The sequence below is a fragment of the Cherax quadricarinatus genome, chromosome 5 (genome assembly GCF_038502225.1).
Source record: "Cherax quadricarinatus isolate ZL_2023a chromosome 5, ASM3850222v1, whole genome shotgun sequence".
In the NCBI taxonomy this organism is placed as follows: domain Eukaryota; kingdom Metazoa; phylum Arthropoda; class Malacostraca; order Decapoda; family Parastacidae; genus Cherax; species Cherax quadricarinatus.
Window position 1 is genome coordinate 43,115,399 of NC_091296.1, and position 245,000 is coordinate 43,360,398.

The following is a 245,000-nucleotide window of genomic DNA, read 5'->3' on the forward strand; positions in this document are numbered from 1 at the left end:
ACAGTGACGGGTCACCACACACCTTCAGCAGACAGTGATGGGTCACCACACACCTTCAGCAGACAGTGACGGGTCACCACACACCTTCAGCAGACAGTGACGGGTCACCACACACCTTCAGCAGACAGTGACGGGTCACCACACTTTCAGCAGCCAGTGACGGGTCACCACACACCTTCAGCAGACAGTGACGGGTCACCACACACCTTCAGCAGACAGTGACGGGTCACCACACACCTTCAGCAGACAGTGACGGGTCACCACACACCTTCAGCAGCCAGTGACGGGTCACCACCCACATTCAGCAGACAGTGACGGGTCACCACACACCTTCAGCGGCCAGTGACGGGTCACCACACACCTTCAGCAGCCAGTGACGGGTCACCACACACCTTCAGCAGCCAGTGACGGGTCACCACACACCTTCAGCAGACAGTGACGGGTCACCACACACCTTCAGCAGACAGTGACGGGTCACCACACACCTTCAGCAGACAGTGACGGGTCACCACACACCTTCAGCAGACAGTGACGGGTCACCACACACCTTCAGCAGACAGTGACGGATCACCACACACCTTCAGCAGACAATGACTGGTCACCACACACCTTCAGCAGACAGTGACGGATCACCACACACCTTCAGCAGACAGTGACGGATCACCACACACCTTCAGCAGACAGTGACGGATCACCACACACCTTCAGCAGACAGTGACTGGTCACCACACACCTTCAGCAGCCAGTGCCGGGTCACCTCACACCTTCAGCAGCAAGTGACGGTTAACCACACACCTTCAGCACTGACGGGTCACCACACACCTTCAGCAGCCAGTGATGGGTCACCACACACCCTCAACAGCCAGTGACGGGTCACCACACACCTTCAGCAGCCAGTGACGGGTCACCACACACCTTCAGCAGACAGTGACGGGTCACCACACACCTTCCCCAGACAGTGACGGGACACCACACACATTCAGCAGCCAGTGACGGGTCACCACACACCTTCAGCAGACAGTGACGGGTCACCACACACCTTCAGCAGACAGTGACGGGTCACCACACACCTTCAGCAGACAGTGACGGGTCACCACACACCTTCAGCAGACAGTGACGGGTCACCACACACCTTCAGCAGACAGTGACGGGTCACCACACACCTTCAGCAGAAAAGTGACGGGTCACCACACACCTTCAGCAGACAGTGACGGGTCACCACACACCTTCAGCAGACAGTGACGGGTAACCACACACCTTCAGCAGACAGTGACGGGTCACCACACACCTTCAGCAGAAAGTGACGGGTCACCACACACCTTCAGCAGACAGTGACGGGTCACCACACACTTTCAGTAGACAGTGACGGGTCACCACACACCTTCAGCAGACAGTGACGGGTCACCATACACCTTCAGACAGTGACGGGTCACCACACACCTTCAGCAGACAGTGACGGATCACCACACACCAGCAGACAGTGACGGGTCACCACACACCTTCAGCACCCAGTGACGGGTCACCACACACCTTCAGCAGACAGTGACGGGTCACCACACACCTTCAGCAGACAGTGACGGGTCACCACACACCTTCAGCAGACAGTGACGGGTCACCACACACCTTCAGCAGAAAGTGACGGGTCACCACACACCTTCAGCAGACAGTGACGGGTCACCACACACCACCAGACAGTGACGGGTCACCACACACCACCAGACAGTGACGGGTCACCACACACCAGCAGACAGTGACGGGTCACCACACACCTTCAGCAGACAGTGACGGGTCACCACACACCTTCAGCAGACAGTGACGGGTCACCACACACCAGCAGACAGTGACGGGTCACCACACACCAGCAGACAGTGACGGGTCACCACACACCTTCAGCAGACAGTGACGGGTCACCACACACCTTCAGCAGACAGTGACGGGTCACCACACACCAGCAGACAGTGACGGGTCACCACACACCTTCAGCAGACAGTGACGGGTCACCACACACCTTCAGCAGACAGTGACGGGTCACCACACACCTTCAGCAGACAGTGACGGGTCACCACACACCAGCAGACAGTGACGGGTCACCACACACCTTCAGCAGACAGTGACGGGTCACCACACACCTTCAGCAGACAGTGACGGGTCACCACACACCTTCAGCAGACAGTGACGGGTCACCACACACCTTCAGCAGACAGTGACGGGTCACCACACACCTTCAGCAGACAGTGACGGGTCTCCACACACCTCCAGCAGACAGTGACGGTTCACCACACACCTTCAGCAGACAGTGACGGGTCACCACACACACCTTCAGCAGACAGTGACGGGTCACCACACACCTCCAGCAGACAGTGACGGGTCACCACACACCTCCAGCAGACAGTGACGGGTCACCACACACCTCCAGCAGAACGTGACGGGTCACCACACACCTTCAGCAGACAGTGACGGGTCACCACACACCTCCAGCAGACAGTGACGGGTCACCACACACCTTCAGCAGACAGTGACGGGTCACCACACACCAGCAGACAGTGACGGGTCACCACACACCAGCAGACAGTGACGGGTCACCACACACCTTCAGCAGACAGTGACGGGTCACCACACACCTTCAGCAGACAGTGACGGGTCACCACACACCCCTACAGCAGACAGTGACGGGTCACCACACACCAGCAGACAGTGACGGGTCACCACACACCTTCAGCAGACAGTGACGGGTCACCACACACCTTCAGCAGACAGTGACGGGTCACCACACACCACCAGACAGTGACGGGTCACCACACACCTTCAGCAGACAGTGACGGGTCACCACACACCACAGCAGACAGTGACGGGTCACCACACCTTCAGCAGACAGTGACGGGTCACCACACACCTTCAGCAGAGAGTGACGGGTCACCACACACCTTCAGCAGACAGTGACGGGTCACCACACACCTTCAGCAGACAGTGACGGGTCACCACACACCTTCAGCAGACAGTGACGGGTCACCACACACCTTCAGCAGACAGTGACGGGTCACCACACACCTTCAGCAGACAGTGACGGGTCACCACACACCTTCAGCAGACAGTGACGGGTCACCACACACCAGCAGACAGTGACGGGTCACCACACACCTTCAGCAGACAGTGACGGGTCACCACACACCTTCAGCAGACAGTGACGGGTCACCACACACCTTCAGCAGACAGTGACGGGTCACCACACACCTTCAGCAGACAGTGACGGGTCACCACACACCTTCAGCAGACAGTGACGGGTCACCACACACCACCAGCAAGAGACGGGTCACCACACACCTTCAGCAGACAGTGACGGGTCACCACACACCTTCAGCAGACAGTGACGGGTCACCACACACCTTCAGCAGACAGTGACGGGTCACCACACACCTTGCAGACAGTGACGGGTCACCACACACCAGCAGACAGTGACGGGTCACCACACACCTTCAGCAGACAGTGACGGGTCACCACACACCTTCAGCAGACAGTGACGGGTCACCACACACCTTCAGCAGACAGTGACGGGTCACCACACACCACCAGACAGTGACGGGTCACCACACACCAGCAGACAGTGACGGGTCACCACACACCTTCAGCAGACAGTGACGGGTCACCACACACCAGCAGACAGTGACGGGTCACCACACACCAGCAGACAGTGACGGGTCACCACACACCTTCAGCAGACAGTGACGGGTCACCACACACCAGCAGACAGTGACGGGTCACCACACACCACCAGACAGTGACGGGTCAACACACCTTCAGCAGACAGTGACGGGTCACCACACACCTTCAGCAGACAGTGACGGGTCACCACACACCAGCAGACAGTGACGGGTCACCACACACCAGCAGACAGTGACGGGTCACCACACCTTCAGCAGACAGTGACGGGTCACCACACACCTTCAGCAGACAGTGACGGGTCACCACACACCTTCAGCAGACAGTGACGGGTCACCACACACCAGCAGACAGTGACGGGTCACCACACACCAGCAGACAGTGACGGGTCACCACACACCAGCAGACAGTGACGGGTCACCACACACCAGCACACAGTGACGGGTCACCATCTGGAAAAGACTTGTGTCAGGACGTAGTTCCTCGTGATTATAGTATCATTTTTATCAACATTTTGTTCTTCCTAGTGACTAGTTAATGATCTTGGTAGTGACTAGTTAATGATCCTGGTAGTGACTAGTTAATGATCCTGGTAGTGACTAGTTAATGATCTTGGTAGTGACTAGTTAATGATCCTGGTAGTGACTAGTTAATGATCCTGGTAGTGACTAGTTAATGATCCTGGTAGTGACTAGTTAATGATCCTGGTAGTGACTAGTTAATGATCCTGGTAGTGACTAGTTAATGATCCTGGTAGTGACTAGTTAATGATCCTGGTAGTGACTAGTTAATGATCCTGGTAGTGACTAGTTAATGATCCTGGTAGTGACTAGTTAATGATCCTGGTAGTGACTAGTTAATGATCTTGGTAGTGACTAGTTAATGATCTTGGTAGTGACTAGTTAATGATCTTGGTAGTGACTAGTTAATGATCTTGGTAGTGACTAGTTAATGATCTTGGTAGTGACTAGTTAATGATCTTGGTAGTGACTTGTTAATGATCCTGGTAGTGACTTGTTAATGATCCTGGTAGTGACTAGTTAATGATCCTGGTAGTGACTAGTTAATGATCTTGGTAGTGACTAGTTAATGATCCTGGTAGTGACTAGTTAATGATCCTGGTAGTGACTAGTTAATGATCCTGGTAGTGACTAGTTAATGATCCTGGTAGTGACTAGTTAATGATCCTGGTAGTGACTAGTTAATGATCCTGGTAGTGACTAGTTAATGATCCTGGTAGTGACTAGTTAATGATCCTGGTAGTGACTTGTTAATGATCCTGGTAGTGACTAGTTAATGATCCTGGTAGTGACTAGTTAATGATCCTGGTAGTGACTAGTTAATGATCCTGGTAGTGACTAGTTAATGATCCTGGTAGTGACTAGTTAATGATCCTGGTAGTGACTAGTTAATGATCTCGGTAGTGACTAGTTAATGATCTCGGTAGTGACTAGATAATGATCCTGGTAGTGACTAGTTAATGATCCTGGTAGTGACTAGTTAATGATCTCGGTAGTGACTAGTTAATGATCTCGGTAGTGACTAGTTAATGATCCTGGTAGTGACTAGTTAATGATCTTGGTAGTGACTAGTTAATGATCTTGGTAGTGACTAGTTAATGATCCTGGTAGTGACTAGTTAATGATCCTGGTAGTGACTAGTTAATGATCCTGGTAGTGACTAGTTAATGATCCTGGTAGTGACTTGTTAATGATCCTGGTAGTGACTAGTTAATGATCCTGGTAGTGACTAGTTAATGATCTTGGTAGTGACTAGTTAATGATCCTGGTAGTGACTAGTTAATGATCCTGGTAGTGACTAGTTAATGATCCTGGTAGTGACTAGTTAATGATCCTGGTAGTGACTAGTTAATGATCCTGGTAGTGACTAGTTAATGATCCTGGTAGTGACTAGTTAATGATCCTGGTAGTGACTAGTTAATGATAGTGACTAGTTAATGATCCTGGTAGTGACTAGTTAATGATCCTGGTAGTGACTAGTTAATGATCTTGGTAGTGACTAGTTAATGATCCTGGTAGTGACTAGTTAATGATCCTGGTAGTGACTAGTTAATGATCCTGGTAGTGACTAGTTAATGATCCTGGTAGTGACTAGTTAATGATCCTGGTAGTGACTAGTTAATGATCCTGGTAGTGACTTGTTAATGATCCTGGTAGTGACTAGTTAATGATCCTGGTAGTGACTAGTTAATGATCCTGGTAGTGACTAGTTAATGATCCTGGTAGTGACTAGTTAATGATCCTGGTAGTGACTAGTTAATGATCCTGGTAGTGACTAGTTAATGATCCTGGTAGTGACTAGTTAATGATCCTGGTAGTGACTTGTTAATGATCCTGGTAGTGACTAGTTAATGATCCTGGTAGTGACTAGTTAATGATCTTGGTAGTGACTAGTTAATGATCCTGGTAGTGACTAGTTAATGATCTTGGTAGTGACTAGTTAATGATCCTGGTAGTGACTAGTTAATGATCCTGGTAGTGACTAGTTAATGATCCTGGTAGTGACTAGTTAATGATCCTGGTAGTGACTAGTTAATGATCCTGGTAGTGACTAGTTAAGGATCCTGGTAGTGACTAGTTAATGATCCTGGTAGTGACTAGTTAATGATCCTGGTAGTGACTAGTTAATGATCCTGGTAGTGGCTAGTTAATGATCCTGGTAGTGACTAGTTAAGGATCCTGGTAGTGACTAGTTAATGATCCTGGTAGTGACTAGTTAATGATCCTGGTAGTGACTAGTTAATGATCCTGGTAGTGACTAGTTAAGGATCCTGGTAGTGACTAGTTAATGATCCTGGTAGTGACTAGTTAATGATCCTGGTAGTGACTAGTTAATGATCCTGGTAGTGACTAGTTAATGATCCTGGTAGTGACTAGTTAATGATCCTGGTAGTGGCTAGTTAATGATCCTGGTAGTGACTAGTTAATGATCCTGGTAGTGACTAGTTAAGGATCCTGGTAGTGACTAGTTAATGATCCTGGTAGTGACTAGTTAATGATCCTGGTAGTGACTAGTTAATGATCCTGGTAGTGACTAGTTAATGATCCTGGTAGTGACTAGTTAATGATCCTGGTAGTGACTAGTTAATGATCCTGGTAGTGACTAGTTAATGATCCTGGTAGTGACTAGTTAATGATCCTGGTAGTGGCTAGTTAATGATCCTGGTAGTGACTAGTTAAGGATCCTGTTAGTGACTAGTTAATGATCCTGGTAGTGACTAGTTAATGATCCTGGTAGTGACTAGTTAATGATCCTGGTAGTGACTAGTTAAGGATCCTGGTAGTGACTAGTTAATGATCCTGGTAGTGACTAGTTAATGATCCTGGTAGTGACTAGTTAATGATCCTGGTAGTGACTAGTTAATGATCCTGGTAGTGACTAGTTAATGATCCTGGTAGTGACTAGTTAATGATCCTGGTAGTGACTAGTTAATGATCCTGGTAGTGACTAGTTAATGATCCTGGTAGTGACTTGTTAATGATCCTGGTAGTGACTAGTTAATGATCCTGGTAGTGACTAGTTAATGATCCTGGTAGTGACTTGTTAATGATCCTTGTAGTGACTAGTTAATGATCCTGGTAGTGACTTGTTAATGATCCTGGTAGTGACTAGTTAATGATCCTGGTAGTGACTAGTTAATGATCTTGGTAGTGACTAGTTAATGATCCTGGTAGTGACTAGTTAATGATCTTGGTAGTGACTAGTTAATGATCCTGGTAGTGACTAGTTAATGATCCTGGTAGTGACTAGTTAATGATCCTGGTAGTGACTAGTTAATGATCCTGGTAGTGACTAGTTAATGATCCTGGTAGTGACTAGTTAAGGATCCTGGTAGTGACTAGTTAATGATCCTGGTAGTGACTAGTTAATGATCCTGGTAGTGACTAGTTAATGATCCTGGTAGTGACTAATGATCCTGGTAGTGACTAGTTAATGATCCTGGTAGTGGCTAGTTAATGATCCTGGTAGTGACTAGTTAAGGATCCTGGTAGTGACTAGTTAATGATCCTGGTAGTGACTAGTTAATGATCCTGGTAGTGACTAGTTAATGATCCTGGTAGTGACTAGTTAAGGATCCTGGTAGTGACTAGTTAATGATCCTGGTAGTGACTAGTTAATGATCCTGGTAGTAACTAGTTAATGATCCTGGTAGTAACTAGTTAATGATCCTGGTAGTGACTAGTTAATGATCCTGGTAGTAACTAGTTAATGATCCTGGTAGTAACTAGTTAATGATCCTGGTAGTAACTAGTTAATGATCCTGGTAGTGACTAGTTAATGATCCTGGTAGTAACTAGTTAATGATCCTGGTAGTAACTAGTTAATGATCCTGGTAGTGACTAGTTAATGATCCTGGTAGTAACTAGTTAATGATCCTGGTAGTGACTAGTTGCTGATCCTGGTATGATCCAAGTTCCACTGAAAAGTTCTCATAAGTTTCAGTCTCCCATGTGCGGGCTGTTTATGTATGCATAATTTTTAAATACATGCATGTATTTAGAAACATTTGAGCATCTGTATACATATGAATATATATATATATATATATATATATATATATATATATATATATATATATATATATATATATATATATATATATATATATATATATATATATATGCATAAGTGGCAGTCACCACCAAGAACATTGGTGTTCACCTTTACATTAATAATGAAGAACACTGGTCTTTCCTTTGAAAATAATAGTCAATGTTGTATATGAAGAACACTTGACAGGAACAACACTGCCATGAACAAGACTGCCATGAACAACACTGCATGAACAAGACTGCCATGAGCAACACTGCATGAACAACACTGCCATGAACAAGACTGCCATGAACAACACTGCCATGAACAAGACTGCCATGAACAACACTGCATGAACAAGACTGCCATGAGCAACACTGCATGAACAACACTGCCATGAACAAGACTGCCATGAACAACACTGCATGAACAAGACTGCCATGAACAACACTGCATGAACAAGACTGCCATGAACAACACTGCCATGAACAAGACTGCCATGAACAACACTGCATGAACAAGACTGCCATGAGCAACACTGCCATGAACAACACTGCCATGAGCAACACTGCCATGAACAACACTGCATGAACAAGACTGCCATGAGCAACACTGCCATGAACAACACTGCCATGAGCAACACTGCCATGAACAACACTGCCATGAACAACACAGCCATGAACAATACTGCCATAAACAACACTGCCATGAACAAGACTGCCATTAACAACACTGCCATGAACAACACTGCCATGAGCAACACTGCCATGAACAACACTGCCATGAGCAACACTGCCATGAACAACACTGCCATGAACAACACAGCCATGAACAATACTGCCATGAACAACACTGCCATGAACAAGACTGCCATGAACAACACTGCCATGAACAACACTGCCATTAACAACACTGCCATGAACAACACTGCCATGAACAACACTGCCATGAACAACACTGCAATGAACAACACTGCCATGAACAACACTGCCATGAACAATACTGCCAGGAACAACACTGCCATGAACAACACTGTCATGTTCATGAACAACACTGTCATGTTCATGAACAACACTGTCATGTTCATGAACAACACTGTCATGACCATGAACAACACTGCCATGAACAACACTGCCATGAACAACACTGCCATGAACAACACTGTCATGAACAACACTGCCATGAACAACACTGTCATGAACAACACTGCCATGAACAACACTGCCATGAACAACACTGTCATGAACAACACTGCCATGAACAACACTGCCATGAACAACACTGCCATGAACAACACTGCCATGAACAACACTGTCATGAACAACACTGCCATGAACAACACTGTCATGAACAACACTGCCATGAACAACACTGCCATGAACAACACTGCCATGAACAACACTGCCATGAACAACACTGCAATGAACAACACTGCCATGAACAACACTGCCATGAACAACACTGCCATGAACAACACTGCCATGAACAACATTGCCATGAACAACACTGCCAAGAACAACACTGCAATGAACAACACTGCCATGAACAACACTGCCATTAACAACACTGCCATGAACAACATTGCCATGAACAACACTGCCATGAACAATACTGCCATGAACAAGACTGCCATGAACAAGACTGCCATGAACAACACTGCCATGAACAACACTGCCATGAACAAGACTGCCATGAACAAGACTGCCATGAACAACACTGCAATGAACAACACTGCCATGAACAACACTGCCATGAACAACACTGCCATGAACAACACTGCCATGAACAACACTGTCATGAACAACACTGTCATGAACAACACTGCCATGAACAACACTGCCATGAACAACACTGCCATGAACAACACTGCCGTGAACAACACTGCCATGAACAACACTGCCATGAACAACACTGACATGAACAACACTGCCATGAACAACACTGCCATGAACAACAGTGCCATGAACAACACTGCCATGAACAACACTGCCATGAACAACACTGCCATGAACAACACTGCCATGAACAAGACTGCCATGAACAAGACTGCAATGAACAACACTGCCATGAACAACACTGCCATGAACAACACTGCCATTAACAACACTGCCATGAACAACACTGCCATGAACAACACTGCCATGAAAAACACTGCCATGAACAACACTGCCATGAACAACACTGCCATGAACAAAACTGCCATGAACAACACTGCCATGAACAACACTGCCATGAACAAGACTGCCGTGAACAACACTGCCATGAACAACACTGCCATGAACAACACTGCCATGAACAACACTGCCATGAACATCACTGCCATGAACAACACTGCCATTAACAACACTGCCATGAACAAGACTGCAATGAACAACACTGCCATGAACAACACTGCCATGAACAACACTGCCATGAACAACACTGCCATGAACAACACTGCCATGAACAACACTGCCATGAACAACACTGCCATGAACAACACTGCCATGAACAACACTGCCATGAACAACACTAACAGGAACAACACTGCCATGAGCAACACTGCCATGAACAACACTGCCATGAACAACACTGCCATGAACAACATTGCCATGAACAACACTGCCATGAACAACACTGCCATGAACAACACTGCCATGAACAAGACTGCCATGAACAACACTGCCATGAACAACACTGCCATGAACAACACTGCCATGAACATCACTGCCATGAACAACACTGTCATGAACAACACTGCCATGAGCAACACTGCCATGAACAACACTGCCATGAACAATACTGCCATGAACAACACTGCCATGAACAAGACTGCCATGAACAACACTGCCATGAACAATACTGCCATGAACAACACTGCCATGAACAAGACTGCCATGAACAACACTGCCATGAACAACACTGCCATGAACAAGACTGCCATGAACAACACTGCCATGAACAACACTGCCATGAACAACACTGCAATGAACAACACTGCCATGAACAACACTGCCATGAACAATACTGCCATGAACAACACTGCCATGAACAACACTGCCATGAACAACACTGCCATGAAAATCACTGTCATGAACAACACTGTCATGAACAACACTGTCATGAACAACACTGCCATGAACAACACTGCCATGAACAACACTGCCATGAACAACACTGCCATGAACAACACTGTCATGAACAACACTGCCATGAACAACACTGTCATGAACAACACTGCCATGAACAACACTGTCATGAACAACACTGCCATGAACAACACTGTCATGAACAACACTGCCATGAACAACACTGCCATGAACAACACTGCCATGAACAACACTGTCATGAACAACACTGCCATGAACAACACTGTCATGAACAACACTGCCATGAACAACACTGCCATGAACAACACTGCCATGAACAACACTGCAATGAACAACACTGCCATGAACAACACTGCCATGAACAACACTGCCATGAACAACATTGCCATGAACAACACTGCCATGAACAATACTGCCATGAACAACACTGCCATGAACAACACCGCCATGAACAACACTGCCATGAACAACACTGCCATGAACAACACTGCCATGAACAACACTGCCATGAACAACTCTGCCATGAACAACACTGCCATGAACAATACTGCCATGAACAACACTGCCATGAACAAGACTGCCATGAACAACACTGCCATGAACAACACTGCAATGAACAACATTGCCATGAACAACACTGCCATGAACAATACTGCCATGAACAACACTGCCATGAATAATACTGCCATGAACAACACTGCCATGAACAACACTGCCATGAACAATACTGCCATGAACAACACTGCCATGAACAACACTGCCATGAACAACATTGCCATGAACAACACTGCCATGAACAATACTGCCATGAACAACACTGCCATGAACAACACTGCCATGAACAACACTGCCATGAACAACACTGCCATGAACAACACTGCAATGAACAACACTGCCATGAACAACACTGCCATGAACAACACTGCCATGAACAACACTGCCATGAACAACACTGCAATGAACAACACTGCCATGAACAACACTGCCATGAACAACACTGCCATGAACAACACTGCAATGAACAACACTGTCATGAACAACACTGCCATGAGCAACACTGCCATGAACAACACTACCATGAACAACACTGCCATGAACAACACTGCCATCAACAACATTGCCATGAACAACACTGCCATGAACAGCACTGCCATGAACAACACTGCCATGAACAACACTGCCATGAACAACACTGCCATGAACAACATTGCCATGAACAACACTGCCATGAACAACTCTGCCATGAACAACATTGCCATGAACAACACTGCCATGAACAACATTGCCATGAACAACACTGTCATGAACAACACTGCCATGAACAACACTGCCATGAACAACATTGCCATGAACAACACTGCCATGAACAACACTGCCATGAACAACATTGCCATGAACAACACTGCCATGAACAACACTGCCATGAACAACACTGCCATGAATAAGACTGCCATGAACAACACTGCCATGAACAAGACTGCCATGAACAACACTGCAATGAACAACACTGCCATGAACAACACTGCCATGAACAACACTGCCATGAACAACACTGCCATGAACAACACTGCCATGAACAACACTGCAATGAACAACACTACCATGAACAACACTGCCATGAACAACTCTGCCATGAACAACACTGTCATGAACAACACTGTCATGAACAACACTGCCATGAACAACACTGCCATGAACAACACTGCCATGAACAACACTGCCATGAACAACACTGCCATGAACAACACTGCCATGAACAACACTGCCATGAACAACACTGTCATGAACAACACTCTCATGAACAACACTGCCATGAACAACACTGCCATGAACAACACTGCCATGAACAACACTGCCATGAACAACACTGCCATGAACAAGACTGCCATGAACAACACTGCAATGAACAACACTGCCATGAACAACACTGCCATGAACAACACTGCCATGAACAACATTGCCATGAACAACACTGCCATGAACAACTCTGCCATGAACAACACCGTCATGAACAACACTGTCATGAACAAGACTGCCATGAACAACGCTGCCATGAACAACACTGCCATGAACAACACTGCCATGAACAACACTGCCATGAACAACACTGCCATGAACAACACTGCCATGAACAACACTGTCATGAACAACACTGTCATGAACAACACTGCCATGAACAACACTACCATGAACAACACTGCCATGAACAACACTGCCATGAACAACACTGCCATGAACAAGACTGCCATGAACAACACTGCAATGAACAACACTGCCATGAACAACACTGCCATGAACAACACTGCCATGAACAACACTGCCATGAACAACACTGCCATGAACAACACTGCCATGAACAACACTGCCATGAACAACACTGCCATGAACAACACTGCCATGAACAACATTGCCATGAACAACACTGCCATGAACAACACTGCCATGAACAACACTGCCATGAACAAGACTGCCATGAACAAGACTGCCATGAACAACACTGCCATGAACAACACTGCCATGAACAACACTGCCATGAACAACACTGCCATGAACAAGACTGCCATGAACAACACTGCCATGAACAACACTGCAATGAACAACACTGCCATGAACAACACTGCCATGAACAATACTGCCATGAACAACACTGCCATGAATAATACTGCCATGAACAACACTGCCATGAACAACACTGCCATGAACAACATTGCCATGAACAACACTGCCATGAACAACTCTGCCATGAACAACACCGTCATGAACAACACTGTCATGAACAAGACTGCCATGAACAACACTGCCATGAACAACACTGCCATGAACAACACTGCCATGAACAACACTGCCATGAACAACACTGCCATGAACAACACTGCCATGAACAACACTGTCATGAACAACACTGTCATGAACAACACTGCCATGAACAACACTACCATGAACAACACTGCCATGAACAACACTGCCATGAACAACACTGCCATGAACAAGACTGCCATGAACAACACTGCCATGAACAACACTGCCATGAACAACACTGCCATGAACAACACTGCCATGAACAACACTGCCATGAACAACACTGCCATGAAAAACACTGCCATGAACAACACTGCCATGAACAACACTGCCATGAACAACACTGCCATGAACAACACTGCCATGAACAACATTGCCATGAACAAGACTGCCATGAACAAGACTGCCATGAACAACACTGCCATGAACAAGACTGCCATGAACAAGACTGCCATGAACAACACTGCCATGAACAACACTGCCATGAACAACACTGCCATGAACAACACTGCCATGAACAACACTGCCATGAACAACACTGCCATGAACAACACTGCAATGAACAACACTGCCATGAACAACACTGCCATGAACAACACTGCCATGAACAACACTGCCATGAACAACACTGTCATGAACAACACTGCCATGAGCAACACTGCCATGAACAAAACTGCCATGAACAACACTGCCATGAACAACACTGCCATGAACAACACTGCCATGAACAACACTGTCATGAACAACACTGCCATGAGCAACACTGCCATGAACAACACTGCCATGAACAACACTGCCATGAACAACACTGTCATGAACAACACTGCAATGAACAACACTACCATGAACAACACTGCCATGAACAACTCTGCCATGAACAACACTGTCATGAACAACACTGTCATGAACAACACTGCCATGAACAACACTGCCATGAACAACACTGTCATGAACAACACTGCAATGAACAACACTACCATGAACAACACTGCCATGAACAACACTGCCATGAACAACACTTCCATGAACAACACTGTCATGAACAACACTGCCATGAGCAACACTGCCATGAACAACACTGCCATGAACAACAGTACCATGAACAATACTGCCATGAACAACACTGCCATGAACAACACTGCCATGAACAACACTGCCATGAACAACACTTCCATGAGCAACACTGCCATGAAGAACACTGCCATGAACAACACTGCCATGAACAACACTGCCAAGAACAACACTGCCATGAACAACACTGCCATGAACAACACTTCCATGAGCAACACTGCCATGAAGAACACTGCCATGAACAACACTGCCATGAACAACACTGCCATGAACAACACTGTCATGAACAACACTGCAATGAACAACACTACCATGAACAACACTGCCATGAACAACACTGCCATGAACAACACTTCCATGAACAACACTGTCATGAACAACACTGCCATGAGCAACACTGCCATGAACAACACTGCCATGAACAACAGTACCATGAACAATACTGCCATGAACAACACTGCCATGAACAACACTGCCATGAACAACACTGCCATGAACAACACTTCCATGAGCAACACTGCCATGAAGAACACTGCCATGAACAACACTGCCATGAACAACACTGCCAAGAACAACACTGCCATGAACAACACTGCCATGAACAACACTTCCATGAGCAACACTGCCATGAAGAACACTGCCATGAACAACACTGCCATGAACAACACTGCCATGAACAACACTGTCATGAACAACACTGTCATGAACAATACTGTCACTTCATAACATTTTTTAACCGGTTTAGTTGATTTTTGGTCTACAGGGACACATGATATCTATTCTTGAAGCTGTGTATATTGTTTGCCTCCACCACCACCACCACTTAACCTAGTACAGTCCACTTACCACCACCACTTGACCTAGTACAGTCCACTTACCACCACCACTTGACCTAGTACAGTCCACTTACCACCACCACTTGACCTACTACAGTCCACTTACCACAACCACTTGACATAGTACAGTCCACTTACCATCACCACTTGACCTACTACAGTCCACTTACCACCACCATTGACATAGTACAGTCCACGTACTACCACCCCTTGACATAGTACAGTCCATTTACCACCAACAGTTGACATAGTACAGTCCACTTACCACTACCATTGACATAGTACAGTCCACTTACCACCACCACTTGACATAGTACAGTCCACTTATCACCACCATTGACATAGTACAGTCCACTTACCACCACCACTTGTCATAGTACAGTCCACTTATCACCACCACTTGACATAGTACAGTCCACTTACCACCAACACTTGGCGTAGTACAGTCCACTTACCACCACCATTGACATAGTACAGTCCACTTACCACCACCACTTGACATAGTACAGTCCACTTACCACCACCATTGACATAGTACAGCCCACTTACCACCACCACTTGACATAGTACAGTCCACTTACCAACACCACTTGACATAGTACAGTCCACTTACCACCACCACTTGACATAGTACAGTCCACTTACCAAGACCACTTGACATAGTACAGTCCACTTACCACCAACACTTGACATAGTACAGTCCACTTACCACCACCATTGACATAGTACAGTCCACTTACTACCACCGCTTGACATAGTACAGTCCACTTACCAACACCACTTGACATAGTACAGTCCACTTACCACCACCACTTGACATAGTACAGTCCACTTACCAAGACCACTTGACATAGTACAGTCCACTTACCACCAACACTTGATATAGTACAGTCCACTTACCACCACCATTGACATAGTACAGTCCACTTACTACCACCACTTGACGTAGTACAGTCCACTTACCACCACCATTGACATAGTACAGACTGCCAATATTCCAAACCCCTTCTTTAAAGTGCAGGCATTGTACTTCCCATTTCCAGGACTCAAGTCCGACTATATGAAAATAACCGGTTTCTCTGAATCCCTTCACTAAATATTGCCCTGCTCACACTCCAACAGATCGTCAGGTCCCAAGTACCATTCGTCTCCATTCACTCCTATCTACACGTTCATGCATGCTTGCTGGAAGTCCAAGCCCCTTGCCCACAAAACCTCCTTTACCCCCTCTCTCCAACCCTTTCGAGGACGACCCCTACCCCTCCTTCCTTCCCCTACAGATTTATATGCTTTCCATGTCATTTTACTTTGATCCATTCTCTCTAAATGACCAAACCACCTCAACAACCCCTCTTCTGCCCTCTGACTAATACTTTTATTAACTCCACACCTTTTCCTAATTTCCACGCTCCGAATTTTCTGCATAATATTTACACCACACATTGCCCTTAAACAGGACATCTCCACTGCCTCCAACCGTCTCCTCGCTGCTGCATTTACCACCCAAGCTTCACACCCATATAAGAGTGTTGGTACTACTATACTTTCATACATTCCCTTCTTTGCCTCCATAGATAACGTTTTTTGACTCCACATATACCTCAGCGCACCACTCAACTTTTTTCCCTCATCAATTCTATGATTAACCTCATCCTTCATAAATCCATCCGCCGACACGTCAACTCCCAAGTATCTGATAACATTCACTTCTTCCATACTCCTCCTCCCCAATTTGATATCCAATTTTTCTTTATCTAAATCATTTGATACCCTCATTACCTTACTCTTTTCTATGTTCACTTTCAACTTTCTACCTTTACACACATTCCCAAACTCATCCACTAACCTTTGCAATTTTTCTTTAGAATCTCCCATAAACACAGTGTCATCAGCAAAAAGTAACTGTGTCAATTCCCATTTTGAATTTGATTCCTCAAAATTTAATCCCACCCCTCTCCCGAACACCCTAGCATTTACTTCTTTTACAACCCCATCTATAAATATATTAAACAACCATGGTGACATTACACATCCCTGTCTAAGACCTACTTTTACTGGGAAGTAGTCTCCCTCTCTTCTACACACCCTAACCTGAGCCTCACTATCCTCATAAAAACTCTTTACAGCATTTAATAACTTACCACAAATTCCATATACTTGCAACATCTGCCACATTGCTCCTCTATCCACTCTATCACATGCCTTTTCTAAATCCATAAATGCAATAAAAACTTCCCTACCTTTATCTAAATACTGTTCACATATATGCTTCAATGTAAACACTTGATCTACACATCCCCTACCCACTCTGAAACCTCCTTGCTCATCCGCAATCCTACATTCTGTCTTACCTCTAATTCTTTCAATTATAACCCTACCGTACACTTTTCCTGGTATACTCAGTAAACTTATTCCTCTATAATTTTTACAGTCTCTTTTGTCCCCTTTCCCTTTATATAAAGGGACTATACATGCTCTCCACCAATCCCTAGGTACCTTCCCCTCTTTCATACATTTATTAAACAAAAGTACCAACCACTCCAACACTATATCCCCCCCTGCTTTTAACATTTCTGTCATGATCCCATCAGTTCCAGCTGCTTTACCCCCTTTCATTCTACGTAATGCCTCACGTACCTCCACCACACTTACATTCTGCTCTTCTTTACTCCTAAAAGATGGTATACCTCCCTGATCAGTGCATGAAATTACTGCCTCTCTTTCTTCCTTAACATTTAAAAGTTCCTCAAAATATTCTCGCCATCTACCTAATACCTCCCTCTCCCCATCTACTAACTCCCCTACTCTGTTTTTAACTGACAAATCCATACTTTCCCTAGGCTTTCTTAACTTGTTTAACTCACTCCAAAATTTTTTCTTATTTTCATTAAAATTTCTTGACAGTGCCTCTCCCACTCTGTCATCTGCTCTCCTTTTGCACTCTCTCACCACTCTCTTTACCTTTCTTTTACTCCCCATATACTCTGCTCTTCTTATAACACTTCTGCTTTGTAAAAACCTCTCATAAGCTACCTTTTTCTCTTTTATCACACCCTTTACTTCATCATTCCACCAATCACTCCTCTTTCCTCCTACCCCCACCCTCCTATAACCACAAACTTCTGCCCCACATTCTAATACTGCATTTTTAAAACTATTCCAACCCTCTTCAACCCCCCCACTACATATTGTTACTTATCTTAAAACAAAACCTGCAGTTAAAATGGCTTATAGAACGAACTGGTGACTTAGATACTACACTTGACTTAGTTAACTTTCTTGAACCGTTCTTGTACGTAGCTTTCCTGGTGAGTGGTAACATTCAGTTTTCTGCTAACAGGAAGGTAAATCCTGATCACTTAACCAGACCACCTAAGGTGTCAGCCACACTACTGACTTATGCAGTAGAACTCAATAACTGAAGATAAGGACTGAGGAGCAGCAGTCAGTCTTGAAGCTTCTGATTAAGGCTCGACTCCAGATGCAATCTTCTATTTTTTTATATTTCTTTTCCTTCGACTGACACATATTACATATATTTTATAGTGACCTATTTTAAAAAAATGATGTGAATAATTCAACATTATACTGAAAGATTATCCCAAACGTTATGAAATTATAATTATTGTCTTTGGGAAGTGTTCAAGTATTAAGGGTCACAGAACCTGGGAAATGGGAGGCACTGAGGCTGGATCTGAGAAACAGAAGGATACAGAAGGATAGTTCCAACTCCTTGGATTTAGAGACCTTCATTATGAAGGTCCTTTCCTTAAAGATAATTGATGGAATAATGTTTATTTAGCGGAACAAATTTGAACATAATTGATGGTAGAAAGTTTACTGTCAGCACTCAATTCCAGGGAATGTGTCGGCACTCACTTCCAGGGAGAGTGTTAGCACTCACTTCCAGGGAGAGTGTTAGCACTCACTTCCAGGGAGAGTGTTAGCACTCACTTCCAGGGAGAGTGTCAGCACTCACTTCCAGGGAGTGAGTCAGCACTCAGTTCCAGGGAGTGTGTCAGCACTCACTTCCAGGGAGAGTGTTAGCACTCACTTCCAGGGAGAGTGTTAGCCCTCACTTCCAGGGAGAGTGTCAGCACTCAGTTCCAGGTAGAGTGGCAGCACTCAGCTCCAGATAGAGTGTCAGCACTCAGTTCCAGGGAGAGTGTCAGCACTCAGTTCCAGATAGAGTGTCAGCACCCAGTTCCAGGGGGTGTGTCAGCACTCAGCTCCAGGGAAAGTGTCAGCACTTAGTTCCAGGGAGAGTGTCAGCACTCAGTTCCAGGGAGAGTGTCAGCACTCAGTTCCAGGGAGAGTGTCAGCACTCAGTTTCAGGGAGTGTGTCAGCACTCAGTTCCAGTGAGAGCGAAAGCACTCAGTTCCAGGGAGAGTGTCAGCACTCGGTTCCAGGGAGAGTGTCAGCACTCAATTCCAGTGAGAGTGTCAGCACTCAGTTCCAGGGAGAGTGTCAGCACTCAGTTCCAGTGAGAGTGCAAGCACTCCAGTTCCAGGGAGTGTGTCAGCACTCAGTTCCAGTGAGAGTGCAAGCACTCAGTTCCAGGGAGAGTGTCAGCACTCAGTTCCAGGGAGAGTGTCAGCACTCAGTTCCAGTGAGAGTGCAAGCACTTCAGTTCCATGGAGAGTGTCAGCACTCAGTTCCAGTGAGAGTGTCAGCACTCAGTTCCAGGGAGAGTGTCAGCACTCAGTTCCAGGGAGAGTGTCAGCACTCAGTTCCAGTGAGAGTGTCAGCACTCAGTTCCAGGGAGTGTCAGCACTCAGTTCCAGGGAGAGTGTCAGCACTCAGTTCCAGGGAGAGTGTCAGCACTCCGTTCCAGGTAAAACTTGTGATTTTGGCTTAAAAATCAATTCTTTTCTGGCCGAATATGGCGAGCGAAAATTTGTGTATGCAATAATTTCGAAAGATCATTGTGAATCTAGCGAAAAAAAATTATTTTATTGTGTTTGTTTACTATTAAATTACTGTAAACTTCTCTATAATATATTTACTTGGATTAAGCTAAATTAAGTTGCGTTTGTTATTATAAGAAAAGGTAAGTTTTCTAAGGTCTTATGGTACAAAATTATTAATTTTTACATTAATATATATATATATATATATATATATATATATATATATATATATATATATATATATATATATATATATATATATATATATATATATATATATATATATATATATATATATATATATATATATATATATATATATATATATATATATATATATATATATTATATATATATATATATATATATATATATATATATATATATATATATATATATATATATATATATATATATATATATATATATATACATATACATTATTACAATATTACAATTTTTGGGTAATGAAGCTTTCTAGGTGGATTTAAACCAACTGGTCTGTAGTATAATCAATAAACAGCCAACTACCAAAACCGCAATATATAATACAGTCCGGGAGCACAAAAACACATACAGTACTTTTAAATCTTTACTAGTGAAATTAATTTTAGCATGAAAGAGTATTTTCTTTAATTTGTAAAGAAACATTATAAAATAAGAGTATATTCTTTGGCGATGTTATCATCACATATTACATAACAATATACTCATGACCCTAACTATCCCGTGTCACTTGACACTACCTTTCCATGTGTGTCATGAGACACCTACCACTCCGTGTCACAAGACACTCTTATCTCTGTGTTACGACGCTCCTTCTCTCAGTGTCACAAGAAACCTTTTTCTCTGTGCCACACGACACGCCTTCTTTTAGTGTCACAGGACACCCTGTTCTCTGCGTCATAACACGCTTCCTCTCTGTGTCACTCGACACCCTGTTCTCTGTGTTACTCGACACCCTGTTCTCTGTGTCATGATACTCCTTCTCTGTGTCACAAGACACTGCCTTTTGTACAGGGTTACATGGCACCTTACAAATGGCATATGATTTGTGTTACACCCTTCACTTGTGTTCTTATCGACACAAACTGTCTCACACACGACACACCTAACACTACCGTCTGTCTGCACACGACACTACCTCGACTGTGTCTTCACACGACACTACCTCGACTGTGTCTGCACACGACACTACCTCGACTGTGTCTGCACACGACACTACCTCGACTGTGTCTGCACACGACACTACCTCAGTAGTGTACTTGGCTATTGAGCTCTTCAAAATGGCAGCGGTTCCGGTCCCCCCACTTCCGATCCCCACACTTCCGGTCCCGCCCGCCAGCCCCCTCCTTCCCCCTTTACTCCCGGATCGCCCCCGCTCCTCGATTTTTTTCGAATTTTCGATTTTTCAATTTTTCTCGAATTTTCGATTTTTTTCAAAATTTTTTTCGATTTTTATTAGAATTTTTTCCGAATTTCATTTTTTTGGTTTACCCATATGAGGTGTGGAAAAGGTTGCCTTATGGGTACCCCTATGATAAGACCTGCTCACTCCCACCTAATATCCAATTTTACCAACTTTTCCAAAATTATACAGGGTTGCTAAATTTCAATAATACAAACAAAAAGATATGAGTTCCTCCCTATGGGAACCCCTTAAAATCTCCTCGAATCAAATTTTGAGGCCCCCTTCTATGGGGGTAAGCATTCAAAATGGTGTGGGGGGGTATGGTAAAGGTTCCCCCTATGGGTACAATTTTCTACGGGGTAACAGCATAAAAAGGTACAATACAGTTTACATCGCAATTTTCAGTAAAACAAGTCATTGATTAAAATCAACATAGGATAATTCTTCTTCTCTTGAAGAAATTCTGGGTATTTTGTTGTGGATCTTCTTCATCGTCTGATATATAATACACTTGTGGCGAGGATGATGGTGGGGAGGCTGGTGGGGAGGGTGATGGTGGGGAGGATGACGGTGGGGATGATGGGGAGAAGGCGAGGAATCCTCAACTCATGAACTTGGTTGGGAATTGAACGTGAAATATTCCATCTGTGTCCATACACACTTATCAGAATAACAGGAACTGTTACATTCTTCTCCTCTCGTATTAATCTCTTCATTCACATTATCACTAGTGACTGGAGTAGCGGTGGCGTCATCCACACGAGGCTAGGGAGAAGGCGCAATCTCGACGTTGGTAGGAGTTCAATATCGTGGATAAAAGACGCATTCTCGACATGGGTAGGAGGCGAGGTATCAACCCCAGGAGGTTGAAGAGAAGGCGCAATCTCGACGTAGATAGGAGATGCGATCTTGACGTGGGTAGGAGGTGCAACTTCATCTTCATGTGGGCGGGTAGGAGGCACCCTGTGAGGATGGAGGCGCTCCATCAACCCCTGGAGGGCTGGGTATAAGATACACTACCCCCGGGACGCATCTCGCTCCTAGCAGGGGTATCAACTCGCCAATCATTTGCTCCTGGCATATCTGATTTTTGCGAATATTTTCCAACATTCTCATTATACCCGCATATGTCAAAGAAATTTTTCCCCATTAGAAGAATAAGGTGCACCTCTAAAATCTTCTCGATTTCAATAAAAGATTTTCCCTGTTAATACATACAAGAACAAAAGATTTTCCCCTCTAATTCACCAAAAGATTTTTCAATGAAAGATTTTTTCAATATTACAACAAGATTCACGTCGTTAATAAACAAATCACTTACCATTTACCACAGGAGGTAAAGAGCATGTTGATTAATCCAACACATGCAGGGATACCAGGGATACTGCCTGACCTCCATCTGTCTCACCTCCTCATAGACACCTCCAACGGGATACTGATCTGGATTCATCCTTTTCTTCGAGAGTCAGTAGATTCACCGGCTTCTCTGAATCTTCATGTAGGTTCGCCGGTACTTCCAGCCCGGGTTTTCTCCGGACTGTGACCCAGCACGGTCATTTATACCAGTGTTGTGACCTCTGCCCCGCCCCTAAACCCTTCAGGCTCTACCCACCGTACGATAATTTCAATATTTTACACAAATTTTCATAATTCCACGTTGAATTATTAACAAATACACTTGAACATGAGGGAATATTGAAATGATCATATGCATATTTCAATATAAATTGATCATTCTTTAATGTATTTCTACTAAAATCTTTAAATAAATATGGTATAATTTTCTTTACGTAATAAATATGGTATAATTTTCTTTACGTAATAAATATGGTATAATTTTCTTTACGTAATAATTTGTTAAGTTATACACAAAATATATGACATATACCCTACATACCAATGATTATTCATGTTGAATCCTCTGATTAATACCATACATGAAGTTTCTCTTGTATATAATTTTCTCATATATATTTGTATAATGTTTTAAATCCACCCCGAAACTATCTAAATATAATAATATGTGTTTGTTCACATATATAGTAATCCAATGAGCCATATTTTCATCTTGGTCATTCAATATATTAATGATGAAAATTACCGGCTTATCTTTTATCCTCATAATAACTTCATTTATATTATTTGCGGCAAAACATCCCAAATACGAGGCGTATCTTCCCGTATGATGTTTCAAGGCAATATTTATCTCTTCACAATTCATGATCTATACTCGTGTATGCACTATCACTGTTCTATTTTCATTTATATTTAAAATCGCATTAGTTTCACCAAACATCAGACAAATTCTATTCTTATCTTTCGGTTTACCAAATGTCATATCTATTCTCAAATTACCATTCTTCTCGACAGATATAGCATTCTTGACCTGTTCACTTCTCAGGTCAACACCTAATATAGTTCTGCCTTGGAGAAAACTCTTATATGTAATCAGATGATCAGTCTCCAAACCCAGAGACTTCAAGGTTGTGTAATATAATCTACTCGCATGTGTAGGGAACTTACAATCAATATTAAGAATCATTTCTGAATTAATTGTTACCTCGAAATGAGTCAAATCTTCGTTGTTGAAAATATAATGGATTAAAATTATATCCTCCATCATATGTCTTCATGTCAACTATTACAATAAATAATTTATTGGTATGACTTGTCCCCAAGGATTACCTGCGTTCAATTGCGTTTGATAACAGGCCAGAATATATTATTTAAATAATGTCTTCTTGAATAGATATTCACACCTCTGTGGGTTTATCCTCATATCTGAATTTAATGCAATTAATGCATTCATATACGGAATAACTTTATCGATCCATAATTTAATCGAATTAATATTATATGTATACGTGTTTCCGGTTAATGGTGTCATAATTGCCCATGTTGGTGAATGCAATTCAAGTTTCAATCGACATTCGACACTATCCAAGATATATTCGTGAAAACTACTCACATCCAGCATCAATGGGAAACAAGTATTCATTTCATTCGATAGTTTACCTTCATCTTTGTTAATAGCATCGAAATCAGTCAATGTAATAGTACTGTTCGTTGTCTCCTTATTTCGAAAGAATGTTATTCTTCCCAATGTATCTAAATTTTGATGGTGATAAATGCTTAAGCAGTTTAATATAACCCATATATGAATATAACGGATTCGATTCTATTAACCATTCATTGAGGTACAAACACGCGGATTTGAATATTGTCTGACTTATAGAATTCACTAATATTGCCTTATCTCCATTTCCCAATGCACTCCCATCCTCCTTTGTTATATTTATGTTCATTTCCAAGGCCAGACTCGTTAAATCTAAAAAATGACCTTCTGAACTTGGTATTCTAAATTCGAGAAATTTATCAGATCCTGATTTACTGGTAATACTTCACAGGTGCGTCTAGCTGCTATCCAGGATTTAATAATGGTGGGTCCTGGTAATTTTGGGAAACCATTAGTTATGGAATGAGAATAACTGGGAACGGGGGCGTTGAGCCCCCATGGTGTAACGTATAGAGCACCAGCCGACATATTAACAATACGAAAGCAAACAATAAACTGAAGATAATTATATACTCCACTTTCTTTTATTATTAATTTTAAATCGTTTCAAACCAATCTTTCTACTTCCTCCGGATAATAACTTTTGTCCGACACCTTCAATGTTTCAACACCTCTATTCCTCTCCGAATTTTTCAATGCAATATCATTATTAACATCGTTCAACATATTTTGTCCATATTGTAATACTCCAGAAGCAAAGGTATTCAATAGAATGGTATTGCTTTTCTGGCCATCCCACCGAGAAATGACAATAATCCTCCGCCCCTCCCTCTAGCTTTATATAATATATCTAAACCTCCCCCTTTCACCCTCGAAGTATCAAAGAGTTTCAGGAATGATTCCACTGAAGGAGGGGAGAAACTCGTTCTCATCTTGACGGTTCGTTCAATATTAACTCAACTTGATCATTCACTCTCGTTTTATAGGTCTTAAATGTAGTACACATACAGTAGAACACTTATCATTATATTGAATTAACCTTCCTTTCTGATCAGCGAGCTTAATACTCACTTGATCAATTATCTTTTTATTAAGTGGTTTGTACATTGTGGGGTCATAATTAGATCTTAATGTATTAATATCAACTACTCCCAAAAGAGATACCAACTGATCCCCAAAATTAATGGGATCAATCAAATCACTGTATATTAACATATAATTAATACCTGATTCAGGATCGGGTGGGTTTACCGCCTTTACACCAGACTCGTTAAAAATAATCTCTTTTTTATTGGTAAAGACATACAAAATTTCATTACCTGAGAATCCTAACATATCGCTTCCTTCTTTATCAAATTCCAACCCCACATAACCGCTAGTAATATCAGAAGGTAGTATCATTTTTTTCAAGTTAATGATGATAATACCCGTTATCTTTTTAACTGCTATTATCAGATTTTCATTAATATCCTCATTTATTGTTTCTAAAATCCTTGCCATATCACCTCCAATAATTTTGCTCATATCAATTTTATGGATATATTTATTTAATGTAGATTTCTCATATTTAATAAATATGTTCAAATTCTTTTGTGGTATATAATGTGTCTTGGGGTAAATTATATTTTTCAGAACAACCTCATGATCAATTTTATTATCTAATATAATGGGATCATATAATTTATTAATGAAAGCTGAAGGTGTAATAAAGTTGGTAGAATTACCGACAATATGTAAAGTAAAAGGACACAAGTGCAACTAATGTGACATTTTATTGTGGCAACGTTTCGCTCCCCAGGGGCTTTATCAAGCCCCTGGAGAGCGAAACGTTGCCACAATAAAATGTCACATTAGTTGCACTTGTGTCCTTTTACTTTACAAAGCTGAAGGTGTATTGGTAGGAAATAAATCAAGACTGGAATCACTACAGACGTATAGAAGACGTTCAGCCATCTCCACACTCTTATAACACACACTGAGTAAAAACATATCATCACAGTTTATTTTATTTATTTTATTATCACACTGGCCGATTCCCACCAAGGCAGGGTGGCCCGAAAAAGAAAAACTTTCACCATCATTCACTCCATCACTGTCTTGCCAGAAGGGTGCTTTACACTACAGTTTTTAAACTGCAACATTAACACCCCTCCTTCAGAGTGCAGGCACTGTACTTCCCATCTCCAGGACTCAAGTCCGGCCTGCCGGTTTCCCTGAATCCCTTCATAAATGTTACTTTGCTCACACTCCAACAGCACGTCAAGTATTAAAAACCATTTGTCTCCATTCACTCCTATCAAACACGCTCACGCATGCCTGCTGGAAGTCCAAGCCCCTCGCACACAAAACCTCCTTTACCCCCTCCCTCCAACCCTTCCTAGGCCGACCCCTACCCCGCCTTCCTTCCACTACAGACTGATACACTCTTGAAGTCATTCTGTTTCGCTCCATTCTCTCTACATGTCCGAACCACCTCAACAACCCTTCCTCAGCCCTCTGGACAACAGTTTTGGTAATCCCGCACCTCCTCCTAACTTCCAAACTACGAATTCTCTGCATTATATTCACACCACACATTGCCCTCAGACATGACATCTCCACTGCCTCCAGCCTTCTCCTCGCTGCAACATTCATCACCCACGCTTCACACCCATATAAGAGCGTTGGTAAAACTATACTCTCATACATTCCCCTCTTTGCCTCCAAGGACAAAGTTCTTTGTCTCCACAGACTCCTAAGTGCACCACTCACTCTTTTTCCCTCATCAATTCTATGATTCACCTCATCTTTCATAGACCCATCCGCTGACACGTCCACTCCCAAATATCTGAATACGTTCACCTCCTCCATACTCTCTCCCTCCAATCTGATATTCAATCTTTCATCACCTAATCTTTTTGTTATCCTCATAACCTTACTCTTTCCTGTATTCACCTTTAATTTTCTTCTTTTGCACACCCTACCAAATTCATCCACCAATCTCTGCAGCTTCTCTTCAGAATCACCCAAGAGCACAGTGTCATCAGCAAAGAGCAGCTGTGACAACTCCCACTTTGTGTGTGATTCTTTATCTTTCAACTCCACGCCTCTTGCCAAGACCCTCGCATTTACTTCTCTTACAACCCCATCTATAAATATATTAAACAACCACGGTGACATCACACATCCTTGTCTAAGGCCTTAGAGTTTATATACTCACCTAATATGTTATCCACGATGATTCCTCTCTCCTTACACCGCCTCCTTTATGTAATAATTGTCTTCTTACTTTTGTATTCCTCACAAAATCAAAATGTATACCTGATACATTTAATAAATGCTTTATTTCTGATAAGTAGTCAGAATCGATTCTGCTCGCTGATTTCACATTATTTTCTGATAAAACATTTAATATTTCAATAATATTACGTCCAGTAATGGGGGTAAGAAGGACACCATTCTCATCCCAACTCACCAAAGGATTTCTTTGCAATAATACCAACATTGATTTCACATATTCTATATTTCTCGCACCCACTCTTATGTGCATGAATCTTGACAAATCTGGGGTTTTCTGAGGTTTCACCGAGGTGAGAGCAGGTGGATTGACTTCCCTGACGGGACTGAGCTTAATCTTGCGTGTAACCCGGCGCTTCAAGCATCCACCTCCTCCTTCTAAATTCGCATCACCTCCCGATTTTACTATCTCGAGGGATTTCCGGTTCATAACTGAAGTTGGTACAAGATGGAATTCTTTCATGATTTATTAAACAATCTTGAAATAATATCTACTGCTAGAGGTAATATAATACTTAGAAGATTTCCACCTCTGATACTCAACAAATATTTCTTTTTACGCTGAAAACCAATTTTCTTACAAGCTAATGCTCTAATCTCGTTCTTGTAATTTTTAAATATTTTAGGGTCTAATGGTATTTTATTCTTGATCAAATTCTTGAAAATCTCACTGATACAACTTATGTGTGTTTTCTTAAACTGTTGTAATAAACTTTTCAGTTTATTGCCCGGGAGACTATTAACGTAATTAATTCTTTAAGTATTTTTAATAATGATTTTTTCATCGTACCTTCAACAAATTTCCTTCTTTGACCCAAGAATTAAAAGTGGAATCATAACCTTTAAAAGATACCAAATAATGAGAAATTCCACCAATTTTTTTTCGTTTCATTACTCTGTCGATAATATATTCTGGAGGTGGTATAACTTGATCATTTCTTCGCGATAAAATGAACCTTTAATCTTTTCACCTTTAAAATCTTCCAAATGATATGTTGTTATTTAAAGGTTGAGACTCATTAATTCTATATATTTTAAATATTTCGTCTGTATTTTGTGTGTGAAACCCTCGGTTAAACTTGGATGATCTCCTGCTCAGAGTCACTCTTGTTGTGTCTCCAACAACCAGTTTCTTACTGAAACGCTTCTTATTGGATATTCCATTTTTATAATTTATGCGAAACTGATTCCTTATATCATCCAATGTCGTAATACCATGAACTTGCAGTGGAGTTTTACCACCAATCCCCGAGTGTGGAGTTGAATTATATGCATCTACTAACGCATTTAACACTTTTGAATAATTAAATGTATTGGCACTTGTCATATACTTGTATAATTTACGTTTTAACGTTTGCAAGCCTCTCTCTGCAATGGAAGCTTTTGTTTCATTCGAAATACATGATATAACTTTATATGTTTACTCATGAAATAATTCTGTACCTGTTTATTTAGAAACTCCCTGCCTTTATCTGTAAATAATCTCGATATATTCTTCGCCTTTTCATTCTCCAATATGTTTTGTAATGCATGTAAAGTGCTCGGTCCGTCTTTCTTTTTCATGAGTACTGCTTGTAAATATCTTGAAATATCATCGATACACACGAGAATGTATTTATAACCATCATTATATCTGAATAATTTAGACATATCCCCCAAATCACAGGTTAACATCACCCTGGGTTTAGCTGCAATTATTTTCCTACGAGGAAACTTTTTAGGTTTAAGAACATGTAAAGTTTGTGATCTTTCTAAATTTTAGAAATTTCTAACCGCTTTCAACGTTATGGAAAGGTCACTCTTTTTACAGCTACATATAAATTGTTTACACCAGAGAATGATCCCACAGAAACAGGATCTATAAACCTTTTCAATCACTTTTGTTCGCTCTATTGGTAAACAATTTCGTAGGAATCCTGACGTAACACATTGGTTCGCAACTGTAACTGTATGTAATGTCAGGTCTATGAGTAAATAACCAAAGGACGATCGATTTATGGCAGATTTATACATATTAACAAATTCTTTATTTTTACCGAAAATCTGTCGCCCCAGGAATCTCTACTTGTCCAAGATCTCTCATTTTAAATAAAACAAAATATGTGGCGTTTAAAGCCATGGTACGACTGTATCGTCCTCCGTGAAATATATTTTGAGTAATCAGAATAATGCTTATATTATGATGTCTACCTTTAGTAAAACATTCGAGAATAATTTCACTGTTACCAGCTTTTAAAAATAGATCATCAACAATAATTATTGTATTTTCATCAGGTGATGCAATGACATTCTGTGGGTCGATAATATCTTTACTTAATGTTAATTTACAGGATAACTCTGAATCTTGTTCTAAGGGATGTGATGTCACCCCGCATATTATAATGTTATGAAATTTCTCATGGTATAACTTTACTAATTTTGCTGTGAAATAAGATTTGCCACTATTCGGATAACCGGCAATGATAATCCTTGATGGATAACGAAATATATCAACATTAGCAGATGTGTATGCTGTCAAGTTCATTGTACTATCGAGAAATTGTTTACAATAGAGAGGTGACTTGTATATTGTGAGTGTTAATGAGTTTTTAAGATATATATCAGCTAAGTTAGCAAAAGGATACAGAGCGACCTCCTGTCGCCGACCGGGACTACCTCACCAAAATTATTTCCTTTACGATAACATGAGAACACCAATTGACACAGGTGTTCTTACCCTGTCTTATGAAGACCGTCTGTCTGACTTGTGTTGACTCAGATGTACAGTAAGGAGATTTTATCAGGTACGCATGTGGTATGTGATTTGTATCGTAAATCTACCTTCGGTGTGAGCGGCATTTCATGGCACCCGTCTGTGTGACCTGTGTTGACTCAATGTTCAGCAAGAAGATTTTATCTAACTAGTCTACAAACATGGCGCAATAATTTGGGGGTGAACCATATAAGGTCAAGGTGTCTGACAGAGCGAGGATTGTGTTTCCATTCGTCAAGCTTGGCAGACCTCTTCTTAATTCGGCGAACCCACCTGCATCATGAAGGTAAGTTGTACTTAGAAATCTTAATTCGTGATATGTAAAATTGTACCTTAACATATTAATTTAGTTTATTTAAACTTAACAAGTGGAAATAATGAAGAGGTTGGAGTATGCGAGTAAAATTCTTACCAGATAATGAGTGAAATTTTTACCGGATAAGTGTGTTAATGAGTGAAATTCTTAACAAAGGATAAGAAAAGAATACACGAGAATTACATGGAAGCATTAATGAAGAGGAAATTGTCGATAATACAAAGATCATCGCAAATCAAGAGAGGAGATGCACATCACGGTGAGAAGTTGACAGAATTACAAAAAGAGTGGGATCACATAGATGTATTATGGAAGAAGGTTGTAGAAGCAGGTAAATATCCAAATTATGACCAGTACCTTATATTTTTGTCGTATTATGTAAAAAATTGTTGGGGGTGAAAGATTTTGTTCTATTAATCGTTGTATTGCTGAATACCGAAACGAGGAAATCTTAATATGTAAAATTGAGATCAGTGCCTTATATTTTTTGTTGTATTAACGAAATCTTGTTATGCAAAATCTTGTTATATAAAATTGTTGGTTGTTCTTACCAGACATTAATTCATGTTATGTAGTGAAATATTTTGCTCTATTATTAATTCGTAATATGTAAAAATGTGACTAGTGCCTTCTAGGTGTTGTTGTTGAGAAAAAATGTTTATTAATCAATGAGTGTGTGAATACCGAGACGAAGAAATATGTAAAAATTTGGAATATGAATTGGATTCAGTTTTCCCCGCAGGAAATACACCTGGTACTTCTGTAGCCTTGAATGACTCTGAGAGAGCAGATACTTCACATAATCCAGGGAGTAATGATGCACATCCTGGAGGTGCGACCGTGAATGAACCTGAGAGTGCAGGTAGTTCTGCTAGTGTTGGTACCTCACAACGCGGAGGTGCAGCCGGAAATGAACCTGAGAGTGCAGGTAGTTCTGCTAGTGTTGGTACCTCACAACGCGGAGGTGCAGCCGGAAATGAACCTGAGAGTGCAGGTAGTTCTGCTAGTGTTGATACCTCACAACGCGGAGGTGCAGCCGGAAATGAACCTGAGAGTGCAGGTAGTTCTGCTAGTGTTGGTACCTCACAACACGGAGGTGCAGCCGGGAATGTGGATACATCTGTTACCGTTAATGAAGATGAGAGAGCAGGTATCTCACACAGTCTGGGGAGTAATGTCGCACACAACAGTGGAGGTGCGACCGTGAATGAAGATGAGAGGGAAGGTACTTCACATGATGCGCCTGTGAATATGAACGATGAACATCCAGAAATTATCACATACGTCCAGAATTTTAGAGGTAGGCACAAAATGAGGAAATATAGTGTCCCTTCAACTTATGAGAGAGATTTAAGAATGTATTTGCATGCTTATAGGGATTATTTTATAGGTCAGATGCGAGATATGTATGATAGATCACCTCTGGCAATGTCACTGAGAATCCATCCGATTATAGTTATTAGGACATTACGCCAGAACATATTAGGTCATGATCAAAATGAACAATTTGTGATAAATTTAGTGTTTGAGTTAGTAAGTGAAGAGGAAATCTCTGAAGTATTTGATCGATGGTGGGAACGATATTAGAAAGGTATGAGTCAGAGTTGCAAAATCAGGAAGGGATCATAGATCTCAACAAATCTTTGAGCATAGAATATGTCAAGGTAGAATTCAGAGTACAGGTAGGATCATATGTGGAATATTCTGAAAGATGTGCCTCAGGATGTGCTACCTTTATGTAAAGGAAAACAAATCTTATGATTACATTGATAGTTTAAAGAAACTCGATGAAACAAAATTACCGAGTAAAGAACATTTTTTTAATTCTTTGAGAAACAGTACTATAAATCAGGAGGATTATGACCATGATACTTTGAAAGTATTTAGCTTGGGCAAATGTGTAAGAGTTTAGGAGATTACTTGATGTTATATCTCAAGACAGATGTTGGATTGTTAGCCGATGTCTTTATTAATGGAGTGGCGTAAAACACTTAAAGATATTTATAAGCTCGATGTTAGTAATTACATAAGTTTACCTTCTTTCAGTTGGGACACATTCCTCTTGAAAACTTATGTGAAATTAGATGAGATAAATTCCAATGAATTATACGACCTCATTAAAAAGAATCTCAGAGAAGGGTTAACATGTGAAGATAATTAACATACTAAAGTAGATAATCCCTTAATCCCAATTTTGACGTTGAGAGTGGAATGGGTACTCACATTTTATATCTAGATTTTAATTCATTGTATGCTAGTGCAATGGTTGAAGCTCTTCCACAGAATGGTATAAGAAAATTAACGAATGAGGAGAAGAATGCTTTCCTCGATGTGGGATTAAGTAATGTTTCGTATGAGGGTGAACGGCGATACTGGACAGAATGTGATACCAAGCCCGTGTCCCCTGAGGTAGCTAGACGTACTGATCAACTACCCTTGGTATTATCACACATGTGTCCCCTGAGGTAGCTAGACGTACTGATCAACTACCCTTGGTATTATCACACATGTGTCCCCTGAGGTAGCTAGACGTACTGATCAACTACCCTTGGTATTATCACACATGTGGCCCCTGAGGTAGCTAGACGTACTGATCAACTACCCTTGGTATTATCACACGTGTCCCCTGAGGTAGCTAGACGTACTGATCAACTACCCTTGGTATTATCACACATGTGTCCCCTGAGGTAGCTAGACGTATTGATCAACTACCCTTGGTATTATCACACATGTGGCCCCTGAGGTAGCTAGACGTACTGATCAACTACCCTTGGTATTATCACACATGTGTCCCCTGAGGTAGCTAGACGTACTGATCAACTACCCTTGGTATTATCACACATGTGTCCCCTGAGGTAGCTAGACGTACTGATCAACTACCCTTGGTATTATCACACATGTGTCCCCTGAGGTAGCTAGACGTACTGATCAACTACCCTTGGTATTATCACACATGTGTCCCCTGAGGTAGCTAGACGTACTGATCAACTACCCTTGGTATTATCACACATGTGTCCCCTGAGGTAGCTAGACGTACTGATCAACTACCCTTGGTATTATCACACATGTGGCCCCTGAGGTAGCTAGACGTACTGATCAACTACCCTTAGTATTATCACACATGTGTCCCCTGAGGTAGCTAGACGTATTGATCAACTACCCTTGGTATTATCACACATGTGGCCCCTGAGGTAGCTAGACGTACTGATCAACTACCCTTGGTATAATCACACATGTGACCCCTGAGGTAGCTAGACGTACTGATCAACTACCCTTGGTATAATCACACATGTGGACCCTGAGGTAGCTAGACGTACTGATCAACTACCCTTGGTATTATCACACATGTGTCCCCTGAGGTAGCTAGACGTATTGATCAACTACCCTTGGTATTATCACACATGTGGCCCCTGAGGTAGCTAGACGTACTGATCAACTACCCTTGGTATTATCACACATGTGTCCTTTGAGGTAGCTAGACGTATTGATCAACCACCCTTGGTATTATCACACATGTGTCCCCTGAGGTAGCTAGACGTACTGATCAACTACCCTTGGTATTATCACACATGTGTCCCCTGAGGTAGCTAGACGTATTGATCAACTACCCTTGGTATTATCACACATGTGACCCCTGAGGTAGCTAGACGTACTGATCAACTACCCTTGGTATTATCACACGTGTCCCCTGAGGTAGCTAGACGTACTGATCAACTACCCTTGGTATTATCACACATGTGTCCCCTGAGGTAGCTAGACGTATTGATCAACTACCCTTGGTATTATCACACATGTGGCCCCTGAGGTAGCTAGACGTACTGATCAACTACCCTTGGTATTATCACACATGTGTCCCCTGAGGTAGCTAGACGTACTGATCAACTACCCTTGGTATTATCACACATGTGTCCCCTGAGGTAGCTAGACGTACTGATCAACTACCCTTGGTATTATCACACATGTGTCCCCTGAGGTAGCTAGACGTACTGATCAACTACCCTTGGTATTATCACACATGTGGCCCCTGAGGTAGCTAGACGTACTGATCAACTACCCTTAGTATTATCACACATGTGTCCCCTGAGGTAGCTAGACGTATTGATCAACTACCCTTGGTATTATCACACATGTGGCCCCTGAGGTAGCTAGACGTACTGATCAACTACCCTTGGTATAATCACACATGTGACCCCTGAGGTAGCTAGACGTACTGATCAACTACCCTTGGTATAATCACACATGTGGACCCTGAGGTAGCTAGACGTACTGATCAACTACCCTTGGTATTATCACACATGTGTCCCCTGAGGTAGCTAGACGTATTGATCAACTACCCTTGGTATTATCACACATGTGGCCCCTGAGGTAGCTAGACGTACTGATCAACTACCCTTGGTATTATCACACATGTGTCCTTTGAGGTAGCTAGACGTATTGATCAACCACCCTTGGTATTATCACACATGTGTCCCCTGAGGTAGCTAGACGTACTGATCAACTACCCTTGGTATTATCACACATGTGTCCCCTGAGGTAGCTAGACGTATTGATCAACTACCCTTGGTATTATCACACATGTGACCCCTGAGGTAGCTAGACGTACTGATCAACTACCCTTGGTATTATCACACGTGTCCCCTGAGGTAGCTAGACGTACTGATCAACTACCCTTGGTATTATCACACATGTGTCCCCTGAGGTAGCTAGACGTATTGATCAACTACCCTTGGTATTATCACACATGTGGCCCCTGAGGTAGCTAGACGTACTGATCAACTACCCTTGGTATTATCACACATGTGTCCCCTGAGGTAGCTAGACGTACTGATCAACTACCCTTGGTATTCACACATCAGGTAGCTAGACGTATGTGGTATTATCACACATGTGTCCCCTGAGGTAGCTAGACGTACTGATCAACTACCCTTGGTATTATCACACATGTGTCCCCTGAGGTAGCTAGACGTACTGATCAACTACCCTTGGTATTATCACACATGTGGCCCCTGAGGTAGCTAGACGTACTGATCAACTACCCTTGGTATTATCACACATGTGTCCCCTGAGGTAGCTAGACGTACTGATCAACTACCCTTGGTATTATCACACATGTGGCCCCTGAGGTAGCTAGACGTACTGATCAACTACCCTTGGTATTATCACACATGTGTCCCCTGAGGTAGCTAGACGTACTGATCAACTACCCTTGGTATTATCACACATGTGTCCCCTGAGGTAGCTAGACGTACTGATCAACTACCCTTGGTATTATCACACGTGTCCCCTGAGGTAGCTAGACGTACTGATCAACTACCCTTGGTATTATCACACATGTGTCCCCTGAGGTAGCTAGACGTACTGATCAACTACCCTTGGTATTATCACACATGTGGCCCCTGAGGTAGCTAGACGTACTGATCAACTACCCTTGGTATTATCACACATGTGTCCCCTGAGGTAGCTAGACGTACTGATCAACTACCCTTGGTATTATCACACATGTGGCCCCTGAGGTAGCTAGACGTACTGATCAACTACCCTTGGTATTATCACACATGTGTCCCCTGAGGTAGCTAGACGTACTGATCAACTACCCTTGTTATTATCTAGGTAGCTAGACCTTGGTATTATCACACATGTGGCCCCTGAGGTAGCTAGACGTACTGATCAACTACCCTTGGTATTATCACACATGTGGCCCCTGAGGTAGCTAGACGTACTGATCAACTACCCTTGGTATTATCACACATGTGTCCCCTGAGGTAGCTAGACGTACTGATCAACTGCCCTTGGTATTATCACACATGTGTCCCCTGAGGTAGCTAGACGTACTGATCAACTACCCTTGGTATTATCACACGTGTCCCCTGAGGTAGCTAGACGTACTGATCAACTACCCTTGGTATTATCACACATGTGTCCCCTGAGGTAGCTAGACGTACTGATCAACTACCCTTGGTATTATCACACATGTGTCCCCTGAGGTAGCTAGACGTACTGATCAACTGCCCTTGGTATTATCACACATGTGACCCCTGAGGTAGCTAGACGTACTGATCAACTACCCTTGGTATTATCACACGTGTCCCCTGAGGTAGCTAGACGTACTGATCAACTACCCTTGGTATTATCACACGTGTCCCCTGAGGTAGCTAGACGTACTGATCAACTGCCCTTGGTATTATCACACATGTGACCCCTGAGGTAGCTAGACGTACTGATCAACTACCCTTGGTATTATCACACGTGTCCCCTGAGGTAGCTAGACGTACTGATCAACTGCCCTTGGTATTATCACACATGTGACCCCTGAGGTAGCTAGACGTACTGATCAACTACCCTTGGTATTATCACACATGTGTCCCCTGAGGTAGCTAGACGTACTGATCAACTACCCTTGGTATTATCACACATGAATATATCACAAGAGGTGTTGTCTCCTTATTGTGAATCTGTCTTGAAAAATGAAGGTAGAAAGATTCTCAAATCTAATGCGAAATTAGTGGCAAGTCATTTACCTCAGAAAAATTATATGGTCAGTCTAGATTTGCTACGGTTACTAATGGAACTTGGGTTAGAGGTGGAAAAGGCGTATACAGTAAATGAATATTCTCGGTCAAAATTTTTAGAACCCTTCATAACAACAAATATCGCACAGAGAACAGCCACACAATGTCCCATCAAGTCAAAAGCTTTCAAATTAACCAATAATGCTATTTATGGGAAATCATTGTTAAATATCACAAAGTTTGCTGAGTCTTTAGATACGTCAAGAATGAGAAAAGATTTATTAAAACCACCAAAGATCCTTTCGTAAAAAATATCACACATTTGAATCAAGACAGAGTGATTTGTACATCCACCAAATCGAAATTAGAAATTAAACAATCATTATCTCGGTTTTCAAATTTTTGAGATTGCCAAAATGAAATTGTATTATTTTTGGTATAAAGTTTTAAAACAACATTATGGTGATGACGTAAAACTCCTGTATATAGACACCGATTCGTATATTTTTAGCTTGAAATGCAAAGATTTGCATGTTAAGTTAAAAACAAAACCATTGTTAAGATATATGGATTTTTCAAATTTCAGTCCTGATGATCCCTTATATGATAATAGTAGGAAAGGTGAGCTGGGGTTATTGAAACCTGAAATGTGTGAATATAATATTAGTAAGCTGGTACCTCTGAAAGCTAATATGTATTGTGTAAAGATTGTTGGAAGATCAAATACTGTCAGCAGAGGCAAGGGTATCCCGTCATATTTCATGCCATTAACTCATGTAAGCTATAAGAATGTTTTAAGAAATGTAGAGAAGAAAGTATTCACTTGTAAGTCTATTAACAATGTAAATGGTGAAATATGTACAGTAAAGAATAAAAAAGAGAGGCTTGTCAGCCTTGAATACTAATCAATCCTTGGTTTATGGTCACCTTGATACACCAGCAACTTAACGTAGCACAACAGTGGGATCCCACGATGTTTCCCGATGTTGATCATTTTAGTTGTATATAATCTTTTGTATTAACGAAAAATTGTATTACCAGAAATTTGTTGTATATGAAAATAAAAATGATGAAAATATTGTGTATTAGTGTTTACTTGTGATGACGTCATGGGTGGCTATCACGTGACGTCACACCTGGCATGAACAAACATGTTGTACTCCCGTAGGGGTGGGTACCCATGGGGTGGGTACCCATGGGGTGGATGTACAAACGTGATACAATATTCCGGGTAGTGGGGTCACACATAGTTCTTTTTAAGTCATTAAGAGGAAGTTACTTGTTTCAACCTGTACTACCCAAGGGGGGAGACCATGCCCCATAGGGGGAACCTTTACCATACCCCCCCACACCATTTTGAATGCTTACCCCCATAGAGGGGGGCCTCAAAATTTGAATCGAGAAGATAAAAAAGTGGGTAAAACTCAAATCTTTTTTCTTTGTATTATTGGAAAAAATGGAAATTTGTCAACCGTGTAAAGTTTTGGATCTTACAGGGAGTGGGGAGGTCTTACCACAGGGGTACCCATAGGGAGGAGTGAAAATGTATCTCTAATCCCCATTCGGGGACCTTCAAAAATTACAAAAATTCAAAAAAAAAATCGAAAATTCGAAAAAACTCAAAAAAAATTCGAGGAGCGGGGGCGATCCGTGGGGCGCTGCAGGAGCAGCGCGGGAAGGGGGGCGCATGGCACGGGACGGGGCGAGGCGGGCGCGGGACATTAAGTGGGGGACCGGAAGTGGGGGGGGAGACCGGAACCGTCGCCATTTTGAGGAGCTCAGTAGCCAAGTCTTACACGACACTACCTCGACTGTGTCTTCACACGACACTACCTCGACTGTGTCTTCACACGACACTACCTCGACTGTGTCTTCACACGACACTACCTCGACTGTGTCTTCACACGACACTACCTCAACTGTCTCACAACGTCGTGGGATAGCCAGCAGGATACTAAGTCCAGCTGGTGTGTGTCAAACAATGGTAAACACACTCCCAGGTGAATACACTGTCTCTGCCTGAGGCCGTCAGGTGAACTTAGTGGACTCTCAAGCAGTGGTGAACACGCTCTGTCTGAGGCCGTCAGGCTCAGTGAGCGGTGGTAAACACTCAGTGGTGAATACACTGTTTCTGACACTGAGGCCGGTTGAGCAGCCCCCTACAGTGGGTGTGGTGACGTCCCACAAGGTACTGCCGACCGATAACAGCCATAGCAGCAATCAAGTGGTCAGTCAATCACCTCCCTTTATTTGTTTCTTTCTAGGTTCGCAATATATATATATATATATATATATATATATATATATATATATATATATATATATATATATATATATATATATATATATATGTAGCTCTGAGTTACCTATGTTGTTTTACTTTCTGTTGTATTTTTGTGAATGTTTGGCCAATGTATTTTTGTCTTTAAATAAAACATACTTGAAATATAGGGGGTGGTAGGAGAAAATTCTCAAACAGCTTCAGGGAGAACCTTGAGTTTTCCCTGAAGCAAGTTTATTCTTTTCTCTGAGGATGAGGGTCCCTATGACAGTTCTAGAGGTGGTACCTCCCTATATTATATATATATATATATATATATATATATATATATATATATATATATATATATATATATATATATATATATATATATATATATATATATATATATATATATATATATATATATATAGCCTCGGAGAAGTGGATAAAAAGGCTTCAAGGAAGAATATTTGGGTTTCTTCCTGAAGCAGTTTGAATATTCCACTTCCCCTACCACCCCATCTTTTAAACAATTTTTTTTTACCAATAGGAATATTTTATTACATAATATGGCACAGAAGATTTAAGAGATACATTGTTAATATAAAGGTGGCATATACGGTACATGTTGTTACGTGTGTATCACCGATTATAAGGCGAAAATCTCATCCAGCTCCTCAGAGCTGGGGCGTGTGCCCAAAATGCAGCAGGCATTACCCCTTTGAACAGCCGCACTGAGCCGCTGGAACAGAAAACTAGCTGCCCTGGGATCCCTAGTTACCCTGATGAGTCTTTTTCCCAGCTCCTTAAGGAAATTAGATGCACTCTTTCCCCATGAGCCAAGGGTCTTTGAGCCTATGGGAACAAACATATAATGATGGGCAAGTTCTCCATATTTTCTCGACTTTTGGGACTCCCTGAAGCTGGCAGTTGCCCCTCCTTCCTCCCTGGTGTATTGGAGATAGGTATCAGCCAAGGTAGATGCACATGTATAGTCCCACACCACCTGCTTCCCATCTGTCCAGGCTTGAAGGGTGATACCATCTGGATGCTTCTGGCTGCCATCAGATCTGCATAGATGGGGTGGCTCCCTTACTGCTGGGCATCCAGCTGTTGTGAGGCTCCTCTTGATAATGTTATTAACCTCCTCATGTCTTGCAATCTTTCCCTCGGATTTACGGCACACACACACACACACACACACACACACACACACACACACACACACACACACATATATATATATATATATATATATATATATATATATATATATATATATATATATATATATATATATATATATATATGTATATATATATATATATATATATATATATATATATATATATATATATATATATATATATATATATATATATATATATATATTATTGTAACCAAGAACAAGTGGTATTGATCAATAACAACAATGCGACGACCCAAGGATTCGAACCCATGGTCCTTTAGCACGCCCCATGGTGAGTGATAACCCGCAGGACCACGCAATCCTATAAGAGCCAAGCACCCAGCCAAAGTAGGTGTGTTACCTTTGGTCCGAGGACATATGGTGGTGTGGATACCTCTGAGCTAATTTCATTCTCCTCCCCGTTTGGTGTACTAGCCTCAACGAGCAGTATTTTATATTATTGTGACCACAAACAAGTGGTACTGATCAATAACAATACCACTTGTGAACTATTAAAAATTAAGAAATATGTGCTAAAACGTTAATTTATTTCATATTTCGAAGAATCAGAGCGGACTGAAATTTTTTTCTGACACTTTATTGTTTAGGTAAATTTCGAGATTATCACACAATGAAACTGCTGCCATAAATGCGTTATGTGGGGGAAATTAAGCCAAATCATATTATTTTTTATATTTTTATTTAATTACAATTTTTATAAGAATGTTTTATATAAACATGGAAATATCCCCGAAAATGTTTCAAACCTCTCTGAATCGTCGATTTTTTTCAATAAAATAATGTTTTAGCAAATTTTTCATATTTTTTTTTTACTTTCCATATATTTAAAAAAAAAATTTATACACATTAAATCGACGATGCTGATAATTTATGATATGTCTATTTCCTGCTGACCACTAAAATTAAAATATGTTCCTAGAAATCCATAATATAAGAATCGAAATACCTAATATTTTAGATTATCTATTAATTTTTATAGAATTAAAAATAAAATACGCATAATGTTAAATTCTAAAAATATGTGTCAAAATTTAATTTATTCTGTATTACGACGATTCAGAGCAGTTTGAATCTTTTAATTACATCGTATTTTAGCTCAATTACGTAAATTACGGTACATTTATTCCAAACTATTGCTACAATTTTTTTTTTTTCAGATTTTGGAGAAAAAATTAAAACTAATTATATTATTAATATTAACTAGTTAACCTCACTTTTTACAATAATTTATATGGACGTTTTAGATAAATATTGAAATATATCCGATTAATATTTTGTAAAAAAATCATATGTAAAGCCCTTAAATATTTTGTGTTGTTATTATTAGTGCACATTTCGACGATTCTGAATACTTGGTGACATTTTCTGGCAGACTTCATATTGTAGCTAAATAATGTAGATTTTCACACTTTTTTCGAAACTGCTCATTATTTAAAGTTTTTCGATCTATATCCTGCTTACCACTATATTAAAATATTTTTTCTAGAAATCCTAAATTAGATAATAAATTAGATAATATTGTACTTTTTCTAAGAGTTTTTGAAAATATATAAAATATTAACCCCTCAAGGAAGGTTCCTTGATGTTGGTGAGGGGCTCTTGATTTAGGGAATTGGATCTGTGCTCCAGTTCCCCGAATTAAGCCTGAATGCCTTCCACATGCCCCCCCCCAGGCGCTGTATAATCCTCCGGGTTTAGCGCTTCCCCCTTGATTATAATAATAATAATAATAATAATAATAATAATAATAATAATAATAATATAAAATATTAAACAAATAAAGAAATGTGCAGTAAATGTTAATTTATTCCATATTTCGACGACTAGAAGCATTTTGACTAATTTTATGGCATCATTTTTTAGTTAAATTGTGTAAATTATCAAACATATAAAAGAAAGTGCTATTAACAGTTGTTTTTTATGGAAAAAATAAGCCAAATCACATTGTTTTATTTCAAATTGTTAACCTTAACACTTTTTACAATGATTTAGATGCATGTTTCATCTAAATATTTAAATATAGTTGAAAATACTTCAAACTGCTGTTAATCATCAAAATAGGCAATAAAATAATGATTCAGCAAATTTTAAATATTAAAAATTATAAAAATATATGCTAAAACTTCAAATTATTCTACATTCCCAAGATTCTTAGTACTTTAAATTATTTTCTGACGTACTTCGTTTTTTTAGGTAAATTATGGAAATTATTGCACATTTAATCGAAACTGCTGCTACAGTTGTAGTTTATGTGAAAAAATAATCTCAATCATACTGTTTTATTTAAAGAAGTTAATGTTAACGCATTTTGTGATTTATATGAGTTTTACCTAAATATTGAAATATATACGATGATGCTTCAAACCGCTCTTAATATGCAATAAATTAACGTTTTACCGTATTTTCTATATTTTTTTTATTTCACCTTATTTTAAATCATATGTAACGTCCATAAAAATCTATATTACTATAGCATATTTCAACATTTCTAAGTACTTGGAAACATTTTCTGACTGATCATTTTTTAGCTAAAATATGAAGATTTTCACCCTTTTAATTGTAACAAATGATAATTTGCAATTTCTTGATATTTTCCTACTTTCCACTAAAATTAAAATATTTTGATTGAAAATTCATTGACAAAAAGACAAAATTCCTTATCCATTAGATTTTATTGTACTTTTCAAAAGATTTTCTAATTCCTGCTTACCACTAAAATTAAATTATATTCCTAGAAATCCATAATATTAGAATCGAAATACCTAATATTTTGGATTATCTATTAACTTTTATAGGGTTTTTTAAAAAATATGTGAAATGTTAAAAATTCTAAAAATATGTGCTAAAACTTTAATTTATTCTATATTACGAGGATTCAGAGCAGTTTAAATAATATGTACTAAAACATTAATTTATTCCATATTTCGACTATTCAGGAAGTTTTGAAACATTTTCTGAAATAATTTTTTAGGTAAATTGCTGTTACAACTGAAATATATCCGTAAATGCTTCCAGTCGCTCTTAATCTAGACTTTGATAGGAAGGATGATAACCATATTGAAGACAGCCGTCATGTGATGCCTTCCTAAGAAGAAGAACAAAGGAGCACTGCAGGAGACCTACTGACCTATAATAGACAAGTCTGTATCAAGCCTAGCCTTTCTCACTCTTTGCTTTACTAGTACTACTACTACTACTACTACTACTACTACTACTACTACTACTACTACTACTACTACCACCAACACCACCACCACTACTACTCTTTATACTCCTTGTTTTTATCTGTTATTATTGCTTCTTTCATTTGTGGTTTACAGGTCTTTTTCACTAGGATACGACCCAGAACTGCTAGGTGAAAAAGATCAGCAGATGTACGGACACATCTATACTACTTCCCTCCTCACGATGGATTCGAAATAGAAAGGGTAAATTTTCTATTTAAAATAGGGATTAATAACAAGGCCAAAGAAAAGGGCATACATTTCAATAATGAGACTAACTGCAACTGCTGCCATAATTAACATTTTGCATTTCCACTGAGTTAGAACTGAGTGATTTTGTGAGGCGAAGGATGGTACTGAGAATAGGTCTCGTAAGGGTTCTCTTTCTGGGTTGGGTGGTGTACGGTGGGGTCTGGAGCGTAGGCATGGCCCGGGGCCTGTATCATCTCGGGCAGATAACCGACGGAGTCATACAGGGCGAGGGAGGAAGACCGCGCCAGGTCATGTGTGGATTGTGGGCGCGCAAGGGGGTGAACCGGCGCCGCACACACAGAGTCCCGGGCTGCTGCTCGCACCATCAGATATGTCTTGGGAACGAAGATTGTGACCAAGACGCAGGTAGATGTAGCGGCCATACCCAGGCATATACAAGCTTCACTCCAGGCAGGTGGAAGGATCATATAGAGTGTGGACCAAGCTATCCATACACTAGTCATTAGTAATGTGGCGATAAAGAAGAGTAATCCTTCATGGTAGTTGCGCCGAGAGCGAATATTGAAGGGAGATATGATGAGCTGCAGCGCCAGCAAGAACATGATGTAGGACTGGCTAATAATGAAGTGTAGTCGGTGGGGAGAGCAGGTGTAGAGAGCCCCTCCTGAGGGCAGTGAGTGCATGGAGATCTGTGAGGCCATGAGCCACTGCTGCACCCCCAGCCCAGCCTGCACACTTACCATGAAGAACAACAATGCTGTTTGGATCACCCCGCTCACGTGACCCACCAACCTGACAACATAAAATTGAAAGACATCTTAAAACGAAAACCGTTTACCTACATAATGTTATAATGTATATTATAATTATGCATCTACGTTGATGTTTAACTCGATGAGAAGTCAGATATATAATTACAATCACAAAAGTGCAATACACACTGGTTGCAGACAATATTATTGTATGCAACCAGCATCACTATAGTTGTTTCTGGTGGCTTGTGTTTATGCCAGAAATAATTGTACAGTTAATTTAAACAGATAATTTATCATACATAAACTTAAAAGCCAAGTAAATACGTCGTACCTAACACTGCCATCCATGTTGCATAATCTATTTCTACCAAGTAATGTAACTCAAACTACAAGTGAAACTTAATTCTTCTAGTAGTTATATAACATTTGTTTCAGTAACAGTAATCTCTTATTACTAATTATTCTATATCTATTTCTGGAAAAATTGTGGAGAAAATTCTCCAGTAAACGGGGGTATCTCTCAGCCCCCCTCAGCCCTCTGAGGGACTTAGTTCTCCCGGAAGGGGCTAGTGTACTCTTCCTTCTTTGCAAACAGCTTAATTAAAACCACATGTATGTACTATAGCGTCACGAGGAACACCTTCCTCTCCTTGCCCGAGACACTCAAGTCACTGATATCGGCCTTTATGGCGCTGTCACCACCAAAAGTTCACGTTACACGAGTAAGGTAAGACTTAATCACACTTTTTTCGCCAAAGTTGTTGAGCAGACACAAGGTGATTAGGGCTGTCCTGTTCGAGGTCGTAATTTGAGGGCTTTCTGCCCAAACCACTACGCATTTCAAATGATAGTGGAATGCTGGATATACTTTCCTTTCGGACAAATTATTTCTAACTCACTTGTTAATCTACAGCGACTGTGGAATCTGGAATGGCACCCCGAAGGGATGTCCAGGGAGAGGCTGCTGGACATGGTGCTGGTAACAGATAAATACCGATTGTTATATGTTTGTTTCATGCAGGAAAGTGTATTTATCTAACCATTTCTCCACAAAAATCAAACAAAACCTGTTTATTTTACTACACTTTAAAAAAAGAAATGTGTGGTCAATAATAAGCTTCCAAATCTAAATGTTTCTCTCTCTCTCTCTCTCTCTCTCTCTCTCTCTCTCTCTCTCTCTCTCTCTCTCTCTCTCTCTCTCTCTCTCTCTCTCTCTCTCTCTCTCTCTCTCTCCCTCCCTCGCTCTCTCTCGCTCTCTGTAGCCTATTGTAAATAAACGTTATATAACTGATAACGTAATTCCAACAGGTTGTAAAGGAAGACGCTGTATAATCTTACGGGTTTAGCGCTTCCCCCTTGATTATAATAATAATGTAAAGGAAGACTAAGCTCATGGTTGATCTTAATCAAGTCATACACAAGAAAATACATATAAATCGTTCATCAAGAGATCTTAGTTCGTTCTAAGTGTGGTATAAACCTTGGTAACTGATACCGACAAATTGGTTCATAAAGACACGGGATTAAACACCGGAACAGATTTATTAGAAAACATTTTTGTCCTGAGACATTGATCGCTTCTAACATATAGAGATTAAAATGAGAGTATATACAAGCGGAGATTGAGGTGTCGGTGACGAGGAACCTTCACTAGTCGCTGCCACTCACACTGTACAACGTAATACTGGAAACTACAAATTTTCAAAAAGATTAGCGTACATAATAATCAAACCCGTAAAGTACCACCTAACTACACAGGAATCTCATGACCTCATTGTCTACGTGTCCTCATCTCAAATGTCATTTTTCAGGTCATTATGTGTCAATCACACCCAACTCTCCGTCTATATATATATGCTGTCATTTTAATCTGTATGATAGAAATGTTTAAAGTCTCAGGACAGAAACGTTTTCTAATATGTCCTAGTGTTTGCTCCCGTGTCTTTTTTTAAACCAGTTCTAAGTGTATCTGGTTACAATAATGATGTTGCTTACATTCAGCTGTATGAGAGTTCCACCCCAATACTGGGGCCTTGTCGGGGTGTTTTTTGATTTACCAATCGCCTCTATCGAGGTGGAGGGTATTTCAGAGTCTTAAGGTTTTTCGCGACAAAATACTAATACCGTTGCAGCCTTAGAACGATATTGGAGTGGCGGAGATAGGATCAATCGTCTGTGTAAGGAGAGGGTGACTTGGTAGTCTAGTATATAATGGATCTGCGGCTTTAGCATGTGCTATAGGCAATGTTCGCACTGTTCCTCATGACCTTCTCAACTATCGTCATCGCTATGGAATAGACTGCCCGATGTTTGTAATGGTGCAATGCATGTGTTGATGCTAGTAGGGTAGCCACCAACTCCCGAGTCAAAATCAGCTAAGAGTGCATAAGTCTCCTTCCATTGGTTTCCTGTCATGGTACATTAGTGCGGCTGCCAGATTCTGCTCCTGATCAAGTGATCCATCTGTGAAGTACGCCATGTAGTCTGCTCCTTCCATGTTTGATTCTGCATGACTTTTTATTATCTCTTGTCTGATAATGTGTTTATTCACAAAAAGTCTTAAAATGGGTATTTAACATATACTCGATTGTTGTCAGGGAGAAGTATAGCCATAGCCATCAGGGTGAAGTATAGCCATCTGGGTGGAGGAGAGTAGCCATCAGGGTGGAGAAGTGTAGCATCTAGGTGGAGGAGTACAGTCATCTGGGTGGAGGAGTATAGTCATCTGGGTGGAGGAGTATAGTCATCTGGGTAGAGGAGTATAGTCATCTGGGTGGAGGAGTATAGTCATCTGGGTGGAGGAGTACAGTCATCTGGGTGGAGGAGTATAGTCATCTGGGTGGGGGAGTATAGTCATCTGGGTGGAGGAGTATAGTCATCTGGGTGGAGGAGTATAGTCATCTGGGTGGAGGAGTACAGTCATCTGGGTGGAGGAGTACAGTCATCTGGGTGGAGGAGTATAGTCATCTGGGTGGAGGAGTACAGTCATCTGGGTGGAGGAGTATAGTCATCTGGGTGGAGGAGTACAGTCATCTGGGTGGAGGAGTACAGTCATCTGGGTGGAGGAGTATAGTCATCTGGGTGGAGGAGTATAGTCATCTGGGTGGAGGAGTACAGTCATCTGGGTGGAGGAGTACAGTCATCTGGGTGGAGGAGTATAGTCATCTGGGTGGAGGAGTATAGTCATCTGGGTGGAGGAGTACAGTCATCTGGGTGGAGGAGTACAGTCATCTGGGTGGAGGAGTATAGTCATCTGGGTGGAGGAGTATAGTCATCTGGGTGGAGGAGTACAGTCATCTGGGTGGAGGAGTATAGTCATCTGGGTGGAGGAGTATAGTCATCTGGGTGGAGGAGTATAGTCATCTGGGTGGAGGAGTACAGTCATCTGGGTGGAGGAGTATAGTCATCTGGGTGGAGGAGTATAGTCATCTGGGTGGAGGAGTATAGTCATCTGGGTGGAGGAGTATAGTCATCTGGGTGGAGGAGTACAGTCATCTGGGTGGAGGAGTACAGTCATCTGGGTGGAGGAGTATAGTCATCTGGGTGGAGGAGTACAGTCATCTGGGTGGAGGAGTACAGTCATCTGGGTGGAGGAGTATAGTCATCTGGGTGGAGGAGTATAGTCATCTGGGTGGAGGAGTACAGTCATCTGGGTGGAGGAGTACAGTCATCTGGGTGGAGGAGTACAGTCATCTGGGTGGAGGAGTATAGTCATCTGGGTGGAGGAGTACAGTCATCTGGGTGGAGGAGTACAGTCATCTGGGTGGAGGAGTATAGTCATCTGGGTGGAGGAGTACAGTCATCTGGGTGGAGGAGTACAGTCATCTGGGTGGAGGAGTATAGTCATCTGGGTGGAGGAGTACAGTCATCTGGGTGGAGGAGTACAGTCATCTGGGTGGAGGCGTATAGTCATCTGGGTGGAGGAGTTGATCTGTGTACAGTTTGTCCGCGCATTAGTCATGTATCTTGTCCCGTTATGATATGTTATTACAGAGCAGTTCTGTAGAACAGTTGCTGGCAAGCTTGCCAATGTAATATTTTAGCAGCTTTGCCAGTGTTTGTGAACTACAGACTACTGGGGAGCGAGGGAGGCTTAATATCTACCCTGAGGGAGACTGTTCGACAATTGAGGGGATCCAAGAGTGGTTCTCATGATCCTGTTTAGCACAACAGAGAGATCAGTGTGCGCGTACTCACCTAGTTGTACTCACCTAGTTGAGGTTGCAGGGGTCGAGTCCAAGCTCCTGGCGCCGCCTCTTCACTGGTCGCTACTAGGTCATTCTCCCTGAACCTTGAGCTTTATCATATCTCTGCTTATGTGTGTGTGTGTGTGTGTGTGTGTGTGTGTGTGTGTGTGTGTGTGTGTGTGTGTGTGTGTATTCACCTAGTTGTACTCACCTAGTTGAGGTTGCGGGGGTCGAGTCCGAGCTCCTGGCCCCGCCTCTTCACTGATCGCTACTAGGTCACTCTCCCTGAGCCGTGAGCTTTATCATACCTCTGCTTAAAGCTATGTATGGATCCTGCCTCCACTACATCGCTTCCCAAACTATTCCACTTACTGACTACTCTGTGGCTGAAGAAATACTTCCTAACATCCCTGTGATTCATCTGTGTCTTCAGCTTCCAACTGTGTCCCCTTGTTACTGTGTCCAATCTCTGGAACATCCTGTCTTTGTCCACCTTGTCAATTCCTCTCAGTATTTTGTATGTCGTTATCATGTCCCCCCTATCTCTCCTGTCCTCCAGTGTCGTCAGGTTGATTTCCCTTAACCTCTCCTCGTAGGACATACCTCTTAGCTCTGGGACTAGTCTTGTTGCAAACCTTTGCACTTTAGTTTCTTCACGTGCTTGGCTAGGTGTGGGTTCCAAACTGATGCCGCATACTCCAATATGGGCCTAACGTACACGGTGTACAGGGTCCTGAATGATTCCTTATTAAGATGTCGGAATGCTGTTCTGAGGTTTGCTAGGCGCCCATATGCTGCAGCAGTTATTTGGTTGATGTGCGCTTCAGGAGATGTGCCTGGTGTTATACTCACCCCAAGATCTTTTTCCTTGAGTGAGGTTTGTAGTCTCTGACCCCCTAGACTGTACTCCGTTTGCGGCCTTCTTTGCCCTTCCCCAATCTTCATGACTTTGCACTTGGTGGGATTGAACTCCAGGAGCCAATTGCTGGACCAGGTCTGCAGCCTGTCCAGATCCCTTTGTAGTTCTGCCTGGTCTTCGATCGAGTGAATTCTTCTCATCAACTTCACGTCATCTGCAAACAGGGACACCTCAGAGTCTATTCCTTCCGTCATGTCGTTCACAAATACCAGAAACAGCACTGATCCTAGGACTGACCCCTGCGGGACCCCGCTGGTCACAGGTGCCCAATCTGACACCTCGCCACGTACCATGACTCGCTGCTGTCTTCCTGACAAGTATTCCCTGATCCATTGTAGTGCCTTCCCTGTTATCCCTGCTTGGTCCTCCAGTTTTTGCACCAATCTCTTGTGTGGAACTGTGTCAAACGCCTTCTTGCAGTCCAAGAAAATGCAGTCCATCCACCCCTCTCTCTCTTGTCTTACTGCTGTCACCATGTCATAGAACTCCAGTAGGTTTGTGACACAGGATTTCCCGTCCCTAAAACCATGTTGGCTGCTGTTGATGAGATCGTTCCTTTCTAGGTGTTCCACCACTCTTCTCCTGATAATCTTCTCCATGATTTTGCATACTATACATGTCAGTGACACTGGTCTGTAGTTTAATGCTTCATGTCTGTCTCCTTTTTTAAAGATTGGGACTACATTTGCTGTCTTCCATGCCTCAGGCAATCTCCCTGTTTCGATAGATGTATTGAATATTGTTGTTAGGGGTACACATAGTGCCTCTGCTCCCTCTCTCAATACCCATGGGGAGATGTTATCTGGCCCCATTGCCTTTGAGGTATCTAGCTCACTCAGAAGCCTCTTCACTTCTTCCTCGGTTGTGTGCACTGTGTCCAGCACTTGGTGGTGTGCCCCACCTCTCCGTCTTTCTGGAGTCCCTTCTGTCTCCTCTGTGAACACTTCTTTGAATCTCTTGTTGAGTTCTTCACATACTTCACGGTCATTTCTTGTTGTCTCTCCTCCTTCCTTCCTTACCCTGATTACCTGGTCCTTGACTGTTGTTTTCCTCCTGATGTGGCTGTACAACAGTTTCGGGTCAGATTTGGCTTTCGCTGCTATGTCATTTTCATATTGTCTTTGGGCCTCCCTTCTTATTTGTGCATATTCGTTTCTGGCTCTACGACTGTTCTCCTTATTCTCCTGGGTCCTTTGCCTTCTATATTTCTTCCATTCCCTAGCACACTTGGTTTTTGCCTCCCTACAACTTTGGGTAAACCATGGGCTTATCCTGGCTTTTTCATTAATCCTGTTACCCTTGGGTACAAACCTCTCATCAGCCTCCTTGCATTTTGTTGCTACATATTCCATCATCTCATTAACTGGCTTCCCTGCCAGTTCTCTGTCCCACTGAACCCCGTTCAGGTAGTTCCTCATTCCTGTGTAGTCCCCTTTCTTGTAGTTTGGCTTCATTCGTCCTGGCCTTCCTGCTTCTCCCTCCACTTGTAGCTCTACTGTGTATTCGAAGCTTAAAACCACATGGTCACTGGCCCCAAGGGGTCTTTCATATGTGATGTCCTCGATATCTGCACTACTCAAGGTGAATACTAAGTCCAGCCTTGCTGGTTCATCCTCTCCTCTCTCTCTTGTAGTGTCCCTTACGTGTTGACACATGAAGTTTTCCAGTACCACCTCCATCATCTTAGCCCTCCATGTATCTTGGCCCCCATGTGGGTCCAAGTTCTCCCAATCGATCTCCTTGTGGTTAAAGTCACCCATGATCAGGAGCTTTGCCCTGCATGCATGAGCTCTTCTGGCCACTCTAGCCAGTGTGTCAACCATCGCTCTATTGCTCTCGTCGTACTCTTGCCTTGGCCTCCTGCTGTTCTGTGGTGGGTTATACATTACTGCTATTACCACCTTGGGACCTCCAGAGTGAAGTGTTCCCGCTATGTAATCACTTTCTTCTCCGCTGTCTCCTCTCTCCAGCTCATCAAAATTCCAGCGATTTCTGATCAGCAACGCCACTCCTCCACCCCCCCTGTTCCCTCTGTCTTTCCTCAGGATTTGGTATCCCGTTGGAAAGATGGCATCTGTTATCATACCTGTAAGCTTGGTTTCTGTGAGAGCTACGATGTCCGGTGATGCTTCTTTGACTCTTTCATGCCACTCCTCCCACTTATTTGTTATTCCATCAGCGTCTGTGTACCATACCTTCAGTTTCCTTTCCAACACTGGTTTGGGGGGCCTGTGAGGGTGGGAGACCTAGTGGCATACTGTGGGATTCTATAGCTCGGTGTTGGGTGGAGGCTGTGGGTATGGATTGTAGTGTGTGTTGGGATGGTGTGATAGGTTGTATGGTTCTAAGAATAGTTGTGTGTGTGCTTGCCCTTGCTGTTCTGTTCTGCTCTGACTGACCTCTGCTGGTTCCCTCCTTGTCTCTTTTCCTAGCTCCTTTCGCTTTTTTGTCCTCTCCCTCAGCTGCTGTCGTTCTGATTTTGTTCTGTCTCTGTCTAGGAACACCCTCTTGTACTCTTCCGAGTATTTCAATCGTGGTTTCTCTTGGAGGATCCTGTTCCGCACTGTTTCCGTCCTGAGAATCAGCTTGATTGGTCGGTTTCTCCCCTTCGAGTACCCCCCTATTCTCTGAAAATTTACAATCTCGTCCATCTCTTCACCTATTTCCGTGATGATTTTCTCAATCTCCTTTCTTTCTTCCTGCTGCCTTTCAGTGTGTGTCCTTTCCTCTCTCTCCTGAAGCCCATGGATAAACACTGATTTTGCCCTTTCTTCCTCCCACTGCCTCACCCTCTGTGACTCTGGATCCTGCCTGTATGTGGTCAGTTTCTCCTGTATGTGTGTGTGTGTGTGTGTGTGTGTGTGTTTGTGTGTGTGTGTGTGTGTGTGTGTGTGTGTGTGTATGTGTGTATGTGTGTGTGTGTGTGTGTGTGTGTGTGTGTGTGTGTGTATGTGTGTATGTGTGTGTGTGTGTGTGTGTGTGTGTGTGTGTGTGTGTGTGTGTGTGTGTGTGTGTGTGTGTGTGTGTGTGTGTGTGTGTACTCACCTATTTATGCTTTCCTATTTGTGGTTGCAGATGTCGATTAACAGCTCCTGGCCTCACTTCTTCACTAGTCACTATAGATCCACTCTCTCTCTTCTCCAAGAGTCTTATTGTACCTCATCTTATAGCTATGTGTAGATCCTGCCTCCACTACTTCACTCTCCAGATTGTTCCACTTCCTGACGACTTAAGAAATACTTCCTAACATCCATATGGCTTATCTGAGTTTTTAACTTACAGTTGTGTCCCATCTCTGAAACATTCTGGCCCTGTCTACCTTGTCAGTTCATTTCGGTATTTTATACGCCGTTATCAAGTCCCCTTTATCCCTCCTGTCCCCCAGTATCATCTGGTTGAGTTCCCTTAACCTCTTCTCACAGGATATTTCCCTTAGCTCCAGAACTAGTCATGCAACATTTACACTTTCTCCAATTTCGTGACGTGTCGTGAATGAATCCTTAGATGTCAAATCGCTATTTTTATCTTTGCCAGGAGCCCATATGCTGCAGCGGTTATTTGGTTAATGTACAGCTAAGGAGATATGCTCAGTACGAAGCTCACTCCAAGATCCTTTTCCTTGAGTGAGTTATTGCGGCCTTTGATCCCCTAGGCAGTTCTCCGTCATGACTTTGTATTTGGTGGGGTTAAACTCCAGTAGCCATTTGTCAGACCAGGCCTCCAGCCTGTCCAGATCCTCTTGCAGACTTATCTGATCCTCGTCCGCTATTATTTTCATTAATTTCACATCGTCTGTGAGCAGGAACTCCTCTGAGTTAGTCCCGTCATGTCATTCATGTATACAAGAAACAACACTAGACCTAGAACTGTCCCTTGTGAAACCCCCACTCAACACATGCGCCCATTATGACGCCTCGTCACGTACCAACACACGTTGTCTCCTTCCAATCAGGTATTACCTGATCCGTTTCAGTACTTTCCCTGTTATTCGTTCATGCTCCTGTAGCTTTTCACCAGTCTTTTGTGTGGTTCTGTGTCGAAAGCCTTCTTACAGTCCAAGAAGATGCACTGTACCATTCCCTCTCTCTCCTGTCTTACTTCTGTTAACCTGTCGTAGAACTCCAGTAGGTTTGTGACGCAAGTTTTATCTTCCCTAAAGCCATGTTGGTTGCCATGTATGAGCCTGTTCCTTTCTAGGTGCTCCATGACTTTACATATTATACATATCAGGGATACTGGTCTGTAGTTTAATGCTGCCTGTCTGTCTCCTTTCTTAATAATTGGGACTACGTTTGCCGTCTTCCACACCTCAGACATTTGCTATGTTTCAAAAAATTGTCGAAGACTGTTGCTAGAGGCGCACACAGTGCATCTGCTCCCTCTCTCAGGACCCAAGGAGAGATGTTATCTGGGTCCACTGCCTTCGAGGTATCTAGTCTACCTAGCAGTTTCTTCGCCTCCTTCTCGGTTGTATGCAGTGTATCCAGCACTTGCTGGTGTACCCTACTGGTTCAGTTTAATGGAAACCTCTCTGTTCCCATTGTGAATACCTTCCTAAATCTTGTGATGAGTTCTTCACATTCTTCTTGGTTGCTCTCTGTGATCTCCCCTCCTTCCATCCTCAGCCTGATTACCTGGTCATTGATTGTTGTTTTCCTCCTGATGTGTTTAACAACTTTGCGTTAGATTTGGCTTGTCATTCTCGTATTGCCGCTGATTCTCTCCTGATGTGTATATGTGTGTGTACTCACCTAACTGTACTCACCTAATTGTGGTTGCAGGGGTCGAGACTCAGCTCCTGGCCCTGCCCCTTCACCGAGTGCTACTAGGTCCTCTCTCTCCCTGCTCCATGAGCTTTATCATACCTCATCTTAAAGCTATGTATGGTTTCTGCCTCCACTACCTCACTTGCTAGGCTATTCCACTTCCTGTCTACTCTATGACTGAAGAAATACTTCCTAATATCCCTTTCACTCATCTGGGTCTTCAGCTTCCAATTGTGACCCCTTGTTTCTGTGTCCCCTCTTTGGAACAGCCTGTCTCTGTCCACCTTGTCTATTCCACGCAGTATTTTGTATGTCGTTATCATGTCTCCCCCTAACCCTCCTGTCCTCCAGTGTCGTCAGTCCGATTTCCCTTAACCTTCCTTCGTAGGACATTCCCCTTAGCTTTGGAACTAACCTCGTCGCAAACCTTTGTACTTTCTCTAATTTCTTGACGTGATTGATCAAGTGTGGGTTCCAAACAGGTGCTGCATACTCCAGTATGGGCCTGACGTATACGGTATACAGTGTCTTGAACGATTCCTTACTAAGGTATCGGAATGCTGTTCTCAGTTTGACAGGCGCCCATATGCTGCAGCAGTTATCTGGTTGATGTGTGCTTCCGGAGACGTGCTCGGTGTTATACTCACCCCAAGATCTTTCTCCTTGAGCGAGGTTTGCAGTCTTTGGCCACCTAGCCTATATTCCGTCTGCGGTCTTCTGTGCCCTTCTCCGATCTTCATGACTTTACATTTGGCAGGGTTAAATTCGAGAAGCCAGTTGCTGGACCAGGTGTCCAGTCTGTCCAGGTCTCTTTGAAGTCCTACCTGATCATCATCTGATTTAATTCTCTTCATTAACTTCACATCATCTGCGAACAGGGACACTTTTGAGTCTAACCCTTCCATCATGTGTGTATGTGTGTGTGTGTGTGTGTGTGTATGTGTGTGTGTATGTGTGTGTGTGTACTCACCTATTTGTACTCACCTATTTGTGGTTGCAGGGGTCGAGTCCTCGCTCGACCCCTGCAACCACAAATAGGTGAGTACAAATAGGTGAGTACACACACACACGTGTGTGTGTGTGTGTGTGTGTGTGTGTGTGTGTGTGTGTGTGTGTGTGTGTGTGTGTGTGTGTGTACTCACCTATTTATGGTAGCTGCAATCAGCTCCTGGCCCCGCCTTCCCGCTGATCGCGAAGTGTGTGTATGTATGTGTGGTGCAGACATAATATCTGGTTTTATAGTAAATACAAATGGCACGGTATCCACTTCTGGTGCAAATTGTGGGACCCATAACCTCGGATAAATGGATAAAAAAGCTTCGAGGAAGAATATTTGGATTTCTTCCTGAAGTCATTTGAATGTTCCACTTCCCCTACCACCCCATCTTGTCATTCTTTTTCTACCAATAGGTATATTTTATTAAATAATATAGTATAAAAAAGATTAAAGAGATACACTGCTGGTATAAAGATGGAATATATAGTACATGAGGCTTGGCAATGGTTTTACAAAATAATTTTTTTTTTTTTTGAGAAATGACAATTTTTGTGAAATGACCATTTTTTTCGAAATTATTATTTTTTGAGCAATGGCAAAATTATTATAAATGGGATGATTTGGTTTTATAAATTAATTAATGTGCTTGTTCATTATAGTTTGAAAGAGAGATGTTGGGTTAATGTATTTGTACATTCATGAGAGAATGTAGATGTAATGGGTGAATAATTATGTGTTGAGATATGTCAGGTCAGAACCGAGATCTGTTTGGGAGAATAATTATTTGTATATGTTTGAGTGAGAATGTGACGGGTGAATGTGTTCAAACATTTAGGTCAGAATGAATATACAATAAGTGAATGTATTTATCTGTTCAGATTCCGAATTAATGATGTCTTTAGTGTCCTTTGATCATCACTGATGTCTGTAGCGTTATTAGATCCTTAAAATTAAGAACGTCTTGTATTGTGGGATCTGTTATTAAAATTTAACACTCGGAAGCTACCATTTTATATCTAATGGAGGGCATGTTCCAAGTCAAATGAATTTTATCTTTGGAAGATGAAGTTATGGGAAAAAAAAAGGAGTCTTTTGAATATCCCCAGAAGAGATGGAGGTCCCTTATTTAATGGAAGATGTCTTAGTGTGATGGGGGTCAGACATCTTAGTGTGATGGGGGTCAGACATCTTAGTGTGATGGGGGTCAGACATCTTAGTGTGATGGGGGTCAGACATCTCTTTTCGTAGGCTTGGAGATGACCTCATGAATTCAATTTCCTGAGAAGCAATGAGTGAAAAAGAAAAAGCGCGAGAGAGAGAGAAAGAGAGAGCGTGAAAGAGTAAGAGAGAGCAGGAGTGAGAAAGAGAGAGGGATCCGGAAACAGGTGAAGGGAGAGCCCATTTACGAGACTTGACTGTTGAATTTATGATCTTAAAACAGTGAATCTTAACAGATATGTTTGTTTGAGAAAACTCTGAGGTTATCTACTTAAATAACTTATCTCTATTCAGTAGTAGAAATAACATTAATTATTTTGTTGAGATAACTATTTAAAGAATTTAAATCATTTAACCTCTGAGTTCTTCGCGACTTTTCTCTGTTCATGGAAAACAGTATTAATGCATAACCCAGCAGTCAGACTTTGTATTACATTCCTTTGTATACTTTTTAATGAAATAAAATTTGGAAACGATATGTCGTACTGACTTTTTTTTCTACCATGTATTTTCTTTTACCAGTGAAATAATTTTAAAGACATGAAATAAGACTACTTTTTTTACTCTGAAAATATCTCTGAATCTTTCTTATCTCTGAGATTAAGTCTTTCTTATCTCTGAGATTAAGTCTTTCTTATCTCTGAGATTAAGTATTTCTTACCTCTGAGATTAAGTCTTTCTTATCTCTGAGATTAAGTATTTCTTACCTCTGAGATTAAGCCTTTTCATAAACTAAGTTTACATTGTTGGAGACAGTATAAATCTTAAGAGTTACATATTTTTCCTTACTTTTCTCAGAATTAACTCACATATTATAAAAGGGAATTTTGGAAATGGAGAGAATACAGCCTCTTATAAAAATTTCCCAGTATGACATGTCGGATAAACCCACGAGGCACATAGGTAATGGTACATTCTAGCCAACCTTTGATATGGGCAGGATGGGTGATTGTAGGTGGAGAGGGTAAGTGTAGTTGGTGAGTAGTGTTGGTTGAGGGGTGAGGCTGGGTGGGTGATGGGTGGAAGGCAAAAATGGTGGTTAAACTTGATACGAGGAATTTAAGCAATGAGTCTGACAGGTAATCTTTGTCCAAGGAGATGGAGCAGGAGAGGTGAAGGGTGAAGGTAGGCGGGAGGATGGGTGTGAGGTTGGTGGGTAGGTGGTAGGGTGAGGCAAGAGGTGGAGCAGAGAGGTGAGGGAGGGCGGGATCTTGGAGCAGGGATCGTGAGTGGACTTGATCCATGGAAATGGATAGGGCGAGGCTGCAGGGTGGGTAGACAGAGATGGGGGTTTGTCTTGCCCGGTAAAGGGTATAATTATTAAATTTAATCCGAAGAAATGGAGTCGGGGTGGTGGGCAGGTAGCGCGGGTCATGCACAGAAACACTGAAGGAGAGATCATGTCAGCTACAGGGAACCAGAATAAAGGCGGTACCGTTAAGTCTTGTTGTGTTATTGCCACCTCCATCAATTACAACATTATCACTACCTTTGCTCATATAATCTTACTACATGCTTACCACAGACTCTCATATAATAGAGCCATAAGATAAACTCGTCTCCACTTCCGGTGTACTGCACATAACTCTAATAAAAGTCTCTCAGTCCCCTAAATATAGCTTGTTTTCTCATATTCATTCTAATCGAGGGCCAGAGGACTGAAACATCTTCAATAAAAAATTTCTAAGGGTTCGCAACTGTGTTCTTTTATCTTCTAATTTGTCGCCATTTACTGCCTTCTTACTATCGCAAGTCGTGTTGGTAGTGTTCCCAAATGCAACTTATTTTTCTCTGAGGTGCGTTTTCTGATTATTGCCACTAATTCAATGAGTAAGCAATTGCCAGGAAAGCAGTACATGTAACATGTTGTGACTTAAAAACTATTATCATTTGACAGACTGCAAGAAAAGTGGTCACTCACCCTTCACTATCAGCAGTGGCAAGCATGAGAGACCTTGACAACATGATAGCGAAGACTATGGCGTAGGCTAGACTGGTAGCGAAGGGACGGAGGCTGCAGGTCAGTGTGCTCGCCTCGAAGCTGTAAGGCAAGATGGCCGCGTACAAGAATACGCAAGACATCAGAAGCAGCAAAGAAAATCCTTGGGAACCCTCCTGTGCGCTTCCACGACACGAACGAACCTGCGGTTAACAAAATACTAAGTTAATTTATACATTGTTTACAGCCAGGAAAAGAAGAAAAAAAATTATTAGTAATTTTTTCTACGTACCAAAACATTATAAATATTTTAAATTATTTAGCGCCTTTTATTAGGTTTAAAGCCTATCAACTGCACGAGTATCAAAGTGCTGCCTGTCACTTGTGCAACAACAGTCAAAGATTCTGCAAACCCTAAAGTAAGGATTAAAGTAAACTCTAAGTGTGTATACATACTGAGAAATATATATATATGTTTGAACACTGTTGATCTCAGTGCATACACATCAAGAGAAATATACTTCTCAGAAAAAATACAGCATTTTTGTACACTATTTTACACTAGAGAAAATGGCATGGAATATAAACACGCTTAGTGTACAGTATTTATAGTACAAAAACAAATTTTAAAAATGCCGTTAATAAAACAAGAATAAAAGTAAAAAAAAAGTCCTTAAGTGGTGAGTCTTTCAGGCGAGAAACACTTCAAGTGGGAGACTTTTATTCCTGGGTAGGAAATCTAGATACGTGGAAATGAATCGCGTCTAGCTAGGCAATTCTTAATTTAATATCATTCCTATGATTGTTATCAGCTATCATTCGCTAATATCATTATTACTGTGGAAAATTAAATTTACCAGGATGTAATTCATAAGAAACATACCAATAAATGGTAACAAAGATAATTATTCTTTATCAAGGTTACAGAGACAAGTAGGAATTTTAGGACACCTAGGTCGCAAAAAAATGTCCTCCTTCGATATCTACGATAATCTATCTCTCCACAAGTCACTCTGGACCTATATTAATTTCAAATGAAATATACATCACCAGGAATTCTGGTAAAAACATTAATATAAATATGTGGACTGTATATTACCTTTAAAATGTGAATTTATAATAATGAAGGAGAATTTATAATAATAAGACTCGCTAATTAGTCTGGAGATTACGGTGTGTCATACAAACCCCCTTGCGTAAATTATGAAGAAAATACTGGCCAGAATTTCAACACAAAATAGACATGACTTAGCTGGGGTTCTGAAGCTGTCCTGTCCATCTGCTTAATGCTCACGTTATGCAGGACTGCAAATCCAAAAATTTCGGCTCCTATTTGAGAGGTTTTGAGCCCAATATAACCCCTAGAGCGACGACAATTTATGCACATTTCACTAACGTGCCTTTACCACATTCAAAACAATGGCATCCCTCCCCAGCGACGTTCACCCATCGCTGGTTCTTTGTTTATTTACAAATTAATTTTTATTACCTACAATATATTACACTAATTTACATACAAAATACACTGTATTTTGGGAGAATATACAGTATTTTCCACATTTATTATCATTATAATATCTTTATTATCATTATAATATTATTATTATCATTATATCATTATTATTATCATTATATAATTATTTTCATTATCATTATAATAAATCAGGCTGGTGGTAATATTATAGTGATGATAATAATGATATTAGTGTGTGACAGATGATAATAATGATAGGAATGGTATTCAAATTAAGAACTGCCTAGCTATGATGACGATATTATCAGATAATATTGATAGGAACGACATTAAAATTAAGACTAGCCTAGTTATTATGAGGAAGGAAGCCTGAAGAGGAAAAATTCACACAGGCATATTAACTGACACTGCGAGTATTTTCTGATTCTTCTGGAAGGTTCTGTGACGCCAGGTAACAAATGAGGGATTTTTTCTCTCTATTTCATTAGAGAGAAGGTTGTAAATAAAGGAAAGTAATGTTACAATATTGTAACTTTTTGCATCACATGGCCTGTTCCCGGCTGTTAGAAGCTTGAGGCTGGCTATTAACTATCTTCTAGTATTTTCTCATGCTATCTGCAAACTGTGAGGCCTACCCTACCCGCTCCCGTTTGGGGTGTTGGGGGGGGGGGGCGGTGTGTGGCTGGCATCCTGCTGTCTCACTCAGACATAGACTGGCTGGCTGGCTCCACACTACCACTCTGAAAACTTAACCTACTTCTCCTGCTGTTGCCTTTGCAACATTGTACAGCTCCTGATGACACGTTGAGAAGTATGAAAGTACTGGAGCTGAAGATTTCCACCCCCGTAGCTTGTCTTGCATATATATATATATATATATATATATATATATATATATATATATATATATATATATATATATATATATATATATATATATATATATATATATATATATATATATATAGTCATGTTGAATAGGTAAAACTTGTGATTTTAGCTTAAATAGCAACGCTCTTTTTACCGAATAAGGAGAGCGAAAATTTGTGTATGCAATAATTTCGCAAAAATCATTCTGATTACGATTTAACCAATTTTACCTATTCGGTACAACCCTGAGTTTTCCTTGAGGTACGTTTATTGTCTTCTCAGAGGATGAGGGCCCCCAGTAAAGTTCTAGAGGTGGTACCTTTATATATATATATATATATATATATATATATATATATATATATATATATATATATATATATATATATATATATATATATATATATATATATATACATGCATACATACATACATACATACACGTATGTGACGCTTTAGACCACTAGACCACACAATCCTTAACAATGGGGCATCCAGCCAAGCTAGATGTTGTACTCACCATCAAAAGACATACTGTGGTGTGGACGTCTCTGAGCTAATTTCATTCTACTTCCTGTTTGTGTACTTGCTCAACAAGCAGTATATTATATTACTGTACCCACGAAACGAATGGTATTAATCAATAAAAAAAATTAGCTCAGAGGCGTCCACAGCACCGTATGTCCTTCCATGGCGGGTACAACATCTAGCTTGGCTGGATGCACCATTGTTAAGGATTGTTAAGACAATATTACTATACGACATTCATATATGAAGACAATATTACTCTGCAACAGTCGTATATCAGTACACATACTGATGTATCATAACAGTACTATTTTACTACACTCATACATAAAGACATAACACCTCACTACAATATCCACTATAAGCCATAGTATTCGTGTATCAAAACACAATACCACTCTATAATATTCATATACTGAAACAATACCACTCTAAAGTATCTATGTGTTAAGGCACAATAAGTATATACGACAAGCTCCACTGGTTTTAGCTTCACCAAAACCTTATCAAAACACTCCACTCACCCCAATAAAAACGGAGATGGAGGCGGCGAGGAGGAAGCCGATAATAGCCATTGTGGCACAGATGGTGACCCAAGCCTCCGTGCGCCATCGTAGATCAGCCAGGAAGGCGAAGCGCACGTTTAGACAGCGACAGGAGATACAGACATAGCGTGGAGGACGCTCGAGACCTTCCAACAGGCTGCTTTCCAGCTCCAGTACCCCGAGTGAGTACTGTCCCACCTAGACTCACGTGTAGAGAACAGCGTGAAAGATGCCACGAAAGAAAAAAGTATATATTTTTTCGATTATTACTTGACCATAGAAGAGTAAAGAGAGTGATATAGTAGTAGTGACTGAGGCATGGGATCTGATGGGAATCAGAAGAGACATTCACAAGTCATCACACGTAAGCTGAAATTCCAAATTCTTAAGTGAAAAACGGCAAATTAATATATACAGCCTAGAGTTTTAACATTTTACAACGTAATATTCCTGTACGTTAATCAGATGAACTTTTGCCTAAAAGCTAAGAAATGACCTTTCATTTCAATATCTTTTTAGAAAATGTCGCTCCTAAATGAAAAAAAAATGAGTAACGAAAACAAGTAACATGAATGCATATCGCATGTAATATTAATAACAAGAAACAGCTTACGGCATCCTTGTTATCATGTTTGTACATATATTGCATAGAATAAACCGAAGTTGCAGTTTGTTTTTGTTTCTGCAGGCAGCATACAGTTCCTGTATAACTTTAATTGCACGTTCAACGCACTGATTACTTCTTGGTATATTGAGTGTGGACGGCTCCTGCTTCCAGTGATTTTTCAATGAGTTCAGACCATTTTTGTAATGTTTCAATATTCCTGACAAAATCTTGAAGTCATTTTCATCGTGCATCTAATCAGTAAACCAATAATCTGCCCAGGTGTATGGAGTGAATCTGCATGTCTTATCCAAAGTCTTCTGTCTTGTAAGTATAAGAATGAATGCTAGAACAACTAGAATGGCTCTTGAATTCCACCTCGCATTGCTGATGTTTGGAATGTTCTGAAAGTTAATCAAAGAAAAGTGCTCTTTTTCTTCAACGAATCTAAACACTCGTGTTAGATGGTACAAAAACTTTATATCATCTCTCCATCCTGATTTATGGAGTTAGGACACATGTGCAGCATCTGGGTATCTTTATTGTAGACTTTTCGCCATCCAATGGCTTGAACAATACAAACTCCAGGACATAACATGAAGACAGTATAACTATATACAGAAGATGAGGTAATCAGTCCCTCAACCTTGGAGTTGGTGCGAAGAGCACCGTAGTCGTGGAGATTCTGAAGCAGACTGACTGACTGAGGACTCTCAGGTAAGGGCCCACTAGGGGCGAGGGGCAAGTGGGGACAGGATGAAGAAGATAGTCGGGGAGAGGAAAAAAATCTTAAGAAGGAGGAAAAGTGTCAGGACTATACCCAACTGCTAATCAATGAAAACATAATATTCAGCATTATCTCTCTAGTGAGCATATCAACTTGCAATGACTGGACACGGCACAGGCACATGTTACTGTAAAAAGGCGACGCAAACGTACGTCGCAAGCACTTCAGCTCAAAACGCACAAAGACACAGCTCTATGACAATGGCACTTTTTAAGTTGTTGGAATAGTTAGGCTAATTAAGTCAGGTAGTTTATTTGTATTGAGGTGGAGGTGCCGGGTCGTACAACGTTTGAAAGAGATTTACATCATTGTAAGGACGTCTGTGAGTATCTGTGAGTATCCAGTGGTCATGATATGCTTCAAGTCTGTCAAGTTGTTTGTCACTGAGTGTCTTCCAGTATACGTTCAAAGCTGGTGTATTTGTAGTGAGGTGGAGAGATTCACTGGTGGCAAATTCGTCCCACCTCACTCCCAACACCCAACGTAATGCTCGATTCTGGATGCGTTGGAATTTTAGTGCGTTTGTCTTGGCGGTTAACGTCAGAGCGAGTGGAGAGTAAGAGAGTAGAGGCCGAATGAGTGCTTTGTATAGATGCAGTTTTGTCTTGGGACTGGCTCCTCTCAGCTTATATAACCTTGAAAGCGCAATTCCCGCCTGTGCAGTCTTAGCAGTAACGTGAGATTTTAGGTTCAGTGTGTTGTCGAGGGTAACACCAAGGAGGAGCGTGGGATGGGGGTACGGGAGGTGCTTGTTTTGAGTTCGACAGGAGTCGGGACATCGCGCCTTCTATGGAAGTAAGTGATCTTTGACTTATTTGGGTTGGTTTTAATGCGCCATAATAATTCCCGGGTGGTAATCCTGTCGACCTCTCTTTGTGTTCTGCGTGCAAGGAAACGAATGTTTTCATGTGTTGTGAGTTGAGTGATGTCGTCTGCGTAAGAAAGGGTAAGTGTATTTGGGTAAAGAGGTTCAGGTAAATCATTCATGTAGAGTATATATAGGGTGGGAGATAGGACAGAGCCTTGGGGTACACCCGCTTTTAATGTGAAATAGTCATAATAATGATCTCTGAACCGTATACGCATCGTTCGGCCATCTAAAAAGTGACATAATTTCATCACATTTACAGTTAATTCAAAGGACGTGCAAGTTTATATTTTAATCCTTCATGCCAAACAGTGTCAAAAGCTTTCTCTACATCTTTGGCGACAAGGGCGGAGGTACAGTTCTGGGCCTTATTGATACGTACATAATTCAGGATTATATTCAAAACGTCTTGGGTAGAACGTTGTTGTCGGAAACCGAATTGTCTTTCAGTAAGCAAGCTATTTGTCTCTAGGTGAGTCCTGAGTCGCATATTTACAAGTCGTTCAAAGGTCTTACCCAAAATTTCAAGGTCTATAGTTCTTGGGGTCAGTCAAGTCTTTTCCAGGTTTTGGTATGAGGCATGCAGTAGCAGATTTATAGAATGGAGGGAAATAGCCAGATGCAAGGGAAGCATTAAAGAGGTCAGTGATAGCGGAAGCAACAGAATGTGGATGGTGACGAAGGACTGAATGTGATAGACCTGAAGCACCTGGAGTTTTTTTTTTTGCTAGTAAAGAGTGATCATCTACAGTAAAAGGAGAGCTTAGAGGATGCGTGGAAGATAGGGTGTTTAGGCTTATGATTGGATCAGGACTGGTTAAGTCTTCATGATTGGATACCCATCTCTCTATGTCTAATGTATGTGCTATGACAGCTTGGTCTGGTAGATGTGGGTGGAAGATGTTTTCCCATATGTCTTTGAAAATATATACAGCTTCAGCAGGGTCAGAGATCTGTCTGTTGTTGTGATTTATGTGTCTAAAACTTGTGGATCGAGGGGTGCCTGTAAGTCTCCGAATGGATGACCAGAATGCTTTGGGATCTCTTGTACGCTGGACATCTGTTGTGTTTATAATCGATTGCCAATGTCGGTCATGGTCATCATCTAGGCTATGGATGATATGTGTACGTAAAATAGTGAGGTCCCATCGGATGATATTTAGTCTGTTTTGGTTTCCTAGGAAACGGTGTCTGCAACATGTGAGCAGTCTTTTTGTTCTTTCTGATGGGCGGAAAGAGTAACGTACTTTGTGGTGTGTCATGGGAACAACCTCTGTAGCGGCTTGGGTAATTGATTGTTGAATTCGTTGAATTTGTGTGTCTATGTCTGATACTGGCCTATTGTCATAGTTGTGTGTGAGATCAAGAGTGTTTAGGCGTTGTTTGAACAGATCCCAATCCGCCTGAGAGTAAGCTGGAGAGGGGCGAACTGGAATGAGTATGGGATTTGAGGAAATATGGAAAATGACAGGAATGTGGTCAGATCCAGAGAGCGGTCCTGGTGTTGTGTAGTGATGTAAGTGATTACTAGCTCTGTTTGTAAAAATTTTATCAGGGGTGCCTTGGCCATTGTATGTATAGACTGTTGGGAAGTAAGGTCCGAGGTGTATGAGATGTTTCTGTGTTACAAGTGTATGAAGTTGCCTACCATGCAAATTTGTGGAGTTGTCATGGAAGTCAGTGTGTTTGGCATTGAGGTCGGCAAGTAGGTATACAGGGAGATGTGTGTGATTAAAAAGAATGGTTAAATCATGAATGTTAATGTTTTGATTGGGTCTGGTATATGTCGTGTAGAGGATGATGGGTCCGTGTATCGTGTAAATTTTCACAGCCATGCTGTGAGAATATGTAAATGGAAGGGATAAGAACTCATGTTTAATGGTGCCTTTAACAAGAATAGCTACGCCATTCCAGTTTTCAGCAGGGGATTGACGGGCTGTATATCCTAAGTGTCTGACACGTTGATCATCACGCACACACGTGCTGTTTAATAACAACACGTCTGGTTGTTCAGATTCAACGAGGTCAGCAAGAATGTGTTTGTTTGCGTTATAAACTCGTATGTTAAATTGAATAACCTTAAGGGCCATGGTTGGGGTTACTTGAGGGTGGGAAATGTAAGTCTTTCTTATGGTTGTCTTGGTAACCCATCATGTGTGTACCATCACCTGATCTATATTTGATCGGTTGTGTTTTACGGTTTCTGGATTCAGGATGGGGAGGGGAAGATGAGAGGGGGCGGGAGGAGGAGGTGGGACGAGATGTAGAGGTAGGACGAGAGGATGAGTTGGGGCGAGAGGGAGAGGACGAGGGTTGATTTATTAAGTACTGAACTGTATCCAAACAATCGTTGAATTTGGGAGAGTCAGTATAATTTTGTTTCATAGTAGGAGATCGAGACTTGTGGATAGGAGAACGAGAAGGACGAGTAGAGGTAGAACGAGATTGACATCTTTTTGTGCTGGAGCCAGAACTGGTGGAAGGATTAGAAGGAAAGGATTATGGCATATGGGAGGGAAGAGAAGGGTCTGCCTGAGTAGAAGCATGAAGAGGAGTTTCTGGAGTGGAGAGAGAAGTGTTGGGAAAAAGTTCCTTGGGAAGAAAGAAATCAGGAGGGAAAATGATGGGGTCAAAATTGTTGGCTTTTAAAAGATCATTCAGCATCGTGGGATAGTTGGCACTTTTAAATGCTTTGTGACAGTAGACAGCAGTGAGCACAATGGTCTCAAGGATATTAGATTGTTTGGAGGAAGAAGAAGCCGAGGGAAGGTTTGTTTGTGCAGCAGCAGCATAGGAAGGATAAGCTGTTGAAGTGGAAGCAGGAGGAACAGAAGAATTTGGTTGGTAAGTGGATGAGGATGTTGTCTGTGTTTGTGAGCATGGATTCAAGACTGGGTTTGGAAGGTTTAGAGGTTGGTCTTTTCGTAAGGAAGAAACATATTCCTTACGAGTAGGGCAATTGAAAGTAGTAGCAGAATGTGACTGAGAGCAGTGCAAGCATTTGGGAGGGTTGGTACATTTCTGCCATGTGTGGCCTGGAGAAGAACACTTAGAACACAGCTGTTGTTTGTTACAAGTATTCTTTAAATGTCCAAACTCAAGGCATTTGTAGCACTGATGAATAGGAACATAGTTAGGGAGAAACAATGAAGTAGGTGGAAGAAGAAAGTAGTTTGCTCGAACACCATGTTTGAACAACTTATCAGCCTCATCTGGAGTGGAACATCTGATCTTAAGAATGTTAGAACGTTCAGGATGAAAAAGTTCCTCAACTGTGACATGATTTTGAGAAGAAATGTCTGACATCAAGGCGTCTTTGTTCTGGTTGTATTCGTTAATCGTGGATGAGTCAACAAATTTTGCCACGACTGTGCTCCTGGCCTTATGATCAGGAGCCCAATCGATAGCAAAACCTGCTTGAAAGAGCTTATCTCGGACTTCCTTACTGGTACATAGGTCATAATTGACAGGATCATGATTTACTTTGCACCCGGTATGTGTCTTGAAGATGTTTATCATCCGAGCCTGGGTAATGTTGAAAAAGGTAGAAGCATAATCAATCGTATCCTTGTCATCTCTAGAGTACTTTAACATAAGGGCCATTGTCGGAAAACTGGGTCTCTGTGCAGTTGCCATGATGACAACAGCACAGGTGGGGATGCTGCATAAATCGTAAGTGGCGTCTAAGGGGCGTCAAGCGCGTAATTCTGACAGTACATGTTTGTGTTGTGGAGTGTACCTGCCAAGATGAGGCTTCCCGTGCGTTAATTACAAGGAATGCAGCCACGGGCACCGGACCAGACGAAAACTCCTACCGACGCAGGAGCAGGTCCAGCCGATCCAGAAAAAAAGAAGAAAAACTTAGAGAGGAGAGAAAGGTGCTGGTGTCTCCAGAGCGATGTAGTCAAGCCGATCCACTGTGTGGGATCTTTAACCACCTCAATGAAGAGGGCTTGACTGGCCTCTGAGGAGATTACGGCACAACAGAGAGCTAAACCCGTGTCACACACACAAAAAAAAATATTGGTTAAAAAAAAGCTGTCTAATTCTCCGAGATGCTGTCACAACCGAACATGGGTAAGAGGATGTCGGTATGCCAGGATTACACACACACAGAGTGCAGAGGTGTGGTGGTGTTGCTCTTGAACAATGTATCAGCAGACGACACCCAACAGGATGAGGTGGAAAGACTTCACCCAGCTGCAAGAGTGCAGAGGCCAACGGTCTGCCCTGGGGCAGGCAGCCAGCGACGCACAGAATCCTGGAGCCAAGATGAAGAATGTCCAGAAATCAACCAATCAGGCAATGTCTTCTTGAAACAAGAAAATCAATGCAACATTTCTTCAACAAACACATCAATAGCTTCTTCCAGCAAGGGGATCGCAAGGCAGCCAATCAGGAGCAAGCAAAGCATGCAGCCAATCAGGAGCAGGTACGTCTGTCCAGTGCGGAAGCTAGCAGAGGAATGATCTCTCCTCTGAAGCAGAAGCAAAGAGCCTGGCGCTTATATACTAACGTCAGGTGCAAAGGGGAAGTGTAGCAGATGAGGGCATAGTCACTGGTAGGCGGGATTCCCCAGTGGAAGTAGGTCCTACCCAAAGAGATGGGCTAGTTGTAGTAGTAGCTGTCGTAGTCGTGAAGGTTATGTACAAGTCCTCAGAATCAAGATTCCATGATGTTGCAGTGTCTGACAAGTTGTACAAGAATGGTATATGTCCTGGAATTTGTATTGATAAAGCCACTGGATGGCGAAACGTCTACAATAAAGATACCCAGATGTTGCACATGTGTCTTAATTTCATCTTGTCGGTATTGTATACCATTGTTGTACAACTGATTTATGGAGAATTTCTTAACAGTTCTAGAAACTAGAAAAGTTTACAGTGACATGAATGTCAAATATTGACAATAAAAGCCACACTGTTAGACAATACCTGTCAATATATTGTCAGACAAGTGGTACTCACTGATGCACTCCTCTGTCAAATACAACGAGAGAATGATAACAATAGTAGTAGACGCCAGTATATAGAGTTGCCAATTAGTAATTTTCTGAGTTGCTACTTATGATTAATAACGTAAATACTATATGGTTATTAATATTGTTCATTAATTTGAGTTGCCAGTTAGTATTTTCCTGAGTTGCTACTTATGAGTAGTAACGCAGATATATGGTGATTCATAGTTGTTATTTAGGGGTGACCTTTTTGAAAACTGAGAGGAATTAGGGTCTTTTCCATTGTTTTTAAAGAAAAGTTCATCGATTTATGACAGATGTTTCATTTGGAAAAAAAGTAAAACAATCATAGCCCTAATTATACACAGCCCAAATCTAATTTAGTATTCCAATAAGAAACAACATCTTAGAAGCTAAACTGACTAGACATTTTGCTCATATCTAAAGAGAGACCAAAATTCTAAAATACAGCAGCACATTAAGCTTGAAGCCGATCAGAAACTACTTTATCAAGCTGTCATGTTCAAGGGTTGAAGCCAATCAGATGCAACACTCAGAAATTATTTCACGAAAAACAGTTTTTAAATTTTTCGAATTTCTTCCACAAAAAAATGGAATATACAAAACCAAATCATTCCAAATGGAGGTGGGACGATGCCAAAATTTTTGCCGATACCAGCACCAATACCGATACTTTTCTGTATTGTATTTTTTTTTAAATTATGATGTTTATAATCAATGTAAAATAGAATGCTGTTGCACAATTGTATTAAATAACATATGAAGGTTAATTATTAAATAATTTAATTTCTCAGAGATATCACTGTCATTACTCATTACTAAATACAAACTGAAAAAAAAAATAATTTCTGAATCTATTATACCATAATAGAAACATAATCAAAAAATATTTATGAAAACAGATGTTTGAATAATTTCCACTTATATTAAACATAAAACTGTAATGCTTTAAAAAAAATTCAGAAAATTGGAAAAAAAAAAACGCTCTTCAAACTCAAAATCTAAAATTACGGTTCAGAACTTGAGTGACTCTCTCTCTCTCTCTCTCTCTCTCTCTCTCTCTCTCTCTCTCTCTCTCTCTCTCTCTCTCTCTCTCTCTCTCCATGATTAAACAGAATTAACGGACAAAGTTTCATTACATTTTGTAAGTTGTGATGAAAAACACTGAAAAAACAGAAAAACATACATTTCTCTAATTCCTGAAATTAAGAATAAACAGTGTACATACATACATACATTATTAGCTAAAATTAACTAGATGTATTTTTGTTACTGTTTGATCCCAGGTTTGTACACTTGAATTATATGATCCCAGCCAACTGTGCCTCAGTACACGTGATTAAAATAATACAGAGTATTATTAGTTAGGATTAGGATGATGATTATCTTTAAGCTCACTTAGGATGATGATTATCTTTAAGCTCACTTAGGATGATTATCTTTAAGCTCACTTAGCATGATGATTATCTTTAAGCTCACTTAGGATGATGATTATCTTTAAGCTCACTTAGGATGATGATTATCTTTAAGCTCACTTAGGATGATGATTATCTTTAAACTCACTTAGGATGATGATTATCTTTAAGCTCACTTAGGATGATGATTATCTTTAAGCTCACTTAGGATGATGATTATCTTTAAGCTCACTTAGGATGATGATTATCTTTAAGCTCACTTAGGATGATGATTATCTTTAAGCTCACTTAGGATTATGATTATCATTAAGTTCGCTTAAGATGATGATTATCTTTAAGCTCACTTAGGATGATGATTATCTTTAAGCTCACTTAGGATGATGATTATCTTTAAGCTCACTTAAGATGATGATTATCTTTAAGCTCACTTAGGATGATGATTATCTTTAAACTCACTTTATACCTTAGTATGTGCTCTTTGTACCTAATAAGTTTTTTGTTATATACAAGTTTTTTGAGTGAGAAACACTGCTCCCTATGGAACTTTGTTAGCCATGTTGCCTGATGTCCCTCCCATGCTGCCTGCTGTCCCTCCCATGCTGCCTGATGTCCCTCCCATGCTGCCTGCTGTCCCTCCCATGCTGCCTGCTGTCCCTCCCATGCTGCCTGATGTCCCTCCCATGCTGCCTGCTGTCCCTCCCATGCTGCCTGCTGTCCCTCCCATGCTGCCTGATGTCCCTCCCATGCTGCCTGCTGTCCCTCCCATGCTGCCTGCTGTCCCTCCCATGCTGCCTGCTGTCAATCCCATGCTGCCTGCTGTCCCTTCCATGTTGCCTGCTGTCCCTCCTATACTGCCTGCTGTCCCTCCCATGCTGTCTGCTGTCTCTTCCATGCTGCCTGCTGTCCATTCCATGCTGCCTGCTGTCCCTCCCATGCTGCCTGCTGTCCCTTCCATGCTGCCTGCTATCCCTCCCATGTTTCCTGCTGTCCCTCCCATGCTGCCTGCTGTCTCTCCCATGCTGCCTGCTGTCCCTTCCATGTTGCCTGCTGTCCCTCCCATACTGCCTGTTGTCCCTCCCATGCTGCCTGCTGTCCCTCCCATGCTGCCTGCTGTCAATCCCATGCTGCCTGCTGTCCCATGCTGCCTGCTGTCCCTCCCATGCTGCCTGCTGTCCCTCCTATACTGCCTGCTGTCCCTCCCATGCTGCCTGCTGCCCCTCCTATATTGCCTGCTGTCCCTTCTATGTCGCCTGCTGTCCCTCCCATACTGCCTGCTGTCCCTCCCATGCTGCCTGTTGTCCCTCCCATGCTGCCTGCTGTCAATCCCATGCTGCCTGCTGTCCCTCCCATGCTGCCTGCTGTCCCTCCCATGCTGCCTGATATTCCTCCAATGCTGCCTGCTGTCCCTCCCTGTATCAGTTAATTGGCTTTGAAGTAAGACATTTGCAAAAGCTGTTTAAATTTAATGTTATTTTGCCATGCACTGACAAGTAAGGATCTTCAACATACGCAGGAATTAACGACCTCGTCTTCAGTACTAGTACCTTCAAATATCTTCTGTAGTGAACTGATAAAGACTGGAGTCTTATTACTCATGTTGTTGGTATTGTACGTCAGTAATGTAATGATGCTACTGCTTTCACTGCTACTAATTGTAGTTTCTACTACTACTACTACTACTACTACTACTACTGCTGCTACTACTACTACTACTACTACTACTACTACTGCGACTGTTGCTTTTGGTTATTACTACCATTACTACTACTTCAAGTACCACTTCCATTATTACTGTTACTATAATTGCTTATACTACTACTGACAATAATAATAGGAATAATATAAATATAAAAACTATTATTATTATTATTATTATTATTATTAGTAGTAGTAGTAGTAGTAGTAGTAGTAGTAGTAGTAGTAGTATAACACATTTACTACCAACACAAATGCTAAAATGAAGATCCCATCATCTCGTTCAAGTAAGGAAGTGTATAAGGAGCACCGGGGAAGGAACTAGCCTCTACCGTCTAAGTGTCTATATAATTACATCTTCACCTGTTGTCACACCTTGTAACTGTTACAAAAAAAAACGCGATTTCTAATAAGCATAGAGATCTCCAGTGAATACTAAAAAGGACTGCCCTACTAGCATCCAGTCTGTTACTGGGTTTTTGTAACAAGTAGTCAGTATCCTGGTCCAATTATCCATTAGAATTCAATAATAATTATTAGTGCTTCAGGATTGCAACTGGTAGGCTACTAACTAAAGAAATTAAAATTTATTAAGTTTATTAATAACAAAGATGTCTAGGAGTATATTATCAAATTAAATTAATGTAATGAACATAATCAAAATAATCACTTCTCTCGTGTACAGTAATATTGTACTGAAGGCACATATCACATTTATATGTCTTAAGTACCGTCTGGTACATTAACATTTAATAATACATATATATACAAATAAGTTTCTGTGTATGTGTGTAAGTGCTCTAAGTAGTTCGCTATGTCTCACGACTCGACTAGACTTAAACCAGTGACTGACAAAGTCCTCATATCAACTAACTTCTTGACCAACCTGGCAGTCAGAACAGCTTGCTTGAACAATAAAATGACTGATAAGCCGAACAACAATATAGCAAGCAATAACGACACAATCAGAAACAAGGAGATAATATAACGACACTAAGTAGGGATCATCTGCAGATCCTCCACAAAAGTCACAAAACTCCCATACTACTGAATCTAAGTTCAGCATAAGAAAATCCCCGACTGTGACAGTACACAGATACCAGTACAAATTAGGTCAGAAGCTACAACTCAGGACCTGAGTTTCTCAGAGTGTCTGTGCGACACACAACCTCAGTACAACGTCGAAAATCACTAAGTCTAGACAATGTTCTGTGAACAAAGTTCCACAGAACCAACAACAAGAAAACGACAGAGACAATCTTCCAACAAGGGCCCACAAGAGAGAGGAGTGTGGGGCGTCTTGCCAGGAGAACGTCCAACCGACAAGAGAGTTGAGAAGCCCATACACTACTCCAGGCGAGATGTGAACACCCCTGCCTTTGATCACGTGACTCCGTGCTGCTGCTGCCCAGCAACACCGAGAAGCCGGCAGGGAAACGAGCAACGAGCGATAATTTCAGCAGTTAGACAATCAAGACTTGAACTATGAGCACTGAATAATATATATAAATGTTACATCCTACCTAATAATATAACTAAGTCAAATAATAATATAAAGCAATATATTTACGATTTAGCTATTATCGCAAATATAAGCAATATAAAATTATATGAACAAGTAATATACATTATATACATTGTGACCCATTCAGGGGTCGCAATAGTAACCATCAGTACCACCAAGTCTACAGCTGTTGTCATACCATATTAATATCAGCCCTACGAAGTTCATGACTATTGTCACACTCTTACCGTTGTACCATACGACTTACCTTGGAGAAGACGAGTCTCTTGGGATTGCTCGTATGTAGAGGCGAGAGACGCAGCACCTGGTAACGTGGTCTTTCAGCTTTGATGGAAAATGCTTCAATCACGTCAGGGCTATCGTCGGTGATAGCAGTAAAGGTCACACTGGCGTTTTTGCACCAGCCTGTTCCTCCACACGTGTGTACCACAGCCCGACGCACAGCCAACCCTATAGTATACATCGCCTTCACCACCTGTGAGGAGAGGATGATGCCACCTCAGATTTTGGGGAGGTTTAAGTGATTGTGTTTACCTATGTATTGTTATTAGTGAATGGTAAACCCAGGTCCCAATAAGGATAAAAGTAATGATTGTAAATTGTATATACATGTGAAATTTTGAAAATATTATGTAAATTTAATATGAAATTTAAAGTTTTAATAACTAATGCACTGCTGGATATATTTCATAATATAATATAGAATTTCTTACGTGGTAGACCGATAAGTGACTGATAGGCCTCGGTCAGAAGACCAAAATTTTCATTGATTTGCAACCACGTCAGGAGATGTTTTTTTCTGTTTATCATGTTTTCTGGTTAACATTAATCTAAAGCTGAAACAACAGTGCGTGAGTATTCGAAATAAAGCGAACAGAATTCTTGGCTTCATATCAAGAAGTATAACAGGAGTTCGCAGGTTGTTCTTCAACTCTATATGTCGTTGGTTAGGGCTCATTTAAATTATGCCACACATTATAGAACGTATATAAATGCGCTTGAAAACGTACAAAGAAGGACGAAAATGATAATCCCATGTATCAGAAATCTTTCCTACGAGGATAGATTGAGGGCCCTGAATCTGCACTCTCTAGAAAGGCGTAGAATTAGGGGGGGGGCATGATAGAGATGTATAAATGGAAAACAGGAATAAATAAAGGGGATGTAAAGAACGTGCTGAAAATTTCCAACCATGACAATGGTTTCAAGTTGGAAAAATTTAGATTCAGAAAAGATATAGGTAAGCACTGCTTTGGTAATAGAGTTGTGGACGAGTGGAACAAACTCCGGAGTAGCGTCATTGAAGCTAAAACCTTGTGTAGTTTTAAAAATAGGTTAGATAAATATGAGTGGGAGTGGGTGGGTGTGAGTTGGACCTGACTGGTTTGTGCTGGTGGGTTTGATGCAGTGTTCCTTCCTTCTTAAGTGGGTATGACTTGGACCTGACTAGCTGGGGCCAGTGGCTTGGGCCGGTAGAGGATTTGGACCTGCTTCACATGTGCCAGTAGGCCTACTGCAGTGTTCCTTCTTTCATATGTTCTTATGATGAATAAAACATTTTTCTCCTATTCACCTTGTGTCCACCTCTCGTATTTGACTGTCCACACATACCCTCACCTGTAACTGCCTGCCCTCACCTGCGTCTGATCCCAGGTACACCTGCCCTCACCTGCGTCTGATCCCAGGTACACCTGCCCTCACCTACGTCTGATCCCAGGTACACCTGCCCTCACCTGCATCTGATCCCAGGTACACCTGCCCTCACCTGCGTCTGATCCCAGGTACACCTGCCCTCACCTGCATCTGATCCCAGGTACACCTGCCCTCATCTGCATCTGATCCCAGGTACACCTGCCCTCACCTGCATCTGATCCCAGGTACACCTGGCCTCACCACCATCTGATCCCAGGTACACCTGCCCTCACCTGCATCTGATCCCAGGTACACCTGCCCTCACCTGCATCTGATCCCAGGTACACCTGTGTCACAAACCTACTGGAGTTCTATGACATGGTGACAGCAGTAAGACAAGAGAGAGAGGGGTGGGTGGATTGCATTTTCTTGGACTGCAAGAAGGCGTTTGACACAGTTCCACACAAGAGATTGGTGCAAAAACTGGAGGACCAAGCAGGGATAACAGGGAAGGCACTACAATGGATCAGGGAATACTTGTCAGGAAGACAGCAGCGAGTCATGGTACGTGGCGAGGTGTCAGAGTGGGCACCTGTGACCAGCGGGGTCCCACGGGGGTCAGTCCAAGGACAAGTGCTGTTTCTGGTATTTGTGAACGACATGACGGAAGGAATAGACTCCGAGGTGTCCCTGTTTGCAGATGACGTGAAGTTGATGAGAAGAATTCATTCGATCGAAGACCAGGCAGAACTACAAAGGGATCTGGACAGGCTGCAGACCTGGTCCAACAATTGGCTCCTGGAGTTCAATCCCACCAAGCGCAAAGTCATGAAGATTGGGGAAGGGCAAAGAAGGCCGCAGACGGAGTACAGTCTAGGGGGTCAGAGACTACAAACCTCACTCAAGGAAAAAGATCTTGGGGTGAGTATAACACCAGGCACATCTCCTGAAGCGCACATCAACCAAATAACTGCTGCAGCATATGGGCGCCTAGCAAACCTCAGAACAGCATTCCGACATCTTAATAAGGAATCATTCAGGACCCTGTACACCGTGTATGTTAGGCCCATATTGGAGTATGCGGCACCAGTTTGGAACCCACACTTAGCCAAGCACGTGAAGAAACTAGAGAAAGTGCAAAGGTTTGCAACAAGACTAGTCCCAGAGCTAAGAGGTATGTCCTACGAGGAGAGGTTAAGGGAAATCAACCTGACGACACTGGAGGACAGGAGAGATAGGGGGGACATGATAACGACATACAAAATACTGAGAGGAATTGACAAGGTGGACAAAGACAGGATGTTCCAGAGATTGGACACAGTAACAAGGGGACACAGTTGGAAGCTGAAGACACAGATGAATCACAGGGATGTTAGGAAGTATTTCTTCAGCCACAGAGTAGTCAGTAAGTGGAATAGTTTGGGAAGCGATGTAGTGGAGGCAGGATCCATACATAGCTTTAAGCAGAGGTATGATAAAGCTCACGGCTCAGTGAGAGTGACCTAGTAGCGATCAGTGAAGAGGCGGGGCCAGGAGCTCGGACTCGACCCCCGCAACCTCAACTAGGTGAGAGTACACCTGCCCTCACCTGCATCTGATCCCAGGTGTACCTGCCCTCACCTGCATCTGATCCCAGGTGTACCTGCCCTCACCTGCATCTGATCCCAGGTGCACCTGCCCTCATCTGCATCTGATCCCAGGTGTACCTGCCCTCACCTGCATCTGATCCCAGGTGCACCTGCCCTCACCTGCATCTGATCCCAGGTGCACCTGCCCTCTCCTGCATCTGATCCCAGGAGCACATGCCCTCACCTGCATCTGATCCCAGGTGTACCTGCCCTTACCTGCATCTGATCCCAGGTGCACCTGCCCTCACCTGCATCTGATCCCAGGAGCACATGCCCTCACCTGCATCTGATCCCAGGTGTACCTGCCCTCACCCGCATCTGATCCCAGGTGCACCTGCCCTCACCTGCCAGTGATCCCACTTGCACCTGCCCTCACCTGCATCTGATCCCAGGTGTACCTGCCTTTACCTGCATCTGATCCCAGTAGCACCTGCCCTCACCTGCATCTGATCCCAGGTGTACCTGCCCTCACCTGGAACACTGCAGGTTCCTCAGTATAGTGGTGGTGAGTGACGGGCGGGTAGAGTGTAGTGTCTGATGCGGTCACCGACAGGAAGTGTTCGCCAAACTCTGGCACTGTTTGACTGTCTCGCCTCACCACCAGCGCTCCAGAGACACCATGCATGCCTGCCGACCAAAATGGGTGTCAAATATTAGAAAAAATAATATTCCAATGTATAACGTATAAATATTCCAATGTATAATGTATATGTATAATGATTTTAACTAGAAGTTTATTAAATTTAATACAATTTTATTTAACGAAAAAATCAGAAAACTTTGCCAAATTGTAAATAATTTAACAGGCTTCTTACATTAATGTAACAGAACAGTAATTCTTCCCTGAGTAGTTACTATCTAGGAACTAACTACCTAGCACAGAGTACTAGGGTAAATACAAGGCATGCTAATACCTGATCTAAATAACATTTATTTTGTTAGGTTTCAAGACAATCGATTTCACACTAACCAGTAAGGTTTCTGTTAATTTATTACACTAACTTTCAAAAAAAGCTTTACTCTTTACTGAAAGATTCCTTCAAGGACAAGGGGGTCCCTTGACGTGGAAGAGGCTTTTGATGCGGGAAAATAAACCTCTTGTCTCTTTCCTCCTAGTTAATCTAAATGCCCTCCACCCTCCCCTCATCCTTATTTGGGAATATTTCCTCCCTATGAATTTCAGCTCCTTGGAACAAGAAAAAAGGATCAGTATCCCTTCCATTCTGTTGAAAATCTCGGTGGTAGTGCTCTTTGCCTTGGATTATCCGCTGTTGTGCTGGCTGCCCTCTGGCCCTCCAGTCAGGTAAGGGGCAGTTACCATGCAGCAGCATCACTACTGGTCGCATCGAAGGCACTTTTGAATCGTTTCTCCTCGGGGCTGACTCTCTTTTCCCCCCTCCCCTCCTTTTTACACACAAAAAACCTATTTATGGACAGTCGTAATTTTGCCTCCACCCTGGCCCCTTACCCATGTGGCATCCCCATGAACCTTCTTTGCAACCCGACACCTTTTTGAGCAACACTTCGTTGCCTGACTCCGGTACCGCCATTCCACCTGACTCTTGTGATACTTCTGATCTTAGCTCTACTGTGACCATACTCCCGGCTTCTCCCAGGACAGAGCGTCGATTTTAGTTTCGTTCATTTGTCACAGGATGGATTCATTAGAGGTCATTGTCTAGACGACTCCGACACGTACTTGACGGTGTCCCGTAGCTCCATCACTAGCGCACTCAGCTCACACACTGAGGTCCGGGGATCGAATCCCTGGTACGGCTGGAAAACATTAGGACGTGTTTCCTTAAGACACCTATTGTCCATGTTCACCCATCAGTATAAAATGGGTACCTGGGTGTTATTCGATTGGTGTAGGTCGCATCCTGGAACAAAACTGACCTAATTTGCCCGAAATGCTCTGCATAACAAGCGGTTTTCTATATAGTAGTACGTCATTGATGTCAGCTAGGTCTGTATACCTTGTACATGTACTTGTAGATTTGAAGATATTATATTATATTATTATCCTGACTCTATTAATGACATTCTCTTTTGCTCGAAAAAGGACGCTATCTTTCCCTCCAAGCTGAGTTTCAGAGTCAGTCTTGGACGAAATTCTTTTCACTTCAGCAAACGATACCTACTGATTACCTCACTGACCATGGCAGAAGCAAAGCACTCATGAGGTATGTTGGCCAAAACGTGTCTTTTCACTCCCTCTAGAACGGGATTGTATTGTTACTGTGAAAGGTGATAAATATTTCCCTTCTCCACTCTATTGACGACAACCATGTTACAATACATAGACATTTCGTTCTCAGATCTTGCTGTTTTATTATTCTCACGTGTTTCTCCATCGACACAGACTTCCTGGTTGGGTCCTAATCTCTTCCTCCAAAACCTAAAAGGCCCAAAACTCCCTCAGTCACCAAAACTTCCTTCCAACCTCTTGCTCCTCTGCGTTTAACTTTCCCTACCTCTGTGTCTTTTCCCTTTCCTCCTGCCATTACTTTCCCTGTCTCCACTTAGATTCCTTCCCAGAACACCACTATTCTTCCTTTGTTTCTTCCTGCTACAGTCACCAATGTCTCTTCGCCCTCTACTCCATCTCCCTTTGCTGCCTCTTGCGTCACTCTTTCCGCTTATTTCTTGTCTTCAAAAACTGCAACGGACAATCACTTGATTTATTCCCGACGAGACATTAAACGAGAACGCACTTCTTGTAAGCAATGATATTTCTTATTCTCGGCTTTCCGTTCATTCTCTTCTTCATTATACTGTGGCCTATGTTTATTTGTGCAAGTGGTACATAGTCTGTTCCTTGTATCGTTTCCTTCTCACCCGCCGTCTATTCCTGATATTCATTTTCTGATTTCCTCCCTACCTCTACTACTCCTTTTACAAGGTAATTTAAATGCTCATCATTTCTTCTGGGGAGGTACCCACTGTGACTTTCGTGGGGATCAGTTAGAGCCTGTTCTCACTTCATGGTTTAAACATGGTACCTCTTTGCGTTTCAAGCCTCGTGCTCACAGTCTTTCCTGTGTGGATCTTTTTATACATTCTTTTTCTACAGAACTGGACTTTGATTGGTCTATAGCACCTGATCTTCGTGACAGCCATCATTTTCCTTTTATCATTACTTCTCATTCTTAAGCCCGACCTCCTCGTCGTTCCCATCAGCAGTTTTGGCACACTATTCAAGCTATACCTCTTTTCACGATGTTCTCCCTACTTCGTCCTCTGTAGATGAGTTGTTTAATCTCTTTACTATCTCTGGTCTTGCTGCAGCATTGATTACATTCCCTGTGCCTAGGCTTAATATTACCAGAAATGGTGCTGTGCATTTGAAACTCGCTGCGTGAGCTGTTACCATTACAACAGTATTCCCTACTAGTTCCTAGCTTTGAAACAGGCGAGAGCGTGTGCTCGTCCTGCTATACATAAGAACATAAGAACGAAGGAACACTGCAGAAGGCCTACTGGCCCATGCGAGGCAGGTCCAAGTCCCTACCGGCTTAAGCCAATGCACCCAACCTAGTCAGGTCAGGTCACATTGACTCAAGGGAGGAACACGGCAACCGACCCGTTAGCACAAGCTATCAGGTCTAACTCACACCCACCCACATCTACTCATGTATTTATCCAACCTATTTTTAAAGCTACACAACGTTCTGGCCTCTATAACGGTACTTGGGAGTTTGTTCCACTCATCCACAATTCTATTACCAAACCAGTACTTTCCTATATCCCTCCTGAATCTGAATTTTTCCAACTTAAAACCATTGCTGCGAGTCCTGTCTAGGCTAGATATTATCAGCACACTATTTACATCCCCTTTATTTATTCCTGTCTTCCACTTATAAACCTCAATCATATCCCCCCTAATTCTACGTCTTTCTAGAGAGTGCAGTTTCAGGGCCCTTAGTCTATCCTCATAGGGAAGGTTTCTGATACATGGGATCATCTTTGTCATCCTCCTTTGTACATTTTCCAGAGAATTTATATCCATTCTGTAATACGGTGACCAAAACTGTGCAGCATAATCTAAATGAGGCCTAACCAAGGATGTATAGAGTTGAAGAACAACCTGAGGACTCCTATTATTTATGCTTCTTGATATGAAGCCAAGGATTCTATTAGCTTTATTGCGAACACTTATGCACTGTTGTCTTGGTTTCAGATTACTGCTAACCAGAACTCCTAAATCTTTTTCGCAATCCGTAATATTAAGATCTACATTATTTAGTTTATATGTGGCATGGTTATTGTCCTGTCCAACATTTAGAACTTTGCATTTGTCTATATTAAACTGCATCTGCCACTTCTCCGACCACTGCATCAGTCTATTCAAATCTTCCTGGAGTGCTCGAATGTCCTCGTCAGAATGAATTCGACGGCCTATTTTGGTGTCATCGGCAAACTTGCCGATGTCGCTCTTTATGCCCTCATCTATGTCGTTTATGTAGATTGTGAACAGCAGGGGGCCCAACACTGACCCCTGTGGAACACCGCTCGTGACGCTTCCCCACTCTGATTTCTCCCCATTTATGCAAACTCTCTGCTGCCTATTTGTCAACCATGCCTCTATCCAGGAAAAAATTTCTCCTCCTATTCCATGTGCTTTAATTTTCCTCAATAGTCTCTGATGTGGGACCCTGTCAAAAGCCTTACTGAAGTCCATATACACAATATCATATTCGTTACCACGATCTACCTCCTCAAATACCTTAGTGAAAAAAGTTAATAAATTCGTAAGGCAGGAACGTCCCTTTGTAAAACCATGCTGAGATTCGTTGATTAATTTATGCTTTTCAAGGTGGCTACGAACTGCCTCGGCAATTATTGATTCCATAAATTTTCCCACTATGGAGGTTAGGCTTATTGGTCTATAGTTCGAAGCTAAGGACCTGTCACCTGTTTTGAAAATAGGTATCACATTTGCCATTTTCCACTTATCTGGCACCATGCCAGTTTGTAGTGATATGTTGAAAAGATTAGCCAAAGGTGTGCTAAGCTCCTCTTTACATTCCTTTAGAACCCTTGCATACAGTTCATCAGGGCCTGGGGATTTGTTAGGTTTTAATTTATCTATTTGCCTAAGGACCATGTCACTTGTGACCCTAATAGTGCACAGTTTATTATCGTCCTGTTCTACATAATTTATCATTACTGGAATATCACTGGTATCCTCCTGTGTAAAAACTGAGAGGAAGTATGTGTTAAAAATTCTACACATTTCCTTATCACTGTCAGTGAGCTGACCCGAGGAACTTTTGAGTGGGCCTATCTTGTCCCTGATCTTACTTCTGTATACCTGAAAGAATCCTTTTGGGTTAGTCTTCGATTCTCTTGCAACTTTAACCTCATAATCTCTTTTTGCTTTTCTAATTCCCTTTTTTATTTCTCTCTTTAACTGAATATATCGATTTCTTAATTGCCCCTCTCCTCTTTTGATTTGCCTATATATGCCTCTCTTTTGACCAATCAGATATTTTAATCTATTGTTCATCCATTTAGGATCATTTTTGTTTGATCTGATTTCCCTATTTGGAACATAATTTGACTGAGCAGCTAGAACTATGCCCTGGAAAGCATCATATCGGCAACCATCACCACCTACCTGACCCCTAGTCAGGTCATTCCAGTTCAGCCCACCTAAGTAATTTTTCAGTCCTATGAAATCAGCCAAGCGAAAGTCAGGGACGGAGACTTGATTGCCATTATTAGGGGAATTCCATGATATGTTAAAACTGAGTGATTTGTGATCACTCTCCCCAAGCTCATCATTAACCTCAAGATTATTAATTAGTGTTTCCCTACTGGCAAGAACCAAGTCAAGGAGGTTATTTCCCCTAGTTGGCTCTGTCACAAACTGTTTTAAAAAACAATCCTGGATCGTATCAAGAAAGTCACCCGACTCTAAATTTCCTGTCAAATTGCTCCAGTCAATCTGTCTATAGTTGAAATCTCCCATTAGCACAACATTTTCGTATGTAGATGCCTTACGAATTTCGTCCCATAGAAGTTTACTGCACTCCCTATCAAGATTTGGGGCCCTGTAAATCACACCCAAAATTAGTTTTTCTCGGCCCTCGAGAAGCTGTAACCAAACAGATTCAGTGGCTGACGCTTCTAATTTAATATCTTGTCTAACACAACAATTTAAATTGTCTCTGACATACATCGCTACTCCACCACCTTTCCTGTTGACCCTGTCAGTGTGGAATAATTTATAGCCTTGTATGTGACATTCAGATGGCATCTCTCTATCTTTCAGATTGAGCCAGGTCTCTGTTATAGCAATAATATCTATGTTTCCTGCACTTGCAATTAATCTTAGCTCATCTATCTTATTTCTAACACTCCTGCTATTAGTATAGTAAACCTTAAGGGAGCTAGTCCCTTGCTGCCCTCTGCTGTCCCCCTTTGTTTTCTGACCTGTTCTATTGTCTTTATTTATAACTTCATGCTGAATGCCTTTTATACATTTACTGTTTCCAACCCTAGTGTTGCAACCTGCTTGTTTCCCACACACACCCATACCTCTATCTTCCATCAGTTTAAAATCATAGGCATTTCACCAATGGCCTTCTCAATCGAGTCTGCAAGTGCTACCACCCCTGCCCCAGAGAGATGAACCCCATCCCTTGCATACATATCATGTTTGCCATAAAAGTTGTTCCAGTTGTCAATGAATGGGATTGCAAGTTCCTTGCAGTATCTGTCTAGCCAGCAATTTACACCAATTGCCCTAGACAACCATTCATTTCCTACTCCCCTTCTAGGCAAGATGCTACATATGATTGGGATCCCTCCCTTAGACTTAATGAAATCTATAGCTGACCTGTACTTATCTAGCAGCTCTTCTCTCCTACCCTTCCCAATATCATTTCCACCAGCACTGAGACAGATAATGGGCTTGTTCCCATTACCTGACATGATATTATCCAGTCTGTTGACAATGTCCCCAACACCAGCTCCAGGGAAGCACACTCTATCTCTCATCTTCTTATTCCTATTACAAAAAGCACGGTCAACATATCTTACCTGAGAGTCACCAACCACAAGAATGCGCTTACCTTCATTAGCAGGGGCAGTAGTACCCTTACCTTCACTGGCCACTGAAGTACATTCATCCTGGAGAACAGAGAAGCGATTTCCTACCTTCAGATCTTCACTCTTAACTTTCCTTACTCTGATGCGCCTCCCATTACTGTGAACAACTCGCCACTTGTAGCAGGTGCTGGGCTGCACCTCACTGCTGGTACCCGTTGCTACCTCCCCACCTACAGCCTCCTCACAGTGAGAGACAGACTGCACCTCACTGCTAGAAGCCTCATTCCCCACATCTCCAACCACCTCACACTCTCTCCCAGGCCCATTGAGGTGGACCTTCAGCCTCCTAATCTCCTCCTGGAGAAGCAAGACCTCCTCCTTCAACTCTCCAAACTCAGTTTTTAAAACACTGCAGAAGCAAGCCATGCTTTGTAACCGTCCACGCTAATCCCCAAAGCAGCTCAGGGTCTGTGACCTCACGTGACGACTGACCACTGAACACGATAGGGAAACGTACTTGTTGGCAGGCTTATGTGTCTACTGAAACTCCACTACTTCTGTTTTGTGCAGTCTGGCAGAAGATATGATAGTTGACTATCAAGTACTCCCCAGACCCTGCTCCTTGTAGAGGGGTGACACAGAAATCAGGCATCACCTTGTTAGTGTATCCCAAGGGTTCTATCTCTCTCCCTAACTTTTTTTCCTCCATACTTGAGAGGAAATCGGCTCTTCTGAATTTTTCTTCTCACTTTGAAGACCCTTATAACGTGCCAACAACCACTGTTGTCCTACCTTATCGTAAGCCAGGTACTTCGGACCATGATACCTCTTATTACAAACCTATTGCTCTTTCTAGTGCAATTTGTAAAGTGTTGGAATGCTTGATAATCAAACGTTTAGTGTGTTACTTGGAAACCCAAAATTCTCTCTCCTCTTGTCAATTAGGTTTCCGTAGAGCCGTTCCATCATCAAGCTCTTAATCCAATTAGATACCTAAGGTCACAATGACTTTGCTAATAATAAATCAGTTATTGCAGTCTTCCTTGATTTTGAGAAAGCTTTTGACACAACCAGGCGTTATAACATCTTAGCTCAAGCCCATTCCTTAGACCTTCGAGGTCTAAGGAATGGGCTTGGCTAAGATTTCTTGTCGGATAGGCACTTCTGTGTCCAGGTAAATAATTACTTTCCCTCGACTTTGTCCTGGTTGAAGGCGTCCCTCAGGGTTGTGTTCTTATCATGACCCTCTTCCTTCTTATTAATTACCGTACCTCTGATCTCCCTTCCAATATTTGGTCATCTCTTTATGTCGACGATTTTGCTATAGCTTGTGCAGGCTTGATCGTGTCTCCTCACACGGGTCTCACCAGCGATGAATGTCTGAAGTCGATCAGAAGTAGCATAAACCTAGGAACCTATCCTAAACTTTTTTCTCTATTCTGTAGTCATGATTCATTATGCATAATAACATATATATCTGGCAACTTTACACAGCTGAAAATCAGTCCAAACCAATAATGATTTAAATTTTCTGTTGCTAAAATTCACCAGATTACTTTCACGAGAAGCTCAATTATTATTCATACCGTTCTATACAGGTATGGTTCCGTATCATGCCATAAACAGGTTACGGTCAACTTTCCGTTTTCTGTTTGATCGTCAAGTGTCCTGGAAGCCTTGATTAGCCTTCCCGAAACTTGTGATGTAAATGGTTTAGAAAACCCCGACAAGTTGAAGAATGAGATACTTGTGCAATATTTTGGAATCTTCATTGTGGAAACGTTTTGCCAACCAGTATTTTTTTCAGTCCAATACAAAGAAGAAAGGTGGAAGACAAGGAGGAGTTTGAGCTAATCAGTCCCTCAGCCTGGAGTCGATGTGTTCAGTCTATCAATCTTGAGAAATGTACAACATGTGCACGGAAAAGTGACATATACTGCAGCCAGGTAAGGTGAAGCAGGAGCAGTGTAAGGTGATGCCTTCCTACATTAGTGGAGGGTACACAGATACATCATATAATATACCTGGAAAGTACTCGAGGGCCTTGTCCCAAATCTGAACTCTGCCATAACAACATACTGGAGTGAGAGATATGGAAGTTCAAAATGAACCCAGTGAAAAGCAGGGGTGCATTGGGTACAATAAGGGAACACTGTATCAATGTCGGTGTCAACAAACTATTCAACATCTTAAAAGAAGATATCAGAAGTATTGATGTAATGGATATGTTTGTCAGTGGGTCACCAGCAGTAACAGCCTGGTTGATTAGGCAAACGCCAGACGACCCTGGTCCAAGGTCGGGCTCTAGGAATAGAAAAACTCTCGGAACTCATCAAAGTTATATCAAAGGTCAAAAGTATTGCCGCTCTCATGCATCGATGTCCGCCTTGTCACTCGTAAGAGTTTCAGACAACAAAAGTGCATTACAGGCTCTTCAGTAATTCGACTCTACTTTGAATGCATCTTCGGTTATGTTGCATTTCTAGTAAACATAAAGACGCTGTTTCTCGCTGGGTCCCTGACACCTCAATGTGTCAGGGACACATTGAGGTGTCAGGGACTTATTTTTTATTCAATTTCATTGTATTCCTTTCCCGGAGTATTTTTCGGTTACCTCCCAACAACTCCGCAAGAGTTGGCAACAACGTTGGTCAAAGTTTGACAACAGCAAATTGATTTCTAACAATCCAGGTTTAGGGTTTTGGTCATCATCTTCGCACCACTGTCGAGTTCTGGAGATTACATTCTCCACGTTATGTACAGGAAATGAGTGTCTCACGGAGACAGCATGGAGACACGACCAGCATCGTCCTGCACGGACTGTCACACTCTCACTCAACCATATTGTAATACCTTCTACTATTTATCAGTGACGTCCTTTTGAAAGACTTTTGACACCCCTACCCTAGCACACCCTTACCCTGGAAAACCCCTACCCCAGCACACCCTTACCCTGGAACACCCCTACCCTAGTACACCCTTACCCTGGCACACCCCTACCCTAGCACACCCTTACCCTGGAACACCCCTACCCTAGCACACCTTTACCCTGGAACACCCCTACCCTAGCACACCCTTACCCTGGAACACCCCTACCCTAGTACACCCTTACCCTGGAACACCCCTACCCTAGCACACCTTTACCCTGGAACACCCCTACCCTAGTACACCCTTACCCTGGAACACCCCTACCCTAGCACACCTTTACCCTGGAACACCCCTACCCTAGTACACCCTTACCCTGGAACACCCCTACCCTAGCACACCCTTACCCTGCAGCACCCCTACCCTAGCACACCCTTACCCTGGAACACCCCTACCCTAGCAGACCCTTACCCTGGAACACCCTTACCCTGGAACACCCCTACCCTAGCACACCCTTACCCTGGAACACCCCTACCCTAGCACACCCTTACCCTGGAACACCCCTACCCTAGCACACCCTTACCCTGGCACACCCCTACCCTAGCACACCCTTACCCTGGCACACCCCTACCCTAGCACACCTTTACCCTGGAACACCCCTACCCTAGCACACCCTTACCCTGGAACACCCCTACCCTAGCAGACCCTTACCCTGGAACACCCCTACCCTAGCACACCCTTACCCTGGAACACCCCTACACTAGCACACCCTTAACCTGGAACACCCCTACCTTAGCACACCCTTACCATGGAACACCCCTACTCTAGCACACCCTTACCCTGGAACACCCCTACCCTAGCACACCCTTACCCTGGAACACCCATACCCTAGCACACCCTTACCCTGGAACACCCCTACCCTAGCACACCCTTACCCTGGAACACCCCTACCCTAGCACACCCTTACCCTGGAACACCCCTACCTTAGCACACCCTTACCATGGAACACCCCTACTCTATCACACCCTTACCCTGGAACACCCCTACCCTAGCACACCCTTACCCTGGAACACCCATACCCTAGCACACCCTTACCCTGGAACACCCCTACCCTAGCACACCCTTACCCTGGAACACCCCTACCCTAGCACACCCTTACCCTGGAACACCCCTACCCTAGCACACCCTTACCCTGGAACACCCCTACCCTAGCACACCCTTACCCTGGAACACCCCTACCCTAGCACACCCTTACCCTGGAACACCCCTATCTTAGCACACCCTTACCATGGAGCACCCCTACCCTAGCACACCCTTACCCTGGAACACCCCTACCCTAGCACACCCTTACCCTGGAACACCCCTACCCTAGCACACCCTTACCCTGGAACACCCCTACCTTAGCACACCCTTACCATGGAGCACCCCTACCCTAGCACACCCTTACCCTGGAACACCCCTACCCTAGCACACCCTTACCCTGGAACACCCCTACCCTAGCACACCCTTACCCTGGAACACCCCTACCCTAGCACACCCTTACCCTGGCACACCCCTACCCTAGCACACCCTTACCCTGGCACATACCTACCCTAGCACACCCTTACCCTGGAACACCCCAACCCTAGCACACCCTTACCCTGGCACACCCCTACCCTAGCACACCATTTCCCTGGAACACCCCACACCTAGCACGCCCTTACCCTGGAACACCCCTACCCTAGCACACCCTTACCCTGGACCACCCCTACCCTAGCACACCCTTACTCTGGAACACCCCTACCCTAGCACACCCTTACCCTGGAACACCCCTACCCTAGCACACCCTTACCCTGGAACACCCCTACCCTAGCACACCCTTACCCTGGAACACCCCTACCCTAGCACACACTTACCCTGGAACACCCTTACCCTCGCACACCCCTACCCTCGCACACCCCTACCCTCACACACCCCTACCCTCGCACACCCCTACCCTAACACACCCCTACCCTCACACACCCCTAACCTCGCACACCCCTACCCTCTCACACCCTTACCCTCACACACCCCTACCCTCACACACCACTACCCTCGCACACCCCTATCCTCGCACACCAGTACCCTCACACACCCCTACCCTCACACACCCCTACCCTCACACACTCCTACCCTCACACGCGCCTACCCTCACACACCCTTACCCTCACACACCCCTACCTTCGCACACCCCTACCCTCGCACACCACTACCCTCACTCACCCCTACCCTAACACACCACTACCCTAACACACTCCTACCCTTACACACTCCTACCCTAACACACCCCTACCCTCACACACCCCTACCCTCGCACACCACTACCCTCACACACCTCTACCTTCTCGCACCCCTACCCTCACACCCCCCTACCCTCACACACCCCTACCCTCACACACCCCTACCCTCACACACCCCTACCCTCACACACCCCTACTCTCGCACACCACTACCCTCACATACCCATACCCTCACACACCCCTTCCCTCGCACACCCCTACCCTTGCACACCCTTACCCTCGCACACCCCTACCCTCGCACACCCCTACCCTCGCACACTCCTACTCCTAACACACCCCTACCCTCACACACTCCTACTCCTAACACACCCCTACCCTCAGACACCCCTCCCCTAGCACACCGCTACCCTCACTCACCCCTACTTACCTGGAGGTTACCTGGAGGTTATTCCGGGGATCAACGCCCCCGCGGCCCGGTCCACGACCAGGCCTCCCGATGGATCAGGGCCTGATCAACTAGGCTGTTACTGCTGGCCGCACGCAGTCCGACGTACGAGCCACAGCCCGGCTGATCCGGCACCGACTTTAGGTATCTGTCCAGCTCTCTCTTGAAGGCAGCCAGGGGTTTATTGGCAATTCCCCTAATGCTTGATGGGAGGCTGTTGAACAGTTTTGGGCCCCGGACACTTATGGTGTTTTCTCTTAGTGTACCAATGGCGCCCCTACTTTTTATTGGCGGCATTTTGCATCGCCTGCCCAGTCTTTTACTTTCGTAGGGAGTGATTTCTGTGTGCAGATTTGGGACCATTCCTTCCAAGATTTTCCAAGTGTAGATTATGATATATCTCTCCCTCCTGCGTTCCAACGAGTACAAGTCAAGTGCTTCCAAGCGTTCCCAGTAGTTAAGGTGCTTGACAGAACTTATACGTGCAGTAAAGGATCTCTGTACACTCTCTAGATCTGCGATTTCACCTGCTTTGTATGGAGATGTTAATGTACAGCAGTATTCCAGCCTAGAGAGAACAAGTGATTTGAAAAGGATCATCATGGGCTTGGCATCTCTCGTTTTGAAAGTTCTCATTATCCATCCTATCATTTTCTTTGCACGTGCGATCGTGGCACTGTTGTGATCCTTGAAAGTGAGATCCTCAGACATTACTACTCCCAGGTCCCTTACATTATTTTTCCGCTCTATTGTATGGCCGGAGTCAGTAGTATACTCTGTTCTAGTTATTATCTCCTCCAGTTTTCCATAACGGAGTAGTTGGAATTTGTCCTCATTGAACATCATATTGTTTACCGTTGCCCACTGGAAAACTTTGTTTATATCTTCTTGGAGGTTAACCGCGTCCTCAGCAGATGACAGCCTCATGCAGATCCTAGTATCATCCGCAAAGGATGATACGGTGCTGTGGTGTATATCTCTGTTTATGTCTGATATGAGGATAAGGAATAAGATGGGGGCGAGTACTGTGCCTTGTGGAACAGAGCTCTTCACTATGGCAGCCTCCGATTTAACTCTGTTGACCACTCTTTGTGTTCGATTTGTTAGGAAGTTGAAGATCCATCTCCCCACTTTCCCAGTTATTCCTTTAGCACGTATTTTATGGGCTATTACGCCATGATCGCATTTGTCAAATGCTTTTGCAAAGTCTGTGTATATTACATCTGCATTCTGATTTTCTTCCAGTGCATCCAAGGCCATGTCATAGTGATCCAGTAGTTGTGAGAGGCAGGAGCGACCTGCCCTGAACCCATGTTGCCCTGGATTGTGCAGATTTTGGGAATCCAGGTGATTTGCAATCCTGCTTCTTAGCACTCTTTCAAAGATTTTTATGATGTGGGATGCCAGAGCTATTGGTCTATAGTTCTTAGCTAATGCTTTGCTGCCACCTTTATGGAGTGGGGCTATATCCGTTGTTTTAAGTGACTGTGGAATTTCACCCATGTCCAAGCTCCTCCTCCATAGTGTACTTAGGACACGCGAGAGGGGTTTCTTGCAGTTCTTAATGAAAACAGAGTTCCACGAGTCTGGGCCCGGGGCTGAGTGCATAGGCATGTTGTCAATGTAAAGTAAAAGGACACAAGTGCAACTAATGTGACATTTATTGTGGCAACGTTTCGCTCTCCAGGAGCTTTATCAAGCCATTACAAACAATGGCTTGATAAAGCTCCTGGAGAGCGAAACGTTGCCACAATAAATGTCACATTAGTTGCACTTGTGTCCTTTTACTTTACATATTGTCGGTAATTCTACCAACTTTATTACATGTTGTCAATGGCTTTTTCGAAATCTATCGGAGTTAGGGTAATGTCGGAAATCTGGCATACATTTATGGAGTTTTGAGGCTCATTCATGAAGAAATCATTTGGGTCGTCGATCCTCAGACCGATTAGTGGTTCACTAAACACAGAGTCGTACTGGGATTTCAATATTTCACTCATTTCCTTGTTGTCGTCTGTGTAAGTCCCATCCTGTCTGAGTAAGGGCCCGATACTAGATGTGGTATTTGCCTTGTTTTTGGCATATGAAAAGAAATATTTTGAATTTCTTTCAATTTCACTAATAGCTTTAAGCTCCTCCTGCCTCTCCTGGTTCCTGTAAGAGTCATTTAGCTTAAGTTCGATAGTTTCCACTTCCCTGGTCAGCGCCTCCCTTCGTGTATCAGATATTCTAGCACTCCTAAGGAGCTCAGTGACTCTTCGTCGTCTTCTGTAGAGGGAGCGTCTTTTTCTCTCCAGTTTACTCCTGCTCTTCTTCTTTCTTAGGGGAATATGCCTAGAACATGCTTCGGCTACCAGGCACTTGATCCTTTCAAGGCACTGGTTTGGGTCCATGTCATTTAAGACATCTTCCCAACATGTTTCGTTTAGGACATGGTTTACCTGGTCCCAGTTGATGTTCTTGTTGTTGAAATTGTATTTTGTGAAGACACCTTCACAGGTACATGCATTCTGTTGTTCAGGACCCCTATGCATGTACGTCTGGACTTCGATTAGATTGTGATCGGAATTAGTTGTTTTTGATATTCTTATGTCTCTTATCAGGTCCTCATTATTTGTGAAGATAAGGTCAAGTGTGTTTTCTAGTCTTGTTGGCTCCACTATCTGCTGGCTTAAGGTGTGTTTTTCGCAGAGACTTAGTAGCTCATGTGTGTGTGTGACCTTTCATCTGCGCTACCTCCGGGGATTGTTTCAGCTATAACATTATTTGCTACATTCTTCCATTTTGTATGCCTTAGGTTGAAATCACCAAGCAGTAAGATGTTTGGGGATGGAGCTGGAAGGTTTTCCAAACAGTAATCGATTTTCAGTAGCTGTTCCTTGAACTGTTGGGAGGTTGCATCTGGTGGCTTGTATACAACCACAATGACTAGGTTTTGGTTCTCGATCTTTATTGATAGAACTTCAACTACCTCATTTGTGGTGTTCAGCAACTCCGTGCAGATAAGGGACTCTTTGACATACAGGCCAACCCCCCCTTGTTGCCTGTTTTTTCTGTCGCATCTAAAAAGGTTGTAACCACTTATCCATATTTCACTGTCAAAGTGATCTTTTGTGTGAGTCTCTGTGAAGGCTGCAAACATTGCATTAGACTCCACTAGAAGTCCACTGATAAAAGGTATTTTGTTGTTGGTGGATGGCTTAAGGCCCTGTATATTAGCAAATATGAACGAGGTTGTATTCTGTGTTTGTTGGGGGGATTTTGTTATTGGCATCAGTAGTTGTAATAATTCTGGAGGGCCATGGGTGGCCACTGGCTGCGCCTCCAGTCCAACAAGGCTCCAAGGTGGTGGACTATTTTTGTTATTTCCTTCCATTTTCTTTTTTCGTTTCCTGCCACTAAAAAATCACCTGGAGTTGGGTTGTCGTAGCTACTATTGTTCACACACCCCTACCCTCACACACCCCTACCCTCACACACCCCTACACTAGCACTCCAATACCCTCACACACCCCTACCTTCACACACCCCTACCCTCACACACCCCTACCCTCGCACACCCTTACCCTCTCTCACCCCTACTCTCACACACCCCTACCCTCGCACACCCCTACTCTCACATACCCCTACCCTAACACACCCCTACCCTCACACATCCCTACCCTCGCACACCCCTACCCTCACACACCCCTACCCTCACAAACTCCTACCCTTACACACCTTTACCCTAGCACACCCCTACCCTCACACTCCCCTACCCTAGCACACCCCTACCCTCGCACACCCCTACCCTCACACACCCCTACCCTCGCACACCCCTACCCTCACACACCCCTACCCTCACACACCCCTACTCTAGCACACCCCTACCGCTCACACACCCCTACCCTAGCACACCCCTACCCTCACACTCCCCTACCCTAGCACACCTTTACCCTCACACACCCCTACCCTCACACACCCCTACCCTCACACACCCCTACCCTAGCACATCCCTACCCTCACACACCCCTACACTAGCACACCCCTACCCTTCACACACCCCTACCCCTCACATACCCCTACCCTAGCACACCCCTACCCTCACACATCCCTACCCTAGCACACCTTTACCCTCACACTCCCCTACCCTAGCACACCCCTACCCTCACACACCCCTACCTTAGCACACCCCTACCCTCACACCCCTACCCTAGCACACCCCTACCCTCACACACCCCTACCCTAGCACACCCCTACCCTCACGCACCTCTACCCTAGCACACCCATACCCCCTCATTCTTGTCCTTCATCTTACTGTTACACATTCTCTCCCTGTAGCGGTGTTTGATTCTTTCAGGTTTAGCGCTTATTTTGATTAAAATAATCATAACTGAGAGATGTACACTAGGTCCGCTCTCTCCCTGCGCCACTTTATCATACCTCTTCTTAAAGCCATTTATGGTTCCTGCCTCTATGACATCGCTGTAACACATCTCAATATTCCACTTCCACTTGTGACCCTTTGTTGCTGTGTTCCATCTCTGGAACATCCTTTCGCTATCCACCTTGTCAGTTCCTCCTGTCCTCCAGTGTCGTCAGGTCGATTTCCCTTAACCTCTCCTCGTAGGACATACCTCTTTTCTCCGTGACTAGTCTTGTTGCAAATCTAAACACTTTCTCTAATTTCTTGACGTGACTGACCAGATTTGGGTTCCAAACTGGTGTTGCATACTCCAATGTGGACCTGACGTACACGGTGCACAGTCTTGAACGATTTCTTACAAAGGTGTCGAAACGCTGTTCTTAGGTTTGCCAGGCGCCCATATGCTGTAGCAGTTATTTGGTAGATGTGCGCCTCAGGAGATATGTTCGGTATTATGATCATCCTAAGATCCTTATTCTTGAAAGAGGTTTACAGTCTTTGGCCCAAACCATCACGACTTTGCACTTGGTGAGGGTAAACTTCAGGAGCCAGTTGTTAGACCAGGCTTACACCCTGTCCAGGTCCCTTTGTACTCCTATCTGATCATCATCCGTTTGAATTCTCCCCAATAGCTTCATGTCGTGTGTGAGAGTTTGTGGTTGCAGGTGTCGAGACATGGCTCCTGGCCCAGCCTATTCACTGATCGCTACTAGGTTCTCCCTCTCCCTGCTCCCCCCTGCTGGGGGTAATGACATTGGGAAGGGCAGGAGACAGGAGCTGCTGGATAAGTACAGGTCAGCCATAGAAGTAGTCAGGTCTAAGGTAGGGATCCCAGTCATATGTAGCATCTTGCCTAGAAAGGGAGTGGGCAATGAATGGATGTCTAGGGCAATTGGTATAAATTGCTGGCTAGACAGGTACTGCAAGGAACTTGCAATCCCATTCATTGATAACTGGGACCTTTTCTTTGGCAAACGTGATATGTATGCAAGGGATGGGGTTCATCTCTCTGGGGATGGAGTGGTTACATTAGCCAGTTCGATTGAGAGGGTAATTGATGACTTGTCTAGAAATTTAGACTGATAGATTATAGAGGTATGGGTGTTTGTGGGAAACAATCAGGCTGCAGTATTAGGGTTAAAAACAGCAGTTATTACCGGAATACCTCAGGGATATGTTTAAAAGACAAAATTCAAAATAAAGTTGCTAGTAATGGCAAATCAATTGATCAACAAAGAGAGATAGTAGAGGGCAACGAGTGACTAGCTTCCTTTTAAGGTTTACTATACAAATAGTAGGAGTCTAAGAAATAAGATAGATGAGCTAAGATTACTTCCAAGTGTAGGTAATGTAGATATTATTGGTATAACAGAACCCTGGTTAAACCTGAAAGATAGATAAATGTCTTTTGAATGCAACATACAGGGTTATAAACTGTTCCACACTGTTAGGGTCAACAGGAAGGGTGGTGGAGTGGTGATGTATGCCAGAGATAATTTAAATTGCTGTCTTAGACATGATATAAGATTAGAAACATCGAACACCGAATCTGCTTGGCTACAGTTTCTCGAAGGTCGTGACAAATTAATTTTGAGTGTGATTTATAGGCCCCAAAAATTGATAGGTTGTGCAGTAAGTTGTTATGGGACGAAATTCATAAGGTATCTAGATATGAAAATGTTTTGATAATGGGAGCTTTTAACTTTAGACAAATTGATTGGAACAATATGACAGGAAATCTTGAGTCTAGTGACTTTCTTGATATGGTTCAGGATTGCTTTTTAGAACAGGTTGTGACAGAACCAACTAGAGGAAACAATCTGCATGACTTGGTTCTTGCCAACAAAGTCACAAATTAATAATCTTGAGGTTAATGATGAGCTTGGGGAAAATGATCACAAATCACTTAGTTTCAATATATCATGGAATTACCCAGATAACTGCAATCAAATCTCTTTCCAGATTTTCACTTGGCCGAATTCATGGGACTGAAAAATTCCCTGGGTGGGCTAGATTGGGATGTCCTGACTATGGGTCAGGTACGTGATCGTGGTTGAAGGATATGTGTGAAATTCTCAATTCCTACTTCCTCTCAGTTTTCACCCAGGAAAATACTAGCGATATTCCTGAAATAATAGATTATGTAGAACAGGATGATAATAAACTAAGTACGATTGCGGTAACTAGTGACATGGTCCTCAGACAAATAGAGAAACTAAATCCTAACAAATCCCCAGGTCCTGATGAACTGTTTGCAAGAGTGTTAAAGGAATGTAAAGAGGAACTTAGCATACCTTTAGCTAATCTTTTTAACATATCACTACAAACCGGCATAGTGCCTGATAAGTGGAAAATGGCAATTGTAATACCTATTTACAGGGCAGGTGACAGGTCCTTGGCTTCGAACTATAGACCAATAAGCCTTACCTCCATAGTGGGAAAATTTATGGAATCAATAATTGCCGAAGCATTTCGTAGCCATCTTGATAGGCGCAGATTGATTAATGAATCTCAACACGGTTTTACAAAGGGGCGTTCCTGTCTTACGAATTTACTAACATTTTTCACTAAGGTGTTTGAGGAGGTAGATCATGGTGATGAATATATTATGTTTATGAACTTCAGTAAGGCTTTCGATAGAGTTCCACATCAGAGGCTATTGAGGAAACTTAAGGCACATGGAATAGGAGGAGAAATTTTTTCCTGGGTAGAGGCATGGCTGACAAGTAGGCAGCAGAAAGTCCGCATAAATGGGGATAAATCAGAATGGGGGCATGTCACACGCAGTGTTCCTCAGGGTCAGTGTTGGGCCCGTTGTTGTTCACAATTTACATAAATGATATTGATGAGAGAATAAATAGCGACATAAGCAAATTTGCTGATGACACCAAAATAGGCGGTCGGAGAAGTGGCAGATGCAGTTTAATATAGACAAATGCAAAGTTCTAAATGTTGGACAGTTAAATAACCATGCCACATATGAACTATATAATGTAGATATTAATACTACTGATTGCAAAAAGGATTTAGGAGTTCTGGTTAGCAGTAATCTAAAACCAAGTCAACAGTGCATTAGTGTTCGCAATAAAGCTAACAGAATTCTTGGCTTCATATCTAGAAGTATAAATAATAGAAGTCCTCAGGTTGTTCTTCAACTCTATATATCCTTGGTTAGGCCTCATTTAGACTATGGTGCTCAGTTCTGGTCACCGTATTACAGAATGGATATAAATGCTCTGGAAAACGTACAGAGGAGGATGACAAAGATGATCCCATGTATTAGAAGTCTTCCCTATGAGAACAGACTGAGGGCCCTGAATCTGCACTCTCTCGAAAGGCGTAGAATTAGGGGGGATATGATTGAGGTGTATAAATGGAAAACAGGAATAAATAAAGGAGATGTAAATAGCGTGCTGAAAATTTCCAGTCATGACAGGACTCGCAGCAATGGTTTCCAGTTGGAAAAATTCAGATTCAGGAAGGATATAGGAAAGCACTGGTTTGGTAATAGAGTTGTGGATGAGTGGAACGAACTCCCGAGTACAGTTATTGAGGCTAAAACGTTGTGTAGTTTTAAAAATAGGTTAGATAAATACATGAATGGTTGCAGGTGGGTGTGAGTTGGACCTGACTAGCTTGTGCTGCTGGGTCTGGTGCCGTGCTCCTTCCTTGAGTGGAGGTGACCAGACTGGGTGGGTCATTGGTCTAATCCGGGGGAAGACATGGACCTGCTCCGCATGGGTCAGTAGGCCTGTTGCAGTGTTCCTTCTTTCTTATGTTCTTATGAGCTTTATCATACCTCGTCTTAAAACTATGTATGGTTCCTGCCTCCACTAAATCACTTGCCAGACAGTTCCACTTCCTTACAACTCTGTGAAAAAAGAAATGCTTCCTAACATCTCTTTGACTCACCTGAGTCTTTAACTTCTAATTGTGACTCCTTGTTTCTGTGTCCCACCTCTGGAACATCCTGTCTCTGTCCACTTTGTTGATTCCTCTCAGTATTTTATAGGTCGTTATCATATCATCCCTATCTCTCCTGTCCTCCAGTGTCGTCAGGTCGATTTCCCATAGCGTCTCCTCGTCGGACATACCCCTTAGCTCCGGGACTAGTCTTGTTGCAAACCTTTGCACTTTCTCTAGTTTCCTTACGTGCTTGGCTAGGTGTGGGTTCCAAACTGGTGCTGCATACTCCAGTACGGGCCTAACGTACACAGTTTACAGGATCCTGAACGATTCCTTATTAAGATGTCGGAATGCTATTCTTAAGTTTGCTAGGCGCCCGTATGATGCAGCAGTTATTTGGTTGTAAAATAAAAGGACACAAGTGCATCTAATGTGACAACCTAAGATTTCAAGTTTATCGGAAACCTACTAATAAAAATTATCTCACACACTTCTATTCCAGTCAAGATACCAAGACCAAAAGAGGCATCATCATCGGGTTTTTCCTAAGAGCATACCGAATTTGTAGGAATGTACATACATTCACCAAACATTCACTGAGTTACATTTTCCTTCCTTTTTCATCAAAGACTGCAAGAAAAGAGCTCTTCAGATCATCAATTCTCCACGCACCAACACCACTCCCAACAAAGTTATAATTCTTCCCAACAGCCAGGTTGCACTGAACGTTTCTAAAGTACTTTCACAAGCTAACACCAGAGTCGCCATCGCTACCAGCACTTCAATAAAGGATCTAACCAGGACAAAATCAAAGCACCACGAACCAGTCAACGCAGGAGTTTACACTATACCCTGTGGAGGCTGTGACAAGATTTTCGTAGGTAAAACAGCAAGAAACCTTGACACCAGCCTCAATGAACACATTTACGCATGTAGGAACGATAACTTGAACAACGCCTGTGTACAACACCGAAATTCCACCAATCATCTCATGAAATTCAGGGACGCCCAATTAGTGATCAAAGAAACTAATTTCCGCAGACGCAAGTGCCTCGAATCAGCACTGATCGCTGTTTCGAATACAGTTAAACAAAACAACGGCAGCTTCACCATCTCTGAAGTCTTAGCAAGAATCCTCCTGAAAACAGTAAACCCTGCCATCACATAGTCTCTCCTGTTATACTACACAATGCACATTACAGAGAGTGAACACTGAAACAGGCTGCCTCTATCCAGTCTATATTTGTCCAACCTATTTTTATGTTACCCAAGTAATAGCTTTTATATCCTTTTACTCATGTACGAATTAATTGCTCTACCATATTGTATTATTACTACTACTACAGCTTTTGTCACTACGACTACTACTACTACTACCACCACTAGTATTGCACCTCACTCTGAGCCTATATATACCCTCTGTGTCCATGTATTGTTTCTAATGGCTTGATAAAGCTATTACCCAAGTAATAGCTTTTATATCCTTTTACTCATGTACGAATTAATTGCTCTACCATATTGTATTACTTTTGTCACTACCACCACCACTACTACTACTACTACTACTACTACTACTACTACTATTACTACTACTACTACCACTACCACTAGTGAACATCGAAATGGTACCTCACTAGTATTGCATCTCACTCTGAACCTTTATATACCCTCTGTGTCCATGTATTGTTTCTAATGGCTTGATAAAGCTCCTGGAGATCGAAACGTTGCCACAATAAATGTCACATTAGTTGCACTTGTGTCCTTTTACTTTACATATTGTCGGTAATTCTACCAACTTTATTACAGTTATTTGGTTGATGTGCGCTTCAGGAGATGTGCCCGGTGTTATACTCACCCCCAAGATCGTTTTCCTTGAGTGAGGTTTGTAGTTTCTTGCTCCCCTAGACCGTATTCTTTCTGCGGTCTTCTTTGCTCTTCCTCAATCTTCATGACTTTCCACTTGGTGGGGTTGAATTCCAGGAGACAGTTTCAGGACCAGGCATGCAGCCTGTCCAGATCCCTTTGTAGGTCTGCTTGGTCCTCGTATGTTTGAATTGTTCTCATCAACTTCTTCATCTGCAAACAGAGACACCTCTGGGTCGATTCCTTCCGTCATGTCGTTCACAAATACCAGGAACAGCACCGGTCCTAGAATTGACCCCTCTGGAACCCCGTTCGTCACAGGCGCCCACTCTGACACCTCGCCACGTACGATGACTCGCTGTTATCTTTCTGAAAGGTATTCCCTGATCCATTGCAGTGCCTTCCCTGTTATCTCTGACTGGTCCTCCAGCTTTTGCAGTAATCTCTTGTGTGGGACTGTGTCAAACACCTTTTTTACAGTCCAAGAAAATGCAGTCTACCCACCCCTCTCTCTTGTCTTACTGCTGTCACCCTGTCATAGAACTCCAGTACGTGTGTGACGCAGGATTTCCAGTCTCTGAAACCATGCTGGCTGTCGTTTATAAGCTCATTCCTTTTTAGGTGCTACACCACTCTCCTCCTGATAATCTTTTCCATGACTTTGCATACTGGTCTGTAGTTTAATGGTTCGTGTCTGTCTCCTTTTTTAAAAACTGGGACTACATTAGCTGTCTTCCACACCTCAGGTACTCACCCTGTTTCGATAAATGTGTTGAAGATTGTTGTTAGTAACACACATAGCGCCTCCGCTCCCTCTTTCAGGACCCATGGAGAGATGTTATCCGGTCCCATCGCCTTTAAGGTATCTGGTTCGCTTAACAGCCTCTTCATTTCTTCCTCGGTTGTATTTATTGTGTCCAACACTTGATGATGTACCCCGCCTCTCCGTCTTTCTGGAGTCCCTTCTGCCTCCTCCGTGAACACTTCTTTGAATCTCACGTTGAGTTCCTCACATACTTCGCGGTCGTTTCTTGTGATTTCCCCTACTTCTTTTCTCAGCCTGATAACCTAGTCCTTGACTATTGTTCGCCTCCTGATGTGACTGAGCAACAGTTTCGGGTCAGATTTGGCTTTCGCTGCTATGTCCTGGCTTTCTCTTTATTTCTGTTTCCCTTGGGGACAAACCTCTCCTCAGCTTCCTTGCAGGTTGATGTCACATATTCCATTATCTCGTTTACTGACTTCCCTGCCAGTTCTCTGTTCCACTGAATCTCGTGCGTACTCACCTATTTGTGGTTACAGGTGTCGAGACATATCTCCTGGCCCCACCTATTCACTGGTCGCTACTAGGTCCTCCCTCTCTCTGCTCCATGAGCTTTATCAAACCTCGTCTTAAAACTATGTATGGTTCCTGCCTCCACTACAACACTTGCCAGATTATTCCACTTCCTGACAACTCTATAGCTGAAGAAATACTTCCTAACATCCTTTTGACTCATCTGAGTCTTCAACCTCCAATTGTGACCCCTTGTTTCGGTGTCCCTTTGTGGAACATCCTGTCTCTACCTACCTTGTCAATTCCTCGCAGTATTTTATATGTCGTTATCATGTCTCCCCTAACCCTCCTGGCCTCCAGTGTCGTCAGGCCGATTTCCCTTAACCTTTCGTCGTAGGACATTCCCCTTAGCTCCGGGACTAGTCTTGTTACAAACCTCTGCACCTTAATTTCTTGACGTGCTTGACCAGGTGTGGGTTCCAAACTGTTTCTGCATACTCCAATATGGGCCTGACGTACACGGTATTATACTCACACCAAGATCCTTTTTCTTGAGTGAGGTTTGCAGTATTTGGCCACCTAGCTTATACTCTGTCTGCGGTCTTCTTTGCCCTTTCCCGATCTTCAAGACTTTGCCTTTGGTAGGGTTAAATTCCAGGAGCCAATTGCTGGACCAGGCTTTCAGCCTGTCCAGGTCCCTTTGTACTTCTGCCTGATCCTCATTCGATTACATTGTTTTCATTAACTTCACATCATTTGCAAACAGGGGCACTTCCGAGTCTATCACTTTCATTATGTAATTCACATATACCAAAAACAGCACAGATCCTAGGACTGACCCCTGTGGAGCCCCACTCGTTACAAGCGCTGATCCATTGCAGTGCCTTTCCTGTTATGCGTGCCTGATCCTCTAGCTTTTGCGCTAATCTCTTGTGAGGAACTGTGTCGAAGGCCTTCTGCAGACCAAGAAAATGCAATCTACGCACCCCTTACCATAAAACTGCAGTAGGTTTGTGACACAGGATTTCCCTTCCCAGAAACCGTGCTGGTTGTCATTTATAAGCTTGTTCCTTTCTAGGTGCTCCACCACTCTCCTGATAATCTTCTCTATGACTCTGCATACTGTACACGTCAGTGACACTGCTCTGTAGTTTAATGCCTCGTGTCTGTCTCCTTTCATAAAAATTGGGACTACATTTGTCGTCTTCCATACCTCAGGTAGTTGCCCAGTTTCAATGAATGTGTTGAAGATTGTTGTTATTGGGACACACAGCGTCTCTGCTCCCTCTCTAAGGACCCACAGAGAGATGTCCGGTTCCACCGTCTTTGAGGTATCAAGTTCACATAGCACCTTCTTCACCTCCTCCTCGGTTGTGTGTATTTCATCCAGCACTTGTTGGTATATCCCTTGTTGGTGTACCTCCCTGTTCTGACTTCCCGGAGTCCTTTCTGCAAATACTTCTTTAAATCTAATGTTGAGCTCCACACATACTTGTTGGTTGTTTCTTGTGAACTCCCCACCTTCCTTTCTCAACCTAATTACCTGGTCCTTGACTGTTGTTTTCCTTCTGATGTGGCCATACAACAGCTTTGGGTCAGATTTGATTTTCGATGCTGTGTAGTTTTCGTATTGTCGCTGGGCCTCCCTGCTTATCTGTGCATACTCGTTTCTGGCTCTTCGACTAATCTCTGTAATTTCCTGGGTCCTTTATCTTCTGAACTTTTTCCATTCTCTAGTGCACTTAGTTTTTTTCTCCCTGCTCCTTTGGGTAAACCAAGAGCTCGTTCTGGACTTCCCATTGTTTCTGTTGCCCTTGGGAACAAACCTCTCCTCTACTTCCTTGCATTTTGTTGTTACGTAGTCCATAATTTCGTTTACTGATTTTCCTCCCAATTCTCTTTCCCACTGAACATCTTATAGGAAGTTCCTCATGCCTGTGTAGTCTCCCCTTTTGAAGTTTGGCATTTCCCATCCTACTGCTATTACCCTCTCCACTTGTAACTTCACTATGTATTCTAAGCTCAGAACCACGTGATCACTAGCTCCGAGGGGCCTTTCCTATGTGATGTCCTCGATGTCCGAACTACTCAAGGTGAATACGAAGTCCAGTCCTGCTGGTTCATCCTCGCCTCTCTCTCTCTGGTAGTGTCCCTCTCATGTTGATGAATGAAATTTTCTAGTACCACGTTCATCATCTTGGCTCTCCATGTTTCGGGACCCCCATGTGGCTGCCGGTTTTCCCAGTCAATCTCCTTGTGACTGAAATCACCAATAACTAGTAACTTTGCTCTACTCGTGTGAGTTCTTCTGGCCACCTCAGCTAGTGTGTCCTCCATCGATCTGTTGCTCTCTTCATATTCGTTTATTGGCCTCCTGCAGTTCTGTGGGGGTTGTACATCACTGCAATTACCACCTCAGGCTCCAGCGACACTCTATTAAAAATGTTGTGTCATTTATGTTTGGTGACAGAGAGAACAGTTTACAATTTTTAAATTAATCACACAAAACTGGAATAATATCAGTTTTTTTTTTTACTCCTGTTTGCATCCTGACTCCACTTTGACATCAGTGGGTCGCTATACCGTCTGACGTGGCACTGTTACTAGTTATCACTGTATCATTGCCGCAATTCCACACGGTACATCTCTAATCCCGAAATGTCAAAGTATCAATGTAGCAACTTCACATGACACATCACTGGTTACTATTCACGCAATCTTACATGACATCCTCATTCGTCGTGATATCATTGTCGCATTTTTATGCGACACTTCACTACTTACTAATGCTACAATCCCATAAAACATATAACAAATCGTCACAGTATCCCTTTTACAGTTTTACAAGACATACAACAGTTGATTCTAAGAGGAAGAACTGGCTGTATTCTGAAACCAGTAGCGAGTGTTTCCACTTTCCACGGCACTGCTACCCAGCGACTGTCACCTGACGTTTCAGTCGCCTAACGGCCAAGAAACACAGACCATGATTCCTCCTTTCTTAGCTTAGTTAGGGTAGTGCAAAACCTAACTGTCTTGGCACCGACGTACTGGTCACATTCCACAATTTCCTTGTCTACTACTGACTTAACTGTCTTAGAGCCACGTAAGTTAAATGTTTCAATATGAGACAAAGTATGAGGTGCCATTCACTTCAGAAACTGTCGATACAATTCTCGGGGTGGGAATCCAGGCTTTTGTTTTCTTTCTCCGTTCACACTTTCTTGAGAATGCATGGTTGTTAATGCTGGTACCTGCCACCAAGCTAGTGAGATGGAGAGTACATTATGGAAAAGAACATTAGTAACTACAAGAGTAAGATAAGACTTACATAGGGTGATAAGACTTACATCTCTATGGCAGAATGCACTATGATTTGCTAAGACAAATCAGATTCCTGATGCTCGTCAAACACACCCAGTCCCTGATTTGCAGAAATCTGTCACTAACTCAACAGCCTCTTGCATACATGCCCAGCTCTCTTATTTGTTAAACAAACTACGCTCAATAGCTAATTAACATCTTGAAAAGAAACCGGACATTCCTGTTGCTGAATAAAGCCTGGCCAAGCAGTCTACTGTCGCTGTATTCGTAATAATATAAATAACTTATTTAAATATTACTACTGGAAAGACTAATTACTAACAGAAATATTGAGTAATATGTTGAAGACACTAACCCTGGAAGACGCTCTCCTGGATAGGACCAGTGGGTGCCAGGACCCAGTGCAAGTTGGTGTAGTTGTGGGCGGCAGTGAGAAGGGCAGCTTGGAGGTGGTCTTGAGGTCCTATCAGCACCATGCCACGCGGGCCGTTCCTTCCCAGGTCCTCCACCAGTGACTCATACAGGTTGTTACTGGCAATACAAACTAGTGTTACAAAGCATATCCAGAGAGTCAAATCTACAACAAGTTCAAGTGTTGTTTTAACCTGAAATACAAAAGACATCTGCGGAAGAAGAACAGAAAAATTCCTATCCAGAATACTGATGTTATTATTAATAATAATAATAACAATAATAATAATAATAATAATAATAATAATAATAATAATAATAATAATAATAATAATAATTATTATTATTATTATTATTATTATTATTATTATTATTATTATTATTATTATTATTATTATTATTATTATATTTCTAGAAGTACATGTACAAAGTATACAGTCCTAGCTGACATCAATGACATACTACTATATAGAAAGCCGCTTGTTATGCTGAGCATTTAGGGCAAATTAGGTCAGTTTTGTCCCGGGATGCGACCCATACCAGTCCACTAACACCCAGGTACCCATTTTACTGATGGGTAAACATAGACAACCGGTGTAAAGAAACACGCCCAATGTTTCTATCCTCGCCGGGAATCGAACCCGGATTCTCGCCGTGTGAAGCGAGAGCTTGAACCACCAGGCCACGGGCCACCGTAAAAGTAATGTTTCGTAGATTAGTTATATCCAACTAATATTAATTATTGTCATAGTTAATGAAAATAAGCTGGTGGCTCTGTAGTTAATTGAACTGAATGAAAAATATTTTTAAAATTAAGAAAAAAAATGCACGATGCAGAGCCTTAATGAAGCACAGAGCATACGATGTTATTTTTTTCACGTTTTAGACTCGTTTATTAGTTGTCTAGCAAACAGCACTTAATATGTCTAATTACTCCAACTTCAACTACAGATTTTACCTTTCTAAATGGATCAGCACAAATACTAATACTGTTAGAAATTAATTTTTTTTTTTGCAAGAATCACAAAGTTATTATTTTTTCAACCCTCACATCAGCTACAACTTTCCATTCTCTGATACTTCTTTGAACGACCATTTACTTCCTTCCATACATGGCAGCTCCATACATCATAATCTGTCTCTCTCTCTTCATCCATTCATCGTCATCCAACATTATCAACAATTTCGTTTCCCTCACCACAACATATTCTTCGTATTTTTATGCTTCTTATTTCCTACATAATATTCACTCTACACATTGATCTCCAAGACAGCATCTTCACTGCTTCCACTATTCTTTGATGAGTTCCTATTTTGCGTCCTTTGACAAGCTTCTCATTTCCAAAGAATCCTCAACATTCTTACTATTTTCTTACTCTCGTGTTTTATGTATTTTACATCATTTTTAAATTTCATTTCCCAAAACATCCTCTAGCAAATACGTAAATATAATTCGTCCACACCCTATTCTTCAAACATGACCACCAGTTGAAGAATTGAGACGAAATTGTTGAGAATGTTGGATGACGATGAATGGATGCATAAGTGTCTCAATTCTTCAACTTGTCGGTTTTCAAAACCATTCATCACATGACCACCAGTATTTCATTCCCAAGACTTGTACTTACTCTTATCACCTTCCTCGTTTCTTGTTCACTTTCAGTTTCTTTAACACACAAACACTTCCTGCATCAACTTATGTAACATCTCTTGTGAATACATTAAAGACACTTTACCACGAAGAACCGAAGTGATAATTATAACCTTAGGTCATATTCACTGCCTTTTATGATCGCGTCTCTCCTTAATCTATATCATAATTTAATTTTACAATCCCATATATAAGTAAACTAATCAAGTAAAGTGAAATCAGACTTCTCTGTGTAAGGAAATGGAAAATATTCCATTTCTCTCCTGCATCTTCTAACACCAACATTTATATCTACATAAATTTAATTGTGCAAGAAAGGTATAAAATACCGATAATATGAAAGTTGAGACACATGTGCAGCATCTGGATATCTTTATTGTAGATGTTTCGCCATCCAGTGGCTTTTTTTTTTATTAGCCGGTATTCTCCCGGCTTTATCAATACAGAAACTAGGACATACTTAGAAGACAGTCTATGGCGAAACGTCTACAATAAAGATATTCAGATGTTGCACACGTGCCTAAACGTTCTTAAATTTTATTAAAACTGTTAACATTTTACAAGCTTTACTATACATCTGCAACACTGCAGCAGCTTTAGCATACATCTGCAACACTGCAGCAGCTTTACCATACACCTGCAACACTGCAGCAGCTTTACCATACATCTGCAACACTGCAGCAGCTTTACCATACACCTGCAACACTGCAGCAGCTTTAGCATACATCTGCAACACTGCAGCAGCTTTACCATACAACTGCAACACTGCAGCAGCTTTACCATACATCTGCAACACTGCAGCAGCTTTAGCATACATCTGCAACACTGCAGCAGCTTTATCATACATCTGCAACACTGCAGCAGCTTTACTATACATCTACAACACTGCAGCAGCTTTACTATACATCTGCAACACTGCAACAGCTTTACTATACATCTACAACACTGCAGCAGCTTTACTATACATCTACAACACTGCAGCAGCTTTACTATACATCTACAACACTGCAGCAGCTTTACCATACATCTACAACACTGTAGCAGCTTTACCATACATCTTCAACACTGCAGCAGCTTTACTATACATCTGCAACACTGCAGCAGCTTTACCATACATCTGCAACACTGCAGCAGCTTTACCATACATCTGCTACACTGCAGCAGCTTTATGATACATCTGCAACACTGCAGCAGCTTTACCATACATCTGCAACACTGCAGCAGCTTTATCATACAGCTGCAACACTGCAGCAGCTTCATCATACATCTGCAACACTGCAGCAGCTTTACCATACATCTGCAACACTGCAGCAGCTTTATCATACATCTGCAACACTGCAGCAGCTTTACCATACATCTGCAACACTGCAGCAGCTTTACCATACATCTGCAACACTGCAGCAGCTTTCCCCATACATCTCAAACACTGCAGCAGCTTTATCATACCTCTGCAACACTGCAGCAGCTTTATCATACATCTGCAACACTGCAGCAGCTTTACCATACATCTGCAACACTGCAGCAGCTTTATCATACATCTGCAACACTGCAGCAGCTTTATCATACATCTGCAACACTGCAGCAGCTTTACCATACATCTACAACACTGCAGCAGATTTATCATACATCTGCAACATTGCAGCAGCTTTATCATACATCTACAACACTGCAGCAGCTTTATCATACATCTGCAACACTGCAGCAGCTTTACCATACATCTGCAACACTGCAGAAGCTTTACCATACATCTGCAACACTGCAGCAGCTTTATCATACATCTACAACACTGCAGCAGCTTTACCATACATCTGCAACACTGCAGCAGCTTTACCATACATCTACAACACTGCAGCAGCTTTACCATGCATCTACAACACTGCAGCAGCTTTAACATACATCTGCAACACTGCAGCAGCCTTACTACACATCTGCAACACTGAAGCAGCTTTACCATACATCTGCAACACTGCAGCAGCTTTATCATACATCTGCAACACTGCAGCAGCTTTACCATACATCTGCAACACTGCAGCAGCTTTATCATACATCTACAAAACTGAAGCAGCTTTATCATACATCTGCAACACTGCAGCAGCTTTACTATACATCTGCAACACTGCAGCAGCTTTATCATACATCTGCAACACTGCAGCAGCTTTACCATACATCTACACCACTGCACCAGCTTTATCATATATCTGCAACACTGCAGCAGCTTTACCATACATCTGCAACACTGCAGCAGCTTTACCATACATCTGCAACAATGCAGCAGCTTTACCATACATCTGCAACACTGCAGCAGCTTTATCATACATCTGCAACACTGCAGCAGCTTTATCATACATCTGCAACACTGCAGCAGCTTTACCATACATCTACAACACTGCAGCAGCTTTATCATACATCTGCAACACTGCAGCAGCTTTACCATACATCTGCAACACTGCAGCAGCTTTATCATACATCTGCAACACTGCAGCAGCTTTACCATACATCTACAACACTGCAGCAGCTTTACCATACATCTGCAACTCTGCAGCAGCTTTACTACACATCTGCAACACTGCAGCAGCTTTACCATACATCTGCAACACTTCAGCAGGTTTATCATACATCTGCAACACTGCAGCAGCTTTACTATACATCTACAACACTGCAGCAGCTTTACTATACATCTGCAACACTGCAGCAGCTTTACCATACACCTGCAACACTGCAGCAGCTTTACCATACATCTGCAACACTGCAGCAGCTTTACCATACACCTGCAACACTGCAGCAGCTTTAGCATACATCTGCAACACTGCAGCAGCTTTACCATACAACTGCAACACTGCAGCAGCTTTACCATACATCTGCAACACTGCAGCAGCTTTAGCATACATCTGCAACACTGCAGCAGCTTTATCATACATCTGCAACACTGCAGCAGCTTTACTATACATCTACAACACTGCAGCAGCTTTACTATACATCTGCAACACTGCAACAGCTTTACTATACATCTACAACACTGCAGCAGCTTTACTATACATCTACAACACTGCAGCAGCTTTACTATACATCTACAACACTGCAGCAGCTTTACCATACATCTACAACACTGTAGCAGCTTTACCATACATCTTCAACACTGCAGCAGCTTTACTATACATCTGCAACACTGCAGCAGCTTTACCATACATCTGCAACACTGCAGCAGCTTTACCATACATCTGCTACACTGCAGCAGCTTTATGATACATCTGCAACACTGCAGCAGCTTTACCATACATCTGCAACACTGCAGCAGCTTTATCATACAGCTGCAACACTGCAGCAGCTTCATCATACATCTGCAACACTGCAGCAGCTTTACCATACATCTGCAACACTGCAGCAGCTTTATCATACATCTGCAACACTGCAGCAGCTTTACCATACATCTGCAACACTGCAGCAGCTTTACCATACATCTGCAACACTGCAGCAGCTTTCCCCATACATCTCAAACACTGCAGCAGCTTTATCATACCTCTGCAACACTGCAGCAGCTTTATCATACATCTGCAACACTGCAGCAGCTTTACCATACATCTGCAACACTGCAGCAGCTTTATCATACATCTGCAACACTGCAGCAGCTTTATCATACATCTGCAACACTGCAGCAGCTTTACCATACATCTACAACACTGCAGCAGATTTATCATACATCTGCAACATTGCAGCAGCTTTATCATACATCTACAACACTGCAGCAGCTTTATCATACATCTGCAACACTGCAGCAGCTTTACCATACATCTGCAACACTGCAGAAGCTTTACCATACATCTGCAACACTGCAGCAGCTTTATCATACATCTACAACACTGCAGCAGCTTTACCATACATCTGCAACACTGCAGCAGCTTTACCATACATCTACAACACTGCAGCAGCTTTACCATGCATCTACAACACTGCAGCAGCTTTAACATACATCTGCAACACTGCAGCAGCCTTACTACACATCTGCAACACTGAAGCAGCTTTACCATACATCTGCAACACTGCAGCAGCTTTATCATACATCTGCAACACTGCAGCAGCTTTACCATACATCTGCAACACTGCAGCAGCTTTATCATACATCTACAAAACTGAAGCAGCTTTATCATACATCTGCAACACTGCAGCAGCTTTACTATACATCTGCAACACTGCAGCAGCTTTATCATACATCTGCAACACTGCAGCAGCTTTACCATACATCTACACCACTGCACCAGCTTTATCAAATATCTGCAACACTGCAGCAGCTTTACCATACATCTGCAACACTGCAGCAGCTTTACCATACATCTGCAACAATGCAGCAGCTTTACCATACATCTGCAACACTGCAGCAGCTTTATCATACATCTGCAACACTGCAGCAGCTTTATCATACATCTGCAACACTGCAGCAGCTTTACCATACATCTACAACACTGCAGCAGCTTTATCATACATCTGCAACACTGCAGCAGCTTTACCATACATCTGCAACACTGCAGCAGCTTTATCATACATCTGCAACACTGCAGCAGCTTTACCATACATCTACAACACTGCAGCAGCTTTACCATACATCTGCAACTCTGCAGCAGCTTTACTACACATCTGCAACACTGCAGCAGCTTTACCATACATCTGCAACACTTCAGCAGGTTTATCATACATCTGCAACACTGCAGCAGCTTTACTATACATCTACAACACTGCAGCAGCTTTACTATACATCTGCAACACTGCAGCAGCTTTACTATACATCTACAACACTGCAGCAGCTTTACCATACATCTACAACACTGTAGCAGCTTTACCATACATCTGCAACACTGCAGCAGCTTTACTATACATCTACAACACTGCAACAGCTTTATCATACATCTGCAACACTGCAGCAGCTTTACTATACATCTACAACACTGCAGCAGCTTTACCATACATCTACAACACTGCAACAGCTTTACCATACATCTGCAACACTGTAGCAGATTTACCATACATGTGCAACACTGCAGCAGCTTTATCATACCTCTGCAAAACTGCAGCAGCTTTATCATACATCTGCAACACTGCAGCAGCTTTACCATACATCTGCAACACTGCAGCAGCTTTATCATACATCTGCAACACTGCAGCAGCTTTATCATACATCTGCAACACTGCAGCAGCTTTACCATACATCTACAACACTGCAGCAGATTTATCATACATCTGCAACATTGCAGCAGCTTTATCATACATCTACAACACTGCAGCGGCTTTATCATACATCTGCAACACTGCAACAGCTTTACCATACATCTGCAACACTGCAGAAGCTTTACCATACATCTGCAACACTGCAGCAGCTTTATCATACATCTACAACACTGCAGCAGCTTTACCATACATCTGCAACACTGCAGCAGCTTTACCATACATCTACAACACTGCAGCAGCTTTACAATACATCTACAACACTGCAGCAGCTTTACCATACATCTGCAACACTGCAGCAGCCTTACTACACATCTGCAACACTGAAGCAGCTTTACCATACATCTGCAACACTGCAGCAGCTTTATCATACATCTGCAACACTGCAGCAGCTTTACCATACATCTGCAACACTGCAGCAGCTTTATCATACATCTACAACACTGAAGCAGCTTTATCATACATCTGCAACACTGCAGCAGCTTTACTATACATCTGCAACACTGCAGCAGCTTTATCATACATCTGCAACACTGCAGCAGCTTTACCATACATCTACACCACTGCACCAGCTTTATCATATATCTGCAACACTGCAGCAGCTTTACCATACATCTGCAACACTGCAGCAGCTTTACCATACATCTGCAACAATGCAGCAGCTTTACCATACATCTGCAACACTGCAGCAGCTTTATCATACATCTGCAACACTGCAGCAGCTTTATCATACATCTGCAACACTGCAGCAGCTTTACCATACATCTACAACACTGCAGCAGCTTTATCATACATCTGCAACACTGCAGCAGCTTTACCATACATCTGCAACACTGCAGCAGCTTTATCATACATCTGCAACACTGCAGCAGCTTTACCATACATCTACAACACTGCAGCAGCTTTACCATACATCTGCAACTCTGCAGCAGCTTTACTACACATCTGCAACACTGCAGCAGCTTTACCATACATCTGCAACACTTCAGCAGGTTTATCATACATCTGCAACACTGCAGCAGCTTTACTATACATCTACAACACTGCAGCAGCTTTACTATACATCTGCAACACTGCAGCAGCTTTACTATACATCTACAACACTGCAGCAGCTTTACCATACATCTACAACACTGTAGCAGCTTTACCATACATCTGCAACACTGCAGCAGCTTTACTATACATCTACAACACTGTAGCAGCTTTACCATACATCTGCAACACTGCAGCAGCTTTACTATACATCTACAACACTGCAACAGCTTTATCATAAATCTACAACACTGCAGCAGCTTTACCATACATCTACAACACTGCAACAGCTTTACCATACATCTGCAACACTGTAGCAGATTTACCATACATCTGCAACACTGCAGCAGCTTTACCATACATCTGCAACACTGTAGCAGCTTTACCATACATCTGCAACACTGCAGCAGCTTTACCATACATCTGCAACACTGCAGCAGCTTTACCATACATCTGCAACACTGCAGCAGCTTTACCATACATCTGCAACACTGCAGCAGCTTTACCATACATCTGCAACACTGCAGCAGCTTTATCATACATCTGCAACACTGCAGCAGCTTTATCATACATCTGCAACACTGCAGCAGCTTTATCATACATCTGCAACACTGCAGCAGCTTTATCATACATCTGCAACACTGCAGCAGCTTTATCATACATCTGCAACACTGCAGCAGCTTTACTATACATCTGCAACACTGCAGCAGCTTTATCATACATCTGCAACACTGCAGCAGCTTTATCATTCATCTGCAACACTGCAGCAGCTTTATCATACATCTGCAACACGGCAGCAGCTTTATCATACATCTGCAACACTGCAGCAGCTTTATCATACATCTGCAACACTGCAGCAACTTTATCATACATCTGCAACACTGCAGCAGCTTTATCATACATCTGCAACACGGCAGCAGCTTTATTATACATCTGCAACACTGCAGCAGCTTTATCATACATCTGCAACACTGCAGCAGCTTTATCATACATCTGCAACACTGCAGCAGCTTTATCATACATCTGCAACACTGCAGCAGCTTTATCATACATCTGCAACACTGCAGCAGCTTTACTATACATCTGCAATACTGCAGCAGCTTTACCATACATCTGCAACACTGCAGCAGCTTTATCATACATCTGCAACACTGCAGCAGCTTTACCATACATCTGCAACACTGCAGCAGCTTTACCATACATCTGCAACACTGCAGCAGCTTTACCATACATCTGCAACACTGCAGCAGCTTTACCATACATCTGCAACACTGCAGCAGCTTTACCATACATCTGCAACACTGCAGCAGCTTTATCATACATCTGCAACACTGCAGCAGCTTTATCATACATCTGCAACACTGCAGCAGCTTTACTATACATCTGCAATACTGCAGCAGCTTTACCATACATCTGCAACACTGCAGCAGCTTTATCATACATCTGCAACACTGCAGCAGCTTTACCATACATCTGCAACACTGCAGCAGCTTTATCATACATCTGCAACACTGCAGCAGCTTTATCATACATCTGCAACACTGCAGCAGCTTTACCATACATCTGCAACACTGCAGCAGCTTTATCATACATCTGCAACACTGCAGCAGCGCTTCACTAGCCACTTTGTCATATACGTTTTCTAAAGCCATAAATTAAAGACTTCTTTATTTTTATCATAATGTGCTCACTTTCTGTTTCTCATTATTTTCGACTACCACTTTATCTGCTGTGCTTAACTGTCCCTATTCATCAATAATTCTTACTCTCACATGTCCTTTTCTTTCTTCCACCATCTAACTATATATGCTCTCTTAATATATATGCTCTCTTAATATATATGCTCTCTTAATATATATGCTCTCTTAATATATATGCTCTCAGTATATATGCTATCTTAATATATATACTATCTTAATATATATGCTCTCAATATATATGCTATCTTAATATATATACTATCTTAATATATATGCTCTCAATATATATGCTATCTTAATATATATGCTCTCTTAATATATATGCTCTCTCTCTATATATATACTATCTTAATATATATGCTCTCTTAATATATATACTATCTTAATATATATACTATCTTAATATATATACTATCTTAATATATATGCTCTCTTAATATATATACTATCTTAATATATATACTATCTTAATATATATACTATCTTAATATATATACTATCTTAATATATATACTATCTTAATATATATACTATCTTAATATATATACTATCTTAATATATATGCTCTCTTAATCCTTAAGACGTTTTACTACTTTCATGCAGCGTCTAATTGCTCTAACTGTTGCAAAATTTAAAGTGTCCTCTTTCAGCGCTTCAGTGGTATTCCCCACCACCACTAGTCTTCCCACCTTCAGAACTTCAGGGTTATTCCCCACCACCACTAGTCTTCCCACCTTCAGAACTTCAGGGTTATTCCCCACCACCACTAGTCTTCCCACCTTCAGAACTTCAGGGTTATTCCCCACCACCACTAGTCTTCCCACCTTCAGAACTTCAGGGTTATTCCCCACCACCACTAGTCTTCCCACCTTCAGAACTTCAGGGTTATTCCCCACCACCACTAGTCTTCCCCTTCAGAACTTCAGGGTTATTCCCCACCACCACTAGTCTTCCCACCTTCAGAACTTCAGGGTTATTCCCCACCACCACTAGTCTTCCCACCTTCAGAACTTCAGGGTTATTCCCCACCACCACTAGTCTTCCCACCTTCAGAACTTCAGGGTTATTCCCCACCACCACTAGTCTTCCCACCTTCAGAACTTCAGGGTTATTCCCCACCACCACTAGTCTTCCCACCTTCAGAACTTCAGGGTTATTCCCCACCACCACTAGTCTTCCCACCTTCAGAACTTCAGGGTTATTCCCCACCACCACTAGTCTTCCCACCTTCAGAACTTCAGGGTTATTCCCCACCACCACTAGTCTTCCCACCTTCAGAACTTCAGGGTTATTCCCCACCACCACTAGTCTTCCCACCTTCAGAACTTCAGGCTTATTCCCCACCACCACTAGTCTTCCCACCTTCAGAACTTCAGGCTTATTCCCCACCACCACTAGTCTTCCCACCTTCAGAACTTCAGGGTTATTCCCCACCACCACTAGTCTTCCCACCTTCAGAACTTCAGGGTTATTCCCCACCACCACTAGTCATCCCACCTTCAGAACTTCAGGGTTATTCCCCACCACCATTAGTCTTCCCACCTTCAGAACTTCAGGGTTATTCCCCACCACCACTAGTCTTCCCACCTTCAGAACTTCAGGGTTATTCCCCACCACCACTAATCTTCCCACCTTCAGAACTTCAGGGTTATTCTCCACCACCACTAGTCTTCCCACCTTCAGAACTTCAGGGTTATTCCCCACCATCACTAGTCTTCCCACCTTCAGAACTTCAGGGTTATTCCCCACCACCACTAGTCTTCCCACCTTCAGAACTTCAGGGTTATTCCCCACCACCACTAGTCTTCCCACCTTCAGAACTTCAGGGTTATTCTCCACCACCACTAGTCTTCCAACCTTCAGAACTTCAGGGTTATTCCCCATAGTCTTCCCACCTTCAGAACTTCAGGGTTATTCCCCACCACCACTAGTCTTCCCACCTTCAGAACTTCAGGGTTATTCCCCACCACCACTAGTCTTCCCACCTTCAGAACTTCAGGGTTATTCCCCACCACCACTAGTCTTCCCACCTTCAGAACTTCAGGGTTATTCCCCACCACCACTAGTCTTCCCACCTTCAGAACTTCAGGGTTATTCCCCACCACCACTAGTCTTCCCACCTTCAGTTTGCTACATGCCTCACTGTTCCCTCTGTCAAGCAAATCTAATTTTTTATTGCCCAAACCATAAACTTTCTTCCTTCATATCATTATCTGCATTAAACACTCTTCTGTTCTCTCCTTCCTCATGTTTCTTTACCACTACTATGACTTACTTATATCATTAACACCGTAAAAATATTTCTTACAACTTTTTCTGCATATCATCCTTGTTCTTTAATCAACATTCCTTTAATCATTTCTCTCCTTATTTATTTAATTTACTATCTATTCTCTTCTAGCCACTGACATTAATTTCTTTGTTCTCATCCTGCACTCCTACCACTTTATAATTATCCTACACGCCCATCACTCTTCTAAAAGTAGATACATCAGAAGGTCGAGGATGGCACAGCCCAGCAGACTGCTCTCGTTATTCTTTCCATCATACCTTGTAAATTAATTAATCTTATGTACCTTAAACGCGAAATGCCTACTGTCAAACCTTTTTCTATTCACAACTGGCACTTCAAACATCTTTAGAACATATTCAAAGTGTCCTTCTTTACAATTACGGGCTTTCAAACCAGTTACGCTCTTATTAAGGTAAAAAAAAATCTAATCATTACATGCTATTTCAGGCATTTCACTCATTATAATAGTATATGGTACGGAAAAGGCGGCAAGTTGCATTTGATATAGACACTTATTAATCTCGATGAGAGCAGATTTCTACCATTTTCTCTGATTTTCCATTTTATTATGAGTTTTGAATCAGAAAATATTATCACAAGTATGAATTTCTATGTTGGATATATGTATTGTTCCTAATTATCAGTTTGGGTTGGGTACTTATTCTCCCTGACTCGAAATATATTCTCACACTCAAGTAATATACATTACGTGTAATTTAGTATATCACCATGTGTTTCTGATTTTGTAATATATATTTTTACTGGATTATTTTTGTCTGAAAACCTATATTTAGATTTTTCCTTGCATTTCCATCAAGTCTGAACGCAAACATGTGAAGTAAATAAACAGCCGCCATGTTGGACGCAGTCTTGGAATTCCTGCTTCAGCACAACGAAATTTTTAAATACTTATGATTTTTTTTAATAACATTCTTATGCATCTTACACGAACGTTTCAGTGCGTTACTATTTTTTTCAGGATCTAACCTGTTACTAATGGACTACAAATAGAGAGCTGTTTCGTTGCAGTATGAAGGTACCTGGTAGTGTTGTACCTGGTAGTGTTGCTGTTCCTGGTAGTTTTGTACCTGGTAGTGTTGCTGTTCCTGGTAGTTTTGTAGCAGCTGTTAGTTTTGTAGTACCTGGTAGTTCTGAAGTACCTGGAAGTCTTGTAGTACCTGGTAATGTTGTAGTACCTGGTAGTGTTGTAGTACCTTGTAGTGTTGTAGTACCTGCTAGTGTTGTAGTACCTGGTAGTTTTGTAATACCTGGTAGTGTTGTAGTACCTGGTAGTTTTGTAATATCTGGTAGTGTTGTAGTGCCTTGTAGTTTTGTAGTACCTGGTAGTGTTGCAGTACCTTGTAGTTTTATAGTACCTGGTAGTGTTGTAGTACCTGGTAGTTTTGTGGTACCTGGTAGTGTTGTAGTACCTGGTAGGTTTGTAGTACCTGGTAGTTTTGTAGTGCCTGGTAGTGTTATAGTACCTGGTAGTGTTGTAGTACCAGGTAGTGTTGTAGTACCTGGTAGTTTTAGAGTACCTGGTAGTTTTGTAGTACCTGGTAGTGTTGTAGTACCTGGTAGTGTTGTAGTACCTGGTAGTGTTGTAGTACCTGGTAGTGTTGTAGTACCAGGTAGTGTTGTAGTACATGGTAGTTTTGTAGCACCTGGTAGTTTTGTAGTACCTGGTAGTGTTGTAGTACCTGGTAGTGTTGTAGTACCTGGTAGTGTTGTAGTACATGGTAGTGTTGTAGTACCTGGTAGTGTTGTAATACCAGGTAGTGTTGTAGTACCTGCTAGTGTTGCTGTACCTGGTAGTGTTGTTGTACCTTGTAGTGTTGTTGTACCTGCTAGTGTTGCTGTACCTGGTAGTGTCGTTGTACCTGGTAGTGTTGTAGTACCTGCTTATGTTGCTGTACCTGGTAGTGTTGGTATACTTGGTAGTGTTGTAGTATCTTGTAGTTTTGTAGTACCTGGTAGTGTTGTAGTACCTGGTAGTGTTGTAGCACCTGATAGTGTTGCAGTACCTGGTAGTTTTGTAGTACCTGGTAGTGTTGTAGTACCTGGTAGTGTTGTAGTTGTAGTACCTGGCAGTGTTGTAGTACCTAGCAGTGTTGTATTACTTGGTACTGTTGTAGTACCTGGTAGTGCTGTAGTACCTGGCAGTGTTGCAGTACCTGGCAGTGTTGTAGTACCTGGCAGTGTTGTATTACTTAGTAGTGTTGTAGTACCTGGTAGTTCTGTAGTACCTGGCAGTGTTGTAGTACCTGGCAGTGTTGTATTACTTAGTAGTGTTGTAGTACCTGGTAGTGTTGTAGTACCTGGTAGTGTTGTAGTACCTGGTAGTGTTGTTGTACCTAGCAGTGTTGTATTACCTGGTAGTTTTGTAATACCTGGTAGTGTTGTAGTAATTGTAGTGTTGTAGTACCTGGTAGTGTTGTTGTACCTTGTAGTTTTGTAGTGTTGTAGAACCTGGCAGTGTTGTGGTACCAGGAAGTGCTGTACCTAGTAGTATTATAGTACTTAGTAGTGGAAATAAATGGTATAAAATACCGACACAATGGAAATATAAACACATATGCAGTATAATGTGATCCTTTATTGACAACGTTTCGCCCACACAGTGGTCTTTTTGAAGTCACAAACAGATCTGTTTGTGACTTGAAAAAGCCCACTGTGTGGGCGAAACGTTGTCAATAATGGATCACATTATTCTGCATATGTGTTTATATTTCCAGTACTTAGTAGTGTTGTGATACCTGGTAGCGTTGTGGTACCTAGTAGTGTTGTACCTGATAGTATTATTGTACCTTTCAGTGTTCTGATACCTGGTAGAGCTGTGATACCTGATAGTGTTGTGGTACCTGGTAGTGTTGTGGTACCTGCTAGTGTTATAGTACTTGGTAGTGTTGTGGTACCTGGTAGTGTTGTGGTAAATGGTAGTGGTGTTGTACCTGGTTGTGTTATGGTATCTGATAGTGTAGTGGTACCTGGTGGTGTAATGGTACCTGGAGGTGTTGCGTTACCTGGTAGTGATATGGTTCCTGATAGTGTTGTGGTAACTGATAGTGTTTTACTACCAGGTAGTGTTGTAGTGGCTGTAATGTTGTGTTACCTGGTAGAAATATGGTAACTGGTAGTCTTGTGGTGCCTGGTAGTGTTGTGGTACCTGGTAGTATTGTGGTACCTGGAGTTGTGGTAACTGGCAGGTGATATAGCATCTGGTTGTGATGTTGTATGTGGTTGTGTTGCATTACCTGGTAGTTTTTTTTTTTGTGCTAGATAGTGTGGTACCACCTGACAGTGTGGTAGTGGTAGTGTATTAGTACCTGGTAGGTGGAGGAAGGATGGCCTCTGCTCCAACACACACTCTAGACTGTGCTGCCAAGTGACCAAACTGCTGCAGTACCTGTGGAAGATGATCACTCTGCTCTAGTTACACACCTGCTGCTTCACTAGTCTAATAGTTAGTATTTTTCCACCAAATTTCAAACTACATGTGATCTGTCTGCTGATGTGAACGTTACCTGGGATTTTTCAGACACTGAGCTGCCAGATGTGTAAACGCTGTTATGTTTATTTTTATTATTCTGAGGCTCAATATACATTTTAATAGGTTTTGGAACCTAATTTATATTAAACATTTTTTTTCTAATTGCATGGAACGTTCACAAATTAACGCTAGTCATAACTATGAAACGGAACGTTGCAAAATGAGGATAGAATGATCTTTCAAAACCTTTTAGTATGTATGTACTGGGAATCTAATATAGTCCATTTTTTTATGAATTAAAGTATATTTACTTGGTAGTAATTACTTTGGTTGCAACCTTAGTAACGTTATTGCTGTCGATTATTACCTAACTAATGGAAGGTCATTAACTAGACTACGAACCTGGATGGAGGGAGCAGCTACAGCCACTGAGGTCCAGTTCAGTCTAACCAGGAGCTGCATGAGAGCCTCCAGCTGGGGCACCTGGTCTTCACTTCCCACGCTGACGGAGGCAATATCTAAATCCTATCAGGAAGATAGTTTGGTATACTTGACAAACAACATCCAAGTTCAGATAATAATGAAGAATTTTTCAGTAGGGAAATATACGAGTTTAAAACAAAAATGTCTTAACAGTTCCCTTTACATCCTAATTAAGACGCTCAACAGTGATGTTTGATGTATCTAATTACATTGTCTATGGAATTTGAAAGCAATTTTTATATGTCTACTGCCGTTAATAGACATGTTGCAGGGCTAGCTTTTAGTGAAACAATTTTTTTTCTCTAATTAGAGTTTTATCATAACTTGATAAAGATTTATATACGGCGAAATGTTCATAATGCAACGAGTTTCATTTCTTCACATCAGAATTTCTATTTAAGTATTTTTCTGTTAGTCACTAGCCAGGGGTTTAGATGAGGAAAGAGCGAACCTTCAAAAAGGCAGATAGGTGGGCGTGGTGTGGGTGTGAGTGTAGGACGCCCACGTGAGGCTCCGCCCTGCACCTGGGGGAGTCTAGGTAGCCGCCGTCCACCACAGCCGTTACCGCCGCCCGCAGCACCGCCTGCGGTCCCCCGCAAGTATCGTAGGCGCTCACTCCTGCAAGAAGACTCTCCATCACTACACATGCTAGTCACTAACTTACAATATTCTACCATTATATGAATGACTATTATTTATATATTTTACACATATTTCGCAACCTGGTTAAAAGTTGACTAACTTCCTTGTAAAATCAGCAACACCGAAGTTGAGTGGAATTACGACTGATGAATGCATATGTTAACCACTCAAGTTGTAGGCCTACTAGTACCCATTCGTGTTTCCCACCGTGCATACACCTTCCATGCGTGAGTACTTGTAGCCCCATGCTGAGAGTAACTCAGAATGGGGCTACTTGAGTCCTCTCTAGTTGATGGGCTGACCTGCCTCCCTTTCCTGTGACCTGACCCGGGCTTCTCTCCTACTACAATTAACCTAGTGTACAGAAACCTAATGAACTACATAAGCCAGCTGTGTCACCAAATCCAATATAAAGTAGAAAAAATACTTGGATTGTGAGGGAATAGGTAGGTATAATGTTTGCCAGGAAACAGGGCAAGTGTTTCCTGACGCGGGTCTTATCATATGACCCACAGCTGGAGTTTTTGTTCACCTGACAGAGGACTTCCGCTGGCTTACCGGTCCACCCTTCTAACAATCATGGTTATGATTAAAACAATTAGAAGATGTCTAACTCTCTGAAGGAATACGTGTGTCAACACAATTAATATTGTAATACGCGATGATTTATGAGTTATCTGTTTCAGTATGTATTGTTTCAGTAAGTAATGTTTCAGTATGTAATGTTTCAGTATGTAATGTTTCAGTATGTAATGTTTCAGTATGTAATGTTTCAGTTTACCTGGAGTTTACCTGGAGAGAGTTTCGGGGGTCAACGCCCCAGCGGCCCGGTCTGTGACCAGGCCTCATGGTGGATCACAGCCTGATCAACCAGGCTGTTGCTGCTGGCTGCACGCAAACCAACGTACGAGCCACAGCCCGGCTGATCAGGAACTGACTTTAGGTGCTTGTCCAGTGCCAGCTTGAAGACTGCCAGGGGTCTGTTGGTAATCCCCCTTATGTGTGCTGGGAGGCAGTTGAACAGTCTCGGGCCCCTGACACTTATTGTATGGTCTCTTAACGTGCTAGTGACACCCCTGCTTTTCATTGGGGGGATGGTGCATCGTCTGCCAAGTCTTTTGCTTTCGTAGTGGGTGATTTTCGTGTGCAAGTTCGGTACTAGTCCCTCTAGGATTTTCCAGGTGTATATAATCATGTATCTCTCCCTCCTGCGTTCCAGGGAATACAGGTTTAGGAACCTCAAGCGCTCCCAATAATTGAGGTGTTTTATCTCCGTTATGCGCGCCGTGAAAGTTCTCTGTACATTTTCTAGGTCGGCAATTTCACCTGCCTTGAAAGGTGCTGTTAGTGTGCAGCAATATTCCAGCCTAGATAGAACAAGTGACCTGAAGAGTGTCATCATGGGCTTGGCCTCCCTAGTTTTGAAGGTTCTCATTATCCATCCTGTCATTTTTCTAGCAGATGCGATTGATACAATGTTATGGTCCTTGAAGGTGAGATCCTCCGACATGATCACTCCCAGGTCTTTGACGTTGGTGTTTCGCTCTATTTTGTGGCCAGAATTTGTTTTGTACTCTGATGAAGATTTAATTTCCTCATGTTTACCATATCTGAGTAATTGAAATTTCTCATCGTTGAACTTCATATTGTTTTCTGCAGCCCACTGAAAGATTTGGTTGATGTCTGCCTGGAGCTTTGCAGTGTCTGCAATGGAAGACACTGTCATGCAGATTCGGGTGTCATCTGCAAAGGAAGACACGGTGCTGTGGCTGACATCCTTGTCTATGTCGGATATAAGGATGAGGAACAAGATGGGAGCGAGTACTGTGCCTTGTGGAACAGAGCTTTTCACCGTAGCTGCCTCGGACTTTACTCTGTTGACGACTACTCTCTGTGTTCTGTTAGTGAGGAAATTATAGATCCATCGACCGACTTTTCCTGTTATTCCTTTAGCACGCATTTTGTGCGCTATTACGCCATGGTCACACTTGTCGAAGGCTTTTGCAAAGTCTGTATATATTACATCTGCATTCTTTTTGTCTTCTAGTGCATTTAGGACCTTGTCGTAGTGGTCCAATAGTTGAGACAGACAGGAGCGACCTGTTCTAAACCCATGTTGCCCTGGGTTGTGTAACTGATGGGTTTCTAGATGGGTGGTGATCTTGCTTCTTAGGACCCTTTCAAAGATTTTTATGATATGGGATGTTAGTGCTATTGGTCTGTAGTTCTTTGCTGTTGCTTTACTGCCCCCTTTGTGGAGTGGGCTATGTCTGTTGTTTTTTAGTAACTGTGGGACGACCCCCGTGTCCATGCTCCCTCTCCATAGGATGGAAAAGGCTCGTGATAGGGGCTTCTTGCAGTTCTTGATGAACACAGAGTTCCATGAGTCTGGCCCTGGGGCAGAGTGCATGGGCATGTCATTTATCGCCTGTTCGAAGTCATTTGGCGTCAGGATAACATCGGATAGGCTTGTGTTAATTAAATTTTGTGGCTCTCTCATAAAAAATTCATTTTGATCTTCGACTCTCAGTCTGGTTAGCGGCTTGCTAAAAACTGAGTCATATTGGGACTTGAGTAGCTCACTCATTTCCTTGTTGTCATCTGTGTAGGACCCATCTTGTTTAAGTAGGGGCCCAATACTGGACGTTGTTCTCGATTTTGATTTGGCATAGGAGAAGAAATACTTTGGGTTTCTTTCGATTTCATTTATGGCTTTTAGTTCTTCCCGCGATTCCTGACTCCTAAAGGATTCTTTTAGCTTAAGTTCGATGCTTGCTATTTCTCTGACCAGTGTCTCCCTACGCATTTCAGATATATTGACCTCTTTTAGCCGCTCTGTTATTCTTTTCCGTCGCCTGTAAAGGGAGCGCCTGTCTCTTTCTGTTTTACATCTACTCCTCCTTTTTCTTAGAGGAATAAGCCTTGTGCATACATCGAGTGCTACCGAGTTAATCTGTTCTAGGCATAAGTTGGGGTCTGTGTTGCTTAGTATATCTTCCCAGCTTATATCGGTTAGGACTTGGTTTACTTGGTCCCACTTTATGTTTTTGTTATTGAAGTTGAATTTGGTGAATGCTCCCTCGTGACTAATCTCATTATGTCGGTCTGGGGCTCCACGCATACATGACTGAACCTCAATTATGTTGTGATCTGAGTATATTGTTTTTGATATGGTGATATTTCTTATCAGATCATCATTGTTAGTGAAGATGAGGTCTAGTGTATTCTCCAGTCTAGTAGGCTCTATTATTTGCTGGTTTAAATTGAATTTTGTGCAGAGATTTAAAAGCTCGTGTGAGTGTGAGTTTTCATCAGAGCTGCCTCCTGGTGTTATTACTGCAACAATATTATTTGCTATATTCCTCCATTTTAGGTGCCTTAAGTTGAAATCCCCCAGGAGCAAGATGTTGGGTGCAGGAGCTGGAAGGTTTTCCAGACAGTGGTCAATTTTTAACAGCTGTTCCTGGAATTGCTGGGATGTTGCATCCGGAGGCTTGTAGACTATCACAATGACTAGGTTTTGGTTCTCGACCTTTACTGCTAAAACTTCCACTACATCATTTGAGGCATTTAGCAGTTCTGTGCAAACAAGTGACTCTGCAATGTACAGGCCAACCCCCCCCTTTTGCCTGTTCACTCTGTCACATCTGTATAGGTTGTAACCTGGGATCCATATTTCGTTGTCCAAGTGATCCTTTATGTGGGTCTCAGTGAAAGCCGCGAACATTGCCTTTGCCTCTGCAAGCAGTCCACGGATGAAAGGTATTTTGTTGTTTGTTGCTGGCTTTAGACCCTGTATATTTGCAAAGAAGAATGTTATCGGACTGGTTGTATTGTTGGTACTGGGGGGGGGGATTTTTTTTCCGGCATTAGTATCTGTATCTGTTGGTTTGGAGTGGAGGCCATCGACTGTGGTTCCACTCCAGGAATGACTGGATTTGGTGTACGATTTCTGCCATTTCCTGCCAGTTTTTTTTCCTTCCTGGCACTAAAAAACCTCTCCCTCTTGAGTGGCTGTGGCTACCCAGGTTTTCCCATGGCCTGGATGTTTTGTATCTTTTTGTCCCCTTTAGATGGTATGCCTGGCAATTTAAGTTATAGCACAGTCTTTCCTGTACTGAAGAGGTACACAGTTCAGGGTGAAAAAGCTTACAGGAAGGGAGTTTGCATTTTCCTGTTGTCATATGGGCATGGCATTTCCTAGGGTGGTCATAGTTGCACGTCCCATCTGTTTTTCCAGATTTCCCATGCCAGCAGATACCGAGTGCATAGTATGTGCACAGGCTTGGTTTCCGTTTGCCTTGGGTTTCTGTGACTGTATTCCCTGTTGGTGCATGTTTCCCTGTCTTACTTCTATCCTCCCTAGCACCAACAATGGAGCTCCCACCATTTGTTTTTGGTAATATATCCTCACTATTGCTAGTGGAGTCCTCTTGTTTACTATTTCCTGCGGTATTTCTAGTTTGCAATATTGGTTTTATCTTATCTTTGACTACACTTGTTTCCCTACTATGGCTCCTGTCCCCTATGAGGTCATTTATATGTATTCCTTCCTGCGTATAATTCCCGACTACCAGGACAGTATGTAATGTTTCAGTATGTAATGTTTCAGTATGTAATGTTTCAGTATGTAATGTTTCAGTAAGTAATGTTTCAGTAAGTAATGTGCTCCAGCATGTAATGCTCCAGCATGCAATGCTCCAGCAAGTCAACGCTCTCAGCAGTAATGCTCAGCATGTAATGCTCAGCATGCAATGCTCCAGCATGTAATGCTCAGCAATGCAATTGCTCAGCAAGCAATGCTCAGCAGTAATCGCTCAGCATGCAACGCTCAGCATGCAATGCTCAGCATGTAATGCTCCAGCAATGCAATGTCTAGCAAGCAATGCTCAGCATGTAATGCTCAGCATGCAATGCTCCAAGCATGTAAATGTCATCATGTAATGCTCCAGCAATGCAATGCTCCAGCATGTAATGCTCCAGCATGCAATGCTCAGCATGTAATGCTCAGCATGCAATGCTCTCAGCATGTAATGCTCAGCATGTAATGCTCCCAGCATGCAATGCTCAGCATGCAATGCTCAGCATGCAATGCTCCAGCATGTAATGCTCCAGCATGTAATGCTCCCAGCATGCAATGCTCAGCATGTAACTGCTCAGCATGAATGCTCAGCATGCAATGCTCAGCAATGCAATGCTCAGCAGCAATGCTCCAGCATGTAATGCTCAGCATGCAATGCTCCAGCATGCAATGCTCAGCATGTAATGCTCAGCATGCAATGCTCAGCAAGCAATGCTCAGCAAGCAATGCTCAGCATGTAATGCTCCAGCAATGCAATGCTCAGTAAGTAATGCTCAGCATGTAATGCTCCAGCATGTAATGCTCAGCATGCAATGCCGCAGTAATGCCATGCAAGCAATGCTCAGCAAGTAACGCTCAGCATGCAATGTCAGCATGCAATGCTCCAGCATGTAATGCTCAGCATGCAATGCTCCAGCATGCAATGTCAGCAAGCAATGCTCCAGCAAGCAATGCTCAGCATGCAATGCTCAGCATGTAATGCTCAGCATGTAATGTTCAGCATGCAATCGTCAGCATGCAATGCTCCAGCATGTAATGTCCCAGCAAGTAATGCTCTCCAGTGGGCAATGTCTCCAGCATGCAATGCTGACATGCAATGCTCCAGCATGCTGCTCAGCATGCAATGCTCAGAAGCAATGCTCAGCAAGCAATGCTCAGCATGCAAATGCTCAGCATGTAATGCTCAGCATGTAATGCTCAGAATGTAATGTCAGCAAGCAATGTCTGCAAGCAAATGCTCCAGCATGAATGCTCAGCATGTAATGCTCCAGCATGTAATGCTCAGCATGTAATGCTCCAGCAAGCAATGCTCCAGCATGTAATGCTCAGCATGTAATGCTCAGCAAGTAATGCTCAGCATGCAATGCTCAGCATGCAATGCTCCCAGCATGCAATGTCTAGCATGCAATGCTCCAGCATGCAATGCTCCAGCACGCAATGCTCAGCATGTAATGCTCAGCATGTAACGCTGGCATGTAATGCTCAGCATGTAATGTCAGCATGTAATGCTCAGCATGTAATGCTCAGCATGTAATGCTCAGCAAGCAATGCTCAGCATGTAATGCTCAGCATGTAATGCTCCAGCATGTAATGCTCAGCATGTAATGCTCAGCATGTAATGCTCCAGCATGCAATGCTCCAGCATGTAACGTCTCAGCATGTAATGCTCCAGCATGTAACTGCTCAGCAAGCAATGCTCAGCATGCAATGTCTCCAGCATGCAATGCTCAGCATAATGCTGCAAGTAATGTCAGCATGTAACGCTCAGCATGTAATGCTCAGCATGTAATGCTCCCAGCAAGCAATGCTCAGCATGCAATGCTCAGCAAGCAATGCTCCAGCATGCAATGCTCAGCATGTAAATGCTCAGCATGTAATGCTCAGCATGTAATGCTCCAGCATGTAATGCTCCAGCAAGCAATCAGCATGCAATGCTCAGCATGCAATGCTCCAGCATGTAAATGCTCAGCATGTAATGCTCAGCATGTAATGTCTCAGCATGTAAATGCTCCAGCATGCATCGCTGAGTGCAATGCTCAGCATGTAATGCTCCAGCATGTAATGCTCTCAGCATGTAATGCTCAGCATGCAATGCTCAGCATGTAATGCTCAGTATGTAATGCTCAGCATGTAATGCTCAGCATGTAATGCTCCGCATGTAATGCTCAGTATGTAAGTTCAGCATGTAACGTCCAGCATGTAATGCTCAGCATGTAATGCTCAGCATGTAATGCTCCAGCATGCAATGCTCAGCATGCAATGCTCCAGTATGCAATGTCACATGCAATGTCAGCATCAATGTCCAGCATGTAATGCTCAGCATGTAATGCTATGTAATGTTTCAGTGTGTAATGTTTCAGTATGTAATGTTTCAGTATGTAATGTTTCAGTATGTAATGTTTCCGTATGTAATGTTTCAGTATGTAATGTTTCAGTATGTAATGTTTCAGTATGTAATGTTTCAGTATGTAATGTTTCAGTATGTAATGTTTCAGTATGTAATGTTTCAGTATGTAATGTTTCAGTATGTAATGTTTCAGTATGTAATGTTTCAGTATGTAATGTTTCAGTATGTAATGTTTCAGTATGTAATGTTTCAGTATGTAATGTTTCAGTGTGTAATGTTTCAGTATGTAATGTTTCAGTATGTAATGTTTCAGTATGTAATGTTTCAGTATGTAATGTTTCAGTGTGTAATGTTTCAGTATGTAATGTTTCAGTATGTAATGTTTCAGTATGTAATGTTTCAGTATGTAATGTTTCAGTAAGTAATGTTTCAGTATGTAATGTTTCAGTATGTAATGTTTCAGTATGTAATGTTTCAGTAAGTAATGTTTCAGTATGTAATGTTTCAGTATGTAATGTTTCAGTATGTAATGTTTCAGTAAGTAATGTTTCAGTATGTAATGTTTCAGTATGTAATGTTTCAGTTTGTAATGTTTCAGTAAGTAATGTTTCAGTATGTAATGTTTCAGTATGTAATGTTTCAGTATGTAATGTTTCAGTATGTAATGTTTCAGTATGTAATGTTTCAGTATGTAATGTTTCAGTATGTAATGTTTCAGTATGTAATGTTTCAGTAAGTAATGTTTCAGTATGTAATGTTTCAGTATGTAATGTTTCAGTATGTAATGTTTCAGTATGTAATGTTTCAGTATGTAATGTTTCAGTATGTAATGTTTCAGTATGTAATGTTTCAGTATGTAATGTTTCAGTATGTAATGTTTCAGCATGCAATGTTTCAGTATGTAATGTTTCAGTATGTAATGTTTCAGTATGTAATGTTTCAGTATGTAATGTTTCAGTATGTAATGTTTCAGTATGCAATGTTTCAGCATGTAATGTTTCAGCATGCAATGTTTCAGTATGTAATGTTTCAGTATGCAATGTTAGCTGCCTACGTGTTATTTAAGGACCTGATATTAAATATTTCGTCAACCTGACGAAAAATCATTGTTAGTTGGATAATAATGTGATATTCATATTGTCTCTGATATTTCATTCTCTCTCTCTCTCTCTCTCTCTCTCTCTCTCTCTCTCTCTCTCTCTCTCTCTCTCTCTCTCTCTCTCTCTCTCTCTCTCTCTCTCTCTCTCTCTCTCTCTCTCTCTCTATCTATCTATCTATCTCTCTCTCTCTCTCTCTCTCTCTCTCTCTCTCTCTCTCTTTCTTTCCATTAGTGAATACGATTGACTACTTTATTCTGAACAAAAGGACAGTAGTATAAGGGAATGCAAAACTTAAATAAATCTAACATGTAATTAGACTGAATTTAATTTATCTGATACATACCACTAGAAGATATATCTGCTACTTGCAGATAACAGCTGTATTCTGAGAGTAAAATGTCTGATTACTGCTGTGTGTGTGTGTGTGTGTGTGTGTGTGTGTGTGTGTGTGTGTGTGTGTGTGTGTGTGTGTGTGTGTGTGTGTATTCACCTAGTTGTACACACCTAGTTGAGGTTGCAGGGGTCGAGTCCAAGCTCCTGGCCCCGCCTCTTCACTGGTCGCTACTAGGTCACTCTCCCTATACCGTGAGCTTTATTATACCTCTGCTTAAAGCTATGTATGGATCCTGCCTCCACTACTTCGCTTCCAAAACTATTCCACTTCCTGACTACTCTGTGGCTGAAGAAATACTTCCTAATATCCCTGTGATTCATCTGTGTTTTCAACTTCCAACTCTGTCCCCTTGTTACTGTGTCCAATCTCTGGAACATCCTGTCTTTGTCCACCTTGCCAATTCCTCTCAGTATTTTGTATGTCGTTATCATGTCCCCCTAACTCTCCTGTCCTCCAGTGTCGTCAGGTTGATTTCCCTTAACCTCTCCTCGTAGGACATACCTCTTAGCTCTGGGATTAGTCTCGTTGCAAACCTTTGCACTTTCTCTAGTTTCTTTACGTGCTTGGCTAGGTGTGGGTTCCAAACTGGTGCCGCATACTCCAATATGGGCCTAACGTACACGGTGTACAGGGTCCTGAACGATTCTTTATTAAGATGTCGGAATGCTGTTCTGAGGTTTGCTAGGCGCCCATATGCTGCAGCCGTTATTTGGTTGATGTGCGCTTCAGGAGATGTGCCTGGTGTTATACTCACTCCAAGATCTTTTTTCTTGAGTGAGGTTTGTAGTCTCTGGCCCCCTAGACTGTACTCCGTCTGCGGTCTTCTTTGCCCTTCCCCAATCTTCATGACTTTGCGCTTGGTGGGATTGAACTCCAGGAGCCAATTGTTGGACCAGGTCTGCAGCCTGTCCAGATCCCTTTGTAGTTCTGCCTGGTCTTCGATCGAGTGAATTCTTCTCATCAACTTCACGTCATCTGCAAACAGGGACACCTCAGAGTCTATTCCTTCCGTCATGTCGTTCACAAATACCAGAAACAGCACTTGTCCTTGGACTGACCCCCGTGGGACCCCGCTGGTCACAGGTGCCCACTCTGACACCTCGCCACGTACCATGACTCGCTGCTGTCTTCCTGACAAGTATTCCCTGATCCATTGTAGTGCCTTCCCTGTTATCCCTGCTTGGTCCTCCAGTTTTTGCACTGATCTCTTGTGTGGAACTGTGTCAAACACCTTCTTGCAGTCCAAGAAAATGCAATCCACCCACCCCTCTTTCTCTTGTCTTACTGCTGTCACCATGTCATAGAACTCCAGTAGGTTGGTGACACAGGATTCCCCGTCCCTGAAACCATGTTGGCTGCTGTTGATGAGATCATTCCTTTCTAGGTGTTCCACCACTCTTCTCCTGATAATCTTCTCCATGATTTTGTTTGTAATTGGATCTGTTCTTCAGTTCCCTGAATTAAACCTGAATACCTTCCACATCCCCCCCTCAAACGCTTTATAATCTCACGGGTTTAGCGCTTCCCCCTTGATTATAATAATAATAATAATCCATGACTTTGCATAATATACATGTCAGTGACACTGGTCTGTAGTTTAATGCTTCATGTCTGTCTCCTTTTTTAAAGATTGGGACTACATTTGCTGTCTTCCATGCCTCAGGCAATCTCCCTGTTTCGATAGATGTATTGAATATTGTTGTTAGGGGTACACATAGCGCCTCTGCTCCCTCTCTCAGGACCCATGGAGAGATGTTATCTGGCCCCATTGCCTTTGAGGTATGTAGCTCACTCAGAAGCCTCTTCACTTCTTCCTCGGTTGTGTGAACCATGTCCAGCACCTGGTGGTGTACCCCTCGTCTCCGTCTTTCTGGAGCCCCTTCTGTCTCCTGTGTGTGTGCGTGTGTGTGTGTGTGTGTGTGTGTGTGTGTGTGTGTGTGTGTGTGTGTGTGTGTGTGTGTGTGTGTGTGTGTGTGTGTGTGTATGTGTGTGTGTGTGTGTTTGTGTGTGTGTGTGCGTGTGTGTATGTGTGTGTGTGTGTGTGTGTGTGTGTGTGTGTGTGTGTGTGTGTGTGTGTGTGTGTGTGTGTGTGTGTGTGTGTATGTGTGTGTGTGTGTGTGTGTATGTGTGTGTGTGTGTGCTCGCGCGCAAGGTGCCTTTTGTGATGCAAAATTTGTTTGCAACATTCCTTCAGAAACAATGCATCTAGGAAACTGAAATACAGGAGTGGCCTCAGTATGTGTGTCTACCAACCGAGAAACCCTAGGTGACAGAGACCTAAGTTAGTATATTTAAGAAAAGAATAAAAACATAGATAAGGTCCTTAGGTAGTAACCGGTGGATTATATCACTAATTACCTGTCAAAAATCAACATAGGGCTGTAGAAACTCATGTTTTGTTCAGCGGAGCAATAACCCATGTTTCTGGAGTTTATGGAATTATTCCAAACAGCACCACTATGTTCTGGGATATTTTTCATTTCGGGCAGAAGTTCTTAAACTTATTAATCGAACACAACTGATTAGTAATTGTTTATTTTTAAAGAATCCTTTAAGTTCCAGGAACGTCCTTCAGCAACATCTTAGGAATAAACTGAAGCAAAAACACTTTAAATATAAAGTCTGTTTTAACTGTTGCTTATAAACATTTAGCGAAATATAATTTATTGCCTGAAGCTTCCAATTGTGACTCCTCTTGCAGGTTATCATAAGGGGGAAATTACTAGTCCATGAGGCATTGGATAAACCTTTAAATGAGAACATTAAGCGAAGATAATGAGGAATAGTCTCAGATTATGCCTAGGTATCTGAAATACAATTTCCACACACGATAACTAGACAGGGTTTATCTAATATTATACACACATTTTTCAATGCATCTCCCAGAGGGTTAAGGAGCTGTTCTTATTAATTAAAAAACTAGCAGAATGTGTATACAGCAATTTATGATCCGCAGAAATTAATGGAATCTAAATATGGTTGGACAATGAATTACCTCTTAATTGGATTAGTAAAATGGGAAATAATTATCAATTTCCGCATCCTCTAAGAAAGTGGGTTGAAAGAACCCAAGAGAATATCTACATAGATGAATTGGAAATTTTAAAGAAAGGTATTTCCCACAATCTAGAATTTGCAATAGTAATTACACAGATGAAGACTTAGACAAATGTACAACATCTGGATATCTTTACTGTAGATGTTTCGCCATGCAGTGGTTTTATCAATACAAATTCAAGAACATTAGAGGAAGACAATAGAATTATATACAAAAGACCAGGTAATCACTCCCTCAGCCTCGGAGTTGGTGAAGAGCACTAAATGAATGAACTGTTTTTATAGAGGATATTACAACCCAATAATGATCAATGTTTTGTTTCAGTGGCAACAAGATAACATTTTTTGTTTTTGTGATGGTATTCCTTACTATATGAAGTAACTGTAAAATATGAAATGACTAATATTTTTTAATAAGGATGTAACTATGTTAAGTGGGGTTTCTCTCCCCCCCCCCCACCAGGGACCGCCACCGTAGCTCGGTGAACTGTGTCCACTTTAAAATTAGTGGAATGGATTATAGCTGTCCAATAGCATTACCGGGAACGCCGGGTTACACTCCAGTAAAGGTGTACTTACTATCTTTATATGTACATCTGGATTGCACACCTGGAAGTTTCCACTGATTTAACCGGAAGATTTGTTGTCAGATACAGCAGTCTAGGAAAAAGAAGTAACTTTATGAAGAGTTCTAATTACACTGAAGAGATGTGTCTACTTCAAGAGGTGCAAATCCTCTTTATTCGCTGGTAGTCAACATGGAAATTCATCACACCTTAGCAAGGGGGCTCTCTGGAAGGCTTGCAGGAGAGGTAAACACTGTTTTAGGAAACTTTACACCAACAAAAGCGCGGTCTAGAGAATTTCCAGCTCTCCAAGTCGAGTTTAAATCTAGAATTAACAACTGACTTCTGATATCCTTTAGGGAGACAGGAGATCTGGAAGTCCTCCCTCCAGTTCATTTAAATCAGGACGTCGATTAGAACCGGTTACTGTTTATCGAGCAGCACCTGATGACCATCGCGATTACATTGATGATGAAGAGAACATTAGAGATGAGTTCAAATAATTTCAAAAGTTCTTGAACGCTGGCTAAATGATGAATACCTTGTGTCTCTTCATGAATTCATTAAAAACATTATCATACTAATGAACCTGAAAATAGTCGTCATATTTTCCCAGTAACATCGTAATAATTGACAACGAATGCCACAGAACATAGCGGCCATTACGCCAAATTTTAGACGAATGTGATGACCAGCAAGGAGCAGTAAGAGCTCCTACAGTGTTAAGTATAGGTGTCTCCAGTACGTTAAATAATTAACAAATTAATCCCACTGGAAATTAACAGTTGCAGGGAGGGGGGGGGGGGTTACAGGTTCATTTCGAAGAGAAGTCAGCATAAGAAGCAGAGCAAAAAGCGACTATTGAGATAAAAAAAAAAGCATAAAAAATAAAAAAATCGCAAAAAAATAAATCAAATGAAGTAAGAGACGCATTTAAAGATGTATGAAAGACTACTGGTTAATTGTCGTCACTGACACTATAGTACATAATACTGGTTAATTGTCGACACTGACACTATAGTACATAATACTGGTTAATTGTCGACACTGACACTATAGTACATAATACTGGTTAATTGTCGACACTGACACTATAGTACATAATACTGGTTAATTGTCGTCACTGACACTATAGTACATAATACTGGTTAATTGTCGACACTGACACTATAGTACATAATACTGGTTAATTGTCGACACTGACACTATAGTACATAATACTGGGTAATTGTCGACACTGACACTATAGTACATAATACTGGTTAATTGTCGTCACTGACACTATAGTACATAATACTGGTTAATTGTCGACACTGACACTATAGTACATAATACTGGTTAATTGTCGACACTGACACTATAGTACATAATACTGGTTAATTGTCGACACTGACACTATAGTACATAATACTGGTTAATTGTCGACACTGACACTATAGTACATAATACTGGTTAATTGTCGTCACTGACACTATAGTACATAATACTGGTTAATTGTCGACACTGACACTATAGTACATAATACTGGTTAATTGTCGACACTGACACTATAGTACATAATACTGGTTAATTGTCGTCACTGACACTATAGTACATAATACTGGTTAATTGTCGTCACTGACACTATAGTACATAATACTGGTTAATTGTCGTCACTGACACTATAGTACATAATACTGGTTAATTGTCGACACTGACACTATAGTACATAATACTGGTTAATTGTCGTCACTGACACTATAGTACATAATACTGGTTAATTGTCGACACTGACACTATAGTACATAATACTGGTTAATTGTCGACACTGACACTATAGTACATAATACTGGTTAATTGTCGTCACTGACATAATACTGGTTAATTGTCGACACTGACACTATAGTACATAATACTGGTTAATTGTCGTCACTGACACTATAGTACATAATACTGGTTAATTGTCGTCACTGACACTATAGTACATAATACTGGTTAATTGTCGTCACTGACACTATATTACATAATACTGGTTAATTGTCGACACTGACACTATAGTACATAATACTGGTTAATTGTCGTCACTGACACTATAATACATAATACTGGTTAATTGTCGACACTGACACTATAGTACATAATACTGGTTAATTGTCGTCACTGACACTATAGTACATAATACTGGTTAATTGTCGACACTGACACTATAGTACATAATACTGGTTAATTGTCGTCACTGACACTATAATACATAATATTGGTTAATTGTCGACACTGACACTATAGTACATAATACTGGTTAATTGTCGTCACTGACACTATAATACATAATACTGGTTAATTGTCGACACTGACACTATAGTACATAATACTGGTTAATTGTCGACACTGACACTATAGTACATAATACTGGTTAATTGTCGTCACTGACACTATAGTACATAATACTGGTTAATTGTCGACACTGACACTATAGTACATAATACTGGTTAATTGTCGTCACTGACACTATAATACATAATACTGGTTAATTGGCGACACTGACACTATAGTACATAATACTGGGTAATTGTCGTCACTGACACTATAGTACATAATACTGGTTAATTGTCGTCACTGACACTATAGTACATAATACTGGGTAATTGTCGTCACTGACACTATAGTACATAATACTGGTTAATTGTCGTCACTGACACTATAGTACATAATACTGGTTAATTGTCGTCACTGACACTATAATACATAATACTGGTTAATTGTCGACACTGACACTATAGTACATAATACTGGTTAATTGTCGTCACTGACACTATAGTACATAATACTGGGTAATTGTCGTCACTGACACTATAGTACATAATACTGGTTAATTGTCGACACTGACACTATAGTACATAATACTGGGTAATTGTCGACACTGACACTATAGTACATAATACTGGTTAATTGTCGTCACTGACACTATAATACATAATACTGGGTAATTGTCGACACTGACACTATAGTACATAATACTGGTTAATTGTCGACACTGACACTATAGTACATAATACTGGTTAATTGTCGACACTGACACTATAGTACATAATACTGGGTAATTGTCGACACTGACACTATAGTACATAATACTGGGTAATTGTCGTCACTGACACTATAGTACATAATACTGGGTAATTGTCGTCACTGACACTATAGTACATAATACTGGTTAATTGTCGACACTGACACTATAGTACATAATACTGGGTAATTGTCGACACTGACACTATAGTACATAATACTGGTTAATTGTCGTCACTGACACTATAATACATAATACTGGTTAATTGTCGACACTGACACTATAGTACATAATACTGGTTAATTGTCGTCACTGACACTATAGTACATAATACTGGGTAATTGTCGTCACTGACACTATAGTACATAATACTGGTTAATTGTCGTCACTGACACTATAGTACATAATACTGGGTAATTGTCGTCACTGACACTATAGTACATAATACTGGTTAATTGTCGTCACTGACACTATAATACATAATACTGGTTAATTGTCGACACTGACACTATAGTACATAATACTGGTTAATTGTCGTCACTGACACTATAGTACATAATACTGGGTAATTGTCGTCACTGACACTATAGTACATAATACTGGTTAATTGTCGTCACTGACACTATAGTACATAATACTGGTTAATTGTCGACACTGACACTATAGTACATAATACTGGTTAATTGTCGACACTGACACTATAGTACATAATACTGGTTAATTGTCGACACTGACACTATAGTACATAATACTGGTTAATTGTCGACACTGACACTATAGTACATAATACTGGTTAATTGTCGACACTGACACTATAGTATATAATACTGGGTAATTGTCGACACTGACACTATAGTATATAATACTGGGTAATTGTCGACACTGACACTATAGTACATAATACTGGTTAATTGTCGACACTGACACTATAGTACATAATACTGGTTAATTGTCGTCACTGACACTATAGTACATAATACTGGTTAATTGTCGACACTGACACTATAGTACATAATACTGGTTAATTGTCGACACTGACACTATAGTATATAATACTGGGTAATTGTCGACACTGACACTATAGTATATAATACTGGGTAATTGTCGTCACTGACACTATAGTACATAATACCGGTTAATTGTCGTCACTGACACTATAGTACATAATACTGGGTAATTGTCGTCACTGACACTATAGTACATAATACTGGTTAATTGTCGTCACTGACACTATAGTACATAATACTGGGTAATTGTCGTCACTGACACTATAGTACATAATACTGGGTAATTGTCGTCACTGACACTATAATACATAATACTGGAAACTACAACAACATTAACATACATGATATTCAACAACATTAACATACATGATTTTCAACAACATTAACATACATGATATTCAACAACATTAACATACATGATATTCAACAACATTAACATACATGATATTCAACAACATTAACATACAGAATATTCAACAACATTAACATACATGATATTCAGCCAGGTAAAACACCACCTACCTAACAACACATGAGTCATGTAATCACATCGTCTACCTCTCCACATCACATTATGTCATTCTTCAGGTCACCATGTCTCACACCTCACTCTCCATTTAAATATATACTGTCTTTTTAACCTCTGTATGTTAGAAGTGATCAAGGTCCCATGACTGAAACGTTTTCTAGTTAATATATCCTAGTGTTTCCTCACGTATCTTTCTGAAACAGAGATGAATAACTGAAGAACAACGGATCTTCAATTATTATTCTCTGTATCGGACTGAGGAAGTCACTGTGTGGCGAAATGTTTCTACAATAAAGGTACATAAATGGTGCACAAGTGTCTCTAATTCATGATACTTCTTTTGAAAAATGGTATAGTGATGCCGACAAGATGAAAAAAATACACGTATACTTCAGGACAGTTATTAGAGGAAACATTTCGCCACGAGTGTCTTCTTCAGTCCTAGTACAGAGATAACTAATAATGAGTATATATAGCAGCAGGAATCAGGTGAAGAGCAGCATGAGGGTAGTAGTAGTAGTAGTAGTAGTAGTAGTAGTAGTATAGTAGTAGTAGTAGTAGTAGTAGTAGTAGTAGTAGTAGTAGTAGTAGTAGTAGTAGTAGTATAATTGTGTGACATGGATTGGGTTGAGAAGACGTATCAAAATCATGGGTAATATCTTGATGAACAGCAGTTTCGATATAGTGTAACTTTTGGATTTTTGGTAAATAATGTTACTTATGGCAAGTTTTCTGTGGAATATTTATAGACGTTAGTTGTAACGTCGCTGACCTGTGTAATTGAGAGGCTTTTCTTCAACTGGATAGGTGTTTGTCATGTTATTAAGAATGTGTGTCACACGTTACCTACAATCACATGTGAAGTTTAAGGGAAGTGTAGCGAACTGAATGAATGTGTGAGTATGTGCAATCTTCCTCGAGGAACTGCTGGCTAGAAATTCTGTAACTCTCAGAAAGAAGTCTATAATTACATCTCTTTTAGTTCTGGTGTCATGGTTAGAGAAGGAACGAAGATTGTTCATGTTGGTTGGGTTACGGTAGACTTTAAAACAGTGAGTAGGAGTATGTGGGGGATGTGATAAAACTTATGTGGGGGAACAGCGAGATCCCTGAATACTAGGATTCGGGAACACAAAAGCGCCTGCAACCGTGATGACCGTAAAAACCCGTGTTCAATACAGAGGCAATGTTGAAAAACTCATGAAGTTCGGTGAGGCTAGATTATTCATTATGAAAGATTTTCGACCAGGAAAGTGTATAGAGGAGGCCCTAATTGCTGTCAGTAAACAAACCATACCACGGGTGGAGTTTGAACCCACGGTCAAAGAGCCTTAAAACGCGACAGTCTGGAGTCATGAGTCATGCTGTCAGTAATACTGTCCATAAAAAATCCTGAGTTACACTAAATCCAAACTGCTGATCAACAAGATATAACCCATTCTGGAGACCGCTGTAACATGATGACTCTGCGTTATCAAATCCAACCCATCTCACCATGATTGTTCTACTACTACTACTACTACTACTACTACTACTACTACTACTACTACTACTACTACTACTACTACTACTACTACTACAACTACTATTACTACTACTACTAGTACTACTACTACTACTAGTACTACTACTACTACTAGTACTACTTCTACTACTACTACTACTACTACTAGTACTACTAGTACTACTACTATTAGTACTACTACTACTACTAGTACTACTACTACTACTACTGGTACTACTACTATTAGTACTACTACTACTAGTACTACTACTACTACTAGTACTACTACTACTACTACTACTACTACTACTACTACTACTAGCACTATTACTACTACTACTACTAATACTACTACTGTTACCACACTCTTCCAGGTTGCCACCTGACTTCAGCCATATATGTACTCGTCCTTAGTTGTCTTAGGTAAATGGACACAAATGCAATTCATGTGACATTTTGTTATGACAACGTTTCGCTCTCCAGGAGCTCCTGGAGAACGAAATGTTACCACAACAAAATGTCACATTAGTTTCATATGAGTCCTTTTGCCTAACATTTTCTCGGTAATTCTACCATTATTATTTGTTCTTAGTTATCTCTCTATTATGACTCGAGGAAACCTCTCGTGGCCACAGGTTTCCTCTAATACAAGACCTGAACTGTACATAGGTGTTTTTTCCCACAATGTTTTTTTTTTTTGATCGACTTCAAGACTGATAATATATTGTATAAGAAGGATGATAACCCATGAGTTTAGTCTCAGTTGGAGCAAATTTGATATTTTACTGAAATTGCTGGAAAAATTAGGATCACTGGAATCACTTCATTTACTGGAGAATGCCCATTCTGATCGGCTTCAAACTTTCACTATTAGTGGGCTTTATTAAAAGAAATCTTAGCGCTCATTTTAAGTTACGTAAACTTTAATTTGGTTTAGAAAGACACGTAAGCAAATACTAGGACATATTTATTAGAAAGCGTTACGGTCCTGGGATCTTGATCACTTCTAACATACAGAGGTAGAAAGTCATTAATTTTTAAAACATAATCATACATGATACTCCAGCAGGTTAAGCACCACCAACCAAACAACACAGGAGTCACATGATCTCATCGTCTATCCATCCTCATCCCAACATGACATTCTTCAGGTCACCATGAGTCACTCACACCTCACTCTCCGCCTATGTATAATGTCTTTCTACCTCTGTATGTTAGAAGTGATCAAGGTCCCAGGACCGTAACGTTTCCTATTATGTCATAGTGTTTGCTTACGTGTCTTTCTAAACCAACTCGCTGGTATTTTATTACCAAGGTTTATACCAAATTTCAGTTTACTACTTTCATTAAATCAATTGTTTCCCGTGTAATATGTCAACAGCGCCTCTTCTGATAAACTTCAACGCACAATATGCTGGCGTATCATAAGTGAAAGCATTTTTGTATTGATTTTGGGCTGTGTAGCTTCCAATTTACCATTTCTTTTAATTTATCATATTCGATTTTCCTATACGCAAAAAAATAAAAAAATGAAAAAAATCCTCATGAGAATGTGTATTATTTGGAATAGAATATAAATGAAAAAAATACGAAAACTGAAAAATCGCGTTTTTAGGGGATCTAAGAATTTAAAGAAGATAAGTTTATCTTCTTTAAATTCTTAGATGCCCTAAAAACGCGATTTTTCAGTTTTCATATTTCATTTTCTTATCATCAAGATATTAATATCTCTGAGATAACAAAACAATGTCTCTTCAGCTTAGCTTCAAAGATGGCGTTTCTTAATGGGAAACTAGAATTAAATTTGAGCTGTGTATATCCTAATTTTCCATTTGTATTTAAGAAACTGGGAGAATAATTTCAGAAAGATGACTTGTGAATAGCTCCTTTGATTCACTTGAGATCTTCAGTGCTAAACTTTAACTCCATTTTAAATACTTATGCCCCACTCTGTACTATTCCAGTCGCTTGCACTGAGGTACAGGGTAAACAAACCATTCCACCGTCGCGTTAGCCAGTGGCTAACGCGACGGTCTGAAGTTTTGAGACTCAATTCCCGCGGGTTCAAACCCCATCCGTGGAATGGTTTGTTTGCAATCGTGTCATTACGATTTCGTGAGTCAGGGACAGGGTACTTGTGTAATGCAATATGACCATACCTTTCTCAGATAGTGTAGCGCCCGAAATAAATTCAGTCTGCAGTGAATAATGCATATGGAAACTATTGCATATATAATACATTAAAATTATATTTAGATTACTTGAATAAAGGTTATATAACTGACCAAGAGTGAGGCCGGGAATGATGTTCATGTTGGTCATCTTGAGAGCAGTCCAGCGCGCAGCTTCCAGCAGCTGCGCACCACTTGGATCCATCTGGTCACAACGAACGCCTCCACTAACACCTAACACACCTACCCAGCAAATTTATTATTATTATTATTATTATTATTATTATTATTATTATTATTATTATTATTATTATTATTATTATTATTATTTTAACACGCTGGGCGTCTCCCACCGAGGCAGGATGACACGAAAAATAAGCACTCACCACCATTCACACTGCCAGTGGGGCACAGATACAATAGTTTACATGTAACTCTAAACAGCAAATATCCCAACCCTCTCCTTTAGAGTGCAGGCACTGTACGTCCCACCTCCAGGACTCAAGTCCGGCTACTTTGGAGGGTGTAGAAATTTATAGTGGAGGGAAGATGGAGTAGGCGTCGTCCCAGGAATGGGTGGAGGGAGGAGGTAAAGAAGGTTTTGTGTGCAAGGTCTGGGGCATACAGCGTGTTACCCAGGAGTGAGTGGAGACGAATGGTTTTGGGGACTTGACGATCTGTTAGAGTGTGAGCAGAGTAATATTTTGTGAAAGGATGATTATTATTATTGTGATTACTATTACTATTCCTTATCAAAATTATTATTATTATTATTATTATTATTATTATTATTATTATTATTATTATTATTATTATTATTATTATTATTATCATTATTATTATTATTATTATTATTATTATTATTATTATTATTATTATTATTATTATTATTATTATTATTATTACTATTATTATTATTGTTGTTGTTGTTGTTGTTATTATGATTACTGTAATAATAATAATAATTATTATTATTATTATTATTATTATTATTATTATTATTATTATTATTATTATTATTATTATTATCATCTATTTTTTAACGGTCAGAAAAATGTAGTGGTACCAGAGCATGACTCACCTGTTACATAGATATCACTGACTGTGGCAGGAAAGGTGCGCTGGCTGGGGCAGGTGGAGGCCTGAGGACCACTACTGTCAGCAGCACTGCCCCAGAGTGCCACTGCCGTCCCTACATGCAGCAGTGCCACCGTCGTCAGTACCAGCCTCCCCGGAGCTACCCTGCACTCCTGCACACAAATACACTCTGCATTGTCACACACAGTAAGTTATATCCATTGGGAAAACTAAACCCCAAAAACTCAGGTAGCGGCTTGGGAATGAGAAATATTCATATTTGATATGGGGGGGAAAGAAAGTAGATTTAATTCCTCGGATCAAGAACCCTGCTCCTGTGTTAAAGGAAATATGAACAGAAAATAATGCAAAAATAAAAACTTTCAAGCTTTTCTGCGACTATTATCAAGCTTGAAGAAAGGTAGCAGCACACGTGATGTTATGTAGTGGTAGCAGCACACGTGATGTTATGTAGTGGTAGCAGCACACGTGATGTTATGTAGTGGTAGCAGCACACGTGATGTTATGTAGTGGTAGCAGCACACGTGATGTTATGTAGTGGTAGCAGCACACGTGATGTTATGTAGTGGTAGCAGCAGACGTGATGTTATGTAGTGGTAGCAGCACACGTGATGTTATGTAGTGGTAGCAGCACACGTGATGTTATGTAGTGGTAGCAGCACACGTGATGTTATGTAGTGGTAGCAGCACACGTGATGTTATGTAGTGGTAGCAGCACACGTGATGTTATGTAGTGGTAGCAGCACACGTGATGTTATGTAGTGGTAGCAGCACACGTGATGTTATGTAGTGGTAGCAGCACACGTGATGTTATGTAGTGGTAGCAGCACACGTGATGTTATGTAGTGGTAGCAGCACACGTGATGTTATGTAGTGGTAGCAGCACACGTGATGTTATGTAGTGGTAGCAGCACACGTGATGTTATGTAGTGGTAGCAGCACACGTGATGTTATGTAGTGGTAGCAGCACACGTGATGTTATGTAGTGGTAGTAGCACACGTGATGTTATGTAGTGGTAGCAGCACACGTGATGTTAAGTAGTGGTAGCAGCAGACGTGATGTTATGTAGTGGTAGCAGCACACGTGATGTTATGTAGTGGTAGCAGCACACGTGATGTTATGTAGTGGTAGCAGCACACGTGATGTTATGTAGTGGTAGCAGCACACGTGATGTTATGTAGTAGTAGCAGCACACGTGATGTTATGTAGTGGTAGCAGCACACGTGATGTTATGTAGTGGTAGCAGCACACGTGATGTTATGTAGTGGTAGCAGCACACGTGATGTTATGTAGTGGTAGCAGCACACGTGATGTTATGTAGTGGTAGCAGCACACGTGATGTTATGTAGTGGTAGTAGCACACGTGATGTTATGTAGTGGTAGCAGCACACGTGATGTTAAGTAGTGGTAGCAGCAGACGTGATGTTATGTAGTGGTAGCAGCACACGTGATGTTATGTAGTGGTAGCAGCAGACGTGATGTTATGTAGTGGTAGCAGCAAACGTGATGTTATGTAGTGGTAGCAGCACACGTGATGTTATGTAGTGGTAGCAGCACACGTGATGTTATGTAGTGGTAGCAGCACACGTGATGTTATGTAGTGGTAGCAGCACACGTGATGTTATGTAGTGGTAGCAGCACACGTGATGTTATGTAGTGGTAGTAGCACACGTGATGTTATGTAGTGGTAGCAGCACACGTGATGTTATGTAGTGGTAGCAGCACACGTGATGTTATGTAGTGGTAGCAGCACACGTGATGTTATGTAGTGGTAGCAGCACACGTGATGTTATGTAGTGGTAGCAGCACACGTGATGTTATGTAGTGGTAGCAGCACACGTGATGTTATGTAGTGGTAGCAGCACACGTGATGTTATGTAGTGGTAGCAGCACACGTGATGTTATGTAGTGGTAGCAGCAGACGTGATGTTATGTAGTGGTAGCAGCACACGTGATGTTATGTAGTGGTAGCAGCACACGTGATGTTATGTAGTGGTAGCAGCAGACGTGATGTTATGTAGTGGTAGCAGCAGACGTGATGTTATGTAGTGGTAGCAGCATACGTGATGTTATGTAGTGGTAGCAGCAGACGTGATGTTATGTAGTGGTAGCAGCAGACGTGATGTTATGTAGTGGTAGCAGCACACGTGATGTTATGTAGTGGTAGCAGCAGACGTGATGTTATGTAGTGGTAGCAGCACACGTGATGTTATGTAGTGGTAGCAGCAGACGTGATGTTATGTAGTGGTAGCAGCACACGTGATGTTATGTAGTGGTAGCAGCACACGTGATGTTATGTAGTGGTAGCAGCACACGTGATGTTATGTAGTGGTAGCAGCACACGTGATGTTATGTAGTGGTAGCAGCACACGTGATGTTATGTAGTGGTAGCAGCACACGTGATGTTATGTAGTGGTAGCAGCACACGTGATGTTATGTAGTGGTAGCAGCACACGTGATGTTATGTAGTGGTAGCAGCACACGTGATGTTATGTAGTGGTAGCAGCACACGTGATGTTATGTAGTGGTAGCAGCACACGTGATGTTATGTAGTGGTAGCAGCACACGTGATGTTATGTAGTGGTAGCAGCACACGTGATGTTATGTAGTGGTAGCAGCACACGTGATGTTATGTAGTGGTAGCAGCACACGTGATGTTATGTAGTGGTAGCAGCACACGTGATGTTATGTAGTGGTAGCAGCACACGTGATGTTATGTAGTGGTAGCAGCACACGTGATGTTATGTAGTGGTAGCAGCACACGTGATGTTATGTAGTGGTAGCAGCACACGTGATGTTATGTAGTGGTAGCAGCACACGTGATGTTATGTAGTGGTAGCAGCACACGTGATGTTATGTAGTGGTAGCAGCAGACGTGATGTTATGTAGTGGTAGCAGCAGACGTGATGTTATGTAGTGGTAGCAGCAGACGTGATGTTATGTAGTGGTAGCAGCAGACGTGATGTTATGTGGTTGCAGCACACGTGATGTTATGTAGTGGTAGCAGCAGACGTGATGTTATGTAGTGGTAGCAGTGATGTTATGTAGTGGTAGCAGCACACGTTATGTTATGTAGTGGTAGCAGCAGACGTGATGTTATGTAGTGGTAGCAGCACACGCAGCACGTGATGTTATGTAGTGGTAGTAGCACACGTGATGTTATGTAGTGGTAGCAGCAGACGTGATGTTATGTAGTGGTAGCAGCAGACGTGATGTTATGTAGTGGTAGCAGCACACGTGATGTTATGTAGTGGTAGCAGCAGACGTGATGTTATGTAGTGGTAGTAGCACACGTGATGTTATGTAGTGGTAGCAGCACACGTGATGTTATGTAGTGGTAGCAGCACACGTGATGTTATGTAGTGGTAGCAGCACACGTGATGTTATGTAGTGGTAGCAGCACACGTGATGTTATGTAGTGGTAGCAGCAGACGTGATGTTATGTAGTGGTAGCAGCACACGTGATGTTATGTAGTGGTAGCAGCACACGTGATGTTATGTAGTGGTAGCAGCACACGTGATGTTATGTAGTGGTAGCAGCACACGTGATGTTATGTAGTGGTAGCAGCACACGTGATGTTATGTAGTGGTAGCAGCACACGTGATGTTATGTAGTGGTAGCAGCAGCACGTGATGTTATGTAGTGGTAGCAGCACACGTGATGTTATGTAGTGGTAGCAGCACACGTGATGTTATGTAGTGGTAGCAGCACACGTGATGTTATGTAGTGGTAGCAGCACACGTGATGTTATGTAGTGGTAGCAGCACACGTGATGTTATGTAGTGGTAGCAGCACACGTGATGTTATGTAGTGGTAGCAGCACACGTGATGTTATGTAGTGGTAGCAGCAGACGTGATGTTATGTAGTGGTAGCAGCACACGTGATGTTATGTAGTGGTAGCAGCACACGTGATGTTATGTAGTGGTAGCAGCACACGTGATGTTATGTAGTGGTAGCAGCACACGTGATGTTATGTAGTGGTAGCAGCACACGTGATGTTATGTAGTGGTAGCAGCACACGTGATGTTATGTAGTGGTAGCAGCACACGTGATGATATGTAGTGTTAGCAGCACGTGATGTTATGTAGTGGTAGCAGTGATGTTATGTAGTGGTAGCAGCACACGTGATGTTATGTAGTGGTAGCAGCACACGTGATGTTATGTAGTGGTAGCAGCAGACGTGATGTTATGTAGTGGTAGCAGCACACGTGATGTTATGTAGTGGTAGCAGCACACGTGATGTTATGTAGTGGTAGCAGCACACGTGATGTTATGTAGTGGTAGCAGCACACGTGATGTTATGTAGTGGTAGCACACGTGATGTTATGTAGTGGTAGCAGCAGACGTGATGTTATGTAGTGGTAGCACCACACGTGATGTTACGTAGTGGTAGCAGCACACGTGATGTTATGTAGTGGTAGCAGCACACGTGATGTTATGTAGTGGTAGCAGCACACGTGATGTTATGTAGTGGTAGCAGCAGACGTGATGTTATGTAGTGGTAGCAGCACACGTGATGTTATGTAGTGGTAGCAGCACACGTGATGTTATGTAGTGGTAGCATGTAGTGGTAGGAGCAGACGTGATGTTATGTAGTGGTAGCAGCACACGTGATGTTATGTAGTGGTAGTAGTACACGTGATGTTAAGTAGTGGTAGCAGCACACGTGATGTTATGTAGTGGTAGCGTGATGTTATGTAGTGGTAGCAGCACACGTGATGTTATGTAGTGGTAACAGTGATGTTATGTAGTGGTAGCAGCACACGTGATGTTATGTAGTGGTAGCAGCACACGTGATGTTATGTAGTGGTAGCTGCACACGTGATGTTATGTAGTTGTAGCAGCACACGTGATGTTATGTAGTGGTAGCAGTGATGTTATGTAGTGGTAGTAGCACACGTGATGTTATGTAGTGGTAGCAGCACACGTGATGTTATGTAGTGGTAGCAGCACACGTGATGTTATGTAGTGGTAGCAGCACACGTGATGTTATGTAGTGGTAGTAGCACACGTGATGTTATGTAGTGGTAGCAGCACACGTGATGTTATGTAGTGGTAGCAGCACACGTGATGTTATGTAGTGGTAGCAGCACACGTGATGTTATGTAGTGGTAGTAGCACACGTGATGTTATGTAGTGATAGCAGCACGTGATGTTATGTAGTGGTAGCAGTGATGTTATGTAGTGGTAGTAGCACACGTGATGTAGTGGTAGCAGCACACGTGATGTTATGTAGTGGTAGGAGCACACGTGATGTTATGTAGTGGTAGCAGCACACGTGATGTTATGTAGTGGTAGCAGCACACGTGATATTATGTAGTGGTAGCAGCATGTTATGTAGTGGTAGCAGCACACGTGATGTTATGTAGTGGTAGCAGCACACGTGATGTTATGTAGTGGTAGCAGCACACGTGATGTTATGTAGTGGTAGCAGCACACGTGATGTTATGTAGTGGTAGCAGCACACGTGATGTTATGTAGTGGTAGCAGCACACGTGATGTTATGTAGTGGTAGCAGCACACGTGATGTTATGTAGTGGTAGCAGCACACGTGATGTTATGTAGTGGTAGCAGCACACGTGATGTTATGTAGTGGTAGCAACACACACGTGATGTTATGCAGTGGTAGCAGCCGACCTGATTTTATGTAGTGGTAGCAGCACACGTGATGTTATGTAGTGGTAGCAGCACACGTGATGTTATGTAGTTGTAGCAGCACACGTGATGTTATGTAGTGGTAGCAGCAGCACGTGATGTTATGTAGTGGTAGCAGCACACGTGATGTTATGTAGTGGTAGCAGCACACGTGATGTTATGTAGTGGTAGCAGCAGCACGTGATGTTATGTAGTGGTAGCAGCACACGTGATGTTATGTAGTGGTAGTAGCACACGTGATGTTATGTAGTGGTAGTAGCACGTGATGTGATGTTATGTAGTGGTAGCAGCACACGTGATGTTATGTAGTGGTAGCAGCACACGTGATGTTATGTAGTGGTAGCAGCACACGTGATGTTATGTAGTGGTAGCAGCACACGTGATGTTATGTAGTGGTAGCAGCACACGTGATGTTATGTAGTGGTAGCAGCACACGTGATGTTATGTAGTGGTAGCAGCACACGTGATGTTATGTAGTGGTAGCAGCACACGTGATGTTATGTAGTGGTAGCAGCACACGTGATGTTATGTAGTGGTAGCAGCACACGTGATGTTATGTAGTGGTAGCAGCACACGTGATGTTATGTAGTGGTAGCAGCACACGTGATGTTATGTAGTGGTAGCAGCACACGTGATGTTATGTAGTGGTAGCAGCACACGTGATGTTATGTAGTGGTAGCAGCACACGTGATGTTATGTAGTGGTAGCAGCACACGTGATGTTATGTAGTGGTAGCAGCAGTCGTGATGTTATCTAGTGGTAGCAGCACACGTGATGTTATGTAGTGGTAGCAGCACACGTGATGTTATGTAGTGGTAGCAGCACACGTGATGTTATGTAGTGGTAGCAGCACACGTGATGTTATGTAGTGGTAGCAGCACACGTGATGTTATGTAGTGGTAGCAGCACACGTGATGTTATGTAGTGGTAGCACACGTGATGTTATGTAGTGGTAGCAGCACACGTGATGTTATGTAGTGGTAGCAGCACACGTGATGTTATGTAGTGGTAGCAGCACACGTGATGTTATGTAGTGGTAGCAGCACGTGATGTTATGTAGTGGTAGCAGCACACGTGATGTTATGTAGTGGTAGCAGCACACGTGATGTTATGTAGTGGTAGCAGCACGTGATGTTATGTAGTGGTAGCAGCACACGTGATGTTATGTAGTGGTAGCAGCACACGTGATGTTATGTAGTGGTAGCAGCACGTGACGTGATGTTATGTAGTGGTAGCAGCACACGTGATGTTATGTAGTGGTAGCAGCACGTGCTGTTATGTAGTGGTAGCAGCACACGTGATGTTATGTAGTGGTAGCAGCACACGTGATGTTATGTAGTGGTAGCAGCACACGTGATGTTATGTAGTGGTAGCAGCACACGTGATGTTATGTAGTGGTAGCAGCACACGTGATGTTATGTAGTGGTAGCAGCACACGTGATGTTATGTAGTGGTAGCAGCACACGTGATGTTATGTAGTGGTAGCAGCACACGTGATGTTATGTAGTGGTAGCAGCACACGTGATGTTATGTAGTGGTAGCAGCACACGTGATGTTATGTAGTGGTAGCAGCACGTGACGTGATGTTATGTAGTGGTAGCAGCACACGTGATGTTATGTAGTGGTAGCAGCACACGGGATGGTATGTAGTGGTAGCAGCACACGTGATGTTATGTAGTGGTAGCAGCACACGTGATGTTATGTAGTGGTAGCAGCACACGTGATGTTATGTAGTGGTAGCAGCACACGTGATGTTATGTAGTGGTAGCAGCAGTGATGTTATGTAGTGGTAGCACGTGATGTTATGTAGTGGTAGCAGCACACGTGATGTTATGTAGTGGTAGCAGCACACGTGATGTTATGTAGTGGTAGCAGCACACGTGATGTTATGTAGTGGTAGCAGCACACGTGATGTTATGTAGTGGTAGCAGCACACGTGATGTTATGTAGTGGTAGCAGCACACGTGATGTTATGTAGTGGTAGCAGCACACGTGATGTTATGTAGTGGTAGCAGCACACGTGATGTTATGTAGTGGTAGCAGCATGTTATGTAGTGGTAGCAGCACACGTGATGTTATGTAGTGGTAGCAGCACGTGATGTTATGTAGTGGTAGCAGCACACGTGATGTTATGTAGTGGTAGCAGCACACGTGATGTTATGTAGTGGTAGCAGCACACGTGATGTTATGTAGTGGTAGCAGCACACGTGATGTTATGTAGTGGTAGCAGCACACGTGATGTTATGTAGTGGTAGCAGCACACGTGATGTTATGTAGTGGTAGTAGCAGTGATGTTATGTAGTGGTAGCAGCACACGTGATGTTATGTAGTGGTAGCAGCAGACGTGATGTTATGTAGTGGTAGCAGCACACGTGATGTTATGTAGTGGTAGCAGCACACGTGATGTTATGTAGTGGTAGCAGCACACGTGATGTTATGTAGTGGTAGCAGCACACGTGATGTTATGTAGTGGTAGCAGCAGACGTGATGTTATGTAGTGGTAGCAGCACACGTGATGTTATGTAGTGGTAGCAGCAGACGTGATATTATGTAGTGGTAGCAGCACACGTGATGTTATGTAGTGGTAGTAGCACACGTGATGTTATGTAGTGGTAGCAGCACACGTGATGTTATGTAGTGGTAGCACACGTGATGTTATGTAGTGGTAGCAGCAGACGTGATGTTATGTAGTGGTAGCAGCACACGTGATGTTATGTAGTGGTAGCAGCACACGTGATGTTATGTAGTGGTAGCAGCACACGTGATGTTATGTAGTGGTAGCAGCACACGTGATGTTATGTAGTGGTAGCACACGTGATGTTATGTAGTGGTAGCAGCAGACGTGATGTTATGTAGTGGTAGCACACGTGATGTTATGTAGTGGTAGCAGCACACGTGATGTTATGTAGTGGTAGCAGCACACGTGATGTTATGTAGTGGTAGCACCACACGTGATGTTACGTAGTGGTAGCAGCACGTGATGTTATGTAGTGGTCGCAGCACACGTGATGTTATGTAGTGGTAGCAGCACACGTAATGTTATGTAGTGGTAGCAGGACACGTGATGTTATGTAGTGGTAGCAGCACACGTGATGTTATGTAGTGGTAGCAGCACACGTGATGTTATGTAGTGGTAGCAGCAGTTATGTAGTGGTAGCACGTGATGTTATGTAGTGGTAGCAGCACACGTGATGTTATGTAGTGATAGCAGCACACGTGATGTTATGTAGTGGTAGCAGCACACGTGATGTTATGTAGTGGTAGCAGCACACGTGATGTTATGTAGTGGTAGCAGCACACGTGATGTTATGTAGTGGTAGCAGCACACGTGATGTTATGTAGTGGTAGCAGCAGACGTGATGTTATGTAGTGGTAGCAGCAGTGGTACGTGATGTTATGTAGTGGTAGCAGCACACGTGATGTTATGTAGTGGTAGCAGCAGCACGTGATGTTATGTAGTGGTAGCAGCACATGTTATGTAGTGGTTGGAGCAGACGTGATGTTATGTAGTGGTAGCAGCACACGTGATGTTATGTAGTGGTAGCAGCACACGTGATGTTATGTAGTGGTAGCAGCACACGTGATGTTATGTAGTGGTAGCAGCAGCACGTGATGTTATGTAGTAGCAGCACACGTGATGTTATGTAGTGGTAGCAGCAGACGTGATGTTATGTAGTGGTAGCAGCACACGTGATGTTATGTAGTGTTAGCAACAGACGTGATGTTATGTAGTGGTAGCAGCAGCACGTGATGTTATGTAGTGGTAGCAGCACACGTGATGTTATGTAGTGGTAGAAGCACACGTGATGTTATGTAGTGGTAGCAGCACACGTGATGTTATGTAGTGGTAGCAGCACACGTGATGTTATGTAGTGGTAGCAGCACACGTGATGTTATGTAGTGGTAGCAGCACACGTGATGTTATGTAGTGGTAGCAGCACACGTGATGTTATGTAGTGGTAGCAGCACACGTGATGTTATGTAGTGGTAGCAGCACACGTGATGTTATGTAGTGGTAGCAGCACACGTGATGTTATGTAGTGGTAGCAGCACAAGTGATGTTATGTAGTGGTAGCAGCACACGTGATGTTATGTAGTGGTAGCAGCACACGTGATGTTATGTAGTGGTAGCAGCACACGTGATGTTATGTAGTGGTAGCGTGATGTTATGTAGTGGTAGTAGCACACGTGATGTTATGTAGTGGTAGCAGCACACGTGATGTTATGTAGTGGTAGCAGCAGACGTGATGTTATGTAGTGGTAGCAGCAGACGTGATGTTATGTAGTGGTAGCAGCAGCACGTGATGTTATGTAGTGGTAGCAGCACACGTGATGTTATGTAGTGGTAGCAGCACGTGATGTTATGTAGTGGTAGCAGCACACGTGATGTTATGTAGTGGTAGCAGCACACGTGATGTTATGTAGTGGTAGCAGCACACGTGATGTTATGTAGTGGTAGCAGCACACGTGATGTTATGTATGTAGTGTAGCAGCACACGTGATGTTATGTAGTGGTAGCAGCACACGTGATGTTATGTAGTGGTAGCAGCACACAGTGATGTTATGTAGTGGTAGCAGCACACGTGATGTTATGTAGTGGTAGCACACACGTGATGTTATGTAGTGGTAGCAGCACACGTGATGTTATGTAGTGGTAGCAGCACACGTGATGTTATGTAGTGGTAGCACCAGACGTGATGTTATGTAGTGGTAGCAGTGTTATGTAGTGGTAGCAGCACACGTGATGTTATGTAGTAGTGTAGCAGCACACGTGATGTTATGTAGTGGTAGCAGCAGACGTGATGTTATGTAGTGGTAGCAGCACACGTGATGTTATGTAGTGGTAGCAGCAGACGTGATGTTATGTTGTGGTAGCGTGATGTTATGTAGTGGTAGCAGCACACGTGATGTTATGTAGTGGTAGCAGCAGACGTGATGTTATGTAGTGGTAGCAGCACACGTGATGTTATGTAGTGGTAGCAGCACACGTGATGTTATGTAGTGGTAGCAGCACACGTGATGTTATGTAGTGGTAGCAGCAGACGTGATGTTATGTAGTGGTAGCAGCAGACGTGATGTTATGTAGTGGTAGCAGCACACGTGATGTTATGTAGTGGTAGCAGCACACGTGATGTTATGTAGTGGTAGCAGCACACGTGATGTTATGTAGTGGTAGCAGCACACGTGATGTTATGTAGTGGTAGCAGCACACGTGATGTTATGTAGTGGTAGCAGCACACGTGATGTTATGTAGTGGTAGCAGCACACGTGATGTTATGTAGTGGTAGCAGCAGACGTGATGTTATGTAGTGGTAGCACCACACGTGATGTTACGTAGTGGTAGCAGCACACGTGATGTTATGTAGTGGTAGCAGCACACGTGATGTTATGTAGTGGTAGCAGCACACGTGATGTTATGTAGTGGTAGCAGCACACGTGATGTTATGTAGTGGTAGCAGCACACGTGATGTTATGTAGTGGTAGCAGCACACGTGATGTTATGTAGTGGTAGCAGCACACGTGATGTTATGTAGTGGTAGCAGCACACGTGATGTTATGTAGTGGTAGCAGTGATGTTATGTAGTGGTAGCAGCACACGTGATGTTATGTAGTGGTAGCAGCACACGTGATGTTATGTAGTGGTAGCAGCACACGTGATGTTATGTAGTGGTAGCAGCACACGTGATGTTATGTAGTGGTAGCAGCACACGTGATGTTATGTAGTGGTAGCAGCACACGTGATGTTATGTAGTGGTAGCAGCACACGTGATGTTATGTAGTGGTAGCAGCACACGTGATGTTATGTAGTGGTAGCAGCACACGTGATGTTATGTAGTGGTAGCAGCACACGTGATGTTATGTAGTGGTAGCAGCACACGTGATGTTATGTAGTGGTAGCAGCACACGTGATGTTATGTAGTGGTAGCACACGTGATGTTATGTAGTGGTAGCAGCACACGTGATGTTATGTAGTGGTAGCAGCACACGTGATGTTATGTAGTGGTAGCAGCAGACGTGATGTTATGTAGTGGTAGCAGCACACGTGATGTTATGTAGTGGTAGCAGCACACGTGATGTTATGTAGTGGTAGCAGCACACGTGATGTTATGTAGTGGTAGCAGCACACGTGATGTTATGTAGTGGTAGCAGCACACGTGATGTTATGTAGGTAGGTGTTATGTAGTGGTAGCAGCACACCTGATGTTATGTAGTGGTAGCAGCACACGTGATGTTATGTAGTGGTAGCAGCACACGTGATGTTATGTAGTGGTAGCAGCACACGTGATGTTATGTAGTGGTAGCAGCATGTTATGTAGTGGTAGCACGTGATGTTATGTAGTGGTAGCAGCACACGTGATGTTATGTAGTGGTAGCAGCACACGTGATGTTATGTAGTGGTAGCAGCACACGTGATGTTATGTAGTGGTAGCAGCACACGTGATGTTATGTAGTGGTAGCAGCACGTGATGTTATGTAGTGGTAGCAGTGATGTTATGTAGTGGTAGCAGCACACGTGATGTTATGTAGTGGTAGCAGCAGACGTGATGTTATGTAGTGGTAGCAGCACGTGACGTGATGTTATGTAGTGGTAGCAGCACACGTGATGTTATGTAGTGGTAGCATGTTATGTAGTGGTAGCACGTGATGTTATGTAGTGGTAGCAGCACACGTGATGTTATGTAGTGGTAGCAGCACACGTGATGTTATGTAGTGGTAGCAGCACACGTGATGTTATGTAGTGGTAGCACCACACGTGATGTTATGTAGTGGTAGCAGCACACGTGATGCTATGTAGTGGTAGCAGCACACGTGATGTTATGTAGTGGTAGCAGTGATGTTATGTAGTGGTAGCACACGTGATGTTATGTAGTGGTAGCAGCAGACACGTGATGTTATGTAGTGGTAGCAGCAGACGTGATGTTATGTAGTGGTAGCAGCACACGTGATGTTATGTAGTGGTAGCAGCAGACGTGATGTTATGTAGTGGTAGCAGCAGCACGTGATGTTATGTAGTGGTAGCAGCACGTGATGTTATGTAGTGGTAGCGTGTTATGTAGTGGTAGCAGCACACGTGATGTTATGTAGTGGTAGCAGCACACGTGATGTTATGTAGTGGTAGCAGCACACGTGATGTTATGTAGTGGTAGCAGCACACGTGATGTTATGTAGTGGTAGCAGCACACGTGATGTTATGTAGTGGTAGCAGCACACGTGATGTTATGTAGTGGTAGCAGCACACGTGATGTTATGTAGTGGTAGCAGCACACGTGATGTTATGTAGTGGTAGCAGCACACGTGATGTTATGTAGTGGTAGCAGCACACGTGATGTTATGTAGTGGTAGCAGCACACGTGATGTTATGTAGTGGTAGCAACACAGGTGATGTTGTGTAGTGGTAGCACACGTGATGTTATGTAGTGGTAGCAGCACACGTGATGTTATGTAGTGGTAGCAGCACACGTGATGTTATGTAGTGGTAGCAGCAGACGTGATGTTATGTAGTGGTAGCAGCAGACGTGATGTGATGTTATGTAGTGGTAGCAGCACACGTGATGTTATGTAGTGGTAGCACACACGTGATGTTATGTAGTGGTAGCAGCAGACGTGATGTTATGTAGTGGTAGCAGCACACGTGATGTTATGTAGTGGTAGCAGCACACGTGATGTTATGTAGTGGTAGCAGCACACGTGATGTTATGTAGTGGTAGCAGCACACGTGATGTTATGTAGTGGTAGCAGCAGACGTGATGTTATGTAGTGGTAGCAGCACACGTGATGTTATGTAGTGGTAGCAGCACACGTGATGTTATGTAGTGGTAGCAGCAGACGTGATGTTATGTAGTGGTAGCAGCACACGTGATGTTATGTAGTGGTAGCAGCACACGTGATGTTATGTAGTGGTAGCAGCACACGTGATGTTATGTAGTGGTAGCAGCACACGTGATGTTATGTAGTGGTAGCAGCACGTGACGTGATGTTATGTAGTGGTAGCAGCACACGTGATGTTATGTAGTGGTAGCAGCAGCACGTGATGTTATGTAGTGGTAGCAGCACGTGACGTGATGTTATGTAGTGGTAGCAGCAGCACGTGATGTTATGTAGTGGTAGCAGCAGCACGTGATGTTATGTAGTGGTAGCAGCAGTGGTAGCACGTGATGTTATGTAGTGGTAGCAGCACACGTGATGTTATGTAGTGGTAGCAGCACACGTGATGTTATGTAGTGGTAGCAGCACACGTGATGTTATGTAGTGGTAGCAGCACACGTGATGTTATGTAGTGGTAGCAGCACACGTGATGTTATGTAGTGGTAGCAGCACACGTGATGTTATGTAGTGGTAGCAGCACACGTGATGTTATGTAGTGGTAGCAGCACACGTGATGTTATGTAGTGGTAGCAGCAGACGTGATGTTATGTAGTGGTAGCAGCACACGTGATGTTATGTAGTGGTAGCAACACACGTGATGTTATGTAGTGGTAGCAGCACACGTGATGTTATGTAGTGGTAACAGCACACGTGATGTTATGTAGTGGTAGCAGCACACGTGATGTTATGTAGTGGTAGCAGCACACGTGATGTTATGTAGTGGTAGCAGCACACGTGATGTTATGTAGTGGTAGCAGCACACGTGATGTTATGTAGTGGTAGCAGCACACGTGATGTTATGTAGTGGTAGCAGCACACGTGATGTTATGTAGTGGTAGCAGCACACGTGATGTTATGTAGTGGTAGCAGCACGTGACGTGATGTTATGTAGTGGTAGCAGCACGTGACGTGATGTTATGTAGTGGTAGCAGCACACGTGATGTTATGTAGTGGTAGCAGCACACGTGATGTTATGTAGTGGTAGCAGCACACGTGATGTTATGTAGTGGTAGCAGCAGACGTGATGTTATGTAGTGGTAGCGTGATGTTATGTAGTGGTAGCAGCACACGTGATGTTATGTAGTGGTAGCAGCACACGTGATGTTATGTAGTGGTAGCAGCACACGTGATGTTATGTAGTGGTAGCAGCACACGTGATGTTATGTAGTGGTAGCAGCACACGTGATGTTATGTAGTGGTAGCAGCACACGTGATGTTATGTAGTGGTAGCAGCACACGTGATGTTATGTAGTGGTAGTAGCACACGTGATGTTATGTAGTGGTAGCAGCAGACGTGATGTTATGTAGTGGTAGCAGCACACGTGATGTTATGTAGTGGTAGCAGCACACGTGATGTTATGTAGTGGTAGCAGCACACGTGATGTTATGTAGTGGTAGTAGCAGCACGTGATGTTATGTAGTGGTAGCAGCACACGTGATGTTATGTAGTGGTAGCAGCACACGTGATGTTATGTAGTGGTAGCAGCACATGTTATGTAGTGGTAGCGTGATGTTACGTAGTGGCAGCAGCCCACGTGAAGTTATGTAGTGGTAGCAGCACACGTGATGTTATGTAGTGGTAGCAGTGATGTCATGTAGTGGTAGCAGCAGACGTGATGTTATGTAGTGGTAGCAGCAGACGTGATGTTATGTAGTGGTAGCAGCACACGTGATGTTATGTAGTGGTAGCAGAACACGTGATGTTATGTAGTGGTAGCAGCACACGTGATGTTATGTAATGGTAGTAGCACACGTGATGTTATGTAGTGGTAGCAGCACGTGATGTTATGTAGTGGTAGCAGCAGACGTGCTGTTATGTAGTGGTAGCAGCAGACGTGATGTTTTGTAGTGGTAGCAGCACACGTGATGTTATGTAGTGGTAGCGTGATGTTATGTAGTGGTAGCAGCAGCACGTGATGTTATGTAGTGGTAGCAGCAGTGGTAGCAGCACGAGATGTTATGTAGTGGTAGCAGCACACGTGATGTTATGTAGTGGTAGCAGCACACGTGATGTTATGTAGTGGTAGCAGCAGACGTGATGTTATGTAGTGGTAGCAGCACACGTGATGTTATGTAGTGGTAGCAGCACACGTGATGATATGTAGTGGTAGCAGCACACGTGATGTTATGTAGTGGTAACAGCACACGTGATGTTATGCGTGATGTTATGTAGTGGTAGCAGCACGTGACGTGATGTTATGTATGTAGGTAGCAGCACACGTGATGTTATGTAGTGGTAGCAGCACACGTGATGTTATGTAGTGGTAGCAGCACACGAGATGCTATGTAGTGGTAGTAGCAGCACACGTGATGTTATGTAGTGGTAGCAGCACACGTGATGTTATGTAGTGGTAGCAGCACACGTGATGTTATGTAGTAGTGGTATGTTATGTAGTGGTAGCAGCACACGTGATGTTATGTAGTGGTAGCAGCACACGTGATGTTATGTAGTGGTAGCAGCACACGTGATGTTATGTAGTGGTAGCAGCACACGTGATGTTATGTAGTGGTAGCAGCACACGTGATGTTATGTAGTGGTAGCAGCACACGTGATGTTATGTAGTGGTAGCAGCACACGTGATGTTATGTAGTGGTAGCAGCACACGTGATGTTATGTAGTGGTAGCAGCACACGTGATGTTATGTAGTGGTAGCAGCACACGTGATGTTATGTAGTGGTAGATGCAAACTTGATGTTATGTAGAGGTAGCAGCACACGTGATGTTATGTAGTGGTAGCAGCACACGTGATGTTATGTAGTGGTAGCAGCAGCACACGTGATGTTATGTAGTGGTAGCAGCACACGTGATGTTATGTAGTGGTAGCAGCAGACGTGATGTTATGTAGTGGTAGCAGCACACGTGATGTTATGTAGTGGTAGCAGCACACGTGATGTTATGTAGTGGTAGCAGCACACGTGATGTTATGTAGTGGTAGCAGCACACGTGATGTTATGTAGTGGTAGCAGCACACGTGATGTTATGTAGTGGTAGCAGCAGACGTGATGTTATGTAGTGGTAGCAGCAGACGTGATGTTATGTAGTGGTAGCAGCACACGTGATGTTATGTAGTGGTAGCAGCACACGTGATGTTATGTAGTGGTAGCAGCACACGTGATGTTATGTAGTGGTAGCAGCACACGTGATGTTATGTAGTGGTAGCAGCAGACGTGATGTTATGTAGTGGTAGCAGCACACGTGATGTTATGTACTGGTAGCAGCAGATGTTATGTAGTGGTAGCGTGATGTTATGTAGTGGTAGCAGCACACGTGATGTTATGTAGTGGTAGCAGCAGACGTGATGTTATGTAGTGGTAGCAGCACACGTGATGTTATGTAGTGGTAGCAGCAGACGTGATGTTATGTAGTGGTAGCAGCACACGTGATGTTATGTAGTGGTAGCACAAGACGTGATGTTATGTAGTGGTAGCAGCACACGTGATGTTATGTAGTGGTAGCAGCACACGTGATGTTATGTAGTGGTAGCAGCAGACGTGATGTTATGTAGTGGTAGCAGCACACGTGATGTTATGTAGTGGTAGCAGCAGACGTGATGTTATGTAGTGGTAGCAGCACACGTGATGTTATGTAGTGGTAGCAGCACACGTGATGTTATGTAGTGGTAGCAGCACACGTGATGTTATGTAGTGGTAGCAGCACACGTGATGTTATGTAGTGGTAGCAGCAGACGTGATGTTATGTAGTGGTAGCAGCACACGTGATGTTATGTACTGGTAGCAGCAGACGAGATGTTATGTAGTGGTAGCAGCATGTTATGTAGTGGTAGCAGCACACGTGATGTTATGTAGTGGTAGCAGCAGACGTGATGTTATGTAGTGGTAGCAGCACACGTGATGTTATGTAGTGGTAGCAGCACACGTGATGTTATGTAGTGGTAGCAGCACACGTGATGCTATGTAGTGGTAGCAGCACACGTGATGTTATGTAGTGGTAGTGGCACACGTGATGTTATGTAGTGGTAGCAGCACACGTGATGTTATGTAGTGGTAGCAGCACACGTGATGTTATGTAGTGGTAGCAGCACACGTGATGTTATGTAGTGGTAGCAGCACACGTGATGTTATGTAGTGGTAGCAGCACACGTGATGTTATGTAGTGGTAGCAGCACACGTGATGTTATGTAGTGGTAGCAGCACACGTGATGTTATGTAGTGGTAGCAGCACACGTGATGTTATGTAGTGGTAGCAGCACACGTGATGTTATGTAGTGGTAGCAGCACACGTGATGTTATGTAGTGGTAGCAGCACACGTGATGTTATGTAGTGGTAGCAGCAGACGTGATGTTATGTAGTGGTAGCAGCACACGTGATGTTATGTAGTGGTAGCAGAACACGTGATGTTATGTAGTGGTAGCAGCACACGTGATGTTATGTAATGGTAGTAGCACACGTGATGTTATGTAGTGGTAGCACCACACGTGATGTTTTGTAGTGGTAGCAGCACACGTGATGTTATGTAGTGGTAGCAGCACACAGCACAGCACACGTTATGTTATGTAGTGGTAGCAGCAGACGTGATGTTATGTAGTGGTAGCAGCACACGTGATGTAGCAGCACACGTGATGTTATGTAGTGGTAGTAGCACACGTGATGTTATGTAGTGGTAGCACCACACGTGATGTTATGTAGTGGTAGCAGCACACGTGATGTTATGTAGTGGTAGCAGCACACGTGATGTTATGTAGTGGTAGCAGCAGACGTGATGTTATGTAGTGGTAGCAGCAGACGTGATGTTATGTAGTGGTAGCAGCAGACGTGATGTTATGTAGTGGTAGCAGCACACGTGATGTTATGTAGTGGTAGCAGCACACGTGATGTTATGTAGTGGTAGCAGCAGACGTGATGTTATGTAGTGGTAGCAGCAGACGTGATGTTATGTAGTGGTAGCAGCAGACGTGATGTTATGTAGTGGTAGCAGCACACGTGATGTTATGTAGTGGTAGCAGCACACGTGATGTTATGTAGTGGTAGCAGCAGACGTGATGTTATGTAGTGGTAGCAGCAGACGTGATGTTATGTAGTGGTAGCAGCACACGTGATGTTATGTAGTGGTAGCAGCACACGTGATGTTATGTAGTGGTAGCAGCACACGTGATGTTATGTAGTGGTAGCAGCACACGTGATGTTATGTAGTGGTAGCAGCACACGTGATGTTATGTAGTGGTAGCAGCACACGTGATGTTATGTAGTGGTAGCAGCACACGTGATGTTATGTAGTGGTAGCAGCACACGTGATGTTATGTAGTGGTAGCAGCAGACGTGATGTTATGTAGTGGTAGCAGCACACGTGATGTTATGTAGTGGTAGCAGCACACGTGATGTTATGTAGTGGTAGCAGCAGACGTGATGTTATGTAGTGGTAGCAGCACACGTGATGTTATGTAGTGGTAGCAGCAGACGTGATGTTATGTAGTGGTAGCAGCACACGTGATGTTATGTAGTGGTAGCAGCAGACGTGATGTTATGTAGTGGTAGCAGCAGACGTGATGTTATGTAGTGGTAGCAGCAGACGTGATGTTATGTAGTGGTAGCAGCAGACGTGTTATGTAGTGGTATGATGTTATGTAGTGGTAGCACACGTGATGTTATGCAGTGGTAGCAGCACGTGATGTTATGTAGTGGTAGCAGCAGACGTGATGTTATGTAGTGGTAGCAGTGATGTTATGTAGTGGTAGCAGCAGACGTGATGTTATGTAGTGGTAGCAGCAGACGTGATGTTATGTAGTGGTAGCAGCACACGTGATGTTATGTAGTGGTAGCAGCACACGTGATGTTATGTAGTGGTAGCAGCACACGTGATGTTATGTAGTGGTAGCAGCACACGTGATGTTATGTAGTGGTAGCAGCACACGTGATGTTATGTAGTGGTAGCAGCACACGTGATGTTATGTAGTGGTAGCAGCACACGTGATGTTATGTAGTGGTAGCAGCACACGTGATGTTATGTAGTGGTAGAAGCACACGTGATGTTATGTAGAGGTAGCAGCAGCACGTGATGTTATGTAGTGGTAGCAGCACACGTGATGTTATAGTGGTAGTAGCACACGTGTAGCAGCACACACGTGATGTTATGTAGTGGTAGCAGCACACGTGATGTTATGTAGTGGTAGCAGCAGACGTGATGTTATGTAGTGGTAGCAGCACACGTGATGTTACGTAGTGGTAGTAGCACACGTGATGTATTGTAGTGGTAGCAGCACACGTGATGTTATGTAGTGGTAGCAGCAGACGTGATGTTATGTATTGGTAGCAGCACACGTGATATTATGTAGTGGTAGTAGCACACGTGATGTTATGTAGTGGTAGCAGCACACGTGATGTTATGTAGTTGTAGCAGCACACGTGATGTTATGTAGTGGTAGCAGCACACGTGATGTTATGTAGTGGTAGTAGTACACGTGATGTTAAGTAGTGGTAGCAGCACACGTGATGTTATGTAGTGGTAGCAGCACACGTCATGTTATGTAGTGGTAGCAGCACACGTGATGTTATGTAGTGGTAGCAGCACACGTGATGTTATGTAGTGGTAGCAGCAGACGTGATGTTATGTAGTGGTAGCAGCACACGTGATGTTATGTACTGGTAGCAGCAGACGAGATGTTATGTAGTGGTAGCAGCACACGTGATGTCATGTAGTGGTAGCAGCACACGTGATGTTATGTAGTGGTAGCAGCAGACGTGATGTTATGTAGTGGTAGCAGCACACGTGATGTTATGTAGTGGTAGCAACAGACGTGATGTTATGTAGTGGTAGCAGCAGACGTGATGTTATGTAGTGGTAGCAGCAGACGTGATGTTATGTAGTGGTAGCAGCACACGTGATGTTATGTAGTGGTAGCAGCACACGTGATGTTATGTAGAGGTAGCAGCAGACGTGATGTTATGTAGTGGTAGCACACGTGATGTTATGTAGTGGTAGCAGCACACGTGATGTTATGTAGTGGTAGCAGCAGACGTGATGTTATGTAGTGGTAGCAGCAGACGTGATGTTATGTAGTGGTAGCAGCACACGTGATGTTATGTAGTGGTAGCAGCACACGTGATGTTATGTAGTGGTAGCAGCAGACGTGATGTTATGTAGTGGTAGCACACGTGATGTTATGTAGTGGTAGCAGCACACGTGATGTTATGTAGTGGTAGCAGCAGACGTGATGTTATGTAGTGGTAGCAGCAGACGTGATGTTATGTAGTGGTAGCACACGTGATGTTATGTAGTGGTAGCAGCACACGTGATGTTATGTAGTGGTAGCAGCACACGTGATGTTATGTAGTGGTAGCAACAGACGTGATGTTATGTAGTGGTAGCAGCAGACGTGATGTTATGTAGTGGTAGCACACGTGATGTTATGTAGTGGTAGCAGCACACGTGATGTTATGTAGTGGTAGCAGCAGACGTGATGTTATGTAGTGGTAGCAGCACACGTGATGTTATGTAGTGGTAGCAGCAGACGTGATGTTATGTAGTGGTAGCAGCAGACGTGATGTTATGTAGTGGTAGCAGTACACGTGATGTTATGTAGTGGTAGCAGCAGACGTGATGTTACGTAGTGGTAGTAGCCCACGTGATGTTATGTAGTGGTAGCAGCAGACGTGATGTTATGTAGTGGTAGCAGCAGACGTGATGTTATGTAGTGGTAGCAGCAGACGTGATGTTATGTAGTGGTAGCAGCAGACGTGATGTTATGTAGTGGTACCAGCACACGTGATGTTATGTAGTGGTAGCAGCACACGTGATGTTATGTAGTGGTAGCAGCACACGTGATGTTATGTAGTGGTAGCAGCACACGTAATGTTATGTAGTGGTAGCAGGACACGTGATGTTATGTAGTGGTAGCAGCACACGTGATATTATGTTGTGGTAGCAGCAGACGTGATGTTATGTAGTGGTAGCAGCACACGTGATGTTATGTAGTGGTAGCAGCACACGTGATGTTATGTAGTGGTAGCAGCACACGTGATGTTATGTAGTGGTAGCAGCACACGTGATGTTATGTAGTGGTAGCAGCTCACGTGATGTTATGTAGTGGTAGCAGCAGACGTGATTTTATGTAGTGGTAGCAGCACACGTGATGTTACGTAGTGGTAGTAGCACACGTGATGTTATGTAATGGTAGCAGCACACGTGATGTTATGTAGTGGTAGCAGCAGACGTGATGTTATGTATTGGTAGCAGCACACGTGATGTTATGTAGTGGTAGTAGCACACGTGATGTTATGTAGTGGTAGCAGCACACGTGATGTTATGTAGTGGTAGCAGCACACGTGATGTTATGTAGTGGTAGTAGCACACGTGATGTTATGTAGTGGTAGCAGCAGACGTGATGTTATGTAGTGGTAGCAGCACACGTGATGTTATGTAGTGGTAGCAGCAGACGTGATGTTATGTAGTGGTAGCAGCAGACGTGATGTTACGTAGTTGTAGCAGCACACGTGATGTTACGTAGTGGTAGCAGCACACGTGATGTTATGTAGTGGTAGTAGCACACGTGATGTTATGTAGTGGTAGAAGCACACGTGATGTTATGTAGTGGTAGCAGCAGACGTGATGTTATGTAGTGGTAGCAGCACACGTGATGTTATGTAGTGGTAGCAGCACACGTGATGTTATGTAGTGGTAGCAGCAGACGTGATGTTATGTAGTGGTAGCAGCACACGTGATGTTATGTAGTGGTAGCAGCACACGTGATGTTATGTAGTGGTAGCAGCAGACGTGATGTTATGTAGTGGTAGCAGCACACGTGATGTTATGTAGTGGTAGCACACGTGATGTTATGTGGTGGTAGCAGCACACGTGATGTTATGTAGTTGTAGCAGCACACGTGATGTTATGTAGTGGTAGCAGCACACGTGATGTTATGTAGTGGTAGCAGCAGACGTGATGTTATGTAGTGGTAGCACACGTGATGTTATGTAGTGGTAGCAGAACACGTGATGTTATGTAGTGGTAGCAGCAGACGTGATGTTATGTAGTGGTAGCAGCAGACGTGATGTTATGTAGTGGTAGCAGCAGACATGATGTTATGTAGTGGTAGCAGCAGACGTGGTGTTATGTAGTGGTAGCAGCAGACGTGATGTTATGTAGTGGTAGCACACGTGATGTTATGTAGTGGTAGCAGCAGACGTGATGTTATGTAGTGGAAGCAGCAGACGTGATGTTATGTAGTGGTAGCAGCAGACGTGATGTTATGTAGTGGTAGCAGCAGACGTGATGTTATGTAGTGGTAGCAGCAGACGTGATGTTATGTAGTGGTAGCAGCAGACGTGATGTTATGTAGTGGTAGCACACGTGATGTTATATAGTGGTAGCAGCACACGTGATGTTATGTAGTGGTAGCAGCAGACGTGATGTTATGTAGTGGTAGCAGCAGACGTGATGTTATGTAGTGGTAGCAGCAGACGTGATGTTATGTAGTGGTAGCAGCAGACGTGATGTTATGTAGTGGTAGCACACGTGATGTTATATAGTGGTAGCAGCACACGTGATGTTATGTAGTGGTAGCAGCAGACGTGATGTCATGTAGGGAACCCAAACATTATCTAATTCTACAATTTTTAGGATTGAAACTGGCTAACACTGTAACCAGGGGGAGTTAGCCTGGCTGACACTATAACCAGAGGTCGTGAGACTGGCTGAGAGTGTAACCTTGTGTGGAAAGCCTGGCTGACGCTGTAACCATGGGTAGTGAGCCTGGCTGACACTGTAACCAGGGGTAGTGAGCCTGGCTGACACTCTAACCAGGGGTAGTGAGCCTGGCTGACAATGTAACCTGAGGTACAGAGCATGGCTGACACTGTAACCTGAGGTAGAGAGCCTGCCTGACATTGTAACCTGGGGAAGTTAGCCTGACTGACACCGTAACCTAACGTAGAGAGCCTGTCTGACGCTGTAACTTGAGGTAGAGAGCCTGGCTGACACTGTAACTTGAGGTAGAGAGCCTGGCTGACACTGTAACCAGGGGTAGTTAGCCTGGCTGAAACTGTAACCTGAGGTGAAGAGCCGGACTGACACTGTAACCAGGGGTAGTGAGCCTGGCTGACACTGTAACCTGAGGTGGAGAGCCTGGCTGACACTGTACCCAGGGGACGTGAGCCTGGCTGACACTGTAACCTGAGGTCGAGAGCCTGGCTGACACTGTAACCAGCGGTAGTGAGCCTGGCTGATACTGTAACCTGAGACAGAGAGCCTAGCTGACACTATAACCTGGTGTAGAGAGCCTGGCTGACACTGTAACCTGAGGTAGTGAGCCTGGCTGACACTGTAACCAGGGGCAAAGAGCCTGGCTGGCACTGAAACCTGAGGTAGTGAGACTAGCTGACACTGTTTCCTGTGCTAGTGAGCCTGGCTGACATTGTAACCTGGGAAGTGAAAAAAAACATACCACCGGCGGGATTTGAACCCGCGGTCAGAGAGTCTCAAAACTCCAGACTCTCTGACCGCGGGTTTAAATCCCGCCCGTGGTATGGTTTGTTTGCAATCGTGTCATTACGATTTCGAGAGTCCTGGGGTAGTGAGCCTGGCTGACACTGTAACCAGGGGCAACGAGCCTAGCTGACACTGTAACAAGGGGTAGTGAGCCTGGCTGACACTGTAACCAGGGATGGTGATCCTGGCTGACACTGTATCCAGGGGTAGTGAGCCGGGCTGACACTATAACCTGGGGTAGTGAGCCTGGCTGACACTGTAACCAGGGGTAGTGAGCCTGGCTGACACTGTAACCTGAGGTAGAGAGCCTGGCTGACACTGTAACCTGAGGTAGAGAGCCTGGCTGACACTGTAACCATCGATAGTTAGCCTGGCTAACACTGTAACCTGAGGTGGAGAGTTTGGCTGACACTGTAACCAGGGGTAGTGAGGCTGGCTCGCACTGTAACCAGGTGTAGTGATCCTTGCTGACACTGTAACGAGGGATAGTGAGCCTGGCTGATACTGTAACCTTAGGTAGAGAGCCTGTCTGACACTGTAACTTGAGGTAGAGAGCCTGGCTGACACCGTAACCAGGGGTAATTAGCCTGGTTCAAACTGTAACCTGAGGTGAAGAGCCGGACTGACACTTTAACCAGAGGTAGTGAGCCTGGCTGACACTGAACCTGAGGTGGAGAGCCTGGCTGACACTGCAACCAAGGGTAGTGAGCCTGGCTGACACTGTAACCTGAGGTCGAGAGCCTGGCTGACACTGTAACCAGCGGTAGTGAGCCTGGCTGACACTGTAACCAGAGATAGAGAGCCTAGCTGACACTATAACCTGGGATGGAGAGCCTGGCTGACATTGTAACCTGAGGTAGTGAGCCTGGCTGACATTGTAACCAGAGGTAGTGAGCCTGGCTGACACTTTAACCAGAGGCAGCGAGCCTAGGTGACACTATAACCAGGGGTAGTGAGCCTAGCTGACACTGTAACCTGGGTAGAGAGCCTGGCTGACACTGTAACCTGGGATAGTGAGCCTGGCTGACACTGTAACCAGGGGTAGTAAGCCTGGCTGACACTGAAACCAGGGGTAGTGATCCTGGCTGACACTGTAACCAGGGGTAGTGAGCCTGGCTGACACTATAACCTGGGGCAGAGAGCCTGGCTGACACTGCAACCTGGGGTAAAGAGCCTGGCTGGCATTGTAACCAGGAGTAGTGAGCCTTGCTGACACTGTATCCAGGGGTAGTGAGCCTGGCTGACATTGTAATCAGGGGCAGAGAGCCTGGCTGACACTGTAACCTGGGATAGTGAGCCTGACTGACACTGTAACCAGGGGTAGAGAGCCTGGCTGGCACTGAAACCTGAGGTAGTGAGCCTAGCTGACACTGTTACCTGGGGTAGTGAGCCTGGCTGACATTGTAACCTGGGGTAGTAAGCCTGGCTGACACTGTAACCAGGGGTAGTGATCCTGGCTGACACTGTAACCAGGGGTAGTGAGCCTGGCTGACACTATAACCTGGGGCAGAGAGCATGGCTGACACTGCAACCTGGGGTAAAGAGCCTGGCTGGCATTGTAACCAGGAGTAGTGAGCCTTGCTGACACTGTATCCAGGGGTAGTGAGCCTGGCTGACATTGTAACCAGGGGCAGAGAGCCTGGCTGACACTGTAACCTGAGTTAGTGAGCCTGGCTGACACAGTAATCTGGGGTAGTTAGCCTGACTGACACTGTAACCAGAGTTAGTGAGCCTGGTTGACACTGTAACCAGGGATAGTGAGTCTGGCTGGCACTGTAACCAGGGGTAGTGAGCCTGGCTGACACTGTAACCTGAGATACAAAGCCTGGCTGACACTGTAACCTCAGGTACAGAGCCTGGCTGACATTGTAACCATAGGTAGTGAGCCTGGCTGACACTGTAACCATGGGCAGTGAGCCTGGCTGACACTAACCAGGGGTAGTGAGCCTGGCTGACACTGTAACCTGGGGTAATGAGCCTGTCTGACACTGTAAGCATGGTAAGTGAGCCTTGCTGACACTGTAACTATGGGTAGTGAGCCTGGCTGACACTGTAACTAGGGATAGTGAGCCTGGCTGACACTGTAACCTGAGGTAGAGAGCCTGACTGACTCTGTAACCTGATGTAGAGAGCCTGTCTGACACTGTAAACTGAGGTAGAGAACCTGCCTCACATTGTAACCAGGGGTAGTTAGCCTGGCTGAAACTGTAACCTGAGGTGGAGAGCCGGGCTAACACTGTAACCAGGGGTAGTGAGCATGGCTGACATTGTAACCTGGGGTAGTGAGCCTGGCTGGCACTGTAACCAGGGGTAGTGAGCCTGGCTGACACTATAACAAGGGGTAGTGAGCCTGGCTGTCACTGTATCCTTGGGTAGTGAGCCTGGCTGACATTGTAACCAGGGGCACTGAGCCTGGCTGACACTATAACAGGGGTAGTGAGCCTGGTGGACACTGTAACCTGGGGTATTGAGCCTGCCTGACAGTGTAACCAGGGTAAGTGAGCCTAACTGACACTGTAACCAGAGGTAGTAAGTGTGGCTGACACTGTAACCAAGGGTAATGAGCCTGCCTGACACTGTAAACTGCAGTAGTGAGCCTGGCTGACACTGTAACCTGGGGTAGTGAGTCTGGCTGACACTGTAACACTAGGTAGTGAGCCTGGCTGACATTGTCAGCAGGGGTAGTGAGCCTGGCTGATATTGTAACCAGGGGTAGTGATCCTGGCTGACACTGTAACCAGGGGTAGTGATCCTGGCTAACACTGTAACCAGGGGTAGTGAGCCTGGCTGACACTGTAAACTGGGGTAGTGAATCTGGCTGATACTGTAACAATAGGTAGTGAGCCTGGCTGACATTGTAAGCAGGGGTAGTGAGCCTGGCTGATATTGTAACCAGGGGCAGTGATCCTGGCTAACCCTGTAACTAGGAATAGAGAGCCTGGCTGACACTGTAACTAGGGGTAGTGAGCCTGACTGACACTGTAACCTGAGGTAGAGAGCCTGACTGACACTGTAACCTAATGTAGAGAGCCTGTCTGACACTGTAACCAGGGGTAGTGAGCCTGGTTAACACTGTATACTGAGGTCGAGAGCCTGGCTGACACTGTAACCAGCGGTAGTGAGCCTGGCTGACACTGTAACTTGAGATAGAGAGCCTAGCTGACACTATAACCTGGGGTAGAGAGCCTGGCTGACACTGTAACCTGAGGTAGTGAGCCTGGCGGACACTCGATCCTGGGGTATTGAGCCTGGCTGACATTGTAACCAGGGGTAGTGAGCCTGGCTGACACTGTAACCAGAGGTAGCGAGCCTAGCTGACACTATAACCAGGGGTAGTGAGCCTAGCTGATACTGTTACCTGGGGTAGAGAGCCTGGCTGACATTGTAACCTGGGGTAGTGAGCCTGGCTGACACTGTAACCAGGGGTAGAGAGCCTGGCTGGCACTGTAACCTGAGGTAGTGAGCCTAGCTGACACTGTTACCTGGGGTAGTGAACCTGGCTGACATTGTAACCTGGGGTAGTGAGCCTGGCTGACACTGTAACCAGGGGCAGCGAGCCTGGCTGACAATGTAACCTTGAGTAGTGAACCTGGCTGACACTATAACCTGGGGCAGAGAGCCTGGCTGACACTGTAACCTGGGGTAATGAGCCTGGCTCACAATGTAACCTTGGGTAGTGAGCCTTGCTGACACTATAACCTGGGGCAGAGAGCCTGGCTGACACTGTAACCTGAGGTAGTGAGCCTGGCTGACACAGTAATCTGGGGTTGTTAGCCTGACTGACTCTGTAACCAGGGGTAGTGAGCCTGGCTGACACTGTAACCAGGAGTAGTGAGCCTGGCTGACACTGTAACCAGGGGTAGTGAGCCTGGCTGACACTGTAACCAGGAGTAGTGAGCCTGGCTGACACTGTAACCTGCTGTAGAGAGCCTAGCTGACATTGTAACCATAGATAGTGAGCCTGGCTGACATTGTAACCAGGGTTAGTGAGCCTGGCTGAAACTGTAACCTGGGGTAATGAGCCTGTCTGACACTGTAAACATGGTAAGTGAGCCTTGCTGACACTGTAACTATAGGTATTGAGCCTGGCTGACAATGTAACTACTGGTAGTGAGCCTGGCTGACACTGTAACCTGATGTAGAGAGCCTGTCTGACACTGTTATCTGAGGTAGAGAACCTGGCTGACATTGTAACCAGGGGTTTTTAGCCTGGCTGAAACTGTAACCTGAGGTGGAGAGCCGGGCTGACACTGTAACGAGGGGCTTTGAGCCTGGCTGACACTGTAACCTGAGGTGGACAGCCGGGCTGACACTGTAACCAGGGGTAGTGAGCATGGCTGACATTGTAACCATGGGTAGTGAGCCTGGCTGACACTATAACCAGGGGTAGTGAGCCTGGCTGACACCATATCAAGGGGTAGTGAGCCTGGCTGACACTGTAACCTGGGGTAGAGAGCCTGGCTGACACTGTAACCTGGGGTAGTGAGCCTGGCTGACATTATAACCAGGGGTAGTGGGCCTGGCTGACACTGTATCCAGGGGCAGTGAGCCTGGCTAACACTATAACAAGGGGTAGTGAGCCTGGTGGACACTGTAAGCTTGGGTATTGAGCCTGCCTGACACTGTAACCAGGGTAAGTGAGCCTAGCTGACACTGTAACTAGAGGTAGTAAGTCTGGCTGACACTGTAACCAAAGGTAATGAGCCTGCCTGACACTGTAAACTGGGGTAGTGAGCCTGACTGACACTGTAACCAGGGGTAGTGAGCTTGGCTGACACTGTAACCAGGGGTAGTGATCCTGGCTGACACTGTAACCAGGGGTAGTGATCCTGGCTGACACTGTAACCAGGGGTAGTGAGCCTGGCTGACACTGTAACCAGGGGTAGTGAGCTTGGCTGACACTGTAACCAGGGGTAGTGATCCTGGCTGATACTGTAACCAGGGGTAGTGATCCTGGCTGACACTGTAACCAGGGGTAGTGAGCCTGGCTGACACTGTAACCAGGGGTAGTGATCCTGGCTGACACTGTAACCAGGGGTAGTGATCCTGGCTGACACTGTAACCAGGGGTAGTGAGCCTGGCTGACACTGTAACCAGGGGTAGTGATCCTGGCTGACACTGTAACCAGGGGTAGTGAGCCTGGCTGACACTGTAACCAGGGGTAGTGATCCTGGCTGACACTGTAACCAGGGGTAGTGAGCCTGGCTGACACTGTAACCAGGGGTAGTGATCCTGGCTGACACTGTAACCAGGGGTAGTGAGCCTGGCTGACACTGTAAACTGGGGTAGTGAACCTGGCTGAGAGTGAGCCTGAGGTGTGAACCTGGCTGAGAATGAGCCTGGGATGTGAACCTGGCTGAGAGTGAGCCTGGGGTGTGAACCTGGCTGAGAGTGAGCCTGGAGTGTGAAACTGGCTGATAGTGAGCCTGGGGTGTGAACCTGGCTGAGTGAGCCTGGGGTGTGAACCTAGCTGAGAGTGAGCCTGGGGTATGAATCTGGCTGAGAGTGAGCCTTGTGTGTGAACCTGGCTGAGAGTGAGCCTGGGGTGTGAACCTGGCTGAGAGTGATCCTGGGGTGTGAACCTAGCTGAGAGTGAGCCTGGGGTATGAATCTGGCTGAGAGTGAGTCTGGGATGTGAACCTGGCTGAGAGTGAGCCTGGGGTGTGAACCTGGCTGAGTGAGCCTGGGGTGTGAACCTAGCTGAGAGTGAGCCTGGGGTATGAATCTCGCTGAGAGTGAGCCTGGGATGTGAACCTGGCTGAGAGTGAGCAGCCTGGGGTGTGAACCTGGCTGAGAGTGAGCAGCCTGGGGTGTGAACCTGGCTGAGAGTGAGCAGCCTGGGGTGTGAACCTAGCTGCGAGGAACTTTTCTATCTCGCGATTAGTGGAGGAATGATGACTGTGGAGAAAATTTCTCCAGGATGAGGGGTATCAGCCCCTTTCAGCCCTCTGAGGGACCCAGCCCTCCAGAGGGGCTGATAGCGTCTAGCTTCCTGGTCAACACTTTAATTTGGAACACGTGTCCATACCCAGGCACGCCAGTAGTCACGCCATGGCTGACCAGTGTTGCAATCACGTGAAGATTAATAAGAGAAAACCGAACTCTTACCTTAGCAGGACAATTAAGGAAAATCCTGCACCCACTTTATTACCATGTTAAAGATGTACATTGACGTCTTTGCCCAGACAGCAAGAGCCAAGCATTCTGCATGGCTTCATGGTGGAAGTTTGGCAAGGAAGGGAAATATGGTTTATCGGCACTTCTTTTGTGTGTCGGAGAGTTAAGGGCGGACGGAGGCGCCGTGGGCTAGATTGCTTTAAAACCTACAAGGGGAAACATTAACGCCGGGATAACGAAGAAAGAACACTGATCCTCGCATTTTTGTGCTCAAAGACAATCTCCATAATAACAATAAACCTATTACAAAGAAGTGTGCGTAGCTTCTTTAGTGACATTACGGTGAACAATAAACAAATCTTGATGAACAGTGTGTAACCAGTGACTGTTGCGAATTTCCAGACTGTGTGGAAGATGTGTACACTCTTCAATCAAGACACCGATACCCGAGTTGTTAGTAAGGGTCTGATACACAAACCCAGGTAAGTCTTATTCGACGTATGGTGATTCTGTTGACTGAGCAGTTGAGAACTAATGTACGATCTAGGTAGATTACCATAAACTCGATAATAGGCGGGCTTTTTAGCCAAACACAAGTGAGTATAAAGCTGTCGTCAGTATTCAGTTATTCAATGAAATATTGACACAACATCCCTAGTGGTAATTATACTTATAAGTACTTGTTCCCGACAGCCACGTGGTTGTAGAACAACTGACGCACATCGAAGGTGACAGTCGTCGGAGACTGCGGTTGCGCAGAGACAGCAACAAAGCTAAGTATCCTCATTATTAATACAAAGTTACTTTGTTTCTTCTGCAATTTTACTTAACCATAATTTGGAGAGATAAATTTTACCATAACGACTCCTTGTCACTGGTTGCTGTGAATCATGCACTCAGGTTTACTGATAATCGTAGTTACATCCTGCCACATTTCGGTCACTGAGCAATTCGAGAAAGGTATCCCTTTACTGCATCACTCCAGCCATCTCTGTTTCAATGCAGTATTAGTGCAAAGTGTGGCATAAGTTTCCCAATGCCGTTACGTATTATAATGAGGATTTAATACACTTCATACGAGGTATTCACAAGTTATCACATGTAACTCTTAGACTATGAGCTATGACCAAAGCTCTGGTAAGGAGGAGGGAGACAGAAGCATTGGAAAGATGGAAATGGGTTAAGTAGGTGAGGTGTGAGGAGGAGGGGAGGATAGAACATAAGTATTCCAGCCACCTTTGACTTATATTTGGTAATGGGTTTAGTGTTTGGTGATGGGTTCAGGTGTTGTCCATTCTTCATTATATCCTGACAGATCACGTTATATCCTTGGTCCCAGAAAGTCATCTTTATGGATGTAGTGTCTTACCTTTTGTTGGAAGGTCATGCTATGTGTTGTGTGAAGGGGGTTCATGGTTCATATAGTCTATTGTGTTAATCGGCTGGGGTGAGTTTTCTGTGTCAGGCAAGTAGGGGTCGTACATACCATACTGTTGTCACTTCTTGAGCTTGTCAACTCTGACTTTGATTACATCGATCACGTGCAAAACACTGAAGTCCTTCATTCGGACTCTAAGCCGACTGTCGGAGATAAAAACGTATTGTTCTGTACTGGACTCCCTGGGGTGTCAACATGTTGGTTTGGATGTGAGAGGCGCAGCAATAGGTATTCAAGTATCGAGCGTATCATCATTATATAAAGATGTTTCCTGAATTGTGCCGGGAACTGGTGGAATCTAAACCCTAAGTGCGGGTTATATGTGTGTTGTTCCAGCCACGGTGGAAACATAAACACATATGCAGTTTAATGTGATCCTTTATTGACAACGTTTCACCCACACAGTGGGCTTTTTCAAGTCACACGCAGATCTACCTGGGGTGGAAGGTACGGGAGTATTTATAGTCATGTTCAGAATGTTGAGGTCAGGTGGAGAATGCCGCATCTGATGATCTACCGGGTGGGGTTATAGAGTCTTGGGTAGCTTGGCAGGGGGTATTGGACAAGTTGTGAGTAGACCTTCAGCAGTGTTCTATGTTCTTATGTGGGATAGCGATGAAGAAGTTTCTTGGCGAGTGGTTCAGCTATGTTATAGAAGCCGTTGTTCTGGTTGAAATTGTTGGTTATAGAGATAAGCGATGATTCCAGGATTCTTCGGTATTGAGTGTTGTCTTCTGTGGCGATAAGTCTTGAGTTTCTGTAGTTAATTAAATGGTTGTGTGAATTGCGATGTTGTACACAGGCATTCCTTGTATCGTCAGTCCTGCTTGCATATTGGTGTTCTGAAATACGTGTTTGGAGGTCTCTTGATGTTTCGCCTACATATAATTTGTTGCAGTCATTACAAGGGATTATGTATACCCCTGCAGAGGATGGAAGCTTGTCCTGTCTACTACTGGTGATGTCCTTGATGGTCGTGGTTGTGGAGGTAGATACTTGGAATGATGTATTGGAAAAGATGTTGGAAACATGTTTGGCAATAGAGTTGGTGGGGAGGACTATGTATCTCTTCTCGGCAGTGTCTTCTCTGGGTGTGTTGAAGATGTTTAATGCCCGCCGTCTGCAGTCTCTGATGAAGTGACGAGGATAGTGGAGTTTTGAAAATACTTGTTCAATTATAGTGCATTCTTCCTCAAGGAACTCATTGCTGCAGATTCTGAGTGCGCGCAGGAAGAAGCCTATAATTACACCACGTGCACTCAGAATCTGCAGCAATGAGTTCCTTGAGGAAGAATGCACTATAATTGATCAAGTATTTTCAAAACTCCACTATCCTCGTCACTTCATCAGAGACTGCAGACGGCGGGCATTAAACATCTTCAACACACCCAGAGAAGACACTGCCGAGAAGAGATACATAGTCCTCCCCACCAACTCTATTGCCAAACATGTTTCCAACATCTTTTCCAATACATCATTCCAAGTATCTACCTCCACAACCACGACCATCAAGGACATCACCAGTAGTAGACAGGACAAGCTTCCATCCTCTGCAGGGGTATACATAATCCCTTGTAATGACTGCAACAAATTATATGTAGGCGAAACATCAAGAGACCTCCAAACACGTATTTCAGAACACCAATATGCAAGCAGGACTGACGATACAAGGAATGCCTGTGTACAACATCGCAATTCACACAACCATTTAATTAACTACAGAAACTCAAGACTTATCGCCACAGAAGACAACACTCAATACCGAAGAATCCTGGAATCATCGCTTATCTCTATAACCAACAATTTCAACCAGAACAACGGCTTCTATAACATAGCTGAACCACTCGCCAAGAAACTTCTTCATCGCTATCCCACATAAGAACATAGAACACTGCAGAAGGTCTACTCACAACTTGTCCAATACCCCCTGCCAAGCTACCCAAGACTCTATAACCCCACCCGGTAGATCATCAGATGCGGCATTCTCCACCTGACCTTAACATTCTGAACATGACTGTAAATACTCCCGTACCTTCCACCCCAGGTAGATCTGTGTGTGACTTGAAAAAGCCCACTGTGTGGGTGAAACGTTGTCAATAAAGGATCACATTAAACTGCATATGTGTTTATGTTTCCATTGTGTCGGTATTTTATACCATATATTTTCATCCAGCCACGGTATTGTGATTTTTCATTCTTTTCATTTAATTTGTCTCCGACGTATTTCATGGAGTTCAGTACCTTGTCAGTTTTATAAACTTAGCTCTTATTTGTGCTCTTGATAGTAATAGGAGTGTTTCTGATTGTAATTCCTCCACTGTTCTCCATTATCACAGGTAAATTCCAATAATGCTGATTTGTACTTTGTCCGAGTTGTATGTAATTCTCTAGTTCCTCTCCCAGTTGGCCATTCTTCTATATTCTTCGTTCATGTCATGTAAATTAATATCCGAAGTTCTTCCTTATTAAAGAAATTGGGATATACACAAATTCGGACACATACAACCCAAAGACAATTTAACCTTGCACTACGAAGCATCATCTTTGAAACCAAACCGATGAGGCATACTTTTGTTATCTCAGAGAAACCAATATCATAAATACATCAGCATGTTAAGCCTGATGTTGCCAGGAAGTTGCCTTATCAAATTATTAGCCCTGAAGTGTTAAAACCAATCCGACTGGCACTCAGAAATAATCGCATAAAAACTGTATTTAATTTTTTGAAACTTCTTTAAAAAAATGCAAATTAGGACAATCACAAGATAAAATCAATCTTAACTCTATTCTGAGTAAGACTGATTCAGTGTTTAATGAACAGGTACGTAAGTCAGTAAGCTAGGCTTCGGGTCATAACAAATGGGACAACCATATCAATCAAACAGTCACTTGTTTCTTATGAACAAATACATTCTCCAGTTATTCCACGCAAATCAATTTGTTTAATAAAAGAGACACAATAAAAAATTACACAACGTTAAATAAAAGAGAAGCTTCGTGTGAGACACACGAAAAATAAATCTTTGAAAGGAACTAGCTGATGTATTCTTGTATCAGGGAAAGGAAGAATAACTCAAGTTTCTTGGATCAACAGCCCCTCAAGGTGCCTCTTTCAAGACACATACCCCTAGTTATTTGTAGTAAAATAATTTATACTATGTAGTGATCATAAAGGCAACATTTTTATCTACACGCCACACTAACAATTCCAGTCAGTCATTTTTAAGAAGGATAAACTTGGGTTGAAATTTTGATGATGATCAAAAGCTTTCTAGAGATATCTCATGGAAACCAATTACGGGACTGGTCAGTATAATATGGATTAAAGAGCATTTGTTCTTGTTAATTGCTCCACTAACCTTCAGATAGAAATAGGTGATTTGAAGCGAATCAGAAGTGGTTCAAATCACACGTTATCACACGAACACTAATATTCTAATAGCATCAAGAAAAATGGCAAATTAGGATATACTCAGCCCAAAACTAAATTATACCTTACACTAAGAAATATTAAGTTTGAAGCCAAGCTGAAGAGGCATGTATATCTCCTAATGTTATTCCCAATGCTAGACACAGTTACACCAAAGTTATATTCTACATTTTCCTTCACGGTACTTCTCATGGCAAACATATAAACTTTATTGTTTGAGTAGTATGTACATAGGTACTGGAAATACTTTAAAATCTGATCATTATAAGAGCCGTGATGATTGTATTGACTGGGTGTAGGGGTAGAATCAGGCATAGTGCCTGAGAAATGCTTTAATTGTGAATTTTAATAATATGGCTATTGTGTGCACACGTGTAGAATCTTTTGTGTTCATGATATTATTCAATTATGTCATTGTATTCTGTACTATAATTGGGCTGGGATTAGGTGGATGGGTGAGAACAACAGGGGTGGGGGAGGCTCCCCACAAGGTTGTGCAGGGGTTGAGTTTGGAATAGGTAGTTTTGGTCCGAGAAAGTAGTATGTGTGTTTAATGAACTGCGTAGTGTAATAGAAATGATGTACTACGAGCAACCCAAACCATGACTGGTGGGCGTAGATTGTACAAGCTTTCAATGAAGGTGAAGAACTCAGTCAGGTGATACGTACACTTACTGAGATATTATTGTATATTGTAATCTTGTTTGATTGATGTAAAGTATAATCTTGTGTAACCTTATAATTAGAATAGGTGTGGAGAGATAAAACGAAAAGGGGGGGATGGCATGTGCCAGCACGAAGTTGTACGTGCGGTGTGTATTTCGGTATTGAAAGTTTATAATTCTTTGGAAGATTGGGATCTGTGTTATTTTATTTATTTAATGTAATGTATTGTTTTAAATAAATTATAAAAAAAAACTATTGTGAATGAGTAATCCTTCTTCTTCTTGATTCGCCGGTATTCTCCTGGCCCGGGCCTTTTCCAAGTGGTGGCCCGGCCTTGGCTCCCTGTCTAGGGAGTGTCTGAGACCTAAGTCTCCCATGGGAGGAGGCACAAGTACCCCCTCATCTTTGGGACCAACTGTCCCCAGGCCTAGCCACATTCCCCGCCCTCACGAGGCTCGTAGGGAGAAACTAGGCCTCTCTGGTCTGCCATCCCCCCCAAGGGGGATAATGGGAATGACAGTCTTGTGAGCTGCAAGCTCTGGCTCAGGCACCTACCCTACCCTAGGAGAGTTAAGCATGGTGTCGATGGGATGAGTAATCCAATGTGTGACTGAATCCATAACAACTGTACATTAATTCCTTTTCCCGGATTTTTTAGTATTTATATCTGGCTTCTCCAACGAGCATGTTGTTAGTTATTATGTGAGTCAAAAGCCTTCAGTGATGATACAATCAGTAGTAATCTTTCTTTTTATATTTTTATTAAAAACGAAACTACATACAAAATCTGAATATAAACTGATAATCATACAAAAGTTAACTCCACACCATAACCATTATATATATGTCCTCCTGCGGACGGTTATGCCTTCAAACAATGTCTAAAAACCCTAAAGGTATTCCTTCCATCTTACAACATACAGTATGACCTAAGAATATTACATCATTTCATGTATCAACGAAAGTTTTCTACCTTCAATTAAAATTAAAATTCAAACTCATCCGAATGACGACAGTTGCCATTGTTATCAATGACCAGATCCTCTCATGCATATGTCATTTCGTATTTCTCTTAATATATAAAATATATAAACAATATAAAATATTCCTTAAATAGTTGCTTCATCCCGTATATATATTCCTACTATACCATGGAAAAAGTCCTCTGATAAGATGACCACTTCCCATATTATATATTCTCTGACATTTTTAACAATATGTATGAAATGAACAACCATGGTTAACCATATGAACTTAAAAAACTTCAGTTATAATTATCCCCCATAAACCTTTCTCTTCCTGACAACACACAATCTCCACCTTTTAACCCCCCCCCCCTATGTTAGGTTCTAAATTCACGGTGTATGTTACATATTACTAACTAAAACTAGTGAGTACCTTATATCTCACAATAACATTATATACACATGCTAAAAAGGTCGCCTTACACAGAAGGCAGACTTTTAAAAATTGGTAACATACATACCTATACTCTTACATATATATACATTTGCGTATATACTCGATCACACACATACCCACACCGACTCATACACACACTTTAACACAACAATAGATAAGACTTTTACAACCTTATATTTTAATCTTTTATTAGGAAAAAAGCAAGGCAATTGAATAATTTTGAGAAAAACATGATTACTCTGTATCCTTTATACCAAAATGTTAACAATGCTTTGATTGTTCCCTTTTGTAGTTGTCTCACTGACAAAGATCATTTACCTTATTAAAACTATGATCATCAATGACCTCTTGTCTTTCAACACATGGTTAAACTAAAACATTCACACACAAGAAAACTCTCCAGTTACACCACATCTGACATGTCATCCCTCCCATACAACTCTCATGACAATCCTACCACATTTACATATCCTTCATTATGGTCATAATTCGCTCTCGAAAAGGAAAATGGTCCCTTAGTACTTAAGTAGCCAAATTACCGAGTCCCCTTACCGTTATATTTCTATATGCCTCCGGGAACGCAGTTGCCCACCTGTTACCATAAATGAGTTTATTTCTGCATACTGTGCGATAAATTCCTGCTGCAATTGCCCTTACCCTAATCCCCCCACCTTTTTCCTTCAAGCCCCAGGAATAAAACAAGAAATCTGTCACAATGTACAGAATGGCTCTCTTTACAACCTCAGACACCCCCCTTACCTCTAAAGTTAGGGCACGCAAGAGCTCTACATTGCCCCCACCCATTAACTTGAAGACTAGCCATCCACACCCGTACCTGCCCCAACTCCCTACAAAAATATACGGCATGAAAGGCTGTTTCCGATTCCTCACAAGGTTCGCATTTCGCCTCCTTTACCAAACCCATCACACACAAAGCCTGCTTTGACGCTAAAATTCCCATTACAAACCTATAAACTAACTCCCTTACCCTCGGCATTAATCTAAGTTTCTGGAAATCATGCCAAATCGTACCCCAATCATACAAAGGGTATACCGCCACCCCTTGCATGACTTCTGGTTTCCTACTCATCTCTACTAACCTTCCCACCTTAAGGTTTGTTACCTCACCTATTACTAACATAACCCTTAGCATATTTTCACATTCCATTAAGTCCTTTCCTCCCCACCATCGTCGTACATCCCCCATCACCCTCCCAACTCTCACCCCTTTTACCACTCCTCCCTTACGTCCTTCTGTTTAACATACATGGCCTTTACCCTCGGCCCTAGCATCAAAAGCCCTACTCCCCCTCTGCGCACATTCGTCATAACCACCTCTTTACTTAGCCATGCTCGTCCAAAACCCCATATATAACGAAGCACCCTTCTCTGTATCTCCTTTATCTCCTGTTCCCGTAAAGGATACACCACTGCCACGTTCCACACCTTACTATAAACCAATGAATTTATTATTATTGCCCTTTGCATTAAAGTAACATCCTTCGCTCTTAGGTTCCTAATCCGTTGTACAACTTTCTCTCCCACCAATTCCGAATTCCTCAGTCTAGCCACTTGCTCATCTGCCATATAGATAATCCCACAATTTTTCAGCTGTTCAGTCACATCCCATCCAAACTCCACCCCCATTCTACCCCCCACCTAATCTCCTGTCTCTAATAATTTCGATTTAGCTCTGTTGACACGCATGCCTGACGCCTCTCCAAAAAAAACTCATTACTCTCTCCATCATTGATCAGTATTGTTGTGTCATCTACATAACCAACTACCTCTGTGAACCCCGACCCCTCCTCCTGTAACGTTGTTGCTTCCTCAACCATTCCATAATACGGGTGTTGCATATATGCAAACAGAATTTGAGACATAGGACACCCTTGTCTCAAACCTTTCTCCATTTTCAACACTCTACCCAACCTACCATTAATTTGCACCTGAATCGTGGCTTCTGCATACAAGGTCTTCACCCATTTTACTATTCCCTCCTCAAAACCCATAAGCCTTAAAGTGTCAACCATGTACTCCCTATTCACACCGTCATAAGCATTCTCCCAATCAATGCCCAAAATTCCACCACCCTTACAACCTTACAAAAATTCCCTAATACGACTATGTCCATCCCTCATACTATGACCCGGAATTCCCAACTGACTCTTGTGCACAATACCACCTATTACTGTCTTCATGCTGTTCCCTAGAAGCTTCGCAAAAATCTTATAATCCGTACACATTAAAGATATGGCCCTGTACGTGCTCAGTGTTCTCCCCTCCCTCTTTTTCTTCACAAGCACGACCACACCCGTCCTTTGTGACATTCCCAATTTCCCTTCCTTCAGCATACTATTCAATACCTGAACCAAACATTTATGGTTTCCCAATGCACTCTATAAAAATCACTGGAAAGCCCATCAATTCCCGGTGCTTTCCCCTTACTTAAATTGAACACTGCCTCTTTCACTTCTTCCATACTTATTATTCCATCCAAACACCCTCTGTCCTCCCCACCTTTCCCCAAGGCCTTCACCCCTCCTCTTTCTTTATTAACTACCCCCACGTTACCCTTTTCCCATTTCCTTTTAAACCAATAGTCCGCATAATTACTTATCCCCTCAGTTGTCACCAACATTTGCCCCTTAGAATAACCTTCCAAATCGTCACTAACCTCTAAAAGTATTATAGTGGACTCCTGTTGTCTAATGCGAAAACTTCTTAACACACTACCCGACGGTTTATCTCCCCACAGCACGGCATCCATACCTGCCCTTACCCTTAATTCACCAAATCTTTCATTATGTATTTCCCTTAGTCTCTCTCTTAGCCCTGATATTTCTTCAAAAGACTTCCCCTCCTCTCTCACATAACACTCATTGAGCTGCTGCTCCAAATAATTCTCCTCCCTTCCTTTATATTTATAAAACCCCGCGATACCAGGTTTAACCCTATTTTCCCACCAATCCAAAATACTCCCTACCCCATCCCTTGCCCTCCACAATTGTCTCCACCAGTCTCTAAACTCTGCATTCACCACCTCACTCCTCACCAACCTCGCATTTAACTTCCAGAAACTTGAATATACCTTTACCACTCCCTCCCAATCCAGCTCTACCAAAACTGCCCTATGATCCGAAAACCCTACGTCCGCTGTTTTTACCCCTCCTACCCTAACTGCTCCCGTTATATAAATCCTATCTAACCTCGCTGAATAATCTCTCCTAACAAAAGTAAAATCCACTCTCCAAGCCCCACTCCCCTCCACGTCCCTCACCCCTGCATCCTGTAAAACATTGCGTAACGGCCCTAACACACAACCCGCCCCCCTTGGCTCCACGCCCCCCTCCTTATAACACAGTTCCAGTCCCTCCCAATTACAGTTACTAGAGGTAAACCCCTTAAAAAATACACTAAAATGTCTCTCACAAAATCCTTTTTTACTTTTATTATATTCTCCGCTGGCATATAAACCCCAATGAAACATACTCGAGATGCTCCCCACTCACCATCCACCCTCACTACCCTCCCCCCCCTTCTTCCCACTTTATAATACGTAAGGGACTATTTTCCTTCACAGCCACTGCCACTCCCCCTTTTAACCTAACAGACCCACTTACATACACTTTATAACCTTTTAATGCCAAAGCACAGGCTATTTTTATTATGTTCTTGTATAAAGCATATATCCACATTATATCTCCTCAAAAACCATTCCATCCATACTCGTTTCACTTCATTCCTCAATCCATTTACATTTACAGTTACTACCGTGAATTATTTTAAAAGTGGTGGTTTACCCTTTCTTCTTGGCACACACCCTCCTATACTGTCCTGCTGTATGGCATCTTTCTTGACAGCTTGCTTATTCACCCCCCCCTATCCCTTCGTTATCCCTAGAACCATTAAACCCTTTATTACCCCTTCCCTCTTTCCCCTTATGACATACATCCTTTCTCCAAGATTTTACTCCTGTTCTTTGTCCTGGAGTAAGAACATCGTCCATCTCAGACGTTCCTGCAGTTCTCTTAAGAGAACTCCCCTCCCCACACACCTCGTCACCTTTGTTTCTGCCTTATGGACCTCTGCCACAACGTTGTGCACATTAACATTAGTGCACACAGTATTCCTAACCTCCTGATCTTGCTGCACTGTCGCCTGCACCAGGTTACACCCTTCATCCTCCTGTCCTTCCTCTACGTCATGCAAAAAGGAACTTAGTACTTCCTCCAGCAAGCCTTCCTGTTGGCCCGCACCCTCCTCATCAGACGTCGATGTCGTCTGTCCCTTATCAACTGTTAGTGTTACACTTTCCTCCATAGCTGCCTCAGCCCTATCCACTTCTTCACTCCATCTGGAAGGATTCTTAGTTTGGTCTTACTCCTTCCTCCAACGCCCCCATAGCATTCCTCTGATGTAAGATCACTGGTACCTGTTCCCTCCGCCCAGCTTTTTTATAGCATTGGGCCGCCATATGTTCAAAAGAACCACATAATCTGCAAGTCTTCCGCTGCCCTGAGTAGTACACGTAGACCTGCGTCCGGAAGACCTCCATCAATACGTATGATGGAATTTGCTGCCTCAACGTCATTTTCAGCGTAAATGATCCTTCAGGTAGCCCCTCATAAGGTCCATTTTGCCACACCCCCATCACAACTGAGTGGATTTTTCCATAGCTGCTAAACACCGCCATCACATCATGCTCTGTCGCCTCAAAAGGCACGTTTCGTACTTTCACCCACGTCACATAGCTGGACACATCATGTAAGCAGACTTCCACCATAGTGTTCACTGCCAGCCTCTTCTCTTGATATTTGTTGACTATGCTTGTGTAGAATCCTGCGTCTTTAAACTTGATGAAAATTCTCGACACACCATTTACTGCTACTCCATATAATTCTTCGGTCGGTATTCCATATACCTCACTGATGATGGCATGCAGTAACACCTGCATTGTTGTTCCTGTAAGCGTGCCACGCACCAATTCCACACAAACAGTGCTCACCCGGCGTCCAATGCGGTCCGCCATGTTGTATGCACAAAACAGGAAAACTGCGCAGTAAATCAGTTGTATCAGGAGCCACTGCGCAGTCTGTCCGCACGGCCAAGGGCGATGAGGACAATGTATCAGTAGTAATCACAGAGTCAAGCTGTGATGGCAAACAGTTCAGTTTGCAGTGTAGACACCCTGTTGTTAATTCTTTTACCTAACTCAACATAGTTCTTACCGTTCTTAACCAGGAAGGTGGCAACAGTACCAGATACAGCCCTGCCAGTAGAATCCTGTATAAATCCATCAGTATATACAACTTGTGATAAATTATTACTAACAGCCAAGTGAAAAATTTCCTCTTGAGCAGTTGCTTTAAGGAGGGGATTACTAGTGATGAGTTTCTTGGGAAAGTCTTGCAGATATGTGATACACATCTGAAACATCTTCCATGGAGGGGTGAAATGTTCTTGTTGACAGTGATACAGTTCGCGCAAGTTATGAAACTTAATATAATTGCATGTCTTTACAACCAACCCATTTAGATCTATGTGTATTTACACAGTAAGATTTGTAGTGACAGTGTCCAGTCGTGGTAGTATTAGTAGTTGTAGTAGTACAAGTAGGAGTTGTAGTAGTAGTAGTAGTAATAGTTGTAGTAGTAATAGTCGTAGTAATAGTAATAGTAGTAACAGTAGTAGTATTTATAGTCGAAGTAGTAAGAGTAGTAGCAGAAGTAGGTGTCGTGGTAATAGTAGTAGTAGTAGTAGCAGTAGTTAGAGTAGGAGGTACTTAGCTTCTGAGAGTTACACAGTTCTTAGACTCATAATTAGAAAACTTTATACTACGAGTCGGCCCGTCTTAAATCATTATCAAGTCACAGTTCCTGCTTGATACTAGCGTAACACTAGCCGATACATTCTCTGGAGTTCCTTCTTCACTGTAAATTCTGCAGTGTATCGTAGATTTTGTTCTCTATCTGGAAACATACAGTGACGATGATAGGCCACACTCAAGGTTTCTACAGAGATCACTAAATTCAAAACGAGTTCATTAAACTAAAAATAAATATGTTTATATCAATGGATAAAATTCTCGTGTTAATAAGTAGGCTAAATTTTACTTATGGACACAACCTTCATTTTAAAATATTATTATAAGGAATTAATCACCGAGGCCTGGTCATGGACCAGGCTGCGGGGGCGTTGACCCCCTCCGGGTATACACCCTCCAAGGATACACCCTGCAGGTATACACCCTCCAGGTATACAGACCCCAGGTATACACACTTCAGGTATACACACTCCAGGTATACACCCTCCAGGTATCCATCCTGTGGAGAAAATTTCTCCAGAAGGGGGGTATCAGCCCCTTTAAGCCCTCTGAGAGACTTAGCCCTCCAGAGGGGCTGATAGCGTCTAGCTTCCTGGTCAACACTTTAATTTGGAACACGTGTTCGTACCCGGGCACGCCAGTAAGTCACGTCATGGCTGACCAGTGTTGCAATCATGTGTAGTTTAATGAGAGACAATCGATCTTTTACCTTAGCAGGACAATTAAGGAAAATCTTGCGCCCACTTTAATACAATGTTAAAGATAGCATGAACTGACGTCTATGCCCAGACAGCTAGAATCAAGCATTCTGCACTGCTTCATGGTGGAAGTTTGGCAAGGAAAGGAAATTAGCTTGAATCAGCTTTTCCTTCGTGTCTAGGGGCGGCAGAGGCGGAAGGCGCTGTGGTGCCGTGAGAGTGCTTTAAACCCTGTAATGGGAACTATTAACGCCGGGATAACGAACAAACAACACTGATCCGCGCGTTTTTGTGCATAACGGCAATCCACATTCGCGGTATATTACAGAGAAGTGTGCACAGCTTCCTGTAGTGACAGTACTGTGAATTTTAAATGATTAAAAGACAAAGCAGCGTCGTATGCCGAGTGTATTGAGAACTATCTTTATAGACTAGTGCACCGAGATACCTATTCTTCAATCAAGACACCTGATACCCGGGTATTCTTAAGTGTTGATCAGGAACCTAGACGCTATCAGCCCCTCTGGAGGGCTGAGTCCCTCAGAGGGCTTAAAGGGACTGATACCCCCTTCCTGGAGAAATTTTCTCCACACTGGGGGGCGGCAGAGGTTCGCTGCTTGTGAACTATTCATCACTTAACATTAATTTGATTTTCTCACTCGCCACCACTGCTGCTTGTCTTTTCTAAACAGTTTCAGTCTGTGGGGTTTCTGGAGAATCACTAATTTTGTTTTCAACACTGTAATTTTAACGGCACTAATTTATTTATTGTCCGTTTATTCACTACACTTTTGCTCAAAACATCAACTGTCCTGATGATTCCATTTGCATCAGGATATATGGTCACAATTTTTCCAAGAGGCCATTGGGACCTCGGACCATCATTGTCAATAATCACTGTCACCAAGTCTTAATGACTTATAATTTTCACAAACACCAGCTCCATAGAAGTGTTCTCTCAAAGAGGTGAGATAGTCTTCTCGCCAAATTTTCTTCCAGCATTCAATCACTTTATTAAGGTGTTTGAATTTACATCTAAGTTGCTCAGGTTCGAAACAGTAGGATCCTCCATGATTTCTTTATCATTCATTGGAGGAACAGGTTCGAGCCTTCTTCTGATCTGAACAAATTGTCCAGATCATCGGTAACATAAGTTAGAGGTCTACTGTTGACTCTTGTTTTCTATTTCAGTCATGTCTGTGCAAAATTCTTCTAAGTCGATTCTCTGACGATGAAGAGTCTTCCTTAAACAACGTTTAACAGTGCCGATCATTCTTTCATAAATTCCGCCGTGCCATGGAGATTTAGGAGTAATGTATCTCCAACGACAACTGGGTTGATTCAGTGTCTGTTGTACTTCTGGCTGATCAAAGATCATTTTTATATAAGTAGCACCAGCAACAAAGTTCGTTGCATTGTCTGATATCATCAGTGTGGGACATGCCCTTCCGGCTGCAAACCTTCTGAAGTAGCCATATCAGTGGCTACTTCTTGATGTACTGCTCTAGTTGTAGCACAGGTGAACAAAAAGATGTACACCTTGATGGGAACTTTGTCAACTGTTTTAGTTAAAATTATTGGTCCAGTGCAATCTCGCTGCCCCCCAATGTGTGGAGAAAATTTCTACAGGAGGGGAAGGAGTATCAGCAACTCTAGCAAAATTTATCTCATCAAATTATGGTTACAAAAACTAGTAGAACAAACAAAGTAACTCTGTATCAGTAATGAGGATACTTAGCTTTGTTGCTGTGTCTGCCCAATCGCAGCCTCCGACGATTATCACCCGACAGCCACGTGGTCGTATACCTCCAGGTATACGACCACGTGGCTGTAGGGAGCAAGTGCTTATAAGTATAAATACCCCTAGGGGTGTTGTGTCAGTATTTCATTAAATAACTGAATACTGACGAGGGCCTTATACTTGTGTTGGGCTAAAAAGCCCGCCTGTTACCGGGTTAATGGTAATCTACCTAGATCGTACATTATTTCTCAACTGCGCAATTAACTGAACTACAATACGTCAAAGTAGACTTACCCGGGTTTGTGTATCGGACCCTTAAGAATACCCGGGTTATACACCCTCCAGGTATACACCCTTCAGGTATACACACTCCAGGTATACACACTCCAGGTGTTCACACTCCAGGTATACACACTCCAGGTGTATACACTCCAGGTATACACCCTCCAGGTATGCACCCTCCAGGTATACACTAAGTATACACTCTCCAGGTATACAGACTCCAGGTATACAGCCTCCAGGTATACACCCTTCAGATAGACATACTCTAGATATACACACTCCAGGTATACACACTCCAGGTATACACACTCCAGTTGTACACACTCCAGGTATACACACTCCAGGTGTATACACTCCAGGTATACACCCTCCAGGTATACATTCTCCAGGTATACATCCTCCAGGTATACAGACTCCAGATATATACCCTTCAGGTAGACACACTCCAGATATACACACTCCAGGTATACACCCTCCAACTATACACACTCCAGGTATACACACTCCAGGTATACACCCTCTAGTTATACACCCTCCAGGTATACAGACTCCAGGTATACACCCTTCAGGTATACACACTCCAGATATACACACTCCATGTATACACCCTCCAGGTATACACACTCCAGGTATACACCCTCCAGGTATACACTCTCCAGGTATACACACTCCAAGTATACACCCTTCAGGTATACACTCCAGGTAGACACACTCCAGGTATACACCCTTCAGTTATACACCCTCCAGGTATACGCCCTCCAGTTATACACCCTCCAAGTATACACACTCCAGGTATACACCCTCCAGGTATACACTCTCCAGGTAGACACTAAGTATATACTCTCCAGGTATACACTCTCCAGGTATACACACTCCAGGTATACACCCTCCAGTTATACACCCTCCAGGTATACGCCCTCCAGTTATACACCCTCCAGGTATATGCCCTTCAATTATACACCCTCCAGGTATACGCCCTTCAGTTATACACCCTCCAGGTATACACACTCCAGGTATACACACTCCAGTTATACAATCCAGGTATGCACCCTCCAGTTATACACCCTCCAGATATACGCCCTCCAGTTATACACCCTCCAAGTATACACACTCCAGGTATACACCCTCCAGGTATACACTCTCCAGGTAGACACACTCCAGGTATATACTCTTCAGGCATACACTCTCCAGGTATACACCCTCCAGGTATACACCCTCCAGTTATACATCCTCCAGGTATACGCCCTCCAGTTATACACCCTCCAGGTATATACCCTGAAGTTATACACCCTCCAGGTATACGCCCTCCAGGTATACACCCTCCAGGTATACACACTCCATTTATACACCCTCCAGGTATATACCCTCCAGTTATACACCCTCCAGGTATACGCCCACGAGTTATATACCCTCCAGGTATACACACTCCAGGTATATGCCCTTCAATTATACACCCTCCAGGTATACGCCCTTCAGTTATACACCCTCCAGGTATACACACTCCAGGTATACACACTCCAGTTATACACTCTCCAGGTATACACCCTCCAGTTATACACCCTCCAGATATACGCCCTCCAGTTATACACCCTCCAAGTATACACACTCCAGGTATACACCCTCCAGGTATACACTCTCCAGGTAGACACACTCCAGGTATATACTCTCCAGGTATACACTCTCCAGGTATACACACTCCAGGTATCCACACTCCAATTATACACCCTCCAGGTATACGCCCTCCAGTTACACACCCTCTAGGTACACACACTCTAGGTATACACACTATAGTTATACACCCTCAAGGTATACACTCTCCAATTATACACCCTCCAGGTATACGCCCTCCAGTTATACACCCTCCAGGTAAACCAAAGTGATGCAGACATAGTAAGAAGAGAATTATTCACTACTATTGTCAGCAAAATGAATAAATCATCTTCACTATCTATACATTAATGTTACTTAATTAATGGATTAGAAACCCGCGACAAAATCATTCCAATATAATAGTCTGATTAAAATCGTTAAATCCTTTGAAATTTATTTTGACAAGCAGACAGATATGTACACATACTTAAAAGAAAATAATGAAATAAAATAGTTTGCCATTAGTTGATGAAGCAAAACTTAGTAAACTTACTTGCATGGTGAGTTAAGTTATCACTGCTTCATGAAGGTCGTCTTTCACTTCGATTATCGATTATACATCACAAACAATCATGATAATTTACCAACCCATGACTTGACTAAAGTAAAATTTCAAATTTGTCAGAGCCGGCATGCAGCCACACCACAGCCTGCACGCAGCCACACCACAGCCTGCACGCAGCTAGACCACAGCCTGCACGCAGCTAGACCACAGCCTGCACGCAGCTAGACCACAGCCTGCACGCAGCTAGACCACAGCCTGCACGCAGCTAGACCACATTTGTACACTGCTTCACTTTCCACTTATTTTCTTTTCAAATTAGTAACAAGATGGTCAGTGGGTCACTTGGCACTTATTGATCGTAGTGGTATAACAACTAACATTAAATCCATAGAAGCGTTTGAGAGTATCACGGAAATATAACCACACTCGACACTTTCTTCAGGGGAGGTACTTTAAATATTTAAAATTTGCATGGGAAGTGGGTGAGAGAACGTGAGTGGTGAGTGAGGGTGCTGGCGATGCCTGGGTGTGTGTGTGTGTGCGAGACGGTAGCGACAGTGATGAGTGCTTCTGGCAGGCAGAGACAGTGATGAATGCATCCGGCAGGCAGAGACTGTGATGAGTGCTTCTGGCAGGCAGAGACAGTGATGAGTGCTTCTGGCAGGTAGAGACAGTGATGAGTGCGTCCGGCAGGCAGAGACAGTGATGAGTGCTTCTGGCAGGTAGAGACAGTGATGAGTGCTCCCGGCAGGTAGAGACAGTGATGAGTGCATCCGGTAGGTAGAGACAGTGATGAGTGCGTCCGGCAGGTAGAGACAGTGATGAGTGCGTCCTGCAGGCTGTGTTGTAAGGCATCCCTTCACTACCAGCTATGTCGCTCTTATCAGGCTTCATACCTTTACCCTCATATTCTCGTTGTCTCCATTAAGCGATTTCTGTCTAAAATCTATATGGAAAGAGTTATTTACATATACAGTTTTCCAGTGTAGATTCCTTAACGATGCATTGAAAAAATCGCAAAACAAATTTGGAATAGAATGTATGAAATGTACAAAGTTTTATGAGCTTTATCAGGAAACTTAGAAAATAAAAATAAAACCTCAATATTTGGTCATCTGACATTTATCTTTCAGAAATTACGTTTTTAATTCTTTTTGTTTGGTACATGATAGATGACAAACTTTTTGTTTTCCTTTTGGTACAACGATTTAGTTTTGCGGATAATTCCAACTCCTTTGTCATATTAGATGAACAATTTACTACGTGATAATGAAACGTACGAACCGCTCACTAAAAGCCTCCTCGAACAGGTCTGTCTGAGTTACCGAACATAAGCAATACTGGGAGGATCTCCCCTGTTAGTGCTCAATTTCTCTGGTTGCGTTTTAAGGACAGACTATGATAGACTGTTCCACACATTCCACACGTTCCACCTTCTGTATTAGCGTATTAATATGTCTGCTTATGTTAGGCATACAGGTTACACAAGTTTACGTTGGCTATAGCGTATATAGTAAGATATATGTGACTCTCCTGGGATAGCTTAAGGAAGTCAGGCAGACTTATCGCATCTGGGTTCGTAGTGATAAGAAACAGCGTAACTGTCATAGAACAGGGTAGGTAAACATGATGGGGAGTAAGAAAATGTATTAAAATCTTTGTAAAGAATCTTCTCTGCTGGCACTTTCTGGAACATTCTCTGACCTATGATAGTATCGGCTGACAACTAGTGAATTTGATTTACATAAAAAATCAATGTCACTTAAGGCTTTTGTTTGGGGGAGAGGGTGTATTAACCACTTACGTAAAATGAGTGAGTCCGTGTGCACCAGATCAGTTGATATCGATTAGATGCGGTTTTGAGCTGACTACAGGGTTTCTTTAATAATCTGTAACTTGCTTTCTGTAAACCTCTGAGGTACCCCCATCCCCTTGCTCTGATAGGATGTGTTACAAAAAACGCGATTTCTAATAAGCATAGAGATCTCCAGTGAATACTAGAAAGGACTGCCCTTCTAGCATCCAGCCTGTTACTGGGTTTTTGTAACAAGTAGTCAGTATCCTGGTCCAATTATCCATTAGAATTCATTAAGATTCAATAGTGCTTCAGGATTACAACTGGTAGGCTACCAACTAAAAAATTAACATTTAATAAGTTAATTAATAATAAAGATGTCTAGGAGTATATTATCGAAATAATAATAATCACTTCTCCCGTGTACAGTAGTATAGTGCTGAAGGCACATATCACAACTTAATGGCTTTTAAGTACCGTCTGGTACATTAAAATTTAATAACATAATACAAATATATACAAGTAAGTTTGTATGTATGTAAGTGCTCTAAGTAGTTCGCTATGTCTCAAAACTCGACTAGATTTAACCAGTGACTGACTATAAGTCCTCACATAAACTAACTTCTTGACCAACCTGGCAATCAGAACAGTTTGCTTGAACAATACAACGACTGATAAGCCGAACAAATATATAACAAGCAACAGCGACACAGAATCAGGAACAAGGAGATAATATAACGACACTAAGTAGGGACCATCTGCAGATCCTCCACAAAAGTCACAAAACTCCCATACCTGAATCTAAGTTCAGCATTAGAAAATCCCCGACTGTGACAGTACACAGATACCAGTACAAATTAGGTCAGAAGCTACAGCTCAGGACCTGAGTTTCTCAGAGTGTCTATAAGACACACAACCTCAGTACAACGTCGAAAATCACTAAGTCTAGACAATGTTCTGTGAACAGAGTTCCACAGAACGAACAAGAAAGCGACAGAGATGATCTTCCAACAAGAGCCCACAAGAGAGGAGTAGAGGGACCTCTTGCTAGAAGCTCGTCCAACAGACAAGAGACGAGCGCAGCCCAGACAGACTACTACCGGCGAGGTGTGATCACACCCCCTGATCACGTGACTCCGTGGACTGCTGCTGCCCAGCTACACAGAGAAGCCGGCAGAGAAACGAGCGAAACGCTTGTTAGACAATGCTGTCAGCTACTTAACACTCGAACTATGAGCACTGAATAATATATAAATGTTACATCCTACCTAATAAACATAACTAAGTCAAATAATAATATAAAGCAATATATTTATGATTTAGCTAATATCGCAAATATAAGCAATATACAATTTTATGAACAGGTAATATACATTATATACATTATGACCCATTCAGGGGTCGCAACAGGATGTGAGGGGTTGGGGGTGGGTGAAGGGTCAGTGACGGCCCTCCCACTGTGACTTCGGCCACCACTAATACCTCCTTCCTTAAGATAATTTTCCCTCCCATCTGTTGCTGTCTTGCAACATTGCATAGCACCCGAGGATGCACAAGAATGAGACAATTATTTCCATCTCCATGTGGCTTGTTCTGATGGCTGATGCATAGATTTCTGGATGAACACGTTTAAAGAGGGGAAACAGATACATCAGATAATTTTTTTAGTTGTAGCTACAGTGAGAATAAAAGGTAGATAGGGTACAAGAAGAATGTGATCAGAAAGAGAGAAATGAAGGTTTATAAACTTAAGGAGGAGGCAGCTAGGGTAAGATATAAGCAACTACTGTTAGAAAGTGGGCAAGTGAGAGTATAGGCAATAAGGTTGAAGAGGATTAGGTAAATTTAAGAATTCAGTGTTAGAGTGTTCAGCAGAAGATTGTGGATAAAGGAAGTTGGATGCAGGAAGGAAGAGGAGCGATTGGTGGATTGATGAATTAAAGAGAGTAATAAGAGAGGAAAAAGTTAGCAAATGAGAGATTTTTACAAAGTAGAGGTAGTATAAGAAAGGATGGAAAAAGAGAGATTAAAAATTGGTAAAGGAATGCAAAAGGAGAGTAAATGAGAGAGTGGGTGAGACGTCAACAAATTTTGCTGAGAATAATAAAAAGTTTTGGAAAGAGATATAAGTTGAGAAAGCCTAAGGAAAGAATGGACATGGCAGTTAAAATTAGAAGAGGAGAGTTGTTAGATGGAAAGTTGCTGGTATCGGGAAGATGGAGGGACTATTTTGAAGAACTGTTAAATGCTGATGAAGATAGGGAAGCTGTGATTTTGTGCATTGGCCAGGAAGATATAACATCTCCTAGGAGTGAGGAAGAGCAAGATGCGAGTGTCGGGAAAGTACATGAGACTGAGGGTAAAATGAAAGAGGGTAATACAGTTGGGATTGATGGAATCAAGACAGAAGTGTTAAAAGCAGATGTGGGATATAGTTTTGGAATGGTTGATACTTCTATTGAAAAAATGTACGAAAGAGGAAAAGGTACCTAGAGACTGGCAGAGAGCAAGCATAGTTCATTTGTATAAAGGCAAAGGGGACAACAGAGAGCATAAGAATTAAAGAGGAATAAGCCTGTTGAGTATACCTGGTAAAGTGTATTGTAGAATTATTATTGAAAGAATTAAGAGTATGACGGAGAGCAGGATCGCAGATGAGCAAGGAAGCTTCAGGAAGGGTAAGAGGTGTGTAAACCAAGTGTTTACAGTGAAGCATATAAGTGAACAGTATTTAGATAAGGATAAAGAGGTTTTTGTTTCATTTATGGATTTGGAAAAGACGTATGATAGGGTGGATAGGGAAGCAGTGTGGCAGATGTTGCAAGTTTATGGAATAGGTATAAGTTACTGAAATCAGTTAAGAGTTTTTACGAAGATAGTGAGGCTCAGGTTAGAGTATGTAGGAGAGAGGGAGATTATTTCCCAGTAAAAGCTGGCCTTAGACAGGGATGTATAATGTCACCATGGTTGTTATACATGGGGTACTAAGAGGTAAGAGAAGTGAATGCTCTGGTGTTGGGAAGCAGTGTTGGATTAAAAGATAAAGAATCTAACACAAAGTGGGATGTGTCACAGTTGCTTTTTGTTGATGACACTGTGCTTCTGGGAGATTCTGAAGAGAAGTTGCAGAAGTTGGTGGACGATTTAGGGAGGGTATGTAAAAGAAGGACCTTAAAGGTGAACAGAGGAAAGAGCATGGAGATGAGGATAACAAAAAAATTAAGTAATGAATGGATATCAGATTGGAGGGAGTGAGTATGGAAGAAGTGAATGTGTTCAGTATTTGGGAGTGGACTCAGTCAGCAGATGGGTCTAAGAAAGGCTAGGTGAACCATAGATTTGACGAGGGAAAAAAGGTGAGGGATGCACTGAGGAGTCTATGGAGACATAGAATTTTATCCATGTAAGCAAATAGGGGAATGTATGAAAGCATAGTGGTACCAATGCTCTTATATAGGTGTGAAGGATGAGTAGTGAATGTTGAAACAAGGAGAAGGCTGGAGGCAGTGAAGATGTTATGTCTGAGGGCAATGTGTGGTGTGAATATTATGCAAAGAATCTGTAGCTTGGAGATTAAAAGAAGGTGCAGGGTTTCTAAAAGTATTATCCAGAGGGCTTAGGAGGAGTTGTTAAGATGGTTCTGACATTTAGAGAGACTGGAACAAAGTAGAATGACTTTATTGGGTGAATATATCTGTAGTGGAAGGAAGACAGGGAAGGGGTCATCCTACTAAATGTTAGAGGGAGGGGGTAATGGAGGTTTTGTGTGCAAGGAGCTTAGACTTCCAGCAAGCCTGAGTGAGCATGCTAGAGAAGAATGAGTGGAGGTAAGTGGTTTTTATGACCTGAAGTGCAATTGGAGTGTGAGAAAAGTAACATTTATGAAGGGATTCAGGAAAACCGGTTAACTAGGCTAGAGTCCTGAAAGTATAGTACCAGAGCTCTGAAGGAGGGGGCAGATATATATTTCAGTTTTTAACTGTAGAATCAACACACCTCTGGCAAGACAGTAATGAAGCGAGAGCTGATGAAAGTGTTTCTTCCTTTTCGGGTCACCCTGCCTCTGTGGGAAGCGGCTGATATATTAATAAAATTTTACAGCTATATCAATAACAACACTGCAACTAGCCAAGGAGTCAAACCCATGCTGCTTTGGCCTGCCTCATGGTGGGCGAAAACTCATGACACCTTATTCCACAGGACCACGCAATCCTTAAGAGTAGCGCATCCAGTGGAACTGGATGTTGTACTCGCTACCGAAGGACATACATAAGAGCATAAGAACATAAGAAAGGAGGAATGCTGCAGCAGGCCTGTTGGCCCATACTAGGCAGGTCCTTCATAATCCATCCCACTAACAAAATATTTGCCCAACCCAATTTTCAATGTCACCCAAGAAATAAGCTCTGATAATTCTATTTACTCATGTGCAAATCCCACTCAAATCCAACCCCTCTCACCCATGTATTTATCCAACCTAAATTTGAAACTACGCAAGGTTTTGGCTTCGATAACCCTACTAGGTAGACTGTTCCACTCATCAACTATTCTGTTACCAAACCAGTACTTTCCTATATCCTTTCTAAATCTAAACTTATCTAATTTGAATCCATTATTGCAGGTTTTCTCTTGGAGAGATATCTTCAAGACCTTATTTACATCCCCTTTGTTAATACCCATCTTCCACTAATACACTCTTATCATGTCTCCCCTCATTCTTCGTCTTACAAGTGAACATAGTTTAAGGGTCTTCAATCTTTCTTCATACGGAAGATTTCTATTGTTATGTATCATTTTAGTAATTCTTCGCTAAATGTTTTCTAACGAATTTATATCCATTCTGTAATATGGAGACCAGAACTGAGCTGCGTAATCTAGGTGAGGCCTTAATAATGATTTATACAGCTGTAAAATAACCGCTGGACTTCTGTTGCTTACAATTCTTGATATAAATCCCAGTAATATATTTGTCTTATTACGTACGCTTATGCATTGCTGTCTTGGTTTAAGGTTGCTGCTTATCATAACCCCCAAGTCCTTTATTGCAATCTGTATGGCTAAGTTCTACGTTATTTGACTTATAAGTGCTAGGGTTATGGACACTCCCGAGCTTCAGAACCTTGCATTTATCTACACTGAACTGCATCTACCACTTTTCTGAGCAGAAATTGAGTTTGTCTAAATCCTCCTAAGTTCCCTGACATCTACGTTTGAATCAATTATCCTACCTATCTTTGTGTCATCGACGAATTTGCTCATATCACTAGTAATTTCCTCATCAAGGTCATTGATATTTATTATAAACAACAACGCGTCACTTGTTACAGATTCCCACTCGGATTTAACCCCATTTTTGCACACTCTCTGCTTCCTATTGGTGAACCATAACTCGATCCATGACAGCACTTCTCCCCCAATGTCATGAGCTGCCACTTTCTTTAACAGTCTCTGGTGCGGTACTCTAAAATCTAAATAAACAATATCAAATTCTTTATTGTGATCAATGGCCTCAAAAGCTTTACTGAAGAAAGTTAATAAATTAGTTAGACAAGAACGACCTCTCGTGAATCCATGATGAGTATCATTAATCAAATTATGCCTATCGAGATGGCTTCTTATAAAATCAGCTATAACTGACTCTAGTAATTTGCCTACAATTGAAGTCAGGCTTAATGGCGGTAATTTGATGGTAACGATTTGTCCTCTGTTTTAAAAATAGGAATTACATTAGCCATCTTCCACATATCAGACACTACACCTGTTTGAAGAGATAAATTAAAAATATTAGTAAAAGGTTCACAGAGTTCCATTTTGCATTCCTTAAGAACCCTTGAAAAAACCTCATCAGGACCCGGTGACTTATTTTGTTTCAGTCGGTCTACTTGTTTCATAACCATTTCGCTAGTGACTGTGATGTTACATAATTTACCTCCTTCAGGCCCACTATAAAAGTTAATTGCTGGGATATTGTTAGTGTCTTCCTGTGTGAAAACCGAGAGAAAATAATTATTAAAAATCGAGCACATTTCATTCTCCTTGTCAGTAAGATGCCCAGAGTTATTTTTAAGGGGACCTATCTTATCTCTAACTTTTGTTCTATAAACCTGGAAAAAACTTTTTGGGTTAGTTTTCGAATCCCTTGCGACTTTAATTTCGTAGTCCCGTTTAGCTTTCCTTATCCCCTTTTTAACGTCCCTCATAATGTCAATATACTGATTCTGCCCTAAAAGATATTTTAGTCTATTATTCATCCATTTTGGGTCATTTCTATTCGATCTAATTTCTTTATATGGGATAAACGTATAGTGTTTAGAAAGCTGTCATATTGATAGCTCTCTTCGTTACCCCAGTGTTCTCTAAGTGTTCTCTAAGCCCATTGTAATCTGCTAAGCGAAAATCTGGGACCGTTACTGAGTTGTTCCTACTAACATACGTGCATTCAATGCTAAAGGTAATTGATTTGTGGTCACTTGCCCCGAGTTCCTTTGTAATTTCTAAATTTTTAACAAGGGCTTCCTTGTTTGCCAGAACCAAGTCAAGCAGGTTATTTCCCCTTGTAGGTTCTATCACAAACTGCTTCAAAAAACAATCCTGATCTACTTCTAAAAAATCGATGGATTCTAAATTCCCAGTCAAGAAATTCCAATCAATCTGACTAAAGTTGAAGTCTCCTAGAATTACTACATTATCGTGTCTTGTGACCTTAACAATTTCCTCCCAAAGTAGTCTCCCTTGGTCCCTATCTAAGTTTGGGGGACGGTATATCACTCCTAAAATAAATTTTCATACCCCTCTGAAAATTCTATCCAGACAGACTCTGTATGTTTTATTTCAGACCCGTTTTTATGCAACAGTATAAACGATCTCGAACATAGGTGCCACACCAACCCCTTTACCGATACTTCTATCTACTTGAAACAATTTAAAGCCCTGAATGTGACATTCAGCAGGAATGTCCCGATTTTTCATATTAAACCATGTCTCAGTTATGGCAAAAACATCATTGTTACCTGCACATATTCTCGCACTACGTGTATTAGTATAAAATATGTACAAAAAACTCCCTTCTTTTTCCTCTTCCTACTGATTTCTGTTCCTCCACTATACCTGTTACTGTCCTCGACACCTAGTGCCACTGGGTTTCCAAAATTCACCAATAACTCTGCTTCATTCTGCGTATTACTGGCTTCCCTAAAACTCACACTATCGCTACACTGAGAATTCATTGATTGGTGTGGATGACTCTAGGCTAATTTCATTCTCATCCCAGGACCACACAAAAGTTCCTCTGGATGCGCTACTCTTAAGGATTGTGTGGCCCTATGGATTAAGGCATCATGAGTTTTTGCCCACCATGAGGCAAGCCAAAGCAGCAATGGGTTCGACTCCTTGGCTAGTCGCAGTGTTGTTATATATATAAATATATATATATATATATATATATATATATATATATATATATATATATATATATATATATATATATATATATATATATATATATATATATTTGATTATGGGGAATCAAATACAGAGTGAGAGTTGACACAGTTATTTTTTGTTGATGATACTGTGCTTATGGGAGATTCTAAAGCTAGCTGTTGCGCTGGCTGCACCATTTTTGTAGGGTTGGGTGGTCCTTTGGTTTAAAGCGTCATGTGGTTCTCGCTTACCATGAGGCAGGCCAATACAACATGGGTTCGAATCCTTGGCTAGCGCAGTGTTGTTATTGATCAATACCACTCGTTCGTAGTAACAATAATATATATATATATATATATATATATATATATATATATATATATATATATATATATATATATATATATATATATATATATATTATATATATTATATATATATATATATTATATATTTTTTTATTTATTATCACACTGGCCGATTCCCACCAAGGCAGGGTGGCCCGAAAAAGAAAAACTTTCACCATCATTCACTCCATCACTGTCTTGCCAGAAGGGTGCTCTACACTACAGTTTTTAAACTGCAACATTAACACCCCTCCTTCAGAGTGCAGGCACTGTACTTCCCATCTCCAGGACTCAAGTCCGGCCTGCCGGTTTCCCTGAATCCCTTCATAAATGTTACTTTGCTCACACTCCAACAGCACGTCAAGTATTAAAAACCATTTGTCTCCATTCACTCCTATCAAACACGTTCACGCATGCCTGCTGGAAGTCCAAGCCCCTCGCACACAAAACCTCCTTTACCCCCTCCCTCCAACCTTTCCTAGGCCGACCCCTACCCCGCCTTCCTTCCACTACAGACTGATACACTCTTGAAGTCATTCTGTTTCGCTCCATTCTCTCTACATGTCCGAACCACCTCAGCAACCCTTCCTCAGCCCTCTGGACAACAGTTTTGGTAATCCCGCACCTCCTCCTAACTTCCAAACTACGAATTCTCTGCATTATATTCACACCACACACTGCCCTCAGACATGACTTCTCCACTGCCTCCAGCCTTCTCCTCGCTGCAACATTCATCACCCATGCTTCACACCCATATAAGAGTGTTGGTAAAACTATACTCTCATACATACCCCTCTTATATATACATATATATATATATATATATATATATATATATATATATATATATATATATATATATATATATATATATATATATATATACTGATAAAAAATTCTCCCAGAAAGGCTGACGGCTGCGTCTACAAAACTCATTGTAAAATATGTGATAAAGTTTTTTACGGTCTTGAACTAAGATTAACACTAAATAAATATAACATTAGAAGAGGACAAGATTCTAATGCTCTGTTTATTCATGTGAGAGATTTTTACCATACAATTGATTTTCAAAACCCAAGAAAGTTGCATTTAGTAAATCCATGGTCGAGAGGAACATAATAGAATCAGGTCTCATAAAAAATATTTAGAAAATAATATGTATATTGCTTTTGTGGTCACAGTGTTGCCTTTGCTAACCTTCCTATGGTGTATAAATATACCTAGTTGGGTAAATCTTGTTGTAGCCACCTGGCCCAGTGGCTATCGCATGTTCTAACCCCACCCGTAGTATGGCTTGCTTGCAATCATGTCATTACGATTTCGTGAGTCAAAACTCACATCCAGTATTTGGCCCTTGCTTAAACAAGACGAGACGTATACAGATAACAACAAAGAAGTGAGTGAGATACTGAAGTCTCAGTATGACTGTATTTGGAAATAAATGGTATAAAATACCGACACAATGGAAATATAAACACATATGCAGTATAATGTGATCCTTTATTGACTACGTTTCGCCCACACAGTGGGCTTTTTCAAGTCACAAACAGAACTACCTGGGGTGGAAGGAACGCGAGTATTTATAGTCCGGTTCAGAATGCTGAGGTCAGGTGGAGAATGCTGCATCTGATGATGTACCGAGTGGGGTTATAGAGTCTAAAAACTTGGGTAGCTTGGAAAGGAGATTGAATAAGTTTGTGAGCAGACCTTCTACAGTGTTCTTATGTAGGATAGCGATGAAGAAGTTTCTTGGCAAGTGGTTCAGCTATGTTATAGAAGCCACTATTCTGGTTGAAGTTGTCGGATATAGAAATAAGTGATGATTCCAGGATTCTTCGGTATTGAGTGTTGTCTTCTGTGGCGATAAGTCTTGAGTTTCTGTAGTTTATCAACGTGGTGTAATTATAGGCTTCTTCCTGCGTGCACTCAGAATCTGCAGCAACGAGTTTCTTGAAGAAGAATGCACGATGATTGAACAAGTATTTTCTAAACTCCACTATCCTCGTCACTTCATCAGAGACTGCAGACGACGGGCATTAAACATCTTCAACACACCCAGAGAAGACACTGCCGAGAAGAGATACATAGTCCTCCCCACCAACTCCATTGCCAAACACGTTTCCAACATCTTTTCCAATACCTCATTTCAAGTATCTACCTCCACAACCACGACCATCAAGGACATTACCAGTGATAGACAGGACAAGCTTCCACCCTCTGCAGGGGTATACATAATCCCTTGTAATGACTGCAACAAGTTATACGTGGGCGAGACATCAAGGGACCTCCAAACACGTATTTCAGAACACCAATACGCAAGCAGGGCTGACGACACAAGGAATGCCTGCGTACAACTCCGTAATTCACACAACCACTTGATAAACTACAGAAACTCAAGACTTATCGCCACAGAAGACAACACTCAATACCGAAGAATCCTGGAATCATCACTTATTTCTATATCCGACAACTTCAACCAGAATAGTGGCTTCTTTAACATAGCTGAACCACTTGCCAAGAAACTTCTTCATCGCTATCCCACATAATAACACTGTAGAAGGTCTGCTCACAAACTTATCCAATCTCCTTTCCAAGCTACCCAAGTTTTTAGACTCTATAACCCCACTCGGTACATCATCAGATGCAGCATTCTCCACCTGACCTCAGCATTCTGAACCGGACTATAAATACTCGCGTTCCTTCCACCCCAGGTAGTTCTGTTTGTGACTTGAAAAAGCCCACTGTGTGGGCGAAACGTAGTCAATAAAGGATCACATTATACTGCATATGTGTTTATATTTCCATGACTGTATTTACCGAGCCATTAATCAGTCTAAAGATCGACAATCCAAATCAGTATTTCATGAAGGAGAAGCAAAACCATATCAATGTATGCCAAATTTCTGACATAACCCTAACTCAGGTGAACTTTGGAAACGCTACTGACAACGTGCCGGTGCACTCTGCTCCAGGCCCAGCCTCGTGCAAATCAGTGTTCATCAAGGATTGCAAGAAGCCCCTTTTGCGTCCTATGGAGAGGAAGCCTTGACACGGGTATCATCCCACATAAAGGTGGCATGCAAGGAATTATAAACCAATAGCTCTAACGTCCCACATCATAAAAATCTTTGAAACAGTTCTAAAAAGCATGATCACCAATCATCTGGATTCCCAACAACTGCACAATCCAGGGCAACAAAATTGGTTTAGAGCAGGTCGCTCCTGCCACTACTGGACCTTGCAACTACTGGACCACTATGATATGGTCTTGAATGCAGTGGAGGACAAACAAAACGACTTTGAAAAAGCCTTTGACAAGAGCGATCGTGGTGTAATAACACACAAAAGTGAGAGAGAGAGAGACATCATAATCTACATCCGAAAAATCCAAGAGGGTCTGGTCCCAATTCTGCACATGGAAATCACTCCTTATGAAAGCAAAAGATTAGGCAGATGGTGCAATACATCCCCAATGAAAAGTAGGGCGCCATGAGTACACTAAGAGAACACACAATAAGTGTCCGGTCAGGTAGAGAGACACGGGCTTCCTCGGGACGAGGGGTGACAGGTGGGGTGACGGGAGGGGTGACGGGAGGGGTGAGGGGCAAAGCGAAAGGCGGCGAGAGTGACGAGAGGCAGGCGGGGACAGCAGGTGTGGATGGCGCAGGAACGGGGGTGAGAGACGGCAGGCGGTGAAGGTGGCGCCGGCGCCGGCGGTGTCACACCGCCGGAACGGACACCCTACAGACGTAAGTTAAAACGCGTCGCTAGCCCATATTCAGCTGGAAGCTGAATACACAGATAAGTCAGAGAGATGATAAGAAGTAGTTAGTAGTCTTAGGGTCGCCAGGATGAGGAACGATTTTGACAGCGGAGTGATAGAGGCAGAATCCATACATAGCTTTAAGGATAAGTACGACAAGGCTCTCAAAGCCAGGATATATTGAACACAGAAGGTGCCAACGAAGAGGCGGAGCCAGGAGCTGAGATAAGACTCCTCCAACAACATATAAGTGAGCACATGTAGGTGAGCACATGTAGGTGAGCACATGTAGGTGAGCACATGTAGGTGAGCACATGTATGTGAGCACATGTAAGTGAGCATATGTAGGTGAGCACATGTAGGTGAGCACATGTAGGTGAGCACATGTATGTGAGCACATGTAAGTGAGCATATGTAGGTGAGCACATGTAGGTGAGCACATATAAATGAGCACATGTACGTGAGCACATATAAGTGAGCACATGTAGGTGAGCACATGTAGGTTAGTATATGTAGGTGAGCACATATAGGTGAGCACATGTAGGTGAGCACAAGTATGTGAGCACATGTAAGTAAGCACATGTAGGTGAGCACAAGTATGTGAGCACATGTAAGTGAGCACAAGTATGTGAGCACATGTAAGTGAGCACAAGTATGTGAGCACATATAGGTGAGCACAAGTATGTGAGCACATGTAAGTAAGCACATGTAGGTGAGCACATGTATGTGAGCACATGTAGGTGAGCACATGTATGTGAGCACATGTAGGTGAGCACATGTAGGTGAGCACATGTAGGTGAGCACATGTATGTGAGCACATGTAGGTGAGCACATGTAGGTGAGCACATGTAGGTGAGCACATGTAAGTGAGCACATGTAGGTGAGCACATGTAAGTGAGCACATGTAGGTGAGCACATGTAAGTGAGCACATGTAGGTGAGCACATGTAGGTGAGCACATGTAGGTGAGCACATGTAGGTGAGCACATGTAGGTGAGCACATGTAGGTGAGCACTTGTAGGTGAGCACATGTAGGTGAGCACATGTATGTGAGCACATGTAGGTGAGCACATGTAGGTGAGCACATGTAGGTGAGCACATGTATGTGAGCACATGTAGGTGAGCACATGTAAGTGAGCACATGTTGGTGAGCACATGTATGTGAGCACATGTAGATGAGCACATGTAAGAGAGCACATGTATGTGAGCACATGTAGGTAAGCACATGTAAGTGAGCACATGTATGTGAGCACATGTAGGTGAGCACATGTAGGTGAGCACATGTAGGTGAGCACATGTAAGTGAGCACATGTAAGTGAGCACATGTAGGTGAGCATATGTAGGTGAGCACATGTAGGTAAGCACATGTAGGTGAGCACATGTAAGTGAGCACATGTAGGTGAGCACATGTAGGTGAGCACATGTAGGTGAGCACATGTATGTAAGCACATGTAGGTGAGCACATGTAAGTGAGCACATGTAAGTGAGCACATGTAGGTGAGCATATGTAGGTGAGCACATGTAGGTAAGCACATGTAGGTGAGCACATGTAAGTGAGCACATGTAGGTGAGCACATGTAGGTGAGCACATGTAGGTGAGCACATGTAAGTGAGAACATGTAGGTGAGCACATGTAAGTGAGCACATGTAGGTGAGCACATGTAAGTGAGCACATGTAGGTGAGCACATGTAAGTGAGCACATGTAGGTGAGCACATGTAAGTGAGCACATGTAGGTGAGCACATGTAGGTGAGCACAAGTAAGTGAGCACATGTAGTTGAGCACATGTAGGTGAGCACATGTAGGTGAGCACATGTAGGTGAGCACATGTAAGTGAGCACATGTAGGTGAGCACATGTAAGTGAGCACATGTAGGTGAGCACATGTAGGTGAGCACATGTAGGTGAGCACATGTAGGTGAGCACTTGTAGGTGAGCACATGTAAGTGAGCACATGTAGGTGAGCACATGTAGGTGAGCACATGTAGGTGAGCACATGCCGGTGAGCACAAGTAAGTGAGCACATGTAGGTGAGCACATGTAAGTGAGCACACGTAGGTGAGCACATGTAGGTGAGCACATGTAAGTGAGCACATGTACGTGAGCACATATAAGTGAGCACATGTAGGTGAGCACATGTAGGTTAGTATATGTAGGTGAGCACATGTAAGTGAGCACATGTAGGTGAGCACATGTAAGTGAGCACATGTAGGTGAGCACATGTAAGTGAGCACATGTAAGTGAGCACATGTAGGTGAGCACATGTAAGTGAGCACATGTAAGTGAGCACATGCAGTCACAACACTGGAACTTATAAGGTTACTGTTACTCATAAACCAACCTATGTAAGGCCTCTTACACGTACGCACGTCAGCATATGCATGCGCTCATGTCAGCACGTACAAATGTACATGCAAGCACGTACACGTTCGCATGCCAGCACGTACACATACACATGTCTATACGTACACGTACGCATGCCAGCATGTTCATTAAGGAACGCATGTATGCCAGCACCTTCATGATAAAGCTTGTCAGCACAGTATCTCAGTATGTATGTACACGTATTCCAGCACATATGTATGTTTATTAGCCTTTATATATATACATATATATATATATATATATATATATATATATATATATATATATATATATATATATATATATATATATATATATATATATATATATATATATATATATATATACATATATACATTAACAAGTCGGCCGTCTCCCACCGAGGCAGGGTGACCAAAAAAGAAAGAAAATCCCCAAAAAGAAAATACTTTCATCGTTATTCAACACTTTCACTTCACTCACACATAATCACTGTATTTTGCAGAGGTAACCAGAATACAACAACTCAGAAACATATACGTAAAAAGATACACAACATATCCCTCCAAACTGCCAATATCTCGAACCCCTCCTTTAGAGTGCAGGCATTGTACTTCCCATTTCCAGGACTCAAGTCCGACTATACAAAAATAGCCCATTTCCCTGAATCCCTTCACTAAATATTACCCTGCTCATACTCCATCTGCTCGTCAGGTCCCAAATACCATTCGTCTCCATTCACTCCTATCTAACACGCTCACGCACGCATGCTGGAAGTCCAAGCCCCTCGCCCACAAAACCTCCTTTAACCCCTCCCTCAAACCTTTTCCCCTACAGATTTATACGCTCTCCATGTCATTCTACTTTGATCCATTCTCTCTAAATGACCAAACCACCTCAACAACCCCTCTTCAGCCCTATTACTAATATTTTTATTAACTCCACACCTCTTAATTTCCACACTCCTAATTTTCTGCATAATATTTACACCACATTGCCCTTAGACAGGACATCTACACTGCCTCCAACCGCCTCCTTGCTGCAGCATTTACAACCCAAGCTTCACACCCATGTAAGAGTGTTGGTTCCACTATACGTTCATACATTCCCTTCTTTGCGTCCATAGATAACGTTTTTTGTCTCCACATATGCCTCAATGCACCACTCACCTTTTTCCCTTCATCAGTTCTATGATTAACCTCATCCTTCAAAAACTCATCTGCTGACACGTCAACTCGCAAATATCTGAAAACACTCACTTCTTCCATACTCCTCCTTTCCAATTTGATATCCAATTTTTCTTTATATAAATCATTTGATACCCTCATCACCTTACTCTTTTCTATGTTCACTTTCAACTTCCTACCTTTACAAATTCTCCCAAACTCGTCCACTAACCTTTGCAATTTTTCTTTAGAATCTCCCATAAGCACAGTATCATCAGCAAAATGTAATTGTGTCAATTCCAATTTTGTATGTGATTCCCCATAATTTAATCCCGCCCCTCTCCTGAACACCCTAGCATTTACTTTTTTTACAACCCCATCTATAAATATATTAAACAACCATGGTGACATTACACATCCCTGTCTAAGACTTACTTTTACCGGGAAGTAGTCTCCCTCTCTTCTACACACCCTAACCTGAGCCTCATTATCCTCATAAAAACTCTTTACAGCATTTAGTAACTTACAACCTATTACATATACTTGCAACATCTGCCACATTGCTCCCCTATCCACTCTATCATATGACTTTTCTAAATCCATAAATGCAATGAAAACTTCCCTACCTTTATCTAAATACTGTTCACATATATGCTACAATGTAAACACTTGATCTACACATCCCCTACCCACTCTAAAACCTCCTTGCTCATCCGCAATCCTACATTCTGTCTTACCTCTAATTCTTTCAATTATAACCCTACCGTACACTTTTCCTGGTATACTCAGTAAACTTATTCCTCTATATTTTTTACAGTCTCTTTTGACCCCCTTCCCTTTATATAAAGGAACTATACATGCTTTCCGCCAATCCCTAGGTACCTTCCCCGTCAGTTCCAGCTGCTTTACCCCCTTTCATTCTACGTAATGCCTCAGGCACCTCCCCCACACTCACATCCTGTTCTTCTTCACTCCTAAAAGATGATATACCTCCCTGTCCAGTGCATGAAATTACTGCCTCCCTTTCTTCGTCGACATTTAAAAGTTCCTCAAAATATTCTCGCCATCTACCTAATACCTCCCTCTCCCCATCTACTAACTCCCCTACTCTGTTTTTATCTGCCAAATCCATTCGTTCTCTAGGCTTTCTTAACTTGTTTAACTCACTCCAAATTTTTTTCTTATATTCAGTAAAATTTTTTGACAGTGCCTCTCCCACTCTATCATCTGCTCTCCTTTTGCACTCTCTCACCACTCCTCTCTACACCTTTCTTTTACTCTCCGTATACTCTGCTCTTCTTATAACACTTCTGCTTTGTAAAAACTTCTCATAAGCTAACTTTTTCTCTTTTTTCACACCCTTTACTTCATCATTCTACCAATCACTCCTCTTTCCTCCTGCTCCCACCCTCCTATAACCACAAACTTCTGCCCCACATTCTAATACTGCATTTTAAAACTATTCCAACCCTCTTCAACCCCACCCCCCACTTCTCCTACTTGCACCAGCCCACCTTTCTGCCAATAGTTGCTTATATCTCACCCGAACTTCCTCCTCCCTTAGTTTATACACTTTCACCTCTCTCTTACTTGTTATTGCTAATTTTCTCTTTTTCATTACTTGCTATGTCATACCTTGTATATTTATTTATCCTCTTTTTCATAAAATATGCATTACTTATTACCAAACCTCTTTCTACATATAGCTCATTCAAAGGCTTCCCATTTTCATTTACCCCTGGCACCCCAAGTTTACCTACTACTCCCTCCACAACATTTTTACCCACTTTAGCATTGAAATCCTCAACCACAGTTACTCTCACACTTGGTTGAAAACTCCAAACGCATTCAGTCAACATTTCATATATAATATATATATTTAAACATATAAGAGGAAATTTTAGAAAGGACTTAATTTTAAATGAATTCTTGCTAATTGACCAGTTTTACATATTCGGCACGACACACACACACACACACACACACACACACACACACACACACACACACACACACACACACACACACACACACACACACATATATATATATATATATATATATATATATATATATATATATATATACATATATACATATATATATATATATAATTGTAACCACGAACGAGTGGTATTGATCAATAACAACACTGCGCTAGCCAAGGATTCGAACCCATGTTGGACTGGCCTGCCTCATGGTAAGCGAGTGTTGTTATTGATCAATACCACTCGTTCGTGGTTACAATAATTAATATATAAATACTGCTCGTGAGGCTAGTACACCAAACAGGGATGAGAATGAAATTAGATAAGAAGCTCCCACACCTCCGTATGCCGTCGTTTGGAGACCCAACAGCTAGCTGTGTGCTGGCTGCGCCATTCTTGTAGGGTTGGGTGGTCCTGTGGTTTAAAGCGTCATGTGGTTCTCGCTTACCATGAGGCAGGCCAGTACAACATGGGTTCGAATCCTTGGCTAACGCAGTGTTGCTATATATATATATATATATATATATATATATATATATATATATATATATATATATGAGAAGAAACGTATACGTACACTCTAGCACATATATGTAAGGGAGCTAGAGCATATATGTATGTATACCAGCAAGCATATGTGCTCTCATTAACATTTATTTATTTACACGTGAGCAGCACATATGTGTGGGCAAACTGGCACATATTAATAAGCGAATCAGTATATATACATACACAAGCACACACACACGTACGCTTGCCAGCAAATACATATTCTCCCATCTTGGAGGGTACGACACTTCGCCACAGGGTATTAAGTAACCATGTAAACCTATCTGCCCTTTGGAATGAGCGAACAGAATATGATGCAGTATGAGAGGTAATTACAAGTGTATGTTACACAAGGGCGCCAGTGAAAGGAAGGGGCCAGAGCATTATTACCTTGTGTGGCTTCAACACTCTCCTTCGTATACGCTGAGGGAACTTAAAAGAGCTGAGGAGGGTGAGAAATAACGACTCCGTCACCTGAGGCAGGTATGGAGTCCGGAGGAAAGAGAGCAGCAAGGGCTCTTTCAGGTGAGTCATGAGGGAGGGAGGCAACAACTCCGTCAACTGAAGTAGATAGGGATAGTTGAATAAGGAGAGAAGCAACATTCTGGTTAGCTAAGGGATGTAGGGCGACCTGATTCAGGAAAGAAACAACGGCCTTGTCAGCTGAGGAAGGTAGGACGAGCTGAGAAGGGAAAGAAGCGCAGACATAGTCAGCTGAGAATGGAAAGGCAGCAACTCCGTTACCAGTCAGAACATTGTTTATCCTGGTCAAAAGGTGAGAAACATTAAGACGTGTTTCCTTAAGACACCTGCTGTCTATGTTCATCTATCAGTAAAATAGGTGTTAATCGACTAGTGTGGGTCGCATCCTGGGAAAAAATCGACGTAATTTGTCCGAAATGCTTTGAAAAAAGGGGCTTTCTATATAGAGATATGTCATTGAATTCAGCTATACCTGTATACCTTGTACATGTACTTTAGAAATAAAGATTATTATTATTATTATTATTATTATTATTATTATTATTATTATTATTATTATTATTATTATACGTCCTGAACCAATGTCCCAGAAAAGGATTACAGAAGAAGTCTTCATTCTTCTGATTATTAAACATGGAGGGTAACCCAGGGAAGTTAAGCAGTGAGACATATTTATGTTGTTGTTGTCTTCTGATCTCTTCATGATGATGCGACTTGCAACACCCTGGCACCTATTTATTACTAGGTAAACAAAGGAAAATAGTTTAAAAGAGACCAATATATACCTCTCGTCTTGTCATCTTACAAGATATACATTAAAACTGCCGTTTATAGCATTCACATAACTGAAGGTTATATTATGCAAGAGCATTTGACAAACCTCGCCAAAACAAAACAAGTTGTTGGTCAGTAGGAGGTGTGTGGGGGGCTTCACTAGGCGTACCAACACTGACGACGTTTGTCTTGAATAATTAAGTTAAAGAAGCAACCTGTCTACTGGTGGCATGCCTGTACACACACTCGCAGAATGTCTCTGTACTAGTCCAGTTGCTACCCATACACTCGCTCACCACTCCCTGCTTCATTACAAAGTAAGTTCTTATAACTGAATCACTTATTATGTATCCACGATAGGATACCTGTAAGAGGTTGTCTAATTTATTTCTTTTATTCTTCCTTGAACTTCTCGATTTTATTTCGCTCATACAGTTGGCATAAAATTCTACAAATTTGTGTGAAATAACGAGGATCAAATTCTTAGAAAATGACCAAAGTTGTTGAACTCATTCTCAGCATCCTGAAAAACTCATAAAACTTCGAAAACGTCCAGAAAAGGTTAAGGAAATCGAAGACAATAGAGAGTGAAATTCAAATGTGTAGCTGTAGATCTGACCATTTTATGGCTTCAGTATTTAATGTCTGATGGATCTTAAGACCACGATAATACCTATTAAGCTCCGCTAGCATGCTACGAAATTTCTAGATATAATAAAATAGTAAAAAAAAACTGAATCGTTTAAATCTCTCCCATAACTGGAGAATGAGTCGTCTGATTATCTACAGATTTTCACTAGTGATGTGCTGTATGAAAACCCAGGTTCACGTTGCACTCGCTGGCATAAGTCTGAATTTCCCAGGTTTATTGAATAAATAGTGATATTTATTTATTCAATAATTAAAGAATGCTTCTTCTGAATGACTTCAGAATAATATTGACGAAACATTCATCAAGAAAGATGTTACCTTATAAGTTTAGTCCAAGCAAGTGAAAATTTTAGATGACTCGTTTAAGATTCAACTAGAGAATGCCTCTTCCGATCAGCTTCAAACCATAATAAATACTGGTGTGTCTTAATAGGATGTATGTTTATATTATTTTGGGGGCTCATTTTATCAAATTGGACTTTTTTTTAATAAAGAGAAGTAAATATTTTCCTTACAGAATTGTAATGAACTTTATATAGAATGTAAATGATAATTGTAAACTAGAAATAAAAAATGTACGATATTGTGATATTTTAAGTTTAGAGAGAGGAGACTTTCCTATCTTTCGGAACATTCTCAGCAACATTTTCGTTTGTTTTCTCACAATTTTTCATGTATTATTCGAGAATGCCTCATTCGATCGGCTTTAAATTTTCAACGCTGGTATAATAATTTTTGGACAAGATTCATGGGACCATTTGCGTACATGGCGCCCCAACACAGTGTTACTTAAACAATTCTCAGATTTTTGTTACCGTGTGATAGGAAACAAAATCTGATTGGCTTCAAAACACAGGTGAAACCTACTCAGCAAAACACTGGTGTAACCTACTCAGCAAAACACTGGTGTAACCTACTCAGCAAAACACAGGTGTATCCTACTCAGCAAAACACTAGTGTAACCTACTCAGCAGAACACAGGTGTATCCTACTCAGCAAAACACAGGTGTAACCTACTCAGCAAAACACAGGTGTATCCTACTCAGCAAAACACTAGTGTAACCTACTCAGCAGAACACAGGTGTATCCTACTCAGCAAAAAACAGGTGTATCCTACTCAGCAAAACACTAGTGTAACCTACTCAGCAAAACACAGGTGTATCCTACTCAGCAAAACACTAGTGTAACCTACTCAGCAAAACACAGGTGTAACCTACTCAGCAAAACACAGGTGTATCCTACTCAGCAAAATACTGGTGTAACCTACTCAGCAAAACACAGGTGTATCCTACTCAGCAAAACACAGGTGTATCCTACTCAGCAAAATACAGGTGTAACCTACTCAGCAAAACACTAGTGTAACCTACTCAGCAAAATACAGGTGTAACCTACTCAGCTAAACACTGGTGTAACCTACTCAGCAAAACACTAGTGTAACCTACTCAGCTAAACACAGGTGTAACCTACTCAGCAAAATACAGGTGTATCCTACTCAGCAAAACACTAGTGTAACCTACTCAGCAAAACACAGGTGTATCCTACTCAGTAAAACACAGGTGTATCCTACTCAGCAAAACACTAGTGTAACCTACTCAGCAAAACACAGGTGTATCCTACTCAGCAAAACACTAGTGTAACTTACTCAGCAAAACACAGGTGTATCCTACTCAGCAAAACACAGGTGTATCCTACTCAGCAAAACACTAGTGTAACCTACTCAGCAAAACACAGGTGTATCCTACTCAGCAAAACACTAGTGTAACTTACTCAGCAAAACACAGGTGTATCCTACTCAGCAAAACACAGGTGTATCCTACTCAGCAAAACACTAGTGTAACCTACTCAGCAAAACACAGGTGTATCCTACTCAGCAAAACACTAGTGTAACTTACTCAGCAAAACACAGGTGTATCCTACTCAGAAAAACACAGGTGTATCCTACTCAGCAAAACACAGGTGTATCCTACTCAGCAAAACACTAGTGTAACCTACTCAGCAAAATACAGGTGTAACCTACTCAGCAAAACACTAGTGGAACCTACTCAGCAAAATACAGGTGTAACCTACTCAGCTAAACACTGGTGTAACCTACTCAGCAAAACACTAGTGTAACTTACTCAGCAAAACACAGGTGTATCCTACTCAGCAAAACACAGGTGTATCCTACTCAGCAAAACACTAGTGTAACCTACTCAGCAAAACACAGGTGTATCCTACTCAGCAAAACACTAGTGTAACCTACTCAGCAAAACACAGGTGTATCCTACTCAGCAAAACACTGGTGTAACCTACTCAGCAGAACACAGGTGTAACCTACTCAGCAGAACACAGGTGTATCCTACTCAGCAAAACACAGGTGTAACCTACTCAGCAAAATACAGGTGTAACCTAGTCAGCTAAACACAGGTGTATCCTACTCAGCAAAACACTGGTGTAACCTACTCAGCGAAACACTGGTGTAAACTACTCAGCAAAACACTGGTGTAACCTACTCAGCAGAACACAGGTGTAACCTACTCAGCAAAACACAGGTGTAACCTACTCAGCAGAACACAGGTGTATCCTACACAGCAAAACACTGGTGTAACCTACTCAGCAAAACACAGGTGTAACCTACTCAGCAAAACACAGGTGTATCCTACTCAGCAGAACACAGGTGTATCCTACTCAGCAGAACACAGGTGTAACCTACTCAGCAGAATATTCCCATATTTAATGGAGTGTGTAGATGACATTTTGACACTTTTAGTCTCGAAATGGTTTGGTATTATTTTACCTTGTATTATTTTGCTGTGCTCCTGGTGAGGGGATCTTGGTTTGAATTTGAATGCCTCCCGTTCCATAGGCGTTATATAACTTCTACAGGTTTAGCGGTTTCCTCTGATTAGAATATAATAAGTGTGAACAACATCAGTCTTCAGTGGCTGATTGGTTAAGGCTGTGGGCACATTTTTTTTTTTTTTTTTGGACTCTGTGCAATGACTGGAAAATGCATATACTTACTAGTCAGCTTAAACTATTAGTGCCGATGTGTTTTCCTCAAAGGAAACAATTTCTTGATGTTAGGTTGTGTAAGCGATCATGTGCCAGTTTTATTAAACTGGTTTCTGTAAAACAATTGGAGAATGTCTCGTCTGATCACAGATTGGTTAAAAAGTTTGACGTTATTTAGTTATCCTGGGTTAATTCAACTTAATGTTTTTCTAGGTGCTTATAATATTAATGTGACCTCAAGACAATTGTTAAAAAATTTTACATAAAATTTACTGTATTGTACTTACTCTCTTTAAAGGTGGTCAGTCTTACCTGAAGTAAAGTTTGGATTGATTTTAGTCAGCGTAGGTCCCAATTTGCCTTTTTTGGGAAACCTGAAAAATATATATACAACTTTTCATACGACAATTTCTGAGTGTCGTGCGTGATCATGTTGCACCTTGCAAGATGATCACTTGATAACGCAACTTCTCAGCGACTCCAGGCATAATATGTTTGTTTAATTTTATTATGCTGGTTTTATTTGTGTCTTTGAAAGGTATGAATTAGATCTGGGCTGTGTAATATGCTAATTAACCATTTTCATTGAAGTAACTGGGATATTAGTGTCCTTATGATGACTTGTGAATGACTCTTCTGATTCCCTTCAAATCTTCAACGCAAATATTTAACTGCATCAACAACTGAGGCCGCAATCTACACATTCCAATCACGTACATTGAGGCACACGGGTCTGAGGTTATGGAATACGGGGATATCTTTGTCGGATCGCGCATCCACCGAAATATATTTAGTTTTCAGTGTGTTTTTTTAATAGGCATTAATATGGAGTATGAATACATAGTGTAAAAAAATATATATTGCTTTCATTCAGAAATGGCCAACCTAAGACGCATGATCTGAAAGTGGCGCATTGCATGAATAGAAGTGACGCATTGCATCCCATTGCAAGCCTACTTATACAAAAATTATTAACCAATAACTGATTTGTAAAAAAAAAATATTATAAGAGAAATTCAAGTAAGTTAAGTGGTCCTCTGTTAAAATATCACAGCATTATACACTAAGAGTCACTGTGTGGAAAAATGTTCAAATTTGCGGCGTGTTATGCTACCACTTGTGAAATGCCTGAGTAAAATTAGAGCAAGAGGATTAAACAAAAGTGAATTCAGAGAATATCGTGAATTGTTAGATTTTGAATATAGTGATCTCATCCTTCATTGTGAGGTGCGACTCTGGCTTCTCAGTAGATTTTGGAAACTGAAAAATAATGTTCATAATTTTCTAGAAGAATGAACTGCCTGAGGAAAGAGCATTTTATGTGATAATAAATGGTCTGATTTAACATTTTTAGTTGATGTTAGCAGCCATTTCAATGATCTAAATTTAAAACTGCAGTGCAAGAACAAATTGTTTCTTAGCTTAGTAAATGATATCAGTACATTCAAGATGAAGTTAACGCCGGGTCACCAGCTGGAGAAGACCCGGGCCGGAAGTACCGGCAAACATCTAAGAAGAAGAAGATGAAGTTAAAACTGTTTACCTCTCATTTACAAAATGAGAATATGAGTCAGTTAACACATTTTAAAGGACAGAGTGAATGTGCTGAAGATAATGACAATATTACAGAATATATTGAAAAATTTATATTTTCGTAAGAGTCATTTGAAAGTCGTTTTAGTGATTTTGCTAAAGAAGAATATACTACATATTCGCATTTATAAAACAAATTTCACTAAGTGAACAAAGAATTCTGAAAATGTCTTATAACATGCGAATGAAACTTACTGATTTGAAAACAAATTCATTATTGAAAAGTAAATATAATGAGCTTCCCTCAGTCCCAAATGCTTCTGACATAATTATTTTTTGGCGATTATTACCCTGTGAAATTTTTCCAGAACTTAGAAAATTTGCCCAGAGTTATATATATCGCTTTGGAACAACGTACAGATGTGAGCAAACATTTTCATCCATCATATTTATTAAAAATAAACAGAGGTCACGACTGACTGGTTCAACTTGGAAGAATTCTCTGCTGCTCTCACTAACTAATTTAACTCCAAACATTACAAACTTGGCGAAATCAAAGCAGACTCAAAAGTCTCATTAAAATCAGTAATGTTTATCTTGTCTTTATGAACTAGAACGTGAGATAATTGTCGCATGGAATGCTAACGGTTGGTCACACCTTCTTTCATTATCATTTCGCATTTAAGATTTACTTCATACCGGAAAAACGTTAGTTATGAATACCTGATGGGGGACCTAAAGAGGTTGCCGAATTTTTCATTTTGCTTTAACTTTCCCCAACTTTATTTAATGTTGCTTATAACTCAAGAACACCTCCTCCAGTCGGATTCAATTTTTTTAGTGCTTGAGTTAGGTAACGAGGACCAGATTCATGGAACAATTGACATATATACTTGCTCTATGACCAAAGAAAACTGTTGAACACATTCCCAACATCATGGAAGGGCTCGGATAACTTCCAAAACCCTCAGGAGCCTAGCTTCAAACTTTGGAAAAAAAAAGCCTCCTAATTCGATGACAATGAAGGGTAAGACTAATGTGTGTAGGTTCAAATCTGTCAATTTTATGTGAAAAAAAATACTGTAAAGTTTTCCTTCATGTTAAACTACGTTCAATAAATTTCAGTTTACCTCTTGAAGACCTTCAGTATTTAATGCCTGATTAATGTTAGGGTCAAGATGGTACCTAACAAGTTTCGTTTCCTTGTAGGTAAATTTAGTGATGTAGTAAAATAGTAAAAAATAATTGAAATTGTTGGAATCTTTGCCATAAATCTGGATATTTACCATTTGATCAGCTTCAAATTTTTGTTACTGTATTTAGTTTCTTAAAAGCTGGTCAGTCTTAAAGAAAAGTTTGGATTTATTTTGGCCTGTCTAGATCCCACTTCACTTTTTTAGGTGAAACTGGAAAAAACTCATGTTGTTCATGCGAGATTTTCTGAGTGTCGCATATGATTAGCTTCAACCCTTCCATGGTGATAAATGGAAAATACAACTCGTGAAAGACCACAGGTTTAATTTTCTTGTTTATTTTAGGATACCGGTCTCTTTGCTAGGATACCGGTCTCTTTGCTAGGATACTGGTCTCTTTGCTAGGATACCGGTCTCTTTGCTAGGATACCGGTCTCTTTGCTAGGATACCGGTCTCTTTGCTAGGATACCGGTCTCTTTGCTAGGATAACGGTCTCTGCAAGGTTCACGTTAGATATGGGCTGTGCAAGTTCTGATTTACTGTTTTATTCACAAAATTTGGATATTACTTTCCAAATGACGATTTGTGAATGCCTCTTCTGATTCCTTTCACTTTTTAACTCTAATATTTACCTGCATTATCAATTTATGTAGTATTCCAGTCACTTGCATTCAGACACAGTGGACTGGAGATGTGGAATATGGGGATACCTTTCTCGGATCTCGGGTTGGGCAGCGAATTATAATAATAATTTTTTTTTTTTAACAAGTCGGCCGTCTCCCACCGAGGCAGGGTGACCCAAAAGAAAAGAAAATCCACAAAGAGAAAATACTTTCATCATCATTCAACACTTTCACCTCACTCACACATAATAAACCATACCACGGGCGGGATTTGAACCCGCGGTCAGAGAGTCTCAAAACTCCAAACCGTATGGTTTGTTTGCAGTCGTGTCATTACGATTTCGTGAGTCACACATAATCACTGTTTTTGCAGAGGTGCTCAAAACACAACAGTTTAGAAGCATATATGTATAAAAATACACAACATATCCCTCCAAACTGCCAATATCCCGAACCCCTCCTTTAGAGTGCAGGCATTGTACTTCCCATTTCCAGGACTCAAGTCCGGCTATACAAAAATAACCGGTTTCCCTGAATCCCTTCACTAAATATTACCCTGCTCACACTCCAACAGATCGTCAGGTCTCAAATACCATTCGTCTCCATTCACTCCTATCGACCACGCTCATGCACGCCTATAGGAAGTCCAAGCCCTCGCCCACAAAACCTCCCTTACCCCTTCCAACCTTTTCGAGGACGACCCCTACCCCGCCTTCCTTCCCCTACAGATTTAAATGCTCTCCATGTCATTCTACTTCGATCTATTCTCTCTAAATGACCAAACCACCTCAACAACCCCTCTTCAGCCCTCTAACTAACATTTTTATTAACTCCACACCTTCTCTTAATTTCCACACTCTGAATTTTCTGCATAATATTTACACCACACATTGCCCTTAGATAGGACATCTCCACTGCCTCCAACTGCCTCCTCGCTGCTGCATTCACAACCCAAGCTTCACATCCATATAAGAGTGTTGGTACTACTATACTTTCATACATTCCCTTCTTTGCCTCCATAGATAACGTTTTTTTGTCTCCACATATACCTCAACGCACCACTCACCTTTTTTCCCTCATCAATTCTATGATTAACCTCATCCTTCATAAATCCATCCGCCGACACGTCAACTCCCAAGTATCTGAAAACATTCACTTCTTCCATAATCCTCCTCCCAAATTTAATATCCATTTTTTCTTTATCTAAATCATTTGATACCCTCATCACCTTACTCTTTTCTATGTTCACTTTCAACTTTCTATCTTTACACACACTCCCAAACTCATCCACTAACCTTTGCAATTTTTCTTTAGAATCTCCCATAAGCACAGTATCATCAGCAAAAAGCAACTGTGTCAATTCCCATTTTGTATTTAATTCCCCATAATTTAATCCCGCCCCTCTCCTGAACACCCTAGTATTTACTTCTTTTACAACCCCATCTATAAATATATTAAACAACCATGGTGACATTACACATCCCTGTCTAAGACCTACTTTTACCGGGAAGTATTCTCCCTCTCTTCTACACACCCTAACCTGAGCCTCACTATCCTCATAAAAACTCTTTACAGCATTTAGTAACTTACAACCTATTCCATATACTTGCAACATCTGCCACATTGCTCCCCTATCCACTCTATCATATGCCTTTTCTAAATCCATAAATGCAATAAAAACTTCCCAACCTTTATCTAAATACTGTTTACATACATGCTTCAATGTAAACACTTTATCTACATATCCCCTACCCACTCTGAAACCTATTTGCTCATCCCCAATCCTGCATTCTGTCTTACCTCTAATTCTTTCAGTTATAACTCTCCCGTACACTTTTCCTGGTATACTCAGTAAAGTTATTCCTCTATAATTTTTACAATCTCTTTTGTCCCGCTTCCCTTTATATAAAGGGACTGTACATGCTCTCTACTAATTCCTAGGTACCTTCCCCTCTTTCATATATTTATTAAACAAAAATACCAACCACTCCAACACTATATCCCCCCCTGCTTTTAACATTTCTGTCATGACCCCGTCAGTTCCAGCTGCTTTACCCCCTTTCATTCTGCCTAATGCCTCACGCACCTCCCCCACACTCACATCCTGTTCTTCTTCACTCCTAAAAGATGGTATACCTCCCTGGCCAGTGCACGAAATTACCGCTTCCCTTTCTTCGACGACATTTAAAAGTTACTCAAAATATTCTCGCCATCTACCCAGAACCTCCATCTCCCCATCTACTAACTCCACTACTCTTTTTTTAACTGACAAATCCATTCGTTCTCTGGGCTTTCTTAACGTTTAACTCACTACAAAAATTTTCATTAAAATTTCTTGACAGTGCCTCTCCCACTCTATCATCTGCTCTTCTTTTGCACTCTCTCACCACTCTGTTCACCTTTCTTTTACTCTCCATATACTCTGCTCTTCATATAACACTTCTGCTTTGTAAAAACCTCTCATAAGCTAACTTTTTCTCTTTTATCACACCCTTTACTTCATCATTCCACCAATTACTCCTCTTTCCTCCTGCACCCACCCTCCTATAACCACAAACTTCTGCCCCACATTCTAATACTGCATATTTAAAACTATTCCAACCCTCCTCAACCCCACCCCCCCTACTACTCATACTTGCACCAGCCCACCTTTCTGCCAATAGTTGCTTATATCTCACCCGAACTTCCTCCTCCCTTAGTTTATACAGTTTCACCTCTCTCTTACTTGTTGTTGATATTTTTCTCTTGTCCCATCTACCTCTTACTCTAACTGTAGCTACAACTAGATAATGATTCGATATATCAGTTGCCCCTCTATAAATATGAACATCAATCTTTTATCCACCAATACATAATCTAACAAACTACTTTCATTACGTGCTACATCATACCTTATATATTTATTTTTCCTCTTTTTCATAAAATATGTATTACTTATTACCAAACCTCTTTCTACACATAACTCAATTAAAGGCTCCCCATTTTCATTTACCCATGGCACCCCAAATTTACCTACTACTCCCTCCACAACGTTTTTGCCCAGTTTAGCATTGAAATCCACCAACCACCATTACTCTCACACTTGGTTCAAAACTCCCCACGCATTCTCTCAACATTTCCCAAAATCTCTCTCTGTCCTCTACACTTATCTCTTCTCCAGGCGCATATACGCTTACTATAACCCACTTTTCACATCCAACCTTTATTTTACTCCACATAATCCTTTAATTAATACATTTATAGTCCCTCTTTTCCTGCCATAACTTATCCTTCAACATTATTGCTACTCCTTCTTTAGCTCTAACTCTATTTGAAACCCCTGACCTAATCCCATTTATTCCTCTCCACTGAAACTCTCCCACCCCCTTCAGCTTTGTTTCACTTAAAGCCAGGACATCCAGCTTCTATTCATTCATAACATCCACAATCATCTCTTTCTTATTATTCGCACAACATCTACGCACATTCAGACTTCCCACTTTGACAATTTTCTTCTTATTATTCTTTTTAGTAATTATTACAGGAAAAGGGGTTACTAGCCCATTGTTTCCGGCATTTTAGTTGACTTTTACAACACGCATGGCTTACGGAGGAAAGATTCTTATTCCACTTCCCAATGGATATAAAAGAAAAAGTAATAAGACCAAGAACTATTAAGATAAAATCAAAGAAAACTCAGATGAGTGTGTATAAATAAACATGTACATGTATGTGTAGTGTGACCTAAGTGTAAGTAGAAGTAGCAAGACGTACCTGTAATCTTGCATGTTTATGAGACAGACAAAAGACACCAGCAATCCTACCATCATGTAAAACAATTACAGGCTTTCGTTTTACACTCACTTGGCAGGACGGTAGTACCTCCCTGGGCGGTTGCTGTCTACCAACCTACTACCTACAATAATAATAATAATAATAATAATAATAATAATAATAATAATAATATCTTTATTTCTACAAATACATGTACAAGATATACAGTCCTAGCTGACATCAATGACATACTACTTTATAGAAAGCCGCTTGTTATGCTGAGCATTTCGGGCAAATTAGGTCACATTCTCTTCAATTTTATATCCTTAATCGTCTTATTTTACTCTTTTCAGCTTCCTTTGCAAATTAATAATAATAATAATAATAATAATAATAATAATAATAATAATAATAATAATAATAATAATATGAAGAAAAAGAATTATTATTATTATTATTATTATTATTATTATTATTATTACAATAATAATAATAATACTAATAATAATAATTATTATTATTATTATTACAATAATAATAAAAATAATAATAATATTATTATTATTATTACTATTATTATTATAATAATTATTATTATTTTCTTATTGTTATTATTATTATTATTATTATTATTATTATTATTATTATTATTATTATTATTGTTGTTGTCATTGTTATTATTATTAGACGCATTTCTGATGTGCGCAGTCCGAGAGAAGTATCCCAGTAGTGGACCAGCACAGTTGTGGACCGGACTAGTGCAGTGCGGCATAAGTTTGTAATGTAGGTTTAAAGTGAATCTGAAGAGTAAATCACTAGTTATCATATGGAAACTAATATCCAGATTTCTTCAAAAAACATCACAAATTAGGACACAGTCCAAATCTAATTGAAACCTTCTACTAAGAAATGCCACCTTAGAAGCTAAGCTGACTAGGTATTATCTTGTTATCTCAGAGAGATCATTAACTTAAAATAGACTAACACAATAAATCTGAGCTGCTTAGTAGTTGATTTATCTTACTATCGTAGTTGAATGGTTGAAGCTAATTCGACGAAACACTCAGAAATTATAGCACGGAAGACAGAATTTAAATTTCTCAAATTTCTTCCCCCCCCCCCAAAAAAAAAAAAAAAATTGGGATCTACAAAAGTTAAAATCAGTCCAAGTCTTTTTTTAAAGATTAACCATAATTTTTAGAAAGTAAATAAGTATTATTAAAGTGGTACATAACTTACCAATATTTTACAATGGTCTTCAAGTTTAGTCCAATATTTTACAATGGTCTTCAAGTATAGTCCAATATTTTACAATGGTCTTCAAGTATAGTCCAATATTTTACAATGGTCTTCAAGTATAGTCCAATATTTTACAATGGTTTTCAAGTACAGTCCAATATTTTACAATGGTCTTCAAGTATAGTCCAATATTTTACAATGGTCTTCAAGTATAGTCCAATATTTTACAATGGTCTTCAAGTATAGTCCAATATTTTACAATGGTCTTCAAGTATAGTCCAATATTTTACAATGGTCTTCAAGTATAGTCCAATATTTTACAATGGTCTTCAAGTATAGTCCAATATTTTACAATGGTTTTCAAGTACAGTCCAATATTTTACAATGGTCTTCAAGTATAGTCCAATATTTTACAATGGTCTTCAAGTATAGTCCAATATTTTACAATGGTCTTCAAGTATAGTCCAATATTTTACAATGGTCTTCAAGTATAGTCCAATATTTTACAATGGTCTTCAAGTATAGTCCAATATTTTACAATGGTCTTCAAGTATAGTCCAATATTTTACAATGGTTTTCAAGTACAGTCCAATATTTTACAATGGTTTTCAAGTACAGTCCAATATTTTACAATGGTCTTCAAGTATAGTCCAATATTTTACAATGGTTTTCAAGTACAGTTCAATATTTTACAATGGTTTTCAAGTACAGTCCAATATTTTACAATGGTCTTCAAGTATAGTCCAATATTTTACAATGGTCTTCAAGTATAGTCCAATATTTTACAATGGTCTTCAAGTATAGTCCAATATTTTACAATGGTCTTCAAGTATAGTCCAATATTTTACAATGGTTTTCAAGTACAGTCCAATATTTTACAATGGTCTTCAAGTATAGTCCAATATTTTACAATGGTCTTCAAGTATAGTCCAATATTTTACAATGGTCTTCAAGTATAGTCCAATATTTTACAATGGTCTTCAAGTATAATCCAATAAAGTCAAACACTGACTTATTCCTGACCAGAAGAGACATTCTCCTGACATCCCACCGAAAACAGTTTATTTAATAAATCTAGCACTTTTAAACTCCCATCTGGAGAGTGAAATAGTGGAGGCAGGATCCATACATAGCTTAAAGAAAAGGCACGATAAAGCACTTGTGGGAGGGAGAGAGTGGACCTAGTAACGACCAGCGACGAGGCAGAGCCAGGAGCTACGCCACGACCCCTGCAACCACAAATAGGTGATTACAAGACTCACGAAATCGTAATGACACGATTGCAAACAAACCATACCAAGGGCGGGGACAGAACCCGCTAACGCGACGGTCTGGAGTTTTGAGACTCTGATCGCGGGTTCCATCCCCGCCAGTGGTAAGGTGATTACAACCTTAAATCAAGAAAAACTCTCTTTCAGGAGGAAAAAAAAGTTAGAACTAAAAATTTAAAATTGACCATAGAGCGAGTTGCGAGTTGCGAGTTTTCCAGCTATTGTACCGAACCAATAAAAGTTGCGCTTCACATAGGGTCTTCAAGAAACTTTTCATCCATTTCATACGATGTATCGGCCATTAACTATTGGTGCTGTTTAAATTCCTTTATTTCCAGCAGGGGAACGCGTTTAACCTGTAGGGGCCATATAGCACCTGTGGAATAAAAGACATTCAAGTTCGATCCAAGAAAGGGGAGGATAAGTCCTGTTTCTTGGATCAAAACCTTCAGGAAGTTTAATCCATTTATGTAATGCCAAATATTGCTATGAAAATTAGACACATGTGCAACATCTGGGTATCTTTATTGTAGACGTTTCGCCATCCAGTGGCTTTATCAATACAAATTCCAGGACATAACTTGAAGACAGTAGAACTATATACAAAAGGTGAGGTAATCAGTCCCTCAGCCTTCCTTAGAGTTGGTGTGAAGAGCACCGTGGTCGTGAAGAATCTGGAGCACAGACAATGTTAGGTTAGGTAAGGTTCGTCAAGAAGCGGGACATGTGGTTCCTGAAGTGAGTCTTGGTCTGATAATGACCTTTGGAGCTTTTGGTTATCTGACCGAGGCCTTCCGCTGGCTTACAGGCAAGAAGGCTGGCGTTTATATACTGGCGTCAGGTGGAAAGGGACGTGTAGCAGACGAAGACACTGTCACTGGTGGGTGGGATTCCCCAGTGGAAGTAGGTCCTACCCGAGTGACGGGTTAGTAGTAGTGAAGAAGGTTGTGGAGATGTTCTCTGAACCAAGATTCACTGATGTTGCAGTGTCTGACAAACTGTACATGAATGATATAAAATACCGACAATAAAGACGTCTACAATAAAAATATCTAGATGTGCAACATCTGGGTATCTTTATTGTAGACGTTTCGCCAATAAGCGGCTTTATCAATTCAAATTGAAAAAGGTAATTTGAAGACAGTACAATTATGTACAGTAAAACTATATCAGACACTGCAACATCATGGAATCTTGGTTCTGAGGACATATCCACAACCTTCATTTCTACTACTGACCGTCCCTCGGGTAGGACCTACTTCCACTGGGGAATCCCACCTACCAGTGACAATGTCTTCGCCTGCTACCTGTCTTTCACCACCTGACGCCAATACATAAGCGCCAGCTAACCTTGTACTTCAGATTCTTCACGACTACGGTGCTCTTCACCAACTCTAAGGCTGAGGGACTGATTACCTCACCTTTTGCAGAAAGTTCTACTGTCTTCAAATTATGTCCTTAAATTTGTATTTATAAAGCCACAATAAAGATACCAAAAAGCTGCACATGTGTCTAATTTTCATCATGTCAGTATTGTATACCTGGAAAAGCCGCGGTCACTTGTGGTGGACCAGTGCCTGATCAACCAGGCTGTTACTGTTGGCAGCACGTAAACCGACGTACGAACCACAGCACGAAGGCAGCCAGGGATCTATTAGTAATCCCCCTTATGTATGCTGAGAGGCAGTTAAACAGTCTTGGGCCCCCTGACACTTACGGTGTTGTCTCTCAGCGTGCTCGTGGCGCCCCTGCTTTTCATTGTCGGTATGTTGCACCGCCTGCCTACCCTTTTGCTGTCGTAGGGAGGAATTTTCGTGTTCAAATTTGGTACTAATCCTTCTAAAAATTTCTAAGTGTATATTATCACATATTTCTCTCGTCTCCGTTCCAGAAAATACAAGTCAAGCAGCTTCAACCGTTCCAGTAATTTAGGTGTTTTATTGTACTTATGTGTGCCGTGAAGATTCTCTGTACATTCTCTAGGTCAGCAATGTTGCCTGCCTTGAAAAGCGCTGTTCGTGTCCAGCAGTATTCCAGCCTAGAGAGAATCGATTTGAAGAGAATCATCATGGGCTTGGCGTCCCTAGTTTTGAAGGTTCTCATTATCCATCCTATCATCTTTCTTGCAGATGTGATAGATACATTGTTGTGATCTATCTCTATCAACATCTCCAACCTTCTTCTAGGTAGGAGACACCGATGTTGAAATTCTGGAGATCAAAAATGGCTTTCTAAAATTATCTCATGGAAACCAATTTCAGGAACTGCCTATCTAAAATTAAGCAGAAGGCATCTGCTGAATTGTTCCGGAATCCTTCACCTAATAATAGTTTTCCATGGTTGAAAATTTGAAGCCGATCGGATAAGGCACTGTTGGAGCAATTTAGTGGTAGACGAGAACACTTATTTAAAATGTGTCGGGTTTGGTGCCGGTCATTTCTCCATGTGGAATCCATAAGTGGGTCGCCTGTGTTCGATCCATAAGCATCAGAGTGTAGTCTACGAAAATTAGAAGCAGTGAGAAGGTGACTAGAATCCTAAACGTGTTTTGAAAGAAAAGAATTTGTTTTAGCTCAACTTGAAACAAGATGTTGCAGCGGTGGCAGTGTTGAGATGCGTTGAAAAATGGTCTGAGCAATGAATACCCTTGAGGTAAATTGGGAGGTTATGAATGACTGACCGAGAAGCTGAGTCTTCCTCTTTATTGCCCTGAACACCATCGTAGCCAGGGACCCAGCAAAAAATGATTTCTATATACTTATCAGAAATGTGACATAACCAAAGTTATAATACAAAAACGATGCGATAAGGAAAGTCGAATTTCTAGGTAGTTTGTAACACCAAGAATTAAAAAGATCTACGAGGTGGACATACAGTGCTCGTCATGGCATTATGCCGGGTGAGCGCCCCGGCATAATGCCGTGACAAAAATCAAAGGCATATCATACAGGATGATCTTTTTTCGTCAGTGCATTCTGCTGGGTAACAGCCATTAGCATGATGTCTCGGCCTGTCGCCACACCTCACAGTGATTTCTCATTGCTCACATGGCTGCCGTGGTGAGAGGAAGTGTTGCACTGTTGTTTCTCATCCGCCCCATCTTTTGACCGGTGTTCCCTTTGGTTTTGGGGCTATACATGTTTGATTATGGGTAAAAGGAAGTCTTTAACACCTAAAACTATAGCTCAAATCATAGGACTTCACAAAGCTGGGCACCAGACGAAAGAAACAGTGGGAATGTTAGTGTGTGTGAGAGTTCAGTGAGGAACTGGGTGCAGCGTTTAAGGCTGGTGGCGGTGTCGAGTTACCGTCTGCCAAACCTCGGCCTGGCCCCTTGAGGAAGACTTCTCTAACTCTCTAACTGCTTCCTTAACATAGTTAAGGTACGAACAGATGTCTTCCTTAAGGGGCCAGGCCGAGGTTTGGCAGACGGTAACTCGACACCGCCGCCAGACTTTAAACGTTGCACCCAGTTCCTCACTGTTTCTTTCGTCTGGTGCCCAGCTTTGTGAAGTGCCTTTGTAGTCCCCTCTCTTGTAATTTTGGCTTCGTTCATCCTCCCCTTCCTGCTTTCCTCTCCACTTGTAACTCTAATATATATCCGATGCTCAGGACCACGTGGTCACTGGCCCCGAGGGGTCTTTCATATGTGATGTCCTCAATATCTGCACTACTCAAGGTGAATACTAAGTCCAGTCTTGCTGGTTCATCCTCTCCTCTCTGTCTCTGGTAGTGTCCTTTACGTGTTGGTACATGAGGTTTCCCAGTACGACCTGCATCATCTTAGCCCTCCACGTTTCTGGTGTAGCACTTACACTGTTATACAGTCTTGTCCTGAGATAATTTGTTATTATTCCCACGTATGTAGCTTTTCTTATGGTTACATTATTCAGTTTATTAAAAATATTCTTTTTGCGATGAACCTTTGATGCGATGACTACGAGGGTTATTTATTTGTGATGCATTTTAGATGCTATGAAGAGTTTAAAAATAGTTTTGGACTTAGGGTTATAAAAATTATTTAAAAAAAAAAATAAGAAAAACACAGCCACCCACTCAGATAATGCTTCACTCACCCGCTGTTTACGTCCATCCACTCTTGTAATGCCGTTCAGAGATTCTTTCATTTAATTTTACCCTCCCATTATTCTGGCCTGTTTTTCAAGTTGTTGTATAAGTGTTCTGGGAGATATGACGAGGAAAGTCTTCTTGTAATCCGGCGAGATGAAGTTTGCTTCTCCCTTTCTTTCCCATCCGAACATGAATAAGGGCAAAAATATATTTCCTCCATTACAGCACAATGGGTGAGCAGATAGCGTGGTGGACGAGGTGGGCGTGGCTGTGTGTATTGGTTGGCGAGCGCTGTGTAGTGGGCGTCTGTGTACCCCAGGACGGAAAGACAGTTTTCTTCACGAAAGGTGACGCCGTTATTACTCAGCTTCTGCCTCTTCACTATGGATCTCGCTGTGACCAGGTAGAGTCACCAGCTCTCTAGTCTATAAATTATGATCTAAAGCTTGTTTTTCTGATGAATATTTACACCAGGAAATGAATTTTACCGACCTGAAAAATTGAATATTGTCACACACTAGTAATGTAACACACAACTCGTTACATGTACACATCTTCCCTCATACATATATACATATATATATATATATATATATATATATATATATATATATATATATATATATATATATATATATATATATATATATATATATATATAAATATAAATATATGGTAGACAGCAACCACCCAGGGAGGTACTACCGTCCTGCCAAGTGAGTGTAAAACGAAGCCTGTGATTGTTTTACATGATGGTAGGATTGCTGATGTCTTTTGTCTGTCTCATAAATATGCAAGATTACAGGCATGTCTTGCTACTTCTACTTACACTTAGGTCACACTACACATACATGTACACATTTATTTATACACACTCATCTGAGTTTTCTTTGATTTTATCTTAATAGTTCTTGGTCTTATTAATTTTCCTTTTATATCCATGGGGAAGTGGAATAAGAATCTTTCCTCCGTAAGCCATGCGTGTTGTAAAAGTCAACTAAAATGCCGGGAACAATGGGCTAGTAACCCCTTTTCCTGTAAAGATTACTAAAAAGAATAAGAAGAAGAAAATTGTCAAAGTGGGAAGTCTGAATGTGCGTGGATGTTGTGCAGATGATAAGAAAGAGATGATTGTGGATGTTATGAATGAGAAGAAGCTGGATGTCCTGGCTTTAAGTGAAACAAAGCTGAAGGGGGTGGGAGAGTTTCAGTGGAGAGGAATAAATGGGATTAGGTCAGGGGTTTCAAATAGAGTTAGAGCTAAAGAAGGAGTAGCAATAATGTTGAAGGATAAGCTATGGCAGGAAAAGAGGGACTATAAATGTATTAATTCAAGGATTATGTGGAGTAAAATAAAGATTGGATGTGAAAAGTGGGTTATAATAAGCGTGTATGCACCTGGAGAAGAGAGAAGTGTAGAGGAGAGAGAGAGATTTTGGGAAATGTTGAGTGAATGCGTGGGGAGTTTTGAATCAAGTGTGAGAGTAATGGTGGTTGGGGATTTCAATGCTAAAGTGGGTAAAAATGTTATGGAAGGAGTAGTAGGTAAATTTGGGGTGCCAGGGGTAAATGTAAATGGGGAGCCTTTAATTGAGCTATGTGTAGAAAGAAATTTGGTAATAAGTAATACATATTTTATGAAAAAGAGGATAAATAAATATACAAGGTATGATGTAGCACGTAATGAAAGTAGTTTATTAGATTATGTATTGGTGGATAAAAGGTTGATGGGTAGGCTCCAGGATGTACATGTTTATAGAGGGGCAACTGATATATCGGATCATTATTTAGTTGTAGCTACAGTTAGAGTAAGAGGTAGATGGGAAAAGAGGAAGGTGGCAACAACAAGTAAGAGGGAGGTGAAAGTGTATGAACTAAGGGAGGAGGAAGTTCGGGTGAGATATAAGCGACTATTGGCAGAAAGGTGGGCTAGTGCAAAGATGAGTAGTGGGGGGGTTGAAGAGGGTTGGAATAGTTTTAAAAATGCAGTATTAGAATGTGGGGCAGAAGTTTGTGGTTATAGGAGGGTGGGTGCAGGAGGAAAGAGGAGTGATTGGTGGAATGATGAAGTAAAGGGTGTGATAAAAGAGAAAAAGGTAGCTTATGAGAGGTTTTTACAAAGCAGAAGTGTTATAAGAAGAGCAGAGTATATGGAGAGTAAAAGAAAGGTAAAGAGAGTGGTGAGAGAGTGCAAAAGGAGAGCAGATGATAGAGTGGGAGAGGCACTGTCAAGAAATTTTAATGAAAATAAGAAAAAATTTTGGAGTGAGTTAAACAAGTTAAGAAAGCCTAGGGAAAATATGGATTTGTCAGTTAAAAACAGAGTAGGGGAGTTAGTAGATGGGGAGATGGAGGTATTGGGTAGATGGCGAGAATATTTTGAGGAACTTTTAAATGTTAAGGAAGAAACAGAGGCAGTAATTTCATGCACTGGTCAGGGAGGTATACCATCTTTTAGGAGTGAAGAAGAGCAGAATGTAAGTGTGGGGGAGGTACGTGAGGCATTACGTAAAATGAAAGGGGGTAAAGCAGCTGGAACTGATGGGATCATGACAGAAATGTTAAAAGCAGGGGGGGATATAGTGTTGGAGTGGTTGGTACTTTTGTTTAATAAATGTATGAAAGAGGGGAAGGTACCTAGGGATTGGCAGAGAGCATGTATAGTCCCTTTATATAAAGGGAAAGGGGACAAAAGAGACTGTAAAAATTATAGAGGAATAAGCTTACTGAGTATACCAGGAAAAGTGTACGGTAGGGTTATAATTGAAAGAATTAGAGGTAAGACAGAATGTAGGATTGCGGATGAGCAAGGAGGTTTTAGAGTGGGTAGGGGATGTGTAGATCAAGTGTTTACATTGAAGCATATATGTGAACAGTATTTAGATAAAGATAGGGAAGTTTTTATTGCATTTATGGATTTAGAAAAGGCATATGATAGAGTGGATAGAGGAGCAATGTGGCAGATGTTGCAAGTATATGGAATAGGTGGTAAGTTATTAAATGCTGTAAAGAGTTTTTATGAGGATAGTGAGGCTCAGGTTAGGGTGTGTAGAAGAGAGGGAGACTACTTCCCGGTAAAAGTAGGTCTTAGACAGGGATGTGTAATGTCACCATGGTTGTTTAATATATTTATAGATGGGGTTGTAAAGGAAGTAAATGCTAGGGTGTTTGGGAGAGGGGTGGGATTAAATTATGGGGAATCAAATTCAAAATGGGAATTGACACAGTTACTTTTTGCTGATGATACTGTGCTTATGGGAGATTCTAAAGAAAAATTGCAAAGGTTAGTGGATGAGTTTGGGAATGTGTGTAAAGGTAGAAAGTTGAAAGTGAACATAGAAAAGAGTAAGGTGATGAGGGTGTCAAATGATTTAGATAAAGAAAAATTGGATATCAAATTGGGGAGGAGGAGTATGGAAGAAGTGAATGTTTTCAGATACTTGGGAGTTGACGTGTCGGCGGATGGATTTATGAAGGATGAGGTTATTCATAGAATTGATGAGGGAAAAAAGGTGAGTGGTGCGTTGAGGTATATGTGGAGTCAAAAAACGTTATCTATGGAGGCAAAGAAGGGAATGTATGAAAGTATAGTAGTACCAACACTCTTATATGGGTGTGAAGCTTGGGTGGTAAATGCAGCAGCAAGGAGACGGTTGGAGGCAGTGGAGATGTCCTGTTTCAGGGCAATGTGTGGTGTAAATATTATGCAGAAAATTCGGAGTGTGGAAATTAGGAGAAGGTGTGGAGTTAATAAAAGTATTAGTCAGAGGGCAGAAGAGGGGTTGTTGAGGTGGTTTGGTCATTTAGAGAGAATGGATCAAAGTAGAATGACATGGAAAGCATATAAATCTATAGGGGAAGGAAGGCGGGGTAGGGGTCGTCCTCGAAAGGGTTGGAGAGAGGGGGTAAAGGAGGTTTTGTGGGTAAAGGGCTTGGACTTCCAGCAAGCGTGCGTGAGCGTGTTAGATAGGAGTGAATGGAGACGAATGGTACTTGGGACCTGACGATCTGTTGGAGTGTGAGCAGGGTAATATTTAGTGAAGGGATTCAGGGAAACCGGTTATTTTCATATAGTCGGACTTGAGTCCTGGAAATGGGAAGTACAATGCCTGCACTTTAAAGGAGGGGTTTGGGATATTGGCAGTTTGGAGGGATATGTTGTGTATCTTTATATGTGTATGCTTCTAGACTTGTATTCTGAGCACCTCTGCAAAAACAGTGATAATGTGCGAGTGTGGTGAAAGTGTTGAATGATGATGAAAGTATTTTCTTTTTGGGGATTTTCTTTCTTTTTTGGGTCACCCTGCCTCGGTGGGAGACGGCCGACTTGTTGAAAAAATATATATATATATATATCTATATATATATATATATATATATATATATATATATATATATATATATATATATATATATATATATATATATATATATATATATATGAGGGGTGTTAATGTTGCAGTTTAAAAACTGTAGTGTAAAGCACCCTTCTGGCAAGACAGTGATGGAGTGAATGATAGTGAAAGTTTTTCTTTTTCGGGCCACCCTGCCTTAGTGGGAATCGGCCAGTGTGATAATAAAATATATATATATATATATATATATATATATATATATATATATATATATATATATATATATATGAGAGGAAGCTTAGATTGATAGGATAAAGACAGAAGTGCTAAAAGCAGGTGGGGATATAGATATGAAGTGGTTGGTGCTATTATTTAATAAATGTATGGAAGAGCGTTAGGTACCTAGAGCATGTATAGTTCCTTTGTATAAAGGCAAAGGGATTAAAAGAGAGTGCAAAAATTATAGGGAAATAAGTCTGTTGAGTATACCTGGCAAAGTGTATGGTACAGTTATTATTGAGAGAATTAAGAGTAAGACGGAGAATAGGATAGCAGATGAACAAGAAGACTTTAGGAAGGGTAGGTCGCCATTTTCATATCTAGATGTTTTATGAATTTCGTCCTATAACAGCTTACTGCACTCTATATCAAGGTTTGGGGGCCTATAAATCACACCCAAAATTAATTTGTTATGCTCCTCGAGAAACTGTAGCCAAACAGATTCTGTGTTCGATGTTTCTAAGCTTATATCATGTCTTAGACAACAATTTAAATTATCTCTGACATACATCGCCACACCACCACCCTTCCTGTTGACCCTATCAGTGTGGAATAGTTATAACCGTGTATGTTGCATTCAGAAGTCATTTCTCTATCTTTCAGGTTGAACCAGGTCTCTGTTATAGCAATAACATCTATATTACCTGCACTTGCAAGTAATCTTAGCTCATCTATCTTATTTCTTAGACTCCTACTATTTGTATAGTAAACCTAGAGGGAGCTAGTCACTCGTTGCCCTCTTCTCTCTCTCTTTGTTTGTTGATCAATTGATTTGCATTTCCTAGCAACTTTATTTTGAATATTGTCTTTTAAACATATCCCTGAGGTATCCCGGTAATATGTGCTGTTTTCAACCCTAATACTGGATCCTGATTGTTTCCCGCAAACACCCATACCTCTATAATCTATCAGTTTAAAGTCTTAGACAAGTCATCAATTACCCCCTCAATTGAATTGGCTAATGCAACCACTCCAACCCCAGAGAGATGAACCCCATCCCTTGCATACATATCACGTTTGCCATAGAATTTGTCCCAGTTGTCAATGAATGCGATTGCAAGTTCCTTGCAGTACCAGTCTAGCCAGTAATTTATACCAATTGCCCTAGACATCCACTCATTGCCCACTCCCTTTCTAGGCAAGATGCTACATATGACTGGGATCCCTGCCTTAGACCTGACTACTTCTATGGCTGACCTGTACTTATCCAGCAGCTCCTGTCTCCTGCCCTTCACAATGTCATTACCCCCAGCACTAAGACAGATAATGGGCTTGTTCCCATTAACTGACATAATATTGTCCAACCTGTTGACTATGTCACCAACACAAGCTCCTGGGAGGCACACCCTCTGTCTGACCTTTCTGTCTCTGTTACAAAAAGCACGGTCCATATATCTTACCTGAGAGTCTCCTACAATTAGAATATTCTTACCTTGATTAGCAGGGGAATCAGTGGTACCTTCAACCTCACTAACCACTGAAGTACACTCCTCTTGGAGAACAGAGAATGGATTTCCTACCTTCACATCTTCTCTGTTAACCCTCCTCATCTTCCTTCTTCCTGAACTTTGAACCACTTGCCACTTAAAGCGGCTGCCACTGTCACTGCTGGTGACCAGTTCCTCCTTACCAGCTAAATCCATCTCACACTCACTCCCAAACCCATCTAGGAGAAGCTTCAGCCTCCTATTTTCCTTCTGAAGAAGTAGAACTTCCTTCTTCAACACTTGAACCTGAGATTCTAAAACACTACAACAAGCCATGGTGCTTGGTAACAGCCCACGCTAACTCCCAGAGAGCTTAGAGCAGGTATGACCACATGTGGCCACTGACCTCAGAGGTACTTGTCAATTTTCTTTTTGAATAATTCTACACTACCTCTGGCAGTATTTCTGATGTCTTCTGGTAAGATGTTAAAAAATCTGGGACCACGGATGTTGATACAATGTTATATTATTATGCCAATGGCGTCCCTGCTTTTCACTGGGTTCATTCTACATTTTGTCCCACATTTTTTTTTTTCAGTATATTGTGTGTGGATTAGGAATTAGGCTCTCAAGTGTCTTTCATGCATTCCCAGTAATTTATGTTTTAATTTGTGTAACTGGGCTGTAAATGATCTCTGTATCTGTTCGGGCTATGATATCTGTTGCTGCCCCGAACGGAGCCATCAACGCTGAAGAATACTATTAACGATTGCGTACAAGCGGTTTGAAAAGGGCCACCATTGGTAATTTCCTTTGTTCTGAAAGTTCTCATTGTCCATCCTATCTGATTCCCACGACACATTTTTTTGTGGCAACGTTTCGCTCTCCAGGAGCTTTATCAAACCGTTACACTCTAGTATCGATTTGATAAAGCTCCTAGAGAGCGAAATGTTGCCACAATAAAATGTGACATTAGTTGTACTTATGTACTTACTTAACATATTGTCGGTAATTCTACCATCGTTAATATGAACATCACGTAATTTTCTACTATCCATTGGAAGAATTTGCTTATATCTTCTTGCTATTTTTCAGAGTCTTCTACCAAAGTGATTTTCATATATATTTTTGTATTATCCTCATATGTTGATATAAAACTTTAGCGACTGTTTTTATCTATGTTTGGTATGAGGATAAGAAACAGTAAAGGCGCCATAATCATGTGATGAGAAAGTGAGTTTTTTATTGGGAAAATGTTAGACTTTACTGTTTACTAATACTCTTTGTATTCTGTTTATCTGAATTTAAATATCCATTTTCCCACTCTTCTCGTTATCACCCTCATTCTGCTGAAGAGGATCCCAGAAGAGGATCGAAATATACAGACTAATTTTGTCTCCATGTGAGTTATTATTGAGCAGTGACAAGTGTTCATTACACTTTAGTTATCCATAAGTGTATAGATGTGAGTAACACTGTGCTGCTGCAGCTGGGCATGACGGAGGTGCAGGTGCTGGAGGCGACGAAACTGGCAGTACACAGAGTCAACCAACTCACTCTCGTACCCGGAATCAAACTAGGTCAGTGATTTCTTTTTTTTTTTTTAATAATAGCACCCATCACGTCACAGGTTTTATTTTGTCGCATTTCTAGTAAGTTTTCCATTAGAATTGTTTCCCGAGAGTACGCATTCTTAATAATAATAATAATAATAATAATAATAATAATAATAATAATAATAATAATAATAATAATAATAATAATAGCATACAAGCGCATAAAACATATATAAGTAATATAAATATACAAGCCATTATAGATGGCAATAAAATAAACAAAATTCACAGAAACTAACTTGTCTTCTGTAACATTTTAGTGAGATATTTGTGCTTGGTGTGATTCGTAGATCCTTTTCATATTAGGTGGAATATTGGACAGTCATACCCATATTTCTTCCTCGACCTATTGTAGCCTTTCCCTCTTGCTAGTTTTTATGTTTATCAGCACAGAAAATCCAGCTCATACTGGTAAGATGGGGAAAATTGCATTAGAATTGCCAGGGCTTTTATCGCAACTTAAGGATATTCTTTCTTAATCTCTATCCAGAATTCGTCCAGAGACACTTCCTTATGCTTTATTTTCAGACTCCAACATTACGCATTTCATTTAATTCCTCTTCATGACTCACGAAATCGTAATGATAAGATTGGAAGCAAATCATACCACGGATGGGGTTAGAACCCGCGATCAGAGAGTCACAAAACTCCAGACCGTCGCGTTAGCCACTGGGCCAGCTGGTCCAGTGGCTGTGGTTTAATTCCTCTTCTGTGAGACTGAGCTTCGACGGGCTTGATACTGATGCAATAATTGGTTTCTCAACCGGTCATAGTCTTCCCTACATAAGTTTGGGTAATGATATTGATTTTTTTCTGCAAGTACTTCAAGACACCAAAAGTAAATGGCAGGATCTCTTCATTCTTTGTTGCAGCAACGTGTGGCAACATATCCATGTTGCCTTCTTTCACTCTGACAGCCCAAATTCTTAATTTATCTCTCAGAGTATTAATTTTGTCAGTGTTGCCTTGCATGTTGAAATTTACTTTGTTAAATGTTCGAAGATATCCACTCAGTAGGATAATTTTGTAGACCAAGTGTCACCTGCAAGCAACACACGATATTCTTCTTGCTGCTCAAGGGTAAAAACAGTAACACATCCTTGAGTTCATACACTCATGACATGCTTTGCTCCAACTTCTTCACATAGTTTGCCAAAAAGTCGTGATTGAAATAGACAACTTTCTTTATGTAGTTCACCAGTTTTCAAACTTTGTCTAGTACAGCCTTCAACTTCTTGCCGATTGTTCTTGCAAGCAGCACCTCACGATGGACAAAGTAGTGTGTTGTTACGTAGATAAATGGTTCAAAGAAAGGACAAGATGGTGAATTAGACACTCGTGCAACACTTGGGTATCTGTAAACGTTTCGCAAACCAGTCCAGTACAAAGAATGGCTGAAGATCAGAAGGAGTTTGAGGTAATCAGTCCCTGAACCTGATGTCTATGTGCGGAGACGTAGGTTATGTACTGTAGACAGGTGAGGTGAAGCAGTCGTAGACGGTGTCATTTTTGACAAATCTTTAGGTGGAAGTAGATTATGCCTACTGATGAAGCCACTGTGTGTCAAAATGTTTCCTCAGTAAAGATACTCAAGTGCTGCGCATGACTCTATTTTATCAACTTGTCGGTTCTCTGAACCATTTATATACATTCCTGTAAGACACAGCAATATCTTGGGTTCTTGATACGGAAAATTCTTCACTTGCCTAACCTTTAAGCATAACCTACTTCTCTTGTGGATTTATCCAAGGTGACACTACCTATGACTGCTTCACCTCACCTGTCTACAGTATATAAGCTCCGTCTCCTCACAAATGCTGTACTCCTATCAAGACTAACGGGCTGATCACATCGACTCCAGGCTGAGAGACTGATTACCTCAAAACTCCTTCTGATCTTCAACTATTCTTCTCTGTATTGAACCGAGGAAGCCACTGGTTGGCGAAACGTTTACAGAATAGATACCCAAGTGTTGCACGAGTGTTTAATTCATCACTGCTTTGTTATGACATCACTGGTATTACCTGAGAGTGGAATCTTTTTTTTCTTACTCTTGGCTCTCAACGATGGTGTTTACTATGGTACTGCACACTGGGAGAATATGTCTCTCTGCTTCTGTATGAGGCTTCATATTTTACTGAGTAATTCTGCTGCTAAGTAGCTGTTCTTCTGAAATTTGTTAGAAATTTTGACTCTTTTAGAAAATATCAGCTGTGATGTCTTCACTCATTTAAAAGTCTCTCAAAGTTTGATGGAGTCTTGTTAGTAGGATGATCACGTTTCACAGTGAAATGTCTCTTTATATTCTGGCTACCATGGCTTCACTGGCCAGTTAATCACCACAAATACCACATTCTGGCGTAGGATTAACTTCATCGCCACAACACGTAAATCCCAGATCTAAATAACTGCCCAAATATAGACGACTTTTCATTCTTCTATTCACATCAGTTTTACGGGAAGTGGGACCTGTTGTTTCTCTTCATTTTGTCTTCGTGTTCACAAACTTGTCCATGTTAAGTTAAAAGGTAAGCTACTGTGTAACACGTTAGTGGTAAAGTGATAAAGTGACTAGTTACATCTCCCTGGCAAGTCAACACGTCAATGACGACAACCAGTCATGTATAGGACAAACCATACCACGGGTGGGGTTAGAACCCGCGATCAGAGAATCTCAAAACTCCAGACCGTCGGGTTAGCCACTGGGTCAGTGGCTAACGCGTCGGTCTGGAGTTTTGAGACTCTCTCATCGCGGGTTCTAACCCCACCCGTTGTATGGTTTGTTTGTAATCGTGTCATTATGATTTCAAGAGTCATATATAGGACAACACAAACTGCAAACTTGTAAACAAAGAAAATTATGATTGTAAACCAAAGACAAAAGGTGACAATGATATAAATTTAATTTCCCATCTTCATGAGCTTTGTCTTAATATTAATCATGTATTTACCATTATACTATAATAGTTTATCATTAAGTGACATCTGTTCGAAAAAAATTATAACAACTCTTGTGTTGTAGTTAATTATACGACAAATTCTAGTCAAAAAAATGTGATGTTTTAATCAGCGGCACACCAGTGTGCCACTGCTCCCCTGATACTGCCAGTGGCACACCAGTGTGCCGCTGCTCCCCTGATACTGCCAGTGGCACACCAGTGTGCCACTGCTCCCCTGATACTGCCAGTGGCACACCAGTGTGCCACTGCTCCCCTGATACTGCCAGTGGCACACCAGTGTGCCGCTGCTCCCCTGATACTGCCAGTGGCACACCAGTGTGCCACTGCTCCCCTGATACTGCCAGTGGCACACCAGTGTGCCACTGCTCCCCTGATACTGCCAGTGGCACACCAGTGTGCCACTGCTCCCCTGATACTGCCAGTGGCACACCAGTGTGCCGCTGCTCCCCTGATACTGCCAGTGGCACACCAGTGTGCCACTGCTCCCCTGATACTGCCAGTGGCACACCAGTGTGCCACTGCTCCCCTGATACTGCCAGTGGCACACCAGTGTGCCACTGCTCCCCTGATACTGCCAGTGGCACACCAGTGTGCCACTGCTCCCCTGATACTGCCAGTGGCACACCAGTGTGCCACTGCTCCCCTGATACTGCCAGTGGCACACCAGTGTGCCACTGCTCCCCTGATACTGCCAGTGGCACACCAGTGTGCCACTGCTCCCCTGATACTGCCAGTGGCACACCAGTGTGCCGCTGCTCCCCTGATACTGCCAGTGGCACACCAGTGTGCCGCTGCTCCCCTGATACTGCCAGTGGCACACCAGTGTGCCACTGCTCCCCTGATACTGCCAGTGGCACACCAGTGTGCCACTGCTCCCCTGATACTGCCAGTGGCACACCAGTGTGCCACTGCTCCCCTGATACTGCCAGTGGCACACCAGTGTGCCACTGCTCCCCTGATACTGCCAGTGGCACACCAGTGTGCCGCTGCTCCCCTGATACTGCCAGTGGCACACCAGTGTGCCGCTGCTCCCCTGATACTGCCAGTGGCACACCAGTGTGCCGCTGCTCCCCTGATACTGCCAGTGGCACACGAGTGTGCCGCTGCTCCCCTGATACTGCCAGTGGCACACCAATGTGCCGCTGCTCCCCTGATACTGCCAGTGGCACACCAGTGTGCCGCTGCTCCCCTGATACTGCCAGTGGCACACCAGTGTGCCGCTGCTCCCCTGATACTGCCAGTGGCACACCAGTGTGCCGCTGCTCCCCTGATACTGCCAGTGGCACACCAGTGTGCCGCTGCTCCCCTGATACTGCCAGTGGCACACCAGTGTGCCGCTGCTCCCCTGATACTGCCAGTGGCACACCAGTGTGCCACTGCTCCCCTGATACTGCCAGTGGCACACCAGTGTGCCGCTGCTCCCCTGATACTGCCAGTGGCACACCAGTGTACCGCTGCTCCCCTGATACTGCCAGTGGCACACCAGTGTGCCGCTGCTCCCCTGATACTGCCAGTGGCACACCAGTGTGCCGCTGCTCCCCTGATACTGCCAGTGGCACACCAGTGTGCCACTGCTCCCCTGATACTGCCAGTGGCACACCAGTGTGCCACTGCTCCCCTGATACTGCCAGTGGCACACCAGTGTGCCACTGCTCCCCTGATACTGCCAGTGGCACACCAGTGTGTCGCGGCACCTCTGATACTACCAGTGGCTCACCAGTATGTCGCGGCACCCCTGATTCTACCAGTGGCACACCAGTGTGTCGCGGCACCCCTGATACTACCAGTGGCACACCAGTGTGTCGCGGCACCCCTGATTCTACCAGTGGCACACCAGTGTGTCGCGGCACCCTGGTTGAGAAACAATGAGCTAGGCAGAGCCGGACTTAGGAGGTGCAGGGCCCAACTGGGAACAATTTTTGTGGGCGCCATTTATGGAAAACAATCAAACTGTGCGCTTAAAAAATGCCTGAGAGTTAATAGACCTCACAGTTGTAAGTTACATTTTAATATACAACTGCAGACATGTAAGTCTACAAGTAACAAACAAAATTTATATATCATCTCTGAAGAGTACATAGTCACAGTACCACTTGCTTTACTGACTCTGAAAAGTACATAGTCACAGTACCACTTGCTTTACTGACTCTGAAAAGTACATAGTCACAGTACCACTTGCTTTACTGACTCTGAAAAGTACGTAGTCACAGTACCACTTGCTTTACTGACTCTGAAAAGTACATAGTCGCAGTACCACTTGCTTTACTGACTCTGAAAAGTACGTAGTCACAGTACCACTTGCTTTACTGCCTCTGAAAAGTACATAGTCACAGTACCACTTGCTTTACTGACTCTGAAAAGTACATAGTCACAGTACCACTTGCTTTACTGACTCTGAAAAGTACATAGTCACAGTACCACTTGCTTTACTGACTCTGAAAAGTACGTAGTCGCAGTACCACTTGCTTTACTGACTCTGAAAAGTACATAGTCACAGTACCACTTGCTTTACTGACTCTGAAAAGTACATAGTCGCAGTACTACTTGCTTTACTGACTCTGAAAAGTACATAGTCACAGTACCACTTGCTTTACTGACTCTGAAAAGTACATAGTCACAGTACCACTTGCTTTACTGCCTCTGAAAAGCACATAGTCACAGTACCACTTGCTTTACTGACTCTGAAAAGTACATAGTCGCAGTACCACTTGCTTTACTGACTCTGAAAAGTACATAGTCACAGTACCACTTGCTTTACTGACTCTGAAAAGTACATAGTCACAGTACCACTTGCTTTACTGCCTCTGAAAAGTACATAGTCACAGTACCACTTGCTTTACTGACTCTGAAAAGTACATAGTCACAGTACCACTTGCTTTACTGACTCTGAAAAGTACATAGTCACAGTACCACTTGCTTTACTGACTCTGAAAAGTACATAGTCACAGTACCACTTGCATTACTGACTCTGAAAAGTACATAGTCACAGTACCACTTGCTTTACTGACTCTGAAAAGTACGTAGTCACAGTACCACTTGCTTTACTGACTCTAAAAAGTACATAGTCACAGTACCACTTGCTTTACTGACTCTGAAAAGTACATAGTCACAGTACCACTTGCTTTAGTTACTGTGAAATTATTTATAAAAAATATCAATTTATTTTTCTTTTATGGACTTCTAAAAATCACTCAACACTCATACACTATAAATGAGTCATATTATTATTACCTTTTATTAGAAGAAAGTTATTTTTGTTGCTTTTTTTCTCTGCAAAGATTTTTAGAACATTTGACAAAGTGGTTTTATTATGTTTTGTTGGTGTTTTAATCCCATTTTTCCTATAATCAAATGTCGGGTACAAGTGCCACTCCGCTGGACAACTTCGCCGCCGCTTTCGGGGAAATTCGCCAACATATTATATATCCAAAGTACCTTTTTTTTTAACTTCGTGTTATTGTGTGTACTTGACAAGCCGAGAGTAGATTACACTCTACTGCGGAGGCCCCCTTAGGCGCGGGGCCCAACTGGGAGCAATCGGCCCAATCGGCTTAAGGCCGGCCCTGGACCTATGTAAACAATTGTGAGTCTACCTGTTACTGTCTGTACCTCTGAGTATTATCTATTTTTCTTGTTATTCTCATATATAAATTATTATTATTATTATTATTATTATTATTATTATTATTATTATTATTATTATTATTATTATTATTATTATTATTATCTTCTTTTTCAAAACGCTGGCCGTCTTCCACCGAGGCTGGGTGACCCAAAAGAAAAGAAACACTTTCACCATCATTCACACATAATCAGTCTTTGCAGAGGCGCCTAGATACGGCAGTTTAGATGGCACTCCAAGCACCAAATTTTTGATACTCCTCTTTTAAAGTGCAGGCATTATACTTCCCATTTCCAGGACTCAAGTCCGGCTAATTGGTTTCCTGAATCGCTTCACTAAATATTACCCTGCTCACACTCCAACAGCTCGTCAAGTCACAAAAACCATTCGTCTCCACTCACTCCTATGTTTGACGCTCACACTTGTCTGCTGTATGACCAAGCTCCTTGCATACAAAATCTCTTTTACCAACTCCCTCCATCCTTTCCTAGGACGACCTCTTCCCCTCCTTCCCTCTGCTACAGATTTATACACCAATTCATCCTATTTTGCTCCATTCTCTCTAAATGACCAAACACCTCAACAACCCTTCTCAACTCCACACCTCCTAATTTCCACACTACGAATTCTCTGCAAAGTATGTCACACATTGCCCTAAGACATGACATCTTCACTATCTCCAGCCTCCTTCTCGCTGCAACACTCACAACCAATGTTTCACACCCATATAAGAGTGTTGCTACCACCATGCTCTCATACATTCCCTTTTTGCCTCCATGAATAATGGAGGCAAAAAACCCTCCTTGTTAATCTGCAATCCTGCTCTCCGTCTTACCTCTAATTCTTTCAATAATAACCCTACCGTACACTTTATCTGGTATACTCAGTAGGCT

At 42.2% G+C, this 245,000-nt stretch overlaps 2 protein-coding genes across 4 annotated transcripts in view; one reads left to right on the plus strand and one right to left on the minus strand.

Moving 5' to 3' along the window:
- Positions 1-42,332: 42,332 nt before the first annotated feature.
- On the minus strand, positions 42,333-193,201 carry boss (bride of sevenless). 2 transcript variants are annotated; one of them, XM_070101656.1, is made up of 12 exons: positions 191,880-193,199; positions 144,133-144,301; positions 143,166-143,294; positions 122,561-122,727; positions 122,029-122,151; positions 121,463-121,542; positions 106,191-106,366; positions 78,910-79,064; positions 75,425-75,652; positions 63,285-63,503; positions 59,871-60,091; positions 42,333-45,899 (listed from the first exon to the last, which is right to left on the minus strand). In XM_070101656.1, the coding sequence occupies exons 1-12, from the start codon at positions 191,883-191,885 to the stop codon at positions 45,215-45,217; spliced, it is 2,358 nt and encodes a 785-aa protein (XP_069957757.1). In that variant the 5' UTR covers positions 191,886-193,199; the 3' UTR covers positions 42,333-45,214. The 2 variants fall into 2 exon arrangements, with proteins under 2 accessions (XP_069957757.1, XP_069957762.1); XM_070101661.1 differs by lacking the exon at positions 63,285-63,503 and having other exon boundaries at positions 191,880-193,201.
- An 11,889-nt stretch (positions 193,202-205,090) lies between these two features.
- Positions 205,091-245,000, plus strand: part of LOC128685137 (metabotropic glutamate receptor 3-like) — a 111,331-nt gene continuing 71,421 nt past the window's right edge. The window contains exons 1-3 of one of the 2 annotated variants that reach the window (XM_070101680.1): positions 205,091-205,204; positions 230,074-230,251; positions 237,399-237,489. In XM_070101680.1, the coding sequence (XP_069957781.1) occupies positions 230,078-230,251; positions 237,399-237,489 (265 nt within the window). In that variant the 5' untranslated portion in view covers positions 205,091-205,204; positions 230,074-230,077. Of the gene's footprint in view, positions 205,205-212,737; positions 212,837-230,073; positions 230,252-237,398; positions 237,490-245,000 lie in introns of those variants that run through there. The other variant, XM_070101671.1, reaches the window with a different exon arrangement.

Bases quoted from the DNA above. Each gene is read 5' to 3' on its own strand.
- boss (XM_070101656.1), bottom strand. The intron at 121,543-122,028 runs GTTCGTAGTCTA...CATCTTCCACAG, and splicing joins TAGCTGCTCCCTCCATCCAG to GTACTGCAGCAGTTTGGTCA. The intron at 45,900-59,870 runs GTGAGTGACCAC...TTATGTTGTCAG, and splicing joins GCCACTGCTGATAGTGAAGG to GTTGGTGGGTCACGTGAGCG.